Here is a 288,358-nt window from a genome sequence, read left to right on the forward strand (position 1 = left end):
TTTAATGAAAGCAATGGTTTATACATCCCAGAAAATTCAAGCAGCCTTCCTTGTTTTGGGCATGAACATATTTTACAGATGGTCTTTTATCCTGTTACCAGAGAAACTACTTGAATCTATCACATTACTCTAGGTCCTATTTTCCTCTTTAAAGAATTCACATTTAGCTTTCTGCACCCCACATCCATGTTATTGCTACTTCAGGGACAGGTTGTTTGGTTCTATGAATGTTTCTTATACATTTCACCTATAATGGCAGTATTGTCTAAATAGCAACACATGTCAAAAGCACTTTGTAGCTTACTCAGTGTTGTTTGGCCATATTCCTCAGGCTGTTGATACCACTCTACTGTAATCTATTCAGCCAGAATGATCCTTTTGAATTTATAAGCTATCAAGGGATATGAATCACACTCAAATTCAGCTCATGCCACGTATCTAAATGCGCTAGCCCTTGATCTTTTCATGACTTTAAACCAGTCAGCACTTACTGACATGACATTTTTACTCCTATTTCTCGGTGAAAGTAGTGATTTAGTTGAATATTTGCCAAACCCTTTTCCTTCTCATATTCATCATATTCATGAAATCTCTATCCATATAGTACGTAGAAAAATATCTTTAGTTATGAAAATGACACTAAGTTAAAAGGAAATAATAATGCAAGTTCTCTGAATTGGTGTCTGTTAATGATATATTGAATAATTTTGATGCCTAATGCTTACAATTGTTTACTAAATTTTTATGGAATAAATGATTAAATAGTTCATCTTAAATAAAATGTAGATAACCACAATGTATTTTGCTTTTTAACTGTACCTTATGTGAAGAGATTAAGAAATTGGTAGATGAAAAATGTGAAAGGGAAAACCACATTCTACAATGTGAAATGCAATAAAATCTTCCTAATGTTTTTTCTTTAAAATTCACACATTAAAAATATATCATTTAAACTGTATATTCCTGTGTTTGAGTTTTATTTGGTTTCTGTGTTGTGCTTCTCTGCCTTTGAGATCATGAGTCACTACTTAAGCAGAAGTCTGATTTTGAGGAATTTATGGAAAAATTGAAAAACATGTTTCTTATATTAACTGTCCTTGAGTTTTGTATATGATTGGTATTTGAGATATGATTTATGCTTTTGAGACATTCATGTTAATGTTGCAGGTGGACACCAGGGTCTTCCATGAGATCACGAGAAAAGCATTTTGCGAAATCATGCATGGGAAATTGTAGCGTGGCAAAGTTTATTTGGGTGGAAATAGAACCTGCCTCTGTGTTTTCAGTGCCCCATCTCCGTTCATCCCACCATGGAAAAAGCCCAACTGTGTCTTCAGCAAGGTCAAGCAAGGGTCAGGGTCCAGGGTTTCTGTTTCATTTGAAAGGTTAGTCCTTTAGAGCCCGCACAGTCCGCCGCAGGCTCCAGTTGGCTGTTAGACCTGCAGGGTAGCCTGTTCCCCGGGCAAGAGAGTGTGCAAACGAACAGGATGAGTGTGAGTCACCGTACAAGGCAGAGAGGGAGCTTCTTCGTTTCCCTGTGGTTATAAGCAGGAACTTTTTCAAAATAACCAATCAACTTCTCAAGCTTTTTCAGGCTTGTATTAGGTCCCACCCCAAGTTGACTGACAGGCTTCTATGTTCAAGTACCTCCTTCTGTAACTCCCCTCCAACGACCAGGTACTAGAGGTTGTACTGTGCTTCTGGATAGAATTTCTGTGCTCCCAGGATTACGTCTCCTCAGCAGCAGTTCCCTGGAGTTTATGAATGAGTCCGTAAATGCTGTAGCTTCCTGGCTCAGCAAGCGGGCTTATGCTCCCCGGTTTATTAAACTCAATGTCTAACACCTTTGTTCTCTTTCTTATTAATAACTAGTTAACTACTTACTTATGATAACAATAACAAGTTATCTGTATTTTAAGAAATTAAGTTGAAATAGGTTACCACTAACTTATCAGAAAAAAATACTCTTTAAATATGGCTTTTAAGATTACTATTCCTTTTACTTTTTTCTATTTTTAAAATATAAGGCTCGAGCTTTTCATGCTCATTCTCACACAGATAGTAGGAGTAGCAAGGCACCGATTTGATTTCAGCTTTTAATTAACAGTAGATCAGGAAACACATGGCCAATAAAAATAGCAACATAAATAATGAAAAAGATATCAGGCAATTTGCTGTATATAATCTGGTAGAGGGGAAGCTTGGTCAATTAGTGGTTTTACTTTGTTTAACCTACCTAAAGTTTCCAATAGAGTTGTCTTAAGACATCTGATGAAAATTAGAACCCTAATAGAAATAAACTGTTACAAGTAACTGATATAAATATTATAAATGACCCAACACAAACATTTCGCAATTTAGGAGAGACCAAAACATTGAAAAATCATGAATTCTAGAGCAAACAGGCATTGTCTTTTCATTGGGCAAGGATATCATTTCCATCTCAAACTGTGAGCCAAGGCTGTTCAGTGAAGAGCACTTTGCCCCTGAGTGCCTTAATCCTGGGTGCAGAGAGCTTTATTCCTTCATTAGAGAGCATACTTTTTCTACCGTTTGAATTAATCAAGAAAAGTTTACGGCTAGTGTGCAATTGGTATAGCATTACTGATGCCTAGCTAGGGGCCTTTTATACATCTAAAGGCAGTATTTGCTGTTCAGTTTGTGGTTTCTTTTTCATGAAATTTTACTTCCATTGCCCCAAGAATGTTTGTTTCTAAATCTGTTGCCTGGACACTGGGTTTGCTTTTCATCCTTTGCATTATTAATAACTCAGCCTTTCTTAAGCCAGTAGGTCATTAAATTGCATTTATTTTTCTTTCTAAATAAAAACTAATAATGATAAACAAATATAACATTTTATACCATCTCATTTATTGTTTTTTCATGCCTGCCTCAAATGTATAATAATGTAATTATATTTTTCAAAATCTTAACATGACTCCCCAAAGATAAAAAAATGATTCTGTGAAACTATGTAGCACTTAGAAAAATTTAATATAGTAAAGTAAATTTTATAATAATAATCATCATATGTAGTATCAGGAAAAAGATAACTTCAAATTCAAAATAGTTTTGCTATTAAATTTATTAGTGGGTTTAAATATGGTGTGTGGCATAAGACACTCTGTTTAGTGGCATTCCACATGCCTATTCTTAAATAAGTTTTTACAGTGTGAGACAATAATATTTCCTTTATACTTTTATTTAGTATTGAATGTTCTAAAAATTTACCTTTTATATATTGTCACGTAAACAATAATCACAATATATTAATTTGAATACATTAAATTTTTAGCAAATTAACATTTCTGCCATTTGTCTTTATTTAAATTATTTGTTAAATTGTCTTTTTTAAATTATTTGTCATATAATGATTAACTTTGCCCTTAAATATGATAAAACATGTCCTTTTGGAAGATATTTGAGAGTGTCAAAAGTAAAATATGATAAAACAAGAAAAAATAAATTATTTGTTCCTATCCCATTTTTGTATTGCTTTAATTCATAAAAGCTCTACTTTAGGAACCGAAGACTCTAATTAAAAATGTTGCAAATATTTTCTTTCAATCCTATATTTTTACATACTCTATAGTTTCTTCGTATATATACAGATATATGTATATATATATATATATATATATATATAAATTTATTTAGTAAAATGTCTTAATTTTTGTCTTCACATCTGGATCTTTGCCTAGAGTAAAAAAAAAAAAAAACCTCATGAAAAGCAAGTCACCATTAATAATCACTTCTATACACTTAGTTGAATTTTTGCAGTATTTTTTTTCATATTTTGTTTTTACCTTTTTTAAGTCCATTTGAAATTTATTTGAGATGGTTTGAGATCAGGACTGAACCTCATCCTTCCATATTTCAAAGCTGTTAAATTACTTGAAATGGCAGATTCTTAATGGATCATATCCCCATACACACAGATAGCTCTCTTAACATTTCTATTTCTTGCCTGTCACTATATTGGCATATCTTTTATTCCTGTTTTACTGGATTTTTTCTTTAAATCTGAGCCTACAGAAGTTTTACTCAATGTTGAGAAAGTATGGGATAAAGTTCAATAATAGCTTGGTTTCTCTCCTTTAGTTCCTTTAGCATTGCCTAATCAATATGCTTTGAATTAACTTTAGCTCCTTTAACATTTAGGTACATCACTCATACTTATAAAAGCAGTTTTGCTTTCTGAAACAAGGTGTTCCAGTCCTATCTTCAGCTGGGCATGTCCGCTTGAATACAATTTACATGTTCCTGAAAGAACTTGCAATCTTCTAAATCACTACAAAAAATCACAAGGCTATGGGGGGAACGGTGCTGGTCAATACAGACAAACCTATGTAAACAGAGTACTGACAAAAACAATAATTGGCATCTTGAGAAATAACTTGGGTAGACCAAGGAATGAGTACAATTTGGGGACTATCTCAGGAATATTACATTTGCACAAAAACATCAAAGAAGGGATTTTGACTTGTGTGTAACACAGTATCAATGCACAGGAAAATGGAGCTCTGAGCCCAGACCTTGGGCCTAGAACTCTTCCAGGGTGTAACTGTGACTCTCTAAAGTAAATACCAGTGCAGGGATATATTTTCAATCTTCCAAAACCAGAGCTGAAGGGAAATTTGACTAGGAAACAGACAAACAAAGTGCATGCTATTTTTTTTTTTTTTTTTTTTTTTGCTGAGAGTTATAATTATTTTCCAACTATTTTGGCTCTTTCTTTAGTAATTTACAAATGAAACCACATAACTTTTAATTTATACCCATAATTTCCCCTCAATATTCATGAAATATGAATAAAATTGGTTATGTGTGTTGTTTCAAAAGGAAATTTCTTGCAATGGTATAGAATCAGATACTCTGAAATGGTTGCCTTTTTTTTGTCTTTTAAATTCAGTCATAGATCAAAATCTGGGAGTTCATATTTAAATTTTTGAAAATTTGGGAAGCCATAATAAATAGATTGAAATCTCACATCTAAATAACTTCTATAATTTACATTGTGACAAAAAATAATTTTAAAATTTTTAGTCCTGAGTTTACATTGATACTCCTAATTTTCACTCACACATCCAAAAGTTTTAATCATTTACAAAAAATAAAACATAATAAAATAACAAACAAAACTAGTTTCCTCTATATTATCAACATTTATATCTTTCACCTCTTACCTAAACTGGGTTTATATCTCATTCTCTTTTATAACTGTCAATGTTCTTATTTAACATGACAAAATATCTTTTAAACACAGAAAAAAATAAATAATGCTCATAATTTTTTCTAATGATAAATGATCGTACATTCCAGGAATAAACCCTGTTTGTCCTGATTCATTTTGATTTAATTACCTCTGCATAGTTTGAACTTGCAATATTTTATTTGTATTTTGACATGCATTCAAAATAAAATTTATCTACAGTGTTCTTTCTGTTTACTTATGCTAGCTTTGTAAGACAATTGGATAATTTTTTAAAAGTTTTCTATATTATGAAACATTTTGAATAAAATTGAAACTATCTCTCATGTCAATTTTGTTAAGTTATGTTAACTTAAAAGTTTTCATTTGCTTGACTTTTAAAATGCATTTGTCCAAAGCTGTACATCATATTTTATTAGTTTTCTTATCCGTGACTCTATGTTAACTACTTTTTTCTCTTTAATCATGGTCAGCAAGATATTTAATATTATAACAGAAAAATATTCATTGGTGGGTTATATTTACATCATTATGTTAATTTTATATATTTTGATGTAATAATTGATTTATAGTTGAATGAAAAAGAAAAATATTTAAATAAAAATGTCAAGTTCAAGTAAATAACTTTTATCCAATACAAACAACAAATAATATAGAAATGAAGTTAAGGAATGTAGGTTATAGTCACAGATATGTGTGGTCTTGACTATTTTATTTAATTCATTTCCATGTAACTTACATAATGCTTACCATTGTAACTTGGATCTCAGTAGTGCCACTTAAAATGAAAATGTTCTTCTGGGATGTGTGTGTGTGTATGTACATGTGCTCGTATTTTACAAACTACTAACTACTCTTAGAAATAAATGATAATATAAAGTGGAGCATTAGGCTTTTTATCTATTATAACTGATTGTTTTGACACATGTGTGTGAAACCCTTCAGAGGTCTGACACATTTTCCCCTCTTAATAAAAGGTTTTATACCCTTGTATCCAAATCTCATTATCTCTGTCAATATGACCACGGGTACATCCTCAGTGGGAAAACCTTCCTACGATTTTCCCATTGGATTAACACCTTGCATTTTCTCATTTGATTAAATACTTTAAATTGAATGAAGGACTCCAAGGAGATCTTTTTTGGGGGAAGAAAAAAAATTTAACCCTCTCCTGAGTAGCATACATACACCTATCTTTGTTAAACTTTGAATTTAATTTCTCACATATAATTCCCTTTGCATGGCACTATACTTAACAAAGTTTCCAAACACTTCTTGCAAATTACAGATTTAAAAACTGAGGCATTTTAATTGTTAAAATTCCTCAAATATAGAAAAACATTCAAATAATTACAAAATATGTATATAATTAGTTAATTAATCTTATCTCTGTGATATTGTAGATACATAGTCTTTTAAAGGATCGTTGATACAAAGCTATTGGTACAGAGCTATTGTAATCAATACATATTTATCACTGTCCAAATAAGTCCTAATCTAGGTAATATAAACTCAAAATTGGTCCAATGTTTATATGATGTTACTAGTAATGTAGGAAACCTTAGTGGGCAATGCTTTGCGAATGCATTTGGAGTTAGACCTAGTTTTGTCATTTACTGCCTCTGAAATGGGAAGAAAGTCAATTCATTATCTATGGCTGTGGCTGTGGACACCACACTTACAACATGGTCTCCCATCCTTCCCTGACAGTCTGCCCTGATCCACAATCTGCCCTAAAATGTTCCCTTAGTTCCTTCATCTATAAAATGAGCATGATTACTATAATATTAACTTTCTAAGAGGCCTGTTGAAAAGAATCCATGCACATGACAAACATGCTGTGCCTGAGAGTTGTTATTATGCGTTATAAAAGATGGGCATGAGAAGAATGCTTACAGTTCAATTTCAAATGATAGAAAATATTTTTCATCTTTTTCTTTAACATATTTAAAATCCTGAAAGTAGATTTTGCAAGAAAAAAATATATGCTCACTTGTCATTATAAATAGAAAGAAAAACCCCTTATGTTATCTTGGTAATAAACTTGAGATAGTTCAGTCAATTGGAGATTATTTCAGCTTTGTAAGGACTTACTCTGGTATAAATCCATTCTTATTGCTCTATAGCTATCTGGATATGAGGTACTTGTTAAAATCAGATATTCTATCAAGATAGATAGCTTTTAAGTTTTGTCTTGTTATTTTTCAAGAATATACTTAGATGTTTTGTATATTATTGGGGTTCCAATTCAGAATTCATTCACACATTTTGGCAAAACTGTGCCTTGTGTTGATAAAAGTTATTTTTGTTAGCTGGAGACATCAATCTCTCTCACCTGCAAAGGTGATCCTGTCATCCCAGAGAGAATAGGTAAGGTTTCTTGACTTCCAAAATAGATGTCAACATTGTAAAAATCAACACAAGGCCAGTGCTGTCAAACTCTTGTCCATGCTTAAACTTGAATTGACTGTCAATATAGTTCTTTAAAAAAAGGAAAAATGGTTCATAAGAAAGACAGTTTAACAGATGTGCTGTATGTGTATTCTGTCATGTTTTCTGATTGCTATCAATGTAGATAAAAATTGTGTAAACCCAATGAGTAAAACAAAAGAAATAAGCTGAATTTCAGTTCAAAATGGTTGTATTCAAAACACTTACGTTTTCTATGAAATCATCATTAACTTATAAACCATAATGTTGCTGAATATTTTTGTAAGAACTCACGAAGTGAGTTTCTCTTAAAATGCAATGTATTTTTCTTTCCAGAGAAATCAGTGTGTTCTTAAGTGTTTATAGAACCTCACTTTTTGACAGGTTGGGTAGTTCAAAGATCATGATTAATCACAATTAAAAAATATTAGCTTTGATGGTTTCAAAGTTTGATCTTTTAACAATTCAATTTTTTGCTGCTCATAAACTTACATGCTGCCATAGATTTCTTGAAAAAAAATGTGGAGCTTAAAAACAGGTAAATGGGAGTTTAACATGATCTGATGACTTTGTACTGTCATAATTTTATATTGGATTAATGTTTGCAATATTGGATATGGTATATCACTAATTACCATGTGAAAAAATGTAATTTATAAGTTCATAATCTATTGCAAAAATAAAATACCAGACATGAAGCTAACAAAAAATGTTAAAGAACAATAGACCTGAGGTATTGCAGACAAACAGGATTATTCGATGACTTTATCCATTAATTTTAAAACTTTAATGTGAATATTTCTTTGTAAGTCAATAATAGGCATAACTCTAAAGAACTCAAGTTTTTGCTTATTAAATAAATATATTATTATTATTAAATAAGGTATTATGTTGTTACTTAAAGTCATCATATCTTACAGCTTAAGACTTTTTATTTGAAGTTGTATGGATTATTTTTTGTTAATATAAGCAGAAATATAAATACTATTCTTTTCTTAGCTGCAAGAGTACCGGGAGATTTCTTTCCATAAATATTCTTATGGATAAATACTTCTCTCTTTCTCCTCAGAAATCTCTTTGTATTTATTTTGATCTTTCATATTATATTAGATATTGATATTATTTTATGTGTTTCTGATTTCAAATAATTAGTACAATACTTTTTAAGACATATATACTCTACATACCAAACTTGGAGAAGACTTTTTTGTCTATCAAGTTTTATTTTTATTTTCTATGCATTTCTGCACCCAGTGATTGCCTTTAAGCTTCCATTTGTTCTACAGTCTCCACTAAAATGGACAGTGACCTATTATTTGTTAAAACAAGTTGAAAAATTTTAATCTAAAAGTGTAGCAACATATAAATATTTGCCATTCAATAAAATAAAGAATATGCCCCTGGCTGGTGTAGCTCGGTGGATTGACAGCCAACCTGTGAACCAAAGGGTCACTGGTTCAATTTCCAGGCAGGGCACATGCTTGGGTTGCAGCCCAGGTCCCCAGTAGGGGGCACTCGAAAAGCAACCATACATTGATGTTTCCCTCTATTCCTCCCTTCCTCTCTCTAAAAATAAATAAAAACGTATTTTAAGATATGAAATAGAGAATACACTAAGAGTCATCATAGTGAATGTTTGCATTTTTTAGTGTGAATGGTTATACATGCACAGTAGTATATGAGTTCTGGGTGTCAGTGCACATGGTGTGAGTATGTATGTGTGTTTGTGTAGTAGTGAAAAAGTAAGAAGGAGCATTGAACACAATTTTTTGTAACTCTTGACAGTTTTTTTAAATATTCAAGTAAATATGTACATAGGAAGCAATGCATTTGAACTATATTTTGAGATTTAACCTCATGTATATAGTAGTTAAAAACATATATGCCTGAGATAAGTCAGGGAAAGTTTAAAGAGTGAGAAAAGATAATCTTTGAAGAACCTAGAAACTTGAGATTCTAGCAAGAAACACGTATATGCAAAGCATACTGGGAAGCAGCCATCCAATAAAAAAATCAGAAGATAGTTTTGCCTTGGAAATAATTGGAAAACACAGCTTTAAGAAAGAAGTGACATCCCAGTGCAATCTTTACCACAACTCTTGTTTCTACCTCTGGAATGCCCCTCCTTTTCATCCATCCTCTTTAGCCACTTTTGAAATTTTATTTATTTTTTATTTTTCTATTACAGTTGACATTTGATATTATTTTATATTAGTTTCAGGTATATATCACAGTGGTTACATAGACGTGTAATTTACAAATTGATCACCTCAATAGGTCTAATACCAACCAGTACTAGAAATATTATTGACTATATTCTCTAGGTTTTACTATCACTGGAACTATGTTGTGACTAGCATTTTGTACTTCTCAGTCTTTTCACTTTTTCAACCTATATCTCCAAGCCCCAAGCATCAGTATTTTCTCTGTATCTAGGAGTCTGTTTCTGTTTTGTTTGTCCACTTATTTTGTTCTTTGGATTCCACATATAACATAAATCATATGGTATTTGTCTTTCTCTGTCTGAATTATTGCACTTAGCATAATACCCTCCAGGTCCATCCATGTTATTACAAATGGCCGACCTTATCAAAGAGGACCTACAGATGGTCAATGGACATATGAAAAGACATCCAAAGTCACCAGTCATTAGAGTAATGTAAATTAAAACCATAATGAGATATCACCTTACACCTGTCAGAATATCTATCGCCAATAAATCAACAATGAATGTTAGCACAGATGTGAAGAGAAGGAAACCCTTGTGCACTGTGGTGGAATTGCAAACTGGTGCAGCCACCATGAAAACCAGTATAGAAGGCCTTCAAAAAATTAAAAGCAAAACTACTTTATGACCCAGTGATTCTCCTTCTGGGTATTTCTCCAAAGAAATCCAAACATCAATTAGAAAAGATATATGCACGCTACATTCACTGCGGTGTTACAATAGTGAAGATATGGAAACAACCTATCAGTAAATGATTGAATAGAAAAGATGTGGCACATATATACAAAGGAATATCACTCAGCCATAAAAAAGGAATGAAATATCCTTAGCCACTGCTAATGAAAATATTGAAGCGTATGTTCCGCTTAGTAATTCTGCAATCTGAATAGAGAAGTTTGGGCCTATAAGTAAAACATTTGGGCATTATTATTTCTTTTATTCCACTTGACTCGCTCTGTTGAAAAGACAGCTCTTTCAAAATTTTGTGAAATTTTTTGCAATTATTTCAAACCAATACCTTGTAATAAATTCATATGTATAATTCTGCCTGAAATAGCTGTCATTACAGATAATTATGATTATTTGACAAACATCAGCCTTCTGTGGGACTGCGTCTGTGAGAACATTCAACATGGACTTCAGATGATTTTTCCTATTTTTTCACTTCTGACAAACTGTGTTCTAACTAATCTACACCATGAACAATTCTCTAAACACTATATATTGAGGTTTATGGCTGGCATTCTTCCATAAATTTTCCTATTGTCTCAACTGATTTTACCTGCATCTCAATTCCTTGTTTAACTTTACTTTTTCTAAGGACTTCATTCACACTTTGTCAGCATTGGCAAACTCCCTCCATTGTGCACTGCTTGTGGGAATGTAAATTGGTTCAGTCACTATAGAAAGGTATGGGGATTTCTCAAAAAAATAAAAATATAACTACCATATGATCCTCCAATGACACTGTATGGTATACTTACAAAGAAACTGAAATCAGACTCTCTAAGGGATATTTGTACTCACAGGTTTGTTGCAACCTTTTTCACAACAGCTAAGATACGAACACAATCTAAGTGGCCATTAATAAATGAATGGATAAAGGAGTGAATATATATAAAATGAGTTATTAGTAAGCCATGAGAAAGAAGAAATCCCTACATTCATGACAACATGCATAGACCTTGAGGTCATGCAAAGTGAGATCAGTCAGACAGAGGAAGACAAATGCTGCATGATCTCACTTAAAAGTGTAACGCAAAAAAAGCTGAACTTGTAAAAACAGAACAGAATGGTGATTACCAGGGACTGAGACATGGGGAGGGGGTTTAAAAGATATTGTTTAAGGGTAAAGCTTGCAAATGATAGATAAATTCTAGAGATTTAACACACAGCACAGTAAATCTGGTTTGGAATACTATGTTACAATCTTTAAAGTTTTAAGAGACAAGGTCTTAATTGTTCTCACCACACACACGCACACACACACACACACACAAAGTTATGTGTTGTGATAGAGGTATTAGCTAACACTATCATAGCAATCATATAGCAATATGCAAATGTATCAAATTTACACATTATCTAAACTTCCAAAATGTTACATGCCAATATGACCTCAATAATCATAAAAAGTTTGGAACAGTCACTTTGAAAACATTTTGTTAATAGCAGTGTAGTACATAGCTTCTGAAATACACCCTTATGAACTCAACCCTTGATATTTATCTTCTTTTCGTGTTTGTGGACTAACTCAGTCACTTGCTTCTAACATGTGGAATACAGCAAAAGTGTGAGGATGTCACTTCTGGGAAATATTACAAAAGGTAGGGTATTCCCTCACTCAATCTGATAAAGTCCCCTGCCATGTTGTGAACTTCCCAGTGGAGAGGATTGAACTTGACTTTCCATCAGCTGCCAGTCAGGAATCCGGCCCTTAGTTCCACATATGAGGTACCCTGCCAACAACTACCTAAGTGAGCTAGAAAGCAGACCCACAAGTCAGTTGTACCTTAAGATGATGACCATCCTGTGAGAGACATAGAGGCATCTGAGGACCCAGCTCCTCAGCCCAAATTCCACAACCACAGAAACTGTGAAAATGGGGAAAGGGGAAATAATTGGAACAACTATAACAACACAAACAATATAGTATTAAAAAAACTGTGAAAATATATTTATTGCTTCAAGTAGGTACATATTTAGGAAAATCTTTAACATAGCAACTGATAACTAATACAGCTAGTATATGTAAATGATCTCATGTCATAAATCTCAACATATCCAGTTCTAGATATAGTCTGTAAAGAAGACAGTATGAAGGGTAAATGGTTGTGGAAAAAAATACAATAAAATGTTTAAAAAAATAAGATGGCTCATGTCAAGTAGAAAATGGATTAAATAAATGGATTATTTGTAAAATACATTTTAAAAATATTTATAAACATGGATCAACCTGGAACACAAAACTATGAATAAACCCAATAAATTAGAAACATTAATTTAAAGATAATTTTATAACTATATATTAAAATAGAAAACTATTATATACTGCATGTAATTATACTCATATATACTAAAATGTTATAATATCAATCCATAATGTAAAGACTAAAATCAGAAAAGTGCTTCTTCATGGAAAAGTCAAACAAAAATACACACCATGTCATTTATAATATTTCCTGTTTTTCAAATAATAGGTCAGAACCAAATATGGCAAAATGTTATGAGTCTTTTTTATATTTTGGTAAGGTAAGTACAGATTTTTACACCATATTCTATTTTTCTTGTTTAAAATATCTCATATGTTTTGAAAAGTCATATTTAATAAGGAGAAATTGAAAAATTATAAATATGATACATTAACATAAAATTGATAAGTGGTCCGTTCATATAAAAATAATGAAGATGAAAATACCTGAATTTGGTTTAGACAAGTTAAAAGAACACCAAATTAGATATAGACCTTGTTTATTGTAGTAATCGGATGAGAACAAGATCAGCAACCATAATACAACAAATAATTTCCGAGACATTAAGCAAATAAATCATTTGTATAGAGTAATGTAAACAAATCATTTATACATCTATTTCACACAACACATCCTTAAACTATGCCTCAGAGACATCTAGTAAATAGTATAAAACATAGCAACTCCATCATAGTTTGTTATTGTGGGGAAAAACACTTAAAAATGACATACAATCCACTAAAATGGAAAATACATTATTCAACCATGTAAATCTGACATCTAGAAATATTAATACTATTATGCTAATTAGAGAACAACATAATTACTCAATTTTAGTCTCTTGATAGGCAGTAAATTATATCAAAGGCACTCCAACAGATATTTTTAATTCAGTGTGTTTTGTCATATAAATAAACTTTCCAGGTTATATATTTCTTTAACTACTGTGTTTTTATACTATAAATTACTAAATGAGAATGTACCCCTTTATTTCAAAATTCGTCATTTGCATTGTATATATTTTGTTACTTTTACCAAAGCATGGATGATAATTAAAATGTCCATCTTGTATATGTTTTGTTTTCATCATGATTTGCTTAATAAACAGGACCAGTAAACCTGACTCCCAGACATTATTTGTGGCTGTTTACAAATAAGATGTGATCTGTGCACAGCAGAGGGGATGATGAGTGGTTACAAGACTATCGTAATTCCCAGATCCTTTGTAAGTCACTAGCTGAATTCTGAACATTTACTTCCGTACTTTTTATTGAACTTATAAAACTGTTAAAATAAAATTAACTCTGTGGGAACTACTACACCACTTTTGTGAATCATTTAAATGTTTTGTGTTCAAATATAATTTTAGAAATATCTTTAGAATGAAAACATAAACATAATACTAGGAAACAAAAATCAGTTGGGGATCAGAATGGACAGGAAGAACTGAGAAGACTTGTGCAGACTGCAGACTGGCCTGATTTCTTCACCACTTCCTCTATTCATACATTTTCCATTGTAAGTTTTCAAAGCTCTGCCGTTGTGGGTTAGTTTAATTCTCTGCCCCTGAGGTCAGTGTGTGAGTCACTTAAGGTCAATGTCATCTGAATCCAGCAGTGTCTTGTAAAGCTTTTGCAAGATTGGATTCACTAGTTCTTGACTCTCTAGAGCATATAAGCCATGGCAAGCCATGGGCAAATTAACTAATAATAAATTGTGGTTGATTTTAAGTCACAAGATTTTGGAGTGGTTTATTACACAGTGATAATTAAGTGATGTAGGACAGATATTCTACTTAGCCATCTACGAAATTAAATTTATATAACTTCTAAGTGTGCTGCCAAAGAGATTTATAATAAGTAATTGACCTTAATTTTTTCTCACTTCAGATGATAATATTTTGTTCTAAATAGAAGATATGAATAGATACAATTATGTTAATGTATACAGCAGCTCTCACAATTTATATTATGATACACATTTTTTTAAATCTCATGATGAATATTAAATGTAGGTCATTATAAGCCAAAAATGTGCAAAGTAGAGGACATGATTAAGAAACATATTGCACTTCTATTCCACTATTATTAACTTTTGCTCTATCCTCAAGTTATTATTTTAATAGACCACCCAAAACATGGTGGCATAAAACCACTGTTTATAAAGCTCACTGGTTCTTTGGTTCAGGAATTTGGACAGGGAAAGGGTATATTTGTATATCCATTACAATAGGGACTTGAAGACTGGGGAATAAAATCATGGGCAGTTATCTTTAATCACATATGTGCATTTCAGTTGGGACCTCAGATGGGATTTTCAGAGGACCTGCAGGTCATTTCTCCAAATGCTCTGGACTTGCTAATAGCACAAGGGTAGCAGGATAACGAGACTTGTTTCAAGGAGGTACAAAGCCCCAGGAGCTAGTAGTGTTCCTATGTGCAAAGTGAAATCTTTACTGTGCACCTGGTGGCAAATCCACAGTTGTCATTTCTACTCGTCTCACATCTCCCAAGAGTTTTGAGGACATGACCCTGACACCACCTTCTAAAGGTAGGTGGTAATATCACACTGTATAATAGCGTGGAGGATGGGTGATATAGCTATGACTAAAATTGAAAAATACCACTTGCAACAAACACGTACTCTTCCTGCTTAATTTCATCCTCATCTCTTTTAACTAAGATTGAATATATTTGACCTTCTTACTTATTGTACATCTTCCCATTAGAATGTAATTTTTCTGTTTGTTTTGTTTTGTTGCTTTCCACAACACAAGAAAGAGCACATGGAACAAGTAATTGCTTAATAAATAAATAATATTAATAATTTATCAATGAATGAATAATTGAATGGCTATATTAAATTATTTTGAAAATTAGGGAGAAAATATAAAATAAGCTTAGTATGAATACATGATGGATTTAGACACCTAACAAAAATTGATATAATATGATTTAAGACTACACATTTTCCTACATGTTCATCTTGTATATTTTAGAGGTTGATGATTTCCATATATTAACAAAAAAATAATTCCTTGACCTCTCCTATTTGTAACATTATTATACCATTATTTTCTAAGAAGATGACAATATCAACATATAGTGAGAGATTTGCAATGTTTACTTCTTTTTTAAATCAATTAAATTATAAATTAAAGCTCTGAGATAAGTTCACTTATTCATTTGCTATTAGAAGCTACATTGTTGCCAGGAAATTCTAGACTGCTGAGATATCTCTTTTATGGGCGAATTAGATGCATAAATGAGCATAATGAGCTTGCAAATTTTATATAAGGTTGAAGGAAATAATTAGTTTTTTGTTAAGTATATGTGAAGAGGTTAATGACATTGGAAATCTTATCACTAACTACATATGCTGGAACTAATGATAGTGACAAGAATTTGCCAAATTTTAGAAGTGAAAAAGTAGAGAAATAGGAAGGGTAGCAGATATAAAAATTAAATGGTCATGAGCTTCAAGCTGGTGTTGACTATTCAAATAAGGAAAGGGAAAGTACCTGAATTTTTATTAAAGTAAGGAAAAAAAGGAATAGTTAGAATAAAGGTTTTAGTTTGGGGTGATGATAAAATAGAAGCAGTAAATGTAGGTGGTTAAAGTAGAATAAAATTTTAATACATAAAATAGAGTATGCATAAAATGAGGATTATATATAGGTCTGTTACTATACAAAATCCCTTGCATTCATTCCAAAAGTAGAATATATTTTATAAGTTAATTCATTCATCACATGATGACCGTTGTTGATATAGTGCTCTGACGAATATAGTATGAAATTTTTGTCTATGAATCATTTCCCTTCACTTAAACTAGGTTGTTACATCATTTCAATTCTAAAATGTAGAGACAGTAACTATGTTTTCCTAATCTAATCCATTTTCTCCATTTTGCCTTCAGCAGCGAGAACGTATGAATTGTGCCTTATTTTCAGTTGACTACTCTGCCCATTTTTATTGGATCAGAATGTATAGAGAGAAGTAGTATTATTCTTTCTCTCTCTTTCTTTCCCTCACCCTCCTCCTGTCTCTGTCTCTCTCTGCCTTTTATCTGTCTTTCTGTTCTCTCTTCCTTTCTTTCTCTTCCTTCTCTCCTTCTCTCTCATATTTATATATACATATAGTGTTAAATAAATATGCAAATTTCCAAGTGATTCTTTAAATTGCAATTCTTCATGCATATTTTGCTTGACACACATACATCAAATTCTTATTTTATATTTCTCATAACAAGTTCTATTTCTCTTTTTTAGGACTTAATACAATTTAAATTATGAAATCATTTTGGGGGTATTGTTTCTACATGAGGATAAAATGTGTCAATTTTATCACAGCTGTAAATCTCACTTTATAGCAGTCTTTAGCACAGACCAGACCTCAATAAATACATTGTGAATAAACACATTTACTTACACTCATGGAGCTTCATCCACCTCAAACTTTAACTGGAGATGTTAATATGTAAAAAAAAATGTATACAAAACATTAAATAAAACCTCAGATTTGCTTTATCCTATTTATTTTTATCAGTATTGTTAATTTTTAGCTTCTCAGGCTGATTTCCTCTCTCACTTCTAACTACAGAAATACTATTGCTTTATTTAGATTTGAAGCTTCAAGTCCCTGTGATGGTTGTCAAATAATTTTCATGAAGACAAAAATATTCCCCCTTTTCCCAGAAGCTGAAAAAAAGCAAACTTTTTCTATTTTAGGACTGTTACTATCGCTTTGGAGTTTTACTTTCTAATAGAAACAAAATTTTGATTGGCTATTTGATATTTGTAGACCCTTAAATAATATAAATTTTTTCCTATTACAATAGGTAAAAGTGCTTATAAATTTCACTTGTTAAGCCAGAAGTTCATTGCCATGATCATTTCTTTCTTTTCCCACACACATCACACTGGGATAATAAGCAACAATTAACATGAACTTCTCCTAGACATATTTGATTTCTTATTTTAAAGGTTTAAATTTCATAGTCTTATTAAATCAACAGTACTTTACTTTTCTCAGAGGATTGGATATAAATCACTGAGTAACCAGCAAAGTGACAAACTATAAATTAAATGCTCAATTAAACCTGGTGATGTTCTACAATAAAAAGTGCTCTATTGGATGGACGGCTCATTAGCATTTGGGGCTGTTGTTAAGTCTGATTCTGCTTTTTCATATACGGATAACAAAGCACACAGTGTCACAGTGAAATGATGAACTAATATCAGAATTTTCCGTGAATAATTTCCCTCCAGATTAGAAATAAAATTAATGTTGAATTTTCAAATAATTACTTTAAACTAATTAAAAAATAGAAAAAAAAGCAATGAAAGGAAGTCTTCAATATATGTTAAAGAAAAAAAATAACTAATCACCAGATACATTTTCAGAGTAAATAAGTTCCCCAAATTCAAATTGGACCTCATATTCCCAGTTTGTTTCCAGTACAAAGTCAAAGTGTCATATTATATTGGGTGAATAATAAGACTCCACAGTTCATTAAAGCATAAATTCACTTCTTTGCTTCTCTTGTGGTGTGATGTGTTTGCATTTTTGCCCTGAGGACAGCTACTAACATGAACATTTATCTGTAATTAAAGATTCACAGACCATTAACAGTAGAGCAATTTCCTTTCCAGTTAAGGCAGAGAAATAAGATGTTTTAAAAATTATTTCCTATCCCATGTGAAAGTTATCAGCCATTTATTCTGTTCAGGTTTTCTCCACTAGAGAAACCAATTCCTTAAAAGACTTGTTTAAAGGCTAAAATAGAATTGTTCGATAATCCACCACTACCTTTTTTTTTCAATCATCATTTAAACATTTTCTGTGATTTTGCCCTCTGTAAGGACTTTCTAAATTAATTAAGAAAATGAGTGCTAAGTCTAAATTTGTCTATCTGTATCCCATAGGTTATCTACTGGAACAAATAAAGGTGAAAATAAGAAAGCTAAATGAATAAAAGCAAGATGACACAGTTAATCATCGAACTGGGGACAGGAGACATTTTACTGATGTGAAAATGAATATATAAAAATATTTTTCTACTAATTAAATATTACAATATGTCTGGGTAATAACTTACTAATGTTATTAAAATGCCAGCATGTTACAGAAAAAAAAAGTGTTTTATCACATATCTGTGTGAAATCATCTGTTCTATATTTGGTCTGAAATTATTCTATAATCATTTCTTTAAGAAATATGTATTGAACCTTTGTGTTAAATTACAAGCATTATGAAAATAGTATAATGTGTAACAGCACATCTTAGAAGATAAATTCCATGGATTCAAGTTTTTTTTTTCCTGTCACTTTCCAGCCACATGGCCTTCAATCAGTTGTTATTTAAGCTTTCTCTTCCCTGATTTTCTACCTAAAAAGGGGGCGTGGTGACCACTGCCAGGAGTCATTCCATGTTTTCCAATTGTCCACAGGTAAGAGCTCACATATATTCCTCCCCTCCCACACATTCACCTCAGTCCAAGTGAATCTGTTCCAGCCACTAAAGTGAGGGTGGAGTGACCGCAACCTCTCCATCCTGGCCTATACAATCCACTGGTGTGTAGTTTTGCCCTTTTTTCCCCGTCCACATACAAAAAGGAAAAACTCTGATGATGTAATGGTCAAAGCCACGGGATGGTAGATGGCACCCTCCCTAAATGACTACCTAGAGAAAAAGCTATCCAGCCCCGCAAGTAATCTGCTGTGATAGAAAAGAGAAATACATGTTCATTATGTAAATCTATGAAGATTTGAGACTTTGTTATACTTATGCTTCCTAAATAAAAGATGAGGTTTTTAATAGTATCTCTTGCATAGATTCAAGGCGGGATTTGTGGGTCAATTTGTGTAACACTGGGAACAGAGTCTGGCATGAGTTAAATCCACAGAAATACTTGCTGTTTTATTGATTAAGATCATTTTTCCAGAGACTAGAAATGTTCTCCAAATATGCAAATGGTCTTCTCTATTTCCCAGCTTCCCTTGCTCTTTGGTTGGGCTCTATGAATAGACTTGGGCTACTGGAGTGTGAGCAGAACTGATGTAAGACATTGCCATTCCTGACTTTAGATGTTTCCTGTTTGTACATCTTCAGATCACTGCCCGTCAAGGAACTGTGAAGACACATAATGAGGATGGCATTATCAAAAGTGTAGAGTCCAGATTCCTGAGTTAACACCTGGACCAGCACCAAGCTCCGATAAATAAACCTGTGTGCTGGCTATCACTGAGATTTTGGTTTGCACCTATACCACAGCCAAACCTGTCCATCTCTAACAATGAGGACAATGACGAAGTCTGTCATGGATACAAAACATAGGAAGCCGTTTCTGTGTTCTTGGAAGAGTACAGATGATATTTTATAGATATTTTAATTGTATAAATATAGATATTTTAACTTCATAAAAGTTGTTGAATGTCTATGAAAGCATTGCTATTTTTAAAAGAAATGAGATTCTGCAATTTTTCACATCAGTTAAGAGGTTGACATGAAAGGACACAAAATTTATATTTAATAATTCTCAAGGGCATATACTTAGATTAAGTCTATAAGTACTAAATAGATATTATCAAAAAATGTAGTTACTCTCTACTGAAATTTACTGTTTGCATAAAAATCATATTCTTTAGTATAGAATAACTTTACCTTTCTGAAAATAAGTAACCTATTTGAATTCTTGTCATCAGCTTTTCATCAAGTGACCTTTGAAGATCTATGCCTGCTGAGCTCTTGTTAACTGCACTAACATTCTGCACCCTGATAGCCTAGGGCCTGCAAATTCTTACTTGACTTTTCATAATTTACAATAGATGATTAGGTTTTTATTTATTTTTGTTTGGGTTAAGTGTGGTATATGAATTCGTGCCACAAATAGACCAAGCTAGAGATGAAAATTTTAGAACCTATAAAGTAAATAGAAATTATATTGGATATTTTCACAAAAAAATCAAACATTGCCTCTGTCATATGTGATATCCTTAACAGCCATGGAAGCTTAAAACTTGAAGCTTAAAAGAAATAGCTTCAAGTTTTTTACCCTCTAGAATATTATAGTTATGAATTTCAGATATTTCTCACCCAGGTTGGAAATGCTATTCTTCCAACTGATTTTTAACAATGAGAAAATAACATTAGAAATGTGAGTAATTCCTATTTTTAAGCCAGTATTGAAAATGCATAACTGTCCAAAGAAAAAATCAATGTTTGTAGTTCTGTTTGTTATTTATTTGTGTCAAATGTCAAATTTCGGATGCCATTTCTGTCATTACATTTCATATAATATTCAACTGGTAATCAGTAATATAAGATTTTTTTCTGAAAATAATGTTTCTAATAATGAATCTGAGGCTCTAAGATACAAAGATCTTGTCAAATCTAACACTTCTCATAAAAGGTGGTAGAGTCAGGATAGAAAAACCTATCTTGAGACTTTGTTTTTAACCATGAAGTTATACAATTTTGTTCTTTATTAACCACAATAATTCACTGAAACTTCATTATCAAATATATCCTATGTGAAATATAAATATAAGATATGTTTAGAACATGTTTTTCTGAGCATTATGCTAAATGAAATAAGCCAGGCAGTGAGGGACAAATACCATATGATCTCACCTTTAACTGGAACATAATCAACAGAAGAAAAAAGTAAACAAAATATAAGGAGAGACATTGAAGTTAAGAGCAATCTAACAATAGCTGGGGGGCGGGAAGGGCCAGTGGGGAGAGGGGTTTTCAGGAGCTACTATAAAGGACACATGGACAAAATGGAGGTGGAAGCAGGGGAGGGAGGTGGGTTGTTTGGCTGGGGTGGGGGGGGGGGTGGAGAGAAAATGCAGACAACTGTAATTAAACAACAATAATTAAAATTAAAAAAGAACATGTTTTTCCTGTTGCTGTCTAAAAACATGGGGTTATTGTAAAGATCAGAAACAGTATTAGGAGATACTCGCATTTTGTTTTTCTTCTAATATATTTAATATTCTTAAATTCGCAATTGTTAAAATTCTTGCTCGAATGCTGTGCTGTATGAATGACAGCAAGAGCACTCCTGTTGACTCACATGGTTCAGCATTAACACAAACGTGTTCTTGATGTCCTGTTAATATACAGAACTTTAATTTTACTATTTTATTCACTTGGAAAATTAGGTATTTATATTAAAAGTTAAAATAATTGATTGTCTGAATTTTCAGATATTCCTAAATGTCAAATTACATCTTTTTAGTTATTGTGATATCCTTCAATATGTTAGTAAAGGTGTGAATTTAAAAGATTTTAAAAGAAAGATGTACATTTTTCCTTTCAGAAAGTATAAGAGGTAGTTAGCTTTTAAAATTATTTTACTTAAAATCCCATTTATTACATATTTTTGTTCCCAGAATTTCAAAATCTGTCTTATTTTTTATTATCTTCATGAATACTATAATTATTACATTTATATAACTGTGCATGCAATTATAAACAAACTAAATATTCCTATTATTATTATTTTTATCCTATTGTCTCTTCTTTCTATTTTTATTCCATTTTCTTTTTATCTACCTCCTTCTGTTCTTATCAGAGTCCTGCATTGTTTAAAATAGCAGAACTTATTTACTGCGTGCCAGGTGGTAAATAAAATACTTAAAATGCTTTTAAACTGAAAATAGTTTTTGATTATGTTGGCCATTCTGACTGGTGTGAGATGATACCTCATTGTGGTTTTAATTTGCATCTCTCTGATGGCTAGTGATGCTGAGCATCTTTGGAGAGGATGTGGAGAAAAGGGAACCCTCATGCACTGTTGGTGGGAATGCAGACTGGTGAGGCCACTGTGGAAAACAATATGGAATTTCCTCAGAAAACTAAAAATGGAACTGCCCTTTGACCCAGTAATTCCGCTGCTGGGATTATACCCTAAGAACACTGAAACACCAATCCAAAAGAATCTGTGCACCCCAATGTTCATAGCAGCACAATTTATAATAGCCAAGTACTGGAAGCAACCTAAGTGCCCATCAGCAAACGAGTGGATCCAAAAACTATGGTATATTTACACAATGGAATTCTACGCAGCAGAGAGAAAGAAGGAGCTTATACCCTTTGCAACAGCATGGATGAAACTGGAGAGCATTATGCTAAGTGAAATAAGCCAGGAAGTGAGGGACAAATACCATATGATCTCACCTTTAACTGGAACATAAGCAATAGAAGGAAAAAGCAAACAAAATATAACCAGAGACATTGAAGTTAAGAACAATCTAACAATAGCCAGGGCGGGGGTGGGGGGTGGGGGCGGGGACAGTGGGTAGAGGGGATTACAGGAACTACTATAAAGGACACATGGACAAAACCAAGGGGGAGGGTGGAGAGTGGGGGAGGGAGGTGGGACTGGCTGGGGTGGGGTGGAGGGATGGGGAGAAAAGGCACACAACTGTAATTGAATAACAATAAAAATAAAAAAAAAGAAACCAGATGACAGAACTTTTTGACACGGACGATATAAATCAAAATAGTGCAAGGAGAAGTCTTTCTACTTTTGGTCTTGCACAGTTAAGAGCCACAAATGGTGACGAAGAGGAGCAGAGTGTGGCGTGAGAAAAACCGGAAAGATAATCAGATGGATAGAGGTCATGGAACCTCAGTAAGTCCCAGAAAGGGATTGGTCTGAAGGAGGGCTGGACTCAAGCCCTGGAATAATCAATTAATTGGATTGGATAGTTTGAATGACACCTTGATCATCACTGAGAATCAAGAAAATGCATGGAGGATTAACAGGGCAGTTGCTACTGAGACTGACTGCCTTCTACTCCCCAAGAGAGTTTTATTTCCTTTGATCCCCAATAAATCTTACCACCACATTTAAACTTTTCCACGTCTCTGTCAGTTGAAATTCCTTTCCCTCAACACCACAAAAGAACTTGTTTTCATGGGTAACAATATGATAATAAATAATTATTCACTCAAAAAAAAAGAAAATAGTTTTTGAGTATTTTAAATACTAAAAATACTTTTAAGGCTTGTTACTTTTAAGTCTTGTTTTATTATTTTATCTGAAACAGTAGGGGGCACAAAAAGCTTAAGAAGCTCCACCAGAAGCTGTAGCCGCTATGACTTATTGGAATAAAAAGTATTTCCTATTGTAACAGGAAATACACAAAATTGGGAGAAGCACAAGTAAAGTAATAAAGTAAGAGTGAACACAAACAACCAAACTGAGACGTTCAGACTAAGATAGCACTGGCATGAGAAACCTCACAGCTGTCATCTTCTCTTGTTCAAAAAGGAGGTTGGTATTGAATCAAGGACCTATAGAAGACTTGTTATTCTCTAGGTGGAAATATTTTTTAAGTAAATAAAAAACATAAAGTTTTGAAACATAGGCACTAAGAGAAATCATCATGAAAGTCACATTGTATGAATTAAGGTATTAAATATATTTCTTTTAGTGAGTTTCAAAAAACTAAAATTATAATCACTAGCAAGTAGACACACAAAACCACATAAGCCGGAAGACACGCAGTTCTCTGCTTACCGTCATTACCTCTAGTTCTGCAGTTCTTGTTGAGTGAATCAAGTGTGAAAGCAATAAAAATGAAGTACTTATTTGATTATTGAACTGTTAAAATTGTGTGGTGGACATGCATTTACTTTCATCTGAATATGTTAATTTCCACTCATCTACATTTTTATTGAATTACTTTTGTTTATTGGTATTGTATTTTTCCATTATCATTTATCCTCCTTATACCTTCTTCCATCTCCACCCAGCCCCTCCCCCTACAGTCACCACACCGTTGTCCATTTCTATGAGTCCTTTTTTCTTTTTTTGCTCAGTCAATCCCTCCACTCCCAACATCCCCCAAAACTGTGAGTCTGCTCTGTATCTATGAGTCTACTCATCTACATTTAAAAAAAATGTCTTAACATACACATTTTGCTTATTAGAGACTAAGTTAATTTAAATGTAACTGCTTCTCTTGTATTTTATAATGATTTTTAAAATTAATTAATTATTTTTTATGTTAGGCACTTACTAACGACTTCTCTGCTTAGGCATAGAAGAAAAGAAAGTGCATTGCATTGTGAGTCCTACTTAGTACTAAAATCTTACATAGACAATCGTGCTTGAATAAGTTCCTAAATGGTAAATCAAAGCGATCTGGAAGTAAAGTGATGATGAAGTAGTGGAGCTAAGGAGACAAAATGAAAAACGTCAGATGAAGTCATTTTTAGTTTCTTCTTTTCCTATACTTTTTGAAAACTATTGAGACAGAAGAGTGTAGAAATAGTTCAGATCTATCTACCTATATATGTGTCTAATCCATCTATCTATCTATATCTAATCTGTAAGTATATCTCTTTCTGTCTATGGAATGTTTATAGATTCAAGGGGGGCGCAATCATTACTTTTTGGAGATCCAATATATATTTTTCTTTCAGATACTTGACCAAATATAAATTCTAATCACATTCATTTACACTTTTTCCTATAGAGTACTCTTAAATTTCTTTAGATGATTCAATTTCTTAAGTGATTCATATATCTCGACTTACTGTTTTTATAAAAGTTTTCTAGAACTGGTGCACATTATATTTGAAGTCATGTCAATTCTTGCAGATTCCCAATAATCAAGTTCAAACTCGTGTGAATCCTTAACACCTCCGCTGCACACATGAAGTCCCTCAACAACCGTGTCTCTTCTCAATTTAAGTATCACTCAATTTATATTTATTTCTCTGAAATTTATATCTGGCTTTGCAAACACCACGAAATGACAAACATAGATAACATGAGCATCAAAATTGAAAAATAAAGCAACTGCCACAAATTTCATGTGCTCCTGTGGTGTGATTGGCTCAAGTTTTTTTCTCATGAGAGAACAAAACGAGCAACTTGCAGGGTTTTTTTGTTTGTTTGTTTTTCCTCTGCCATCTGTTCATTTTTTTAGATGATAATGAGAATAAGGAACAAGGAGATTTGTAGCAATGAATTTCAAATATTTCTAATCTGTGGATCATTTCACTATAGTGTCTTGTGGATAGCTCACTGTTTTTCTATAGTAAATGTCTTATAAATACTGATTTATGTGATTTTTTCCTCCAAAAAACATACATTAACTGAAATACCTTAAGAGTAAGTAGTATTACTTTTACCTCAATTTACCTAATGAATTACATAAGCCTGATTCACAGTTGACATTTAATAAATAACATGTGTGGTTTTAGTCAATTATAAGAATAAAAAATAGTGAATGACTAAAATGCAGTGTTAATTCATGAATAATTAAAAATGTTTCATCTACATATTTTATAATAAAAAGCAAGGAATATATATACTCTGTGTGTATACATATGCATATATAGATGCAGATATATATATGCTCTGTGTAGTAATCTGTTAATTGGGGAAATAATAGGACTGTTAGTATAGTGATGTTGAAATTGCAATATATTTAAACCATGCATGAGACATGGTAAATGTTCTACAAATATAAGTTACTACATCACTTGTTTTGCATTAGGGCAAAGATTATTTGTCTTATATCCTGAGCACCTATCCGGGCACACATAATAGAATTTATTCTCTTTAAATACATACGGCTTTTCAAAATTCTTAGTGATAATCCAATTTGCTTTAGTAACAAGCTGAACAGAATAATGGAGAAATTAAAAGTGACTTTTTCCCTCTTGTCTAATGTAGACTATTTTTAAACCTCAAATGGAATATTTAATGTAACCACTGGAAGAAATCGAATGTCCTTGACACCTCCCACTGAATCCACACCCAAATAAGACTTTTTGAAAGATAGTTGTAAGAACATATTTTATTGTAAGTTCATAAATAAATTTGTAACTGCTCACCTCAAAGATCTCCCTCTTTGAATTCAGTGTTTTCAGGAGAAAAACTTATGTATCATTAAAGGTTCTTGTACTGTTAGCACACTCACACCAATTATTTTTTTGTATTAACTGAAATGAATTTCACTGTAAAATCTACACTTCTGTTGTAGTTAGTACCGTCAGGAAATCAGTGAAAAAAGAGAAACAAATGTTCGCAAGGCTGATTTTCAACTGTTTCAAGCTTACATATTTTCATTTAGGATAAATGAGATAAGTCATACTCTTAATAACTTTTCAAATACTTGTTAAATTTGCATTCCAGCCACAAAATAGTTTGAGCAATGCAAGAATAATCAAACATTTTGAACAAAACCACCTATTCATGATTTTTTTTGTATTGTTCAAGTATGGTTGCCTCCATTTTCACCCCATCACAGCCCCCACCACCCCACCCTTCCCCACCTCCCACCCTGGATCCTACCTCTCTTTTGCTTTGTCCATGGTTCCTTTATACATGTTCCTTGACAACTGTTGCCCTTCTTTCCCCCATTATCCCCTCCCCCCTCCCCTCTGGTCACTGTCAGTTTGTTCTTTATTTCATTGTCTCTAATTCTATTTAGCTTGCTTCTTTGTTTTGTTGATTAGGTTCCCCTTATAGGTGAGATCATATAGTATTTGTCTGTCACTGCCTGGCTCATTTCACTTAGCATAATGCTCTCCAGTTCCATCCATGCTGTCACAAAGGGTATAAGCTCCTTCTTTCTCTCTGCTGCCTAGAATTCCTTTGGGCAAATGTACCATATTTTTTTTATTCACTCATCTACTGATGGGCACTTAGGCTGTTTCCAGCACTTGGCTATTGTAAATTGTGCTTCTATGAACATTGGGGTGCATAGATTATTTTGAATTGATGTTTCAGGATTTTTAGGGTATAATCCCAGTAATGGAATTGCTGGGTCAAAAAGCAGTTCCATTTTTAGTTTTTTGAGGAAATTCCATACTGTTTTCCACAGTGCCTTCACCAGTCTGCATTCCCACCAGCAATATACTAGGGTTCCCTTTTCTCCACAACCTCACCAGCACTTGTTTGTTGATTTGTTTATGATGGCCATTCTGACCCGTGTGAGGTGGTGTCTCCTTGTGGTTTTAATTTGCATCTCTCTGATGGTTAGTGATACTGAGAACTCTTTCATATGCCCCTGGAACCTCTGTATGTCTTCCTTGGAGAAGGGTCTGTTCAGGTCCTTTGCCCATTTCTGAATTGGATTGTTTGTCTTCCTGGATTGGAGTCATGTGAGTTCTTTTTATATTTTGGAAATCACAAGCACTAAATAATAGACACATTTTACTTCAACTTGCAATTCTCCTTTACAATTAAAAATATACTGACTCAATATTTTTGTATGAATGAAGTAGCATTGTCAATTAGTGTAAAAATTGAAGTGTCGGCTCAAATCCATCTAAGACTGCATTTATACCTTGATTTAATTTTCTGTATGGGCTCAAACCATGGTGCATGCTATAGTGTACATATCATATAATAATTCCTTACTACATATTAAATATTCATTGTTCATTTAACTGCCTCTTTTACTAAAATATAAGTTTTTGGAAGACATCACTGTAGTTAATTTTGATTATTGTTATATGTCCAGTATTTACAACATTCCTCAGTAAGCTCTAAGTAAATACATATTATATGAGTTAAAGAATGAATGACTTTGGGACAAAAACAAAAACTCATGATTGCAGACAACAGTATGGTGTTGCTACAGGGAAGGTGGGTAGAGAATAGTAATGGATACAGAGGACCAGATATAAGGTGACAGAAGATTTGATTGTGAGTTGTGGGCACATAATGCAATATATAGATGATGTATCATATAATTTTACACTTGAAACCTGTATAATTTTATTAACCAATGTCACCCCAATAAGTTTAATTTAAAAATTAATGACATTTACTCGACCCACTCACCTTGTCCAAGTACCTATTTCAGGGATGCGTACTTAAGCAAATCTCACGTAGCATTTTTTTTTTTGATGACTGTTATTGATCGAAGTACTGCAGGTGACTTAAACTGGCCTGTTTAAACTGAAAGGACACTTTGTTCTCTTAATAGGGAAGTAATTTGCTCAGTCTCTCACAGATGGGAAAGATAAAGTGTGAGACCTCAGTTGCTGACACACTGCTGATAGATGCTTTGTGACAATGACAGGGGTTACAATGAAGACAAAAATGAGGATTTAAAACAAAACAAAAAATATAAAAACAAATAAAAAAAGGCAGGGCAGAGTTACTAACAGAGATAATAAGGAAGAAATTAAACCTGAAGTCAAGTCACAATGTTTTGTGCCTACATTACTTTGAATGTGTTGCTAATTTTTAGATTTTAGATTTTTTTAATTAAATAAACAATTAGACTTGAGTTTAATGTTACTTGTAGTTGAAAACACCTTACCCTCCACTGAAGTCTGGGTCCTGACAGAGAACCTGAAATATGCCAAAGCAGGCTGTTGAGAAACCTGAAGACCCAAATTCCTCTAAAACCAGTGGATCAGCAAGAGTAGCCCATTCTTTGTTAAATGTGAATGTCCTCTGCTTTTCTTGCTTGAAAACTATGCAGAAGTCTCAACTTAGGCAGCACAGAATCAATACCATTGATAACGTGAGTAGAGCCTGCTTAGTAGACTAGGACTTTAAGAAGATGTTGTTATAGAACCAAAATCCCCCCAAAGCAAAGGGATAATAGGAAGCTGAAATATCATGCCAATGATAGCATTTAACCATCAGTAATAAGATTGGTACACTTACCATATAAACAGCAAATTAAAATGACTGCCAAAGACTAGCCTTCTCCTCAGGTATCTATGGAAGTGGCTAATAGAAAGTTGACTTCCACTGGACAAAATAGATGGACAGCCAGTAAGAGAAGGCCTTAACATGCATAAAGAAAAGTGATCTGTAATGTATAAAAAAACTAAAGACAATCACTCCAATAGAAAGTCATGATTCACCCCTAAGTTTCCAGAACTGAACTAGTGCTCAGACTCAGTACCTATTGAATGAAACAGAAAATGGGTCCTCATGAAGAAAGACTCTGTAACCTCATATTAAGTGAATTCAGTAGTGATTTATTCTGCCCTCCCCTAAATGGACACATAGGCATTTACATAGGTAATTATGCTATAGGAAAAGGGAAAATAAACAATATTTGTAGGGGCATTAGGTTTAGGGCTTACACTGATACGGATACCCAATAACCAAAAGCGCTGGTTAAAGTAGAATGTGTTGTGATTAGCTGTAAAATAGGCTCTGGTCAATCTCATAGTATGTCCACTGATTTTACCATCTAAACTGGTTATTATTCTCCCATTATATTCTCAAATATACAAGTAAATTCAATACAGTAGAACTTGAATGTTGACCTATTGAATAACTGTTATTATATTTAAAAAAAAACAAATGGAAATCCTGAAAATTGCCTGTGAATCTCAGTCATAATAGTCAATCAAAAATTATATCAGTTCAGGGAGAAATGGCAGAGATTAGTGTCTCTCTCACAAACTTAAGAAAATATGCAGGTGACATTTCTCATCCTTTCTCATTTTGTTTAAACATAAACCTTAAGGAAAGATTGAATGAATCATGACTGAGCACAGACTAGCAAAATGTTAACTAAATTTGAGTCATAATTGTAACAGTTTTGCTAAATATGGTACACTTAATAAGGTGGAGTAACATAGCCTTGGTAAGGGCTATATAGCTATTGGTCTGGCAAATGTGCTTTATTTCCTTCAGTGACCATTATTAAAGAAAATAAGAAGTGATTTTCACTCACATGATATGACTGTCACTATGCATTCATAGTCTTGGCATAAGTATATTTAATTCTATACCATGATATCATAGAGTCCAAAGAAAACATTTGGAGAATGTCACATTGACTCACTTTCATTATGATATTGATTAAATTTTATATCTGGTTAACAATAAGTAGCAAGCACTGTGGATTTCTTACTGAAATATAAAAATTAAAAATAAAAAAGAGTTAAGTCATTTCTACATTGTTGAAGATTTCAGGCCAGGACTTCTCCAAAGAAAAAGACAAGAATGTGTACCTCTCTGACTTTATGAAGAAAGAAGAACAACCATCACAGACCTTTTCCCAGTTTGCAAGTAGTGTTTTCTCCATGTGGGAGTACAGTTCTAACCCATTCACTGAGTAATGAGAAAGGCTTCTGGCTTTTAATTGGTCCCAGAACAATGATGGTTCCTGAAATGAGTAAAATGTACAACACAAGCAGCGCTGATGAATTGGGCCATATAACTTAGTAAATCATTCAGGTATTAGAAGTATCTGGAGGTAGAAAGTGAATTTATTGTCTCCAGACTAGGGATCTGAACACTTACCAAGCTTTGTATAGTTGAGAATCATAGTCCACTTGAAAATAGAGTGCCTGGCATGCTACTAGGTCCTGATAGGGCTAGAGTAACCAATCATGAGGCATAAAATAAGCATGAATCCTGCACCTCCCCTCATCAGTTAGATAGTTTTGATGAACAATCATAAAGTCATTTGAGACTGGCAGCAATTTAACTTAAGTTAATAGTGACACATCTGTGATTGGATATGAGTAGTAGGATCTGAACAGAAGGAGAAAGCACAAGCCAGCTGCGTGAACAAGTGCCTCAGACTTTCAATTTACCCAGCTCTCCTCCGCTTAGGCCTTTCCATCAATTCATACAAACGGTAGTGTTGGGGATTCCACATGAACAGTTGATGAAGAAGGGGAAAATGAAGCTTGGTTTACACATGCGTCAGCATATATGTTGGTTCAACTTGACAATGAATGGTGGGTGAACTGTGACTTCATTCGGGGGAGATGATGCTAAAAGACATGGATGAGGGTAAGTTCTTCCAAGGAAAAGACTTTCAAGTGATGCACTTGTTATTTATTTATTTTGGGGGGAGAAAAGAACATTTGGGGATTAAGGAAATACATGGACATATCAAGAATTGTGAATGGCTTAGCTTATTTTTTTAAGGGGCTGAGGAATAAACTTGGAAGGTCAAGCACAGGGAGCTATCTGGAAGAGTAATGTGGATGGACTTACGTAAGTGTGCACAAATGGTAAAGCCATTACACACCAACTCCCACCACAGGATTTCTATTGCAGGAAAGACACTAAAAACCAAAATGGAGAGGCTGACTCAGCCAGTAGCTGTCGTCAGCTTCTGCCCTTCAGAACTCTGGTAGTTAAGCTATTGTGGCTGGTATGAGAGCAAGGCATGAGCCTGGAGCATGAGTTTTCACTTGACACGGCTGACTTAACATGAGCTGATATTAAATCTCAGACACACCTGAAGCAGCGCTGGTAAGATCCCCAGGCAGCACCAACCCAGGAAGAAACCAACTATCAACTTTGTGGCAACTTGTCTGTACTACACACTTTTCATTTTCACAAAAAGCAATGTTTTACCTTAATATATAGTAACATGTTTTCTGGATATGAGTTTTCCTTTTATTTATGTCCATAGTGCCTCAGGCAGAATCACTCTCTCTGAGGGCTTAAAGACTATCTCAGTCACTAACATTGAATCCCTAACATTATTTTATTTTTCAAGAGAAGAAATCCCCTTCATGGCAAAGGATGTGCAGAAATGGGAAAATAACTATGGGCTGGATTGCACAGTTCACCATCCAGAAGCTCCAACCTGACTGAGGAGGAGAACAGTGATGTCATCAAGAGGGAAATACCAAGGTATAGAAAGCTAGGAGTAAAAACAGGAGTGACCCCAATACACCATCACTCCACTTGGTGAATGCATGCTTCCTCTTTCTGAAAATTTAGCCTTTGTATGACTAAAGATCGTGGATCCTGGATTAGACACACCATATGAATCTCAGTAATGTTAAAACTATAACTGGCCTTTGGTTACTTTGAACAACTAAGGCAGGCCAATAGGACTTACTGCATTGTTTGTAGAGCTGCTGAAACATACAGGGTAAGGAAAACTATGTCTGACGCTCAATTGTTTCTTTAGACATTTTGGTTACCTACATGCTCAGTTCAGCTGTAAGTGTGCAAGTACAATAATCTCAATATTATAAAGGCATGATGAATAAAAATGAAGTCTTTTATCACTTCACCAGGAAGGCCACCGAAGCCAGCAGAAGCATTAGTCAATGTGAATCTAGGCTGGGCAGTAGAGCAGCAAGATGGTGTATCAGTTGTAGCCTTTGGACTACGACAGCAGCAGGAGGTCATTCTACGAAGTTTCCTCCTTTAGGTTTGCCTCAGACTGGTTACTCACCATAATGATGGAGAAGCTATACCTAGACAAATTTGAGTTAGTGTGCAAAGCATGCGAATCTGAACAGTTCAAGTGGTACACTGCAGTCAATTCAAACATACATACCCATCTTCCAGCTGCTTCAAGTACCACTCATTGCCTGCTCTGGAGAAAAGGCTCTGGTGTGTGTGAGGCTCTTCACCAGGATACACCTTGGAGGAAGCACCACCCCACCCGAGGGAGAAGACAATGACTAAAGCTGGATGCAAAATTTGGGGTCCTTGGCCTCAAGGTCAGAAAATTCTAAAGTCTAACTTGTGTTCCCCTTAACATCAAAAATTAGGCATAAGCTGGACCAGACTCAGGCCAGGAGTTTGCTTAACTCCTTTCCCTCTTGTCTGGTTTACCTCATGCCCTCTCAGATTTTTCTGGCTACAACTTTCAGTAGGCCCCCTGATCCCTGTCCCTGTCTCAGCTTCTAAGCAGAATAAATGAAGCTCATCACTATGTAATCATCTCTAATCAGCTTTAGAACAGCATTTTCCCATTTTTTCTATTTCCACAAAAAATGCTAAAACATAATCTGTTTTATTTTAAACTTAAGAAAATGTTATTTATTTTGAGGTGATATGTAAAGATTCTAGAGATTTTAAAATCAATATTGTAAAATTTGTCATTTTTTGCTTTTTTTTTGATGTTTATCCTTATTTATTTGTTACTCTTAGAAGACCTCATTTTTGGCTGGACTCAGACTTAGAGGTAGAAGCTCTCAGAGAGGACAGCCTACGTCTCTTGGCAATTTGTTCCTGGAGTTTTTCTTTGGCCTCCTTCATCCTCTTAGCCAATAGTTTAGCATACTCTGCAGCCTCTTCCTTATTTTTCTTCCTACGCTGCCTCTTCAGGGCAATACGCCTACGTTTGTGTTGCAGGACACGTGGAGTAACAAGATGCTGAATCTTAGGTGTTTTGGTTCTAGGTTTCTTACCTTCCTTGTTTAGGGGTTTTCTCACAACATACTGGTGAACATCATCTTCTTTAGAGAGGTTGAAAAGTTTGCAGATTCTGCTAGCTTTTTTGGCCCCCAGGAGACGAGGCACAATAATATCAGTGAGACCAGGAATATCTTTCTCCCCTTTTTTTACAATGACCAAGTTGAGAACACTGAGATTGGCATCCACAATGCAACCCTGAACTGATTTGCGCTTCGCTCTCCAGTCCTCCTTGGTCTGTAACAGGAATGCCCCTTGCTCAGCAGCAGGCGGACACGGCCATGAGTCAAGACACCCTGCTTCATGGGGAAACCTTGTTTGTCGTTCCCACCACTGATGTGAACCACATAACCCTTCCACTCTTCACCCAGAGCGTCAGCAGCAACTTCTGTGGCCATACGCTTCTCGTAAAAAGTACGAAGTTTGCATTCATCATCCACTTCAATCAGTTTCTGACAGCCAGTGGCTGGGAAAGAGATCTTCAGCTTCGTCTTGAAGCAGCTGACCGCCTCCTAGGCACCATGGAAAAAAGGTAATTTTTGCTTTTAGAATTTGTTGTATATATATATACACACTCAGACACACACATATACATGTATATATACATATACATATTGAAACAAATACAATTTAACAATTTGATCTTAATTATATATTTTACTAGTCAACTTTAGTGTTTTCATGTTGTTTCTCTAATCTTAGTATTTTCTTAATTGTTATAGTTTCTTTGACACTTTATCTTTTTGGTAGGATTATTTTCTTCTACCTTTTTTTTTCTATATTTAGATGAGAACAAATACATATAGTATATGTATTACTTCTAAACTTCAAATATAAGTGAACTTTTCAAGCCAAAATGAGTTTTTGAACAAAACTCATCATTGAAAACCTGAACATAACAAGATCTCAATACACTGAATATTTATTATTGCTTGCATGAATGTTTTAAATAAAATTATGCATACATGAATACAATTATTGATATTAACACATTTGTATAAAGGGGTAATTTTATTAATATGTGTCTCTGTCTTTCTCCCCAAATCTGTAGTAAAAAAGCAAGAGAAACATCATGCCTACTGCTTTCTTCCTCGACAGTTTCCAAAGAATTGTGTCCTTGTCATTAAGTGTCCAAACAGCAGAATTGGAAGAAAAGAGATAAAAAAAGCAAACACAAGCAAAATGGCCTCTATTTGTATTCCTGAATATTTCCTACCCAAAGTTCTTCATCATTGAAATATCTAATTCCAAACTACAGATCCATTTCTCCATGTAAAACTCATTAGTCTCTTTCTGTTAGTCATGTACCAGATCATTCTAATTCAAATGAGTTAACATTAGTTCTGGACACGCTCTTTTCTATGAATATCTGTAGTCCCTGGTAGGAATAGCTTTAACTTGTGTGATTTTATAACCTAACAAATTACATTTATACTGAATTTCAAGAACAACTGTCAAGAAAAGAAAATTACTCCCTTCATGAAGAGTAGGAAAGAGTTAGAAACTGAAAAAAAAAATGCAGTGGTTATAATTTTCTGTCCCTGGCAGAGAGGTTTCCATTTATTTTAGTGGAGAAATAGACATTATTATGTTGAAGGAATTTTCATTTTTTATGTTTCTAGTATATGCTGATATTAGTTAAGGCAGTCCTGGAGTAAATTTACATATAATAACATCAAAAATGGGATATTAATTTTCCTTTTGTAGACAAATACATTTGCCAATTTTATTTATGTATTGGCTTTTTAGTTAACTTGCATCTTATCACAAAAGTCACATCAGAAGAGATGACTTTGACAATATCTCGTTGAAACCCCAAAATTTAAGAACACTCTTTCTTTGGTAACCGTATTTACATAGGCGGCAAACTGTTTCCACTCTAATACATCTGTATAAATTTCCTATGACTTTGGTGGGGCAGGGCTATGGAAAAAATTATGTTAAGAGCTACACCCATATAAAAACCTACTTTCAAACATATATTCAATTTGCCATCCTCTTACACATAATCCACAATACCCCCTACTTGATTATCACTTTAATTAACAGTACTCAAAACAGTACATCATTTTCAGCTTTTAGTTAGGATTTATCCCATCTAATCTCTGGAGTTCATGTTAGTATCTTTTGACAATTATTTGCCTTTTCAGTAATCTGTGGGAGATAGACTTGTTACTTTCAAGTCCGGATATATACAATTAGGATAAATTGTTTTTTGATCATTTTTCTTTTTCTTTTCATTTTTTACTCTTCAGGAATCTGTGTCGTAATGTATGGCATAAGTGAAGTCAGTTGAGAATATCATGCACTCTTCTAAAAATCGCCATCACCCAATCCTGATTAAAGCCATTAAAACTCTGTTTATCTGTCTATATTTTGTATAAATATACAGATATGTAATATGTACACATGAGTATGTGTTTATATACATGTACATATACATGCGGAGTGGTGGTCAGAATCATGGCTTCCCAAATTTTCCATGCCCTAATCCCAAGAACCTATGCTTGTGTTGCCTTACTTGAGAAAAGAGACTTTGTAGATGTGCTTAAATTAAGGGCCATAAAATGAGGAGATTAACCTGCATCATGTAGGTGGGTCCAATTAATTACTGAACCCTTACAAACAGAATAGTCAGGCACACATTCAAGAAGACATAGCACGAAGAGAAGCAGAAGAGATGCTGCAAAGTGAGAAGGCCTAGGATGGAGGAGGCCCAAGGGCAAGGTTCTGAGACAGGCCTTAGGGAGTAGGGATGGTCTCCAGCAGACAGTCAGCAAGGAAATATGAACCTCAGTGCTACAACTGCTTGAAATTTAGTTATGCCAGCAACCTAACTGAGTTTGGAAGCAGAAGACATCCCAGAGCCTTCCATAAGAAAAATGGCCCTGCCAGCACCTCTACATTGGTCTTTGAGACACAGAGCAGAGGAACCACCTAAGCTAGTGTTTACCTGGACTTACAATCCATGGAGACTGTGAGGTCACAGATAGGTATTGTTTTAAGCCACTAATTTTGTGGTAATTTTTATGGAAGCTATATAAAGGTAATTCACACACTTACCTTTTTTTCTACCCCCAAAAAAATGAAGCCACAGAAGAATGAAGGGTGCTATTTTTGAGATAAATAGTGAAGGTATTCAGCCTGGGGATAATTTATGGTTGATTTTCATCTTTGTTATGGATTCTTTGTTACTTATTCACTCATTTTTTAATGTCTCTGTTCATATTTTGGGGTCAATATTCTTATGTTGGAGCATTTTATTCACTCATCCTTCTTTCTAAATCTTGGACATTTCATTTCTCTGCTTACTTTTACTTTGCCCTCAGTTATATTTCTATGTCAAAACATTAGAGTCCAAAATATATGTGCTTCAATAAATTTTTATAGGTGTACATTATTTACTTTTTTACAGGTCGACAAAATTGATTTTTTTAAACCAAAAAGAGAGAAATAGGGAAGTATATGCAAGATACTAAGATTGTTGTTTCATAATTACTAACTTTTCTTTTTAAACTTCTAAATTACTTTTTTATTTAAATTTTTTATATAGAAAAAAAGCACAAATCAATACCAGAGAGTATACTTTTGAATTAGACCATCTTGAATTTTGGCTTTTCTGTTTAATCCCTAAACTGCACTCCTATTTATCTTCTATTTTTCATCTAATCCATGGGTCTGCAAACCATGGCCTGGAGGGTAAATACTACCTGTGGCCTATTTTTATATAGTCCAAGAGGTAAGCATGGTTTTAAGATTTGAAAGAACTTTTAATGAAAGGAGAAGATTATGTGATAGAGACCATATATGACCCCTGAAATCTAAGCTACTTACAAATTGGGCTTTCACAAAAAAATAATTTACCAATTGCCACTCAAACTCTTTTATTTTTTTAATGACTTTGTTTTTCTATTCTGGTTCATGGAATCCATTTTCATTCAGATTTTACCTTGAAAATCACCTCTTTAGATGGATTTCCCCATTCATGTCTTACACAACATTACGTCTGATTTTTATAATGGCATTTATCATTCCTGAAAAAATGTAAATATGTGTATAATTTTATATAATATAATGTAATTACATATAATTATATTAGATGTTATATAGGTATGTTTTTCCCCCTCACATACTCAGAGAGCTGACACCTCTTCTGCCTGTTCAACGTCTCATGATCTATCTTGTGACTGTATTTTATAAACTTATTAAAAAAGAATTATGTGTAGAAATAAATTTTTTCTTACCTCATACAAATTCTCATACAACATACTTATCTCTACATATCATTATAGAATGAATATAGTTATTAGAGATTTGGAGAATAAAATTATTTTTGGAGTTAAAACCCTGTTTGAATGATAGCATTGCTATTACCTCAGAAAAGTCAATAGCTTTGTTTTAGTCTGATAAAGTTGATATGTTTTTTTCCTTTATGGTTCATTTTTTTTCCAGCAATTTTTAGAAATATTGCTATCATTCAAATATGTTCAGTTCTAAAATCTCTCTTTCCATTAAATGAGAATAATTGGCTGAGAGCTCTGTAAAAAATGAGGTGTTGAATTGTGAAAATCACCCATAAAATTGCCTCATAATGTTTCCTTTGTGTGAAAAGGGAAGACCCAATCACTTGTGAACTTAAGCAGTTGGTGTAAGTGAAACAAGAGGGACCCTTTCTGATTCTGTTTGGGACATCTCGTGTCCACTGTACCAGTGTTTTATTTCAATATGATTCGGGAGTCCAATACTATTTATAGTACACTTAAGGACTTTTAATGCTTTCTTTCTAAATAAGAACTTGGATATTTCGTACTGATATTCTTCTTAGTTATGGGCTCCCGTTTAAGAACACCTGAATTTTATGAGGCATCACTATAAGAATTAGACAAGCTCATCGACATTTAAAATTTTATTGCTTATGAAAGCATAAATATGTTATAATTGTACAAAGTACTAATAGAATGATAATCCAATTTTCTAAAACTCTGTATTCATATCTGCCCCAGGCGTCCCAATCTCTCTCTCTCCACACAAACACACATGTGAATACATGCATGGAAAAAGTTGATATTTATCAATGTTTCTGGGCTTTTGTACATATATGTTTACATAGGCTTCTATCCTTTGAACTATTCTTTTCTTTGGTAAGATAAGGTAAAACTGTATGTATTTTTAATTACTCACACTTAATGAAGAATAACACATGTCAAGTGTCTTAGCACTTCATGGAATGTCTTGAATGCAATAAGTTTATAAATATTTATTGAATGGAAATTACATTGCTCTTCATAGACCAGGGGGCTTAAACAGCAGTTTCGTTTCTCACAATTCCAAAGGCTGAAAAGTTCAAAGAAAGTTCTGGCAGGTTTGGTTCTGCTGAGACCTATCTTCCGGGCCTGAACAGGGCCACCTTCTTGCTGCTGTGTTTCTCTCTTTCTCTTCTTATAAGCCCACAGTCGCCTCAGACCAGAGTCTCACCCTTATGGCCTCATGTAACCTTAGAAAACTCCTAAAGACCCTATTTCCAAATACAGTGCCACTGGAAGTTACAGCTTAACTTATGAAGGGGCGGTGCAAGTTTCTATGAATAAGTTCATTTCACCATGTTTCCTCAGAGAACTTACAAAATTCATGAGATATAATTTATTTAATAGTCTGCACTGAACAATGTTCTTATTTAGACCAACACAACAATGCCTCTTTTTCATCTGAAAATATTTATATTAATCTTTTTATGCCTTTATATTTAGAGTTATGAATATTAATACTCTTCTCATTTTTTATGATTGGCATGTGTTTATCCCTAAAATAACTTGCTTTAAACGTCAATGATTAGAAATTTGCTCTGGTAAACAAATAGTTCTTATAGTACCTTTTCATATGGTTTATAGTTACAACCTTGAAAATATTTCCCTCTGAGTTTACAGGCTTGTATTTAAAGTGACACATTTTTCCGTTTCATCGTATGGAAAGTCTCAATCATTCTTACTAGTTTTTCTGTTTTCAATAAGTTGTGGCTATCATACCATTCCACACAGGAGTTTTATCAAGTTAGGCAAATTCAAGTTGTATTACATAATTTAATATTAGTGTCTGAAAGATTATGTAGAGCAATCATTTTCACGTTCTTCATTATCTCACAATAAAAGTCCACTTGGTTTTCCAAAGAAAATATTTAGCAATGCTTCCAATATTTAATATAATTTATCTTCAACTACTAAAATTTCTTCTCTGTTGTGAGAACTTTAATCTTCTATTACATGACATAACTTCTAGATTCTCCTCAATCCTCATTGTTCCTTGATTGTAACCTCTAGCCTTAGAATAGACATTTCTTTGAATACATACATTGGTATAAGTAACAAAAGGAATGTGTATTGGTGTAACCTGGTCAGGGGAAATATAAATATCTCCTTAAAGTTCCTGTTATAATGTTTAAAGCCAGTAAAACTGAGGCTAGGAAATCATGAAGCACCTACCCATAGTAATGACAGATTTGAGTACTTTATAAAGACTTACCTGACTCCAAAGCCAACCATCATATACATCATATTAATGTTCTCCCTTAAATTTAAGCATAAATTTAACAGATAATACATTTTTGATATTGACCTAGGTATTGTGAAAGAGTCTGCTAAGTATGTTAAAAATATAATATGGATAATACACACATTAAATAACTGAGTGTATTGTTAAAAGGACTGATACTTGGGGATAAAATTTTAAATCACAGAGGAGCAGGTGGGGGCCTCTCTCAGATGTTTATTGTCCCATTGGCATAATTTCTAAGATCTAAATCCATAAAGTGGAATCATTCTATAACTGATCCTAGTCAAGAATTCCTGGAACATATTTTTCCCCTATATGTCAAATAGAAAATATAATTGCTACTAGCTTTAAAAAATTGGACCTTGGATATACATATAAACCAGAAAGATTACTGCTCCCTGCTTTAAGATAAGTGAGGTCTGTCTGGAAAAAGTCCAGCCATTGTTAAGATAAGGAGAATAGTTTGCGTGACATCGATGTAACCAGTGAGCCAAGGACTGTGGACTGGAATGCTCGTGTGTGAACAACTATGGCTTCACTGCACTAGGCAGGGTGGTAGATGCGGTTGAATGAGCATGTGTACTGTGCGGTTGTCCTTATGGGCAAGTGGTGATTGGCAGCTTCATCACACAATACTCCTGCTCACGTATCACTTGTCCCACAGAGTGTTTGGGTGAAATGTCATATCACCTAAGTGGCTTAGGCCCCTGCAGCCCAGATATGACACCTTGTGACTTCAGGTTTTTCCCAAAACTAAAATCACCTTTGGAAGGGAATTTCAGACCATCTATGAGATTCAGGAAAATACAACAGGGCAGCTGCTGAGGATTAGAACCCCAAGATGCCTACTTTGAAGGGAACTGAAACATCATTGTTCTATGTACAATGTTTCTTATGTCATGAGGCTGGATACTTTCTGGACAGACTTCGTCACCTATGTTCATATTGAAATGCAATACAGGCGAAACACTTTCGCTTGATGCCAACATTAGCAGGCTGCAGAGGCCTCCCTGACCATGACAAAATGGACTACCTCTGGGAGGACCTCATCAGTAAAGCCTCCTACCTTGCTTACCTTACTGAGACCTTTTTTCATTCACTGATTTCTTTTTCTTTTTTTCAGTTTTATTTTTTTGCTGACCAGAAACCTCATCTAACATTCTCTGGGTCTCTATCTTCTTAACCTCATTTTCAACACAGTGGCTGGCTGAGCTGGGGTTACTGTTATAAAGACATTGTGTGAGAGTGCACCTCATCTCATACACACACACGCATCCCAATTTCCAAGAAAAAGCACTGAGAGACCCTGCTCTGTGAGCAGGACTCACAAAGCCCATCCCCCTCCAAGCAGTACGCCTTCTACCAGTCATACCTCAACCTCTGAAGGAACCCTCAACATTACAGATAGAAATGAACTGGAGTCTCTCCTGTTGTGAATGGACTAGCTTGCCCTTTCTGATTTCCACACGTTTTCAGACAGTTTGGTTACACATATATTGTCAAATTTTATTGTAAAATTTGTTTCACTTTCATTGAAATATTTTTGACATCTAATAATTGAGATTATCCACTTAATATGACAATGGGTAGAGGGGTTATTAATTTGAGGAACATTATAATCCTCTTCAGGTCCATGCAAGGATTCATCAATATTATTTTCAAATTTCCTATCAATATTGATGGGGAAAGTATACCCCAAACCACTATTAGGCTTAATAAAGATTTTCAGTATTTGGCACCCAACAGCCTGAAAGGGTCAGGCCAGGATCCCAGCCCTCCAGACTGCCCATGATCCCGTCAGTTTTCCGACCCGCTGGACCACCCACGACTCAGTTATCCCGACCTACTTGGTAGCCTGCGGCTCCATGGGAACTCTCTCCCACCTCACGCAATAGACATCTGGCTCCAGCCACCATGGCCGGTGGTCAGACTGACCCTCCCATACCTGGGGGCAGCCTGGCCCTTACCTAACCCACTGTCCCCACTCACATTCTGAAACCCTGAAGCACCCACCCAGAAGAACAAGAGACTAACCTTTTCCTCATTCCCCCCACAAACCCAGCACTTTTTCTTTTAAAAACCCCATTCTTGCCTCCCCCTGAGCTGCAGTGGGTCCCAGCTCAGTCTGCCTGTAGGTGCAGCATCAGTTCCTCCTGGTCCTCCTGCCTCCGTCCCTGGAGCATTTCTAAGACAGCCAACGTACCCTTTATTCTTTAGTCAAACATAGGTAGGGAGTGCTGGGGATGTGTTCAATGGGGTTCATATGTTCACTTTTAAACTCCTTACTGTTAATTTACTTTTAAAAGTCTGTGGTCTTTAGAGTATGATCTGGTATATTTGGTTAATGCATATCACCACATTTGATACTTAGGGAAACAATGCATTTTAAATATTCTCATATATGTTTTACAAATGAGCTGCAAGAGGACATGTGACTTGTAGAAACAAATGATATAAGATGTTCTGTTCAAAAGAAGCTCTTAATATAGCAAAAAAAAGAAACAACTTTCACATAAACTAAATGCAACAATAATCTATAGTTTTGAGTCAAATACTATGCTCGATCTTATTTGTTATCCAAATACTAGGCTATTTTTTTTTTCAAAAAGTGCAGTGATCTTGTAACAGAGCAGGCGGGGTGTGGTTCACAATAAATTATTACAGAAAGGATCCCCCCTTTTCTGTCTCTGGAGGTTCCCCCCCCACCCCACGCACACCTGCTAGGTTTGAAATGCCCGCCGCCAGAGGAAAGACCTCTCTTGATGCCAGAGACTGGTGAAAAGGAAAGGAATTATTTACTTAAAAGTTACACAGACTTAGAGTAATGACTTAATGTCTTCAATAAGATACTAAAGTCCTCTAGAATACCCACAGATGCACAGTCCTTCCCTCTTCCTCTGCCCAGTCCGGGGTACCGTATCTCAGGAAAAGAAGTAGAAGTCCGTGATTCAGGCTCCGGGCACCATCAGCGGTGTGGCTGCCGCAATCTCCAGTTAATCCAAAGCCATGTGGCACCTTCTCACGGCCCACCAGCAAGAGTCCTTTCTCCCCTTTTCTTCCCGGCAAAGTCTCTCCTGCTGCCTATGCCGCGTGGCAAAAAGAAGCACCCCAAAACCACATGGTCCTCTCTCCTTTCTTTCAGAACCACATGGTCCTTCCTATTCACTCCAGAACCGCGTGGCCCCCTATTTACTTCAGAACCTCGTGGTCTTCTTCCTTTCCCCTCAGAACTGCGTGGTCCTCTCCTCTACGGCTGCCACGTCTAGGTTTAAATCCCAGCGCCCATCTTCCTTTGCAGCCCCATTTCTGACTCCTCCCACAATCAGTTACACCTGCCAGTATCCCCGTATTCTTCCAGCTTTACTGGGCTGCCATTGTAAGTCCGGGCAGGTGTGGCCCCATGGCATGGAGCCAACCATCTCCAAGCTCTCCCACAGGCCCTGTAACCAGGGGGAGTTGCTTCCCAGTTACATCTTGGGTGGAATTCGCTCCCATCCCCCTGGCTCAAAGCATGGCCACAGCTATTTAACACATCCATGAAACCAGTTAAAGGTTATGGATATGTTAAATGACAGTGCCAGGGGTTAGCTGCAAAGCTCTTGCTACCCAAAACAGCTCTGAATGGCCCTGTTCCATGTGTTCCATCCCCTCTGGTGCAGGCTTGTGGGGGTGAGGACACCCTATATATATTTTTCTAATATTTCCTGGACACCTTGAGTTCTGGACCCCATTACAAATCCCTTCTTGGGGCCCTCCTCTTGGTTGCACCCTGCTTCAATCTGAGAATTATGAATTATATGTAATGTCTTTTGGTTCAAAGTTGCCCTAAACAATGAAGCTTATAATTAAAGAGAAAGTAAATATTCAATGAATTTTACCTTCAAGAAAGGAAAAGGAACCATCTGTTTATTTTGATGCCTTTACTGTGCAAATATAACTCTAGTGGTTTTATTGACACCATTTTTAAATCTGCTTTTATGCATCTTTTCTTAGCATCTCTCCTAAAGAGACGAGGTGACAGGGAGGTTTGTAATGATGCTTCAACAATAACTAGTGATTACAGTAACTTTTAGAAGATGTTTAAAACAGTAAACGCAGTAAGGTTAGCATTGCTCCCTAATTAAGTAGGCTTTTGCTTAGAACAATAAAACATTAATCTAAATGCATTCTAATTTCTTTAAAACGACAAAATATGTGTTGTAAGCTTTTAAGTGCAATATAGTCTTAACCATGTTCATGTATGGAAATATGTTCAAAATTTAAGTTTACATTAAAATTTTCCTGTTTTTTCTAGTGCTTTAAATACAGCAGTTAATCATGAAATGAACTTAGTTGCCATTAAGCTGTATTACACTACAAGATTTTACAGATGCTGGCAAAGGATGAGATTTATTTTAGGAAGAAGTAAGATATTCATACATATATGTAGGCAAAAGTGTGAAAAATGCAATCTGCTATATAGTATCTTCTGTTATTTGATAAAGATATTCAAACTAAATAATTGCTGCAAGATATCCCAAAAAAGTTGTGAACCTTAAAATATTGCCTGAGAAGCAAATTTATGAGAGAGCAATGTGTGAGCTTTCTCGGATTTTTGTCGTAACACAAAAATAAATTAATGTCTTTTTTAACTATTCTAGTTTCTTACAACAAAAAGGTGTAACAGTTATGAAGACATGCAGATTGTGGGTTAGAACAATTCCAAGCAAAATGACTACTAGAAATATAATCAATCTGTCAATATCATTTTGGATGACTTCTGCTATTGTTTATTTGTTGATTTTAGCTTTTTAATGATATTTACTTATATTAAAGTCTCACCTAAAGGACTTTAGAACAATAAGTATATTTTCTGGGATATATAGTTATATATAAACCAGAATATGAATAATACAATACAATTTTTTAAACCTAGATCTACATCCAGTGTGCAACTATTAATTTCTCCAAATACAAACCCAACTCTGCTATAGTCTCAAGAAACGTTCTCCTGCCAGTAAAAACAGTGCTGTCCTGGCCACCAGACATCTATGGAGCACAAACATTTTTCTAAACTGAGTAGGTGCCGCAGACCAAGCCAGAGCCTGTTCCTACATCGTGTGTGACTGTTTTGTGGAATCAGAAAAAAAATTCCCTGGGGTTGTTGGACACAACACAAGACCACATTTCATTAGTATTTTTGCCACTTATAGTTGCTACTTGACTAATATAGTAGATCATTATTGTCACAACATGGATTATTCTGGATAATTTCATTTTCTAATTAAATATACAAATGCAGGCATCATTGGAATAAATTGCAGTTTGATTTGCAATACAGCAAATCTATCTTGATTAAATATTGTCTTTTCATTGATTTTTATTAAAAACAGATTTCAGGGAAAAGTTGCTAGTATGTAAAGAAATATAATCTTGTAAAAATTTTCTGACAGCTCAGAGAGGAAAGAAGAAGAAGGTGCTGTCTTAGGTAGTTACACACTTAATAATAAAAAAGAGAGCAAAAGGGATTAGACATTGAGTTAGTCAAGAGAAGAGCATAAGCCTGCTTGTTTAGCCAGGAAGCTACAGCATTTACAGACTCATTCACACACTCCAGGGCACTGAAGCATTGGAAACTTAATCCCAGAAGCACAGGAAATCTGCACCGCTAGCAGATTGTTGGGGAGCGTAGGGGGAGGTGCTTGACCATAGAGACCTGTCAGTCTAACTGGGAGGTGGATCCATCAAAAGCCTGCAAAATATTGGGAAGTTCATTGGTTATTTTGACAAAGCTTCTAGTTACAACACCAAGAAACAAAGAAGCCCTCTCTCTCTTTTCCTCCCATCTCTCTCTCTCACACACACTCTCTCTGCCTCTCTGACCTGCACTCACCCAGTCTTTCTGTGCGTTCCCTCTCTCACCCAGGAACACACAACCACGAGGGTTCCGGGGCTACCAGGGCCCGCAGCACACTGCGCAGGCTCCAGTGGACTTAACATGAAACAGAAACTGGACCCTGGCCTTTCTTGGCCTTGCTGAAGACGCTTAAACTTTTTCCTTGGGGGGAAAGAAGGAAATGGAACATTGGAAACGAAGGGGCACCCTTTTGATTTTTCATCGAGCACCCAAATAAATCTTACCACCAGATCTCATCCTCCCTTTAAAAATGTTTTCTCTCATGACACTGCATGGACTCTGCTTCCATCCGCAACTAAGTGATTAGCTGAAGATCGTATATACGTAACCATAGACACACAACCGTACGGTGATGGACAGAGGGAAGGTGGGGCAAGAGCAGGGGAGAGGTCGGCAAAGTGGGGGAGGTATTGGGATCATCTGTAATAGTGTAAAGAATAAAATTAAAATAAATAAAAATAAAATAAATACATATCCATGCAAAACAGTAAACAATTAAAAATAATCATTTTCCAGTAATTTCTAATTCAGAGATAACTCCATATGTTTGGATAATTATTCAGAGATGAAAATAAAGTAATAAAAATACAGATATGCTACAGCACCAAAAATTAAAAGCAACCAAATATACGTCTCATCCTGGCTTAAACATTTTCAACAGTGTTTTCTATTGTATTTAATGTTTACTTTTTAAGTGTTTTTTAAATAAAATTTTAAAATTAAAATTTACATTCTCTATTATTCTGTGTTAGTTGGAAGTGTACAGCATTGTGGTTAGACAATTATGAATTTGACAATGTCTTTCCTTGACATTTCTAGTACCCAAGTGGCACCATACTTTAATACTTATTTACGACAATATTATTTATTATATTCCCCATGCTGTACTTTACATAACTAATTTGTATCTACAATCTGTACTGCTCAATCTCTTCACCTTTTTCACCCAGTCCCCCAGCCCTCCTTCCCTCTGGCAACCATTACTCTGTTATCTTTTATCTATGAGAACATTTTCAAAGTATTATGTTACCAGTTTATAAGGAAAGTATTGGAGGAAATGTAAGTGTGTGACCTTAACTCTTGGTGATACTATCTCAGGTGTGGGCATATGCCAAAATCATCAAATTGTATATATGTATATTTTTGTATATCAATTGGACATCAATAAAACTGTATGTAAATTGTATGTAAATCATTTTAAATAATCACCTTAATAATTTTACAGTATATATATGACCTCTCTTCATGTGACCACTTTTATAAATGAAAACTGTAATAGTATGAGTATTTCATCTTTATCTTGGTATTATATATTTGTATATATGTTCACTAAATATTTGTTTTCTTCTTTTTCATGTAACATAAGGTCTATTGATTGTAATTCATTTTTTATCTCTGTATGTAAATTATACAATATTAAATGAGAGTGTGAATTAGTTAGGAAAGAAAATGAACATCACCCAAAGAAAAACAGGTTTATAGCAGCCTCTTCTAAGGAGAAAGCCACTGTGTTTTCTATTATCAGGAGAGTTGCACGGTGTTAGGTAGAAGGATGACTTTTTCTCTTCTGTATTTGGAAATAAAATATGTTTTAAGAAATAGGTATAAGTGCCAAGTTGGCAATCATATGCTTTTTTAAATAAAATTTCTTGGGGTAACTTTTGTTAATAAGATTATGTAGGTTTTAAATGTACATTTGATACATGATGTGTGACATTTTGAACTCATCACCAAAAGTCAAATCATATGCTTTTTAATATGCCAGCTTGACTAAATCAGAATACATTTCCAGGAATTCTCTTTCCTGTGTGTTTCAGGTTAGGATGGGTCACAAGAGAGAGCCTTGTTCTTGATCTGAATGGCAGAGGTTAAGCAGCAGGTTTTAAGCTGTATGATTTCTTACATCACTGGCCAAAAAGGGTCTGGACCTACACTGTTTCACTTTCCTTTAGAGCCTTCCGGAAACTTTTCTACATGTATGTTTGGTGAATATGTTAAGCTCTCTTATGAAGGGCTTCTGCAGGATACTTACTGGTATATTAATAAGGTCAGAGGCTAAAACATTGACATAGTTTCCAGTTTATCATCATAAACTCCAGCCGGTTCTTGTTCTCTTACATCCTTTCTCTCTGTCCAACTCCTCTTGCAGACTAAACTCTAGTATGAGATGTAAAGAAAAGAGCCATAAAACGACTGCTTAATCAGAATGCTTAGCCAGCTCTCACAAATACATTAGATCAAGTCCTATAACCACACCAATCGAGCTAGCTAGGACCCTAATTGAAAATACGTGTTTAAGTCATATCTTGATGGGTGCAGTGAAGCATATGTAGTAGACTGTCAATACAAAGAGGAAAAAAATAAATGTTTTAATGTATTAATTTGTTATAAATGATTATTTATACCAAATCAATAAGATAGTCAATATTAATCACATTTTATCCACAAGGAAACTGAGCTTCAGAAAGCATTAACTCCTTGTTAAAGGTCAAGTCTCTGAAAATTTATTTATCAAGAAGTTTTTTTAACCATGTCAGTCCATCTGCCCCAATTATTTGCTATAACAAAAATGCATTGTTCTCCTTAAATACACAAGTATTGCTCATAATTATTTTTTAAGAAAAATGAGCATATGGACAACTCTTAAAATATCTTTAAACATCAGATCTCTTTAGAATTTTGTCCCAAATAATAAATTTGAAATAACTAATATATAAACAATAAATTAGCTGTGTGTTATTCTTACCAAGGAAAAAAGTGTTTTTAATGGTATTTTAACTACAGATTGGCACATATTGTTTAGCAACTGGGATAAATAAAAGAACTATGCATTTTGTGTAATTGTGTGTGTCTGTAGAATTTATACTCTAAAATTCTATTTTAATCCTAAATGCAATAAATATCTCATAAAATATATTGTGATAATACAATGTAAAAGCTTATAAAAATAAGAAACAAGCAAAACATTTCACAATTTTGGAGATATTAGACAAATGTAAAAATTTAAAAAAAAATTTGAATAGAGCCCCAAAATAGCCCATATAAACATAGCACCTTTAACAAAACAGTAAAGGCAATACAATGGACAAAAGATAGTCCTTAATAAATGGTGCTAAACTGGACATAATGCATGGAAAAAATAATAAATAAAAAAGAATCTAGAAACAGACTGCATACCTCTACAAAAACTAACTCAAAATGGATAAAGACCTACATGTTAGATATAAAACTGTAAATGCCATAAAAAGTAACAGGAGAAAATCTAGATGCATTTGTCAATGACTTTTTAGATACAATACCAAAGGCATAGTCCATGCAAAAATAATTGATCGATGAACTTCATTAAAAGTAAATATTTTCATTCTAAAAAAAAAAAACAATGTAAAGAGAATGAGAAGACAACTCACAGCCTGTGAGAATATACTTGCAAAAAACAAAAACAACAACAAAAAAAACACAACCCAATAAGCAATGGACAAAAGAACTGAACAGGCAACTAACTAAACAAAATATGCAGAGGGAAATTAATCATATGACAAGATGTTCCATATCATATAGCACATGGGAATGTGAAATTAAAGCAACAATGAAACACTACTATAATCACTAGATTGACCAAAATCCAGAAATCTGAGAACACCAAATGCTGGCAAGGATGTGAAGCCACAGGAACACTCAGTCACTGCTGGTAAGAATGCAAACTGGTGGTACAATCACTTTGAAAGACAGTGAAGAAGTTTCTTTTAAAATTAAGAATACTCTTGCTAAATGACAGTAATTGCACACCCTAGTATTTACCCAAATGAATTGTACACTCATGTATACACAAAAATCTGCAGAAAAATGTTTATGATAGCATTGTTCATAACTTACAGAACTTGGAAGCAGCCAGATGACCTTCTGTAGGTAAATGGATTATAAATTCTAATACATCTGGACTAGGGAATATTGCTCAGCACTAAGGAGAAACAAGCTATAAAGTCATAAAAGAACATAGAGGAAATTTAAATGCATATTATTGAATGAAAGAAGCCAATCTGAAAAGGCTACATAATGAACAATTGCAACTACGAAAACAAAATCTATGAGACATAAAAAAATCAGTAGTTGCAGTAGTAGACAAAACACAGAGAATTTTCAGGGCAGTGAAGTTATTCTGAACGATGCTACAATGGATACATGTCACTATATATTTTTAAAAATCTATGAATGTACTACACATTAAAATGAATATTAATAAACTACACAGTTTGGGTGACAACAATGTAGAATGACCATTGATGTAGGTTCACCAACTGTAACAAACATACCACGGTGGTACGAGATGTCAATAGTGGGGGGTGGGTATGCACGTGTTGTGTTAGGGGGTATTTGGAAACCTGTGTACTTTTTGCTCAATTTTGCTGTGAAACTGAAACTGCTCTACAGATAAGCTAATTTTAAAACTTAGATAATGCAACTACATGTGTTAGCATAAAACTATATAGTCACCGTTGAAGAAAACCCATTTCAGGAGCTTATATTTGTGTATTCTGTATGCTGGGAAATTATAGATATAGAAACTATAGATACATCAAATATTAACATGAGTACTATTGTATTATCTTTCTAAATTATTATTTCGCTTTTTATAAACATGCACATTAATTCAAAATGATTGATGTGGCTCCATGGATTGAGTACCGGCCTTCAAACCAAAGGGGTTGCCTGTTCCATTCCTAGTCAGGGCACATGCCTGGGTTGCAGACCAGGTCCCCAGTGAGCAGTGCTCAAGAGATAACCACATGTTGATGTTTCTCTCCCTCTTTCTCACTCCCTTCCCCTTCTCTCTAAAAATAAATAAATAAAATCTTTAAAAAATGATTAAGAAACATAAATAAAGTTATGCTTTTTTAAGTTTATGCAACTCAAAATTGTTCATTTTGTTACAGGAAAAATAAAAGATAAAGACAAAGACATAAATTAATAAATAAAAGTCATATAATAAAGAAATATTTTTGGCTGCAATAACAGAAACTGTGATGAAGAGTAAAGATTTTGAGGTTGTGTTATTCTTAATGAATAGCCAATAGTCAAAGGAACTGTGATTGCTCTTCTTGAATGCAAGCCTTTTTCTCCCCCTCTCTATCTTTGAAAAATTAATCTTATTCTAATGCTTTCTATGATTCTGAGTGAGCTATGCTAGATCCAGATTTTTTGCCTTGGCTGGTGAGAGTTCCCAGCAGAAAGGAAAGGAATAGGAGAAATGATTGTCTCATAACCCTTTTTCTTTGTCAGGAGGAAAATGTCCTTATAAAAGACCCCAAAGAAATCTCTTCTTACTTCTAACTAAAAAAAAAAAAAATCATGTACTCATAGCTACACCTGTTATTGGCACAGAGGAATACAAACATCTTATACTTGGCTTGAACCATTATAAATTTCACCAAATTATACCACTTGCTTGTTAATAAGGAAGACCAGGAGATAACTATTGAATCATCAAGCAGCAGCATCTTCTCCAATATCTTAACAAAATCTAGGCAAGATTTGTCTTAAGAATGATGATTTTTATATAACATTTTATATTATATTTCACTGATATATCAAACAGGGATGTTTTATATGGTACATTTATAACTAATGTTTAAAAATATATTATTCATGAATGTAAAACAAAAGTTTTCATACTATATAAAATTGCAATATCAGTTGAGCTAGAAGTTAAAAATGTTCAAGTACAAAAGACAGGAACAGAGTTCCATAAATGTAGACACGTTGTACTAAGAAGAATAATGTATGAATCTCCTTTCTGTGAATGTCAAAATATAATGATTTTTGCTATAATAGCAGTTTTAAGATCTGAGCTGGATTAAGGAAATGTACAGAAGAACTTCTCATGGTGCCTCTAATTGCTATGATTTGTGATTTGTGTTTGTATGGAACTAATCTACTCTGCATTTTTGAGATCACTTGAATTTTTATTATGCATTTAAAGTGGTTAAATAATACTTAAATGAAATTTATAAAGTAGCTCATTATATTTCTAAATGGAACTATTATGTGCCATCTTTTAAATTTGTGGTTAATGATATTTTCTTCAAAATTAAAATTTATTTAATGAATCAATCAAATGAATTTGGCTATAAATACTACTTAACTGATGAAGTCTATTTTATCATGTTGGCTTATACATGCTTTTCTGCATTAATCTTGCATTGTATACAGCTGTTTCTAATTAAAGAAACATGAATAAAATTAGAAGAATATACATAATGTCATTATTAAACTCCTTTAAATTAAACATTTTTAGATTAAATCTACATTGAGTTGGCCTGTTTGTAGACTACCTAAGGAGAAACATGAAACTTAGTAGTGCAGAAGTAGAAATTAAAAACTCCGGTTTTCACTATGACTATCAGTTGGTCTTTCTTATTGTCGGAGAAACACTAAGCACAAGCCCAGAAGTGTCTTTCTTATCTATCATTCCAGTACAAGTCATAATTAAAAAGCAAACAATCTTGACAGCTTTGCCAATGTCATTTAAACTACTATGCAAAAATAAAGATTTCAGTGAAATGGTGGCCATGTTTTAAAAAATGTGCATTTTGATGAACAGTGTGAGTAAAAAGTATTTTCTGTGAATAAAAACAGCATCCATAACTTTGAATCAGATTGAAAAAATACAGAGACACTGTACTTGTATTTTTCAATCTAAAAACTATTCAGTAATAAAAGGCAATATATTCTATGCACCTTACTTCTTGTCTTTTTGTTCATTTCTCGCTATTATTGATTGCAATTGCTATGACTTTTGGTTTAATGCTGATATTAATGAGGATCCATCTAATGTTCCACAATGTTAGGATGTGAAAAACACTTAATTTTTCAAATATTTTCTTATTTACAACTTCAATATCTTCCATTAATATACTCAAGATTTTTAGTATAAAATATCTATCTTTTTAACAACCATCTTCCAATGTATTAAAAAATGTATCTTTATAATGTATATTATCCTGGGTATTTTACCATTTTTGTCTATATAAATGAGGACAGAAAAATTTGTACAATTATGACACAGATAAGTAGAAATTTCATTAATGTTGAAATGGGAAATAAGATTTTGTAAAATAGATTTCTCTCTCTCTCTCCCCCTCCCTTCCTTCCTCCCTCTTTTTCAATTTAAATATCCAAAATACATTATGTAACTCTATTTTCTTATGGACAATTTGGTTAGCCAGTCGTTTTAACTGTCTTCCAGGAAAATACAAGTCCTGGTTGAAATAAATCTTTTGTTGAGGAAGAAGCATTTCGAATCACCATGAGTTCATGTTCCTCTGGATGGGCAACTGTGTTTGCACCTTACCTTTTTAAAAGATTTTATTTATTTATTTTTAGAAAATGGGAGGAGGGAGAGAGAAAGAAAAGGAGAGAAATATCAATGTGTGGTTGCCTTTCGTGCAATCCCTGTTGGGGACCTGGCCTGCAACCCAAGCATGTGCCCTGGACTGGGAATTGAACCATTGCCCTTTGATTCGCAGGCCAGCACTTAATCCACTGAGCCACACCAGCCAGGGTTGCATCTTACCTTTATTTTTATGTGATATATGCTGGTGTTTTATTCATGTGTGTGTTTGTTTTTGGGCTGTCTTCATTTAAGCCTTTCAGTGGGACTTATTGATATAAAATTAAATTTCCTATTCTTAAAAAAATAAAGGATAACATTGATTAAACATATGTTAGAAATTAATAGATATTGAAATAAATATATACTAAAGTCCATCTTTTGCTCCATGCCCTAGAATTCAACATCCCGTCATTGTCTGAGACTAAAATATCTCTGTACTAATGTCTGTATTGATAATGTGTAAAGACTGAAATATCCTTGCATTGTTTCCTTTATGGCTTTTCGGTGTATTGATTTGCTGAGTGAGATCATCTCCAAGAAAGTCCATGTTTTTATGGTTTGGACTTAAGCAGTACATCAAACCTTTACTCCAGTAGATGGTGAAACAAAGTTATATAAAGTCTGTTTTATTAATATGCCAGCGCTTAAATGAAATATCTTCTTTTCTCTACCATAGAAATTATTCTTAGTTGAAAACCAAATATTGATGATTTTCCCTTAAAATATATCAATTCTGTCTACAGACTCAAAATATTTAAACATTACCAAAGATTATTTTTTCAGTTGTAATAGTCAGCAACATAATTTTGCAAGGGCTTTTAAATAATTGTGTATGTCATTGGTAAATTAAAATCTAGAATTATGGAATGATAACATATTACAGCCAAGTACAAAAGATGTTCCAGGATTAAAAAGGTGGGAGCTTGGAGCATTTGTGTCACGGAGGTCATCTCTTCTGGACAGAGCGACTCTCCATCGCCTAGCTCTCTCTGTTGTCATCACTGAAGCCTGTGAGAATGTTATGTGTCACATTAACAAAGTGGGCATTGCAAGTGTGCTTTAATTAAAAAAAAAAACATGTGGGATATAAAACTGAAGGTAACACATGAAGAAACAAACAAAAAGTCAGACTCAGACAACAGTACGGTGTTTACCAGAAGGAGGTGGGGTTAGTAAAGGGCACAGGGGTCAAATATATGGTGACAGAAGATGCTTTGATTTTGAGTGGTGGGCACACAATGCAATATGCAATTATATATCATGGAAATGTACACTTGAAACCTCTATAATGTTATCAACTAATGTCATTCCAGTAAATACAATAACAAATAAGATGAGGAGATTATCTTGATTTATCTGGGAAGACACAGTGAAGTATCCTCATAAAAGGAAGCAGGAAGAACAGATTCAAGAAGGAGTGGAATGACTTCAAGACGGAAACAAAGTTCAGAGTTACGTGAGGTCACAAACCAAGAAAAGCACCAGCTTCTGGAAAAGACAGGAAAAGGAAATGTTCCCCCAGGACCTTCATATTGAACAGAGCCCTGCTGACAACTTGATTTTAGCCCTGTTGGATCCATTTTGATGTTTGACCTTTACAACTCTAACAAAATAACTCTTTATTTTCCTTAAGTCATTAAGTTTATGGCAATTTGTTACAGCAACAATGAGAAACTCATAGCCCACCTTACATTACCCCCTTATTAAAATATGTCAATATGGGTTGAGTTTTTAACATGACCGCTTCACTTTAAAAGCATTAATTTTTGACACTAGCACCTGGACCACTGTGTCTGTGCATGTGTGAGGTTTAATTTCTCTCTCACATTCTGCCTGTATTATTTGACTAATGCAAGTTATTTTACTTCATAAAATGAACCTCCCAATAGCCAACATTTAATTGATAGAATCCAAAAAGATATGCTTAAAAGCATTACTAGTTAAAAAAGTAATTGACAGTTTGTAACACATTTTCATTTTAGGATGAATTCAAACCTCACAACATATGGTAATTAGTTTGTCTTGAAGTGAATTTTTAAAAATATGCATTTTTCAAAAAGTATAACTCCTTGAGCTGTTTGTTGTATAAAATAACTTCACATTTCAAGCATATTTATTGCCACCTACTGCATCTGCACATGGTGTCTTGCCCTCCGTCTACATTTGCATGGTCCATGTGGGCTCGTCCATGGGCAGGGACATGCTATTTTCAGTCAGCGCTGAGCCCAGAGAAAGGTTGCTCCATGTCCTTCTTCGCTGTTTCGAATCGGCATAGTTCTCACTAGCAAGGCCCACGTCATCTGTTACATATGTTTCTGGCATGACCTTGACTGTAATTGACATTATCTAACTTTTCAACTCCTAACTAGCTAATATTCAGCTCTCTATATTCAAGAGAAAATTTCTGAAACTTTCTCCATTTCATATAAAGAGAATGCAGAACAGATAGAAACAAAGAACTCAGAGTGAAAATTCTGATCAAAGACAGATTAATTAAATGAAAGCTAAATATATACAAATGTGTTAGGAATAATATTTTTGAAAGATATACTTGAAATATAACTAAATTACAATTTAATCCCTTTATACCTCCTCCCCCTAGAAATCACCTCACTGTCGTCCATGTCCATGAGTCCTTTTTCCTTTTTGCTAATTGAAAAAATATAATAAAGGTTACATAAAAGCAAGTCCTATAAAATATTTTTAAATATATTTTCTAAAATAACTAAAAATAGCCCTGACTGGTGTGGCTCAGTGTATTGAGTGTCGGCTTGCAAACTGAAAAGTCACTTGTCTGATTCCTGGTCAGGGCACATGCCTGACTTGCATCCAGGTCCCCAGCTGGGGGCATGTGACAGGCAAACATTTGATGTTTCTCTTTCTCTCTCTCTAAAAAATAACTAAAAATAGTGCTATGAAACAGACAATGATAAAATTGGGGAAAAAACTATTCCTTTTGTGGGAGTACTGTAAGTACCAATTCAAGCATATTTTTATCTTTATGATGGAGTACAGTGTTGTGTTCAAAGTGTTATTGAGTATTGCCAACATGTTTTTGCTGAGTAAATGTTTGTATTCTGTGTGTCTCTTCATCTTCAAAAAGACATAAATCAGAAAATTACATCATAAATGAAAGGCTTGGAAAAGGCAGACAAGTTTTAAAGAATTTTCAAAAACACAAGGTAAAACTAATCAAAGATAATGTCTTGAAGCTGGGATAAATATTGAGGTCAAGACGTATGTAAAAATTCAAACCACTTGTGAGTGGCATTAATAAAAATTTAACTTATTTTCCATCATTAGCTTTAATAATGCAGCTTGATATTAAGATAAGTGATGATTTTTATTAGCTTAAAATTTATAAGGGCTTAATTTTTTTAAAAAATGACACATATTTACTTTAAAATGCAAACGAACAATTGCCATTTACCAAAATGTAAACTTTGCCAACTGCAGTCAATGAAAGATAGTTAGAACCATGAGATATGCATCACTACCGATATTTTTCTTGAATGTGCTTTAGCTCACCTTTGATAACTCACCTTCATGTTTAATTATCTCTTAGCCAAGGAAGAACTTTAGTAAACCTAGTGGGGTATGGTCTATGAGAACTCAAATTCTGGTTCCACTTCTATTACTTATGGCTTTTTAGGTAGCATACAACAGGAGACCCAACTAGAGATGGCTGTCACAAAGAATATTTATTATCTCAAATCACCAAAAGCCCATGGGAAAGGCACTTCAGTGATCATGTGATTTAGTAGATCAGTCGTGTCTACAAGAACCCAGGGCTGTCCCTTCTTTCTGCCACATCATAGTTCCACGAGGCTAAGCATATTACCGTGCCTTCCTTCAATGTAAGGACGGGACTGTGGCAGCTTCAAAACCATGTCCTTACACGAAAATACCCAGTACAAAAACAGGAATTGAAACTATCTCTTTTAAGAGTAAGAAAATATTCTTAAATCACCCCAAAAAACTTCTCTACTGACATAAGGCCAAAAATGTTATATGGTTGCACACACTTACTATTGATACAATCATTTGAAAAAAAAGAATGGTTTATTGTCTTAGTTGTTTCCATAGCCACCACCAGTAAAAAGAGACACATAGAACAATGGAACAAAATAAAGAGCCTAGAAATGAGCCCATGTGCATATGGTCAACTAATACTTGACAAGCATGCATAAGCAACAAGAACAAAAATAAATAACCGATTATCTACAAGACTCTTGTCAGTTTTACAACCCAGGATTTTCTCTCTCCAGGACCTGGGAGCCAACCCTTTGAAGTGTAATTATCAGGAAAGTTAGTACCTCTACCTCCCAGTCTTTGTAAGAGGACAGGAGCTCTTAATGATACATACACCCAGTTCCTAATTGTAAAACTATCTCTTGTCATGAAGACATAAACAAGTTTACTTTTCTTTTAAGTAAGGCCAATTAGGAGTCTATGATTCCCAAATGCTAGCAATTACAACTTTTCCTTCTTGTTGCAGCAGAGTTGAACTCAGACTGAGTGCAAGGCTGTTCCTTATTGAAATGATCTTGACTCAACTCTTTGTTAACTGATTAAATTCCCTGCTGCAGTTTTTTTTTTTAATTCCCTAATTCAGTGTGAATTCTTGTCTTCCATGACTGTATTTCCAATTCTTAGAAAAGAATGTATGTTTTTTCAGCAGTTCTTCTCTTTAAGGGCTATTGTAGGGATCTTGTCCAAACAAATTGCAAATTCAGACCTTAAATTCATGAATAATACAGATTTGATTTTTTTTTCTGTTTGAGGCATCTCTGCTTCCTCCCCAGCCCTAAACAAACAGCTTGTTTTGGATGATTTATATCTGCACTGTCACCACGAATCAGTCTGGTTTAAGCATGTACTCTATCCAATATTTTGGCAAGAATAGCTGACTGTAGTAGATGCTTCTTTGACATCAATCATTACAAATGTTCACATCTACATTTCCATAGAGATAATGGTATCTGTATGACATAATTTTGACCAATGCAGTTGTGATAAAATTCTTTGTGTGATGCAGCTTTTCGTAAAAGAAAAACCAAAATTTTAGAAAGATAAGTTTCACTTGGCTCCTTTTGTTACAGAGCAAGGCAGGGGGTGGTTCACGATAAATTATTACAGAAAGGATTCCTCCTTTCTGTCTCTGGAGGTTCCTTCCCCCATGCCCACCTGCTAGGTTCGAAATGCCCGTCACCAGAGGAAAGACGTCTCTCAATGCCAGAGACTGGTGAAAAGGAAAGGAATTGTTTATTTAAAAGTTACACAAACTTAGAATAATGACCTAATGTCTTCAATAAGATACTAAAGTCCTTTAGAATACCCACAGATGCACAGTCCTTCCCTCTCCCTGTGCCCAGTCTGGGGTACCGTGTCTCAGGAAAAGAAGTAGAAGTCCGTGATTCAGGCTCCCGGCACCATCAGCTGTGTGGCTGCTGCAATCTCCAGTTAATCCAAAGCCATGTGGCACCTTCTCATGGCCCACCAGCAAGAGTCCTCTCTCCCCTTTCTCTATGGCTGCAAAGTCTCTCCTGCTGCCTAAGCCGCGTGGCAAAAGGAAGCACTCCAAAACCACGTGGTCCTTGCTACTCTCCTTCAGAACCGCGTGGTCCTTTTCCCCACTTCAGAACCACATGGACCTCTATCTATCTACTTGCTTCAGAGCCTCGTGGTTCTCCCATTTACTTCAGAGACGAGTGGTCTACTCCTTCCTTCAGAGCCGCATGGTCTCCTCTCCATTTACTTTGGAGCCGCGTGGTCTCCTCCACTCTATGGCTGCCGGGCCTAGGTTTAAATCCCAGTGCCCATCTTCCTTTGCAGCCCCATTTCTGACTCCTCCTACAGTCAGTTACACCTGCCAGCATCCTTGTATTCTTCCAGCTTTATGGGGCTGCCATAGTAAGTCTGGGCAGGTGTGGCCCCATGGCGTGGAGCCAATCATCTCCAAGCTCTCACGCAGGCCCTGTAACCAGGGGAGTTGCTTCCCAGTCCCTTCTTGGGTGGAAGTCACTCCCATCTCCCTGGCTCAAAGCAGGGCCACAGCTATTTAACATATCTATGAAACCAGTTAAAGGTTATAGATATGTTAAATGACCATGCCAGGGGTTAGCTGCAAAGCTCTTGCTACCCAAAACAGCTCTGAATGGCCCTGTTCCATGTTTCCCATCCCCCCTGGCTCAGGCCTGTGGGGGTGAGGACATCCTACATACATTTTTCTAATGCATTTCCTGGACACTCCGAGTCCTGGACCCCATTACAAATCCCTTCTTGGGGCCCTCCTCTTGGCTGCACCCTGCTTCACTTTGACTTTTTCACTCTTCCTGTCTGGAATTCAGCTCCAATCTCTAGATAAGAGCAACCATCTTGCAATTAAAAAAAAATTACATGACAAGGCTGGCTGAGCAGGAAAAAATGAATATGGATTATCAATAACTTTCTCAAGCTCAAACCGGAAGGGACAATCACCATGAGGTTTATTTACAATTCACCTGTGACTATGATAATTTTCCCAGAAGCCAGATCCATGAAGGTTGAAATAAAATGGGCCACAAGGAAATGAACTATGGGCAACATGATGGACTAACCAAGTAACATCATCTACAAACAGAAGTACGTATTTTTCTCTGTTGAGAAGAGTGTGTAACTTCTGGGCAAGATGGTGGCATAGGTAAATGCAGTACTCACCATTTTCTGCAACCACGTCAAAGATACAAGTAAACTACAGAAAAACCATCATTCAGAACTGCCTAAAATCTAGCTGAATGGAAAGCCTACAAGTAAGAATTTAAAGAAGCAGCCAATAGAGACTGGTAGGAAGGGCAGAGAGGCAGAGCAGGCTGGTCCCACACCCACGTGTGGCAGTTTAAAACTAGTAGGGATATATTGGCTGTGGAGGTCCTTCCTGAGGAGATAGAGGTCCCAGACCCACACCAGACCCCCCACCCAGCCCAGGATTCCAATGCCAAGAAGACACATCCCCATAACTTCTGGTTGTAAAAACCAGTGGAGATTGATGCTGAGTGAGACAAACGCCTACTGGAGTCCATGCACTTTCTCTTAAAGAACCCATGCACAGACTTATTCAAAGTCACTCCTTCTGAGCTCCAGTGCTGGGGCAGCAGATTGAAAGGAAATAGGGAAATACTGGGAGTAACTGAATGGTTTGGCATCAGGGCAAAAGCTGGGGGAGGGCAGCTTTCTGCCAGACAAAAATGCTGGCAGAGGCCATTGCCCCTTTTCTGAGACCCTCCCTAAAGCTAGTGGGGGTTTTGTGTGGGGCTGGGGTCCCTGAGTCTTTATCAACCTGGCTCACACTGTTTGTCCTTCCCTAATGATTCCCTGTGACACCACCCCATCCAACCTGAGGTCCCATCCAAGCCTTTCCAGTGGCATTTCCATACAACTGGTCTTTCTTGTCCCACACTTCAGACTTTCTTAAAATCTCTCAAACAAACAACATCTGGGCTCTGTATACCCCCTACCTCTTGCTAAGTGGGCCCTGGCCCAGTACTAGTGGCAGTCTGCCTATGTTCACAGCTTGGCCTCTCTTGGGAACCTCCAAGACCAGCAGAAGTATTAGACATCTGCAGATCACTTGCTAGCTTGTGCCAAGTGACCCCAGGCAGAACACAGGAAGAGCCTGACTTTGCACCTCCAGAGCCAGTGTACCTGGTAGACAGCTTCCCGCCACATTGAATTACAACCCTGTCATTTTCACGAACATACTCAAGAGGCGGACTTGGGAACAACAAAGCCCCACTGAAGCAAGTCTTGCTCCATAGAGTCGAATCCTGCACAGCAGCACCTCTGCTGTAGCCCCATGTGGTCCACGTAGCCAATTGGCCTGAGGGCCAGTCCCTTCCAGTGATGCTAATAGCGATCCAGGTTTGACTACAGGGCAGTGCACACAACCCACACAGGGGTGTACCTGGCACATCCAGCTCAAGTGACTAGTATGGCTACACCAGTAGGCACTACAGGACACTTACTACACTTGGCCACTATAACAAGTCCAGGGGATATCGCAGCTCTTCTTAATACATAGCAACAAACATAGGGAAGCAGCCAAAATGCAGAAACAAAGAAACAGGTCTCAAATGAAATGAAAGGAGACATCTTTTGAAAAAAAAACAAAAAAACAAACCCTAAATGAAATGGAGGCAAGGAAACTACCAGATATGGAATTCAAAACAATGGTTAAAATGATGCTCAAAAAAGTTAGTAAGAAGTTCAAAAGGATGAAAAAGAACTAAGAAACCATTAAAAATCAGTCAGAAATGAAGGATACACTAACTGAAATGAAGAATAATTATAAATAATTACTGAAAATCAACAGTAGAGTAAATGATACAAAGAATTAAATCTGTGATTTGGAACATAACAAAGCAAAAAAAAAAAACACACACACACACATGCAATCAGAACAGCAAGAGGAAAAAAACCTAGAATTCAAACACAGGAAGATATTGTAAGGAGCTTTAAGAGTTCCAACATTCAAATCATCAGGTGCTGGAAGGAAAAAAGGAAGAGCAAGAATTAAAAACCTATTTGAAAAAGTAACGGGAGTAGACATACAAGTCCAGGAAGCACAGGGAGTCCAAAACAAGATGAACCCAGAGAGGCCCATACCAGAACACATCATAATTAAAATTCCAAAGGTTAAAAGACCAAGAGAGAATCCTAAAAGCAGAAAAGTTGTTAGTTACTTACAATGGAACTCAATTAGACCATCAGCTGATTTCTCAACAGAAACTTTGTGGACCAGAAGAAAGTGGCAAAAAATATTCAAAGTGAAAAAAAGAAAGGACCTACAACCAAGACTACTCTACCCAGATCTTTACCAAAGGACCAGTAAAGAGCTTCCCAAACAAGAAAAAGCTAACCAAGTTCATCACCACCAAACCAGTATTACATGAAATGTTAAAGCATCATCTTTAAGAAGAAAAAAAATAAAGATCAAAAACATAAACAATAAAATGACAATAAATACAAAACAAGCAAGCAGAACAGAAAAAAAGTGTGTGAATGTATGTTAGCCAAAGAGAGAAATGCTGTATGTGCTTTTATCTGTTTACCCAATAAGCAGTCCTGTTTTCTTCCCCCTAATAAAATTAGTCTAACTATGTTAGAGGTAGCAACATGCTCGACTAAAACTACTCACGTTGTTTATTCCCCTGTCCTGAGAAGTGTTCAAATGGCACACTTCTGCCAATGAACTTCCTCAGTTAGGTCTCAATCAGGGAAGCAGAAGCTCGATAACTATTAAGCAGAGAAGAATTTTCTATGGCAACTAGATTTCACACAATGTGGGAAGAACTAGGGAATTAAGTGTTCAGAAATAATCGGAGAAATGTTGCTAATGAGCTCCAGTGCAGGTGAGCAAATTGGAGCTAACAGAAAGCCAGGTAAATCCCACTGCTGTAATTGTATTTCAGAGAAAGCTGATGTTTGATGCCCGTGGGAGGTTGATGGCTTTGTTCATTTAAAATAAAGTTCTTGGTGGTGGGCTTGGCATCATAATTGATCTGCAGGGATAGCAATTGATCAGCAGATGAAGAAAACCACGAAGGGGAAAAAGCATGGCAGAAAGAAATCCTCTTTACCAGGGTGCTCTCCCACAGTCCCTTTAACAAACTGATCTTTGAGTGTGGTAACTACTGACTCATTTTTGCCTACTAAAAATCATGCATATTTTTCTTGTAACTAATCCTGAAATGAAAATATAGGAAAATAAAATTCTTGTGACAATTTACTAAGGTAACATGCTAAAATACAACTATAGTGTTAACGGAAAAAACACAAAACTTTGCTAGAGAAGAAAGAACTTTTCCTTCTAATTTACCCTTAATTCTTCCAACCCCACCCTTCATGCTTGCAAATGAGAGGCAGCATCTTTGGTAGTGGTCCAATACCAGCAGCACTGAGAGCAGAGCCACGTGGCAGAACAGGAAGAAAGAAGGCTGTGTATGACACTGATGACTTTCCTAAATCATTGTATTCATCGTAAATGAATTTTTAAATAACTATTTAAGTCAGTGATTGTCAAGTTATCTATTACTTACATTCATAACTAATCTAGAAAATAAAAAAGTATTTATTTTGACTCTGAATGCAATATCTCACAGCATATAGTTTTAAGTCAATGAATTTATTTCAATTTTTTGATGACTATTAGGCACAGTTTCAGATCTTCCTTATTATCTAGGGTATTAATATTTTTTACTTTCAAATGCTCTTTTGTATTTGTTGAATGAAATTTTTGGATTTCTACTTCAAAGATTTAAATTATTATTTTTCTGCCCTTATGTCCATTATTTTCTGTCTTATTTTAATATCTTTTTCCTTTATATTCACTATAATTTTCTCAGTTTTATTCTGTGTCAACTTTTGATTGTCTATTAATTACTATTTTCAATATTTTTATTAATGCCTAAAAGCATTATGGGTATTCATTTTTCCTTCTTAGCTCTTAAATACCTATTTTTAGCTAATTGTATTATTATGGCATAACATTTTTGAAATTTTCTTTTGAAAAATTCAATTCATGTTTTTTTTCAGTTGTTCTTATACACAACACATTCTTTCCTAGTGCAGTCTCTTTAATAATCCCTTGCATACTGTGTTTATTTTACTTTTTTAATTTCAATAGATTTTCAGGTCATTTCATTTAACTTAATATCAATATAGGCCAGTTTGTCCACATACACCGTTTCATCTGACAAACCTTTAGTGATTTTTTCTTGACTCTCTTCTCAGTTTCTACGAGATCACATAGATTCCTTGTAAGCTAGCACATGATGAAATTGTGTATGGGAGAATCAACTAGGGCTTGGTTTAGTCTGAATTAGAATAAGAATGCAATGCCAACTTAACTGATTTTCATGAATCTCCTGTAAACTTATTACATGTTGATGTGAGAATGTTACCTATCTCCACAGCAGGAATGGAATCAAGCTTTTGTAATTCTGTGAGTTTATTGTAGATGCTTGGCCTTGTTGTGCAAGGGAGACAGAGATTCAGTAGTGATCATTCCAGGCCCTGCTTACACTGTTGATATGCAACACACATTTTCTATATACTCTTGTATAGAAGAGGTGAAGTAAATTATACCTATCCATTTAACTTTCTTTTAAATTCAGTGGCATTATTAAAAATTATCAATATTCTGCCAAGTGAACAACAAGGCTTATGATGAATGGGAGACGAGAGTAAAGTTAACCTCTCACTCATTGTTAAATAACCCTTTTCTTTTGTAAATGAACACATTTATTTACATCTTTTCCCAATTCAAGTTTTAATTCTTCCTGATGAATTATCTGAAACATGATAAATAATTTTATCATCAAGATGTTGGAATGAGAATTTCAAATCTAGATTGTCAACGCTGGTAATTTTTTTAAAAAATTAGTAATTAGTGACTACAATACTGTATATAATTCTAGGAACTGGATTTTTTTCTCTATGATAACTAATAGTGCTTAGGAGATATTTCCCACTACCACTATACACTCGAAAGTACTGAAACAGATGTTTTACAATATCTGTAATAGGACTAATTTATTTTGAGGGGATAACAACATATAGACAAAAACTTACTGTATATTTATTTTAACCCAAATTTATCTGCAGGTAGATGTATTTAGTAGACAGAGTTTTACTGGACCTTATTACTTAGTAACAAGTAAAAATTATTCTTTATCATTTTTCTAAATACAGGGTAAGACAAAAGTAGGTTTACAGTGTGGCTATGTGAAACAATTTATTTTATTATTGCATTATTATTTATTAAGTATTTAAGTATTTTCCAAATGAACAGTTATAAACCTACTTTTGCCCCACCCTAATTTTATTCAGGTTGGCAAGTTCACTTATGACTCATATCTATCATATGAACAAATTCTCCTACAGGTTCAAATTATTTTAATTTGTAAACAATGAACACATCTAGTAAGACATCTTGTGGGATGAGTTTAGGCAGAAAACTGAAAAGTGCAGAGCAAAGTAAAATAGTTGGTGTGCTTTTCTCCTAAAGAAGCAAAACAACACTGGTGAATTCACTTTGAAATTCTGTTTTGTGCTGACAGTTGAATTATAACTATATTTCATAAACCATAGCACTCCCCAGTTACTGAAAATAAATTGATTTTCTGGAAATATGCGACACACAGGTTCTCAATATGGTCTTGAACAGTGTGTCCCTAAAGTAGTTATTTCCATTTACACCCCTGACCCGCCAGTATCTTCTGTGCCACCGTAGTTTTTCATGTACTTCAGAAGCTACAGATTTCTTTCCATCCTCTTAATCTAATATAAACCACACATGCTTCTATCAGTAAAGACCTTCATTTTTATCCTTCTTCGATTTCATGACACCGATGGTTCTATATTTCACAGCAAAGGGAGCGGAATGAAATTACATATCACTCAGATTTCAGCTATATCTGGTTTATGTGATTCAAGACCTCCGTACAAAGAAGAGGTCATTGTCAATATTTTAGAAAATGACTCTTTCAGGGATGCTGCATTATAAACCCAACTATGGGCTTGGTTGGAGGTGGTAAAAATGTTTATTTGGACAAAAGTGAAAGGGACTTAAAACAATCAAGGCCTAAAATGCCAATGTCCATTTAAATATAAGTACTTAATAAACAAGTTGGTGGAAAACATGGGGTATATGAAGTCTATGCAATGAAAAATGGCGTAACTGAGGAAGCAAAGCTTTTGGATTATTCTAAAAGTAGTACTAACATCAACGATGAAGTTAAAAGTAACACCCAAAAAGCAATATATATATATATATATATATATATATATATATATATATATATATATATATAAAACTAAGCAAATAAAATCTCTCTACCCCTCAAAAAAAACCCCAAAACTGAAAATAAGAAAATACAATTTCATTAAACAATGTTTTGTCATCCGTATAGATAGAAAAAAACATAAACAAGTCTATTGTGAGTAAAAATTTTGTTTTTTGTTGATCCAGTTTCTCCTTGACTTAAAAATATAAGAAAAATAACCAAGATAAAGAAAAGTGCAAGAGATAAAAAGGAAAAAGCAAAATGAAAGTGTTGCTAGAGAAAAAAAATTCAGAGTGACTTAAAGCTTAAATGCTGTATTACATAGATTAGTTGGGAGATAAACTTGTACTAAAATGGAAGCTTTGATAGCAGTCTTCTTTAAGGTGTGTAGCAAGGGGAGATAGTTAAGATGGATAGTGGCAGCCCCAGCCCTGAGGTTTGGGGCCCCTGCTCTACAGAACTGCCAGAAACTAGAGAGGATGTTACGGTCTCGGCATATGAAAGGTTGTTAGGGCAAGGATCCAGTGCTGGTGTGAAAGCGGAACTCTGAGTAGGGATATTGACAAGAGGAGGATTTGCATGTGCTGTAGGCCAACCAGGGATAGATTCCATGGGTATAACTGGGTAATTGACTGGAATGACTTGTCTGAATAGGTGTAACTTGATTTGAAATGATGGAGAATAAAGCACTGCTGAGAACCTATTGCAGGATATGAATAAAGGCGGGAGCTGATGCCAGAAAGCAGGAATTAAGCCTGCTGAAAACCAAAGATGTGTGACCATGTACCAGGAGTGAATCCAGATACAGAAGCCAAAACAAGATCAACAAGGAACAGCTGTCAACTATAGTAAATTCTGGTAGGAAAAAGGAGCCAGAAAACATAGTGAAGTCAGATTAAGGAACTCTGGAGGTAGAATTAAGATATTCCCCAAAAATGCACCTTAAAACACTCAAGAGAACTCTATATACTTCTATATTTATACCCTTTCATTCAATATGTTTGTTTTAATTACCTATTTAAAGTTATAATTTAACTCTAAATAGGGTCAGGGTATCACTCCACCTATAGTAATTTCTGGCAGATGGAACCTGATTTAGAGCTCACATTCTCCAGAATTGGTTCAGAAACTCAATAGTATTTATCTTACAAATTAACATAATCAGGTTTCATATGTGGAAAAGATTGGGAAACCAAGCCAATGATAATACAAATATTCAACAAAATCATTTTGAAATCTCTATCAGATTAGTACTTTCCTACCTTGAGATAAATAAACAGGTGACTCACGTTGGCAAAGACGGTTGATTTGGTTATAATGATGATGAGATATATGGGATGTGGGGTAATGATTTGCACAGGTCAAGCAAAAAATATGTGATTAAAACAGTTTGGAATAAAAGACTTTCCTCTCTTCATGGAAGTGAGTCAACTTCCTTTTTGCATTGTAAATCACCCAGGCAACTGAATCCTCTTTCATTTCTCTATGACCTTGTATTTTCCATATTGGCAGCCAGTGAAGATCCTTTGGCACACAGGATATATCTCATAATACTGAGCTTAATAACATTTGAATGAAGCATCTTATATAGGATAGTATTCTATATAACTCTTTTCAAGTTACTTACGCTATTTGATTTAGTTTTTTCTTTGGTAAAGCGTAATTTCTATGAAGGTTGTGAGCAAGTGAACATAAATACTTGAGTACATGAAACATGTGAAGCCAGTAATAAATGCTAGTTAGAAGTAGTAACAGAAGTAGGAACTGCAGTAGTAGTACGATTGAAAAATTTAGCCAATAAAAACTGTAAAATCAATTAAATTTAAGTTTCAGATAAACAAGGGATTTCTCTTAGCATAAGTATATCCCAAATGCTCATGGTTGGTTATAGTGTCATTGACACATTTTGTAATTATTATACTAAAAATTATACTAAGACATTATTTATTTTTTACCTGAATTTCAAATTTAATTAGATGGCCTCTCTTTTATTTGATAGCTAGGTAGCAGTAAAGAATGCCCAGTCAAATTGCTTAATTTTACTGATTCCAATGGAACCCAGAAAAGATGAGCACATAATTACTTGCTTTTAATAATGTAGGATACTAACTAACATAATTCGTAGGTAAGTAACGGTGGTATAAGAAAAATTCATATACTGAAAGTCATAACAGTTGATCAGAAAATAAACTTTACCATCATGTTGCCTTTTTCCTGAATCTTGGTTTTCACTGTTTTAAATACACTATTTGTTAGGTGTTAAGTCTACGCATGATGTGCTGTGCTAGGGAGATTCCATCACTTCCTCTCACACCTTCAGTGTCTTTTTTTTTTTTATAGTGAGTTAGAGTTCTACTTTTTTATTGTTGTTCAAGCACAATTTTCTCCATTTTCACCCCACGATGCCCTCCGCCCCACTCATCCTTGCCTCCCACCCTCTAACCCACCCCCTTTGGCTTTGTCCATGTGTCCTTCATACATATTTCTTGATGGCCCCTCCATTATCCCCTATTATCCCTCCCCGCCCTCCTCTCTGGTTACTGTCACACCTTTAGTTTCATTGAGGGGTCAAGAAGTTTCAGGGTCAAGTGTACCTACCTCAGTTGCATTACTACACAGGTTTGCACATTGTAACTTTGCCCCCTTCCCCTTATCTAGCATAGTAGAGAAAGTTTATTTTGACACAGTGTTAAAACTCTGAGTATAAAGGTAGCCTGATCAGGATAGTGTAAATAGATACCCTAGTGAAAGAGGCAATCAGTGGCCATACTTGGGTTACTTCTTGGCCTTGTTCTAACTCCTGGTAGAATTTGTTCAATACTAATTTCTAGTTCATATTTAGCAGGCATATTCACATAAACATTACTCAGGTGGTCATTTTTAAAATTGGTGCTAATCTGTATATACATTCAAAAGGAGAAAGGCCTCTATTATCATATCTTGAAAGGATGTTTGAGATACAGATGTATTTTAAGGTAATTTGCCTTAAGCCAATATGAGAATTCAAATGGATGGAAATAAAGTCAAATATTGAAAAACACCATGGTAGACAAAACAGAAAGTCATTTCAGTTAAAATCTATTCACAAGATATTTACAAAGAAAATATAAAGTCAGCTTGTATTAGGTTATTAAAGGAATCTAGATTGTCGCTGTTGTTTATAACTAGAAAATAAAAACATGGAAGTCATGTTTATACATAAACATAACTTTAAATTGTATAAAATAAAACCTACAAAGTGTTGTTGATGGAAATCAGACTCTTCCATGAAATTGTGAGAAAAGTATTTTGATGACCCATGCATGGGAGACTGTGGTGTGGCAAGGTTTATTTGGGTGGAAATCTGCCCCTGGGTTTCCAATTGTCCATTTTCCTCCATCCCATCATGGAAAAAGCCCGGCATTATTTTCAGCAAGGCCAAAAGAAAGGGTAGTGTCCAGAATTTCTGCTTCATATTAAATTCCAGTCCTTTGGATCCTGTAGGTGGCTGCTAAGTGGTCCCAGTGCCTACCCTCATAGCTTAGCTTGTTCCCAGCAGCTCTGGTGGTGCTGTTTTATCCAGGCAGGTGTTTGAGCCTGTTTAGCTGCTGGCCATGTAGCCACTAAGGCCACATGTCCATGGAAGAGAGAATGTGCCAGTGTACTGGACAAGCATGTGTCAGAGAGAGAGAGGAGAGAGCTTCTGTTCCCTTGGGGTTATAACCAGGACCTTTTCCAAAATAACTGATTAACTTCCCAAGCTTACGCAAGCTTTATGATGATGGGTTTACTACCTAGTTAGACTGACAGACCTCTATGGTCAAGTACCTCCCCCTATGCTCCCCAACAGTCTGGTACTGGAGGGTGACTTGTGCTCCTGGGGAGACTTCCTGTGCCCCTGGGATTATGTCTCCTCTGCTGCAGTCCCTTGGAGTGTGTGAATGAGTCTGTAAATGCTGTAGCTTCCTGGCTAAACAAGCGGGTTTATGCTCCCCAGTTTATTAAGCTCAATGTTCAATTCATTTTGCTCCTTTTTTATTGATAATTAGCTATTATGGTAACAAAAATACTCACTTATTTCTGAGATTCAACATAGTTCTCTAAAGCCAGATTCAAGTTATTAAAATGAAAGTGCAATTCAACACTTTTTAAAATGTGAAGCCTGTATAAAAAATCAGTCATTTATATATAGCAATCTTATTCCAACATAAGTTAGACACAGACATACCCAGAAGCTTAATTTCCATGGATACTTTTGTTAAATGTATCCAAAATATAATTATATGTGTATATGTGATAGGGGACTCAAGAGTTGGGAAATTTTAGTTTAAGGTACAAAGTTATAAGCCTAGTAAGTAACGTAAGTAACGTACTTGTTAAAGCTTTTGTTCCAGAAACTACAGATAAGGCCTGTCCTGGCTCCTGGGAAAACAGCCAACCTCCTGGGGCACTGCTGAAGACTACCGCCTGGGGACCACTGGAGGCATCCGGGCCTTTGTGTTCCAGGGAGAGACAGAGACCACCCGCCCCTGGGAACAGCTAACTGCCCAGGACAGGAATGTTTCAGCTTCTTTCACCTAATCCTCCCTGAATCTCAAAGCCCTCACCACACCTTGTTTATATCCTGGTATAAAAATGTTGGCCTGAAAAGAAAAGACAAGATGGTCTGTTAGGGTATGAACCTGCCATCTTCTCAGATTGCTGGCCATCTGAATAAAATGCCCATAAAGATTCAATCACTGTCATTGCTTATTGGGTTTGGTAGTGACAGGTAGCCCGAATGCCAGTGTCCTTTCTGGTTTCATATGTATATGTTATTGTGTATATGTACTTCATATGTACATAATGTATCTTATATAACCAGTTACTTGTACCTAATAATTACACTTATCTTTGTATAATGTATTATCAGTAATGTCAGTGTCATTTACATACAATGCATACTTACAAAAATAAGAAATGAATGAATGATAATTAGAATGCATTTAAATATTTTCCCAGAATTACTTTTTCCAAATTCTCAGACATTACTTTTCCCAAATAAATGGTTCAACTCAGGATGCTGAAATACATAGTTTGCACCAGGAATTAAAAGAGCCTTTTTTTTTTTTGTCCTGGCTGGTATGGCTGAATGGATTCAGTGCCGGCTAGAGAGCCAAAGGGTCGCTGGATCAATTCCCCCTCAGGGCACATGCCTGGGTTGTGGGCCAGGGCCCCAGTAGGGGGCACTCGAGAGGCAATACACATTGCTATTTCTCTCCCTCTCTACCGCCCTCCTTCCCTCTGTCTCTAAAAAAAAATAAATAAAATCTTTTAAAAATAACCATTTTTATACTTAGAGAATAAAATCCGTTGGTGAACTTTGGGTACTTCTTTTATGCATTTACTTTACCATAGGATATTTAAAATTGGCTTACCAAGCTTTATTTTAATGATCTCATTGCTGTTTTTATTAGGCTAGATTTAATTTACAGATAAATATTGAGTATGGTTATTTACATACTATTTTTTTCTGAACTAAAAGACATGAAGCATCTCAATTTTTTTATTCCTATACAGTTTGGTATATGAAGCTGAGTGTTTGAAAATTTCTGTAATATTATTTTAATGTAGTTGGTAAATTTATTGTAGCTGTTTTATTGGATTATTGTATTTTAAAATGGTAATAACTAAGATACAAAAGGGGACCCCTCAAAATGGAATTATCTTCTGGACGGTGGGCCCCATGTAGTACAGGCTTCCCCCACTAGGTGAGTGTTCAAGGAACCCATCTGTATCAGTGTACCAGCTGGCATTGCTGTGAGAGGCTGCATTTGGTTTCAATGTATTTTTTAAAATGTTTTCAGCGCATTTGTCCATTTCACAATGGGTGTTTTATGAGCTCACCTGCCCACATCATGCTAAGTGTTCATCGGTTTTTGACCAAAAACAGCCTGATCCCTGTGCCCTACCCACGCTATTCACCCGATCTTGCCTCTCCTTTTTTTGTTTCCCTGGATGAAAAAAGCCCTCAAAGGGAAACATTTTGCCAAGGTGGAAGAGGTGAAACAAAAAAACAACAGAAGCACTAAAGAGCAATGAAATTAACAAGTTAAAAAGCTGTTTTGAGTAGTGGATTAAGTCACAAAAGGTGTATTACATTAAGTAGAGAATACTTTGAAGGTGACTGAAGTGGAAACATGTGAGAACAAATAAGCAATTTTTAAAATAAATTCTGGGGTTTTGGGGGGTCCTACTCATATATGTAGGAAAAGCATAAAATTTAAGTTTTCTTGTCTACTTGAATTAAATCTCTTACTTTAAATGCTACATATTTTTTCATTTGGTTATCCTAAAAAATTTAAAAAGGGATTTTATTAAATAAGTTTGTTTTAATAGTATAAGTTTGTTTTTCTCATTAAATGAAAATGGTATTTTATCTCTTCTATAACAAAAACAAGATGAATCTATTATATTAGATAATTAAATAGAGAATGTGAAGTTTGGTTGTATTTTAGAAATGAAATTTATTTCAATAGATTTCATGTAGCTCTTTGATGTCCTAAATTATCCTCAAAAATTTCTATAGAATTTTCTTATAACACATTTGAAATAGAAGTACCCAACTGCATCATTAATCTAATTCCAGTGTGGCTGGAACAGGTGTTTTAAAGGAGTCTAGAGAACTTTGTGAATCTCTATAATAATTTCAGAAAGATGATTCAAGCTATTTTGTATTTTAGTTGCATATCATATGGAGTGAGAGCGGTAGATACAACGTAACATTAGCTTTTTCAAGAGCTATGCATATAGTGCATTTCTCTTTAGTCCAGTATGCTATCATAGACAAATAATTGCCATAAAATCGTAGCCTTCAAATGACCTACTCTTGCTTAGGCATTATCAAAATATATCACTACTTACTCACCCCAAACAGAATAGCATATCATATTTCTTATGCACATTTCATTTTTACTGAACTATATTTACATTTAAAAGAAACATAATGTGGTTTCTTTTCATGTGGAAGAAGGAACTCTTACCCCAGAACAATTTTGCAAAATAACTGCTCCTGCTGTTAGAACAGGTGAAATTTGTGAATGGTTTTACAATCTCCTGCATCAGTTATTTTATATATCTTTCCAGGATCTAAAGTAATACAGGAAAACTACTCCAGTCTACTGGTCTGTGCACTCCATTGGTATTGATTTCTTTCTTGGCAAAGAAAAGAGAGTGCATCTTACAACTTGAACACTCTAAAAATCATTTCCACAAAAATATTGTAGAACTTCTGAAATATTGTAGAACTTTTGAGAGAGCATTGTTAGCTTAAAGATTCCATCTAAGCATATATTCATTTTGCAGGAATATGGGACATTTCTTATATGAATGCTGTCTTAGTAAACCAGAGCTGCTGTGACAAAGCAGTATAGACTAGATAGATTAAACAACACATATTTGTTTCTCACAGTTCTTGAGGCCGGGAAATCCAAGATTAAGTGGCTGGAGGATTTGTTTCCTGGTAAGAGCCCTCTTCCTGGCTTTCGTGTCCTTACCTAATGGAGAGAACTCTGGTGTTTTCTGCTTTTTATAAGGACCCTCTTCCATCATCGTGTACTTACTGAGATGATTTCATCTAAACCTAATTACTTCCCAAAGGCCCCACCACTATATACAAACACACTAGGAATTTAAGGATTCAACATAAACAATTTGGTAGGAGCAAGAGATTAAGTTTGTAGCAAATGCTAAAAAAAAATTAATTTTTTTAGAATGTTAAGTATGTAAATTCTTGGCATGTGGTATTTAAATATTTTGATAGAGATAATTTTCAGGTGAGCAGAAGTCACTGCTTGAATTTATTTTATTAAACAACAAATAACTTTTTAAATTAAAAATTAATATTCATGGTTGAACATATAGGTCAGCAAAAGGATAAGTTAAAGTCACCTGAAAATACATAATATAATATCTTGCTTTACAGTATTTTACACCTTCACAGAGGTTGCATTTCTGGTTTCTTTATAACTTAATCTTCATGTAACTTATGACATTACACACTTTATAAAGTGTATTGCTTTTGATGAGTTAATGCTATATCATTATTCAGACGTTTCATTGATTACGTGAACACTGCCTGATCATTTGTATTTCCTCTGTTGATATAAATGATTTAGTGAATGAACCTCAATTAAAAATCATCTTAAAAGTTGACTTGGTTTTTATTATAAAGAAATTCTGTGTGATGTTGGACAAAAACACTTCATTTGGCAGCTTATTTACACATTGATGAGTATTAAATGTCTGTATTTATAGAAAATGTCCAGACACATCTGGAAAAAGTAGAGCATCGATAATGTCCGGAAACTAGAACAGCCCCTTCCCCCACCTCAATATCTATGGATGTGCATTTATGCATTTCAAGCTAAGAGTATATATTAATAATTGTGATAAAACGATAAGCATTTATCTGAATTTAGATTAATAGCAGAAAAAAATGTAGTTCTGGGATTGCATCCCTTGTGCTTTTCCTCTAAGTAAATAAAAAGTTTTCTCCCCTGTGGTATTCAACACCAGTGCATCACTTTAACTTGTCTCAGGCTGCCTTTCCGAGAGTCACCCCTTCTCTGTCTGCTGTACGTGATCTACTGAGTATAACTTAAAAAGTATTTGAACATTTGTCTTCCTCTGTGTCACCTAAGAGAGAATAATTCCTTGAGGATTACAAATCTATGCCAATTGGAAGAACAACCAACCATCAACAGCCAAATACTTCTTGTTCACTAGGCCCTAGAACACAAACAGAAAATAGATTGTGGTATTTTGTGGTATTGTGGTACAGACGAGGCAGCTGTCTGTAACTCACCAAATCCTTCCTTGAAACACTAAAATTCTAGTCATTTTAATATAGCTCTTCATGGTTGATATAGTCAATTTTCCAATTTTAGGGAACATGATTGAGGTAGCATATATAATTACCCAAACATTGTGTGTCTCCTAAGTGGCACAAGGAAAATAAAACAAGGATGTAAATCCAAACTTCAGGTAATTTTTAACACTGTTTCTCTAGAGGTGAGATCTGTGTCAGCTCTGTTGAATTTGAGCAGGTTCTGCTAGGACTGCACTGAGTAACGATATGGCACAAGTGACTCCCTGCTGGATAGAGAGACCCAGTTCTCTCCTGGAACCCCAGAACCTCTTTGTGAGAGAGCACAAGCAGCGTGTCATAGACCCGTGGGGACAGAGACCTGGTCTTTGGCCTACTGAGAGAGTCAATCTAGCAAACAGGTGCCAGCCACACAGAGCAGGGAAGTTCAGAGATGCATTTGGGCCCCAGTAGAGCTGCCCTCCTCTCTACATGTACAGCAAAGATAAGCTGCCTGGCTGAGTGGAGTCAATGGCACAAAATCATGAGTAAAATCAAATATCTGTTTCATGTCACCAAGTTATAAAGTAATTTCTAATTCAGCAATACAAAATTGTAAGCAGAACTCATGCCTTGAAGAGAATGCTCTGCTTAAATATATGCTTTTGAAAACAGAAACATTTAAAAAAATTTCCTGATAGTTATGGTTAGGGATTCTGACAGCATTTCCACCTGTGAAAATAAAATAAGTATCATTTACCAATGTAATTTTATGATAAACCTTCTAATTCATATTAACAGTAAGAGAAAATAAAATTTATAATGTCTGAATGCTAATTGTTTGATAAATCTACTTAAACTTTTTCACCTATTTATTTATTACGTTCTCTATTAAAGCAATGTAATATAATTTAAATGCATTTGGCATGTACACTTTTATGGCATTTTGATGATGACCAGTAATGCCACTAGCTATGCAGGATTTTGCTTGAGATGCCTGAACAGCCTTATATATTTTTGCCAACTTCTTAAGACATACACACATTAAAGAACAAAATGACATATAAGTGGCTGCACTCTGTGGTTTCAATGCATATTCATAAATGACACAGCTAGGATGTACTTAAATAATAGAACTATGAAATATTTTATGTAGTTTTATTAAAATATGACGAAATAAAATGGAATACAGTGATGATATCTCTGCAGCATTTAATTTTTCTATGGTTAGGCATAGAAAGTAGTATATCAAAATAAACAAGATTGCATTGGGAAATAATATTATTGTTAAAATTAATAAGATAATAGCCACTGATATCTGATAAGCAATCGATACACAAATTAAATTTTTCTTTAAATCTCTATGTTGTACATAATTGTTAAATTGAACATACTAAACAGATAATAACAATGTGAATGAAAAACCGATCTCAATGTGGCGATTTGCTCTAAGGCCCACAAGGAGTATGTAAAACTATACTATTTGAACGAAATCTCTGTCCTTATGTTAGCATAAGGGCCAGTCCATTACTTATGGAGCTAACGATAAAGACCAGCAACTCCCTTCTACTGGGCTCACGATAAAGACCAGCAACTCCCTTCTACTGGGCTCACGATAAAGACCAGCAACTCCCTTCTATATGGCTCAAAGCTTCAATCCGCCTCTGCCATTTCACTCCCTCTGTCTCACATATTTTTCATTCCTTTGTGTTTCTCAAATGGTTCTTTCTTTGCCTGCAGTGCTCTTCTCCTTGCTCTTCAAACACCCATGGCTCACCTTCTCTCTCTAAATATCACTCCTGTGGGTCCTCTCTCCTGTCTCCCACAGTACCTGCTAGGGCACAAAGTGCCAGATACAGAGCATAACTCAGTTTTTAACTACTGAAGAAATTCACTTAATTTCTCATTTCTACTGGACATTATCACTTTATAATAAAATAAACATTTATTTTTCAAGTACAAATTTAATCAGATTACTTTTACATTTAAGAAAAATGCTTCTGTGGGCCCACCAGCTGGGAGTTGAAAATTGGTTTATATTAACTTCATAGTTCCTAATTTCACAGACACTTGTCCTCACAGTACTGCAAAATCTTCATTTTCACTGAAACACGGCAACCCACACAAACACAAAATTCCTTTGCAGTATCTCTAGAAGGTCCCATGTGTGCTCTTAAGTAAGTCTTTGCTTTTTTGTCACATCCTTCAAGTTGGTTTGCTGCTGCTCTCAAAACAAACAACTTGAATAATTTTCACAATTGCCAACCTTGATAAATCTGAGAGTATTTCTGGGTTGTAACTAAAAAATATTCCAGACTTGCTGTTATTGATATTTACTAAAACATCAAGACATTGCTGTAAATATCATATTCTGCACCATTCAGATAATGTGATGAATGGCTTTCTCCTTAAGTTTGGATTATAATATGGTATGTAGGCCAGAGCTATTCTTATTTCTTCATACCTCATATTGGCTAGAAGAGGCAAGTATACCACTTTATACCAAAGACTCAAATGCTAGCCCATTGGTTTGGGACAAAGAATCAACACAAAATTATTCTCATAATTTATTTTCAGTCTAACCCACTTATTCATTTAACAAATTATTTTCTTGATTTTTCTCTTTACAAGATGTTTAAATTTAAATATAAAATAGTATCTTATCTGTAATAATTAAAAGGTATGTAACCTCAATTTCTAATCTCAAGTAACATTTTTGTGTAAACTCTCATACACACACACACACACACACACTCTCCTTTTCCTCCAAAAATGGCTTCACTTATTTTAATAAGTTATTTTTAATCATTTGAATTGCTATTCTATTACATTTGTCCCAATTTTTCCCCCTTTGCCCTCTCCGCCAATCCCACCCCATGCTCCCGCAGTCATAATGGACATATTTTAATAGATCATGAAAATGCATATCATGATTAGTGATGTGAACAAATACCTCTCTCCATAGACATTCATATTATTTAGATATTTAAACGTGGCCACATTTGGCTTCATAGTAAGTCACCCTGTAACAAGAATGGCGGTCGGGTATGTGCATGTAAGCATGTCAATGTGTCTGTGTGCGTAATGCGGCCTAACAATAAGCTTCAGGAAAAGGGCAGAGAATCAGGATTTACAGTAAGTTTGAATATGAAGAAGAATTGATACTTCGGGGCGAAAGAACGGGATGTTTTAAAAACTTTTAAAAATGTCTCCTTCCATTGAGAAGGAGACAAAAATATTTGCTTTGATTTATAATTGGAAACGTTTGATATACTTTCAGAGGAGAAATAAATTATTTTATAAATTTTAATTTAATGTGTGACTGCCTTAAGTTTGATTTTTTTGAGATACCACGGTATATTCATTACATTGTATCCTATATTTATTCGTCTTTTTACATAAGTCAGTGGCCAAAGTGGAATTCACTACTCAGCATGAGCATTATTTGAGTTCTCTGTGATGTTATGCTTCATATGCAACATCTAGTTATTTACCAGGACCACATAACTCTAGAAACATGTGCCAAATGATAAAGTCAACTTGACAAATGGATATACTTAATAATTTTAATGTAATATTCATTGAAGATAATCATTCATAAAAACAACTGGCCATTAATTTTTAAAAAGTTACTTTTACTAAATTATAATATCAGTAAACTTTTTGCAGTATAAGTGAATATTTTACAAATAAAAATTAATACATTTTTTAAATTGGCACATTTTTGCACTATCAAGGGCCAAGAAGCAAGTACATGCGTGTTCTGAAAGCATGCTGGGGTTTACTTTAGTCCAATCTTTAAAGCATATTTCACTACTGAAGATTTTTTCTATCAATACTAAAACCTACTAAATATTTCAGTTTCCAAAGACAGTTGATATATCTAATAAATATTAAATCAATACTGTTTATTAAAGAACAAGAAATGATTGTCCACATTTATGGATCTGTGTTATATGTTATTTCTAAACTCTACCGCTGGTTAGTAATTGCCTGTCCCAAGTAACAAAATACAAACATGAAAGGACAAATCAATGATTTTCCATCTTAAATAAATCTTAGGTCTCACCAAAACGTTGTCCATGAGATTTACAGAATTTATGCTCTATATCTGGATGCCCTCGCAGTGGTCAGCTCAGCTACATCCTTTATGTGCGAAGATGGTGGCTGGAATAGAAGAGCAAATGGTGTGAGGCAGAAGAGGCCTTGCTTTCCAGCTTTGCTTTATCAACTGATTTATCTCAGTAAGAAGAGGAAGTGCAGAGCCAGAGTCACACCTCTATCTCTGCCTCAGGGTTTATCGTTGTCTTCATTCTACCGGGTCATATATGAAATGTCATATCAAGTCAGAGCACACATGCACACATGTGCACATATACACACACGTGCACACGTGTATGCGCACTCACGGACACACAGAGAACAGTAACCAAAAAGAAATCTCTCCACCATAAGGCTTGTGCAAAAAAATAAAAAAGTAACCACCACTATCTAAATAATATTCATGGCTTAGTAAAAGGAAGGGAAAAATTAAATGCCTTTTAATAGTGAGCTATATGTTATAGCACTTGTTAATACAAAATTATATAAAAACAGTCCTATGAGAATAAATCAAAGGCTCTGTATAAGAATTATTTTTTCTTTAATTATTAGATTCTAGTTTTGTTAAGATTTATTGCTATATGTATCATGTCTGATAGCAGAATAGCATCCTTTAAATTTTTGCTTTATTTTCAATGTTGTCAGCAGACTCTAATGGAACTAAAATTTACCAACACTGATAAACCATAATATAAGGATTTATATGCAATAAAAAATCACAAGACATATTAAGAGACTCAGTGTTTACAAAGAAGGGGTCCATGTAGGAAATCATACATAACAGGGACTTTATTGCTGTTTATTTTTTCCGCACCAACCTTCTTGGTGTTCCGTTTTGTTCTCTCAGACTCTGGACCTCACTCAGAGACTCAGGGTCTACACTAGAGCATTTTGTTGCATCTGATAGTCACCTAAGTATCTGTTAAATGAATCAGCGAATACAGATCATATCCACAGGATGCTGGTGTAGTAGCAAAACATGTCAGTGACAATCCCAGTAATCTCATCTCTTTGAAGAATGTTGTACCACGAGTATGCACATGCAATTTGATGAGATACCGTATATAATGAGTTGAAAACACTTTTTTGATACTTGGCTGCTGACAGCCTTTAAGCCTCATCTCGCCCACCTCCATTTTGCCTGACATCCAGACAAGCTGATAAGAAAGCCTAGGTCTTCTCTGCTTGTACATAGATGGTTTCAGACTACACATTCCCCTCCCTTGGCATAGGAACCTCAGTCCAGTCACCCACTAAACTCTGTAAAAACATCAGACCTGTCTCCCATCTTTGCACCTTAAACCATTTTAAGACCAGTTTAGGAGGTTTGCCCTGCTCTCCTCAGCAAGCACATATGTGAGTAATAAAACTTTTCATACCTTTATGGTTTGTGTGTGACCTGGTGAAACTTTTCATGCCTTCATGGCTTGGTTTGTGATACTTGACTCAAATTTTAGGTGGGCATCCATTCTTCTCTGTAGCATGAAAACAATGAGGTCAAAACCAGAAGGTTCATCTATCACCCACTCCTTCTTGGTGTGGACATTGAACTTGCTCTAGTGCCCACCCTTGTCTTAGGACTGCTTACTCAATTAAGCTTTAAATTCCCATCAAATTCAAGTATTCTTTTAAAAAACCCTTTCTTTGCTCAAGTTAACTACAACATGTATAGTATATATCTTTTACTTATATACCATATCTCAACTGATTAATGTAAAATTCATTTCTAGCTATTTTCTATTTTCATATTTTAAAGTTTACATATTATTCTCTAATCAAAAAGAAAGCATTCATGTATGGAAATATACATGTTTTAAATTTATTGCTGCATAATTGCGATGCTTAACCTCATTTGTCAACTTGACTGGGCCACAGAGTACCAAGGTGTTGGTGAAACATTATTCTGAATGTGTATGTGGAGGTGTTTTGGATGAGATTAACATTTGAGTGAGACTGAGTAATGCAGATCACCCTTCCCAATGAGAGTGGGCCTCGTCCATCAGTTGAAGGTCTAAACAAAATGAAAATGCTTACCTTTCTACCAGGAAGAGGGAAATGCTTATGCCTGACTGCCTTCAGCTGGGATTATTTTTTCCTGCTTTATAATTCTAACTGAAACATTAGGTCTTCCTGAGTTTCCAGCCTACTGACCTTGAAGGAGGAATTTACACCTCAGACCTCCTGGATCTCCAGTTTTTCCATCTGCAAACCTTGGAACAAATGAAGCCCCACATTGTGTGAGCCTATATAATACTTACTGTTGTTAGTAAACGTCTTTCTTATATTTTATTTACTATATTTCATACTTATATATATGTTAGCATTAAAATAAGAGAATTAAAATTGATGAAAAATACTGCTGTAGAATGAATTGACTGCTGAGATAAAGTTATTTAAAAGAGAAAATAAAAAGAAGTAAAATCTAGATTTGAGTTTAGAAGTTCCATGTTGCAGCATTCCCTATCTGATTTCATGAATCTTAAATTTGAATAAGATTAAAGAAAAGTATATGTCATATTTTTGAGATCCAAGTTCTTCAAAACTCCATTGAATATTAGTACACTAGGAGCATGTAGCTACTTCAGAGGAATGGAGTCACTGGGGTTAGGTGTCCCGCTGGGGTAATGGTCCAAGGATTGCACATAAAAAGTCCATTGCATATTGCCCCATGGACTTGCTACTGTATTTTCTTACAAGGACTACCATGTGATACTCTATACAAAAATTGAAGCCCAATACTAACCTTAACTGTAAAGTATTGGTATATTTATAGTTGTTCCTGTTGAAAGGTACTTATTTTAACTAAAATGTTCTCTTGTCTTGATTCTTCTCCCGATCCTTTGCTGTCACTGTGTTACCACCCATTCAGGTGTTGAAAACTGACCTCAGTTTTTGAGAATTACTGCTAAATTGTTTTAATATTGTATCACAGGAAAAAAGATCTTTTGAGGTTTTGCATCTCATTTGGTATATATAGTCAATAAAACATTAGTCATTCACATTTTTTAGAAGTAGATTGTTTTACCCATAGGAATATAATGTTAGGTTTTTTATTTGGAATTATCAGAGCAATTACTGTTTTACTTATTGCCAATAATCATGTTTTATTTACTACCTTATTTATTTGCTGTTTTCTCCAAATCTTACTATACCCTTCCTAAACAGTAGGCTTCAACATATAGCTATGCATACTAATGATATACAACAGAAATAATAAGAAATTTCAGTATGTTACTTCCACAATCAGATCTAGCTCATTAATTGCTATACATTAATTTCATGACAAATGGGTTTCAAGAGCCAGCCCATGTTTTCCTTGCCTCAGCAATTTGAAAACCTATGTGAAGATGAAGTCTTCATCAATGACAAAAATTGAGAGCAGAGTGCCCTAGCTGAGCCAACACATGTGGCTGCTGGGGCATGCGGGTTACTTGTGTAGCAACAAAGTTTGTGTAATTTTGGATCATGTACATTTTTAGTTATCTTATACCTGATTCCATAATAACACTGTGAGATAGAAGCCACAAATATAAAAATGAAAAAAACACCTTTCTGCTTGGAAGGAGGTAAACTATAGGGTAAATGAAGCAACTTCTAGAATTGTTTTATTCTATAACAAAGTAAGAAACATTGTAGAGCTATGTCCGGAGAGTAGAGTCCAGATAACCAAATGAAAAGATAGCAGGATGTCTACACGAGGAAGCGATATTTGAATTTGACCTATGAAATCAGTAGAAATGTTTTCAGATGAAGAAGGGTGGAAGAACATTTTTGGCAGTAACAATAATATAACATGAATCTACATTAGGTTGTGTTCAGATTATAAAATGCACATTGATGAGGATAAAGTGTATGCTGTAAGGAGTCATGGTGATAGTTTGTATTTACCTTATAAAATCTATAATAACAAATTAAAAAACAAATTAATTCAATAATTATTAATCATTAGGGTACATTATTACAGAGTTATGGGGATGAAAAAGAAGTTAAGGAGGTCAGCTCCTTCTATAAAGATACTGTTTATTAGTGTTATTAATACAAAACGTGGTAGAGTAAGTTAGAAGTATGAGAAGGCTAATCAATTATTAGACACACAAAATGCTTTATTAGCTTAATATTTTTTTCTTGGCTAAATGTTCCCTTTTCCCCAAATAACTCTTTTCTAATATGCAACAGAAATCTCTCTAAAATCTTAAATTCATAGTAAATATTAAAGTTAAGAAAAAGTTATTTTTCTTTAATATGAAGCCGCATTTATTTTAATTTATTTGCAGCCCCACACCAACTACTTATATAATATAGGTATATATATTTTTATGATCTGAATTTAATAATGAGTCTCTTCCAAAAAGCTTTCTTATTTTCAAAGTTTTCCATGTGAAAAAATCTCACACAAAGAAGCCAGATTTGTCATCTAAAGTATTGCTTTCTTTAGATGATTTCTCTGCCTAAAATATTGAAATAAATCAATAACCACTGATTTTTCCAAATGTACACAGGAAGTTGAATAGAACAACAAAGTAGACAAATACAGCCATAAAATAATTCTATAAACTTAAAATGGCTGAAACTGTACAGAGAATGGTCTCAAATCACACCAAAATAAAATTAGCTATCAATAATAAAAGTGAAATAATGAAAATACATTCATCTTTTAAAAATTAAACAACATTCCTATAAATAACCATTTTCAAAAGTGATTCATTAGGCTCCTCATTTGGCACACAGGAGGACAGATCCCATGCCCACAACCAGGCACCTCCCCCCATTCAAACGCAGACAGACAGATCTACGTGTGTGAAAGGTCAACTGAGTAAGAAACATTGTTGGAAACAAAAATATCTGTAGGAAGCACACAAGTTGGTATCTGATAAACATTAATAAATCTTTCTATAAATAGATTGGTTCAGCCAATCTAAATTTTAACTAGTGATAGAATATTTGAGCAAGTTTAGTATATACACATATACATATTTTTCTAAGAAGATAAGCACTTTCTACCACAAATTAAAAATAAATGCTTTATTCTAAACTAAGTTTTTTCCCCAAGTATTTTGAATCATTATAAATTTAATTCACTATACTAGCTAATTAAAAGAACAAAATATCATCGAAATGTAAGGATAAAATAATCAATAAATTTCAATGCCTGTTTATTATATATATGCACAGCAAACTGAGAATTGTTTTGATAAAGAAAAATGTCCAAAACCTACAACAAAGCTTAAGGAATGGTTTAGAGTATTGCATTAAAACTCAGAAATGAGATATTATGATTATTTCCATTTGGCAGTGTACCTGAGGGCCCAGTCTGCACAGACAAAAGAAGAGCTTGGATTTATCAACCTTCTAGAAGATTTTTAAAGAAATTTATTCCTTAAGGAATAGATATGATTGGAACTTAAATTGTTTTTAGGAATTTTAGTTGGATGTCATCTTTCTTAATATCCTCCACTATTCATTCTTTAGGGGGAAAAAAGAGAAAAAAGCTGCTGGAAAATTTACAGTATTTGTATTGCTTTATTTTTAATTTTCCGTATTTTTAAATTAAACTTATTATGATGTGATGGGTTGATAAGATCATATAGGTTTCGAGTGCACACTTCTGTAATACATGATCTGTACATTGCATTGTGTACACACCACCCTAAGTCAAGTCATCTTGTTAATGGGCTTGCCAAAACTGTAAGCCAGCAGACCAGGGCCTGATCACATGTTGCCTTGGTACAATTAATGCTGGAAGGAGCAGGTCTTTATTTACAACTTTCCAACCCTGGGGGGAGTCTAGAGCACTCATGCTCTGAACCAGCACTTCCAATGCTCCCCACCAGTCTATGAGCCAGAAATATCCCTGAAAGTTTCACATGTTCTTAAACCAGCTGTTCAAGCAGTTCTACAGTTCCTCTAGAAGGCATCAAAGTCACCAGCCTCATGCAGCAGCTCTGTCCTTCAGGACCTGGGATATGTATTCCCACAAAAGCATGTTTTGTGTTACTCTGGATCACTGTGAAACTCAGAAAGGGCACAGGTCTAAAGTCCTGGTAAAATCCAGGTGCAGCAGATCAGGATCTTTCAAGGAAGTCCTTTGCGGCTCTGGAGTCAGCTACAGTAGGTGCAATTAAAATGGCAGCATCTTCTTTCTTAGTCCAGGTTGCATGACCTCCTTTCTCACTATAAACTATATAGCTGCTTGCTTACTTGTCCCTTCGCACTGCTCTATCCTTCTGCACCCTTTCAAACAGCATGGCCAAGAGAGCCAGAATGGCTGCCACCCTTGAGTTTAAATCCTCACCTTGCTCCTCCTCCATAACTCCACTTACAACTCCTCCCACAACTGGCTACATCTGCCCTTTCCTGTATCTTTTGCTTATCTCCACTGCCATTTTTAGTCCTGGCAGGCATGGCCTGCTGACACAGAGCTAACCATTCTCCAGCTCTCACACAGGGGCTGTAGCCATGGAACAGCCTCCCAGCTACATTACAGGTTAAAGTCATGCCCATCTCCCTGGCTGTGAGCATGCAATGCACAGTTATATAGCATGATTAGGAAGGTAGCCAAGTTGCCATAATTATGCACAGTAACTCTCAAATGCCCTGATCCACTTCTTCCTCCCCCAAGCTAGGTTTATGGGGGATATCCCCTACATTCCCTGTAACAATCTCTCATCATCATATGTTAAACCCTGTTTACGCTTAACTACCTCCCCACATCCTTTCCCTGTGGTAATCACCATGCTGTTGTCTGTGTCTATGAGTTTTAGGTTTTTTTAATTGTTTGTTCATATTGCTTTTAGTTTTATATCTCACATACGAATGAAATCATATGGTAATTAACTCTTTCTGCTTGATTTGTTTCCCTTAGCATGATATTCTCAATATCCATTCATTTGTCACAAATGGCAGTATTTTATCTTTCTTATGGCTGAGTAGTATTCCACATGTATATTTTATCCATTCATCTATAGAAAGGCATTTTTTTTCGTATCTTGTCCATTATGAATAGTGCTGCAATGGACATGGGGGGACATATATCTTTGTGCATAAATGTTTTCAAGTTTTTTGGGTAGATACCTAGCAGAAGGATCGCTGGGTCACATGGTAATATATGATATATGAGGTCTGTCCAGGAAGTATTCAGCCATATGATATGAAAAACTGAGACATTTATTGAAGAAGATGCAAGATACAAGAAATGTTGTACATGAGACAAGGACGCCTCAGTCCCCTTCAGAGTAGTTACCTGGGACTACATGCAGTTCTCCTAAATGCCGCAGGGTGTTCCTTCTCTTTGGAAGCAGAGGCTGCAGAATGAATTTTTCTTCAATGCATTTCATGCCAACATCCTGCATCAAAATCTCAGACGCAGTAGTTTTTGGAATCCCCCAATCAGCTTCTCTTTCTTGCACTGTTAGTTGCTGATCTGTGTTGATTGTAGCTGGTAATGTTCAGCATTCTCAGGTGTTCTTCTTGTTGCAGGCCTTCCAGAACATGGGTCACTTTCAATAGATTCTTGATCACCTTTGAAGCATCTTTGCCATACTTTTATTTGTACTGCACTCATTACATCATCCCCCAAAGGCTTCTGAATTATCTGAATAGTTTCCACAGAAGAATGTTCAAGCATACCACAAAGTTTGATGCAGTCTCATTGCTCTAGTTACTCAGTCATTTTGAATGTGATGGCCACACATGCTCACTCAATGGCGTCTACTGCCCTCACTGACTAGTACAGTGAAGTTGTCACTGTTCATGCATGTGCATTCCAGTCCACTCTCCTTGGCTGCCATGTTACACTGGTGTTGCACAAACCATTGCTGTCATATTAACTCTGGATGGACTTTTTCTGGACAGACCTCATCATATTCTAAATTTTCTGAGGAGCCATGATACTGTTTTCCATTGAAGCTTTACTAGCTTACATTCCCAAGAGCTGTGAATGAGAGTTCCTTTATCTCTACAACCTCGTCAACACTTGTTATTGTCTTGTTGATATCCATTCTAATAGTATGAGGTGGTATCTCATGGTAGTTTTGACTTGCATGATTTGCATTTCCTAGTAGTTAATGAAGTTGAGTATAATTTCATATATTTGTTGTCCCTTTGTATGCCTTGTTGGGAGAAGTGTCTGATCAGGTCCTCTTTCCATTTTTAATTGAAGTTTTTTGTTTGGTGTTGAGTTGTATAAGATCTGCATATATTTTATATATTACACTCTAGTTAAAGCTTTGTTTGCAAATAGCCCCTCCCAATCAGTTGGTTCCTTTTGTTTTTTTCTTAGTTTTTTTTTTATTCCTTTTTGTTGTTGTTGTTGTTGTGCAGAAGTTTTTTTTAGTTTGATATAGTCTCATTCATTTACTTGTGCCTTTACTTCCCTTGCCTTTGGGATCAAATCATGAAATGTTCTCTAGAACCAAGCTCCATAATTTTAATACCTATGTTTTCTTCTGTGTAATTTATTGTTGCAGGGCTTATAGTTAGGTCTTTGATCCATTTTGCATCAGTTTCTGTGTGTGGGTCAAACAGAAGTCTAGTTTCATTTTTTGCATGTCGCTTTCCAGTTTTCCCAGCACCACGTACTACAGAGGCTTTCTTTCCTTCATTGTATGGTTTGGCTTTGTTGTCATAAATTATTTAACAATATTCATGTGCGTTTACTTCTGAGCTCTCAATTCTGTTCTATTGGTCTGTGTGTCTGCTTTTCTGCCAATACCATCTTGTTTTGATTATTGTCACTTTGTTGTATAATTTAAAGTCAGGGCTGTAGTCCCATTTGTTTATTTTTTCTTTTGTTTCCCTTGCCTGAATAAAAACTATGGGCCATTTACACAATGGAAAATGACTCAGTTATAAAAAAAGAAGAAAATTTTACCCTTCAACACAGTATAAATGGACCTGGAGAACATTATGTTAAGTGAAATAGGCCAGTCAGAGGAAGACAAATACCATATGATTTCACTCATATGAGGAATCTAATGAACAAACTGAACTAGCAGGGAAAATAGAGACCAACTTGTAGAGAGCCAGATGACAGCTAAGGTTGGGAAAGTTAGGGGGTCAAGGCTTTGAGAAAAAGAGAAAAAGGACTCATGGACATGAACACCAGTATGGTAAATGCAGAGGGGAGGGTGGTGTAAGGGGACTAAATGGTAATAGAAAAATACAATAGAAATTAAAAAAATGAAAAAAATAGTCAGGGAGTGGGATGCGTCCACTTCATTCCTTTTTCTCAGAGCTGCTTTGGCTGTTTGCAGTATTCTAGGTTCCATACAAATTTGATGATTTTTTCATTCTATTTCTTTAAAAAATGTCATTGGGCCCTGGCTGGTGTGGCTCAGTGGACTGAGGGCAGGCCTGCAAACCTAAGGGTCGCCATTTTGATTCCCAGCCGGGGCACTTGTCTGGGCTGCTGGCAGGTCCCCAGTAGGGGGCGTGTGAGTAGTGCAACCACATTGATGTCTCTCTGCCTCTCCTTCTTTCCTTCCTTTTTCTCTAAAAATAAATAAATAAAATATTTTTTTAAAATGTCATTGGGATTTTGATGTGGATTTTAAACAAAATATTGTGTATTTTATAGCAATTAAAACCTGAAGTAATCATCAGCATTTTAATTTTGTTTGTATAATAAGACATTTAATTAAAAATCTCGTGACATTATTTCCCATATATAAATACTAATTATCATAAGAAAATTAACATATCTATCTGAAAAACAATATTATTAAATGCATTCTTTAATAAGGAAGATATAATAACCATTAGAAATTATTACTGATACGATACATTTTATACTGCAAATTAAATTTCTATCATTCTAAGGTAATCAGAAATGTATTCCTCAAATAATTTACTCTATCTATGGGCAATAAACCTAAAACAACATGAAACAAAAACAGGGTAGGTACTAGAGACTTAAATTCAATTATTTTAACAGCATCTGCATTTTCCCTTATTTGTTAATTAGTGAATTGAGAACTGTGCTCTTGGCAGATGTAGTTTTGAGGTCCTAATTCCCATTTCAAACACAGCATATCTCCTTTTAAAAATTAGATTCTTCTGTCCTGGCTGGTACTGCTCAGTGGATTGAGTGTCAGCCTGAGAACCAAAAGCTGGCTGGTTAGATTCCCAGTCAGGGCACATGCCTGGTTGGGGGCAAGGACCCCAGTAGGGGGCATGTGAGAAGCAACCACACATTGATGTGTCTCTCCCTCTCTTTCTCCCTCCCTTCCCCTCTCTAAAAATAAAATAAATAAAATTTGAAAATATGCATAGAATTTTTTAAAAAGACTATTAAAATGAATGATCTGACTGTGTGTGTGGGCAACAGAGTAGATGATACTAGAGTTAAGAATGATTGCATGCTTTCAGCAAAGAAATGGTGAGGTGAACAGGAAAAAAAATGGATTATACATGGCAGGAATGAATTATTTAGGATTAAAAAGATGTCATTGCTTAAATGCAGTATTTCAAGGGGGGAAAGAGCTAGAAAAAATTCTGTTGCCTAATTTAGGTAAGAGAATGTAGAGGTCATGACTTAAGTCATAATTTTGATAATTCTAGGGTAAAATAATTGTTGAGTTAAGGTGGGATATTACTAACCTTAAAGTTCTTATGAGATTATATAATGAAAAGTATACGTGAAGGAATAAAGTTCTGGCAAGAGTCGTAGATTTCATTATCATAATGTAAAATACAACTAAAATTGTGTATCTTTCAAAGAGCAGACTAAATGTGTCTAGTAAAAACAAACAAGAATAACTTGTTTAACTATTTAGGTAAATGGTACTAATGCATAAAAATAAATGAGCTTATGGAGAAATGAACAGTCAAAACACCATTTGATTTTCGGTTATTCAATAATAAAGATAAACTAAAATAAGTAATAATTATCTATTTCAAAGGTAGAAAGACTATGGCCCATTGGACTACATATGTTTTTGTAAATAAAATTACATCCATTTGTTTCTGTGTGGTCTGCAGCTGCTTTTGAGATACAGGTGTACAGCTGAATAGGTATGGTAGAAACTATGAGGCACATGACCTTCGTAGACTTTATATCTGGCTCTTGAAGAGAAAGTTTGCCAAACGCTGGTCTTTAGTGATTTGGAGATATTTGCTCTTTCAATGAAATGAATAGAACATGGCTGATATTACAGTGTATCTATCCATTTTGGCTTTTTGTAACTATTATTCTAAAAACAAGAAAAAATATTACTGATAAAACATTGTATTAAATTCTAATGTTCAAGATTTTTACGCATAATCAAATAATCTATCCTTTTTAAGTAATGAAAATAAAACAAAGTAGTAAATAAATAGGTTTTAACTTAAGAAAGAAGATATAAAACATGCCAAACATGATTTAAAACAGGTAGTGTAAGCCTTGCTTGAATCGTTGACAATTTAAAGACATTGCTACTGAGTCAGATCTGAAATGGCATGATATAACAGTTTCTGTATAGCTTTGAAATCAAGGTTTTTAAATCTTTACTTGTGAATCCAATGTACAATAAAATTGATAAATATAAATATAGTAAAAATAAGCAACTAGCACAATTACAGTAAAAGCAATAAAATGGAGGCATTGCCCTGAAGCCACTTAAATTGCACATTTATAATTCAATAAATAAATCTATATGGCAAGGTCACTGGAAATGGGGAAGAGGTTATTGAATATGGAAAATAGGTCAGAAAGAAACCAAAATGAAATTTCCCTGAATATTGGCAGGAGTTGAAGTGTGTTGGAGTATTGCATGCCAAGAGTCAAACACCTCAATATCTCCAAAAAATGCATGTGTGTGTCTCGTCAGGATGATTTTCATTCAGTCATTATATTGTAGATACTTTATACTTCCATTGCATTGAATTGCTCATTGAACTATCATACTTTTTAAATTATTAGGATAATATCTAGTCAATACTTGGAATTTTCTGGTTAATATTTATGCGGTGTTGTCTGCGTGTGCTCACACATTAGTAGTACCCTGAGACAAAGTACCCTGCAGAACCATGGCACTGCCTTATTCTATGGGCAGAGTTATCACAAAGCATTGTCTCCTTGCTTGTCAGCATTCTTCTCTAGACGGGTATTTCCTAAAGGTAGAATTTACAGATGATTATTTGTTTTCCAAGCATGTGCATTATGAATACAGTAAATTCTTTTAAAAAATATGTCACTATATATAATGTCATTAATTGTAAGACAATAATATTTCATGGAGCACTAAAAAGAAAAAAAGCTGAAAAGCAGTCTATGATATAGCGAATTCCAATTGATTGCAAGATATTTAATTTCCAAAATGTTTAATACAAGTATACATTTATAATCAATAAAATATTCATGTTTAAATAATAACATTTAAAACATTATACTACTATATTAAACAATGCATGTTTTCGACCATGAGAGAAACCCTGAACTAGAAATTGACAAAATTAATTTGAGAGAGTTTAATCCCTAACTCTTCACATTTCTCTACACGGCTGATTGAGCACACGTGGGCCGCAGTTTCCTAGACTGTAGGTAGTGACCTGAAATGCTAATCCCTCTGGCGAGGTATTTCTGATTATTTGTTTTTTGAGGCTTACATGCCACAGTGAAGAGGTGTGTTTTTAATTATTGTTTTTCCAAATAGGTAAAATATTTCACTTCATTGCTTTTCCACGTATTTCAATATTTCCTGAAATATTTGGAGACAGATAATCCAGGATCAATATAGGCATATTGTCAGACCTTAGACTAAAATTCCTAATTGAACTCTATCAGATGTGACAAACAATTTTTACATGACTTATTCAAAGTACATTTATTACTTTAATAACAGTGTGGTATAGTGTTAAATTAATGACGTGTTCTAAATGTTTCCATTGACTCATGCAACTCGGAAATTCCAGTGCCTACATTTCTCAAGTGACTTTACTCCCATCTTTTACTGAATATCATGATAGACAACATAATGGAGACGATCACAGAAAATGGGGCCAAGGATTACGACTCACACTCAGCACTACGGAACTGGCCCCATTTCCAGCAATGCAGCTTTCTTCCTCTTGGGACTCCAGGCATGCACTCTCCTGTTGCCGGCGCAGAGACTGGATTTGATGTGCGAGGTTCTGAGGGGACCTTCCATCCAAACAATCCATTAAACAAATGATTGTGAGAATGTCTTTAAAATATACTTTGTTTCTTATACATTAGAAACAGTAAAAATTGCAGTCATTTGATGCAGAAGTTGTGCATACCAAATGGAGTTCTGTAAAAATATTCTTGTGTGTTAAGTTCTCGAAGTATCTGAGAAGCCCGATTTGGCTGAACTGCTCCTGTAATAGTTGATATATAAGCAGCAGCGGCAGCAGGAGAATCGTACTTTCATGTATTACTTTTCAAACAGAGGTTTTCAAGTTTTGTAAGGACATACATCTGCAACTAATGTAAAATTTTCGAATATACAAAATAAGAATACCCTAAAGAATCGTATTTTACTTCAAAATGATGTTACCAAACTCTGAGTATTTAAATAAAAGATAGAGTGTTCATTTGACCCAAATGTTCAAGAATGTTTTTATCATTTTGGTTGCTCAGGAATTCCAGACATTCAGCTCAGTTGTGCTTGGGATCTTCAAAAGCACCATTGGTTTATCGGAAATTAAAACAAGTTAGAATTTCGTTTTTAAAACAAATTAATTTAAGATATTCAGTCTGGTGGTTTAAAGAGAGATTTATGAGAAAGCTATAGTTGAGCTTCAAAAAGGCTTTATATGTTTTCCACAGCAAATATTGCCTAGATTTATTTTCATACTATCATTGTGATAAAATAATCCATAAGAATAAAGTATTACTGCGGATTTCAAATTGCTTAAATATAGAGTTTGTCTTGTTAAATTTTCTGACTAAGAACTTACCAGGAATATTTTAAAAAGACCCACTAGGATGTCAGAATTTAGATTGATGTCAGTATTATCATATGTGGGTCCACAGAGACCCTCTTATATTGCTCTGTGCCACATCAATCTTTAAGCAATTGAGTTCTTTCACCAACAAGCTATATATATTCATCTTCTCACAGAGTATATACATGGTAAAATTACCCTTTTTGGGTGTTTCTTACTTTTCTTATGAAGGTATTACATCATAAAAATACACATTTTCTTATTAAAATAATGAAATATATTTTTAAATATAGATAGTTAATAATCGCAAATATTGTTTAAATATTTTATTATTAATTTATAAATGCTATTGTCCTTAGTTACTTTAAAAATATTTTCTTTCAGAAAATTTTGCATTGTCTTTTCTAGATTTTTTAATAAAAATCCTGCTATCAGTTAAAAATTTTTAAAGTTTATCTAATCCATTTCATAAGTCAAAATAAGCAGTGTCTCACAGGAATTTAGCCTTGGTTACTTGAAAATCTAAACTCTTCTTAGAATATTAAAATCAGAGATACTGAATTTCTAGCAGATTCATATGAAAGACAATTTGTTGCTGGGCCTTACCAATAATAGAGGCATTAGCCTTGATCTTGTCCACTTCTGAGGAATAAAGGACAGTACCTCATGGGTATTAGGTAGGATTCCCTGGTTTTGAGGAAAGTAGATAAAACTAGAATTCTGCCTAGCTGTCAAAATGCTCCTGCACTCTTCAGCCTTAGGGAGTAAGAGCGCTGCCTGATATGAGTAAGAAGCTGTCTGGATTGAAGTCAAGAGACTCATTCAAAGTGGGAACACTACATTCATTACACAGAACTCAAAAGAGAATGATATTTATATGTTACAAAGCAAAAGTGTGTGCGTGTTTGCAGCAGCTGAGGGAATTTAAATACTTTTTAAGCACAGAATTTTAGACATTGCATTTGATAGTGGTCAAACGGTAAACCAAAATGAGCCATCATATTTTGATTAATGCTTCTTGAAATAATATAAACAATTAGGAAATTTCCAGCTCTTTAAAATTTTAATTTTTTAATTGTTTAAAAATAACAATAAAACTTGCACATATAAAATGGGAAACACATAAGTATATAAACTTATTGGGCTTAAATTATTTTATTGTATATTTTGAAGTTGTTTTTCTCAAAGAAAAATTATTTTCCCTGTAAAAGTTGAAAGCAATATTGTTATTGAGATAGGAATTCTATTTAAAATTTTATTATTAGTTATTGGTTGAATTATTCTACATTTCCTATAATTCTAGGTCTTTTTATGCACCTTAAATGCATCTAATAACTAAGCAGTTGTCATTTATATTCAAGTAGTGATATCAATGTTGTATTTCCATGATTTTTTCATAGATCCATGAGTACTATGTCTCTCTACAAAACTTTTGACATATATAGGAAAACAATGAAGATAATGTTCTTATTTACTATGCCTGGGAAATATTTTTTCCCTTCCATTTTTGGAAGGGGATACAAAAATATATGCTAACAAAACTATTTTATTATTTGACATGGATGTTAAACATCTATTGATATTTAGCCATCATGGGTGATGATCACATCAAGTTTTTTGTGTTGCTATTTCATATTACATCATCATTCTTTTTTTCCTTACTTTTAATTTACTGAGATGACACTGGATAACAAAACTACACAGGTTTCAGGTATACAGGTTTCACAATTGTACAACATATCATCTGTATGTACACTGTATTGTGTGTTCACCACCTCAAGTCCACAGGTCTGCTGTGGCTTACCACAGTATCTTAACTTATATATGGCATGTTTCCAGAGGTATGACATAAACATATACTTTATAACTCTTTCTGCCCTTACCACACGGCATTCCTCAAATAGGATTGTGCATACTTTGGTCTACTTTGACAAAAAGTCTTTATTTCTATGTTTGCCCATTTCAATACTAATAGTTCCAAACCTGTAAATGACCTATTCATAGTACACGCAGTGTTATAGACCAGAAGAATCATCAACTTTTCTAGGTATAAAAGAGGTAGATAGGAAGTGATTCACTCAAGGAAAATAAACATTTCCTCATTGTTCTGCCACAGCTGATTTTGGGTAACTGAAGAATTAAGCCTTATCATTTGCATGTTACCTCTGAGGACTTGCTTTTCTTATAGACAGGGATATTTACTCAGATTTTCTCCGAAATCACATGCTCTGCAGCTTCTCCCACAAGCCAAGAGCTTTTACATCCATCTCTTCGATCATATTTCCCCTGAGAGACTCCTGCTCTTTTCAGGATTACAAGAGGAGAACATGTGGAGCTGGCCTCACCCTCTCTTTCCCCCGAGCACTGCCATGTATATGGAAAATGTGTGTCTGACTCTATTTGAGGGAGATTTTCAGTGGATCCTGGGGCTAATATACCAAACAAGGTATAAACAGTTCATAATCAGTAGGGTGAAAATTATTGCTTTGCTCAGGTTTAAAAAAAACACAATTAATTATTGTGTTCCATTGTTTGGAAACTGGATATTGTTACATTAAAATATGTTATTTAATCAAACTAATTATCATCACATTTTGACAAATGAGGAAATTGAGGCTTGGAAGGAGAATGAAAGGCTGAAGATTTTATATTTAAATACATATATATGCATGTATGTGTATACCCTGTATTGCCACATTCACTTAAAAGTGGAAGCTGAAAACATAAATCAGTTCCATCATCCTTTTCTGTACAGATTCAATTTCACAAAATTTACCTTGCAGCTTATATATCACTGTGATAACATCATTAAAAAAAAGATTATAAATTAACTTGAACTGTCAGTCCATTTGTAAAAGGTTAGCTTTTAAATTCAAAGAAACATGCCTGTCTTCATAAATTAAAATATCTAAGCAAAAAAAATATGTACTCACTATTGCAATTGCTGTAGAGAAATGTATGGCCAATATTTTCAAGCCTTGTCTATATATTTATCAGGATTGCACTTGTCAGACTGTTACAAATTATATTCATGATAATAGCTAAATCACATTTTTTTTGTTATTTATTTTTCATCTAAACTTTGTTATCACTTTTCTATCTCTCAACTGCAGAATTTTATGCTCTCTATTTAAATAATTTCAATAGAGTTTGTTTTACACTTATTCATTTGTTGTCTATAAATAACTTCCAATTTTATTAAGGCATATCTGTTGAGAATTAGAATCATATGCTATTTTATTCTTTACTTCGTTTTTAACTCTACATTTTGAGTTACTTAGAAAAGGATTTAGCATCAGATAAAATATATAAATTGTTTTCAGGGCAAAGATATATAATTACTTGGATTTTAAAATTTAATGTATCTGAATAACATGGAAATTTATGTTCTTAAACAGTAACAGTATTTTATTTTGCCACAATCATCAACACAGATTTTTGTTATTTTGTTCTAGACAAGAAAGCAAGTATTTTGACCCTGGCTGGTGTGGGTCAGTGGATTGAGTGCTGGATTGCAAACCAATAGGTCTCCTGTTCTGGTTTCCAGTCAGGGCACATGCCTGGGTTGCAGGTTAGGTCCCCATTAAGGGGAACGCAAGAGACAACCACACATTGATGTTTCTCTCCCTCTCTTTCTTCTCCCCTTGTCCTTTCTCAAAGTAAATCAATAAAATCTTAAAAAAAGAAGAAAGCATGTATTTTTACTCCATATTAAAAGAAATTAAATATGGACAATTTATGTCCATGTAATTCTTCTAACATATGTATCTATGTTGTGGTAAATGACTTGTTTTTAAGTTAAAATTATAAAATGTAGATAGTGAATTGTTATTAACAGAAAAAATATCTCACTAATGGCTGAGTGAAGAAAGTAAAATTTTAATGTGGAACTGTCATTACTCGAATATTATACATATTTAGATATTTTAGAAGTTAAAAGTAAAATAAAAAGCTGAAGTATCAAAACAAGAGTGCACAGTTGAAACTTTCATGTTAATTTTAAGATCACAGTTGCTTGTATATACCTATATTCGTATTGACCAGAGATTTTCACTGATGCATCTAAGCACTTTTAGGCTTAAGAATTCAATTTAAGTGAAAACAATGAAATGGAAAAAAGCCAAATAAAAATGACCAGATTGTATTTTTTTAATTAAGGAAAAGGCTTTTTGTGAAACTTCTTTTAAATGCGTACCAATTATGATACACATTGTGATACACAATGTGATACACTTGGTACACATTGTGATATTACATGTGTATATACTATATACTATATACATATGTATGTCTATGTCTATATTACTGATATTGTTGAGAGCATTTTCAATATATGCTGTACTGTACAACATAATAATTTTATTTTACATATCTATTATTTATTGAGATTGGTGCTTGCTTATTGCCATGCAAAGCTACGTGGTGATATGAGAGAGGGTTTCTCAATGGTCAAAGCTTATTTGGAACAGCATTTATTCTTAAAAAGAGAATCTTTCTCCCATTTCCCACTTTCTTTGCTAAAACTTCTCCCCTGGGCATATCCCAGCTCTCTCTGCTCCCCTGCTTTGTACACATATGAGAAGATGAAATGGTAATTGATTGTAAATTTAGGAGTGAGTCACCGGACATGCTCAGCTCTGTTTTCGTAGTCCGGAGCTGTTTCCAGCATCTCACTATCCCTAAGGCCAGGAGGCCCGCCAGCATCAGTTCCCTGTGGGCCTACACTATGCAAGGGTAGTCAGTCTTCCTGATTCTGAGCTGAAATCCTCAACGTGGCTTTATCATCAAAGATAGTGTTTTTGATTCACAAAGGATACTCTCTTTCCTTACTTCATACATAGCTCTACTAAGTAGGAAGGGACTTTCTATTGGGTTCTTCTAAAAAACTAACAATGGTAGAAACTTAGGCAAGTGGTAGTTTCTACAGAGGCGGTATAGGCCAGGGAGATGCCAGAGGACAGTACAAATACCTTAAAATCCACAGGCCAAGAGAACTGTGCAAGCACTCCCAGTTGACGCAAGCATTAGAGAGAGGGTAGCAGGGGTTACAGGAAGGCTCAGGGCTATAGGCTGCAGGAACAGTTGGTTCACAGGCAAAGACTCAGTTAAGGAGAAAAATATCTTCGTAAGATTTTCAAACATAGTGTCATTCAACATAAGAACATTTGATCCTTTAAACTGCAACAGAGCTGAATTATCACATAATACAAAATACTGGAAAGTTTCTAGTCTTAATTATTAGTGCCCCATTTCAAGGGGTAGCATTAATCTATGGTAGAATGTCCATACACACTCGGAAGAATGGGCGTTCTATTTCTTTTGGATAGAATGTTCTGCATATACATGTTAGGTGCATTTGGTCTAATGTATTATATTTAAGGATGATGTTTCCTTATCGATTTTCTGTCTGAATAATTTATCCATTGATGTAAATGGAGCGATAAAATCCCCTACTACTATTGTATCCATGACTATTTCTTCTTTTAGATTTCTTAATATTTGATTTATTTATGTTGGTGCTCCTATGTTAGGTGCATATATATTTGCAAGCATTATGTATTCTTTCAGAATTGACCCCTTTATTATTATGTCATGATCTTATATGTCTTTCATTGTGGCCCTTGCTTCAAGTCCGTTTTGTCTGTGTGACAAGCATATAGGTATCTCAACTCTTTATTGTTTCTATTTGTGTGGAGTGTGTTTTTCTGTATCTTCACCTTTAGTCTGTTCATATCTCTACTTTTGAAGTGAGCCACTTATAAACACCATATAGATAAGTCTTTTTTATTTACCCACTCAGCCACTCTGCCTTTCATTAGAGAATGTAATGCCTTTACATTTAAAGTAGTTATTGATACATATGTACTTATTGCCATAAGGTTAATTGCTTTCTAGCTGTTTTTGTAGGTCCCTCTGTTCCTTTCTGCGTCTCTTTTTCTTTTCCTTTCAGGTTTGATGACTTTCTTTAGTGTTATGTTTACATTCCTTTCTTTTTTTGTGTGTGTCTACTATAATTTTTGCTTTGTTGTTACTGAGTTTCACATATAACATTCTATGTGTATAAGAGTCTATTTTAATTTAATAACAGCTTGAATTTTAATATATTGCAAAGCTGTACACTTTTTACGTCTCCACCATATTTTATACTTTGATGTCATATTTTACATCTTTATTTTATGTATTTTAAACAATTATTTTAGTTTTAGTTAATTTTACTACTTTTGTCATTTAATTGCTTTACTAACATTGTAAGTGATTAAACCACAACTTTTACTATATGTTTACCTTTAATAGTGAATTTTACTTTTGCATGCTTTTTTGTTATTTATTAGTGTTATTTCTTTTTAGGTTAAGGAAGTCTAACTATTCTTGTGAGACCCATTTAGCGGAGATAAACTCCTTTAGATTTGCTGGTCTGGAAACGTATCTCTCCTTCAGTGCTCAGTTGTAACTTTGCCAGTTAAAGTATTGTTGGTTGGAAGCTTTTTCCTTTCAGCACATTGAATATGTCTCAATACTCCCTTCTAGACTGCAAAGTTTCCTCTGAAAGGTGTTTTGATAGCCTCATAGGGTTTCCCTTGTAGGCAACCAGGCGTTTTTCTCTTGTTGCTTTTAAGATTTGTTTGTTATCTTTAACTTTTAATATGTTAATTACAGTGTGTCTTAGTATGGATCTCCTTGGGTTTATCATTTTTGGAACTTTCCGGAAGTTCCTAGACCTGGAAGTCTGTTTTCTTTCCCAGATTAAAAGACTTTTCAGACTTTTTTAAATTTTCAATTAATTTCCTGCTCTTTGTCTGTCTCTTCTTCTTCAGGGACCCCTATCATGCAAACATTATTTTGCTCGATGGTGTTCCATAGGTCACTTAAGCCATCTTCCCTTTTTAAAATTATATTTGCTGCTTTGTTTGTGTGTGTTCAACAATTTTTCTTCCAGCTCACGGACCCATTCTTCTGATTGATCCAGCCTACGTTCGAACACCGCTAGTGTATTTCTAGTTCAGTTGTTGCCTTCTTCAGCTCTGTGACTTTAGTTTGGTACTTTCTCACATTTTCTATTTGCTTGTCAATCTCCTTAATGTGCTCGCTCATTATTCTCCTGAGTTCAGTGCCCATCATTAGGACCCTTACTCTGAATCCTCATCCGGTCGATTTCTTATCTCTGCATCATTATTTTTTCCTAAGGTTTAGTCTTTTTTTTTTTAACTTGGAAAATATTTGTTTGTTTCCTCCTTTTGCTGGACTCTCTGTGTTGGTTTTTATGTATTAGACAAAACAGTTACCTCTCTCAGTCTTGAAGACGTGGCCTTGAGTAGGCAGTGAAACTTATCCACCGACTTTGTCTTAGCTCTTTGTTGTCTCTCAAACTTTGCAATTGTCTAAAAATCCTGACTATTCTGAATAGGCCCCTATTGTTGAGGGTGTGTCAAACCTGTCAGTGCTTCCAGGAAAGACAACTTATTTTGTACCTAGTTTCAGGCTGCTTGAAGCCAGTGCCTCCCTCAGGCAGAAGCTTTTAAAACACACAAATATACACAGTGCTATGGGGCTGGTATTGTAAACCTTACTTGTCTTCAGACCACTCACTCGTTTCAGAGGTTAAAGTTTACTTTTCCCTTTGATTTCCTTTTTTTTTTTTCCTATAGAAAGAAAATGACATTAGGGGTTAATCTGGTTTATATGTGGAACAGAGCTATAATTAAACCATCCTAGGTCCCATTTCTCAGAGGAATCTATTTTAGTGCAAAGGACAGTAAAAAATTTAAATGCCAATTAAAATATAAATGCAAATGTAAACAATTACGTACACACATGATCATTTTTATTTGACTCTAAGTATTGTGATAAAGGGCCAGGAAATGCTATCTTTGAGAGGAAATCTAAATGGAAGCAATCATGAAAACCTCTGTGGGAGATACACTTAGGCCCAAGGGAAGCATTATGCTGGCCTCTGTGGCCGAAAGAAACATGCTGGGTTCAGGAATCAGAAAATAGACCTGCAATGCCGAATGCCGAGGAAAGAGAAGGAAGCCGTATGAAATTTAATTAGAGAGGTAGAGTACCAAGAAGGGTTTATGATACAAAACCAGAAATTGCCTCTGACTAAATTAGGCAGAGAGTGAATACAATGAAAAGATATAGACATTTCAGAGAATGGACAAGAAGAATACAGGATACAGCTACCAACACAGAAAAAAGTCACAATTTGTTTCTTCTCCTCTACCTGGCACAGCATCCTTCTTGCATCATTCTTTCAAAGCTCAAAAAAATTAGGCTTAAAAGTTCAACCTGATGTTGTCACATCATAGTTGCCAGGAAGAAAAGAAAAAAATGCATGCTTCTTTCTCCTAGTTTTATATGCAGAGAAATGTGGGGCTCTATTTCAAAGCAGTAAATGCACAACAGGGGTAGCATCCAAACTTGGAAGAAATTCACGATGCTATGTTAGCTGAAATACAAAATGTCCATTAAAAGGATTTTATTTGGCTGCTTAAACATTAAAGAGTGAAAAGAATGTTTCTGTTCAACAAATGTAACTATCGTTCAACTTCTGCTTTTCTCTAGCTTTCAGAGATCCCTGGTGTGTAAATCCTTAAGTATCTTTAAATTTTGGGGTATTCTGACTTCTATTTTTATTTGTTTTTAATTTGTAATACTAAATTTAAGATATATGCAAACATATATCTAAGCATAATATATATTCAAAATTTTAAGTATCAAATTTTTACTTAGGATCTTAAAATTAAAAACAATGTTTCTTGCTCTATCATTTTTCTTACCTGGTTTGTTTCACATAGGAAATCACTTTTAAATATTTCTCATTCTGGTTCTAATATGCACAATTTGACAAAATTCCGGAATAACGTATCTATTAAGATAGGCTTTGATTGAAAGTAATGGACATTCATAATGAGAATGGTTTAAACAAAATAAAGCTTTGTTTTAGTCAAATGTTAAAAGCAGACTAAGCAGTTCGATGGCCCATAAGTGCTTCATGGATTAGAGGCGAAGTTTTCTATCTAGTGTTCCCAATAAGTATGACCACAATCTCGTTTTTTTGTTGTTGTTTTTGTTTTTTAAATCTTTCAGGTATTGGAATAAGGAAATGGAATGAAGTCTTCATTCTGGAGAGTCATCAGATCAACTAAATTACTAAACTTGCGAAAATCTTTCTCTTGGCAGTGTGAATCATGTTTTCCCTTGTTTTTTAACTTGCATGGTACTACTGCCGCCGTTCTTCAAGCGGAACCACTGACTACTGCGTTCAGTTAATGAGTCTACCTGAAATCCAGCACCTCTGGGTAATTGTAATATGATCCAAATATCTGAAAGCGACTTCCCATGGCCAAATAATCCAAAAACTGAAAAAAAATCTATTATTACTACTGCCATTGTGATAATAGTATTCTTATCAACTTATCACCCATAGTACAGTAAGCCCTTTACCTTTTATTAGAGTAATTTTAATCAGCTGTCATATTTCCATTTTAAGGATGAGAAATAAAATAAATTTCTTAGGATTATACGTCCAGCTAGTGCAGAATCACCATTTAAAACCAGGTTGCGTGACCATGCTTTTTCTTTCTTATGCATCGTGTCCCTCTTGTGTGAGTTACCATTATCTACTGATGAAAGCCCGAATGTATCCTAGCCATTAAATAGCCAGGCATTCTCCTGTGAAACTATGCATTGCTTGGGGTAGCAAGTGGTATTACTCTCAATATCTCTCTTACTTAAATTCTTGAAATACAATAGATTTTTAGTTGATGTTTAATAAAGACAAATACCATATGATCCCACCTATAAGTGGAACCTAATTAACAAAACAAACTGGCAAGCAAAATATAGCCAGAGACATTGAAATTGACAACAAACAGACAGTAACCAGAGGAGGCAGGGGAGGGAAATAATGTGGCAAAGAAGATAAAAGGATGTAAATGAACATGAATGAGGGACCCAAGGATGGAGCCAAGGGGTGGGGGTGGGATTGAGTGTGGGAGGTGGGCGTGAAGAGGGCGGGGGAATTGGTGGTGGGAAAATGGAGACAACTGTATTTGAACATCAATAAAAAAAGTAAAAAAAGTTACATGCTTATGATTTTGTAATAAAAGACTTTGTAACAAAAAGAATTATTTTTTAAATCAAATTTTAAAAGGAAAAGTACTTTAACACAAAATGAACTACATATACATTTTGAAGATTTATATAATCTTGCTCCAATGCCCAATGTATAATATGCATACTGAAACAGAAGTGAGATGACTAGTATCAAGCTCACATTTATAGGCAGGTTTCGGGTGGACAATGAAGAAACATAACAATTATTATCTACAGCAATTATGACATGTATGCCCTAATGTATGCCCCAGAAGTTGACTGAACTCCTGGGCTAGACGTTCTAGATGGGTCTGGTTAGGCTGTCATGAAACAGACTTTTTAATGAATACAGTGTTTGATCTTAATGTTTTGAATGACACTAAACAATGACTTTTACATTTATTTCTCTATCATTAATATCTCCTGTTTTCAACCCCTAAGATTACCTTAAGTCTGATATCTCATTCATTGCCCTTTCAGACCCTCTGAGTAGAAGTGGTGACAGTGGGCATAAAAAATTGATTCAGTGTTTTAGTCTGAATTTCTGGTCTTTTTCTACCTGGTTTCTGTAACTCCCTTAGTTTGCCCTCTTCACCTCAAATAACAGTAGCTATATTATAGCCGTCTGCATTAGTTTTCTATCTAGGTTGTAACAAATCAGTGCAAACTCAGTGACTTAACACAATGCACATTTATTACTTCACAGTTCTATAGGTCAATAGAACAGGTTGCTTCTTGTGAATGTCCCGTTTAAAGTTTCACAATGTGGAAATCAAGGTGTTGGCCTGCTGGGCTCCTCACAAGACCCTGGGATGAATCTGCTTCTAAGCCCACTTAAGTGTTTGGACAAGTCTAGTCCCTATAGGTTGTAGAAATAATATTATTGATTTCTTACCTGCCGTTAGCATAGTGTTGCTCTTTCTTGGTCTACCATAGTATCCCCCGCAAAAAGTAGTTTAGTCGAAAGCAACCCTTTTACCTCACATCTCAAAGTAGATTTACAACTTGAAGAAGGACAGTCTTATAACTATTTCAATTTGAAAGACAAAAACAATTTATTTTTTGTCACTTCCAAAGTTGAGTGAATCTAATAAACGAATATTGTCTCTGTTCATGGATGGGCTAGCTCCTCTTTCAGCTCTTCTCTCTCATACAATTTCACTGAGAGCAGTAATAAATGGTCAACAGATAATCATCCCACCTGTTTTTCTATGTTATCATGATGCCAAGACTCAACTTCCACGTAGACTGATTTCCATGGCCTTGTAAATGGAAGTCCCACTGAGTATTTCACCACTGCATTAAAGGAATAAACACACCATAGGTTTCCATTCACAAGATCTATCTTCTTACCACCTGCTAAAATGATCACGCTATTTAAACTTTAGTTCTGGCAGGACTCCTCTTTCAGACAGGTAATTTTGTATTAGTAAGGATTAAGTTTATCTGTGCATGATGAAAAATTGTAACAGTGACACTTAGGACAATATATAATGTTTTTCTCTTGGGGGTAAATTTCTGGGTATATACTCAATACCTAGTTATGAGTTCTTGGTGTCAGGTCCCAAGGGGCTAGGTCAATTCTATCTCTATCTTCTTTCCACAGCCTCAGTCTTATAGTTTAGTATGTCAACGTTTCTTTTCTAGGAACCAGGCAAAGGAAAGGAATTTAAAACAACATACTTACAAATCATTGCTCAGAACATAGTCATACACCCAAATCCAGGGTGGAAGGGAGTCTAGATGGGAACAGATGCTTTTAACCTGAACATCCCTGAGGTTAAAACATGTTGTAAGGTTGGAAATGCAGAACTGAGTTGAGGGATGAAGTCCCAAAAACCTTTTTCACCCAGGACTGTAAGTCCTGAGAGTTTTCTTCTCCCACTGGGACAAAATGAAGCAGGTAGACAAAGGACTCCACGGGGGGACTGACCTATAGCAAGTTGACGGGTGTGGAAAATCACTTGCAATCCAGAGGCCCAGGGGTGGGTAGGTTGGAATGAAAATGGAAAGCAGCCTGAATAAGGACGTTGGGCTAGGAAGGTTCTTTGATCTTCTGGGCCTAATACTCCCCTTCCCTGTGTTAAGACAGGGACTTCTGAGAAGCATCTGTGGAGAATCACAGTGCCCCACTGGCAGAAACTCAGCAGTGTGGGCTGGGGAAATCCTTTCAGCTGCCTCAGACTACGCCAGCAAGGATCAGAGGCAGGCCCCGCAGTGCCATACAACAAATGCTACCACAAACTGCCATTTGAAGCACAGCACAAAAATGTAGGCCAAGGCTGGCCTGATAAACTAACCAGGGTGACTTCCTGTGAAAAAATCAGAGCTTTGAATAAAACACAGGCTCCCATACATAATAGATTAAAATATCCAGGATGAGATCCAAGATCACTCAGTTTAGAAAGAACCAAGAAAATCACAACCTAAATGAAAAAAGACAACTGAGGCTACCGCTTAGATGAATCAGATGTTGAAAGTATCTGACAACAATTTTAAAGCAGTCCTTAAAAATAGTTGAAAGAATTAAAAATTATCTCTCAATAGATGAAAAATTGAAAGTCTTAACAAAGAAATAGGTTATAATAAGGAACAAATTGGAAGTTATAGAACTTAAAATATAGTAAGAGCAATATGGGAAATCTTCTCTTCACACTTCTACTTCCCAAACTCTTTCAGCTCTTTTTTCTAAAATACTGTACCCTTCTTTTTAAAAAAATACTTTACTTATTTACTTATATTTTTTAGAGAGAGAGGAAGGAAGGGAGAAAGAGAGGGAGAGAAACATCAATGTGCGGTTGCCTCTCATGCACCCCCCACCTGGGACCTGGCCTACGATGCAGGCATGTACCATGACTGGGAATTGAACCATCGACCTTTTGGTTCGCAGGCTGGTGCTCAATCCACTGAGCCACAATAGCCATGGCTTTTCTTTTCTTTGTTGATGGTCATACTGTACATCCTTTTTTGAAGCCATGATTCAATTTTCATAACTTATTCACAGGTAAATTTGAAAGATAGAAATAATTTTATCTTTAATAAAAGAATGACTATGGATTTAAGAAATAGAAGATTTTTTTTTCTTTTATATAGCAAAAGAATGGTGTATATTTTAACTAAGTTGAATTTAACTTCAAGGCAACGGGAATTTAACTTCAAGGTAACGAGAATTTATTGAAATATTTAGAATCCCAATAAATTATTTAGAATATCTTACTATGAGAAAGACCAGGAGCATTTGACATTTCTTAGATTTCCCTTTTATGAGAGACAATATAAACTTTACTTTGATACGTCTTTTTCCCTAACATTGCTATGATCTCATACTCATCAATTCAAGAGTCCTACTGCATACAGTGTGTATAGATCTAGTTGTGTCGGTTATGACGCTCTGTCCTGCTTAGAGTCACCACATACATCTGCCTCATGTCTCTTTTCCACATTTCCTTTAACAGTGGGTATTGGCTTTTAAAGTAGCTATTTCACATTGAATCTTAACTCTGCCCTTTGAGATTCCAGTTATATACATGTTATATTTCTAATGGACTCTCATTCGTCTTTCATAAAATTTATGTATTTAAACATCTTGTTTTCCTTGGTGATATATATGTGTGTATATATATATATATACACACACATATACACACATCATATATATGAATGTATATATATATATTTCATATACACATATATTTCATATATATGCAAAATATTATTTTATTTTTTAAAGATTTTATTTATTTATTTTTAGGAGGGGAAGAAAGGGAAAAAGAGAGGGAGAGAAATATCAATGTGTGGTTACCTCTTGCACACCCCCTTCTGGGGACCTGGCCCACAACCCAGGCATGTGCCCTGACTGGGAATCAAACTGCGACCCTTTGGTTCACAGGCTGGCACTCAATCCACTGAACCACACCACCCAGGGCTCAGAATAAATTTTTGAAAATATCTCTAAAAAGTAATATATAAATAAAAGTTTTAGGTAATAAACTGTCAGGATATATTCAACATAAAACATTTCTTACTTCAGTATGGTACATAAATTTTCCTTTTTACCAGCTCATACTTCATAATCATTTTAATTAATATTTTCCTTTTCTCCTACAGATAATGAATTACTATGTATTTTGATAATGACACAAACGCATTTGTCTATATTTTAAATTAAAATATGCTTTCTTATTTAAATAATTCCATCTTATTTAAAATATTAACCTCAGAGTATCACTCTGCTGTTGGCAAAGGAACATTTCAAAAGATGAATGAAATAGAATATAACTTTAAACTCCTTTTTTCCAGCAAAGTAAAAATACACTTAAAATAACAACCTTTTACAATTCATGTGCCTAGGTATTAGAAAAACGTGGTTGTCCTGTTTTTGTGTGAAACTGGTAGGTAGACAGCTAGAATTCATTTCTTTCACCCTCTGAATGCCACTTGGCACCATGCACAATCAACAAAAGATTTATATATTTGTAAATAAACACGGAAATCCTCAAGTGTTCTTTCATTTAAATAATATGAGTTCATTTTCCAGTTAAGCTAAAACACCACCTGGTTTAATGTGTGAAATATTTTTTAAAATATGGAATTTTAACTTCTTTGACTTTATGTACAGAGAATACCTTCCAATTTTATTAATGATATATCTAGGAGGAAACAGCAGGTTAACACTTTCATGGGCTTTAGAGTTTATCTTCCCCAACTTTTTATTCTTAAAATGGTAAAGGAATTCATGTTACAACAAGTAGATCACTAATGGAAAAAATGTAATTATGTGGATGCAAATATTCTTTAAAAATCCACAAATATTATATTATGCTGCCATGAGGAGTTTTTCAAATAAAAATAGAAAACCTACAATTCCAAATCAATTGTACATTTCTTAAAAGTAGTAGTAAGTAATGGTAGGGAATACATAGTGCTTTGAGGGCCTACTGAATTTAACTGTAGCATTTGGCACAATATATAATTCTGTATATTTTCCATTTCTCCACATAATTCTAGCTAACAGTCAGCTTTAAGTGATTTACTTATTGGTGGGTATTTCCAACAATAATTTTAACACTGGCATTTCTAGTATGTAATGCTGAGTGATAGGACAACAGAAATGTTGAACTAAATTATTGCTAGTAGTTTTTCAATCAGTCAAATGGCCATTCATTGGTTAAGAGTATCGATCGTGGCATAGTTAGATAAAATGTTGCTATTGCTCAAAACCAAATGCTGGAATTTAGTTCAAAACAAACATGAGGTAATATAATTGGGAGAAAGTAAACATAGAAGGCTGAATTTAAGAAAAGCACAGTAACTTTCAGCAATAGAAGGAGGTCGCAAAGGTCAGTGTGTCAAAAAGGTGAACACCAAGATGAATAACTATTGTTTCACTATTTTATAGAAATTGAGAGAACACTAAATGATTTCCCTGGGGCCCAAGTCATCCTTAAAAACTCAGCTGAAAAGTAAATATCTGGACTTGAATAAATTGGATATTGCTACAGAAGATGCTTTGTTAGAAATTAGTTTGTGGTTTCATTAGAACAAATAAAAATGACAATTTCACTTGATTATTAAAATGACCTTGGGAAAGTTATCTAAACATACTGAGTCAGCTTTCTTGTGTATAACATGAAAAATGTTAATTATATATGTTTTCTAGAATAAAAAGAAGTGACATCTAGATACATTATAGATATATATAATGTCCTTGCCATCTAAATCTAATACAGACCAGATGTTCATGCAATAACTTTATATTTCAGTAAACATCACTTGTAGAATTGAACAATAACTAATCTAGTTTTTAAGAAATGAGCAAATTCAACTTTCACACACACACACGTATTATTGTGTTTAATTTTTGTTCCAGTGTTAAGTGCTCAGCATAAAAAATAGTACTTTGTGCATGAAGCTACCAGTTTACCTTCAGCTCCATAGGTCAAACATCTTGCATATGGCTTGGACTTTAAGAATCAAGAATTTCATCTGTTGATTGAGCTCTGGCCTGCAAACCAAAGGTTCATTGGTTCGATTCCCAGTCACGGCACATGCCTGGGTTGCAGGCTAGGTTCTCAGTTGGGAGAGTGCAAGAAGCAACCATCACACATTGATGTTTCTCTCCCTCTTTCTTCCCTTCCACTCTCTCTAAAAACAAATTAATAAAATCATTAAAATAAAAAAATAAATATTAAAAAACAAACCAAGAAATTTAAAACAGTGAAACACAGATATAAATATGATATATACTGTATATAGTTGCATGAACTTACTTATTTTTTTTAATTCTGCTATTTACTCAAGATATTCTTATTTAAAAGTTGGAGTAGTTAATCAGATTATCATAATACGAAGGGAAATTCATTTTCATGTATATCCTGGAAATCTTAAATTGATTTATTTCTTGCATGAATGAGTGATACAATGACTTTAACAAAGTTGTAAATTTCTGAAATTTTCCTATGTTAGTAATTTTCCCTCTAAAATGAGCTTTGTCTATCTTCTATCTATTGTCTTTCTATCTACCTACCTATCTATCATCTATCATCTTTCTATCTATCATCATCTATCCATCTACCATCACCTATCTATCATCTATTTTTGTTTAATTTTTTAGCCTCGAGAGACATAGAAACAGGTTTTCAGGAGTTCTAAGCTTTCAGCCGTGTTATTTTTCAGATTTCAGACAATTCCTACAGTGTTCTATGTGAAAACCTATAGAAAACACTACTACATTTGGTTTGCATTTTTTGGCCATACTGAAACAATGTTTTTGTTTGTGTTCATTGTCCCATTGGGTCACATACTGATCACTATAGGCATTGGGAAGTGTGGGTGCTCATAGTAAATATATCCTCTGTCTACATGCATTAGTATAGAGGTAATTTTCCACATGTCCTGCAAAAAGTTTTTATCATAACAAAATTGACACAGATGGTGGACTGTAAAAACAACCATTACCCATTGCCATGTACACCTTGGCTATAAAATACACATCCACTGTTTTCCAGATGTACAATATGAAAAGAAATTACCACTTTTATATATATATATATGTATATATATATATATATATATATATATATACATATACATATACATATACACACACACAGGCAAAATTTTAATAACAAATATGTCATGGGCACTAACTTTCATCAGTAAGAAAAAATATTTTTTATTAGGCTAAGATTGTATTTGGTCATTTGTCACAGGCTATTTCAATTTTCTTTTTAACTTGTTATATTGGAGTTGAGAAAGAAGTCGAAAATATAAGATATCTCATGCAGAGAAATGGAGAGGTGCTCTTTTTAGATAAAAACCCCTTGCAGGATTCACCATGAGAAAAAAAGCAAATGTCTTACTGTGTCTCCTTGGATTTTGGAGCAAATATATATTACATTTGGATATGCTGCTTAACCCATTTATCAGGTGACTCAGAAGGTTGCCAGTTTTGAGTGAGTTGTGGAGCAAAATACATCTCTGTATCAGTTTCAAGCTGAGGTACAAGCTGTCCTGTTTTATGATCCAGCACATCAAATATTATTAGAAGTAACTGTGAAATTGATAAATTCTGAATGGGATCTCAGGTGAGCTCTCTTTGGAGAAACCCAGCCAAGACCAGTAGGGTTTTGGAAGACTTCCAGGTTATAGCTTGCTAATGAGCCCTGGTAGAAGCTAAACTCCTGACCAGGGGATACCAAGTTACTATGACTCTCTAATCACCACTCATGAACACAGTGCATAAGATAAGCTAAATCAAACTAAACCAAAAAAATTAGACAATTAGACGTGCATAGTAACACTCAAGGTCATGGTTGATTTTACATGTATATACTCACACACACACATGCACGCACTCAGTTGACCCTAGAGTAACATGGGTTTCAACTGTGTGGATCTACTTATATGTGGGTTTTTTTCAGTAACACTTATGCTGTTAGGAATCTGCAGGTATGAAGGGTACATACCATTCCATATAGGGGACTTGAGCACCCAAGGATTGTCATACCAGTGGAGTGTCGTGGAACCAATCTCCCACAAGTCCTGAGGGGCAACTTAAGATTTTAGGGCATAAAAATTGTGTGGGTTGTTGACAGTGTGGCGGTCAGCACCCCTAACCCTGTATTGTTCAAAGGTCGACTGTGTATGTAAACTTACATATATGTGTGTATATACCCTTTACCCATGAAAGTCCTGAGAACACAAATGCATAAGCAAATGTTTCAGACCTCCGTGGAAACTGTTCTGCTTTGCCATCTCTCTCTCAATCCATATCTAGGGTGTCATGGAGAGTTGCCTGTGACCTGTCTTTATTGACAGATGGAACTATATTAGGTTTCAAGTGTGACTGAGTATGTATGGATGCTGCATGATAATACTACAGGGGTGACACTACATGACTGACCTCAGTGACAGAAAATCCTCCCAGTAAAGACATATGTGTGTGAAATCTCTTATCCACTTTGTGTAAAAATATAGATGACCTGAGACATAAATATACCCTGGTGTGGATCCTACGCAGTGATTAAACACTGACTAGGAATCAGAAAAAAAAAATTAAATATTAATGTGGTAAATAGATCTGAAGGGATAAAAATATGAGTAGGTAGTACTTTCTGCATGAACACATTACATAGAGCTATTCTTATTCAATGAACGTGCCAACCAGGGACAACTACAGTGAAAGATCATGATTTCGGATATGTAGACTTTTACCACAATGTTCTCCATAAGACTACTGCTGAGCACAAAACTTGCTAACAGTAGAAGTCCATGCTGTAACCCTGATACGACACAATCACCATGGAGTGACCAGTTTGCTACCTAGTGGTAGTCTGATCAAGTCCTTTTAGTCATGGATTGAACAGTGATTTTTTTCTCATAAGCATAGGTATATATTCTGGGTATGCATTCGCCTTCCCTGAAAATAGCACTTCTATCAGCTTTCTATAATTTGTTTGTTTATTTTTTTAAATTTAATGATGAGGAAAAGTCTGGTCTCTGTTCCTCCATCTTGGTCAGAAGTGGAAGTTTTGTATTTTTTAGACTGTAAAATGTATATCTTGAGCAGGGACAATATTGATTAGAACAAGATGGCAATAAATAGACTATTCCAAGTCCATAGCTAGTAATGTGTGATGTCATATAAGAAGCCGCACATGTTTAAGCTACACATCTTGGTAAGTTTCTTATGTATATACACTCATGAAACAATTATCGCAGTCAAGATAGTGAATATATCCATCACCACCACATATATTTTCTTGTCCCTCATTGTACAGCTTCTTATATGCCAACCACACATTAATAAACCTCCTTTTCAAAAAAATTCCTTTGCCCTTGTTATTCCTTGATAATTATATTAGTAAATTACATTTACTAATACTAGCATGTTCCCCATTGATCAGAAGTAGTGACCTGGTAGAACTAACTATAGGATATTCTACTGAAGGCTGAAATTATGGTCCCAACTGGAAGATAAAATCCTACGAATGGAGTGACAAGTTTATCTACATTACATAGTATACATTTTAAACCAGTGGCCCTCACACGAGCTCCTTTCCGCCAGAGACAGACAGCACGGCCTTTAGAAGTATTGGGTAAAACTGAGAAGAGGCCTTTTCCCTGAGACCTTAATAACATAGTCCATGTGTTTTAACCTTTCCCTGGAAAAGACCAACAAATGAATTCCTCTGCCAGAAAAAAGCACACATTTAGATGAAATGGAATTTAAAACTGTCTTTTAGTGACTTGGCTACATATGTAACTGAATTCAATAGTGAGGCTATTAAAAAATGATTCTGCTACCTAGTGAGGACAAAGAGGACACGCTTTATAACTCAGGTGATTCAATGAGATGTTTCTTTGCACTCCTTTATCCTATATTATTGTTAAGTGGAAAAATATTTGAATCAGTTAGGGCGTGATCACCAAGGGCCCAGAGTCTACAAGAATAAAAATGTCCTGCTATCCGGCCAGCAACCCAGTACAGCTGAGTTGCCCGCAGAGAGAGTAAGAAGAGCACAGAATGGGTGTCTGTAGAGTTGTGCTATACTTTCTTTCCACTTCAGGATTCAAGACCAGAATCAGTGGTGAATAGTGTCGCTATTATGGTTTATGAATTATGTTTAATCTACTTTTTTCTAACTTTCTACATTTACTCCATTATATCTTACATGAAAATATCTTGTGTGAAAATATTTGATGCTGGCTAATATTTAAGGTTTCCAGAGAAATTGACATTACCTGGTGGTGATATAGAAAATAATGAAACATCATGGGCACCTGGTATTTAAATCATAAACCCCTATTTTATGCTTGTGGTTTTCCTATACTAACAACTTAAAGATAGTTTCTTTAAACCACAGCAGGTCTTTGAATCATATTGTTTAGTTCATTATCTTTATTATAATGTTGATGAGATATCATAGGAACTTAACTCTTCTTTATATAAATTAATCTATGATAAAACTGGTTTTGTGATATCATTCACCAACGTTCCAAGAACCTGTCAATGACGATGAGTGAGGACTTGCTCTATTTAAACAGAAACTACATGTAGTATACTGTAAGTGTGTATTAGGATTAGTATTTTGAGTTTTTTCCCATCATCAGTAACGTATACATGTTATGAATGAATTAGCATTACATGTCAAATCAGTTAAAACTACTCATTTACATGATAGACTTGGATTTGAATTATTGACTAATTTACTTTATAGGACAATTCTGGTTTATGTATTTATCTGAATATGTTTTTGTCCAAGTATTCATGAAATTAGCCTGTTAACTGAATCAATTATGGTAACAAAAATAAAAAACCTATGTGTGAATTGTACAAATTGTACAAATTATACTTTAAGTGCATTGATTTGTAAAGCATCATTGGCATTGTACAAAACCAATTACAAATGAAACACACGCTAAAGTTCTATTTTGGAAGAAATTTATCATACGAAAGCATTTAAAAATCTGTGAACTTATAATTAGACATAAGTAAAGTGTTAAATTTGTTACACAACCATGCATTTCAACAATATCTATTAGTTACTGATTTCATTAACCTTATTTTTTCTCTCTCTCTGAGATACACTAAAAGCTACTGCTTTCCCTTAATTGCAGTCTTAGCATGTGTTCATCCCCTAAGGGCTGTGCAGGTTGCTTAGCAAAGGAAGCTTTGTGCTGTCAGTCTTTTATGTAGAATGTAGGTGATCATGTCTATCATTACATGTAAACAGTGGGAGGACTAATCCTGAATGTGTGCATCAAAGCATTTCAATTGTTTCTAGATGACAAGTGGCCTTGAACACCGAAAGGTATCTGAACCCTCTTACACATTCTGCATAAATAAGAAATGACATTTAATTGGAACAAGCTGCATGTGAGTGGGACTCCTGGTTGGAGAGATTAGTTTGATTTCAGATTTGTGTGAAAATCGGTCATATTTTTGCCATACCTGATCTGCCATGTCAACTGTCTCTGGGGTAGGTTCAACGTTTTTACTCTTTTTTCCAAATCAAGTAAGCCCACCTATATTGATACTAAGAAAGAACACCTTGAAACGTTTTGAGCATTTAAGTAAAGTCACAAATATTTAACATATTTTAAAATATTTTTTCTTGAAATATTCAGGAACTTTAAAAAAATTATTTATTTTTATTCAGTTACAATTGCCTGCATTTTCTCCCCACCCCTCCTTCTTAGAGCAATCAGCAGCTAAGTGGGAATATAATTCTCTTTATACATTATATCTTTCCCTATTGGAAAAAATTTCTTGAAACTCAGTGTTTTTATCCTGATTTAGAATGTGACCTTGTTCCTCAGGGAAAATAAAAATGAAGCTCAACATTGTAGCCTCGTTGCATTTGATATTTCAGAAAAGTTGCTCAAGATCCCCAGCTGTCGGAAACTGTGGGTTCAACCTGCCCCAAGTCACTGAAGTCATCAAGTGGCTGAATGGGATCATAAATGGTCACTCCTTTCCTCGTTATCACTTTGTTTGATGAACACATTATTATCTTTGAAACCACTATAAGGATTTAGCTTAATAAGTGCTGCCCTAAATTAGATTTGATGTACTAGATTCTTTTTTATTTCAATTTTTAAACTATTTTATTGTTCAATTATAGTTGTCTGCATTTTCTTCCCACCCTTCTACCCCACCCCAGCCAAACCCACCTCCCTCCCTTGCTTCCACCCTCCCCCTTGGTTTTGTCCATGTGTCCTTTATAGTAGTTCCTGAAAACCCTTCTCCCCACTTTCCCCTCCCCACTCCCCTCTGGCTATTGTTAGATTGTTCTTAACTTCAATGTATCTGGTTATATTTTGTTTGTGTTTTTCTTTAACTGAAACATAATCTTGTTGATTATGTTCCACTTAAAGGTGAGATCATATGGTATTTGTCCCTCACCACCTGGCTTATTTCACTTATCATAATGCTCTCCAGTTCCATCCATGCTGTTGCAAAGGGTGTAAACTCCTTTTTGTCTCTGCTGCGTAGAATTCCATTATGTAAATGTACCACATTTTTTGATGCACTCATTTGCTGATGGGCACTTAGGTTGCTTCCAGTACTTGGCTATTGTAAATTGTGTGTAATTTTTGTAGTATTTTACAAGTGACTTTACTTAGTATTTTAGCTAATTCTAAGTTTTCAGCATCCTGAGCATCTTAAAGAAAACTTCTCAACAAGCATAGGAGATATCACATGGACAATTAAAAGAGAAAACCTTTAAAGATAAGTCAAATGGACAATATCACAAAATATCTTATTTAGAAAAAATCTTGGCCCGGTAAAAAATTAGCTAAAATATAAAAAGAGAATTAGCTGTAAAATAGAATTAGCTAAAATACTAAGTAAAGTCACTTGTAAAATACTACAAAAATTACACACAGTGTAACATAAAATGCAATATGAGTAAACCTTAAGCATTTTTCTATAAATCTTGGCAACACAACCATGTAGAGTATTCATATCCCAATTAACTTTAATCTCACACATATATATTCTACATGCAAATTTATGAAGAAATAAAGATAAAGGGGTTAAGAAAAGAAACTCACAGACACAGACAACAGCATGGTGATTACAGTAGGGGAAGGGGATGGATGGAGGTAGAGAAGGGCATACGGGGGATAATGGTGATAAAAGGAAAGTTGACTTGGGGTGGTGAACTCACAATGGAGTAAACAGATGATGTGTTATAGAATTGTACATATGAACCCCAAACAATTTTAATAATCAATGTCACTCCCAGATTCAAAAAAAGTAAAATAATAATACCAAAATAAATCTGAATCTTTTTAAGCTTTAGAAACTATGATATAAAATTTCTTGTCGTACATTCCAAGAAGCAAAGAAAAATGAAATTCATTGTTTTAGTGAAAACTTCATGCTTTTATTACTTTTGTCAGCTTAATTGTAAAATTTTACAAGTTTTAGAGAAGTCATAAAATCAATGTAGTATGAAAGTTCTTAACTGTTGGAGCTAATGGTGAAGTCAGTTTCATTGCATTCTTCATTGACAATGCTGCGATTATATTGAACTCATTTATATGAGGATGTTCATTTCTAGTTGTCCACAAATTAGAAAATGAAAAACCTGGTCCATTTATTAAGATGTTCTTAAAGTTTTGGGGCAAAAGATCAATGAAATACAAAATTCATCTAGCAAGCATATAAAAATATTAAGTTTGCATTTATCACAATTTATAGGACTATCAAGGACTTGGCCCTTGATGCTTTTTCTCCCTTTAACAGTATCCTAGTTGTGAAGACTTTATAGTAACTAATAACTGTAACTTCTGTTTTCAAACTCCTTCTCATTAGCATTTAAGGCCATTAAATAAGGTTGAAAATTTATAAATTTGTATGATATGAGTTTTCTTTACTAGACATATTTTTATTTAAGTGAGATAGAGATCCATTTCAAATACCTACCTTTCTGGAAACTCATTTTTTAGTAACTTAAAAAAAAATCTCAATAACTGAAATGGTTTTTAAAGCTCATTTGAAATTCAATTACAAAATCAGAAGAATAGTATGTATTCTAATTGCTTTAACTGCTTGCACAAGACTAGGAAGACTTGATAGGTCAAAAGTAGCCCTGGCCACATCAATAGTATTTAAAGTTGAGCAGTTACTACTGTTAGCAATTATTTTCCTTCTTTAATAAACACAGCAAGAACGTGTTTGGCTCTTTATGAGGACGGTTCCTTAGGTTTGCTTGTTAACTATAACTCAGTTCAATTTAAAAATTAGTGAGTGAATGTTGTTCAATTTAAAACAGCAGATGACATCCAACATATTTTGCATAAATGGTAGCAATGAATTCAGGTCATTATTATTAATAAAACATAGTTCTCACAGAGTTCAAAGAGCTTATTTTTACTATGTAAAATTTTTAAGACAATAAATTGCAATATATGTACATTAAAAAATAAATGTTGAAATTAAAAAATCTAAAATAACAGAATTGCTTTACCCTAATTAAAATAATAAAATGTTTTTAAAAATCATTAATAACATAGCTATCTTATGAGACATTCCAACCACTACCACTGCCTTTTATGTTTATTCATCTATTATTGCCTGAGTTCATTTTTTTGTTGTTGTTCAAGCAAGGTTGTCTCCATTTTCTCCCCACCATGCCTACCCATCTCTGTCTCCCACCTTCAAACCTACCCCTTTGATTTTGGCAATGTATCCTTTATACCTGTTCATTGATGGCCCTTATCCCCTGTTTTCCCCCAGACAAATACCATATGATCCCACCTATAAGTGGAACCTAATCAACAACAACAAAAAAAACAAGGGAGCAAAACAGAACCACAGACATTGACATAAATAACAGACTGACATTAACCAGAGGGGATGGAAATCATTGCCTGAGTTTGTTAAAAAATTATCATTTTTGATAAAACATTACACTGGAATAGAGAGTTTTAAATGTTTTTTTTGAGGAACATAAAAACAGATTTGTGTAATAGTGATGTATTTAAGTATCTATTAACAAAGGAGTCTTCCATTTTAGTAAATTTAATCACATTTTATATAAAAAAGGCATGACACTATAGTTGTTTTCTAAATGTATTATTTAACATATATCTGTGCTTTAATGATAATAGCATGGTAATCATGAAGTGATCAGTTTTCAAAAATACATGTACTAAAAGCAATGGAGTATTTACTATAAAAAGATAAGCAGAAAAAATTCTGATTTTTTTAAATTACAGAGGTACACTTTCATTTATCTTTTGTGCGTAACAATTTTGCTTGCAAAAAATTGTCAGGACATCAATAAAATAAAACAGGTTAGTTTTCGGCAGTCTATTTGAGATGTGGGATCTAAACATAAAAATATCTAATTTGCATACATTCAGAACTTGAATTTGGTTTAGATGGTTACGCTCTCCAAATGTTTTTGTAGTTTCTTAAGTGTTCTAAAGCAGATCATTCGTTTACACTCAAGATAGCTGACAATCACTCAGGCATTTGACTCTTCCCAGTGGTAAACATTACTTTTCAAATTTGGCATAAGGAACAAGCCACATTAATACAATTAATGTTGCAAATTCATGCCTAATATTATAAAAATTACTGACTGGTAATAAGTGTCAGGCATTACTGTACTAGATACTTTAAGGAGTATCATGATTAAGAGATAAGGAGTTAAAACTTTGAGAGGTTTAATAACATACATAATAACATGGTTTGCAAGGGGCAGAATCTGTAAATTGATTGTTCCTAAACAGACATTTTCCTCATTATACTGTAATTTCTCCTATATGGTTTTCCTTTAAGGAAAGTTCACTAACATCTTGTCTCATTCTATAATATCAGTACAAGTCCATGCAAGTCCTTTTATTTTAGTGCAATTGTTTTATGACTATAAGATTTTATAAGTGACGTTTGCATTTAACAACTAAACAACTACTTAAATTTGCCTAGTACTCCAGTAACTATAGCTATACCTATCTATGTCTATATACCTATTTCTATATACCAAGAAGTCTCAGATTCATTGTTTTGGTAATGAACATAGGTTATTACTAATATTTTTCTTAATACATTTTCAAAACAAGGCTCAGGATTATTTTTATTGACTGAATTATAATATTATACATCTTAGTCATATGTTCATTATTTGATATTTAATATTTAACGGGTTAATAGACTATAACTGGTTAAGGATAATAACATAACACATGCATAACTATACTATGATCATATCTAAAGAGATAATTTTCATTCATGTTTTGCAAAACACATATCATTACTGCCTAATGTCTTTTCACCTCAAAATTAAAATTCAATTTGGAATATTATTTAACTTGAAAAGTGTTTTGGGAAGAGTGATTTTAGCGACCCCCTCACAATCTCCATAAATCAAGTAAGAGTTGTATTACAGTGGGTAATGCCATCATTTTCACCACTTCACATTATCCTCTTCTCAGGCTTTCAAACCCCTGGTGTATCCCATCCTGACTCATGATCCTCCTTCTCGAACAGAGGATCTTGCAGCAGTTTAGCTTTCTGTCTCATCTGTTGGGATGAGCACTATTGCTGCTAAGAACTTCTTAAGTGATTCTTTATTTTTTAAAAAATAACAATGCAGGAACAGGATTGCAAAAATGTTACTCACTGAATATTTTCTGCTAATGTAATAAACAAAGGGCGGCAGCTGTCACTGAGCCACTCCATCAGGAACTGGGCTTATTCTATCTGACAACTACAAAGACTTTTGTGAACAATTTCTGTCTGGTTCATTCTAATCACTAAGGTCTCTGCTTCCTTTTAAATTGAAAAAAGGGGTTTTGAACAATTTCAAGTTTTATCCTGAAAAGCAAGCTCATCCTTTTGCTGTATTCTTGTTACAGTTACTTTTTTCTACACTGTCTGAACATGTGGTCTTTAAAAATAATACAATTTACAACACTACTTAGACTCTGTTAACTGCTTAGCCTCTGCATCACTAGATAGGCTTTATATGCTTTTTCTGTTAAAATCCACACTTATGAAGCTCATTCACAAAATTACTTCAAATATACTATCTCACTTAAAATTTGATATTTACTTCATTATTAAATGATAGTGGCTCTGACACACCAGTTCAGAGATACGCTATAGAAAAGTGTTACCTAAGAAATATTTAAAACCCATATTCTTTGGTGTTTACTTCACCACAACACCCCTTCCCACAAAATAGTCCAACATAAAAATCTTTATTTTCCCAAAGCTACTATTTCAAAAGTATTTGTACAGAACATAAGAGCAACCTTAAGGCAACAATATTAAGTGGTTATATAAAAGCTCACTCAACTCCCATTGCTACTATGTGAGAAATAAATCACAGACTATTAAAATTTAAAACAAATAAAGCACAAGTAATTGATTCTGCCCCAAAAGCTCTAGAATGTGAGAAATATTTGCTCTTGTTTATTGAAAAACATAGTTTACATTTTATTATAGCTACTAGAACCTAGATGCACTATATGACCTATTTGAATACTGGATCAACATAAATGACAGAAAAATAAATATAATTCTAGATAAAAAAAGCTGAGAAAACATATGTTTTTAATTTTCATTTTTATTTCAGCTTTTTTGTGATATATATTTTAGGCCACATATTATTCAGTGTCAGTATCTTATAAATTAAAAAAACATCTTTGGTCAGTTAATCAAACTGTTTATAGTCCATTTAAATTTAAGACAATAATTAACATGCTTATATGTCAGTCTGCCATCCTGCTATTTGATTTTCATTTGTCCATTCTATTTTTCTATAGCTCTCTTACTTTCTTTCTGAATTATTTTGAGTTAATCAAATATGCTTAATTATTCTTTTTATATTAAAGTTATTGGGGTAAAACTTGTTAATGAAGTTATATAGGTTGCAAGAGTACAATTCTATAATGCATCATTTGTATATGGCATTGTGTGTTCACCACCCAAAGTCAAGTCTCCTTCTATCACCATATATTTTATCCCCTTTACTTATTACCTCCCTTCTACCCGCTTCCCGTCTGGTTACTCCCATATTGTCATCTCTGTTTCTGGCTTTTGATGTGCTGGCTTGTCTTGTTTGTTCATTTGTTGTTTTCATTTTTTTATTACACATATGAGTGAAATCATATGGTTCTTAACTTTTTCTGTTTGATTTTTGTTTAGCATGTATTCTCACGATTCATCCATATTGTCACAAATGGCAATATTTCAACTTTTCTAATGGCTGAGTAGTATTCCATTGTACATATGTGTTATTCAATTTGATCTCTTCTACTGCCATCATAGCAGGTGCCCTTTTGTTATTCTGTCCATGGGTGTTTTGGGGCTATCAGTGTGCACACTTAACTCATCAAAGATGATTTAGAGTTAATATCAATAATGGTTTACACTTTAAAATTGACATTACATTTTGGACACTTTCTACTTCCAACTTTCCATTTGACGTTATTATCTCACACCTTATATCTATTGCTTCCTACCTCACATTATCAACTTCCCACTTTGAAAATTTATGGACCTGCTGATAACTTGCTGATAACTAACTTAGATATACCTCCTTCCCTTTCCTTTCTCTTTCCTTTTTTCTCTCTCCTCCTTACTTCTTCCCACTCTCCCTTCCAGCCTGCTTCTTTCATTTTTTCTATCCTTCTTAGTACTCAAATCTGCTTCAAGTTCTGATGTCTCCCCAGCCATTTCTGAGCCCCTTCACAGACATTTTCACTCAATTAGTCTTGTTCCTATTTATCCTGTCTGCTTCTTTATAACTGAATTTATAAAAATGATCTTTATGGAGAAAGCAAAAAACTATTCTAAAGAGACAACTACATCTTGTAGAGTGATAAAATAAAGTAAATTTCCAAAAAAGGCCTTTAATTTATGGGGAGTTTGCTGATGAGACTATTGTACATATACCTGAACAGTCTGGCAGAAATAGAGACTAATTCAGGTTAGAGGAAGTATAAAGACATATGGGAACATTCTCTCTGTGAGGAGATGTGCCCTGTGAGTCCAGAACCTCATGGGGTGACTGAGATATACACACACACACACGTACACATACACATGCACACATGCATTTGCACACATATAAATACAACTATGTACATCCACAATCATACAGGGCTCTCTGTGTGTACATACACGATGATGAGATCATACCAGATGTCCTCTTAGGAGAAGGAGATCATTAGTGCATGCCTGATTTGGTCTTCAGGTAGTTTTTAGAGATAAGGATGAGGGAAATTGAGGGAAAAAAGCTGAAGTTGAGACTGCCAGAAGAACTAAGTTTCACTTGCTTTTATGTGGAGTCTAGAAGAGAACAGCAAAGAGAAGGAGCCATGTCAGAGAATTAATGAGCATCCATAGGGAATCAACTAACTCATCTCACTGCCCTCTTGTGAAAAGAATATAATTTATTTGTTTTGACATTTTTATTGACTTTAAAATAAAGGGTACTCTTATTTCATGAAGATAAATAAGATGTCAAGATGACAACATTTAGTGCTCAAATAGGTCCAAAAGTAATTTTAAATTCTAAAAATTAAATATTACACATGTATAATATGTGCTTACCAAGAATATTTACCTACTTTTTTTCTTTTCAGATACATTAAATAATGCTAAGTTTTTGATAACCAGAAATTCAGAGAGAATAAAAATAATTTTCCATTTTAGCATTCTGATTTATAGAATGTTTGAATATTTTGAGGTACATTATACAACTATAAACTAACAAATGTGAGAACACAACAAAAGTGGAGATAATTTGTATTTGAACTTTGGAGTTCAAAATAAAATTATGTAATCTACCTAAGTTCATTAGGCTGGACTTTAATTGTATGTACCTGGTATCTTTATTAAAAAAGGAAATTTTGGAGACAAACAAATGCAGATTCAGGGAGAATGCCATGTGACCATCAAAGCAGAGATTGGAACTCTATACCTCCCAGCCAAGGGACAACAATGATTGCCTGAAAACCAGTAAACGCTGGCAGAGACGTGGCACATATTCTTGCTGTAGCCCTCAAAAAGAACCACCCCCACTAACCTTGATCTTGGACTTGTAGCTTCTAGACCTGTGAGACAAACAATACATTTCTGTGGCTCAAGTCACACAGTGTGACTTTGTTATGACAGCCTTAGTAAACCCATATAACAGACAATGCTTCAGGTCCTTGAGATTGTATAATCTCTGCCCAAATGGCACCAGCCTTGTTTACTGGGGATTTGACTCTAAAAGAAGCTCACTGGATGCACACAGACAAGAGCGATGTTTATGGGTGACTGCTGGAAAAGGGATCTCTGCACATGGAGTGTACATATGCATACTGAGGTGTCACACGTATGTTTGGCTGTTAGTGCCAGAGGTAGGAAAAAAAAGGTGGTAGATAGACCAGGGGCCATGGAACCGCTGACCCTGTATCAACACATTGTGTTATAGGAACCAAAGAGCCTAAGAATTCTAGATCCAAACCTTTTTTCTAAGTCATTTTTAAGATAAATTTGCCAATATAAGTGACTTGATATATTTTATTTATCACCTCATTAGCATACTTTATGATTTGAAATGTGTAGAGATGGTATTTGGACTTCCATTTCCATTTTGCTCAAGCCATGTGAGGGGCAAACCTGGCTTGGCTGAAACTAAGTCTCCCTGCTGCCATTAAACATGTAGTCAAACAAGCACTACGATAAGCAGAGATAGGGCTTTCGGAAAGAGTCCACTATAATATTTTAGGTATAAAACTGAGTAAGTATGTGGAACATACCAGACCTATATATCACAAATGTTGATTAAATATTTTGCTGATGACCTGAATCTATGTGATTAAATTAATATGAATTCTTTACTTTTCCGCATTAAGTCCCATAAATGAACTTTCACTATGTCAAGAATCATTTCAATCATGAAGAGTCAATTCAATGTTAGTATACTTAAAATTTGGAGCAGCTATAAATGATGGTTATTTCTTTTCCCAATACTTAGCAAAATAAATACCTTTTTTCTCTTTAAGTAAGCTCTTTTATTTGGAACCATAATTATAATAAGATTATTTAAATATACAATTATAAATTTAATATCAGCTTTTTAAACAATTGTTTTCTAATATTGGTACACACATTAATTTTTCTAAACAATACTGTATTAAGTCCAATAAGAATCATACCACTGATGTTATATTTATTTTCTTTTATGCTATTATTTTTTATTATACTAATTTTTAAAATCTCTTCATTCATTGCCTAACCCAATAAGGTAATAAGTTAATAGCTCATACATTTCAATTCATTATTTGATCAAAGTAGTTCTTTGAAATAAAAGTTGTATGCACAGTATATCACATATATCATGTGTAAAGAATTTGGAAATTAAAAGTGTTCTATATCACTGGAATTCTTAAAGTGTAATGCAGTCTAAATATTTACATTAAATATTTATTTAAATTAAATAGTTATCTGCCAGCCCAAACAAATTTGGGATGTAGTGTTTGACATAAAATTCACTAGCTAATGGATAAACTGAGTAACCTATTCTCAGCACTGAAGAACTAAGATTAATCTTCTACTTCATATCATCCTTCCTTTCATAAAAATGATCACAAATGCAATATTGAATATGTCACTCCTTGAGAGATGTGCTTGAACATTCTCACTCGTGAAACCTACGAAGTAAATGTTAAAATCAGTCAATGAGCCACAAGGTGATAAAAGGAACAAGTGGTAAGGTGAGATTTTTTTCATATAGATGAAACAGTTTCAATAGCATATTAATGAGCAGTGTAGGTTTTTATAAGTTCTCCATCATACAATATTTCCAAAAGTATGCTCTAAGTAATTACATTTATCAATCATTTATGGCTTTTACATTGAAGTAATAAAAACTAAAACTGGGGAGCATTATGCTAAGTGAAATAAGCCAGGCAGTGAAAGACAAATGCCATATGATGTCACCTATAAGTGGAACCTAATCAACAAAATAAACAAGCAAGCAAAATATAACCAGAGACATTGAAATAAAGAACAAACTGACAATAACCAGAGGGGAGGAGGAAGGGAGATAATGGGAGAAAATGGGGGAAGTGTCATTAAGGAACATGTATGAAGGACACACGGAGAAAGCCAAAGGGGGGGTAAGATTGGTGGTGGGAGATGGGGGTTGGGGGGGAGAAATGGAGACACATGTACTTGAAAAGGTTCTTTGTATTTGTTTTTATTCTCAAAGTAAAAATTGCTTTTTCTTTATACAAATTCTTGTTTGTATAAACTTCATACTAAGTTTGTTGTTTTTGCTAGAAAAGATAGCTCCAAAAAAAGAAAAAATAATAATTTCCTTTCTTTACTTAGGTCAGTATAGTTATACATGAAATCTGTGAGCAGTTTTCTGGTTTTAAAATGGTTGTTCCTCTCTTTATGGGATGACTGTGATATCATAAAGATTAAGTTCACAATATTTAGTTATTTATTCTTTTCCTAATGTGTTTTACTTGTTTTTAAGTTAATCGTACCTATCACATTGTAAACTTGATATGTAAATTTGATAAAAATGGTTAATTTTAGCATTGCCTGGAAAAGACATGGTCCTATTCAGTGGACCTTACATCGGTAATGTACATTACTTCTAGCATATTACATTCTACCGCCACCTGGGCAGTAAAATTTTCTGGAGGGTTGAATTTCTTTTCATTCTGAATGCCTGATTGATGAAATTAAGCATGTAAACATTTAAGAAGCTCAATTAAAAGATTCGTGAACAGAATTAACATTCTTTTACTCTGTCCCTTTAGATTTGTTGCAAGATGAAGCATAAAATCTAAAATGAGCATTTATAATTGCTGAACTATTTGGCTGAAAATAGAACTACATTGCAAGGATTCATATACATACATATTGTCAAAATTTAGAATCAGAAGAAAACTAAAAGTTGATCTAGTTATGAAAATCAAAACACTTTATTTTCCTTTAATGTAATTAAGATTTTTAGTGAGTTAGATTGTTGTCCAAGTTGACAAAAATAGATAGTGACCATTTTATTTATACTGAAGTGTTTCAGACTGTATTATAAACCAAGGCAATTTTCCATAAAATATACCCATTAGACTCTATATAGATATTCCATTTATACAATATGCAGAAAGAATTGATTTGTATAAGAAAGGAATCTGAAATATTAATTATTGGTTTTAGAAAACTTTGAAATAGGATACAAAAGTTTTAAATGGACAAAGTGATCATTTCAGATTTCAAAAGTCTGTTGATAATGGAGAGACAAATCTGTGTAGGAATTATAAGGATCTGCCTACTTATAATAAAGAGACATTAACATCTCCAAAACAATGGATTCATCTATTTCTCCTTGTAGTTCTCAGTTTTAGACTCATGTATTTTCATGCTTTATTAGGTATATACATATTAATGCTTGTTATGCTCCCTTGAAATGACCCCAATATCATTTTGCAATGTCCTTGTCTACAACAGATAAATTACTAATTGAGCAACAATAATATGAAAGAAAGAAAGAAGGAAAGGAAAAAATGAAGAAATCTCCTTATGTTGAAGTCTCTTTGTGTGAAATTAATATACCTACTTTAATTTTCTTTTGATCAGTGTTAGTATGACATAAGATTTTCCACCCTTTTTCTTTTAATCTATGGGTTTCTTTATATTGATATTTCAGGTAGGTTTCTTGCAGACAAGAAATTGTTGGGTTGTGTTTTTTAATCCATTCTGACACTCTCTCCTTTAATTGGTGTATTTTGATCACTGACTTTTAATGTGACTTATCAGTATAGTTAAATTAATATGTTACTTTACTAATTAAGTATGTTACAGATATGTTACTTTTTTCTATTTGATGTTCTTGTTCTTTCTTCTATTTGTCAGTTACACTACTCCCCCCATGCTTTTTAGCTGTTGCTCATGAGTTTGCAATGTATATTTGTAACTAATCTTAGCCTACTTTTAAGTAACAGTGTATTGCTTCAAAGTTAGTGAGAATACCTTATAATAACAAAATAAGCTCAATTCCTCCTGCTTTCTTTGTATCACTTTGACATTTTGTATATATTTATCCATTATTATTTTGAACTCTTATCTGTAATATCAATTAAGAATAACAACAATAAAAGTGTTGTTTTCCTTTTACAAGTGTTCCTTCATTTCTTTATGCAGATCTGAGTTTCTGACCTATATCATTTTCCTCCTTTCTGAAAACTTTAAAAACAATTCTTACAAGGAATGTCTACTAGAAATTAATATTCTTAGTTTTTATTTGCCTAAGATAGTAATTATTTCTTCATTATTTTAAAAAGTATTTTAATTGACTTTAGAGAGAGAAAGGAAAGGAGGAAAGGAGAGAGAGAGATTTGTTGTTGCATTTATTCATGCAATCATTAGTTGCTTCTGGTGCTCTGACCAGAGATAGAACAGGTGACCTTGGCATAGTAGAATGGCACTCTAATCACTTAGTTACCCAGCCGGGCATTTCTCCTTTACTTTGAAGGATAACTTCTCAAGATACAGAATTCTTGGTTGCTGTTTTTTTTTCCCAACATTTAAAATATTTCACTACACTCGTTTTGTGTTTCCATGGTTTCTGAAGAAAAGTCAAATGTGATTTTTATTTTTGCTCTACAGTAGATTAAGTATTGTTTTTTTCTAGAAGACTTTTTGTCTTTAATTTTCTTCAGTTTGAATATGACATTTCTAAGTTAAATTTCTGGCATTTATTCCAATTGGTGTTTTGTGACATTCCTAGAAAAATTAGAAATTAATTTAGAAAAAAATTGTCAGTCATTATTGCTTCAAATATGTTTTTTTTTTTTCTCTTCCTTTTTCTCTGTCTTCTTTTTCTGGTATTTCTGTTATTCATATGATATATCTTTGGAGTGATCCCACAGTCCTTGAATATTCTGGGTTTTTGTTTTTGTTTTTTTTTTGCTTAATCTGTTTCCTCTTCGCTTTTCAGGTTTGGAAGTTTCTATGGAGACATGTCCGCAAGCTCAGAGCTTCTATTTTCAGTTGTGTCAGACTACTAATAAGGCTGTCAAGTGCATTCAAGTTCTTCTTTTCACCATATTTTGTATGTCTGTCATTTACTTTTTATTCTTTCTTAGGGTTTTCGTCTCTCTGCTTACAAGCCCCATCTGTCCTGGCGTGCTGTCCACGTTATCCATTAGAACACAGGGCATATCCATTGCAGTTGTTTTATGTTTGCAGTCTGTTAATTCCAGCACTTCTGCTGCACTGTGTCTGGTTCTCATGCTCGCTCTATGTCTTCAAACTGTTTTCTCTATCTTTTATTATACCTTGTTGTTTTTCTCTTTTTGTATTAGACATAAGTCATTGGATAAAAATAATTGACATAAATGGGTTTTTTAAAAATGATATTTGGGTGGAGGGTGTGGAGCTATAGTCATAGATTAGGAGTTAAGTTTCAGTCTGCCAGTGAGCCTGTGCATCTGAACGTCACAAGCAATTCTCTCTTCCTCTATCCTCTTCCCTTTGGTAGGACAGGATGGCTGGAAGGAGCTAGAGTGGGTTATTTCCCTTCCTCCACATACAAAAGCCACAGCAGGCTGGAATTAGGTGTTTTCCCCTATGTAGAAGGCCAGTAGAGACTGAAGTTTGGGATGCTCTCAGGTCAGTTAGTCTCTGAAAAATCCCAATAGTTTATTTTTATTTTTTAATCTTTATTATACTTTTTCCATTACCATGTAGTCCCCTTATACTCTAGTAAAATAATTTTTCCAGAGACCAGGTCATTTTAAGAATAGAATACTGTTGTATATTTAAAAAGCTATATTTTTCTACCCTTGAGGGAGGCATGAGAAAATGTGTCTCCAATATCCACTCTGAGAAAATGGTCCAAGATATATTCCAAATCATGAAAAGCACAATGACATGTCTCCCCCTCCATCACTGTATTCCTGTTAATTATTAGAAATTTAGCAAAGATCCTCATGTCAAATAGAGGAATCATTATCCAACTAACTGCATATAAACTTTTCATATTTTTTTACTAGATCAATAACTCAAAAGTATTTTATCTGTATACTCCTATTAGTAAAATAAAACTTGAGACATTAACTCCCAATATGTTTACATTTATTTGTGGGTTTGAGAAAATTTATAGATATATATACACCAATATGTAATTTTTAACATGATAGTGCACAGAGGGGAAACAAAAACATGGGAAATATAATGCAAATTGTGGGTGTGCACACACATACACATTTCTAATATATGATTCTTATACCATAAACACAATGACTTATTTTGAAAATCCCCTAAATTGAATGTTTCCAATTTTGAGATCATGCTCTAGATAACTATTTTAAGAGCTTCAAGGAAATCCTTCATAATATTGTTGCATATAACCTTTTATGTCTCAAATTTTAAAAAAATAGATTTCATGGGATAAAAATGTTAGATCAATTGTGATCTTCAAGAAATAGTTTCCATTTGCTATGAATATCATACAGATTATTAGAATCCAAAATACATGAGCTTAAAAGAATTTCTAACAGGGTACCTTGGCAGGAAGGGTTTTATGTGATTTGTAGTCAACTGGAAAAAGCGAGAGAAATCAAATTGCTCTCTCCAGAGAGTTTTTTCTCTTCAACAGATAATAAATCCCACAAGTTTCTACAAATTCCCTTTGTTATTACATTTTTTCCCTCTTATCCCAGTGCCTCGGGAGTCTGGGATTGCTAGGGGGAAATATTTCAAGCACTGAAGTACATGTTTCTTGAACTGCAAAATTTAGTTTAATGAAAGCACTGTATAAATATATGTATCTCACATCCACACATATTTATATAAAACTAAAGTAGCCACAATGTTTATCCTTATATATGTGCAGTATGCATTTTAAAGAACTTGTATTTTTAAGTATTCAGGTATCAACCTATATAATAAAGAACCCAATAAAATCGACACAACACTTCATTATGTGAAAGTATCTGCTTCTTGATTTTCTAATAGTATCCCAATTAACATGTGGCCATTTAAAACTTATTCTTTGTATATGACAATGTAGAATTTTCTTTACAAAATGTCACTTAATAGTAGAAGTTACTCTTGGGATGTGCAAACACTGCATAAATATGAGTTATTTTTGAAAACATCACCGGTGTGACTTTTTGACAAACTGCCAGGTGAAAAATATAGTTCAAATGGAAATGATTTACCTTTGAGTCCGAGTATATTTGAAATAGTGGAAGAAAGTATAATGATAATTAATAATAATGTGAAAAGATATGTGGCAACATTACTCCTGTCATTGCCGAAACACAGGCTGCCATGGCTGGAGACTCAGGGTTAGAAAAGTGTCAAAAACACGTTTTCTGAGGTGGGGAGAACTTTAATAGAAAGTAACATGTACAGCAAGTACAAGCAATGTCCTTCTGAGAGTTAACTGTGCTAGCAAGGAGCAAGAATTTTTAGAAATATTTTGAAGTTCTCTACTAAGAGAATACTCTTACATACTAATTCAAAACACACACACACATATGTTTTAACTAATCAAAGTTTTTTTTTAAATTTAATCTTTATTGTATTTTTTCTATTTAGTCTTGTTACAGCCTCCCCACTCCTAGCAATCGTCATACTGTTGTCTATGTCAAAGTTTTTTTTTTATTAAAGTATTAGGTAAATTAAAATTTTTTATTGAAGGTGCTTCTTACCTTAAGTATCTACCTATGGAATAATGTTGACATTCCCCCCCAAACCTAACCCCTTTTCTTGTTGTTTTCCTAGCTTCTGTACTTTAATCCACTATAGCTTTCATGTATTATGTAGTTGCCTCATCATCATCGTTTTCCCTAAACAAACTGCAAAATCTTTCAGAGCTACGGTCATATTTTAAATCATAATTGTTGGTTTATTTGTCCTAAAATATAGTGGTCTATAATAAATGGTCTTATGTAAGTGACTAAATACATAAGGGAGAGAACAAATGAATGAATGAATGAACATTTTAGAATAGTCTCAAACTTGAATATTTATATATTTAAAATATTTTCCCATATGCAGATCTCTAAAGTAGATGCCAGCAAATGAGGAATATACTCACATAACTTGCAGAAAACTAAAAACACAAAGGTGTACCTGAAAATCAATATCAAATAAACACAGAAAAATCATAAATATTTGCCATCTAACTGCACATCCACACAAAGCAGAAATATTTTTTAAACTGACAACATTGGCTGAAGTGTTAACTTATGTAGGGTGAGGGAAGCATGAATTTCATAGGGAATAGGGCACTAGTGCTATCACTGAAACAGAAGTTCAGTTTTATTTATTTTTTGCATGTACTTGTCCAGATTACACCATTTATTGATCCTTTAAAAATTAATAAATATTCATAATTATGTACACAAAAACTCCTTTTGAAAAACCTACTTTGATAATAATACCAAGTGTTTTATGCTCATTTTGTGTGGTACATAATTTTGCACATTTTCATTTTTACCTCTACGTGTCTTTATATTTTTAAGAATAATAATATATATTTATAAGAATCTCTTGGAAAGAACATATAGTTGAGTCTTCTTTTTTATCCAGACTGTGTGATTTTCTCAAAAAATTTAAATATTAACCCCATATCAAAGGTAGCTGTTGAAACTAAACTAGCTCAAGTTATCAATTATAAGTGAAGTATTTGTAATATCCATAATGTTACGGGAATCATTAGTTGTTTTATAATAACATTAATTATTTTGTCAATCATAAAATTTATGCTTTTTAGATATTTTAGAAGTTCTTTGCCATTTACCAAGATTACCAAGATAACATAACACATTTTAAAATTTCATTTATATATATATATTTTTTTCATATTGTTTTTAACTCATTTGAAGAAAGTCTTTCAATTATTTTGAGATTGTCTTCAACTTTAATTTCTGTACATTTATTGGGTCAATTTTTACTAATCCGATTTACTAATTAATCAAATTCAAACCCCTCCCTCATTGTCGGTACCACCTCTAACATAAATCAACTTTTTATAAACATTAAAAAATATTTTTCTTGAAGTCGTCACATAGTTTTATTTGTTGATTGGTTGGTTTCAAGGAAAATGCTACAAATTTTTGGTTTGTTTGTTACTGTAAAGTTTTTATTAAAATGAAAGTTTCATTTAAATAATGGATTTAATAATGAACTTTTATGAGTTCATCTATTTTATCATTAATTTGTGAATCATACTTAACATCATATTATAGCTTTTATTGTTTATGGTACAAAACGAACTATGAAATTCATGCTAATGTTACACAAAATGGAAAATAATTATCCAGTCAATTTATATTTTTGTATGTCAGGATATCATAATGCAGAGAAACCTCTCTATACAAAAGTTATGATGTTTAAATAGCAATAAGTAAAAAGAGAGCCAAATATGTGATGACATGACGGAAGAGTTGACTTTGGGCGGTGGGCAGAGAGTGCAATATATGAATCATGTATCATAGAAGTGGACACCTGAAACTTATATTATCTCAGTAACCAGTGTCACCCTAATAAACTTAATTTTAAACATTCCTTGTCTTGATTTTATTATTTCATTTTTTGAAAATTTTACTAAATCTGGGTGAGAAAGAAAATACCAGTGTATCATAGAATAAGCAAATAAAATGGTAGATGCCAGACAGTTCTACTGACTGTCTCATTACAATCACTACTATTCAAAACTTGTACCAAAGTGTTGATGTGAAATGGTGTTTATAAGACTCTTTGCTTAGATTATTTTTGAATACTCTCAAAGTATTTTCTACTTAGTTATCTTGGTTGACAATACACAACAATTAAAATACAAATTAATGTGTAAAATGTATCATTAATTCATCATTAATATTTGAAAACACAGTACTGTGCTTTATTCTCTGACAAGGAATATTCATTAGGGAAGTGAAATATTGGTTTGAAAGTTATTAAAGTACAACATGTTAGAATCAGATGACAAAATAGATTATATCCATAATTCTATTTTTTTGGTGGGTATTTAAATTCAAATTAACTGCAGAGAGAGAAAGAGAGAAGCCACATTTTAGAAATGATAGTAAATTTGCTCGTGTTTTAATTTCAGATATTACAAACCCAGACTTTGAAGAGTTTGATTAAATATTTTATTTTGGTTTGAAATAGTGATTATATGTGTATATATATATTTACATATATACATATATGTATTCTATATGACTTACAAAAATAGGTTAATAGAAAATAATGCCAAACTTGTAAAATAACACCAATCTCAATCTTACTAAAAAGAATATTCTAATGATAGTGTTTTTGTTTTTGTTTTTTACAAAAGAGTGGCTAAAAGTGTTGGATGAAGTTTTACTTTCAATACACTATGTAACAGAATGTATCAAAATATATATGTTCATAATATATAATTTTTATCATTCTCTATGTAACTATATAACTGAATTATAGATATTGCTTGTTATATATAATTATGCACATGTACAAATATTTCTAAATCTGTTCAACCATTTTCTAAAATATTTCTGCTTGAATGTTCAGATCAAAGTTTAAATCCAAATCCCATTCTTTACATTGTAAAGCCAATGTTAATGTTCATTTATGTTACTCATGCTCATTGTGTAAATTATATAATCAAAACTCAGTTCCATCTTTAGTTTCCTGAGGAGATTCCATACCGTTTTCCGCAGTGGCTGCGCCAGGCTGCATTCCCACCAACAATGTACTAGGGTTCCCTTTTCTCCACAACCTCGCCAGCATTTGGTGTTTGTTGATTTATTAATGATGGTCATTCTAACCAGTGTGAAGTGGTATCTCATTGTGGTTTTAATTTGCTGAGGCACTGGACTTGAAATATTTAGTCAGATAAATTCATTAATTATTGAAATATCATAGACACTTAAAATATGTTTATTATATCATTAATATTGATATAAAACTTATTTGAACACAAAGACATAATACTCATCTCAAAATATTGTCACTTTCAAAAATATAAATGGAATTCAGAGCATGATAAATTATACAAATATATTTATAAATTTAATCACATGTTATGCTCTTTAAAATTTTAATGCTATTTCATCTTTAAAGGTTCTATAGTACTCAATCTATTGTATATATAAGAATCACATGGGAAGATAGTTTAAATCACAGATTTTTGGGTCCCAAACCTTAGTAACTTTAAGTTTGACTTAAAGTGGGTGTAAGGAAAGGTTATTTGTAACAAGCTAATCACATGATTCTGAAGTAGTTGTTAAAAGAAAAGACCATCATTAGGGGGTAGACTTTATGCAGTTTTATATATTTTGAAAACTACTGACAGTTCAATCTTATTTTAAGGAAGTTAAGAAAATTATGATTTACTCATGACAAGTTAGTTTTTAAAATATTTTATTTATTTATTTTTAGAGAGAGGAAAGGAGGGAGAAAGAGAGGGAGGGCAGCATCAGATTCTCCCATGCCCCAACTAGGGGCCTAGCCTGCAACTCAGGCATGTGCCCTGAGTGGGAATTGAACCTGCAACATTTTGCTTCACAGGCCGGCACTCAATCCACTGAACCACACCAGTCAGGGCTATGCCAAGCTATTAAAAAATTTCCCTATAGTTATTGTGGGGACTTTATCTTATATAGGTCTGAAAAAGTAAACCTCTGCCATTTATATGTATGAAAAATATAGCACTTCATTTTTTCCTTATTATAAAATTATGGGGAAACTATCTAAAATCAAATAACAAGAGAGCTATAATCTTTGTCATAATTATCTGGATAATATTCCTGCCTCCAGAATATTTTGCATGTAATGTGTGATTTATTTGCCACATAAGAAAAAGGGTAAGGTAGATAAAGGGAGGGAAGGGGAGAGAGCCTAGGACATTGGTGAGAAACATAAGATTACTTAGTAGCCTGTCCCCTGCAATGAATGTTGGCAAAGATTCATTACATTAAGCAGATTTAGATTATTAATATTTGTTGAATATTTATTCCTTGAAATGTGTGAGCTGTTGTTAATATTCTATTAAAAGAATAAATCATTTTGTGCTTGTAAAATCAGAATTAAAGCCACTTCTTTTCTTTAAGCTATAATTGACAGAAATAATTTCATCCAAAGTGGAAAAAATGTATGTTATAACATGAGAAGCATTCTAAAAATTGATTGTGTATATTCTTCAGTCTAAAATAATGAATAGCACAGTCAACAATGATGTAAAGTGAGATGGCTAATTCTTGAGGACAGCCTTCATCGTGATTCTAGTTTTTACTGAGGGCGCATATAACTAGGGGTAAGACAATCGGTCATTGCTTGCCTTCTCATTCTTTCTCTATACTGGGAATATCTTTTTATTGTAACATCAAACTTAATTTTTGATTCAAAAATACAGTTCATAAAGACACATGGACAAAATCAAAGGGGAGGGTGGAGGTGGGGGAGGGAGGAGGGTTCGGCTGGGGTGGGGTGAAGGCATAGGGAGAAAAGGCATACAACTGTAATTGATTAACAATAAAAATTAAAAAAATACAGTTCATGATGTTTCACCTTTAAATAATAATTTTAGGAATAAAATAGTTCTAGAATTGTTAATGGCAAATCAAAGCTGAATAACTTAGCTGGATGATTTTAAATGTTTGTGGTCATAATTAATGTTGTAGGAGTTCATGAGTGTGCTTTTTAATAACAATATTTCACAGACATGGATTTATTGTAAATCTTTCTTCTATGAAAGAATAATTTATTATAATTAAAGTTAAAATTTTTGAGTACATATGTGCTCCTAATGTGCAAATAATCTTCTAGAGTAATCTAATTGAATGCAAAAACAACCTGTATATTATCACCCCTATTTTACAGATGACACATTGACAATTTTGTGTATATAACTCAATCAAGATCAAACAATAACAGATTTTAAAAACAAGATGATTCTGACTCTACTGTATAATATCCATCAATGGTTATACAAGAAACACAACTTCAATTCATCTAGTCTGTATTTTACAAACAATGGGCATATTTAAAATAAAATATGTAAATTTACATAAATGTCTGTGTTTTCTGTTTTTTTGAGGCTTGTGTATAAAACCAGTGACTTAAACTTGAACTATGTTATCCTTCAATTTTTGCAATGCTTATTTCTAAAAGCAAATACTGTTCTCTAGTGGTAGCTAACATTTCTGAAAATATGACTTTGTCCTTCTCATAAATGGCAAATAGTTGCATTTTCTGCCAATCATTTTTATCTTTCCAGAGTAAGCTAAAGGTGATATGGCTTATTGCAGAATATGAGGGTCATCATGAAAATGAATTTCAATATTCCTTGAAATGTGTGAGCCATCAATTGTGAAGAAAAGCCTTGAGCAGGAACAATGAAATCATAAATTCTCTTGCAATCTGTGGTTTATATAAAACAAAAAAATAAAGAAAAATGTAACTACAGATTGCATATGTCATCAATATTGCAATGCATTCAACCTAAGATGAGGAAAAATATGTTTAATGTGTTGATGAGAATATATATGCTAGTGTTATTAAAATTTATATTAAATTTTTGAGGAAACAGATACCTAGGACATACATATTGTCAATGATATATAGTAATGAAGTATAGCTGATAAGTAATAGCAGGTGGAAAAACCAAATTTAAAGTGAAAAAAATTATAGAAATTGATACAATTGATTACCTAGTCTGCATTGAGAATTATCCACTGTGACAATATTTGTTCTATTCGATAAAATATAAGGTGCCTTGCTATTTAAAACTCTAAAACAGTAACTAATCATACCCACCAATAGCTTATTATTTCAGCAATGTCCTCACCCAACACTTAGATAACCCATGACTCAACAATTATTGAAAATTTTAGATGTGTCTGATTTTTTCCTGAAGGCTTTAGAGGGTTCGAAATATTCCCAGGCTTTAGATACACTGGAGAAAAAAATCTTAATTCATTTAGGAAATAAAAATGTATAAGAAATAAATAATATAAAGGTTAAAATAATTACATTTAAATGAGCATCAATAGTTTGGATAATAACATAAGCAATACACATAAAAGAATTCCTTGGGCAAATGAAAGCTCTGCATGTCAGCATGTTAGAGCTATCATGGAGAACACAGCAACTAATTTGGTATTCTGACATAAAGAAGGTCAAAAAAGAATTGAGAAATGGAAAAAAAATCACATAAAAATGCCATGAGCAGAGTAGACCTTTTTAACTGAAAAGTCAGGACTATGTGTTTAAAATCTTGGTTAACATTGTGTGTATTTAGCCAAAGCAAAATAACATGTTGGTTTTAATCCAACAAGAATATGTGTAGATTTGTTTTTGTCTTAAAGAAAGCAACACTAACATATAATTAGTTTTGAATGGCAATTTGAGTAAAACATATTGTGTTAAACATAACTTTTCAAAGAGCTTGTGTGATCAGCTATTTTAGCAATTTTCTGTAAAAGTAATCATATTATTATTTTTAATCACATGTCATTGCTTTTAAATGATACAAATACAGATCATTACAAATTCTACACAGTTTACACACAATTTCAGAATCATTAATAATTGCACATACTTTTTTCTTAATGTAAACATTTGAATTAAAAAATACTCCAATAAACAATCTTTTTTCAGGAAAAAATAAATAAAAATAAATATTATAATCCAGCCCTTTATAAAATAAAGCAATATTGCATTATAGGTTGCTCTGTGATTTTACATTGAATTAATGAACTAAATTATTTTTAAAAGGGCACAATTTAGAAGAATGTATCTGACACAAAATTTTTTTTATCAAGAGTTGTTTAAAAAATTCATATGGTAAAAAACAGATAAGAAAATACAAGTGAGAAGTATATTGTTTTACACTGATATTTAAGATAAAACATCAGTTTTCACAATAAAAATTACAAAATACATTTTATTTTTTAAAAAAATCTCTGACACAACCTGGAATTGTGTGTAGCTAATGTATAAAGATAGTTGAAATAAAGTAATTATTTTTCTTTGAATATAGAAAAGTTATGTAAAAATATCAACTATAGTTTAAGGTTGTTTTTTTGAGCCATACTTAAATTATGTAGTAGGGATATACATGTTTATCTTCATGGTCTTTAAATTGAAAAAGTATATGTGTATGGTATGTACAAAGAACAGAGATATGTATGACGCAAATTATACATATACTGAATATATAATTTTTTTTGAATTTCATTTAGGTGGTGAGCAAGCTCATTGAAAATGAAAACTCAACTGTGCTTTCCACTTTCGTAATATATGGAACTATAGCAGCCTCTTCAAATTATTTTATCTCATTACTATACCTAATTTTATCCAATCAGTTTACTTAATTTTTACTATGATAGCAGATTGGAAACATAAGGTAAAATAACTTAAATAGCCTGCTATAGTCTCATATCATTGCCAAAGTGGTCTATATTATCAGACAGTAAGAGAGAATACAACAAAATATCTTATGAGAAGAAAGCATCACATTTTTTAAAGCACAAATTTCTATAGTCATTTTTAGTAAACAAAAATGGAGTTCATCAAGTCATGCATACATCACTGAACCATAAAAACTGATATTTAAAGTAAAAATTGATTTTGAAAATCATAAGTAATTGAGTTGTTTGTTATGTGCATAATTTATTCAAGAACACAAGATATTACATAATCCATTTTTCAACAGTATCTCTCTAAAATTATTTATTAATTTTTTTAAAGTTGCTTGGAGCGGAACATTGAAGATAACAGGTTCTAAAAGAAAACTTTCTTGTAAACTTGACTAACAAAGAAAGAATTTATTAAAGCTTCCTTATACCACAAATTTAAGTAAATCAAGGTTCCACATTAGATTAGCTAGGAAAATGAATTTAAAACTACTTTCTAAGTAAAACATTAGCTCTACATGTAAAACTATAATTGTATTTGCATTCTTTCTTTCATTGATTTGAAAATGTCTATCAAATCCTTGTTATATAAATAACATTGTGTTTAATGTTATGAAAAGGGAATTTATTTTTATAATTAATGATGAGGAGAGAGTGGAAACACACTTTTTATTTAACAGTTTATATAAAATATAATGATTTATAATCTTTACATATAACAATTTATTTACTCTAATACATTTAGTATATATCTACATGAGAATGGAGTCAGGATTACTTTAAGATCCTTAGTATGAGGAATTGAGACTTGGTAAATAGTAATCTACTCAAAGTAATAAAATTAGGGATTGATGGAATCCAAGTTTTCAACACAAGCGTATTGAAGACAAAACACAAAGTGTGTTTCATCATATCATACTTTATTGGCTGTAAGTAGAGAACAACAACATAAGTTGTATTATAAAGCAGAAAGTAAACATGATATGTTAATGACCCAGAAGTCCATATAAAAAAATGTTTAACTACAGACAAGGGAAAATATAGTTAATTTGATTTAGTAGGGGAAGTCTTATCAAGATAATACCTGAGACACTAGAAAAGTTTTAGGAAAAAACAAAAAAGATCAGATGGGAGTGATTTACTAAATGTCACTCTTAAGCCTAAATTTTTACTTTCAGAGTTATTACTATTCTCTAATCATCCGCATCAGATATGGAGTTCTCACTTTTCTCTTATATGTTGGAATAAGAAGGGTGCATATCATTCTCTCTCTCTCTCTCTCTCTCTCTCTCTCTCAACCTACCTACCTACCTAGTTTTCTAGTTAGTTGATTTGTTAGGCTTATATGTGATTTTTTAAAATTTTTATGTCCAATTTAAAACCTCAAAGATGAAGACTAGTACATTAAACTGAGAAATGTTTACTTAGCCAATCTTTTTCTTATGGATTTATGGCTTCATAAGTGTCTTTGCTAAGAGCTTCCAGAGTGGTCTGTGTGTGTGTGCGTACCCTGATGTTTATGTGTACATCACTGGGATACAGAGCGCTCATGAATTGCATGTGGATCTTGTATATATGCATTTCAACAGCTTTCAGCAGCCTTAGTATGAACATTTTTGCATCATTTTTATGTCTCTGCAAGATATATTATCTTCCTTCATAAAATGACAACTGCACTATGATTTTCACAAGGTTCAGAGAAACCTGGAAAATAACATTTACTGAGAAGTTATGTTGGAAAGTGAACCCCTTTTAATTCTCAAAATTATGAAATACATATTCTTTTTTAAAGATTTTATTTACTGATTTTCAGAGAGGAGGGAAGGGAGGGAGAGAAACATCAATGTGTGGTTACTTCTTAAGCACCCCATCCTGGGGACCTGGCCTGCAACCCAGGCATGTGCTCTGACTGGTAATCCATCTGGTGACCCTTCGGTTTGCAGGACCATACTCAATCCACTGAGCCACCTCAGCCAGGGCTGAAATAAATATTCTTATTACATTTTACATGTTAATAAATGAAGCCTTGGACATGTTGCCTACCTGCCCACAGGTAAGTTAATTTACATGATGTATATATCATTGCTAGTAAAATGATGTTAGTAAAATAAACAGTATTGTTGACTAAAAACAAACAAAAACCCATTTTTATGTATGATATTCTGTGTCCCAAGTAAATTTTAATGTCTATCTTCTATTTGTATATGTATACATAACATACTTGCCATCTTGATTGCTACAGAATAGACACAAAAATATAAATGTTTTAATTAAAAAATAAATGCATGAAAAGACAAAAAAGATGACTTCATTAACAGTCAATTATAACATATATAGTTACTATAAAAGTAATTTTTATTTTTTGCATGTACCAATCCAATTCTTCCAACACCATTTATTGAAGAGGTTATTTTGGGGGCAAAGGACTTGAACAGACACTTCTCCAAGGAAGACATACAGAGGGCCCAGAGACATATGAAAAGATGCTCAGCATCACTAGCCATCAGAGAGATGCAAATGAAAACCACAATGAGGTACCATCTCACACTGTTTAGAGTGGCCAACATTAATAAATCAACACATAACAAGTCCTGGTGAGGTTGTGGAGAAAAGGGAACCCTAGTGCACTGTTGGTGGGAATGCAGACTGGTGAGGCCACTGTGGAAAACAGTATGGAATTTCCTCAGAAAACTAAAAATGGAACTGCCCTTTGACCCAGCAATTCTGCTGCTGGGCTGGAGAGCATTATGCTAAGTGAAATAAGTCAGACGGTGAGGGACAAATATCATATGATCTCACCTTTAATTGGAACATAATCAACAGAAGAAAAGCAAACAAAATATAACCAGAGACATTGAAGTTAAGAACAATCTAACAATAGCCAGGGGGGAGTGGGGAGGGGACAGTGAGGAGAGGGGATTACAGGAACTACTATAAGGGACACATGGACAAAATCAAGGGGGAGGAGGAAGGGGGGAGGGAGGGGGGTTCGGCTGGGGTGGGGTGGAGGGATGGGCAGAAAAGGCATACAACTGTAATTGAGTAACAATAAAAATTTTAAAAAAGCAAACAAAAAAATGAAGAGGTTATTTTTACTCCATTGCACGCTTGTGTTCATTTGTCAATATTAGTTCACCATAGAGACATGAAGCTAGACCACCAACTTACACCATACACCAGAGTAAAATGAGTAGAAGACTTAAACATAAGTTGTGATACCATAAAAGTCATAGCAACAGACATAGCCAGTAAAATCTCATATATCCCATGTAGAAATATTTTTGCCTATATATCTCCTAGGGCAAGGAAAATAAAAGAAAAAATAAATAAATGGAACTACATCAAATTAAAGAGCTTCTTCACAGCCAAAAAAATCACCATCATAATGAAGAGGAAACTGACTGTATGGGAAAACATATTTGCCAATTATACAATAGAAAAGGGTTTAATCTCCAAAATATATAAAGAATTCATATGACTGAACACCAAGAAGACAAGCAATCCAACTAAGAAATGGACAAAGGACCAGAATAGACACCTCTCCAAGTAGGACATACAGATGGCCCATAGACATATGAAAAAATGCTCAATATCAGTAGCCATCAGAGAGATGTAAATTAAAAACATAATGAGATGTAACCGCACACCTGTCAGATTGGCTATCATTAATAAATCAACAAACAACATATGCTGACAAGAATGTGGAGAAAAGAGAACACTAGTACACTCTTGGTGGGAATGGGAACAGGTACAACCACTGTGGAAAACAGTATAGAATTTCCTCAGAAAATTATAAATGGATTTGCCTTTTGACCCAGTGATCCCATTAATGGGAATATGCACTAAGAAGCTGGAAACACCAAGTCAAAAGAACTTATGCATCCCTATGTTCATGGCAGCACTATTTACAATAGCCAAGTATTGGAAACAGCCTAAGTGCCCATCTGTAGGTAAATGGATCAAAACCTGTGGTTCATTTATAGAATGGAATACAAAGCAGCAGAAACAAAGAAGGAATTCCTACCTTTTGCAAAAGCGTGGATGGAACTGGAAACTGTTATGTCAAATGAAATAAGCCAGTCAGTGAAAAACAAACACCATATATGATCTCACTTATAAGAAGATTCTAATGAACAAATAAACTAACAAGCAAAACAGAACCAGAGACATGGAAACATGGAACAGACTGACAGAAGCCAGAAGGGAGGAGGGAGATATAAAGGTTGAAAGAATGGGAAGGGATTAGTCAAAGAACATGTATGAATGACCCATGGACACGACCAGCAGTATGGGGATTGACTGTGGGAATGGGGTGGGAGCTGGCCTGGGCAGAAGAAGGCAAAGGGAGAAAAAACTAGGCCAACTATAATAGAATAAACAAGAATAATAAAAATAATAAAAGTAGCTTTTATTAAGTAGAGTGATGTTGCTAAGGAAAGTGGCTCCTGTACCTTCACTGTTTACAAAAGAGAGTAAGAAAATACACATTTACAAGAACTAAAAAATTTAAACAGTAAATAATTACTGTCCTGGCCAGGTTTCTCAGTTGGTTGGAGCACCATCCCTTACAACAAAAGTGTGCATGTTAGATTGCCGGTCAGGGTACGCACCTAGTTTCAGGTTCTCTTCCCAGCTGGGGCCATACTGGAGACAACAGATCTGTTTCTCTCTCTCCCTCCCCCTTCCTTCCTCTATTTCTAAAATCAATAAACATTGGAGACTAAAAATAGATTCTGAAACATTTTTAAATAATACTTTTCCCTAAAGCAGAGAGTTGCATCGACTGTCATTGGGCCAAGAACAGGTCACCAAAATGTAGGCTTAATGTCAGAAACTCTACTCCAGAATCCGTGTGAGAGAGGGCTTTACTGTTTGTGGGTAAAATGGGTAACGACCCATCCCATGAAGAAAAGCACCCTAAGTATCCATCCCAGCAGCATGCTTCGGCCTTTACCCATGGGGAAGATGCTGTGATGCATCACCCAGATGTACTTTTAGGAATGAAGGACTTACTTTTCCAGATTCCAGGAGTGCTGAGTAAAGACAGCCTTCCCCTGATGTTCTCCTTGGGGAAACTCCTTGACTAAGCAATCACCTTAACCAAGGTTATACTCCTTTTCTAAGAAGGCCAAAATCAAGTTGTTACTTGATAGAGGGTATAAAGGTCTGTTGCTCATGCACTTAAGTTACTTAAATGCTTAAACATCTTTATTTTGCTCAAACCTGTGCATTTTAAAATATTTTTTCTATTGTGATTGCCTTGCATGAAATTTAATGCATATTCTGATAGTGGATAGTCATAGAAAGAGCTTAAAATGGTTATTTATATGCCAATGAACATGAATTATCATGAGTCTGAAACTGTTCAATTATAGCAAGTATGAAAAATTAATCTTATTTGATGTGCTCTTGGGCATGGACAACAGTGTGGTGATTGCAGAGGTTCAGGGGATGCTGGGGGTGGGAGAAGGTATAAAGGGGATGAATTGTGATAAAAAATACAATAAAGTAAATAAAATGACTCCCACCAAGAGAAAGAAAATTTGATTTTATTACAAAAGACTTACAAAATCAAAGTGGTATTTCTTAAAATTCCTCACTTGGAATAAGGGGCAAAGATACTTAGGGAAATTCTATACAGCTTTCATTTAAAAAATATTTCTTATGAAAATATCAAACATGGTTTTATTTTATGCAAAAACATCAATATTTTTATGTGAGGATACCATGTTATAAGAAAGGAAAGTATGTATTTATGCTTTTCCTCTTTTACTTTGAAACAGCTAAAATTATGTAAAATATTTATTATATTTCTCCTTTCTAAATGTATTCTGAATTTATATCACGCACTCACAATTTAAAGTTTACCCACCCCTTTCATCATGTAACGTTGTACTTAATAAAATCCTAACTTATGATCTCCATACTCCCAGAAATACTGCCTAAATTTAGCCTGCATCTAAATGAAATAGTGTGAGTGAAAAGCAGTCCTAAACTGTGTCACATACTCCAGTGTGAACATACTTTAAGTTTTATGCTACTCTCCATGCAGTGTCATTCATCCTCTACACAGTCAGTTCTTTATCAGTAAATTCTGCAAAAAGGTAACAATATATGTATCATTTAGGCTCCAATAAAGAGAAAAGCTGTCCTTTATTTTGAACAAGGGAAATTAAATATAAAGAGTTTCTATTATGAACAGGATTATAATACCAGACAATTGCTAATTGTTTAAGTGGAGGGGGAGAGAGAGAGAGAGAGAGAGAGGCTACATTAGATCTGAGTGAGCGTACACACGAAAGTAACATACTGAGGGAAAGAATCCTTAGCTATGGATCAGATCAGACCTCTTTGGAAAGGGTGCCTGAAGCCCACAGAAAAGTAGAGCTGTTTTTTCACTGTTTCTGGCCAGACTGGCGGCTGCCAAGCGGAGCAACACCCGCTGGGATAATGGTAAGGTTGGCTAGCATGCTGCCTGTGCAGTTTCTTTGGATTTGTTGGAAAGTCCTCTGAAAGTACTGGTTAAACTCACAAGAAATCCTCAGGGTTCCCAGTGGAAGTGGGTGTCAACACACCGAAAATCTCTCTTTTGAAAAGTGAGGGCAAGCCAGCTGGGTTGTCCTTAGGAATGCCAATGATCTCTTGGCCTGCCCAAAGCCTTTCATGCTGAAGTTCTTCTTACCTCTGGAAACCATCCAGATACGGAAGGATGTGATGGGAGAAAATGGGGAGGTGCTTCCTGCTGGCCACCAGGACACTGCTATGTAATATCACACACAGTGTAGGAGCACACTAGACCAGCACATCCATTGGTACCAGGAAGAATATATCCTTATGGCATTTAATACGGACATGGCCCAATATTGTACTGAATAGCAACAAAAGAATAACATATTTTCCAGGTCCAACTCTACTGTCACAGAGCAGAAAGGCAATAAATTAATAACTAACACAACCCCTTTGGCTATTCAATTATTCTGATATCTTGTGCACATTCTATACATATTTAAATTCATACAGAAACAACTTTATATCTCCACCTAAAAAGATAGAGCTGGAGACTTTTTCTACAAATAAAGAAGTTCTCAGCATTTTCTCAAACTTAGAAGGCACAATGTCCCAATAGTCATTGCATCCATTACTGTTGCTGTATTATTCCTCAAATTTTGTCACAGTCCCACCCCACTGAATATTGTTACCTAATACTAAATTGGTAGTTAACCAGAAATAACCATGTTACATATTTTGTTTAGTGAGGAGAGAGAATAAAATTTGATGTGCATGTACAAATAAACACATTCATATATAAAGCAAATAATATGAGAAATGACTACAGTCATTATTTCTTTAACTGGAAATAATGAGTATCTATGTTTCTTTTTTCCATTTTGTAATATTTCCCCCACACTTATTCATCTAATGGAGGAAGCCAAACCTGAGTTACAGAATGGTTTGAGTTTTCAAATATCCCATCTTTAGGGGTGGTGATTGTAAGTTTCTATTTACCTTCACTACTGGACATGGGAAAGTTAGGGGGCGACCAGAGTATACCCTGGGTTCTAGGCATAGTGTTCTTTACTTTCGCCATAGTAATCAGATTTCATCACTCCAGCCAGTAAAGAAATCCATCTTTCTGTCTGTTGGGTTCATGGCATAAGGACCCAGAAATGGCTAGATCTCATCTTGCAGTTGGGTAGAATTCTTATTGTCCCTGAATGGAAGTGTTCTCTGTTTGAATACTAAGACATTTTAACAGCAAAGCAAAGCTCAATGTTACTGGGACAGAAAATAAACAAATGCAGACAAAAGGGGAGAAAATGCAGACAACTGTAACTGAATAACAATAAAAATTTAAAAAAAAATCAAATTTTCAATTAAATATAATACTGTGAAAAGCCAATTCTAATTCCTGTCTTTGATTTCCACACTCTGGTATTCTGTCTATGGGGGAGATAGCACCATATAAAGGTCCCTGTGAAATAGAGCATCTTTCCAGAAAGCTTATTTCACAACATTCAGTATAGTGGTAATAGTCTTAGTAAGCCCCGGTTTCGGCTGGTGAACCACAGTAGCGTTTTCTGTTCTTAAGTTCCAGTTTCAGTCAGAACTAGTGTCTAGTAATCCCAGAGAGTTGTGAGTATTTCTCTTTTTCCAACGTGTCACCACTCTCCTACAAGTCTCTTTTGAGAAAGCTTCAGAGAAGATCTATACTGTGAACTTGTCCCAAAAGGGCAGGGTCCTGTTTCAGGAGAACACAATCTCCCCTTCATTCAAAATTCCCTCAAACTTTGAATTGACTTGAGTCCCGTGCTGTTAAAGAAACTACAACTCTCCACTATGGTGACTCAAGCCACTTTCTTGGCTACCAGGACGTTGTTTTTCTAATATAAATATTCTAGTAAACTGTGCATCTATCTCATGTCTAAGGGCATCATGCTAAGTTAGTCAACAATGAACATATATGTGGGCCAAGCCATGCTGACTACCAATCGCCCCTGCTGCCAGTTATAACATAAATGCCCACCTGTTTTTGTGGTTAAGTGCTATGACTTGCATTCTACTACTTTAGAAACGGATACTCTTTATTGGATCAGGGAGCCCCTCTCACTGGTAATGTTCCCTCCAGTAGTGCCTTATGCACAAGAGTGCAACCACAGAGGTTTTCAGGGGTGCAGATGTTCGCCTCGTTCGCGCGTTTATTAATGCCTTTTGGCGTGTGTGCCATTTTCTCTCGGGTCAGATTACGTGCACTCCGAGCCCGGTGAATTTATGGTCATGGTTCCAGTGGCAGCAGGGTATGCTTGTGGCTGCTCCTAAGGGAAATTGTCTTCTTTCAAGACATCTGCCCCGTATGACATTATCAAAGGGTTTTAAAGTAGAGAAAAACTAACCTCAGACAGGGGAAGGCAAACCGCTTTCATGGATAAGTAAGTCTCAGAATAACTTGGGAGTACACGGTGTCAGTTTTATCTGAGCACAACCAGCTGTCTCCATTCCAAGTTTTATGGGCATCCATTTTTTACCAAGCAAGGAACTAAGTTTTACGTGAGAAGCTTGCTGTGACTGTGAATTACACGATCATTTAATTCTGAAACATTTAAATTTAAGTTTTGAAATTTCTTTTGAGCAGTATCAGCCCTATGTCAATAAGGAATACTGGATTCTTGTTTTCCCTAATGATCTTATTTATGATTATTATTTTAACAGTTTATTTTATTGTATTTTCCATTACCATTTATTCTCTCTATACCCTCTTCCACCTCCACCCACCCCATGCAATTGTGACACTGTTGTTCCTGTCCATCAGACTTTTCTCCTTTTTGCTCAATCTCTCCACTCCCCAACAGCCCCACACCAGAGCTATCATCTGCTCTCTGTCTATGAGTCTGTCTCTATTTTCCTTGTTAGTTAGTTTGTTCATTAGATTCCATATGTGAGTGAAATCATAGGGTATTTGTCTTTCTCTGACTGGCTTATTTCACTTAGCAAAATGTTCTCCAGGTCCATTCATGCTCCCACAAAGGGTACATTTGATCTTTTTTTTTTTTTAAGCAGCTGAATAGTATTCTATTGAGTAAATGTACCAAGGTTGTTTTATCTACTCATCTATGATGGAAGTTTGGGCTGCTTCCAAGTTTTGGCTGTTGTAAATAACACTTATGCATATAGGGGTGTGTATATTCTTTCAAATTAGTGCTTTGGGTTTTTTTCAGATAAATTCCCCTATGTGGAATCTCTGGTCGTAATGCAGTTCCATTTTTAATGTTTTTGAGGTAACTCCATACTGCTTCCCCTAGTGGCTGCACCAGTCTGCATCCCCACCAACAATACCAAAGGGTTCTCCTTTCTTCACATCCTGGCCAGCACTTGTTTGTTGATTTATTGATGATATCCATCCTGACAGGTTTGAGATGGTATCTCATTGTAGTTTTACTTTGCATTTCTCTGGAGATTAGTGACATTGAATACCTTTTCATATGTCTGTTGGCCATCTGTATGTCTTCTTTGGATAAGGGTTTATTCATGTGCTTTGCCTATTTTTTAATTGAATTTTTTGGTATTGAGTTTTATAAGTTCTTTGTAAATTTTGGATATTAGCTCTTCATCAGATATATTGGTGAATATATTCTCCCATTCAGTAGGTTGTCTTTTTATTTCCTTGATGTTTTCCTTTTCTTTGCAAAACTTTTTAGTTTGATATAATCCCATTTGTTTATTTTCTCTTTTGTTTCCCTTGCCTGAGGAGATATACCAGAAAAATACTGCTCTGATCAATGTCTAAGGTTTTATGGCCTATGTTTCCTTGTTGTATTTGTATGGTCCTGAGTCTAACATTCAAGTTTTTAATACATTTTTAGTTTATTCTTGTATATGGTATAGGAAAGTGGTCTAGTTTCATTTTTTTCTGCATGTATCTGTCCAAATTTCCCCACATCATTTATTGAATAGACTATCTTTCCCCCATTGTATATTTTTTTTGTCTTCTTTGTCAAATTCTAATTGACCATAAAGACAGGTTCACTTCTGGGCTCTGTATTCTGTTCCATTGATCTTCGTGTCTGTTATGCCAGTGCCATGCCGTTTTATTATGACCTTGTAGTATATGTTTAATTTGATACCAGATAGTGTGATTCCTTCAACTTCTTTCTCAAGATCACTCTTGCAATTAGGGGTCTTTTGTGGTTCCATATACATTTTTGAATATTTGATCTAGTTCTGTGAAATATGTTAATGTTACCTTCATAAGAATTTCATTTAAACTATAGTTTGTTTTGGGTAGTATGCATATTTTAATGACATTAATTCTTCCTGTCTATGAACATGGTATGTGTTTCCACTTATTTGTATCTTCTTCAATTTATTTCTTCAGTGTGTTATCATTTTCCAAGTACAGGGCATTTATATTATTGGTTACATTTATTCCTAAGTACTTTATTATTTTTGAAGCAATTGTGAATGGGGTTGTTTTCTTAATTTCCCTTTCTGATATTTCATTTGGCATATAAAATTTCAACAGATTTCTGGAAGTTAATTTTGTATTCTGTTACTTTACTGAACTTATTTATCAGTTCTAGGAGTTCTTTGGTGGAATCTTTAGGGTCCTCTATGTACAGTATCATGTCATCTACAAATAATGACAATTTTACTTCTTCCTTTCCAATTCAGATGCCTTTTGTTTATTTTCATCTGACTGCTGTGGTTGATTTTCAGTACTATATTGAATAAAAGACATGTAAGTTTATACCCCTGTCTTGTTCCTGATCTTAAGGGAAGCAGTTGTAGTGTTTGTCTGTTGAGTTTGATGCTGGCCCTGGGTTTGTAATATATGACCTTTATTACATTTAAGTATGTTCTCTCTGTTCCCCCTCTGCTGACAGTTTTTATCATAAATGGGTGCTGGATTTTATAAATTTTTTTCTGCATGTATACATATGAACATGTTTTTTTTATCCTGCATTTTTATTATGTGGTGAATCAACTTTATTGATTTTCAAATATTGTAACAACCTTGAATGCCTGGAATAAATCCTACTGAATATGGTATAGGATCCTTTTGATGTCTTGCTGTATTTAGTATGTTAATACTTGTTGAGGATTTTAGCATTTATGTTCATCAGGAATATTGGTCTATAATTTTCATTTTTTGTGTGTCTTTATCTGGTTTTGGACTTAGGATAATGGAAGACAAGTTAGAAAAATAAACACTCAACCAGAGCAGAAAAAATTAAAGTTAAGGATAGTTTAAAAGACCTTTGGGACAATGTGAATTTTAACAACATCGACATCAGAGGGATACCAGAAAGTGAATGGAAAGAGCAAGGGATCAAGATCCTAGTTGAAGAAACAATGACTGAAAACTTCCCTGACCTGTTGAAGAAAATGAGACACAAAACCAGGAAGCACAGAGAGTCAGAAACTGATGGATCTACAGAGGCCCCCACCAAGCATAGTATAATTAAAATGGCAAAACTTAGAAGGAGAAGATCTTACAAGCCATGAGAGAAAAGCAATTAACTACAAGGGAGCCCCATAAAATTGTCATATGATTTCTCATTAGAAACATGCCAGGCCAGAAGGGATTGGCATGAAATACTCAAAGTGATGAACAGAAAGGACCTACAACTAAGGCTACTTTACCAAGTAAGGCTATCATTTAAAATTGAAGGAGAAATAAAGAGCTTCCCAGACAAGTAAATGATAAAGGAGTTTGTTCCCACCAAAGCAGTATTGGAACAAATGCCTTAGGGTTTGCTTTAGAAGAAGAAAAGAAAAAAAAAAAAACAGAGGAAAAGTTTTAAAATAATAAAATGGCAATAAAATGTATCTACCAATAACCACTTTAATGCAAATGGCTTTAGTGATCCAATCGAAAGATATATGGTGGCTGAATGGCTAAAAGAGGATGTGTATAATTGCTATCTGTGGTATGTTGGCTATTTGATTTTATTCAGATTTTAGCTCAGGAAAAATAATAATAAAAACAGAAAACTACCACTTGAGTATTATTAAAAACATTAGAAACTACCTGGCTATAATTCAGCACCCATGGGTCTTGATTTTAATGGCATAAGAGTGAACACATATGTAAAAGGGAATCCCGGAGAACTAGGTAACCATAGGGAACTTGGAAAAGCTTTTATACTTTGTTGGGGAAATCTAAAAGTCTGTGGGCATGGAGAATGCTGTATATGTCATAGGAAAATTGTTCTAGTAACTCACCTGTGAGTTATACAAAAACAAAAAATGAAAGATAAAACTATCTTGTAAACTACCTAAAGTTTAAAGTTCACCCTCCTCACAGAGATTCTATTGTTAAGGATAGAGAAACACAGTGAAATGAAGAGGAACTTCTGACCAATCGTTCCAGACCACAAAATTATATTGAACTATAATAATCTAGGAAGCTAGTGTTAAAAAATACAAAAACAAAGAAACAAGAAATCTCAAAAAAAATCTGCCAGAGAACTCAGTGTGTGCACACTATAGAGAACACACGCTTGCTCCGACAGAGTGTTAGAGAGAAAAGAGACTACAGGAAATAAGATACAGATTTTGGAGTCAGTTTGCTGGGTTTGAATTCAGGCAGCAATACTTACCTGAGGTGTGTATTTAAACAATCAAGGACAGTGTATTCTAGTTTCCTGAGTTCATGAAATGTATCCCATTAGATAATCATCTGTTTCATTAAGTATTTTTCTATTTTCTAAAATAATGCTATTAAATATATTTTCCATATTTGACCAGTTTTAATGAGAATTTTATTTATTATATTCCTTGTAGGTGTTTTTTTGTTTTTGTTTTTTTTCTTTTGAAGTTGGGCTTCTGCCTCTGGCAGGGAACACCTATATGTGCTTTTCCAAACAAAGCCAACATTTTGTGGAAACATTTATCAAGAACCTTTGACTTTTGAAGATACAGCACTCAAATTCTCATCTCAGTGTTCTCCCAGCTCCTAATAAAGCTCAGCTTAGTACCTTAGTTGTCTTTTCTGGGGTTTATAGGGATGAGATAAAAGATATCTCACTTCAGGGCTTTGTGTGTGTGTGTGGGTGTGTGTGAATTCTGGTTGCATAAATCAATTTCTGATGCTTTCATACTGGGTTTTAAATAACATGGTGGGACTGTATTAAATGGCCCAGAATCACCAAAATCTGAATCTGTTGTATTTACAGAAACAATGCTCAACTCTTTCCTGGTGAAGTTACCAGGCTTGAATATAGAAACCAAAGAGGATGCCAAACATTAGACATGTGACTGACTTCTGAAACTCTTATTCAGCAGAATTTCTAAAGAACTGGTGCTCAGGAACAGGGATGTCAGATAGAAAAAATCAAGAAAAATCAGGAAAACTCGATAGGATAATGAGATTGGAACTAATATGGAGTAATTCTATAATATTAATTCATCTTGTTCTCATACATTCAATGAGTTTCTCTTTTCTCTTTGTTCATATTAAAACAAAACAAAGAGAAAAAGTCACCAAGATAATCTGAGATGACAAAGTAAATTTGCCCAGACTGATCTTTGCTATTCACCCCAAATTCTGTCAAAAACTTGATAATATTTTATCCTATATTTATTCTCTCCATTTCAACATGAAGACAACAGTCTCTGGGGACCCAAGCATTAGAATTTCATGTATTTGGAATACTAAAGATTAAAAGTAATGGGGAAAATGTATCAACTCAAAAATAAAAGGCAAGGAAAGAAGAAACTAGAAACAAAGAAGCAAAGCAAAGAGAGAGCACATGATGAGGGGTATTAAATCATCCAAATATAGGGGGAAAAAGTCATAATGAAAGCAAACAGACAACTCGCCAGTTCAAAAGTGCAAGTTCTCAAGCTTCATGAAACAAAAAGTATGTAGCCAAGTGTTGTTTAAAGGAGACATATTTAAGTATTAAGACATGGATTATTGAAACTAAAATGAAGGACAATGCATATGCAAACAAATGAAAGCCAGAAGAAGGCTAGGTAATATTCAATTGGACAATAACAAATACAAGAGAAAACTTTATTAAGTGTAGTCGCATCTAACAGTACATGATTCTGTCCACCAAGAAGATAAAACAAGCATTTTAAGGACATTAAATCAAGGAACATTCACGTAATGTTGGTAAACCTATAACAGGAAGGAGGTATTTTGAAAAAAGTTAGGGATTAACAAATAAATTTGATCATTTTCATAATATAATTAAAGTTATTGTATTCCTTTTACATACTGTAAAGAAATACTTGGTGATGTTTACACTAATAGACTCGCTTATAATAGCAAAAAAATCTGTCCATGGAAATGCAAATATGTGACTAAATTATTCATTTTTATAGTGTATGGGAATAAAAATAATAAAATAAAGCTATATTTATTAAATAATTTGCATGTGAAATGATGGGGAAATAGTATTTAAAAAATATATCAAGATCTATTTACATTCACATTTAAAAGAATTGAGCTAATGAATTTTTTGTTGTAAAATCAATTGTGTAAGGGAGGGAGGTGTGACAGTGTGTAGCACACAAAGGCTTTTGTTCCCTTAATCTGTTAAGAATGATACAGTTGTATTCGTTTTATTTTTTTTTACCTGAACACTTTAAATATATTTTATGCATGCCATATTTTTAAAATGAAAGCATTTTAAAGACATGTGGATATCATCAATGATCCAAAGTTTTAATGTCCAGATAAGCATGTTTTACTGAATAATTTAGTAACGAGATACTTTTTTCCTCATACATTGTGCTTATATAGTTTACCAGTCAAGATATATTTAGTAGTAAAAGTTTTATCTTAAACGTTCATTTTCACAGACAATGAAATTGACTTATTTTCGATCCACCTGAATCCTAGAGAATTTTATTAATCAAGGTCACACCAATAAATTCAATAACATTTAAAAATTATAATTACATTTTTCTAAACTATGTCAAGTATAATTTAGATGTTGGGCCCCTTTACAGAAAATAATTTAGACTTTTTAAAAAGTTTGTTTATTTATTCATCTATTTACTTATTTTTAGAGAGAGTGAAGGGAGGGAGAAAGAAAGGGAGAGAAACATCAGTGTGTGAGAGAGAAACATCTATTGGTTGCCTCTCACATGCTCCCAAGCAGGGACCTGACCCTCAACCCAGACGTGTGCCCTGACCAGGAATCAAACTGGTGACCTTATGGTTTGGGGGCTGATGGCCAAACCATGGAGACACACCAGTCAGGGCAATAACTGAGACTTTTAACAAGATGTAATTTAAATATGTGTCATCAGCATGATTATTTTCTTTTAAAAAAACATTTGTAATATAAAACACTAGAAATACATTTTTTCAATTATTTAATATGATATTCATTATTTCTTGGCAATTTTTCAAAGAAATAGTGACTATAAATTCACTGGTAATGTATTGAACAATGTCATTTCTTTGAAAATGTGATAAAACAAGTGATATCTAAGAATTTTAAAAATAATATGTCAACATGTATATTACATATACTTAAAATATATTTATATATTAATGAAGTGACTAATGTTTCACAGCTGTATTTTAAAAATATTATGTCCTAAAGTTTGCTGTTACTGTTGGTCAAGTAACCACGTGGTTGTTGAAACAAGGTTTTCATGTCCCAGATAATTGTATTCTCAATTCAAAAACATCTCTTGTCTAATTACCTCTGGAAATGGATCAAACCACATGCCACTTAGTATATACCTAGGGCATTTCTTTGAAATTATGTGTTGTGAAATGAGGGACAAATCCTAAAATGACAATTTACTCTAAGCCGTCTGCTCTATTACAGATATTATATGAGAATTCTAATGGAGCAACTTGAGTTGACTCCAATAATACGGACACTGTACACTCATTCGACATGATCACAGTAATCTTATTGCCCACATGAGCAGAACTATGCCCCTGTGTCCCATAGCCGATTAAAGCAAATTATTTGGCTTTCCCCAGTATTTTCAACTCTGGTATCTGGGCTCCAACCAAATTGTTTGGGACTGGAACCCTACAACCTGTTGAAATCAGTGCTCAATAAGGCAGCACTAATCCATCTGATTACAGGTGCAATTACTATGGAATTTCAGGGAACTAGGAAACAGTTTTCCTAGTTCCATCACTTTCAAAAACATTTTTTGGCTTGCTTGAATAATTTAATTCTCTCAAAACTTGTCCTGTGCTTTATTATTATACTTTCAAGTATTCTTTGAGGTTTTAAAATAGATGGTTATAGTTATATTTCTAAAACATGTCATATATATATGTACATAGACACATATATATGATGTTTTATATAAATATATATATATATAGAGAGAGAGAGTATGCCCTTTTATATATACTATATATTATAATATATACATATACATACATACATAGGTTTCACTTTGGCTAGAAACAAAGATAAATAAAAGCATTAGATGAAATGTTTAGTTTATGCTTGACATTTTGAGAATAACAAAGTCTGTCACTTAAGCAGTCTAATTGATCTGACACTGAATCTATTGATAATATTTCCGCTTATCTGTAAGATTTAGAGGACAGGTTGCTAAAAATATAAAAGTTGAATCATATGAATTATTTTATGAAATATCACCAAAAATGAATGTATTGAGCACATTATTGGTGTATTTGTGGGCTCAGATATTGAAATTTTATTGATAAGGATTAAGCTTAGAGGTGTACAATATCATTTTGCTACAAGGAAGGTGAAAAATGTTGCTATAACCCCTAATCTCCTATATCTTAAGAGTATTAATGAATGTGCCAATGGAAAGGTAATAAGGGGAAAAAGAACCAATAGACAAGATCTTTATTCTAATAATATCAATTACATGCCACAAAGATTTTGTAAAACTAACCCAGGTGCTTATTGGTACTTCTCATGCAGGTCACTATCTGAGTCACAGGCAGAGAGGTGACCTCTTTATTTATTTATTTATTTATTTTGCCTGGGCCAGACAAAAGATATTTTTAATTCTTTAGTCCTTCCTTCCTTCCTTCCTTCCTTCCTTCCTTCCTTCCTTCCTTCCTTCCTCTAAGCTTTTCTCTTGTCTCCATTTTTTAAAAAAGCTCATTTTCAGTTTATTTCTTTTGTATTCTCAAGAACATATTTATTTTATGTCCTTAGTTTCACATTATACTTCCAACATTTAGTCTGCAAGTGTACTTTTGTGTTCAATTTATTAACACCCACCTAAATATCAATATATCATAACTTTAAGTGCTTACTTATTTTTCTTTTTATAAACCAGCATTTTTCTTCTTCATTTAACCCTATTATGTATTTCAGTATGTTAATTAATAATTCATAGAGCACTTCTATGTATTTAAAATAGTGGGAGGACTGTCCATGTTTTTCTATGTAGGTCTTCTGTATTACACAGCTAAGTTTTTATTTCTATGTTCACTTTTTTCTTTTGTAAATAATAACAATTAAATGCATAACATCTTCTCAAGTTCTTATAATTTCTGACAGAAAATAAGATGCAAAAGTGTAGTTATACAATATTCTCTGAAGCATTTGGTTGTGCACTTTAACCTTTTCAGTATTCAGAATTTCAACAGGTGGTCATTCTAGCTTGTCCCAACAGGGGCTTGAGTTTTTACATAGGAGAGAAATGTCCATCCAATAAAATTTAGAGTTCTGAAAAGGTCAAGTGAGTGTATAGAACATGGAAGTTATGCTTAAAATTTATTAAATATTAGGAATGTGACAGCTAAGTCTTTTGGCCCAATGAAGGACACCTTTTCATATGAGAAAGCTTTTAACAAGAAAAAGAAGTCAAGTCATTTGATAATTTTCATTACAATGTTTACCAACCTGAAAGTCATAGAAAGAAAACACATATATTTACTATATTCATCTTAAAAAATGTTGAGAGATTGAGAATTTTATATTCTACAGTTATCATAATATATTGATATATTTCTATGTATGTGTGAATATTGACAGTGATGTGTACATTATATATTTTGTATAACTTTAAAAAATAGTGTTGAAATGTTACTTGAAATCTTAAAAAGACAGTGCTATTATTTCTAGAAAAAAGCCAACTATTAAAGAAATTGACCAAAGTATAACATAGAAATATTGAAATGGTACATCCTTAAACTACACACCTGTTAACATCTAGACATTCCCATATAAAAATAAAGAAAAATAAAGAATCTGTACTCAAATCTTACACCCTTACAAAGCTACCTCAAAACGAATCATAGACTGAAATGTAAAACAAAACTCTAAAACTGAAGATAACATAGGAGACAGCTTAGAGGACCTTGGATTGGGTTATTCCTTTTTAAATGAAAGACCAATTCACAATCTCTCGAAAGATAATAAGCTGGACTTAAAAGTAAAATTGAAAACTTTGAATCTAGAAATAACAATGGTAAGAGGATGAGCATACAAGCCACAAACTGGGAGAAAATATTTTTACAAGCACATCTGGTAGCTCTGCTGCTTAGAGCCTTGTTCTGATATGCCACGGTTGTGGGTTCAATCTCGGGTAAGGGCACATACAAGAAGTGATCAATGAATACAGGACTAAGTGCAACAACAAATCGATGTCCCTCTCTCTCCCTCTTTCAAATCAATCAAAATAATTTAAAAAGACATATCTTAAAGGAATAATGCACAAAGAGCTCTTAAAATTCATCAATAGTGTTGACAGAGAAAATGGGTCCTTTGATGTTGCAAATAAAAAGAATTTCAAAAGGGACATGCATGAGTCAAGTTTAAGGGTAGTGGCCAGATTTATTGGGGTGACAAGAAATAATACACCCTTGGGAGTGTAAAGTCTCCACTAGCAACTGTTCCAAGGTCCTTATTAATCTTCTATGTATTTTCTTGGTTGCAGAAATAAGCAGCCTATCTTTCAAATAATCCTACCTGTTTCCTGAGTCTTCCTGGGGCTGTGCTGGCTGCTCCCCCTAACCAATCCCTTTTCTGGATCTGCAGGGGTTTTGTGGTCTTAACCTATCTGATCCTTTTGCCAGAGTTCCAGGACAGATTCTTCTTTATGTCACCATTTTGGCTCCTATCGTGCATACACTTCCCTCCTCCTGCACTATCTTAGCTTCTACTGCTCCTGTGCTTAGCGAAATAATTTAATCTTCTGTTTTATTCCACCCCCCCACCCGCTAAGTAATGGCAGTCGTTCCCTGCGAAGGTTGAAAAGTCAATCTTTGCTGCTTCCTCAGAGGATTAAGTCCCTGTGGCAGAGGGTGCAGCTGTCCCTGGGGACTTCTGTGAAGCTGCAGCTTTCTAGTTAATCAGGCTTAATTTCTGTTGCATTTGCTCTTTTCCATTTTTACTAAAACAAACTAACTAACTAACCAAATAACTAACTAACTAACTATTGTGATAATATGATAACAAGAAACCTGATAAAAAACAGGACAGAGATCTGAGCAGACTTCTCATCAAAAAAGGGCTATATTGTGCTCAATCTTTTGGAGTTTGCATATGACAAAAAATGGATAGATTTAAACTGTGATCTCTTATGATTAAATTTTTACGTTGGAAGAACAGTGGAAAGGAGGAGTTGTGGAATAAATAACTGAGGCAATTGATAAATCAGTGAGCATATTGGGGAAAGAAACCACAATGTAAATTAAAGAGGTAGTGGGAGAACTCATTATAAAATCCAGATTTTTGTTTTAAAGCAGTATAGAGCATTTTTAAATAAATAAGAACAATGAATTTTAAATTAAGAAAAGAGAACATGTATTAAAATTCAAAAGTATATAATACTAATTACCTATTTTAAAAGCTGAGAAATACCAAAAACATTGCAAACCCCAAACGTAAACATACTTTCATTGCCTGACACATCTCAATAATTTTGTTTTTCCTTTACATGTCTTTTTTCCTTGACTTTTTATATTTCAGTTATTTAATAATTTTATTTTTGCCCTGCCTTGTGTGGCTCAGTTGTTGGGTGTTGTCCTGCAGACTGAAAGGTTGCTGATTCAATTCCTGAGCAGGGAAAGTGCCTGGGTTGCAAGTGTGGTCCTCAGCTGGGGTGTGTGCAAGAGGCAACTGATTGATATTTCTCTTTCACATCGACGTTTCTCTCCCTCTCTTTCTCCCTCTGTTCCTTTCTCTCTGGAAATACAAAATAAAAAAATATTTGAAAAGTAATAATTTTATATTCTACAGTAAGAACAGTATAAAAACTCAGACTTTCCTATGTCATAGATTATTAAAATTATTTCATTATTTTTATTTTATTATTATTAATAGCTGATTGCTAATTTCACGAATATTTTTACATTTGTTGTTAAATTTGAAAATATTATATAAACTTTTTCTTATATGTTCTTTAACTAATCTTAAATATTCTATGAACTGATGACACCAGGTAGGAGTCTAGAATCTCAGAAACTGGGGGAGGCCATGAAACTAAAGGCCTATAAATGTGGGCTTTATTCCCTTCAAGGAAAATCGGATTTGTCTAGTAGGATTTACATTTGAGAAACATTTGCAGTTCTAAAATCATATCAGTACTTCCAGTATGAAGAGCTAGGAAAATAAACGTCAGTTCTGGGAGGGGACCATAGTGTAGATGCAACACGGAAACACAGAAGTATTCTACACTGAATTTTTCCTATGGTTTTAAGTCTCATTGTCTTGTAAATAGTTTGTATCATAATCACTTTAAGGTGTTTCCCATATTTCAAAATTAGAACGAAATGATTCTCAGTTATCCTGTGATTTCTTCTAAAACTTTACAATTTTCTGCTTCTATAGTAAGTAAATCAAATGTGGTTAAAAATTAATTTTTAGTTCTGTTACTTTGTTTGGCTTTGCTTTTATTTATTTACACTACTTTAAGCACCATTGGAATATAAACTGTATACATTAACTTGAGTTTGTGTATGTGTAAGAAAACATGTGTTTTCTTTTCTCGTTAGATCGCTTCTGCAATGGTACTCTATACATACAGGTATCTTTTCCCTAATATTGTTCTCAGTGTTTTTGGTCATCCATTTAACTTTTGAGATTGCTTATTATATGCACATATACACACATGTCCACATACAGATAGATGCAAGTGTGCATGGATGCATACATTTAAATAGCTTTGTTCAGACATAATTTGTATACCATCGTGTTCACCTACTCGACATATGCAACTTAATGTTTTCAGTACATGCACAGCTGGGCAATAATTACCATGCTTGTTTCTATAAAATTAAAATCATACAGTACTGCTATTTACATGTTGAAGAAAATATTGATGCTATTTTGTCAAGTCTCTGTTCTAAACTTTGACACTGAGAACTTTCCATGATATTTTTCTTCTTAGAGCTTACTTTTTTAATTGTCGTCTGTGTGAATTGCCCGATTTAGAAGTTTGTTACTTGAAAAAAAATGCCATGTTGCTTAAATGTGAATTATATTTTTGGAGCTTTATCCTCAGAATTCTTATTCATCTGTTTATTGTCAAAAGAATATAATGTTTACTTCTATGTCTTCTTTCTTTTATTATATTTATTGGGGGGACATAGGTTAATAAGGCCATATAGGTTTCGAGTGCCCATTGTTATGATACATAATCACTGTATTGCATTCTATGCCCACCACTCAACATTAAATCATCTTCTGTCACTTTATATTTGGTCACATTTACCCTTTGCCACCCTTTATTTCCTCTAGTAACCACCATAATGTTGTACATGTCCATGAGTTTAAGTTTTATATACGACATATGAGTGAAATCATATGGTTCTTAGTTTTTTCTGACTGATTTATTTCTCCTAATATTCTCAAGATCTATCCATGTTGTTGCAAATGGCAATATTTCATCTTTCCTTATGGCTGAATAATATTCCATAGCATTTAGGTACTATATCTCCTTTATCCAATCCTCTGTTAAAGAACACATTGGTTGTCTCCATGTCTGGGCCACTGTGAGTAATGCTGCAATGAACACAGGGATTTACATATCATTGTGAGTACATGTATTCTAGTGTGTTCAGCTAGATAACTTAGAAGAGGGTCATATGGTAACTCTGATCTTAATTTTCTGAGGAACTTCCATATTGTTTTCCCTAGTGGTATACCAGTTTACCTTCTTACCAGCAGTGATGAGGGGTTCTTTTTCTCTATGACCTTTCTAACACTTGTTACTATCTGTCTTGTAACAGCTATTCTAACAGTTGTGAGGTGGTATCACATTGTAGTTTTGATTTGCATTTCCCTACTAGTGAAGTTAAATGTCTTTTCATGTACACGTTGGCTGTTTGTATGTCCTGTTGGGAGTGGTGCCTGTTTAGGTCCACTGCCCATTTTTAAATGGGATTGTTTGCTTGAGTCGTTTGATGTTGAGTTGCATGTGTTCTTAATGTATTTTGGATATTAACCCTTTGTCAGAGCTGTTGGTTGCAAATAACATCTCCTATCTGGTTGTTTGCATTTTTGATTTGTTGTTGTTTTTTTTTGCTGTGCAGAAGCTTTTTAGTTTTATGAAGACCCACTTACTTATTTTTCCTTTTACTTCTCTCCATTTCAGATCAAATTCATAAAATGTTCTCTGCAACAAAGGTCCATAAGTGTAGTATCTATTTTTTTCTATGTAATTTATTATTTGAGATCTTATATTTAGGTCTTTGATCTATTTTGGATTACTTTCTGTACATGGGAACAAACTGTAATTCAGTTTCGTTCTTTTTCATGTAGCTTTCCCATTTTCTTAGCACCATTTATTGAAGAGGCTCTCTTTTTTCCATTGTGGGTTTTTTGGTTTTTTTAAATATATTTATTGATTATGCTATTACAGTTGTCCCATTTCCCCCCTTCACTCCACTCCATCCTGCTCACCCCCACCCTCCCACATTGCCCCCCTGTAGTTCATGTCCATGGGTCATACATATAAGTTCTTTGGCTTCTACATGTCCTATACTATTCTTACCCTCCCCCTGTCTATTTTCCACCTATCATTTATGCTATTTATTCTCTGTACCTTTTCCCCCTCTCTCCCCCTCCCACTCCCCTGTTGATAACCCTCCATGTGATCTCCATTTCTGTGTTTCTGTTCCTGTTCTAGTTGTTGGCTTAGTTTGCTTTTGTTTTTATTTTAGGTGTGGTTGTTAATAACTGTGAGTTTGCTGTCATTTTTACTGTTCATATTTTTTATCTTCTTTTTCTTAGATAAATCCCTTTAACATTTCATATAACCAGGGCTTGGTGATGATGAACTCCTTTAACTTGACCTTATCTGAGAAGCACTTTATCTTCCCTTCCATTCTAAATTATAGCTTTGATGGATAGAGTCATCTTGGATGTAGGTCGTTGCCTTTCATGACTTGGAATACTTCTTGCCAGCCCCTTCTTGCCTGTAAGGTCTCTTTTGAGAAATCAGCTGACAGTCTTTTGGGAAATCCTTTGTAGGTAACTGTGTCCTTATCCCTTGCTACTTTTAAGATTCTCTCCCTCTGTGTAATCTTGGGTAATGTAATTATGATGTGCCTTGTTGTGTTCCTCCTTGGGTCCAGCTTCTTTGGGACTCTCTGAGCTTCCTGGACTTCCTGGAAGTCTATTTCCTTTGCCAGAGTAGGGAAGTTCTCCTTCATTATTTGTTCAAATAAGTTTTCAATTTTTTGTTCTTCCTCTTCTCCTTCTGGCACCCCTATAATTCGGATGTTGGAACATTTCAAGATGTCCTGGAGGTTCCTAAGCCTCTCCTCATTTTTACGAATTCTTGTTTCTTCATTCTATTCTGGTTGGATGTTTCTTTCTTCCTTCTGGTCCACATCATTGATTCGAGTCCCAGTTTCCTTCACATCACTATTGGTTCCCTGTACATTTTCCTTTGTTTCTCTTAGGATAGCCTTCATTTTTTCATCTAGTTTGTGACCAAATTCAACCAATTCTGTGAGCATCCTAATTACCAGTGTTTTGAACTGTGCAACTGATAGGTTGGCTATCTGTTCGCTGCTTAGTTGAATTATTTCTGGAGCTTTGATCTGTTCTTTCATTTGGGCCTTTTTGTGTGTGTGTGTGTGTGTGTGTGTCTTGGGGTGCCTGTTATGTGAAGGGGCAGAGCCTTAGGTGTTCCCTGGGGCGGGGTAACACTGGTCGCTGCACAGTGATGCTGTATGTGGGGGAGGGGTGTAGAGATAGCAATGGCGCCCGCTCCACTCTCTGCTGGATTTCAGTCACTCCCTCCACTACCCACAATCAAACAGGGCCCCTCTAGTGCTGATTCCCAAGTGGGTGGGCTTGTGCACTATCTAGGCCCCTTGGGTCTCTCCAACAAAGTCTCCTGTGAGGCTGGGAGTTTCTCCTGCTGCCACCTCAACCCCCACAGCTGTTTTCAATCAGAGGTTTGAGGCTTTATTTCCCTGCGCTGGAGCCCTGGGTTGTGAGGTCTGTTTCACTCACCCGCAGGTCCTCCTGGTTTATCTCTGCGAGAATGTGGGGGCCGCGGGGTCTGCTAGCTGTTGCACTGCCTGTCCTGTTTGCTCCACAACCCACCAGTCTCTGGGTCCGTCCATAGTGCCAGGAGTCCATTCTGCCCCGGCTGCCCATCTCCGCCCCTCCTACCAGTCTGGACGAAGGTTTCTTCTTTATCTCCTTGGTTGTTGGACTTCTGTACGGTTTGATTTTCTGTCAGTTCTGGTTGTTTTTTCTTTTTAAATTTTTGTTGTCCTTTTGGTTGTGCGAGGAGGCGCAGTGTGTCTACCTATGCCTCCATCTTGAATTCCCATTGTGGGTTTTTTATTCTTTCATCAAAAATTATTTGCCCATGTACATGTGGCTTTATATGTGGGCTCTCAATTCTGTTCCATTGCTCTGCATGAGTGTTTTTCTGTGAACACCATGCTGTTTTGTTTATTGTATATCTGTAGTAGAATTTAAAGTCAAGGAATGTGACACTGCTAGCTTTGTTCTTTTTTCTTAGGATGGCTTTGACTATCCAGAGTCCTTGGTGGTTCCATTCCTAGGTCACTAGCATTTTTCTCCTATGTGTTTTTTTCCTACAAGTTTTACAATGTTTGATATTTACATTAAGGTATGTAGTCCACTTCAATTTAATTTTGTGGGAAGTTAGTACTGAGATTGATATTGTTTTATGTGGCTAGCCAATTATTTTGGTACATTTGTTTAAAAGATTATCCTTTCCCTGTTTAATTACCTTACCATTTTGTGGAAAATTAATCAACTGCACAGATATAGTTTTTTTTCCCTCTAAATATATAATGCCAATTATATTCAACTAATCTTTATTTCTATTATTTTACCCAAACCAGATCATGACAGCCTACTCTTTTGTAATATTTCTAAAAAAATAAAAACTCTAGAATGAGTGAAGTTTTTGAGAAACTAATCTGCTTCCACAAAATCTGATGACTACATTGGGAGAATACAGCTGGTTAACCACATTTTGATCCCGAGATGCATTCTTTACCTTTTGGCCTTGCCCAACGCCTACAGTATAATGTTCTTTACAAAATCAACACTTAGGTCCCTGGTAAAATTGGATTTAGACACTGGCATAATATTGGAAGCAATCAGTATTTTATAGTGTTTCTGTTTTGTTTCCTGTCCTTGTGTCATTGCTGAAAGAGCTACATTACTCTGCCAGCTCTTAGGAAGTCTTTCTTCTGAGTTTCCAAAAATTACTGGGCCTGTATAATCTCATCCTGTCCTTTGGTTTCTTCAGATTAGTGGTGGTTCCAAATGCCCACTCTTGTTATTTCATAAGTGCTTCAACGTCCATGGTTTTTTCTTTTCCCTTCTCTCATGTCTTCCCAAATTGTCCTTTTGGGTACGTGGCTTCTGGCTGGGTGCCCAGACTGTAACTCACACCTTTAGATAGCCAATGAAATATCGGTTGATTCTGACTTATAATTACCAACCCTAAGAAACTTGGCTAGGATATGTGCATAAACTAGTTCTAGAGTTTATTAAGTGAAAAAAAGATGCTGACTAAGCAGATATCGGTCACTTATCTTTCAGCCCTTTTCCTGAACCAGAAATCAGTCATTCAATAGGAATGAGTCCCAGAGCTGAAAACTCAACAGTGACAATGACAAGAAACTTAGGTGGAATTTTGACTCCTCTAATATTTTCTGTGAGTAGAAATTTTTGACAAATGGTGAAACCCAGTTCTTTATTCCTTGGTCTTGAGTTTAAGTGTAAAATGATGTGTCTTATAAATATATCTATGGAGACATGAAATATTACAACTTAAAACAATAAGGAACCATAAATAATGAAGTTTTATGAAGGCACTGTGTATGTAGTCTATATTTGAAGAAACCGAGTGGCAACTTTAGCACACTTTTGTTGGGAATAATGGCCAGATTAGTAATCTGGATATCTAAAAACAAAATAATATAAATGCCTTTCTTTGAAAGCACATAAAATACTGAATGTAACAGTGAAATTCATTCTAAGTCAGAGCCATTTTTAGAAAAGAGAATGGGAAATCTGTGGTGAAAAAAATCTGTGCACCAAATTGTGAACAGCTTTAGGTGAGATATGCTATAATTTTCAACTTTGTTAGTAAAGTCTACTCATGCAGGGCCCTGTAGATGTGATGCCTTGAGTGTGGTTGGTAGGGTACATGAATGTCTCATGTGAGATGGACAGTTGTTTGAACATTTCACCTAAAATGTCGTATGGTATGCTTGAGTGTGATATTATTATGTTACAGCATTATGTGCTCATGATTTTGTAATACAATATTTTATGTAATAAAAAGGGGTGTTATTTGTGCCAGACCCTGTATTTAAAATGTTTGCATTTATATCTATGAATTACACTTTATTTTTCTTATAAATATTCTTATCCAGTGTTTCAATGAAAAACCTATTAGACCTCTACTTAACCATTTATATATATTAAGTATTTATTATAATCCACTTGTGAAATTCTTTGCATTTTGTTGGTAAAGTTTTCTTATTTATGTACAAATTATTAGTCATTAAATGTGCTATACTTATTTTTCAAATAAGCAGAAATCAAATAAGATTTATAATTTAATTCAAAGTTTAAAAATAATTTTACTGCAAATATTTATTTTTGTTATTCACTTAGTGTTTTGTTTATCAGTGTTGCCAGTATTTTGTGCTTTTACCTGACCATTTAAAAATGTTAAATGGTAGCAAGGGAAGGAGGTGGGTTTGGCTGGGGTGGGGGCTAGTGGTAGGGGAAAAATGCAGACAACTGTAATTGAACAATGCAATAATTTTAAAAAATTAAGATTATGGGCAAAGTTGATAACCTCATTCTTTTAAAATCACTACTACACTGATTTCTGTTTTCATATTGATTAACTTTTTTCATTTTGTTTTATTCTATGGTTCTTTTGGAGCATATGAGTTTAGTTAATTTAAATCTTATGTTCTAATTTATGCACTTAAGTCTTGTGGTACCGATTGGTAGCTGTTAACCAGAATTTTGTGTTTCTGTTTGTGATCACAAATAAAAACTACATTATTGAGTTAGGTATGGCCATATGACAAAATTTCAGCCAATGGGAAATGAATACATGATATATGTTGTTAGAGGCTCAAAAGTATAAACAAATTTAAAAAGCCTATAAAGTTCTATCATGTTCTCATAAAAAAGATGCTGCACTTTGTATATTAAGAATTATTTATGAGATTAGGTAATTTAATAAAATGAGTTCTGGAAAAAAGATAAAAAATTGTGAGGAATGCATTGATATTATAAGCCAAGGAGTAGTATGGATATTTCTATCAGATTAAATAAATGACATTTGAATTTGATGCCAATTTTTAGGTTCTTGAGGTAAATAGAAAGCTATGTTTGGAAGAAGTTTGGATTTATGTTTCTTCTATTTAAAGGAATATGTTGAGAAAAATACGTGTCAAAATTCTAAATTGCCTTTCACAAATATATTTTGCATGTAATATTTCCCATCAATGTTTATCTGAGTAGCACGGCCTTTGAGTTCTTTCCTTAATGCTTATGCAGCAGGGTATAGGCTGAGGAAATAAGCATGCTCATCACAATCCACTATTTAACAATATTTGTGTCAGGTGCCGAGGAGCTCATATGTCAAAGTTATGCTATTTTAACTATAGGGTGAAGTCAGTCAATTGAGTTCATTATAGAACATGCCTTATATTAATTTATGTATCCAATCTTATTCTGACAGGTTTAATGATGAATGTGGTCAGTACACAAACATAAAGGACACTTCAAATGTTCACAATGTATCCTCAATCTAAGCTAACTAACTATGGGCATATGAAAAATATGAAGGAAAAGAAACATTATTTCTTTTATCAAATGAACCATCTACTAAATCCCTCAGTTTTTAAATAATTTTAAATACACCATTATATTGAAGATAACTTTCTATTTAATAATATGGTGAGGAGATTTTCCAAAAATATTGAGAAGGAAAGTAGTCTTTCTTTTTTTTTAAAGATTTAATTAATTTATTTTTAGAGAGAGGGGAAGGGAGGGAGAAAGAAAGGGAGAGAAACATCAATGTGTGGTTGCCTCTCGTGTACCCCCTTGAGGGGACCTGGCCTGCAACCCAGGCATGTACCCTGACTGGGAATTGAACTGGTGACCATTTGCTTCACAGTTGGGTGCTCAATCCACTGAGCCACATCAGCCAGGGCGGAAATTAATCTTTCTTAATCAGATTTTATACAAGCTTAATCATAAGGGTGATAAAAAATAAAAAAAAACGTTTGACTTGGATTTGAGCTGTTTTTATACCACTAACTTTCTGCCCCTCATATCTTAATTGCTGCTATGTGCAAGGCTGATTCTAAATATATTTTAGTATGCTTATTAGCATGAAGTAATACACTGATAAGTCACTTTGATTAGCATGTGCTTTAATCATTCTCCCCTTCTTTTTCTGATATTGAATTTTAACTCTTTAAAAAATGAAACACTAATTATATGGAGTTCTGTCAGGTGAGATGCACAACATAAATACTCTATACACATTCTGTTCTGGTTCTTAACATTGGAAAAAACACACTTGCAGTTATTGGTTATTTGTAATGACAAAATAACTGAAATGAGGCCTTGGGTTCAAGTTCATAGTTAATCTAAGATTATATGTATTGAACACTAGTAAGATTAAAAATTGTGTTAAACAAATGTGTTACTTAAAGTGAATGTTTTTAACTCTTCCCCTGCATTTGCAACTTTTTGTAGCTCTTTATTCTTTTTTATTTTATCCAGTTATAGTAGACATGTTTAATGACCGGTTCTAAATTATGCTTTACCTTTGAGCTAATTTCCACTAGGTTTTAATCTAACGGTAAAAAAATAAATAACATTTAAGTCACAATTATAATAATGAAACATTTAACTGATAAAATATAAAACAAATTAATATTTACCAAGAATATTTACTTTATTTCTATTTTGTTTAGAAATCACATTACAAAACCATTTTTAAAATTACCATCATTCAATGTGGAGTGTGGGATGTTAAAAATATATGGATGACAGATATATGATATTAAAATTTTCTGAATGAATGTTATGTAAGGGTGTATATACTTACTTATTTTTTACAAATGTTGTTGAATACAATATCAGGGCAAAAGAAGAATAAAAGGGTTCCTTTACTGTTTTCTCCCTCTTAATGTTGGAACATATTATCCTGTTTTTTATATGTCTTCTATCTTTTTTAAATTTATGCTATATATTTTATTTTAAAAAATGGATATGTTGTGTATATTGTGTTGCAACAGTAACATAACTCTCTTTTTTCAGTCTCTCAGCTAAAGTGAGGTATTATTATTATTATTATTATTGCAATAGAAATTTAACTGAGTCACTCTTGTGTTACAGCTTCAGTTAGTTGAAATATTTTGAATACAATATATATTTTACATTATCGTAAGCCACTCCGTTTTGCAAGATTTTGTGCACTAAGCTTACAGAAATTGATCTTCACTTTTCAGTGCAGCTCCACCAGCCTCCTATGCCACCATGAACTCAAGGGAAAAAAATTTGGAGAACATCAGCAGGTGTAAAGATTATTTTTGTATTTGAATATTTTATAGATTACAGCCCATCTCGTCAATCAATTCAGTCTTAAAAGCTCTAATGGTTTCTCCTTCCTCTGAAAGACTCCCTCTGTCTGTGGCATCCCAAAGTTCTCAGACTCAGCAAATATATCCGGCGGCCAACAATACGATCACCAATGTGGGACTTTCTGTGCACATTATTTCTTTAGACTTCTGGCCTTTAGAACTCTTAAATAATTTGATAACTCATTCCTTAGCTTACCCAGGAATGTTTGGTACTTATGATGGGAATATTGGTCTGTGGTAGACTATATGCTACTTGAAAGGAGAACTCCAAACTATTGTTGATTAATGACAAAGCAAACTTGGACTGAGAAATATTAAGTGGTCAGGGGAGACTTTACTCAAAGCTATTGCAAAAAAAGGAGGTAGGCCACAAGTTAATGTGAATTCAACCTTGCTAAAACAAAACCAAAGGTCAAGGAAGGGTTTTTTTAAAGCTAAGTGAAAGGGAGATCATCTACCATCTCCTTGCTAACTGGGTTTACCTAAAGGAAAAAGTACATTTGCTTTTATATTCATGACAGGAAGTTGGAGCCACTGTTTTTGCCCTTCTTCAGAGATGTGGAGATAGAGGCCCTCTATCTCTGCAAGGACTGCCTTTCAAGAGAGTGTCCCCAGGTCCTTGAAAAAAGAGTTCTGGGCTGTAAAACTGGCTAGCTACTGATTAAAAGATTTACATCTCAAAGGAACATATGAAGCATTTGCAGTTACAAGTTTTCTAAAGTAAATGTTCCAAGAAAAGTTAGATGAGGACTTACAGTATGAAAGGACATGCAGTTGAGTCAGGCTGAGGGTACTGTTAAGGCCCTCGTGGCCATTCCTTTCCTTTTGGCTTCACATCAAACAATTTAAGAAAGGTAGATCATACAATTTAGTTTAACAGATTTCTGTTTTAAACACTGATTGAATCATCTATTGAGATTTGATGGTATAGAATATTTGCTGGATAGTGCAAGCAACTGGGCACTTAATGAGGGGGATTCCTATGGAAATAAAAAAGATAAACTAAGATTAGTGACTAAGTAAAATACAAACCCAGTTTCTGAAAGCAGAGGGAAGCCAGTCAAGAAGATTCCTAGGTGCCAGGCTCAGAGTGTCTTTGGAAGGTGGAATGAGGACAGCTATGGTAATCCATACAGCTATTTCAACAATGCTTATCTGAATGGAAAATATATATCTATAGATATGGATATAGATGTAGATATAGATATCGATAAAAATGATGCAGATATAAACACTTTGTTTCTAATTAGCTATTTTGGAGTCAGGTGGTTATTTTGGAGGGTTCCTGAGCCGCATAACACCCGTTATCAGGGATCAGGGCATATAGAGGTTTGTGTAACTATAGAGTGTTGAGGGGCTAGAGCTGGAAAGTTCTAGCAGTGTTGATAAAAGGATAGAGAAAATAGGGTATAAAGCTGAAAGACCAAATTATATAAGGAAGCTGAATGGAGGATCCCTAGTAGTAAAAACAAGATGTTGAAGCAGAGGTGATGGGAAGATGGCTCTTAAATGAGCCAGTTTTGGTGCATCTCAAGTTTCCAAAGGAGCCACTGTAGTTCCACATCAAGTTTAGTAAAATCATTTCAATGTGAAAGGAAACAGCACACTGTGTGTAGGAAGGAATCACATCCTTACTGTAATCCAATGGACAGAATTCTGGAACACAAGAGCAGGAGCCAGATTCATCAGTGCATTTCTGTTCAATCAGCCAGTGCTCCCAAGTCCTGGCTGAGAGTTCTCGGGGGCCAATGATGAGTCATATTCTATTCAAGTCATGGCACCAGAATTGACATCAAAGCAAAGAAACCTATGTGCCCAACAGTGTTTCATAGGTAATAAGGACTTTGTTTATGCAACAATTGAAAATACCAGTTTCAAAATGACCTTAGTAGATTGTGTTTGCCATCACTGCTGAATAATGATCAATTTGTCTAACTTGGCATGCAACATAAGTTAGTGATTTTGAATATCTATAGCTTTCTAAGCCCTAGAATTGTTATTACTAATTGCGTAGCCTGAAATGGCCTTATACATGTGCACCAAGTGACATGTTTAAGAATATTCTCTATAGCATTATCTGCATAATTAAAAAATAAGAGACTATCATCATCAAATAATGATCAAAATAAATTGCCATTGAATGAAATGCATTATGTTGCTTATGTCTGAGCAAACTCTTAATGTTATGAATAAATCTCTATAACATGATGAATTAAAAAACATTTAGAAAAGAATACATATGATGCATACTTTATAGATAACAAATGATGATGGCAGCAAAACTAGTAATCTCATAAGCCAAGTAATAAGTAACATACACAAGAAATACATAGTAATGTGACACAATGGATAACAATGTGTATTGGAATAGTACATTCCAAAGCCATAATACTGGCTACTTCAGAAGGAAAATCTTAAATTTATAAAGAAGATAAAAATATCTTAAATTTAACTTAACTTTTGTTAATAATGTAAATGACAAAAATGAGGCAGAAATAAAAAATATCAACATGCTAATTCTGAAAAGAGTGTATATATGGAGTGTTTCCCATATTTATGTCTACTATCTGTAGTTGAAAATAATAACTCTTCTGACAAGGGAAAAAAGAAGTTTAGTGGGTTATGTTTTCACTCTATATGTTTATTGTATAGCATTACTCTTACTTAAGGAAAACCCAAGCAATAAGACATCTTTAAAAATTAACCAAATTTGTAATGTAATGTAAGCTCCATGAGAGTAGGAAGTTTTGTCTGTTCAGTTTGTTGATATCATGCCTGCAGGCAGAACAGCACCCAGCACATGGTGCCAAATACATAGCTGATTGATGGAATGAATAATAAATGAATGTATTAATGGAAGTAGTGTTCTAAGAGATTGTGATGTGTTATAATAATCTTCATACAATATCCCTGGTGGGCATTTTATTTTTTTTTAATTTCCTCTTCTTTTTATATGTATCTCTATAATAAAGATTTCTCCTTATTTTCATGTGCTGTGGTATATAGCACAGGGGTCAGCAAACAACTGACTGCCCCCAGGCCAGATGTGGTCTGCCATTTGTTGTTGTATAACCCGTGAGCCACACAAAGAGGGTTTACATTTAAAAAGGTTGAAACGAGTCAAAATAACAACAGTACTTTGTGATGTGAAATTACATGCAACTTAACTTTAGTATCCGTAAATAAAGTTTTATTGGAGTCCAACCGTGCTCATTGGCTTGCACATTGTGTATGGCTTTTGTGCTAAATAACAGACTTGAATAGTCGGGCAGAGACTGTATGGCCCAGAAAGCTTAAAGTATTTACTCTCTGGCTCTTGCCAAAAACATTTGCCTACCTTTGGTGTAGTATATCAAAAATTATACTGGAGCAAGGTATTGCCTTCTTTGATGTGTCCTTTATATGGGTTTAAGGTTTCCTCTTATGTTTCTATTTATACATTGTACGTACATATGGAAGTATGTTTGCATGCATGTAATCGTCTCCTTCTTCCCTTGTTGAGAAGGAAAATTAGATAGCTAGTTTTACTTAAAACCACCCTCCCATCCAGGAGCTGACAGAGAGCTTCCTACATAATAGGAGGTAGAAATATGAACTGATGGGTAGATAAATGTGCAGCTTTTAATTTATTCCCTCAATGAGGGTCTCTGGGAATTTTTCACATGTCAGTAAGCTAGAGAAGTAAGTACCTATTTTTTTTAATGTATGTATTTTATACTATGTGTATGGGTTTAACTATATGACAGATGACTAATTGTTTAGTATAAATTATGTGTTAGTTATTTCATGAAAATTGCACCTCTAAATATCTAACTTACACATGAATTGCTAAGAGGGAAAAACACTTGCTATTTTTACATTACATGTTTGAGATGGTGATACACAATTATAATATTCAGAGTACTGTGTTTATTGAAATTCTTATTCTAAAATGCAAATAAGAAAAGTTTTAGAGATTTGTAAGGAAGTTAATCAGAGCTGACAGAGTGCAGGGATCATGGAAGGAATTCATTAAATAGTAGTTATTTATATACTTTTAAGTAAAGTAAGTCTTTAAATTTCTTTTTGTTTGCTACAGTATTGTTCTGTTTTCAAAGTAAAATTTGCATTTCTAAATATTTGAGATGATAAAGCTTATTTTAAAGTGAAATGATCATTGTTTAATTATAGTAAAGCCTCTACAGCAACAGCCCTGACGTTTCCCTGGCACGGTAACCATGTTTACACCCTCCACGTTCTCAGCAGACATTCTCCACTATTGCTCATATTTTCTTTCAGACGCTCTCGGTATCATCACATTCCCAAGGTTCTGCCTCGCTGAATGGTAGGTTCGTTGTCTCCTGTGTTTATCTCCTGGCTGAATCACAGTCCCTTCTCTGACTGTGCCAAGCTTGAAACAGCAGCACCCTGAGGACCATGGAGATCAAAACAAGGGATAAGTTTAATTTAAATAACACTTTTTGAAAAGTGGTTTTCAAGGAACTTTTAAAAAATAAAAGTACTTTTTACTTGTGTTTTATTTTATTTTTTATTTTTCTTCAGCTACAGGTGTCTTGCCATTTTCTCTGTTGTACTCTGCTGCCCCACCCTCACTCCCACAATCCATCTCCCCTCATTGTCTATGCCAACGACTCCTCTATTCATGTTCCTGGACTTGCTCCTTCCCTTTCTTTCCCCTAATATCCCCGTCCCTACTCCCCTCTGATCACTGTCACTTTGTCCTTTATTTCCATGTTTTTGGTTCCATTTTGATCATTTGTTTGTTTCATTGATAAGATTCCACTTATAGGTGAGATCATATAGTACTGGTCTTTCACCACCTGGCTTATATCACTTAGCATACTGTTCTCCCGTTCCATCCATGATGTCACAAAGGGTAGGAGCTCCTTCTTTGTTTTGCTGTGTAGTATTTCATTGTGTAAGTGTACCATAATTTTTTGATCCACTCATTTGCTGATGGGCACGTAGGTTGCTTCCAGTACTTGGCTATTGTAAATTGTGCTGCTATGAACATTGGGGTGCATAGGTTCTTTTGAATTGGTGATTCAGGATTCTTAGGGTATAATCCCAGCAGTGGGATTGCTAGATAAGAAGGCAGTTCCATTTTTAGTTTTTCAAGGAAATTCCATACTGTTTTCCACAGTGGCTGCACCATACTGCATTTCCACCAACAATGCACTAGTGTTCCCTTTTCTCCACAACCTCACCAGCACTTGTTGTTTGTTGATTTATTAATGATGGCCATTATGACCAGTGTGAAGTGGTATCACATTGTGGCTTTAATTTTCATCTCTCTGATGACTAGTGATGCTGAGCATCCTTTCATGTTTCCATGGGCCCTCTGTGTGTCCTCCTTGCAGAAGTGTATATTCATATCCTTTACCCTTTTTTTTAATTGGATTGTTTGACTTCCTGTATTATTTTGTATTAGTTCCAGGTATACAGCATAATGGTTAAACAATCACATACCATTACCATTTAACACCCTTGTGCCTTCTCCCTTCCCCAAAAATACCACACTGCTGTTCATCAAAGATGGAATCATGAATATTTGGCAAGGAAACATTTGTTCAAACAAATAGTGTATATTCTCACTTATATATGAAATCTAAGGAACAAAATTAACTGATTAACAAAATAGAAACAGAGGCATGGGCACATGGAACAGACTGACAGCTGTTGGGGGACAGTGCATGGGGAAGAGTGGATGAAAGGAGGTGAAGCAGTTAGCCAAAGAACATATAGGCATACCCCATAGACACAGACAACCGTATGGTGATGGCAGGCAAAGGGGATGAAGATGGAGTGGAGGTGGGCAAAGTGAGGGAAAATAAGGGCTTCTGTGATAGTGTTAACAATAAAAATATTTTAAAAAGATATGAGAAAGTGTTCACAATTTGGGATAATTCTTAGTTCTTGGAAAAAAATACACAAAGTGAAATGAAATGAAAATAAATGAAATGAAATAAAAATAAAATAAAATAAAATAAAATAAATAATTTCGATCAGAAAATTAAAAGGAAAACATCTTGGTGGACTATTTTAGGAGAGACTATGGTAAAGGGCCCACTAGTGTCCTTCAGAAGGTGTGGAGTTTATATGTCAGTCAACCAACAGTGTGTGTGTGTATACACGAATATACACATTCAAATATTTATATTTTTACATAGTGTTTATAGATATATTACATGTACCTATATATATAAAATATACAAGGTCTGTCCAAAGTGTCCAGCCATTGTTAATATAATGAAAGTGGTTTGTGCAACATCAATGTAAACTGACAGCCAAGGAGAGTGGACTGGAACACGTGTGAACAATGACAACTTCACTGTACTAGTCAGTGGGGAAAGTAGAAGACATTGAACGAGCATGTGTACTGTGTGGCCATTACATTCAAAATCACTGAGTAGAGCAATGGATCTCTATCAAATTTTGCATTAAACTTAAACATTCCTCTGAAGAAACTAGCAGCTATGGGCAACTGGTGATTGACAGTTTCATCACAACACTAGCCCACTCATGCATCACATTTCATGCAGGTTTTTTTTGTGTGAAACATCAAATTACCCAGGTAACTCAGCCGGATTTGGCACCCTGTGACTTCTGGCTTTTCCCCAAACTAAAATCATCTTTGAAAGGGAAGAGATTTCTGACTATGATGAGATTCAGAAAAATACAATGGGGCAGCTGGTGGTGATTGGCAGAATTGTGTGATGTCCCAAGGTGCCTACATTGAAGGGGACAAAGAAGTCATTGTCCTATGTACAGTGTTTCTTGTATCTTCTATTTCTCCCTTAAATGCCTCTACTTTCATATTACATGGCTGGATACCTTCTCAACAGATTATATGTGTATATATATGCATATAATCTGTTGAGTATGTGTATGTATATACAAATTATATCCTTCAAGAATGGGGGGATTCAACATAAGAATTTAGTTACATAGGTGTTAGAACGTTGTATTATTACTGAGGTAACTCAAATTGAAAAATACTACAAAGAAGTTAACCACTCCTGGTTATGACGTCACAAGAGTGAATAAACTGGAGTTAAGTAACAGAGGAATCCAGAAGAAGGAAACTGATGTGGAGGGTTGAATAGGGTGGAGGTGCACTAGAATCCTGTGGGTGGTAACTGAGCAAGTTTTTGCTAGTTTATCTAATGGAATGTGATGAGGCTACAGCTTATCTGGGAGCACTGGAAGTATTTGGAGACTAGAATCAATAACCAAGTCCAGGGTCAGTGCTTTTGCTGAGCCAGAGTGCCACGTTAGGACACACTGCCAACCAGCACACTATATTATCTTATAGAAAATATGACAAAGATAGCACTTGAAATTATTTGCAGTAAAAATCCATTAGTTTGTTGTTAATAATTCATTTTTTCCCCAAACTGTTTCTGTCCATTTTTAGTGGAGATACATGATTCCTCTATTAAAAATGTTGTGGGCCAAAGTATCACTTTAGTTGAAGTCCAATGGCTATTTAACTTTTTTTTTCTCCCACCTTTTGGTACACCAATGGGACTGCAATCTGATTGCTTGAGTCTTTACACATGTGCCAGGGTTGGTTTTCTGTATAACACTAATGATATAAAATTAATGATCACTGAGCCATACAAGTATTTCCCTACTGTATGTTGTTGTCTTTAATAATCTTAAGGGCATGATATTTGTTGCTGTGCACTCAGTCATGGCACGATCAGAATCCAGACAATGTCACTGGCAACGATATTGCACTTAGGTGTCCGAGTTGGGTAAAACGTACAGAATGCAAGTGAAGAATGAGCTCTCTTTCAATGCGTCTATGAGAGGGCCCCTGTGTGCTGTTTATTCTAGAAATGGCATAAAATACTACGTATTCATGAGGTGTTCCACCACAACACTCTATTTGCATTCCATAAAAAATTTATGTGATATACAAAAATGTCCCCTTTTAAAAATTGTTGTTAAATAATTTGTGGCAGTTTGAAACCCAGGTATACTTATAATTATTTTAATATATTTAGATGCTATTTGACCTCACTTCTGCATATTATTTCATGAACGTATGTATCAGTCACTTTATGTTTATTACTTTTGATTGTGCTTAATTACAATGCTGTGGATTTTGCTCTTTTGATTTGTATCAATGCCATCTATGCATAAAGCTGGAATGTTTTTCTTTCAAGCAAACTGTGAGTCGATAAAAATGAAGCATAGGTTGAAACTTTTGGAATGACTATTGTTATTTGATAATAGAAGTGATAGATTCTAACCAAAAAAGGCTATGAGTTAATGAGTTTTCTGGAACAATTTATTTTTAAGGTACCGTTTTATTTTGCTATACTGTAGAACTTTCAGATTATTAGCACTACGTCAGAATAGGTGCTTAGAATTTGCCATGGGATTTTGTTGGCCCAGAGTGCTTCTTTTTGTGATTGTCCACTAAAGTAAATTTCAATGTACTCTTCTGCTGAATGATGAAGTTCTGTGTAATGTCTCATTGGGTCAAATACATGTCTTGGATGAAATATTTTTAAGTGTCATGTATTTGGAGAAACTGCACCTGAGCTGATAAATTTGTTAGAAAATAGTGGACACCATACGCACAGTCTGACGTGGGCCATGATTCTTGACTTCGTTGAAATCTACAGTGCGACTGCACAAAAGGTATCTGGTCCAAATCATTGCTGAGTTCTTAAAATGGGAATAAGTAAGGTCCCCTTTCCATTCTAAGTATCAAATTGGTTATAAAAGAGTCAGATTGATTAATATTAAAATATCAACTTCTTTGATCAAAAGCAGCACAAAGTTACACTTTGGGTCTTTGCACAAATTAGACTACTAAAATTTCCTCCCAATTCTTGCCTTTAGGTTGTATATGGAAAACTGATCTTTCCTTTTCATTTGTAATTTATCCCTTTTTATCTCTTAGTACAATTTTAATATTTTAGGTTCTTATGTTTGCATGAATAAATTTTCACCAGATAAAACCTCTAATATATGACTTTAAGAGTCTACTGTTTTTAACTATAAACACAATTTATTTCTTCTGTTTGACACCTCTTATTAGTCTGCACATGATTTACAATTGTCACACAAATATTCACTACTTTAATATACACATAATTATCAACAGATAGATGAATGGGTGGATGGATAGGCAGAGAGACAAACAGACAAATAAGTAGGTAGATCAATCAAGCTTAACCATCATGTGTTTGGTAAATTACTGGAATTCCTCACACAACTATTAACTTTCATAAACTTTAACATAGCATGCACGCACATGCACACACTCCAAAACAAAACAAATAAACAAAAAACACTAGTTTTCTAAAAACATAAGAGAAAACCCTGGCTGGTGTGGCTCAGTGGATTGCACCCCAGCCTGAAAACCCAAGGGTCGCCAGTTCAATTCCCAGCCAGGGCATATGCCTGGGTTGTGGGCCAGGTCCCCAGGAGGGGGTGCATGAGAGGCAAAAACACATTGATATTTCCCTCTCTCCCTTCCTTCCCCTATTTCTAAAAATAAATAAATAAAATCTTTAAAAAAGACCCAAAAGAAACAGCTATAAGAAAGATACCGCATTCTCTTTTCTGTCCTCTACCTTACTCTAACATGGTTATTTTTATGTTATTTCCTACATATTTTTATAAGAGAAACATCCATAATGATCCTAATATACATGTACTACTATATTAGTGATTAGTAAAAAGTAGTTCTTTTGAAAATAACACAAAATGTTGAGAAAAAAATAGCTCCCAGTATACCTCATTTAAATACATCTTTTAAAGTGTCGTCTGGAGGTAGAATTCAAATCATCCTTTTATTTTATGAATTTGCAACAGAATGCAGTGCTGACCCCTAATCATATCACTGAATTTTTATAAAACATTGAGAAAGGAGAACCCTATATTTTATTTGAGCAAAAGTGTCAGATACTAATAATTCTACATTTTAATCATAGTATGATTATGAAGCAAGCTGCCCATAGAAATGGTAAGTAATGATTAAAGAGTATCAATCATAGTTTTAAAGCACTCCATATTGGTCTATAACACGGCATACTTATTTACATGCAGAAGAGATTATGTAAACACGATCTTAGACAATTTCACGTCTCACCATAACTACCTCACAGCAGCTGTGTGATAGAGGCAGCTTACAGGGGCTCATAGGGCTGCTCAGCAGCACTTCTTCTCCATTTGCATTCAGTGAGGGCCTGCAGGCAGATTGGAATCAGCCACCGAGTATTTTCATCATGAAAGTTGACAAACATTTCAATCAAGGCTTTTTTCTACTTCTACAGGCAGTCCCTGTTTTTAGACTTTTACCAGCTCCTCACTGCTTAAAATCCAAACACAATATTGAGAATTTATAATTAAAAATAGTTTCATATTCAGAATACATTATTTCATCTTTTCCTTGGGATATGAACTCACCAAAAATTATTGAAATATCTTATGTTTAGTCCAAGAATGATTTTAACTCTGCTGACATTTAAATGCACCACATAATTCTTTCTTCAGATCAAGTGCAAAGAGCTGAATTTTCTTATGAATTTTCAAGTAAATATTTCTTCTTTCACATTTATATTTAGTTGCCTGTTTTTAACCTTTCAAGATGAATGATAAATTGCATCTCCCAGTGATCCAAAGTCACTGTTCAGCTAATACAATCTTTACTTAAGATCAAATAGTCACTGATCACTTTACAGATTTTATTTCATTACTGTCAGTAGGGTCATACATTTTTCTGAAGTGAAAGTAAAAAACAACCAGTTGAAATATCTTGAAAGATAATGTTCTGGAAGGTAACAATTCACTGTTGAAAACCACAGTGAGATTGCTGACAAAAGATCAAGTTTGGGTCAGTGAAAAACAATTTGCTTTAACCCTCTCTGCAACTACTTTTTTGTATCGCGTATAGGTGTGAAAATGTAAAAAGTTAATTTTTTTCTTCCATTAAATAAATAAACCATTCTGTCTAGCATCTTATGGTCATTGGCTACTTATTAAATACTAGAAGTAAATTTAGAGGTGATTTGCAGAGATGACCTAAGTAGAGAGATATGTTTAGAAATACAAATGTGTCTCTGTTAGCAGTCTTTGACTTAGAATTGGATAGAAAGTTCCAGTTGTTTTTTGAAATTGTTGAACTGTCAGAAATACCAAATGCACACACACATGAGCACACCATTCATATTTCATCCTAGAATTTAAAGATATTTAAAGACTTTCTTTTACATATAAAGAAGGGCTAAACATACAAAAAATTGTATCTTACTCTTAAATGTATTCTTAGAAGTTTTCAACTATTTTGAATTTACAAGACAGAATGTATAGGACTGTATTTTAGGGTTATAGAGGTAGAAATATTGTAGCTCTGATTTTTCCATTGGAACCCTTCCATAACAGGCGATGATGGCAAATTCTGCATGACGGTAAAAAAGGGATATGCTGAGTTCAGAGAAGCAAGATAGGGAAAAGTGGACGACTAGCACAGTAACATCAAGAACTAGACTAAGGCAGCAGAGAGAAAGAAGGAGCTCCTTCCTTTTGTGACAGCATGGATGGAACTGGAGAGCATTATGCTAAGTGAAGTAAACCAGGTGGTGAAAGACAAATACCATGTGATCTCACTTTTAAGTGGAACCTAATCAACAAGACAAACAAACAGGCAAAATATAACCAGAGACATTGAAATTAAGAACAATCTGACAGTGACCAGAGAGGAGGTGAGATGGGATAATGGGCGGGGGAGGGGAGGTTCAGGAACAACTATAAAGGACACAAGGACAAAACCATAGGGAGGTGGAAGCAAGACAGGGAGGTGGGGATGGCTGGGGTGGGGGGGAGTGGTGAGGGGGTAAATGCAGACAACTGTAATTGAACAATAATAAAATAATTAAAAAACTAGACTAAGCTATAACCTGAAAACATACAACTATATCATTTAGGAATTTTTTCACCTATTGGGCAGGTAGAATAAACCTCTGAAAGGATTGAACAAATATCCTAAAAATCTAAAACTATTAGTATGAATATGTAGCAGCAAAGTAAAAGTCCCAGCTTTCAATTCCTTGAGACTTTGATAAAATGAGCCAACAAAGAAAAAACAAGTACAAGTGAGAAAGGCCAAATAAAAAACAATAACATAAGAAGAATGAAGTATAGGCAATTGAGTAACATTAAAAAAAAGTTATAAAGATAACAAAATTGTAAAAACCAGAATGAAGATATTCACAGAATACCAACAAAACATTCCATTTATAGATTAAGTACAATAAATATATTTTGTAAAAATAATATATGATTGTTCTACCTCAAGATAAAATTGATAGGAGAACTAGAATATAGAGCAGTCTACAGGAAAAAGTAAAAAGAAAAAAAACTGATAAAGAAGGAAATGGAGAACATGGGAAATATATGAGAGATAAATGGGGAAATTTAAGAGGTACAACATTACAAAGAAAATATGGAAGGAAATAATTGGCTAAATATGAACAACTAACAGAAGGGAATTTACCAGAGAGAATAATATGGTAAAACTTCAGACTGAGAAATATTAAGGCAATGTCTAAAATGACTCCACTTTAGACAGATTACCATCTATTGAATGCTCTGGGTAGTATGGACATTTTACTGATGCTAACGCATTCATTCCATAAACAGAGTGTTTAGTTGTACAGTAATTCCAGTTTGGTCCTGGGAGGTGGTGAGTGTAATTTCTACCCACTCTCCTGTCTTCTTGGATCTTCTATGATCCATTTTGATTTGATTTTTTTGTTAAGGGTATAGGGTTTACATCTAGATTCCTTTTTAGCATGTGAATATCCAGTTACTCCAGCACCATAAGTTGAAATGACTCTATTTTCTCCATTGTATTACCTTTGCTCCTTTGTTAAGAATTAATAAATTTTGCTCAGGTTGTCCAATTCCTTAGTGTATCATTATTCAAGAGTAATTTTTTTTACGATCCCTGTATTTCTCTTACTTCACCTTTTTCATTTATGATTTTATTTATTTGGGTATTCTCTCTCTCTCTCTCCTACCCCCCATTAAAGTTTCATTAAGCTTATCTTTCCAATGAACCAAATCCTGTATTCATCGAACCTCTGTATTTTTAAAATCTCTTTGTGATTAATTTCCACTCTGATCTTGACTATTTCCTTCCCCCTGGGCTTTATTTGCTGTTTTTCTAGTTCTTTTAGGTGTAGGGGTAAAGGGAGGGGAGAGGATGAGACTGGCTAGAGATGGGGAAAAGAGGGAAAAAGACGGAACTACTGTAATAGCTTAAACAATAAACAATAAAAATAAAATGGAATTACTTCATTATATTTATCTGATTCATTTTTGGTTGCCTATTCGGTTCCATGGATTTGTTTGTGTATTCTTTTTGACTGGGTCTTGATTATTGTAGCTTTACACTGTTGAAGTTTTGTGGTGTCAGTCCTCCAACTTCGTTTTTCTCATTCAATATTAGGTTGACTATTTTGGGTCTTTTGGCTTTCCATATAATATTTAGAAACAGTTTTTTGACATCCTGCTAATAGTAAGTTTTTCAATCAATGAGCATGGAATATATGTCCATTTATTTACTTCTTTGGACTAATAAATGAGTCTAACAAGGCTGTAGGATACAGAGTTATATACAAAATTCAATTGTTTTCTTATATACCAACATGAACAAGTGGGATTTCAAATTACAACCACATATCATTTACACTGGCACCCGAAAAAGCAAAAATTTACAAAAATATGTAAAAAATATATATGACGAAAAATGAAAAACTTTGGTGGATAAAATCGAAGAAGTAAGAAATGGGAAAATATTCCATCTATCCCTGTAAGGAGTTGAGGTATGGGAAACTGGAACTAAAATGTGTAGATAGAGGGACATTCTGTATCACAGAAGAAACCTGAATTTACTAATCTTGGAAGGTCTTGAATAGTAGCTATCAGGACAGAACAAGAGTGACCTGTGCCACTCTTTGTTGGGAGCGTTAGGCTCTAGGGAGGAAAAGAAAGATTGCGTTGTAAATGAGCAAATGGTTCCTGCTCTGTGGTCCTTAGCAATGGCTCTGGGGAAATATACAACCTGCGACTTCCAAAGAAACCTTTCCATTTAACATTTCTTAATCTAGAATGCCAGTCTTTTTTTTTTTTTTCCTCAGAAAGACTTGACCATACAGAAATGTGAAAACAAATTATGTAGCTTGATATCCTGATAGGCACATATCTGAAATTTCAGGGTTTTGAACAAGTTATGAAATGTTTATATATTTTCACATTTAAACTTTAAAATATCACATAAAAAACACAAAGTAAGTTCATATGCTGCTAAATGAAATTATTTTTTAAATATTCATTTTATTGGATAACTTTGAATTATAATAAACATTACTTATTTTAAACAATGTTTTATTGAGATAAATCCGTTATAGCAATACTGAAATGCAAACTTTAGTGCAATAGTTTTAGGATATTTTTCAAAATAATGTTCAAAGTAAGAAACTATAGATTATCTTTTATTATTTTTAATATGATAGTTATACTTATCTAATTAAGTGAAATATGATTTTATGGCAAAATGTTTTACCCCAAAGTTTAGAAACACCTTGAAAATTTCATTTTTTAAAATTTTTTTATTGTTATTCAATTACAGCTGTATGCCCTTTCTCCCCATCCCTCCACCCCACCCCAGCTGAACCCCCCTCCCTCCCCACCTCCATCCTCCCCCTTGATTTTCTCCATGTGTTCTTTATAATAGTTCCTGTAATCCCCTCTTCCTACTGTCCCCCCCCGCCCCTGGCTATTGTTAGGTTGTTCTTAACTTCAATGTCTCTGGTTATATTTTGTTTGCTTTTTTCTTCTATTGATTATGTTCCAGTTAAAGGTGAGATCATATGGTATTTGTCCTTCACCGCCTGGCTTATTTCACTTAGCATAATGCTCTTCAGTTCCATCCATGCTGTTGCAAAGGGTATAAGCTCCTTCTTTCTCTCTGCTGCATAAAATTCCATTGTGTAAATATACCATAGTTTTTGGATCCACTCATTTGTTGATGGGCACTTAGGTTGGCACAAGTACTTCCAGTACTTAGCTATTGTAAATTGTGCTGCTATGAAGATTGGGGTGCACAAGTTCTTTTGGATTTGTGTTTCAGGGTTCTTAGGGTATAATCCCAGCAGCGGAATTGCTGGGTCAAAGGGCAGTTCCATTTTTAGTTTTCTGAGGAAATTCCATACTCTTTTCCATAGTGGCCTCACCAGTCTGCATTCCCACCAACAGTGCACTAGGGTTCCCTTTTCTCCGCATCCTCTCCAACATTTGTTTGTTGATTTGTTTATGTTGGCCACTCTGACTTGTGTGAGATGGTACCTCGATGTGATTTTAATTTATATCTCTCTGATGGCTAGTGATGCTGAGCATCTTTTCATATGTCTCTGGGCCCTCTGTATGTCTTCCTTGGAGAAGTATCTGTTCAAGTCCTTTGCCCATTTTTTAATTGGGTTGTTTGTCTTACTGGAGTGCAGTTGTGTGAGTTCTTTATATATTTTGGAGATCAGGCCCTTGTCTGAGGTATCATTAGCAAATATGTTTTCCCATACTGTTGGTTCTCTTTGTAATTTGGTGCTGTTTTCTTTAGCCATGCAGAAGCTTTTTATTTTGATGAGGTCCCATTTGTTTATTCTTTCCTTTATGTCCCTTGCTTTAGTGGATATGTCTGTGAGGATGTTGTTGTGTGGAATGTCTGAGATTTTCCTGCCAATGTTTTCCTCTAGGACTTTTATGGTGTTACAACTTATATTTAAGTCTTTTATCCATCTTGAGTTTATTTTTGTGTATGCCGTAAGTTGGTGGTCGAGTTTCATTTTTTTGCAAGTAGCTGTCCAGATCTCCCAACACCATCTGTTGAAGAGGCTGTTTTTGCTCCATTTTATGCTTCTGCCTCCTTTGTCAAATATTAATTGACCGTAAAGACTTGAGTTTATTTCTTGGCTCTCTGTTCTGTTCCATTGGTCTATGTGCCTGTTTTTATGCCAGTACCAGGCTGTTTTGATTACAGTGGCCTTGTAATACAGTTTGATATCAGGTATTGTGATCCCTCCTGCTTTGTTCTTCTTTCTCAAAATTGCTGCAGCTATTCGGGGTCTATTATGGTTCCATATAAATTTCTGAAATGTTTGTTCTATATCTGTGAAATATGTCATGGGTACTCTAATCGGGATTGCATTGAATCTATAAATTGCTTTGGGTAGTATGGCCATTTTGATGATGCTAATTCTTCCAATCCATGAGCATGGTACATGCTTCCATTTGTTTGTGTCTTCCTTAAGAAAATTTCATTTTAATAAAAGGAAAAAAAGGTAAAATTAAACATATTTCTAAAATATTTTCATTCAATGTTTTGAAAGGAGAAAAATACCAAGTTTTGAGGACAGTGTGAGGTGTTGTTTTCCCATTTTTTTAAATTTTTTGCAACTTAGTCTATAATCTATTTTTAAAAAGATTTTATTTATTTATTTATTTTAGAAAAGAAGGGAGGGAGAAAAAGAAGGAAACATCAATGTGTGGTTGCCTCTCACTCACCCCTTACTGGGCACCTGGCCCACAACCCAAGCATGTGTCCTGATTGGGAGTCAAACTGGTGACCTTTAGCTCCTCAGGCTGGTGCTCAATCCACTGAGCTATACCAGCCAGGGCTATAATCTATTTTTATAACCCATCTTCCTATTCCAGTTATTCAAATAAATATTCCATGCATTAATTTGCCTCACCCTGAGAAATCTTAAACAATAGCAAGCTGGAATTAAGCTTAATTTACCCTTATGCAGTAATTTCTCTAGTTCAAAGTAGGACATCCAATCTTTTCCATAGTGAAGATTCAGAAAGAAAATTTTATGAAACTGAAGTAAAGCTATAAGCAAAGGAGGAAGCTCTATGAGTTGAAATGTTTCTAAAGATTAAAGAAATACTTAGTAAACCCAGGCATGGTTTTCTTTTACATAAAATGTTATTCATAACACAGTATCATGAATTATTTACAAGCAATGGAGTCACTTGCAACAGGGGTAAACAGAATTGATGATGACCTTCAGTTCACTCCACTGCAGAGAAAACAATCCTCTCATTAGGTTTACAGTGAAGAATAAAAGAAGCCTTTGCTTCATGAATAAGTCACTGCTTGCTCCCTCAATCCCTTTATTTTAATATAGAGTTCAAAATACAAGTGTATTATATTTAGGTTACTTCGAAATGTAATGAAAAAACAATTGCAAATGAATCGAAGCCAAGCTCTCTGTTAAATATAAATGATTATGCTCTAATAGTACGGTCAGTTAGAAAGGTACAGATACAATCTTGATCTGAAAGTAAATGTCAGATAAACATATAGATGTTTCTGCCATTATTAACGAGTCTTTTGAGTACTATTCATTGACTGGAGTATTGAGATAGTAATGAAACAAATTTCCTGAAACCGTCTTGAATGTTATTATGCGATATTTTTTCTCCCGGGGCTGGAGTGACAAGAGTCTGTCTCCTGTCAGGCCTCTCCTCCACTAGGTCCAAGCTTGGGCTCTGTCTCTGCTCTTTTACAGAGTTTATTTTTAACAAGAGACTCTAATGATCCGTTTTGTTTTGTTTTAATAATAGCTAGGTTTTTCTTTTTATGATCTGCGAAAACAACATTTAGGGTTCATAGGAAATTACAGAAAACAAATTTCTAATTATCACTTATTAAATAGACATTCTAGTGAAAAATCTGTGAGCTGAGGGCAAATTATATGCTCATTTCAATTTTTCATGAATATCGTTTCTTTCTAAAGAATTGTTATGAAGTTTTTAGATGAGATGTCATACAAAATTCATCCAAAATAGTTCGTGGTGCTTAAGACACTTATAGTAAATATTAAATCTAATTAACTTTCTTTACGTATTTGGTCAAAATAAAAAAGTTGGAAAAAAGGGAACTTAACATAACCTGGGGATATATAGACAGATTTTTTGTGAATATAACAATTAAGCACACAGTAAGAACACACACATAATGTTTATTGAATTGAGTTAAATTGATTTTATGGCTCGTAAATATAAATTTCAAATAGGTTAATACAGTTATTTTATAGTAGATATTGAATGATAGATACAAAAATGATTTAATAAATATTGTAGAAAGAAGAAGACAAATGAAAAAGAAACACAGAAACAGATTATATCTGAACAACTAGGTTAGTTATAAGAGATTTAAAAAATGATGATTTTACACTTAAATTCTTCTCCCGCTGACTGATGATTATAATCAGATATCCCCTGGATTTGTCTCGGTAGCCTTCCTTTATGAAATGAACATCAGCCTAAGCTCAAGGAGAAAGAGGATTTCTGGTATCAATTCATTAAGAAATTATTCCTCAAATATCACCAAAATTTTAATAATCAAATCATGGGATAACTATGTCTAGAAAAAAATATATTAGTCTAGATGCCTAGCTTCACCAGATAAATTAGAGGGCAGAAAAAGTAACTTTTACTATCAAGATTGGCATTTGACGATGGTCCACACATACATAATACTCAAACCACAAATGGAATCGAACACCAAGCAGAGCGGAGAACTTAGTTCTAATAAGCAATGTAAACCTGTTTATAAAGAATGTCCTTTCAAATGGAAAGGGCTTGCTGTCTTCTACAACTTGCTGTTTTATTGTTTGAACACATTTCTGTTCTGATTCTGTTCGTAGTGCTCATACATTCACATAAATAATAGACATATTCCATACTTTTTGTCAAATGAAAAATATGAATTTTAATATGCACTTATAATGTCCACAAGGATCTAAAATTGGGTATACTATTTTATTGAAAAGAAATAACAAGCTACCTTGAATTAAAATAGTAAATATCCATTTGATTTCGTTAATAATATTTTCAAAAGAGATGTGAATAAAAATCTACCTTGCACAGTTTAAATAATTAAAGGAAAAAACACATATCATATACATGTATATATATATGTATATGTAAAACAATAATGTCAGTTCTTAATTCCTACACTGGTAATTATCTTTCATTAGACACATTTTTAAAGTGTATATATTGTAGTTCTCATAGTATAGAGTACATAAGCTACATTTAAAATTATTTCTCAGTAAAATTATATGATCAATTTCTACAATATACTATGTTTCCATTTCACATTATTCTGTGACTGGAAACAAACCTCAAATACTCTAAAATGAAATATGTACTGCATTTTCAAGTAGGGTTGATAAACAAAAGTGCAGGCCACAAGCTTTATTAAATAATCGTCAGTTGAATTTTTCTTACCTCCTTTATGACGAACATGTATGTTGGTATCTTTACCTAAGACTATGAGAGGCAATAACTATTCCTGTTAGCAGTAGCGTTAACATATCTTGTTTCTCATAAATTGACACAAATATGAGATGCAGATAGTTATAATTTAATAAGTGCTAATTTTTGATGAGTACCTCGATTGTTAGGTAAGATATTGCTTGTTTTTTTCTGTCTTTTCTTCATATCAAATGATTTCCACACATGATTTAAATTAAGATGGTTGTGGGACTTGAAGAAATGAAAAAAAAGTCAGCAAACGAACATTTTCATTCATTCCTGCAGAGGGCACTGGTGTTGGGAGAGATCTGTATTGACTGGCAATATCGTCTTTTTTCATAAAAATAGGATCGCATTTTAAATTTAGTTTGGATTGAATTTTTTAATTCTTGAAAATATAAAGTATTATATTCATTGTCAGAGATAAAGTTATAAATCATTGTTCAAGTGATCTTCTAGAAATAGAAAAACATATTTGATGGTTCTTCTCCACTGTTTCTCTTACTTACTAAGCCAATGATACTATTTTTTAGGTTAACGAAAGCAATTTTACCTTCACAAGTAGAACATACCATAAACTGTTAGTACCAATACAGTGTGTTTCACCCCATTATTTCCTCACATTGTGACTTTAAGCAGGTGCTGATGAAATAAAATTGATTACGTAACATTTCATCAAAGACAAGCAAATTAATTGTGATTTTGTCTTTTCAGTTCTAAAGTTTCCACGTTTTCTTGTGTCTGTGTGTGTGTGTTACTTCTTGATTCAGTCCATTTGTGGGAGAGGGAAGTTATTTTAATGTAACAAATTGTACTTCAGAGTGTTTTGTGTAAAAAGCTACTATCACTTTGTTCTTACTATATGCTACATAAAATATGAAAGGAAAACATCTATCAACTCTCTTTTTCCATGACTCCATGAAGACTACCACAGTATATTTGTACTTAACATTTCAAATTTCTGTTAATTTCAACATGATTTTAAAACAAAGGACAATTCTGAAAGTTGAAGTTACTCTTGTATGATTTAATTTTCTGAGGGCACAAGAAGTTTGTAGTGTCTTAATATTAACAATAAGTCATTTTAAAATTGCTGCATAAAAATGAGATATAACCAGGAAGTCCTTTACTTAGAGAGCTCATTTTTGGGATAGGTACAATATCAGATATTTGTCATCATGAATTCATTCTAATTTTGTACTCAACAGATATTTATGTGGCTTACTATGTGTGACACTTTGTTAGTCTTTTGTGATTTATTTTAGGTTAAAATATGCTTCCTACTCCCCAAACATCATTTTTTATAGAACAATAATTTTCTTCAAATCAACATCAATGTACCACATACCTTTTAAATTTATGTATGTGTATTGTATCTGATTAAATAAGAACAGTTTAGAGATTGAGTTCAGACAAAATTCATTTATCAGTCCCCCCCCCCCCCCCCGCTCAATTCTTTAATATCTAGAGAGAATAATTGCCACTGCAGTACTGAGGGGTGTCACAAAGCTAAAATATTACATGATACCTGGAAAGTTCTCTAAAGTGTTGATGAATTTTGGTCAAGTTTAGTGTTATTTTATTTGTATGTACTTTCTATGATATATTAATTTAATATCTCCTTGCTATATTGATTAACTTTTTTGAATTTCTGTTAATACACCCATGATTTTAATACTTATATTGATTCCAATTTATTTCTCTATTGTATCAAATAACCTCAAAATTAATTTCATTTAATTTTGCATGTGACTTTCTCATGCATGTTGTATCAACTAAAGCATTGTCACACAAATTTTTCAGTTTATTTTCATTTGTTTACTTTTGCGTGTTGAGTTGAGTTACTTTGAGTAACTCAAAGTAACTTGAGTTACTTTGTGTTTAATTGATAGGAAATGGAATAGAACTAAATTATATATATGTAATATATATATGTATCTCTCTCTATGCACACACACACACACATATATATATATGCATGTAAGATCATATATATATATATATATATATATACAATCTTAGATTGGTTTATTTTTACATCCCTGAATTAATACTGTTTCCATGTTAGATTATATCTAATAATTATAGCTATCATTATCTAAGGGATTAATGAGTACTCTATTGAAAAAATAATATCAAGAATAAAAGGCACAGATGTAAAATGTTAACTAAAAGACACATGTGCTATAATATAAAAAGAGAACTTGTTTCATAATATAAACCATTACATGTAATGCTTATTTCAAGGTTTCCCTGGCACAAACGAAACAAACCAATATAGTGCATGCACTCCAACCAGACACTTACATTGTGATGCCATAATGTGCATCTGTTCTGTTATGTGTATATTTCCATAAAGACTTTTGTATTTTTAGAAACAGGTAAATTCTATGTTCTTCAAAGAATCTCAGATTGAGATTGATTTTATTTGGATAGAATGAATGTTTTAAGAAATGTAGCTGTATCATTTTATGAGTTACATGATAATAAAGATAATATGTTTCACTGAGAAAACATACCTTCTAAAAACATTATTAAATACCTTTAGAGGAAAGATAAAGATCCGACTAAATGTAGAGAAATGAAGTAGCTCAATGCATGTCAGTTATGTTAAATAAGCTTAATTTCTAGCTCCATAAAAGCTGAGTAACATTAGTTATTCTAATTCATAGATTTCAGTTTTTAGAAAATTATTTAATAGGTTTCAGACATCTAAAATATCAAATGAAAATAATAATAGCACATAGGTTTATTTGAGAGTCAAATGATGCCTCGTACTCAAAAGGCCTAGCCCAGACATTGGCGTAATATAAACTAAATTTATCATCATCATCATCATCATAATTGTCATCTTCTTCTTGTATAACCAAATAGTGACTTATGAGAGGTTTAGAAAATAAAACAGGTACAGATTTAAATATATGTACTCTGTTACCTAGCAATAATAAGTATATAGTTATTAATAAATTGTGTAAATGGTAAAAACTACAGTAGAAAGTGTAAATGTTTCAACTGTAATTTCTTACAGAAGATATAAATTGAACAAATTCAAATGTAAAGATGCAATAACAGTTTATTTTGGTGGTACCATGTTTGCCTGAGTCTTCATATGTGTAGCCTTGTGTTGTTGTCTACTCATTTGAAGGAGCAGGCGCCTCTTCCAGTTTTTAAGGCTGGTTTTGGCAGGTGAAGACCTTCTGCTGGGTCTTGTTGTATAGAACAGCCTTGGGGCCACAGTCAGCGGGGCTGCAGCTGGGTTACGGGGCTGCTTCCGGGGCTATATGCATGTTAGCTACCAGGGGTGATGGCCCATGTGGCACCTCCTGTATCCCTTAGGGTCAGGGGTGGTAGGGGAACCATGAACAAGTAGGACTGGAAAAGAGTCAAGAAGGGCACGTGGCTATTTTTCAGTTGCCAGCTGGACCCCACCACAGTCAGCAGGCCTGCCACAAGGGCCCGGGCCTGCCTTCTCAAAGAGGTCCTTCTTAGACTTGGGCCCCTCCAGGGTTTTGCAACCTCCTACTTGGTCCCACGAGGCCCTTTTGTCTGTGGATGGCTGAAAGATCTCGTTTCCATGGGAGGATGGTGGATGTGAACCCCGGAACCCATCATCTTGCTGACATCACCTCAGCATTAACTTTAAAACTTATAAGATCTTTTTAAATTAATGTTAACAGTAAATTAATATATTTGTTGCTTTTTAAATCACCCAAATAATTCAAAAGAAAAAGTGTTCATATAAAATAACCTAGACTATTTATAAATTTTGTAAGTAGGAGTAAGCAAATAAAAATATATTGTTATAACTTTTATCATTTTCTCCATTTTCATTTAAGACCTACCAGACTGAGAGGTGTGATTATTTGATGAGACACATCTCCATTACCTACTTCTATCCTGTAATTGTGATATGTTTGCCTTGCTACTGCTAACGGAAGAATTAGTTTACCCAAGCAAGAAATCAATAACTCCAACTTATAATTAAATTTTGATACAATGAAAAAATTTATAGAGTAATGTAAGCTCAATCCACTATTTCTTCTCAACAGTTAGTTTCTAATTCATGAAAAATTAAATATGCATATTAAACTATTTATTATTGATGATATTATATTTTTATTAAAATAAAAAAGGAATATACATAAAGATACATAGCTTTATGGATATATAATATATATGAAATTAAAAACACCAAAAGTATTTACCAAATATGTCATTTATTATAAATCAAAGTCGCTTAAAAATGAGATACCCACTCTATTTGTAGGAGTCTTGAAAATATCAATTTAGTTTGAGTCAATTATTCTTAAGCAATAATCAGGTTTTTATATCACATACATGACTGGCTAGAAAATTTGTGAGGCCCAGTACAAACAAACATCCAGAGACTGTTTTTTAAAATGTATTGCTAATTCCAAGAAAACAACAGAAGAGCATTAAATTTAATATAGGGCTCACCTGTATCCTACTCCTTGTGGTAACTAGAATATTTAAAGAATACTTAACATCTTCAGTCTTCCTGCACGTGATGGTGTGTGCGCTCTGCGTGCATGCATGTACTTAAAAAAAGCATTTTAGAAACAGAAAAGCTTATTCTCAATTTGTTAAAGTAATACTAAAAATCTACAGGAAACATTTTATAAACAATAAAAATGAAAAATATGCTTATCTACTGTTATCATTACTTTCTACTACTGCTCTAGAGCAACTGGTATAACATAGAGTAGTATAAAATGAAATAAGAAGGTGAAATATTTTAAGAGAATGGTAGTCCTTCAATTATCAACAATGTCTCATCTATATGGAAAAACATAGCTGAGTTCTAAGAAATTGGTTAAAGACTTTAGCAGTATTGTTGCTAAAAGATCACTCTAATATTTACACCAGCAATAATCAACTAGAATATATATTGAAAATAAGACAATATTCACAGTGATAACAGTATTTATAATCTGAACAAATTGATTTAACAAATAATATTAGAAGTTCTATAGGCATAAATTTTTAGCTCTATAAAATGGACTAAAATTTTATATTAGGAACATTGCATGCTTTTCAGGGGTGTGACCTTACATTAATTGTAAGATGTCAGGATTTACATTTTATGCAAAATAAATAAAAATTCCACTATTTTGTGAACTCAGTGCACTCGTTCTGAAATTTGCATGGTCTCAAACTCCCCTGAGGAACTCCGTCCACTCTGAGAAGCCAGGATGAGAGAAGCGTGCACTGCAGATGTCTGAGGTGAGGGAACTCGTCCAGGTTGTGAACAAGATTATTTACTAAGGAAGCAATATCATGCATGAGCCAATCATATTCATACAACTTAATCCACAAGCTGTGGAGATAGAATTCACAAGGAAAGTGAAAATATGGGTGAAAACTGGCTGTTAGATGCCTGTTAATGATTAAAATGACTTTTTGGGGTGAGTGATGGCCCCAATAAACCTTATTTTGTCACTGTCAAATTTAACTATTCTCATAATGAGAATTTATTACCTAAAGTAACAAAATTAGAACCACATTGTCCAAGTGCAAACTTCCCATATTGTGTGGGAAGAAATAGACACGCTGGAGATTGAGGACATTTTCACAGGTGCGCTGAGCTAAAATGTGGCAGATTTACAGGTTAGCGATAAGAACTTCTTTCTGATGATACCTATTTCTCTTTTCTTTCCACCAAATCAAACGATGATGTTTATCTTGTGTCTATACGACTATTCGTTTGCATAAAACTGAACTAATTTATACTCGGCTAAGATGCTTGTTAGCAGTACTGTGAACTCAGTGCACTCATTCTGAAATTTGTCTACTCTATAAGTCACTACTTCTAGTCACTGGCGGCCACCGCCAAATGGTCACATTGAATCATATAGCAGCCTCTTTGGATGATGCTGATAGATGATTTTATTGTCTGTCAGAATCCAAATAGGTAATAAGTGGTATGTTTACTGAGGAGGAATTTATGAACACTGATAACTTCTGTTAACTTTTGAAGATACAAAAATCAAATTCGCCCTATGTGTATAGTTGAGGTGACGAGGATGAAGCCATATGTGTATGATGGTGCCATGAACACGGCGTGCCTGTGTCTCTTTGATTTAGTGTTTTGTTTTATCTGGATAAACACTGATACGCTAGTTTTATTTTAATTTATTTGAGGAACATCCATACTCTTTTTTCATAGAGGCCTATCCAATTTACAGTCCCACCCGCAGGGGACAAGGGTTCCTTTTCTCCACATTCTTGCCAACACTTACATTTTTGCCTTTTTGAAAATCACTACTGTAAGAGATATGGCGTGGTATCCATTTTTGTTTTTATTTTCAAATCATCAGTTATATGTAATTCATAGCAAAAGCCAATTGTTTAAATCCCAATTTGTGAATCAATACTACATGGATCAATGTCACATAATTATAACTATGATGTACAACATTTAAAGTTTCTTAAACATCATTACAAACAATGCACAGAGATAAAAAGTAATTTATACAGCATGAGATAGAAACCCCATAGCATTAAAAATAGAAGTTACAAAATATGTTAAAAATTTCAAACTATATATATTTTCTCTTCTAAACAATATTCAAGGAACCAAATTTTCAAATAAAAGATGACTTTAAATAATGTAATTCATCTATATGTTCTTATGCCAGAGTTGCATCTAAGACAAAGTGTTTCATTAATCTTCACACAAAAGGATGATCCAAAGAGTAAAGGAGCTCTTATCTCATATAATTTATGTGTAGAAGTGTAAACAATATTTCAGGAACTGTTTGGAAGTATTTAAAGAAACAAATTGTTTCTTAGTCATTTTGACTCATTTTTGTGCAACCATGTCAAATAAAGTGATTAAATGCAATCAAGTATATAAGACATTTGAGTGTTCAAATTAATAAATTTGATCTAGTAAATGAAAATGACATACTGTACTTAAAAATAAGATATGCAATCTTACTTTTAATGCTCATAAAACAAATTGTTTTCTTTTGCTAAGCCCCAAATTCAATACATTTCAAAATAAAAATAAGTGATGATAACAGTTTCCAATGGCAGTGTGACAAAAGTAGAGAATCTTAGCTGCAATTAAAGTTTGCACATATGATATAATTAACAGATTAGAAAAATAAATATTCTTAGAGTTATGCATACAAATAAAATGACCATTTTAAATTTTTTGAGGTATCTCTATACTGCTTTCCACAGTGGCTACACCAGATTGCATTCCCCCCAACAGTGCAGGAGGGCTCTCCTTTCTCCACATCCTCATCAGCACTTGCTTGTTGATTTTTTGATAATAGTCATTCTGATCAGTGTGAGGTGATATCTCACTGTGGTTTTAATTTGCAGTTCTCTGATGATTAGTGACATTGAGCATCTTTTCATATGTCTAGGGGCCATCTGAATGTCCTCTTCTGAGAAGAATCTATTCAGTTCCATTGTCCATGTTTTTTTGTTTTTTGGTTTTTTTGGTGTTGAGTTCTGGGTATATCGAAAGAAACCCAAAACACTAATTTGAAAGAACATAAGCACTCCTCATCTCATTGCAGCATTATTTACAATCGCCAAGATATGGAAATAGCCCAAGTGCCCATCAGTAGATGAGTGCATAAAATAACTGGTACGTTTACACAGGGTGCAATGGAAAACTACTGGACTATAAAAAAGGAGAAAATCTACCATTTGTGGCAGCTTGGATGGACCTGGAGAACACTATAAGAATGAAATAAGCCAGTCAGAGAGAGACAAATACCATATGATCTCACTCATATGTGGAACCTAATGAACAAACTAAACTAATAAGGAAATAGAGACTGACTCACGGAGAGCAGGCTGACATCTATGGGGGTTAGGTGGTGTAGGAATTGACCAAAATAGGAAAAAGGACACGTGGACATGGATGACAAGGTGGTGATTGTGGTGAGGGTAAGGGATATAAGGGGGATCAATGGTTATGGAATAAAACACATTAAAATAAATTTTAGAAAATAATAAAAATAAAGCACTTAGAAATAAACAGTGCAATTTTGTACATGCTTTATAAAAATGTTTATAAAACCTGGGGGGCTTATAAACAACAGAAATGTATTTCTCTCAGCTTTGAAGGCAGAAAGTGCAAGCACAGGGCGCAAGCATAGTCAGGTACTGATAAGAGCTACTTCTACGTCATAGACTATTGACTTCATTTACACACATTTACATATGACAGAGAGCAGAGAGAGCAATCAAGCTCATTCCTGAAGCTTATAAGGATACTATTAACCCTGTTTATGAAGGCTTCATCCTTATTACCTCATCTAATCTTAATTACTTCCTGAAGGTCCCATCCTCTAATAATATCAAGTTGGGGGCTATTGTTAAAGTTGAGGGCAATGTTATAGACACCTTTGTTGATATTTGCCATGAGTGGTCAGCATTAGAGTTCATTACATAGTTCTTGCTGGTAAGGAGAGAATGTTGTTATGCAGGTATCACTTACCCAGAAGACATCATTGCTAAATTCCAATAGCACCAGCCAAAAGAAACTTTATTTCCTTTCATTATCTTTTGATAAGCCAAGCCTGGAGAAGTTAAAAATGAGACCTGGCACACAAGGGGATGGTGTGACTTGAAAAGAGTGAAGAATAAGATCTTGCTTTCTTTTATTTCCCTTCCACAAAGTAATAGGTCTGAGTCGTGTCTGAGAAAAAATAATTAAATTGAAGGCAAAAAGTTGATTTCAATTAGACTGAACTTGGTAATAAATTTAAGTAAGGTTTTCAAGTACCTGAATATGTACAGAAACCATCTGGGATCTACCTGAGAAATAAATACAAAGGCGTTGAAGACTACAGGCTGGGAGGGAACACAATAATTGGGAAATTGTACAGGTGTTTCCTGATGTGTCTACCAAATTCATGGCTATTCAATCACACAGTTGTAAGGAGCTTGATTATTTTGAATCAGGAACAGTTAAAATTAATAGATAACTGTTAGTATGTCAGAATAATACCATGTTGTCCCAAAAGCAAAGCCCCTTGTTATACACAAAAGTTTATATTAAAAATAATTCTGATTCACAAAATTAATGAACAAACAGGCCAAAGAAAAATGAGTATCAATATCCAGCAAATTCATGCAATAATGCTAGACTTGTTCTGTAGGTCAAAAAGTGCAATATTTCTAGTTCATAACTGAAAATATTTTTAAAGTTATCTTTTTTAAAAAAGAAAACTTTAAGTGTTATACAGTAGAATGTCTATATAAAACCAAAAGTTCAGAGTTTTTCAAATTAGATTGTAGGCAGAACTTCTACCTTATACCCAATTGATGCTTGGATTTGCATCTTCAGAGTGTGGATTTTATAGACACAAAGTCTAATTTGCAAATTTATTACTCCGGATGGTGTGTAATGATCAAGATGAAATACCTCTAAAGCCCTTATAATTTTTTAATCAAAGAAAAAGATTTCCTGAAATGGTCTGAAGAATCTTTTAGAAGCCATATACTTCCAAGTTAATTAAGTGTATTAGGCTCCTAACAAAACTTCTGTGTGGGCTAGATAAATTTTTCATGATTAATTCTATACAATTTTAGGATTTTCAGTCCATGAATGCTTTACTGCATCTTCAGTCTGAGACTGATAACGTCGTGCCCCTGTTGCTGACTAAATTAATATGTAGTGCTCATATTCTAATTCCTAGTGATAAGTAAAGTGTTCCTAAAATTTAAAGAAAATCAAAATCCCTTTCACAAGATTGATTCAGCAGCTTAAGAATCCCAGTCAGGGCACATGCCTGGGTTGAGGGCCAATCCCTGGTTGGGGGTGTGCAAGAGGCAAGTGATCTATGTATCTCTCACCATGTGGATGTTTCTCTCCCTCTTTTTCTCCCTCCCTTCCTATCTCTCTATAAATGAATAAAATCTTAAAAAAAGAGCCCCTTCATAAAATGAGGGTTATACATAAATAAATATATAAATAAAAGATAAAAGAATGAAAAATAAATTTTATTGTTAAAGGTAAAATAGCAGTGCTAAATCATTAAATAATTTCTAAAATAAAAATTAAAATATGATATAAGCTTTAGAGAGTGGTTAGTATTAAAAGTTGTTTGATTATATATGTATATATACATATATATTTTCTCTCTATATATATAGAGAGAGAGAGAGAGAAAATTATGAGGGGGAAAATTAATTCCATGATAATTCAGAATTTAATAGCATACAACTTTATGTGTCATAACAGAAAATGCAAAGAAGAGAAAGAATGTTAACTTATATCAACCTAATAAATCAGAGAAAAAGCCAAGAGTAGTAGCTTCCATAAGGGAACAAAATCTAGTTGGTTTACTTTATTTTTCAAGAAGAGGGAGAATGAAAAAAGATGAGGAAAGTATGTAACAGAAAGTTTGTCTTTGAATAAAACTCATATGGCTTTTTCAGAACCCTAAATTCTGCCAGTAAAAACATTGTCTTAGCTAATTAGATTCAAAGGAAATGTCTCTGGACAAGTATGAGGTTAACATCTCCATTTACATTATAACACGTAGCCTGGATGGTTTTCATAACTTGACAACAAACTATTTTTAACTGAAAAAATAATATTTTTTCTTTATGTGATATCTTAGATATATTGAATATTTTATAGTATTTTTATATGATACAATATTTTACTTAAAGAAGAGTTGGAATAATTAATCCAAATATTGATACTGTTCTTCTATGGTGATAGGGATTAAGCATATTTTACCTTTTCCTAAAAACAAAATCCTCTTCCTTTCTTGATTTCCTGTTAAGTAATTATCCCAACTAACCTGAGGGAAAAAAGTATATGGATACTGAAATGATTGCATCTTGGTTACAGATTTTGGTGGTATATTTTAAATTGTTACTGCTTTTATTTTCTCAAACCATCAATCAATTAAAAAATAATAAATCCAGATACTTCTGAAACACATTGCTTTATTTAGCATCATCATTATATTTATCTCCTTTGCAAAAACTGAGTATTAAAAAACTTCTCTCTCTCTCTATATATATATATATGTGTATATATATATATATATAATTATGAGAGGGGAAATTAATATATACCCATATATATAAATATATATATGTGTATTTAGACTCCTTAGTTTACAATTTTACTTCACAGACTTGTGATGTGCTTTCATGATGAAAACTTTAAATATAGGTATAATCATTATTCCATGTAAAATAAACTGATTTTAAATAGACACCATTTCTATAATGTTAAAAACAGCTTCAAAAATATTTCTTATTCCTTAAGAATGTCTACAAAAACAGTTTATGGAATATTCCATCCTCAGAGCATGGAAACTCAACATAAAAATGAATCAATAGATGCTTAAAAAGAATTGATAAAATCCAGCATCCATTTATGATTAAAAATACTCAGTAAAGTAGAAGTAGAAGGAACATACTAAAACATAATAAAAGTCATATACAAGAAACCTATAGCCAATGTTATACTCAATGGGCAAAATCTAAGAGTTTCCCCCTTAAGATCAGGAACAAGACAAGGGTGTCTGTTTTCACCACTCTTTTTTTTTAAAGATTTGTATTTATTTATTTTTAGAGAGATAGAAAGGGAAAGAGAGGGAGAGAAACATCAATGTGTGGCTGCCTCTCACGCCCTTTGCTGGGGACTAGGCCTGGAACCCAAGCATGTGCCCTGACCAGGAATTGAACCAGCAAGCCCTTGGTTTGCAGGTTGGCACTCAATCCACTGAGCCACACCAGCAAGGGCCTGTTTTCACCACTCTTATTTAAGAAATTCTAGCCATAGTGATCAGACAAGAAAAAGAAATAAAAGGCCTCTAAATTGGAAAGGAGGAAGTAAATCTGTTATTATCTGCAGAGGACATGATAGTGTACATAGAAAACCCTATAATTTCCATCAAGAAAAAAAAAACTTAGAAGTGATTTTGGCAAAATAATGGGATCATATTAATCGCATTATTAATCCCATATTAATCCCATAATAATCCCATATTAATACTAGTTCCATATTCAGAAAGTGACAGCATTTTTGTACACTAACAATGAATTATCAAAAAGAAAAACTAGGGAAAAATCCTATTTACTATAGCAAAAATAAAAGTAAAGTACATAGGAATAAATTTAACCAAGAAGGTAAAAGACCTTTCAGAACATTGGAAAAATAAATTAAGGATGATATAAATAAATGGAAGCATATACCGTATTCATGGGCTGAAAGAATTAACATCATTAAAATGTCTATGCTACCCAAAATAATCTATAGATTCCACACAATTCCTATTAAAATGCCAATGACATATTTCACAGATCTAGACCAAATATTTCAAAAATTTATATGGAACCAAAAAAGACCAGAATTGCAGCAATCTTGAGAAAGAAGAACATAATAGGCGGGATCACAATACCCGCCATCAAACTATAGTACAAGGCCACTGTATTCAGAACAGTCTAGTACTGGCATAAGAATAGACACACATATCAATGGGATAGAATGGAGAGACCAGAAATAAACCCAAGTCTCTATGGTCAACTAATATTTGACAAAGGGAGAATGAGCATACAATGGAGTAAAGACAGCCTCTTCAATAAATGGTTTTGGGAGAACTGGACAGCTACATGCAAAAAAAATGAAACTAGACCACCAAATTATGCCATATACCAGGATACAATCAAAATGGATAAAATATTTAAATATAACTCATGGCACCATAAAAGCCCTAGAAGAAAACATGAGATGGAAAATTTCAGATATTCTACATGCCAATATTTTGTCTGATATATCTCCTAGGGCAAGGGAAAAAAAAAACACTAAATGGGACTACATCAAACTAAAAAGCTTTTTCATGGCTAAAGAAACCATCACCAAAATGAAAAGGGAATCAACTGTATGGGAGTCATATTTTCCAATGATACATAGGATTAGGGTTTGACATATGAAAACATGCTCAATATCACTAGCCATCAGAGAGATGCAAATTAATACCATGATGAGATATCACCTCACACCAATAAGAATGGCCATCCTTAACCAATCAACAAACAAAAAGTGCAGACAAGGTTTCGGAGGAAAGGAAGGCCTAGTACACTGTTGGTGGGAATGTAGATTAGTGCAACCACTGTGGAAAACATTATGGAATTTCCTTAAAAAGAGTTAAAATGGAACTGCATTTTGCCCCAGAGATTCTGCTGCTGGGAATATACCCTAATAATCCTGAATCACCAATTCAAAAGAACTCATGCCCCCCTAAGTTCATAGTGGTGCTATTTATAACAGCAAATTGCCCATCAGTTAATGAGTGGATCAAAAAAACTGTGGGACATTTACACAATGGAATGCTATGCAGCAGAAAGAAAGAAGAAACTCCTACATTTTGTGACAGCATGGATGGAACTGAATATTATGATAAGTGAAATAAGCCAGTCAGTACAAGACAAATACCCTATGATCTCACCTATAAGAGGAATCTAATGAACAAAATAAACTAATGAACAAAGAAGGACCACAGGCATAGAAGCATGGGGCAGACTGAAAGTGACCAGAGGAAAGGAGGGTAGGTGGGAAGATGATGGAGAAAAGAAGGGACTAGACAAAGAACATGTAAGAATGACCCATGGACATGGACCACAGTGTGGGAATTGACTATGGGAGCAGGGTGGTGGGATGGATATTGGAGGGCAAAGAGGGGAACATTGGGACAACTGTAATAGAATAACAATAAAATTATTTAATAAGGAAAATAATTAAAACATATTATTGTAAAATTTTGAAGTGAAAAAAGGGGCATTAAATCAGTGTAACCATGTTAAAGAAATATAGAACATTATTTTTTAGCTCTCTGTTCTCATAATTTGTCTAGAATAACTAAACAATGAGGCTTTATCTAAATATCATTTTGGGTTACTGTCCCATAATCTAATTACAAGAACTGTTAGAAAAGTTGGTATGTGTATGAATTCTCAGAGCATTTTTTGTGCTTTGTTTCAACAAATTGCTGATTACAGATGACTCGATCAAAAAAAGGTGGCTTGATACACAGTCAGATGATTGAAAACTCATGATGCATTTTGTGTAATATTTGCCAGTTATTACTCTCCTGAATAATGTGTACTTATTTCCATATGCCATTTTCCTGTATTATGCTTTTGCAGTTTGTAAATAGTTACCGTGAACAATCTCTTGATGAGTAGAAACAGAAGGTGTGGAAGTTAAATGCAATCAAGCAAGGAATATTAATTTAAAAAGATTGCACCCTCAGTTTTCAAATACTGTGAGCTTTTCTAATGTTTCTGTGATGTGACCACTAATTGTTGCAAGTGACAGGTCTAACATTCTTCAATAAGTCATTTCAGGAAGAAGTGAGCATGGGTCAGAAAACTAATATGTATTTGCGTATTTTCAGGTACCTCATGGACGCACACAGATGTGTAGATATGCATCCATATAAGCAGGCACAGTATGTGAGTACAGGCACACAGATATGTACACATGTGTGTATGTCTGTGTATTTAATTATCTCTCTCTGTCAGCAACACTAATCACTGTTATAGAGAAGCATATAGGAGGTCGAGGTGACAATAAAAGTGGGAACCATCTCCACATGCAATGGTAGAGTCATATAAATAGAAGAGAATTCCTCAGGCATGACTGCAGGAGTGTGGATAAAAAAAAGAGGTGTCTAGAAAAGATTTGTAGGTGAATTGCAATTGAAAGAAAGGAAAAACAAGACAAATCTTCAAGGAAATAAATATGGATGGATCATGGAGGTAAGGGGAATTCAGGAAACTGAGGCCTGATGACAGGTTGGTGCCAGCAGCACGTAGATTTCACGTGCTTGAATCTGATTTGCATCCGCATCTGTCAAATAACATTACACAGGTTGTCGAATGTCTCGATGCCTCATTTTCATCTCCTGCAAAAAATAAAATAATGTGTAGTACATATATTACATATTTGAATTATCAACTAAATATGATAAAATTAAAATATTGTGTTTAAATCTATTTTTGTATTATTTTATTGTATTCTCATTAGTCCTAATTATATTTGTGTAATAAATGTCAATTTGTAATGATTCAAGTAAATAATAAGTTATGGGAAAATAGTATAATGTACTCATTTAAGTTGAGAATAAAGTAGTTTCTATTTAAGGAGATTTCTGTCATCACACTATGTGTGATGCATTCCATTTACTGTATAATGTGCCTTATCTTTTACTACTTTGGTATTTAGCTCAACAATTGAACCTCCTAAAAAAAACCATATGTAAAAGGCAGGAATAATACTAAAGGTCACTATAAGCTAAATCTAGATCAAACTTTTTCACCAGTTTACTTTTTATGGATATTATGCTAGAATTATTCTTAAATAGAGTTTATTCACTAAAAGTTCTTGTTTTGCTTTCCATAAGTACACATTGGAGAAAGGAACACATCTTGGTCAATAAATTATTTTATCCACTAAATTTCTTTTTCAATTATGTTTCCTGCAATTTTGTATCCTTACCATTACTACTTTGTCATTTTGTATGTCCCTAAAGGATTAAATAATTAAGAAGAATTAACTCTGACCTTTAAGTGAGATAGGGGGGTAAAAATTAAGTTAAGCTGTTATTCACTAATTTGCTTTAAAAATGTTGGATCTATAAGGTTTATCATTATTATGTGCATTGAGTTTTTCTTTTATAAGATTACCTCAGAATAAAATTTCATGGTATTTGTTTATACATACAACCTAGAAAGGTCACGCTTTTTGGAGACCTTCCCAGTTACATTTCATAACAATATTATTTACATGTTAAATGTCATTTTGTTTTCAGACTGAAAAACAACTTTCTCCCTCCATTATACGAATGGAATGAATTAAATTAAAAGTGTACCCTCAGATTACTGATGAAGGGAATGCCTATTGCAACTTTTAGTCTCAAGGCACTATTACTAAAGACATGAAAGTCAGATCTTTCCTTCCTGTTGAGCTACATTACTACATGAAGTGCAGAATAATGAGTCAAGAGTAATTATAACTAGTTAATAAGATAGTGGTTTGCATTTTACGTCCAGTTTATGGACTAAATTAACACATGCAGGATGTGAGCGTCGGCCAGGGTCATCTACGCCATGTGTGGTGTCAAGCTCATCTGTTTCTATGACTTGAATCCAGCATGTGAATGTCCCATTCTCTGCGGTATTTTGACATGATAGTATAACTTATATTACCGCTTTAGCCCCATAATTTACTGATATATTAGCATCATCTATTGAATTTTCATATTAATCATATTGATAGTAAAATCTGACGGGAGCATATTGAAAGTAAAATTAGAAAGAGTGAATTTTAAATTCACATTTTAATGCTTGCACATGGAAAATATAAAGGATCACAAATACTGGATTTCTTTGAGAGCAGTAAATGTATTATCAGCAGGATATATTTAGACCTCAGACATTTATTATTTTGTCCAGCTGTGTCAAACAAAAGTATTTCTAAATATTGGTTGTGTTGATCAACTTTCAGTTTTCCATAACACCCAGTGCTATTTTATATGTACTGGTTGGTCTGCTTTAGAGAAATAGATGACTACCTCCTTTCTTATAGGCGTTTAAGTTTAGCAACCTCATTTTTACCCCAACAAAATGGAAGTATAGTTATTGTATATATGCACTCAGAACAAAGACACATACACTAAGTGACAAAACACATTTGTATGTTGAGTAAATTAAATATGGAAATAATGACTTTTGATTATTTTAACAACAAAATTTAAACATAGTTTTAAAAAATTATATGTCTACAAAATTTATAATATCTATTTGAAACTCTCCTTGGCAACCTGTATAGATAGTCATTGATTTCCTATAGATTATTAATGCCATTTATTTATTTTCTATCTACATCACAAAGTATTAAGAAGGTTAGTAACATTCACAGATATTTATGAGAGCACAAGATCCACAATATAGCTTAAAAATGGGTACATCCTCAATGGATTCTTAGGAAATTGCTGCCAAGTGAATTCTTACTCGTTAACTTGGAAAAGTGTCAGAATTTATTTTAACTTTAGGGTTATTTTAAAGATACTAATTCCAAATACATTCATTTTATGAAGTACTAGGGATTACTATTTCAATGATGTATGTCCAGAAAGTATCCAGTCTTGTAATACGAAAAGTAGAGACTTTGAAGAAAATACAAGATACAAGAAACATTGTACTTAGGACAATGACACCTCAGTCCCCTTCACATTAGGCACATTGAGGTCTCACACAGTTCTCCCAGCATCTCTTCCACTGTTCAAAACACTGCAAAATCCTTTGCTGGAATCGCCATCAGTTGCCCTGTCATATTTTTCTGAATCTCATTGATGGTCTGAAATCTCTTCCCTTTCAAAGGTGATTTTAATTTGGAGAAAAGCCGGAAGTCCCAGGGTGCCAAATCTGGGCTGGAGTGGGTGTAAGTAACCTGGGTGATTTGATGTCTCACTAAAAAATCTCTGCAGAAGACCATGTGATGCATGAGAGAGCACGATGTTGTGATGAAGCTGCCAATGACTAGTTGCCCATAGCTGCGATTCTTCCTCGCACTGCATCTCTCAACTGACAAAGAACATGGAGGTAGCACTTCTTATTAATTGTTTTGCCTGGAGGGGTGTACTCATGATGGACAACACCTTCCTAATTAAAAAATAAAAACACAGTTAAAATGGTCTTGATGATGCTGTCAATTTCTTTGAGCATGGAAAAAAAGTGATTTCCATTGGAACGACTGGACTTCCTTTCCAGATCACACTTGTAGCAGTAGACCCGTGTTCATCTCTGGTTATGACCTTCTTCAGCAAATCTGGTTCATTGGTAGCAGTTTGAATCAAGTCATTAGCAACTGCAGCACAGTGTTCCTTCTGTTCTGGTAGAAGAAGCGGTGGAACAAATGTTGCCATTACATGTTTTATGCCAAGATCATGCATCAAAACCTCAGACACAATAGATTTCGGAATCCGCAGATAGACTTCCAGTCCCCACACTGTCAGTTGATATACATGTTCAACATTCTCAGATGTTTGGGTTGTTTTAGGCCTTCCAGAATGTGGATCACTTTCAGCAGATTCTTGAGCATCTTTGAAGCATTTGTGCCATAATTTTATTGCACTGCACTCATTCTATCATCCCTGAAAGCCTTCTGAATCATCCAAAAAGTTTTTGTAGAGAAATGTTCAAGCTTAATGCAAAATGTAATGCAGATTCATTTATCTACTTGCTGAGCCATTTTGAATATATCAACCACACAGTACACATGCTCACTCAACAGCATCTACTGTCCCCACTGACTAGTTCAGTGAAGCCGTCATTGTTCACACATGCTCATTACAGTAGACTCTCCTTGGCTGCCAGGTTACATCAATTTTGTGCAATTACTCTTATTTTATTAACAATGGCTGGACTTTTTCTAGACAAACAATAACAACTCTTCTTCCATAATTATCGGATGAATTTTAATACATACAAGAGAATTGAATAATGCTTTATTACACTGATCCATAATCACATGTTAAACTCAGGTTACACTTCTTCATTTATACATTTTATTTATAGTACCTTTGCACTTTAAATGTTCACTGTTTGTGTGCATTTTTGTGTATACATGCACCAAAATAAGAGAGACTACAATAGATTTTCAACTTACTGTCTTATCTTCCAAAGTTTATTCTGTAAAAACTCTTATTATAAAGCTAAAATCCACCCCAGCTGGTGTGGCTCAGTGGATTGAGTGCTGGCCTGCAAGCCAAAGGGTCACTGGTTTGATTCCCAGTCAGGGCACGTGCCTGAGTTGAGGGCCAGGTCCCCAATAGGGGGTGTGTGAGAGGCAATCACACATTGATGTTTCTCTCTCTCTCTTTCTCCCTCCCTTCTCCTCTCTCTAAAAGTAGATAAATAAAATCTTTAAAAAAAGATATTTAAAAAAAAGAACTGACTCTAGTAGGCATTTGCAGGGGTGTGTATTTTTATGTGTATATACTGTAAATATATGTGAGTTATGTATCTATCTCTATCTCTATCTATATTTATATCTATACATCTATCTCCTGTAGCTAAGGGACTGATAAGAAATCAGCTTGTTTATTAATGATCAAATATTGGTCTTTAACTGGCCCAATATATTATGCTCTAAAATTTATTGATAAGACTCAGTAAGACTGTAGGATACACATAATATAAGAGCCTCAAGCTGTTGGACATACTGTCAAGAAGAAGAAAAAATAATTAATTTAGTGCAGTGCCCAGCACATAATAAAGTACTTGTAAATATCTGTTAAAAACACAGATCTTCAAGAGTGACTGTGATGCTGGTGGCCAGTTTCTCAGAAAACTCACCTCTGATTTGCTGCAATAAAGCCTGCTCATTTTTGTCTATTGGGGTCAGCTCTTTGGGGAGAGAGAACAAAGTCTGCACAATAGGAAACAGCTTAAATAAAATACAGAGGGGAAAAAGACAAACACAGCAAACCGATAATCTAATATATTGTATGCTCCCCAAGTCCTCTCCAGATAAAAAGAGCATCTACTCCCAAGTATTAAGAAGTAGGAGGGAAAGATTATTTTATGAGTAGAGTAAGATGACTGGACAACACTCTTAAATATGTTTCATAATATTCTGGACTATTTCAGATTCAGGTACTATATAAAACAATAATGTGTATGTGACTGTCTTTTGCCTTATTTGACTACATGAAGCTCAAGTATCTCTGTAGTGGGGAGGATGGAAGGAGGAAGAGGAACATTTTCAAACCTTTAAATTAATTATATATTTTTTAACATGAACCAGGGATCTTTACTATAGTCTTGATTGAAAACTTATCAGTAATTATCAGTAATTGTTTTAGTAAACATGTAAAGGGCATTTGTTGTTTTTATTTGAGATGTAAAAATGGTGAGTTTATCTTTAAAACAATAGATGTTACTTGAGCAGATTATCACAGAGAATTGCCAGGATAGAGATCAGTTTGTGACCCGGTGGCAGTAAATTAGAATGCAATACAGGGCAAAGTGTCAAAAGCAACAAGTGTGACTATCCACTTTATCAATGAAAAAATTATATTAATTAATTAATTTATTTTGCCTTCTTATTTTATTGTTGTTTGACTACAATTGCTCCCATTTTTCCTCCACCACTCTCCCCTGGCTCATTTCCCACCACCTCCCACATTGAATCTTATCCCTTCACCCACAGGCTTTGTCCATGGGTCCTTTATACATGTTCCTTGACAACCCTTCCCCTTCTTTGTCCCTTTCTCCTCCTCTCTTCTGGTTACTGGCAGTTTGTCCTTTACTTCAATTTTTTTAATCATTAAAGAAGAGACCTGGATGAACAAATCTCTGGTAAAGAAATAAGAAAAAATATCCTGCTTCGGGTGCGTAGAATAATTTGTGGACTTCGATGCATAAAGGGAGTCAGCAGAGATGGAGTTCAGTCTTTCCAAACTTGAACATGTGCATAACCTCAATCCAATGTTAGATTTCTAATAAAATATATTAGTTACATTTAATTAACTACATAAGGCTATTTTAGTATTTCTCAGGTATCACATATGTGTTCTATGTATAAAAATGATGAATATATTAAGCAAGCATTCAAGTAGTTAATTCAGTTTCTTAATCTCATCCTTGAAAGAGATGAAGGGAATAGAAATTTAGTCAAAACTCAGAAAATTTATGTCTCCCTGTGTAAAAAATCAAGAGTTCTGTAAAAAAAATAGTGTTATAGAGGACAATTGTGTTTCAGTTGGTATATAGCCAAGATCTCTTATCAGGGTGCTGTTAAAGAATTAAAAATATGGATACAAACACAGAACTGAGTAACTAACCCCAGACAAAGGAAAGGGTCTGTGAAGGAACTGAACAACTATGATCTTGGATAGATTATCCATTTACCTGTCAGTCAAAGACAAGGACCGCGGTTAAAAATATAAGAAAATAAAATAACTATGAATAAGAAGTGAAAACTTTGAAATAATGAGGGAAGTAATCTGGGGTTAATAAGTGACAGAACAATGCCAATTTTAACCTCTGTTCTACAACCACAATTTCTAAAGATTTAGGTTATTATTATTATTAAAACAAAATGTATGCTCACTAATTTTCAGAACAATCTTACCACAACTTTCTTATCCCTAAGTTCTCTATTTTACTAATTTTTGAATAATTAGTTTCACCTTATGTTAGATTTTATGTTTTGTCTAATTTAAAAACACTCCATAGGAATTAGAATTTTAGATAAGCAGTTATTTTCTTTCAAATCACTGGAAATAAAATTTTCTTGATACCTAGCTACCATGGTTGCTTCAGAAAAGTCAATAGTTTAATTACTCTTCTTACAAAAAGTAATCATCATTCTCTCCACTATACCACCTACACCCTATCCCACTAGCTATTATATTAGGGAGTCTTAATACAATATCCTCAGGAATGAGTTTATTTATATTTATTCTGCTTTAGATTTGCTGGGCTTCATGGAATTACGAATCAGTGTCCTTTATTAATTCTGGAAAATTTGCAGACATTGTCTTTATATTTGTCTCTGACTAGCTACTTGAGTTATGGCTCTCTGATCAAATATTTCTTAGACCCTTGCTTTATTCTCTATAAATCTGATAATGTTTTGTATTTTATATTTTTATTTCTGCCATACCACCATCTGATAATATTTAAATTTTATTTAATTTTTTTCCTTGGTATTTTTAAAAATCGTTGTTGTATTTTTTCCCATGGCTACTTAGTCCCCTTATCCCCTCCCCCATGCCTGGCAGTCCTGGCACTGTTGTCCCCTGTCCATGGGTCCTTTGTCCTCTGAGCTCAACAATACTTAAATTTTAAATTCTCTCTTTGGCTGAGTTTAATTTGTTAAAAGTATTTGACTAATTTTAATTGGTATATCTTATTTTATTTCATTAAATTGTGTATTAAATTAATTGAGGTGACATTAGATAATAAAATTTTGTTTCAAGCATAGAATTCTATAGCACATTATCTGTATATTGCATTATATGTTTAACACCCTACATCAAATCTCCTTCTGTCACCAAATATCTGACCTCTTGTCTTTGCTTTTAGTGAATTCTGTTTCCTGCTATACTATAATCCTGACTTTTTATAAATTTAATCCCAGTATGCATCATGTTTTATTGCAGTTCTCATTTGGATGTTCTGTTTATTTAGGAGTTAGATTAATATTTATTGTATTCTCATGATACACCTACTAAAATTAAACTATGTTTTAAAATAATCTTAAAATTAAGCTAAACGTGACTTTTTTCAGTGGGTCTCTGAGGAGTTCTGGGATGCACCTGTGGTTGCTACAGAGTAGCCACCATCTAACCTAATTTCAAGGCCCTGACAATTTACACAAGTGATTTAAAAACATATCATAGACTTAACTAGAAAGTGTAAAACTATACAACTTATAAAAAGAAAAATAAACTATTTTGATCTTGGGTTTGATGAGTTTTTACATATAATATTAAATTATAATTCATTAAATAACTGACATTTGTACTTTTTAAATATTCTTTTAAGACAAATAGTATACAAGTCATGGATGGGAAGAAAACATTTAAAAATCACATGCCTTATTAGAGACTTTTTTACCTGAAAATATAAAGAAGACTTAAAAGTCAACAGGAAGAAAATAAAGCACTAAATACAGAAATGGGTAAATGATGGGAACAATCACGTCACCAAACACAATAGATAGATGGTAAACATGTATATGAAAAGACTCTCAACTTCATTTGCCATTAGGTAGATGTAAACTTAAACAATAATAAGATACTTTGGCACACTGTTAGAATAGATCCAAGATCCAAAATCCAAAAAGATTTACAACATGGAATTCTGGAAAGTATAATTTATTAATAATTAAAATAAAAAACATTGCACAGTTACTTTGGAAAGATCATTTGGCAATTTATTACAAAGTTAAACATAGCTTTACTATACAATGTAGCAGTCATGCTCCTAGACAGTAAATCAAATTTAGTGAAAACTTATTTTCACACAAAAACTTGAATGCGTGTGTTTATAAAACATTTATTCGTAATTACAAAAATGGAAACAACCAAGTTATCTAGCTATAGATTAATGGAAAAAAACTATATTACATTTATACAATTGTACAAGTATTTAGGGATAAAGTGGAATAATTTATTGATTCATGTAATACTATGAAAGCGCCTTACATGGTTGATTTTAAGGGAAAGAAGTCAGAATCAAAAGATTGCATATTGTATTACTCCATTCATATGACATTGTGCAAAAGGCAATGTAGAGGGTCAAAAACTAAATCAGTAATTGTCATGGATTTCTACGTGAGGGAGTGGTTGACTACCAAGGAGCATACAAGGTAAGTCTTAGTTGATACAACTATTTTTCATGGTAATTTATTGAAACATACATGATTTAATTATTTATCAAAAAACATAGAACTTACATTATAAACAGTGAAATTTATGCATGCAAATTTTGAAAAACCAGCCAGAAGCATGGAGGATCCCAATTTGGAATTTAGACTATGAATGAAATACTTAATAATATGATAAATATTCTGGTATGATGTCATTGAAGGGATGAGGGAGAAGGAGCTGGACTAATTAAAGTTAGAAAATGGTGTTTGCACTGATATCTGTAAGTCAAAAAGAACTGAACATAAACACTGTGTTCTAGTAGGTAAATTTGTTTACCTTCAGCTCTATGGATTAACATTTCTGAAACTACTTTACATGTAGAAGAAATAAGTTGATCCCATGTGGAGGAGTTAGAATTCTCATCATGGGAGAAGAGAGTCACGATACACAAGGAGAGAACCCTAGAGAGAACCATTGGGTGGATTAGACAGAAACATAACATTCATTAAATATTAGTACAAATGTATGAATAAAAATAATTACAGGCATGCATGAATACATAGGGTAGTATGACACATTATTTCCTGACTTTCTTTGCTGAGAGGACTTAAAATTAGTGACATTCCAGTAAAAACAATCAAAACCACACCAGTATCTTGGTTTATAAATACTGTTTTCAAATAAAGGGAACCAGGAATCTCTAGAGATGGCAAATTCTAGAAATGGAGCAAGTAAAATACAACATTCATCTAGAACATTTTGTAGTGCCAAAGAGTAAAGAAATGTTCCAACAACAGTAAAAATTTGGTGTATGTGACTTCTCTCCCAATGATAAGAATCACAACACTACTTTTGAGGCTTCTCTTGATTATAACAGTTTTTGAAGTTGGCCTTTGCTGGCAGAACTGAAAAAAAATCATGAGATAATTTTAATAATGTAGTATTGAATTATAACACATAATATAAACTAAATACAGAGGAACCTATATGAATATAAAGGAATTATTATATAAAGAGATAAGCAAGAAAAGATGTCTTCCTTATAGAATAATTCCAAATAATTTATATAGAAAATCTCTCACTGTAGGACATGGAACTCAATTTCTCTTTTCCACTAGAGTGCTCACTGGATATAGTGACTTCATTGCAAAAATAGTGTAGAGAAAAAGGGGAAACCCAAGCAAACACACCTTGTCTAGATTATGAAGGGCGACATTGCTAATGGCACGTCAAGTTGATAGCACCTACCTCCTGGTGTCATGTGATAAGAAGGGCTTGTCTGTTATGCAGTACAATTCCCATCAACTCTAGCCCCGCATTAGAGAAACTTAATTCAGGAGACATTTAATAAGATATCTGACTAGTGTGCCTCAAAACTGTCAAGGTTACCAAAAACAAGGGAAGTCTGAGAGGCATTTCCATCTATGAGGAGCTCACAGAGACATGGCAACTAAAAGTAACCTGGTACTCTCCATGGCGCCCTGCAACCAAGAAGTGCTAAGGTGGTAAACTGGTGAAGTCTGAATAAAGTGTGGAGTTTAGTTAATAGAAATGGTAATTTAAAAACCTGCTTTGGTTTTCTAGGTTTGAAAATGAAGCATAGCAATGTAAGATATTAGCAGTGAGAGGAATTAGGTGAGAACTATATAAGAAATGCATATGTCAACATTGGGAATGCATTACAGCTAAAAGTCCTCTGACCACTCTTCTGTTTGAATCCGTGATTATCTTTCTACATAAAGATACAACATTTGGTGGTATGACACTTTGCGTCAGACTTCACATAAGTCTATTTTTACATAATATACCATGTTTAAAAATTGTACACTAGCTTCTTTCAACATAAATGAAACGTTTTCTTGAGGGATATAAAAACAATTGAAAATAAAATTAAATATATGAGGCAATTATTATTCTAAGATATTTATATTTCTCAGTGTTTTAAACTCTGTAGCCAAGAAATTTAGATAAAATATGTAGCATAAAAATAGCTAAATAAATTTATTTTTAATAAATAAAATATATAATGATTAAATTATAGATCATACACATCAAAGTTTCTATAAGTGTAATGCAATTTCATTAAGTGTCAAAATTGTTTTGATCTTTGAGGAAAGGAAGAAGATTGAAATCTTAGCATTTTTATAAATAAGGATAACTGTAGCAATATTTGAAATACTACAGTTCCTTTCGAAAAAGTACCAATATTAACTTATAAAAAATAATACTGATTTAATAAGGAAGGTTACATTATATTATTTTATTTAATAATATTTTATTTGATAAATCTAAATGATGATATTTATTCATGAGTCAATAACTTATTGATCTTTACATGCTATGCACTGTTACAGCCCATGGGTAAATTATCTATATTCAATATTGTTTCAACACTTAACAAAATACTTCCTGGAATTTAAAAAAACTATTTATTATAGTTACTATGAGAGTACTAACTACTTAGTGAGGAGTATATTCAAATAGGGCCTACTTTACTACATGGCCTAATGCATCTGACAATAATTAAATCATGATGGACAGCTATGATTACATATAATTTAATTTCCCATGATCCAGGAGTTGCTTTCAAACAATGCCCATTTCTTTGTTTCAGGAGTGTAATCCTTTCTTTCATCCTTTAATATTCTCTTATTCTCTGTGCATTGGGCAAGATAAGTAGTAGGGGGCACAGAGCTTCCATGCCTTCTGCAGGGCCCACCGTTCTTCCTGCACCTTCACAGGTTCACCAACCTTGGAGCTCTCAGAACCCCACAGAGGAGCAGCAAACGGAGTTAATAATTGATCATAACTACATGAGAAACCCTCAGACAAAATGCCAATAGTATGTTATCTATCATCAATATTCATCCAGGTGAGCGTCTTAGGGATTATAACACTGGAGCATAACTACTTGCCACCACAGGTGGAATCCTTATTGCTCTCTGATGAAACCCCTTAACTCCATGTGAAAATTGTACTTTCTAGAGTTACTTTTACTAACAATGTTCTAGTTCATGTTTATTAGAGTCTGAGTCAAATATTATGTTACTAGTAGTTTACTTAGTAGGTTATTCCAGGTAGTACCATGTGGAAGTAAGGGAAGTGAGAGAAAAAAGAACAGGAAATTAATGTTGGTTGTATAATTATGATGCTCTCATGGCTGATAACAGAGTTCTCACCTCTTGGTGACCTTCCGACATGCTGTGTTGAGCATCCCTGAGAATTGTACTACAAAGGGAAAGAGGAATATTTATTCACATCACACACCGACTGAGGGTGAATGCTAACCTTGACACTGCGGTGCCTAATGGTCAGTAACAATAGCTTTTATCTGAGGAAACAGTTCTGAATATTGAATAGAGCATATTTACAAATTATTTAGCAAAGTACCACTTAATAAGTTTTGATAATAATAATTTTGCTATTACAAAAATCATTTAGACATATTAGACATTTCACATCAGTGTCAGAATGTAGCACATATGCATGACACTTTGCTGTTTAACCTGAATTACACAGCAGCAGAAATGTAGCTAGTTGATAATTTGTGTATTTGTATTGCAAAGATCATTATCAATTAATAATTTGAAATTGGAGTTGAATTTTCAAGTTCAAACTCCTAAAAACGTACCTGCTATAACTATATGTTGTTTCAGGGAATAAGAAGAATGAAATAGCTTTGAATCTTTGTATCTTAAACTGGCAAATGATCTTTGTTTAATATATTGTCTGAGATTTTATGCCTCTGGGTGTTATGATCCATTGAGAATAAGGTTGTCTTATTTTAAAATTTATTTATATAGTTTTCTGAGAAAGTATTTTTACAGTTTATCTGAGTTGACTATCTTTTTCTCAAAGCTATGACACACAAACACTTCAAAATCTAACCTTCTGACCCAAGATCTTTTCTCAGAACAGTCAATATAGAATACTACCCACCAGTCTGAAACCAGCATTCCTAACCAGTCCATTATCTGTTCTGGGCTGCCTGCTAGTCTGTGTGAATTCACCTTTTTGAGGATGGAGGAGGAGTTAATGTGCAGAATTATTAAGTGAAGATAATATGAAAAATGTAATATAAAATGAGTGAATATTTGAAGGACTCCAGAAATCTCTAAGTTATTCCTCTTTGTTTTATGAACGAAGAGATGACAAAAAACAGAGACAGAATATGTGTGAGTGTGTGTGTGTGTAAACAAAAATTTTTATCATGGTACACGTTCTAGTGTTTATATGTATTCATTCTATAATAATTGCCTTATACTATTTGAATTTACAACTTCAAAATTGGAAAGAATCTTAAAGATAGAAAATTTAGAAAAATGGTACTAATAACAATTGAAAGACATATCTTTATTAACCCAGATAACTCTGAAATCACTATTTATTATTATATATTAGTTTATAAATTTGAGGGGAAATACCTCTTCTAGTTTTTATGTACTTTGCAGATACATATTTTAGAATAAGATATAAAGAATAAAAATTTGTTACAGAAACAAATTTCATAGGAAAATGCAAATATGAATGAGATAAATTATTAATGTAAAAATTCTGTTGTATTATACCCCTGTCCTTTCAAATGCATTTGTTATCAACCCCATTCTTCTAATATTCATTCTTCATAATGTCTACAAAATAAAACATAAAATAATGAAAATGAGCTTTACCTTTTAGTTTATCTTTTACCCGTGTGTTTTGTTCTCTTCTAATATAAAGTGGGGGCAAAGGCAAGATGAAAAGGTATTATAATCCTGAGTGGCAGGATTTGACACAACAGCTCTCAAAGTAACATATTTTTGGACCATAAGACGTGCCTAGGTTTTAGAGGAGGAAAATAGGAAAAAAAATTGAAGCAAAAGATATGGTAAAACATTTAATAACATGAATAACATAATATCCCCACCACAGTGAGCCAGGTAGCTATATTTGGACTATAAGATGCACCCCCATTTTCCTCCCAAATTTTGGGAAAAGGTATGCAATGCAGTTTGCAGGGAGATTAAATGCATTAGGATGTATGTATAGTGACAAAAAAGTCATTCTTGGTAGTGTGTAGAAGAAAGATTCTGCCCTGACCCCCATAACAAATTACTGCTGTCTAACCTCATTAAAACAAGACTCTAGTGAAGTACATCCAGTGGAGCTGATGTATTGTAGTGGATGTTCCTTTACCTCGCACTCCTGGAGGGCCAGGATGACACCATCTCTCTCTCATTTCCTAGACTACTAAACTCCCAAACACTCCCCAGTCTCATCGCCTCCACCCGAAGCTCTTTTACTACAAGACGGAAAAGGAGAGAGTGTGCTCCCATAAAATGACGTTATTTTCTGAAGAGTTAAGATTATTAAATAAAAGAAAGAACTCAAACAAACCCAAATAAAACTTGTGTAGATGTTGCGGTGCATTTAGCCAGCAGTTTGCAGTGAGAAGAAGGGCACTTTTAGCTCCTCATTTCATATTCTGTCTTATGTCTCACCATGCATACCTAAGCAACCGGTTGTTACTGGGTCTACCCCTTCAGTCATAATTTCTTCTAAAGTCTGTATTTTATTAGAAACACATACTAAAGTATTTCTTAATGAAAAGAAGACAGATAGAGTTTGTTTTCTAATGCAAAGCTACTTCTTATGGATTACATTTGCCTTAAAACAGTGGTGTTTTTCTTATAGTATAATTATCATCTGTGGATTTATTTCCTATTAATACTCATTATTCAGTGAAAATTCTAATGTGATTGACTGTTGGAGAAGAGATATTAGAAATAATTTTTCAAGTATTTCCAAGTTTGGAACAATTTAGTTTTATTTTAAATATAATATCAACCATTTTTATTTCATTCAAAATTAAATTCAACTCTAAAAAATTGCAAAGTAATTCTTTTTTTTTTCATTTTTATTGTTATTCAATTACAGTTGTATGCCTTTTCTCCCTCTGAATTACAAAGAGAACCAACAGTATGGGAAAACATATTTGCTAATGATGCCTCAGACAAGGGTCTGATCTCCAAAATATATAAAGAACTCACATGACTTTATTCCAGGAAGACAAACAACCCAATTAAAAAATGGCAAAGGACCTGAACAGACACTTCTCCAAGGAAGACATACAGAGGTCCCAGAGACATATGAAAAGATGTTCAGCATCACTGGCCAACAGAGAGATGCAAATTAAAACCACATTGAGGTACCATCTCACACCAGTCAGAGTGGACAACATGAACAAATCCAGAAACAAATGTTGGAGAGGATGCAGAGAAAAGGGAACCCTAGTGCACTGTTGGTGGGAATGCAGATGGGTGAGGTCACTGTGGAAAACAGTATGGAATTTCCTCAGAAAACCAAAAATGGAAGTGCAAAGTAATTCTTCAAAAATGAAAATGTAAGAACTTTTAGTCCCTGTAAAGGACTTTCTGTCATTACTGCTGAGCAGGCAGTTCTTATATTTGCTTAGAATAACTAAAGTAATCTTCGGTAATTTTTCTAATAGCCAATAAAGAACTGAATCTTACACCCCACCAGACAGCTTAAAAGCTAAGCTCTTTAATTGTTGTTCTTAATATTCCATTTAATATTTTATTGCTGAATGCAGTCATGAGGAAATTACTGGCTTATAATGTTAATTTTGAAGTGTATTTTGTGGATTTCATTCTTACCAAATTGATTTTGCAAGAAAGTTGTTTCAGGCACTTTGTGCAGAATCCTTAAATTAAATAACAATGAAAGAGAAAAGTCCATACTGATTAGGAGTCTTGGGGGTTATTCAGGCTAAAATGGTGATATCTGAAAGCTTTTTCTCACCATTGTAATACCTTTAATGAAAGAGTTGAAAGTATTACAGTTTGGGATTACTGGTGTCATTCATTAGGTGAGAAATTTTAAAAGTTGTACTTGCTTAATAAAATTATCGAGGTTTCAGGAACATAATTCTATGATACAACATCTGTACATTGCATTGAGTGTTCACAGCACAAGTCAAGTTTCATTCCATCACCATTTATCTCCCTTTACCCTTTTCTGCTTCTCCCCATCCCCTTTGTCCATCTAGTAATAACTATACTGTTATTTGTGTCTATGAGTTTTTATTTTCTATGTGCTTAATCCTTTCACTTTGTTTTTTACCAAATCCCCCAAATTCCCTCCCTTTTGACAGCTGTTGGTTTGCTTTTTGTATATGTGTTTGTGTTTATTTTGCTTGTTAGTTTATTTTGTTTATTAGATATCACATGTAAGCAGAATCATATGGTACTTTTCTTTATCTGACTGGTTTACTTCACTTAGCATGGTGCCCTCCAGGTCAATCCACGCTGTTGCAGAGGTTCAGGTATCAAACCCCGCAAACTTTGGTGTACGTAACCACACCCTGGCCAGGCCAGGGGTGCATATATTATTTCAAATTAGTGTTGCAGGTTTCTTCAGACATATAAAGACCAATACCTCTGGTGAATACAGATGCAATACTAAACAAAATACTAGCAAATACAATACAACCATATATTAAAACATATATCATGATCAAGTGGGATTTATCCAGGGACACAAGAATGGTTGAACATATACAAACCAATCAGTGCAATATACCACATTAATAAAACAAATGCTAGAAATCATGTGATTTTATCAATAGATGCATAAACAGCATTTAGTAAGATACAACATCCATTTATGATTAAAACACTCATTAAAATGGGTATATAAGGAAAGTACCTCAACATAATAAAGGCTGCCTGTGACAAACCCTGAGCCAATATCATCCTCAGTGTTGAAAAACTGAAAACTTTTTATCTAAAATCAGGAAAAAGACAAGGTTGCCCACTCTCACTACTGTTACTCAACATAGTTCTGAAATCTCTAGCCAGAGCAATCAGGTAAGAGAAAGAAATAAAAAGAATCAAAATTGGAAATGAAAAATTAAAAGTGTAACTTTTTATAGATGACATGATTCTGTATGTAGAAAATCTGAAAGATTTCACTAAAAACTATTAGAAATAACAAACAAAAGCAGTGAAGCTACAGGACACAAAATTAATATCATGTAAGAAATTTATTGCTTTCCTATATACTGACAATGAAACTTCAGGAAGAGAAATGAAAAAAAAAATTCCTCTTACATTCACAACCAAATGAATAAAATATTTAGGAATATATTTAATAAAAGTGTGAAGGACCCTGATGCTGAAAACTAAAAAGTATTTTTAAAAAAGATTAAAAAAGATACCACGAAGTGGAAAGATATTCCGTGTTCACGAATTGGAAGAATCAGCACACTTAAAATGGCCATAATACCCAAATTGATATACTAACTTAATGCAATCTCCATCAAAATCTCAGTGTCATTTCTTAAACAAATAGACAAAATATCATCTGATTTTTATGGAACTACAAAAGACTCTGAATAATGAAAGCAGGCCCGAGAAAAAAGAACAAAACCAGAGGTATCATACTACCTGACTTCAAGTTATACTAGATAGCTATGATAATCAAAACAATAAGGCATTGTCAGAAAAACAGATACACAGACAATTGGAACAGAATTAAAATCACATGCATGTGGGCAGATCATTTTGACAAGGGATCCAAAAACACACAGTGGAGAAAAGAAGCTCTCTTTAACAAATGGTGATGGGAAAATTGGAAAGCCACATGCAAAGGAATGAAACAAGATTACAGCTTGTATCTATGTACAGAAATTAATTTAATATGGATCAAAGACCTCACTATAATATCTGTAACAATAAATAACATAAAGAAAACGTAGGTATTAAACTTATGAACCTTAGTCATAGCGCACATTTTACAAATTTGTCCACAAAGATAAGGGAAATAAAGGCAAAAAATAAATAAATGAGAAAATGTCAAAGTAAAAAACTTCTACACAAAAGTAACCACCAACAAAACAAAAAGGTAACCAACCAATGGGAGATGATATTTGCAAACAACAGCTCTGACAAAGTGTACATTGAACTTATACAACTGAACACTAAATAAGCAAACAATCCAATCCAAATATGGGTAGAGGACCTGAACAAACATTTCTCCCAAGAGGTCATACAAACAGCCAACAGATATATGAAAAGATGTTCAACTTCACTAGCTATTAGGAAAATGCAAATCTAAACTATGAGATGCCACTTCACATCTACTGAAACGGCTGTTTTCAGTAAGAGAGGTAATAACAAGTGTTGGACAGGTTGAGGAGGAAAAGAAACCCACATTCACTGCAGGGGGGAATGTAAACTGGAGGAGACACTCTGGAAAACAGTTTTATGGTTCCTCAAAAATTAAGAATAGAGTTTTCATATGATGCAGCAGTCCTTTCTCTGGGTATCTACCTGAACAACTTGAAAACATTTATTTACAAAGTTATGTGCACCCCTGTGGTAATTGCAGCATTATTCACAGTGGTCAGTCAATACAAAGAAAAAACCAAAGTGCCCTTTGAGAGAAGGTTGAATAAAGATGGTATGGTACATAAATGAAGACAATATGGGACATTTTGACTAGCATAGGTATGTAGTATAATTTGAAGTCAGGTAGTGTTATACCTTTGGTTTTGTTCGTTTTTCTCAGGACTGCTTTCACTATTCAGATGATATGGACTGCTACTCAGCCACGAGAAAAGATGTAATACCGCCATTTGCCACAACGTGGGTTGTCCTTGAGAATATATTACATTAAGCAAAATAAGTCAATCAGAAAAAGCTAAGAAACATACGATTTCACTCGTGTGAGTTATAAAACTGAAACTCATAGAGGCACACAACAGTTGGGTGGTTACCAGAGGGAAGGGGTTGGGGGGTAGTATAAGGTAAAAGGGGACACATATATGGTGATGGAAAATGATTTGACTTTGGGTGGTGAGCACACGATGCGATGTACAGATCGCATATCATAGACGTGTGCACTTGCAGCCTCTATGAACCTGTTGACAGATGTCACCCCAATGAATATAATTAAAATAGAAATCTAAAATATTTAAAATTTTACTTGCATTTTAAAAGTATTTTAGTGTATTTTAGTGTATATATATTGGTATTTAGATTGGGGATATCTATCTATCTATCTATCATCTATCTATATTTGTCACCCACCTGTGAATTTGCAGTGTGTTGTAGAATAACATGATAAAATTTGGAATGTGGAAATGAGGAAGTAAAATTTCTTGGAGATGGACAGAAACATCAATTAACCTAGAGAAATATATCTATTATTGGCTGAATTGTGGTCCCGTAAAATTTACGTTGAGGCAGTATCAACAGTATTTGGAGATATGGCCTTTAAGGAGGTATTTAAGGTTGAAAGAGGTTATAAGGACGGCCCCCAGTCTCATCTGACTGGTGTCCTGGCACAGAGAAGAAACACGTGAAGATACATGGAGGAAGGGCACATCTGCGAGTCGAGGGGAGAAGACTCGGGATAAGCCAGCCCTTTGGCCTGGCACTTTGATCTTAGCCAGCACCCAGAACTGTAAGGTAACAAATTTCTGTTGTTAAAGTCGCAAAGGTTCTGGGATTTTGTTTTGGCAGCCCAAGTGTACCTAATGCAATACCCAACCCAGCACAAAAAAATGCATGTATCCTTTTCAAAAAGAAAGATTGTTTGTAATTTAATAAAGGATATATATATATATATGTATATATATATATATATACATATATATATATCAAAATACATTTTATCCTAATTGTTCAAATTGTGCTATTCAGAACTTTTTCATTAAATTTTCATAAAAATGTAGCGATGTAATAGGATATATTTATCTTACATAATTTTTATGGTACTTTAATCTTGAGTATGCTGGGTTAAAATAATAATAATAAACACTGATATTTAGAAAAAAAATAGGAAATAGCATGCTTCTGTCACTTTTTTATATCTCTAAAAAAGATGTATTTTACTACCTATATAATCAATTAATTTTATTTAAAAACATAACTAGCAACTGGCCTGCCTATCTATATTCTTCAAATTTGTTTTTTCTCACCCTCCATTAAACCAGGCAAATTGGGTAAGAGCTGAATCTTAATAGTTTAAAACTTTCAAGAAAATGACAAAACTGCTTTTGTCAGTGTTTGACTCAGAATAACAATACAAAGAAGTTCTGACAGATACTGCATGAATTAAAGTCTTCTGCGATTGTTCAAGGTTTCTTTTGTTTTGCCATTTCAAAGAAGGAAATTGCATGAGAAAAAGTTGCTCTTTCCCCTGCCACTCTTTGTGGTTGCCTAAGAACATGATTAATGAAATCGATACCCATTTGTGAACATGAAAGACAAACTACAAATTGAGTATGACATCACATGTGCTACTAAGAACATAGAAAGTACAGAAAGAACTTGGCCCTGGATGGCATTACTGAATTGTTGAAATAACCAACTCTGGAGCTGCCTGAACTCTAGATTTGACATGATATGAGGAAAAACACAATTTTGAATTTTAACTGATTTTTACTTATTGTTTTCTGTCACTCATACCCAAATTATCCTATTAATAGTTGCTTAAATTCATTCAAAATGCACTTTGTGACAAGATTAGACTAAGTCTTTTATATACATTATGCCAATCAAGTCAAATTCTTATAAAATATAAACTATTTCAGTCTCCCTTTTATAAATAAGGGATGTGAAAAATGAAGTTAAGAAATGTGATGAAGATGAAATGTGGTATGACCTAAAGTGGATCAGACCATGGAGCCCCACATTTAAGTTTTTCACTCATTTTATTCTTCATATTTTCTTCATTATTTGGATATTGTCACATGAACAATAAGTGTGGTTGCTATACTTTCTAACTACCAATTATGAGTGAGTCCACTTAATTTAGCCTGGCAACAGTTTTTATAATTTATTACAGGTAAATGGATGGGCAATGAAAAACACCTGCCATTACACCATAGGCTATTTAAAAATGAAATATGAGGAAAGACAAATAATCTATATAATGGTACAAGTTAATTAGTATTATTATGAAATTGTCCTAAGGTATATGAAATATGTAACATGTGCCTAGAGGTGGGAAAGATTCATACCACATTTGATGTGTAAAAATGGTAGGTAGGTAGGGGAAAAATCTTATACAATAATAAATGACTGTTTAAATTTTCAATAAGTAAATTAGAATTTTACTTTCTGGTCAAGATAAAGCGACAAGGAATAGACTTGCCCTCCCACCACAAATAATTAAGTGAATGGGAAAAATATATGAAACAGCTGTGCTTAATATATTAAACATCAGAACACAGAGGCAGCTACCTCTGAGAAATTAGAAAGAAATGAACCAAATTCTAGAATTACTCCCACATACTGGCTAGAAAACATTTCAAGGATGTAGGACAAAGAATGACACCCAGCAGAACCCAGAGATCTCCCTATGGTGATGGAATGGGGCTAGAAGTCCATAGAAGCCGAGGTGGCTAGAGGAGACAGGGCAGGGTGCGGGAGAAGAGAGGTGCACGCATACCCCTCAGAAATCTGCAGAGGGTTAATTTGAATACTCTTCATGCATTCCGGGGAGTGTGATCAGTACATACATTAGAGGAAACTCTCTAAGGTGGGACAAAACCAACTAAAATAATTAGAACAGTCCCCAGAATACACAGAGAGCTAAGAATAGTGCCAACAGCTAAAATGGAAGATTTTATAATCCAGGCAGCATTAACACTAATTAGAGTAGTTAAAAATGGCCTTGCCCAAAGAGTGCAGGAACTTAATTCTAGACAAAATGAAGCTCCGAGCCGAATAAATTTTAAAACCAAGACTTGGCAGGAACTGTTTTTCTTCCAATTAGCCTAAGTCTTAGAAAAAAAAATTCAAGAATATTTATAGTTGTGTAAAAATATCAATATACAATAAATTTTTACAGTGTCAGCATCCAATAACAATTAGTGGGCATAAAAAGAAACAGGAAAATAAAATTCAAAATTTGATCGATAATAACACAGGTGGCAACATTAAGTAGACAGAGATATTAAAAGAGGGTATATAATTTTATTCCATATAGTTGAGGAGCAAGAAAAAAGGAATAGCTTATTAGGTATATGGAAGATATAAAAAATAAGACATGTTGTATACTGAATGGTATTAAACAGATAAATATTAAAGAGGAAAAACAGACTTTCAAGACATACTAATGTTGGAAGATAATTCTGCATTTTTTCTCAATTCATTGTATGTCTTGAGGTGAAGGCCTGACTACCTTTTTTTATGAACTGTCTTTTCAAGGAAGGTTCTCTGGTGAAGAGACTCTGGATGAAGATAGCTAGCGTCTCACACTGGAAAACATAGTAAGTATAAAAGGTGGGGCAGAGGTAGGTTTATAGTTGATCCTATGGAAAGTAACAAAATAAATAATAATATAGAAATAAATTCTATGTTTCACGTACTTGCAACTGTAACCCTACTTTTGACCCACGCTGTGTTTACTGACATTCCATAAAACTGAACTTTCCTGCGTCTGTAATGCAATCCACTACTTTTGCAGGTGCCACTCTCCCTCTCGATGGGACCCATACAGCATCGGGGGCTTGGGGAAGCAGTAAAAATGCTGATACAATGGTGCTGCTATTTCTGTGAGTAATAAACATTTTTGTCCACATCCCAGGAGTCTTATGTCTTCCACCAGACTTATTGTAATGTGTCAGGTTAAACTGTCAGCTTTCAAGGTGGATAAAACCTTATATCCGTCACAGTTCTTAACAGTTGTAGTGCCGAGAAAAGCAAGATAGGAAGTTGTCCGTGGCCATGAGTTCTCTTTCTCTTTTTGCTCAACCATTCTACCCCTCAATTTCCCCAGAGCTGTCAGCCTGCTCTCTCTCTATGAGTCTGTCTCTACTTTGTTAGTTCAGTTTGCTAGTTAGATTCCACATCTGAGTGAAATCATATGGTATTTGTCTTTCTCTAACTGGCTTATTTTACTTAGTTGAATGTTCTCTGGGTTTATCTACGCTGTCAAAGGGTAAAGTTTTCTTTTTTTATATGGCTGAGTAGTAGTCCATTGTGTAAATGTAAATGTAAATAGCTGTTTTATCCACACAGGCCATGATGGACACTTGGGCTGCTTCCAGTCTTGGCGACTGTAAATAATGCTGCAATGAGCATAAAGGTGCATATGTTCTTTCAAAGTGTGTTTCAGGTTTCTTTTGACAAATTCCAAGAAGTGGAATTGCTAGTTTTGACTGGAATGATCATTTTGAGACATTCATAGATTCAAATATGACCAGACAGCTTTAAGGAATTAAGAATGACTTTGGAAGCCAATAAAAGCCCCTTGAGAAAACAGCTTGGTACCTTGCTTACATGGTCCATGCTAGTCATTCCATGTAAGAAACAAAGGTTGCTTCCTTGGAGATGCAAGAAAGAAACGATTATGTTGGGGACCTCAAAAACCTATGGGTGTGCCAGGAAAGGTCTGATGACAAGTCCTCACCTTGGCTTTTCTGGCCTAAAGAGGGCTTTTTAAGTTCAATCCGAAGATTCCTTATTAAAAAATTCTAGCGAAGCAAATTTAAAAGATCCTATGTGGTTAATTATTATTCTTGCTGGTTATACTAATAATTAGGCCAAGTTTATTGAAAATAGACATTTTGCAAATAAACTCGTCTTGATTTGGCTATCTTTGTTTAAAAAAATGAGGCTGCTTTTAGAGAAAAAAAAGTTTCAATAGAAACTATATTACCCACTTGTGAGTATTAGATTCCAAATGCTGTTCATTGTGTTTTGCGTTTTTTAATTAAATTTTAAATGCTGATCATTATATGTTGCATTTTTTAAAATTGCCTGTGTATAAATTGGACTGGATCCTGTATTCTCTACCTTTTTTAAATATTGAGTAGCAACCTTCGAAAACTAACATTTTCATTTTTCCATCCATTGACTTAAAATCATTGAGAACTAAAACTGCCCTTTTCCCAAGGCAATGCAACCTAAAGGGAGACAACTTGACATAAACTTCAGAAAAATAAAAACAGCTCATCTATGGATGATCTTACCTGTTGCCAAAGTAGCCAGAGACATTCAAACTGCAGAAGAGAAGAATCTGTCAGACTCTGACTGCCTTTACTCCACTTGAAGATAATTTGAGACATACTTCTGGAAATCTTGATTGTCTGCCTTTGGAACTCAGAAACCAAGATTATAGTTTGCTCTAATCATTAACTTTTGGTTTTCTTTTGTTTACATAGAGATGTCTTCTATCAGATACCTGATTGCTTGCACTATAGGTTTAAGTTTGGGAGCCCACCAGCATCCCCACTTCCTCCCATGAGCTGCCATGTTCCTTTGGAGCCAGGGCCAAGGATTTCTGGGGAGAGGTCCAATCAGCGTGCATGGACATGCGGGTCTCACCCTTTATTCTCCCAGCTTTCTAGAGCTTGGTGGCCATATGCAAACTCAGGAGAGCTAATGAGGAGAAGCGGGGACATCAAGAAACCCCACAAAATCTCTAATCATGACCAATCCAAATCACTTTAGAGGCTTTTTGAGATTAAAATGTAGGAATGTTGAAGACACCAATGGTAAAACAAAACCAAAACCAAAACTAAAAACCAACAAACAAACAAAAACCTCTATGCCTTGACCCTATAAAATGATAAGAATAAAATTAAGCTTACAAAAATACAAACAGCATGGTCAGACATTTATTTTAATCAGTAGCTGGTATTTAATCCCACTGTAAATATCTTTACCCCTAATATTACTATGCACAATTTGTGGTCAACTATTGTCTGATCAAATGAAAAGTAAAATGTGGTTCTATTTGGCACAAGCTGTAGAAAGAAACCATATTATTAGAAATTGGTCATATCATTAAGGGTGTGAATTTACTTTAACTAAAAAAAAGTTAGCATAGTTTTGTTCTTGGAAATTAGTTTTTCTCCTTAACACCGGTTTTCAAATTACTGAATTTGTCACAAGAGTAAATATATGGATTAAATCCTGAGAATTTAATCTATTCTTGTTACTCGGAAAATACATAACCATAATCTTCATAACATTTGTGGTGATATAGATCAGATACAATGTTTTATAACATATATAATAGATATTATAAAATATATAATTAGCAGTAAAGTAATAGCTTACAAGGTTGTTTTTACATTTTTTACTAATTTATAATTTATGACTGTGGTTTACTTTGCTTGAATAGAGAGAGAAAATTCCTGAATATTGAAGTGAGACTAAAAGACTCATTTTTCAAATTCCTACTTAGGATTATTTTAGTCAGCTTTTAGTAGGTTATGCAGCATAAAAACAGTCTCTAAGGCTAACATCACCAAATACTAATTTCTTACCCATTTCACATAAGGTTCTCTGTTGAATTACACCATTCCTGAGCTCTTCTGGGCTCACATAAGGTAGGCTTGATTTGATTCAACATATCTCTCTTTGTATAATACAAATTAAAGGGACACCACCACTCTAGACACATTGATCTTACTTGGAAGGTCAGGAAAAGAAGGGTAAGCTGAAATAGACAATACTTCTTAAGGGCTGTGCAGAAGAGACCCTTTGTCTCATTGACTCACAATCCATCGGTCAAAACAAATCACATGGGATGAGCATAACTCCGCCTAGGAGGGAGTGAGTAGGTGTAGAGAATATTCAAATAAACCACACGGATATTATAGATTTGTATAAATATGAATAAACTTAAAGGGGATTTGAAAAATATTGCCTTCTGATGATTCCTCAGGTAAACTTGTCTGCACACTGCCTGTTGAAAATACTGGTTGCATGTGTTTGGGATTTAAGTACAATGCATGAGAAGAGAAATGAAAGCAATAAGAATATTGGAACAGTTAAAAAGCTGCCTGATGGCAAGAGGAGTCTAGATGGAAAGGGCTAAGAGCATGATGAGATCAAGGTTGGAGCCAATACAAAGTGACTGAATGTCCAGGGTGCAGCCCATGAGTTAAAATGAAACAGATAGAAAACTCAGGAGAACTTTTCTCATAGTCTGGAGTTCAGAATATACTTTAAGATAGAAGAATTAAGTAACATATGAGAAAATGTTAAGGCAGGCAGAGTTTACACTCTGCAACAAATTGATTCAACAACTGCTTTTTGAGCAGTCATTCTGTGGTAGAAGTTTATTAGATGTTCTGAATAAAAAGAATAACAGAACTGGATGCTTCCTTTTCAAAGGGATGAGTCTCATCTTCACGTCATTTGAACATCATATATTAGGTAGCAAAGACAAGGGAAAGTAAATTGTAATCTATGGAAAATTGATCTTTTAAATTAGTAATTTACTCTGATTTCTCTATAGATTTAGATTGTATGGAGTTGGTTTTCTTTCTTAATGTATAAATGTGTCATGTAGCATATATAGCCATTAGCTATTAAATCTTTGATCAACTTTAAGTATTTTGCCTACATAGATAGTAATTGAGGCTATCTTAATTATCATATTTACATATAAAAATACTTGAAAATGCTATTTAACTCAGGGCTTTATAATAATCTACTTACACTGTCAGATAAATCACTTATACATTTAATAGTATGAGTTAAACAAACAAAATCCTTGAATAATAACCATTATATTCAACCCTCTTGTTGTAAGAATGTAAGGAAAATTTTGGAAATTATATCTGTTCTGGTTTTTGATTCAGATCTCATTTTGTGTCTCATGAAAATGCAAACTGGAATACTATTTCCATAGATCAGGGTACATAAAACTATTATAAAAATTCTTAGTCTCAAAGTTGTTACTCAAATATCACAAACTAATTATAGTTACTATTAATGTCAGAAAACATTACAACATTTACAGTGGTTCTCAACAGAAAGAGGTATGTTTTTGCCAAGCCCCTGAAGGACATTTAGCAATTTCTGGAAACATTTTCGGATGCCACAACTTAAGGGTGGCAGAAAATACTGTCATATGTGTATTATGACACATATGACATGGAGTCCATGGATGCGGCTAAATATTCTACAACGAGCAGTGAATCCCCCCTCCAACAAAGCATTACCTGGCTTCGAATGACCATAGGGACCAGGTTAAGAAAACTTGATAGAGTAACACTTCACGTGTGACTTTTGCTACATAATTGTTATGCTCTTGTCTGCACTCACACTAGGCAATGATATTCTATATAACCGTCTATCATCCCACGTCTTGTTATTTGATTCAAGTCATAGATTCTTTGAAGACATTGACGATTCTGTTATTTAGTTTTAACATAGTTTCCTTTCCATGATAACTCTATATGGTTAAAATGTTTATTTTATATGGTAAAACCACACTTTATGATTTGTAAATAATATTATTACCCAATAATATATACCCCTTGTAAACGTTTTTTGAAAATAAGCATCGTACTATTTATAAAGAGGCAAGAAAATTCCAGACACTGTTTCAAGGTCTTTGCATGTACATTATTTATACCATCTTATGAAATTTTTCTTATTGTTTTAATATTGCTTTGAAAATGAGAAAAATAAGACACAGGATTCAATAAACCATATGCCTGGATTTGAACCCAAACAATCTATCTCTGAGTGAGGGAGAGATGTATTGACTGAAGGTTATCACAGTTATTAGCTTGCCAGATCTCTGCTTCTCTATCTCTTAGTATGCTATTATTTTCAACTATAAGATAGTTGTACCATTTTTATCACAGGAACCATTTTCTGTGATTCAATGTTCTCTTTTATTCTTACAAAGCGATGTCATATAATAGACATATTTTTGTAACTTGTCTTCTCATATAATTTATCATAAGTATTTCCTTTGCTGCCAAAGTTTCTAAGTAACTATAATGGCAATATAATATGGTATAGATAGGATCATCATTATTGCATAATTAACTTACCAATTCCCAGCTATATGTCCTCGAACTTAAGTCCACATTTTAACAGGAAAACTGCAATGAGAATGTTTAAAATTGAATTTTGGGCAGATTTCCTAAATATAGTTCAGAGAATGAAATTGTTGACATTCTTTGTTTAATTTTCTTAAAAATATATGAATAATGAAAACACCTAATTGTAGTATAGTGTGGGACTGGATATCTTGAGAATTCTGGATACTATATATATGATTTTTATTTTTTAAAAAGAACTTATGTGTCACTTCTTAAATACTTTTGAATGAGATGTGGAGAGAAGGAAGATTTGTTTACCAGGTGTGCAAACAAAGAATAAAGCTTAAATATGTATGACAAATATTTAAATGCATTGTTAAAAATTCAAAATCATAGAATATAGCATTTTAAAACAGATATTTTATTAAAATGTTAATAAACTAAATATGTAATATAACATGAGCATTGATAGGATGGAATTGTTTTAATTTCATTTAATGGAATTGTTAAACTTTTTGGAACATAATAACTGGATTTACATTTTTTTAAAGAATTAAAAAATTACTTCAGGCTTCTGTCTGGGAGAAAGCGGTCCCCCTCCTAGTTCTCGCCCTGACACCAGGCAATTCAGTTCCTCCCCTTGTATGTCTCTTGTGCCTTTCAAGCTGCTCCCCCAACATCAGAGTTTGGAGGGAATGAGCCTGAGCTGCTGGAAGAGCCAGTATGATCCAGATTTTAGAAGCACCAAGCCAGTACAGAACAGTTCATGTTTTGTGAAGGAAGCCCTCTCCAGGCTCGTTACAAAGATGTGTCTTCTCTTTAACCAATTCCAGGTTCTTTTGGATGTTCCATTTGACAGGTTTCATGCTACCAGATTTATGAGATGGCTCTATAAGCATGAAAACCCCAAGATGAAAACAATGGCAGTGAGCATCATCTGTATTCTAGCCTTGCAGCTCTCACCTGAACAAAGTGCACAACTTAAAGAGGAGCTCTTCATGGCAGTTAAGGACCTTCTAGGGATAGTAAAACAAAAGGCTACTGAGAAGTTAGATTCTCCCTCTTGTTTACTTTGAAAGCACGTTGGAATCTTACAGATGTGTCTCCAGCTGCCTGCAGGCTCCTAATTGAAAATCAGGGGTTGATGACCCTTCCCCTTCTTTCCCCCATTCCCCTGCACCACAGCCCCTCTGGTTACTGTCAGTTTGTTATTGTTTTCAATGTCTCTGGTTCTATTTTGCTTGCTTCTTTGTTTTGTTGATTAGGTTCCACTTATAGGTGAGATCATATGGCATTTGTCTTTCACTGCCCAGCTTATTTCACTTAGCATAATGCTCTCTAGTTAAGGGTCATCAAGGAACATGTATAAAGGACCCATGGACAAAGCCAAATAGGGGTAGGATTGAGGGTGGGAGGTTGCAGCGGATGGGGCAGGGGAAAGTGGTGGTGGGAAAATGGAGACAACTGTACTTGAATAATAAAAATAAAAAAAACTAAAAGAAACACACATACACAATAAGGAAATAAATTATGACTGGGGAAAAAAAGAAAATTAAGGATTGGCAATCTTCTTCAAACTATTGGAGAACAATGTAACTGAAGTCAGAACTCTATTCTTGCTAGTAATCAAAGATGTGAAGTTTATCAGTATCTTGCTCTGTAGAAATGGAAACCAGATGTTTTGCTGCAGGCATCATAATCAATCTGACATCTCACAAATAGCCCTGGATATCCTGTGACCTTCAGAAGAGACACAGGTCTACAGATCTCTCCTCCAAGATCTGTATGTGACCATCCTTAATTGGTGAAATTCAAGTTGTAATATGACAGCATGGTGACCCTCAGATCCTTCAAAGCATTGCTCCTATTCCTTGGTAACTTCTCCCAACCAGAGGTTCACCTCTGGGCACTATGGACTATGTATTATGCCTGGAGTAAAAATCTCAGCAAATACTGACAGTTTTTTGAAGAAGGATTGCAGCTTTTGTGTGACATCCAGGAGCACAGTAACACAACCCCTCAAGCATGGCAGACTGCAACTTCCATTCTAGACAACTTCAGAGTGCATTTCATGAATTATCAGAGACTGCCTTTGTGCTAAATGCCCTTTTCAACCTAAGGAGATTCTGAGGGGCTCTTGGCTCCTCAATGGCAGGCAGGTCTTCTGCCCTGTCAATGGCTGAAAGCTAAAAGTCATTCTTGTAGTCATTCAACAACTACAAGATCAGCCCATCTTTCACTGATGATGTTTTGCAAGTTACCAAAGTTTGCATTTGTATGATGGCCATAATCCTAAATCTAGCTAGACTCATTTTGAAAACACTCCTTCAGCAGTTTTGAATAATCAAGGCCTCTTGGGCCTTGGGAAGGAAGATCTGTGAGCATGTGTTGGAAGAGCTATGCCAGTTACTTGTCTTTAGCCCTGGCCAATTCCTTAACTCTGTGAGTTTGTCAGAGAAGGGGAAAAGAAAGACCTGCAGGGAGATCTTGATATCTATGTTAAATTTCATATTTGAAAGAAATCTGCTGAGTTGCTATTCTTGGTTATGTGCAGCCACTGGAAAAGAAGTACATGAAAAATACTATGGGAACTATATGCTTATAAATGCATTATTTGGAAGACAGGACTTCTGTTGGAAGGTAGAAAAGAGAAAGAAAAACCTTTTAAAATAAATGGATAAGAAAGTATTCTCCACTTGTGGAGTGGAAAAAAGAGAAGTATATTTTTTTATAATTTTAAAAATAGATATATTTACAATGGTAAAATACATATTCACATATGTTATTTTCACAAAAGCAAATTTTCACTCATATTTCTGCTCTTTTTTCTAATAACTATTTCATTGTGTATTTTTTCTCTGATTGCTGAAATTACTGGCTTTTTTGGTTAGCTGAACCTTCCCAAAAATTATACTATTATTTCTCAACTCCAGACACATGAAACTCATCCTTGCATACTCTACAATTTGATGCTATGCCCACATGTTGATAAACCATATTTATATTTGTCACCTGAGTTTCTCTTAGTTTCCACTTTTATAATGTTTGGAGACAGGGGGAGGGAGAATTGTGTGTTTTTCTTATCTGCTTCATCTCATCAACAACACTATACTATTTGTATATTTTATTTGCAGAAATAACTATTCAAGTCTTTAGCCCAATTTTTAATCAGGTTATTATTGCTTTCCTTATTAAGTGTTTGCACTTCCTTATTTATTTTGGAAATTGACTACTTATCTGACATCTGGTTTGTACATATGTGCTATCATTCTGTAGCTTGCCTACTCATTCTGTTGTTTGAAATTGTAAATCAATGAGAACAAGATTCCAATCATGTAAGCCCAATAAGCTTTGGAGATCTGCTCTACAACAGTGTACCTATCGTTAACAATACTGTATTAAAAATTTGTTAAGACGGTCGACCTCATGTTAAGTGTTCTTATTGCAATAATTAAAAAAAGGTGTACCTATAAGTGATGATTAATTTAAATGCCAATCTTTCCTTACCTGTAGAATTTTCAGGATATAATGTTCTTGCAAATGTGCTTTTCTTTTGAGGATGTAGTCTCCACTCCATGGGACCCCAACTTTCAATTTCAATTTCAACATGACAGTGTTCCTCAGAGATTCGAGTCCCCAACTCACAAATATTATTTAGTCTACAAGTAAGGCTTAGCTATTGTTCTAAGTTCCTGGTATTTTTAAATCAGTAAAAAAAAAAATCACAATGTTGATTATAGTTACATTTTATAAGAGGAGGGCAAACAACACATTATAGATAAGAACAGTAAGTAAGTCATGCAGTAATTTAGAAGGCAATAAAGCCTATGAAAAAATGATAGAGCATTGAACAAGGTATTGGGAGAGCTAAAAGACTGGGATGAGTGGAGCAGTTGGCACTCACAAATTAAAATCAAATGGTAGGACAAAATTTCATTGTAATGCAATTATTCTGCAAAGACTTGAAATAAGTGAAGATGTTACCAGCATCATATTCATGAAAAGATCATTACAAGCAGACAGAGCAGCTAGTGTGCAGGCCTGAAGGTGACAGTGTGCTTTGGTATAACAAAGAAAGAAGGAAAACAATGTGTCTGGAGCAGTCTAACCCAGAAGGGCAAAATACAATGGAGAAGGGAGGTTGAAGCCACATCATGCAGGACTCTAAGTGACTTGAATTTGAATAGAGTCATTTGCATTTTCTTCTATTGTGAATAGACTATAGCAGAGTAATAACAGGATTATAGCAAACCTGTTAAGAAGCTGTAGAAATAACTCAAGTCAGAATTGATGATGTTTTGACCCACAGTGGTAATAGTGCTTCTAGCAGTGAAAAGTGATTTTATTTCAGATATGTTATGAAGATAGAAGCAGCAATATTACTTAATATATTATCTATGGATTATGAGAAAAAATGAAAAGTTATGAATGACTCCGAGGCGTTTGGCTGTGGTAAATGGAAGCATGGAGTTATCATTCACTGAAATAGGAATGGTTGCTAAAAGAGCCTTTTTGGATAGAGATTTATAAGTTGAGTTTTGGATGTGTTAGGTTTTGTGTTAGGTTCTATTATTCATCTGTATAGAAATGTCCAATAGGCAGATACGTGAGTATGGTGTTCAGGAAAAACAAATCTAGACTGGAGAGATGAAGTTTGAAGACAGTGATATATAAATGATATTGTACGTCAGGAGATATTTAAGATCAGGAAACTTAATGGATTAAGTGTAGACAGAGAAAAGGGGAATCTCCAAGATTGAAAGCTGAGGGATAACAAGGTATGGAAACACAATTAAATATATGTTTAACCTGAATAAAAATGAAAGAAAAGATTATGTAAGACAGGGATGAGTTTATAGACTCAACCAGTAGAAATTTCATTAATGTGGTAAATAGATGCAGCTGTGTTATGAGAACAAAGTAGTTGAAAACATAAGAATTTTTGATCAGAGAGTAAGATACATAAATTTTACACATTAACATAAGACTTCTTGTAATTTCCAAAGTAAAGAAAACATCCTAATACGTTTAGATAGAAATTTCAAAAATTTATATGAAACCATAAACAATCCAAAATAGCCTCAACAATTTAGAGAAAGAAGAACAAAGTAGGAGAGATCACAATTACTGATATTAAACTGTATTATAAGGCCACTTTAGTCAAAACAGTCTGTTACTGTCATGAGAATAGACACATAGATAGATGGAATAGAATAGAGAGCCCAGAAATAAACCCATGTCTCTGTGGTAAATTAATATTTGAAAAGGGGACTGAAGCATAAAATGGAGTAAAAATAGCCTCTTCAACAAATGGTATTGGGAGATCTGCACAGTCACACACACACACACACAAAACTCGACTGCCAACTTACACTATACACAAAAATAAATTCAAGATGGATAACAGACTTAAATATAAGTCATGACACCATAAAGTAATAGAGGTAACATAGGCAGGAAAATTTCAGATATTCCAAGCAGCAATCTTTTCACTGATATGTCCCCTAGAACAAGGAATGCAAAAGGAAGAATAAACAAATAGGACTTCATCAAATTAAAAAGCTTCTGCATGACTAAAGAAAATACCAGCAAAATGAAAAGGGAACAAACCATATGGGAAATATATATCTTTCAATGCTGCCTGAGACAAGGGTTTGAACTCCAACAAATATAAAAAACCCACTGGACTCCACACCAGGGAGGACAATCCAATCAAAAAATGGACAAAGGACATTAACAGACACTTCTCCAAGGAGGACATACAGAGGGCCACATGAAAGGATGCTCAGCATCACTAGCCATCAGAGATGCAAATTAAAACCACAATGAGATGCCAATTCACACCTGTCAGAATGGCCATCGTAAATGATTCAATACTGTTGGTGGAATGCAGACTGATGCAGCCACTGAGGAAAATAGAATGGAATTTCCTCAAAAAACTAAAAATATAACTGCCTTTTGATCCTGCAGTTCTACTCCTTGGATTATACCCCCAAAATCCTGAAGCACCAATTCAAAAGAACCTAGGCACCCCAATGTTCATAGAAGAATTATTTATAATAGACAAGTGCTGGAAACAGCCTAAGTGCCCATCAGTAAATGAATGGATAAAAAAAAAAATGATGGTACATTTACACAATGGAGTACTATGCAGCAGAAAGAAAGAAGGAGTTCCTACACTTCACAACAGCATGGATGGAACTGGAGAGCATTATGCTAAGTGAAGTAAGTTAGGAGGAGAAAGACAAATATCATATGATCTCACCTACAAGTGGAACCTAATCAACAAAATAAAAAAGTGGGCTAAATAGAACCAGAAACATTGGAATGAAGAACAAACTGACAGTATCAAGGGGTGGAGGGAGGGATATAACAAAGAAAGAAGGGAAAAGGTCAAGTCAAGGAACAGATATAAAGGACCAATGGACAAAGACAATGGTGGAGGAGGATTGAATATGGGAGGTAGGGGTGAGTAGCGTTGGGGAAAGTAATAGGGGGAAAACGAGGACAACTATAATTGTACAACAATAATAAAAAAAGAAAATTAAAACAAAAGAAATAGCCTGACATAAAAATCTAAATATTACTGGCTTTCTTAATTTTTTCCTTTAAAATAATGAAAAAGTAGATTGATGGCAAGATGCTCTAAAGTAATAAAGAATAGGTTATATATCAGCTATGTAATTTACGTACTTCTCAAATGTTATTGGAAGGGTGAAAGCCTATTTGAAGTTGCAAATTGAAACTGATGGAAAACTTTGCACAATAACATTATTATGTTTTGACCAATTGAGGCGAAAAACTTCATGAAAATGAACAAAATAATATATTCCTTTTCTCTGAATTCTTTATTCTTTAGCACAATGCTCAGTTCTGCTCTAATATTATCTTGTAAAATGAAATGAAAAATAGAATGGATTTTAAATAGACATGGTATCAGAATTTGAGTGTTAATTATAGAAGACTCAGATTACACTTTATGTGTGCAGAGAATGTGAAATTGATATATTCTTATTGAATGTAAATTATAGATTCTATAATAAATGCACTTCTAATGTAACATTAGCTATAATATAATATTTATTTAGTATATATTTGCATATATATTATTTAAAAATATTTCCTAAATTTCAAAACTGCTCTGGCTGGTAGAACTCAGTGGATTCAGTGTAGGTCTGAGAAAAACCAAAGGGTCACAGGTTTGATTCCCAGTCAGGGCACAAGCCTGGGCTGCGAGCCAGGTCCCCAGTAGGGGTTGTACAAGAGGCAAACACACAATGATGTTTCTTGCCCTCTATTTCTCTTTCCCTTCCCCTCTCTCTAAAAATAAAACAAATAAAATCTTTTAAAAATTTTAAAACATAATATTTCCTAAATTTCCAAACTATTTCTTAGCAAAATACTGAAAGATGATTTATTATTTTTGTAGACTGATAGCAATTCTATACAACTTTTTATATATCTCTCTTTCATACATGATTTTGAAGTTTCTTTCTTCAATATGTAGAGTACATTCTGTCATGTCTTGATTCTAGGTTATCCATGACTTACTTTGAATAGCATCAAATGGTGGAATTGGTGTGATATTCCTGAATCCAGAGCAAAGTTAGCACATTTCCAATCTATCTTTTAGACCATTAGCTGCATCGTGAGCAAAGGCCCACGCTAACTTGCTAGAAGATAAGAGATAACATGAAACACAGTGAAATCAGCCTGGTTGTCCTGACAAAACTTCACAGATAGGAGAAGCCTCATCTCACTTAAGCAAAACAATGTATTTTGCACACAAGTGAAAGCAAACACATGAAGATTCCTCACTGAGCCCAGCCCAGACGTAAAAAGGAGCCGCTCTAACCCATTGATTTATGGTCAGTACACATCAGTGGTTATGACAGCTAAGTTCTATTACATTTTCTGTTGTTTGTTGTGGTAAAACATACATAAATTTAACCATTTTAAATGTTTAAGTGTACAATTCTGTGGCATTAGCCACACTCATATTGTTAGGCAACCGTCATCAGCATCCAGCTGCAGAACATTTTTATCACCCCAAACTGAATCTCTGTAATGAGTAAAGAATATTTCCCCTGCACCTTCTCCTGCAAACTCCTACTAAATCATGTTTTACTGTTAGACACTAGCAGGTACCCTTTAAAAGTTGAGGTATGCCCTAGTCATCCTTATTTGTCTGGATTATTTCACTTACCATAAAATTATCAAATTTCATCTGTGTTGTAGCATGTATATGAATTTCACTCCTCTTTAAGTCTGCATAATGTTCCAATATATGCATAAATTACTTTCTGGTTTTCTACTCATTTACCTATTGATACAAGGGTTATACATCTTTTAACTGTTATGAATAGTGCTGCCATAAACATTGGTGTACAAATGTTTGAGTCCCAACTTTCTTTTGTGCATATACCTACAGGTAGAACTGCTGGATCATTTGGTAATTTTCTATTTATTTATGTTTTTTAGTAAGTGCTGTATCATTTTCTACATTGGCTAAACTGGTTCCATTCCCACCAGGAATAGACAAACATTCCAGTTTCTTTATATCCTTGAGTAGTCAATTTTTGTTTTGTTTTCATATTTGCTTTTTCAATAGTAGTCAAATAGGTGTTTTGAAAATGTTAACACTTGTTTTGTGGCCTATCATATACTCTATGCTGGATAATGTATCATATGCACTGGAGAAAGTAATGTATTCTGCTATTGTTGGATGGAGTGTTCTGTATACTTGTATATCTGGTAGTAACAGTTGATATACAGTGTTATTCAACACTATATTTCCTGAATGCTTTTCCATCTTCTCCCTGTTATTAAAAATCAATTATGAAGCCTTCAACTTTTATTAAAACTTTTTCTTCCTTGAATTATGCCAAAGTTTGCTTTCTATGTTTTACAGCTCTGGTGTTAGGTGAATACATGTTTATTATACCTGTTTATCTCTTCATGGTGAATATTGCAACCATTCGTTGTTAGTACAGAAATATAAATAAGGAGGTTTTTTTCAGTGCCTCTATTCAATATTTAGCAAATATCTTGTGAAAGCAATGCAACATATAAATACAAGAAACAAAAAGAGTAAAAATTGAGAAGTAAAGAAATGCAGCGATTTACAGAATATAAGAGGACTAATACAATTCCTTATCAAGGTTTACTGAACACAGGCAATATAAATTTTCTGAAGAAAAAGAAAAAGTAGTATCCAAATTACTGGTACAGGTCAGCTTTTCCTTAATAACAGGAGTGTGAAAACTAATATGAGTGCAAATGTAGTGGGATTCAAGTAATTGGAAACAAGTAGTTTTGCAAGTTTTTAATTTTTTTTTCCTGAAGACTTTTATTTTTATTTATTTTCTTATTGTTGCTCAGTTACAGTTGCCCCACCTTTTTTCCCATTACTCTCCCCTGCCCTACTGCCTTCACTTCCACAGTCAATCCCCACCACCAAAGTCTGTGCCCATGAGTCCCCTGGTCTTATTCTTTGGCTTGGCCCTTCCCTTCTTTTCCCCTGTTATCACCCTCCTCCCTCACCTCTGGTCCTGTCAGTTTGTGCTTTATTTCCATGTCTCTGGTTCTATTTTGCCCATTTGTTGGTTTCATTGATTAGGTTCCACTTACGGGTGAGAACGGGTGGTAATTGTCTTTTACCACCTGGCTTATTTCACTTAGCATAATGCTCTCCAGTTGTATCCACATTGTCATGAAAGGCATAAGTTCCTTCTTTCTTTCTGCTGCATAGTATTCCATTGTGCAAATGTACCACAATTTTTTGATCCACTCATTTACTGATGGGCACTTAGATTGTTTCCAGCATGTGGCTATTGTAAATAATGCTGGTATGAATATCGGGGTGCATAGGTTCTTTTGAATGGGTGCTTCAGGATTGTTAAGGCATAATCCCAGTATTGGGATCACTGGATCAAGGGCAGTTCCTTCATTAGTTTTTTGATGAAATTCCATACTGTTTTCCACAAGGTTTTGATCTCCAAAATATGGAAAGAACTTATGTGACTCCACACCAGGAAGACAAACAACCCTATTAAAAAATGGGCAAAGGACCTGAACAGATACTTTTCCAAGGAGGACATACAGAGGGCCCAGAGACATATGAAAGGATGCCTAGCATCACTAGCCATCAGAGAGATGCAAATTAAAACCACAATGAGATGCCACTTCACACCAGTCAGAATGGCCATCATAAACAAATCAACAAACAACAAGTGCTGGCGACGTTGTGCAGAAAGCAGAACCCTAGTGTACTATTGGTGGGGATGTAGACTGGTGCACCCACTTTGGAAAACAATGGAATTTCCTCAAAAAGCTAAAATGAAACTGCCTTTTGATCCAGTGGTTCCACACCCAGGATTATACCCTAAGAATCCTGAAACACCAATTCAATAGAACCTGTGAATGTCAAAGTTCATAGCAGCACAATTTACAATAGCCGAATGCTAGGAAAAACCTCAGTGTCCATCAGGAAATTAATGGATCAAAAACTGTGGTACATCTACACAATGGAATACTACACAGCAGAAAGAAAGAAGGAACTGGAGAGTATTATGCTAAGTGAAAAAAGCCAGGTGGTGAAAGACAAATACCAAATGATTTCACCCATAAATGGAATGTAATCAACAAAATAAACAAGCAAGCAAAAGAGAACCAGAGACCTTGAAATAAAGGACAAAGTGACAGTGATCAGAGTGGAGGGGGAAGGGGTTAAGGGGGAAAGAAGGGGAAGGTGGAAATCAAGGAACATATATAAAGGACCCATGGGCAAGGGCAGACAACCTAGTGGGGATTAACTGTGGGAGCCTGGGCTAGTGGGTGCAGTTGGGTGGGGAAAGGGAGAGCAACAGGGAAAAATGTGGGGCAACTGTAATTAAACAACAATAAAAAAGTACTAAAATGTACAGCAACACTATAACAGATTAGAAAAATGAATATAAAATGTGGGTTATTAATCGGAAATAAAGTATACATGCCAATAAAGTGGAATATCTCTTAAAATTAAAAGGCTGTTATACTGTGTATAGTTGAACGTGCATGGTTAAGTTAAAAATGGCAAAACTTCAATAACATAATTTTGTGTCAAATAGTTGCATGGTCTGAGGTAAGTAGTGTGGGTGTCTCCAGTATATAATCATAAAACATTAGAAACAGTCTTCTTAAAAATAAGAAGAATCATGAAACATCTATTCTAAAAAACCCATTGGATATTGTTTTGCATGTCCTAGGAAATCACTATGATGAAATAAGTAAGCTACTTATAATATATAATTATTAAAAAGTAATACACAAATTCTCATTATATTTGTGATTATTTATCTCTACAGAACCTATGAAAAATTAAAAAAATAAATATATTTATTGATTATGCTATTACAGTTGTTCCATTCTCTCTCCTTCACTCCACTCCAATCTGCCCACCCCCTCCCTCCCACATTCCCCCCCTATAGTTCATGTCCATGGGTCATACTTATAAGTTCTTTGGCTTCTACATTTCCTACACTATTCTTACCCTCCCCCTGTCTATTTTCTACCTACCATTTATGCTACTTATTCTCTGTACCTTTACCCCCCTCTCCCCCTCCCACTCCCCTGTTGATAACCCTCCATGTGATCTCCATTTCTGTGGTTTTGTTCCTGTTCTAGTTGTTGGCTTAGTTTGCTTTTGTTTTTGTTTTAGGTGTGGTTGTTAATAACTGTGAGTTTGCTATCATTTTTACTGTTCATATTTTTTATCTTCTTTTTTCTTAAATAAATCCCTTTAACATTTCATATAATCAGGGCTTGGTGATGATGAACTCCTTTAACTTGACCTTATCTGAGAAGCACTTTATCTGCCCTTTTTTATTCTAAATGATAGCTTTGCTGGATAGAGCAATCTTGGATGTAGGTCGTTGCCTTTCATGCCTTGGAATACTTCTTGCCAGCCCCTTCTTGCCTGTAAGGTCTCTTTTGAGAAATCAGCTGACAGTCTTATGGGAACCCCTTTGTAGGTAAGTGTGTCCTTATTTCTTGCTGCTTCTAAGATTCTCTCCTTCTGTTTCATCTTGGGTAATGTAATTATGATGTGCCTTGGTGTGTTCCTCCTTGGGTCCAACTTCTTTGGGACTCCCTGAGCTTCCTGGGTTTCCTGGAAGTCTATTTCCTTTGCCAGAGTAGGGAAGTTCTCCTGCATTATTTGTTCAAATAGGTTTTCAACTTTCTGTTCTTCCTCTTCTCCTTCTGGCACCCCTATAATTTGGATGTTGGAACATTTCAAGATGTCCTGGAGGTTCCTAAGCCTCTCCTCATTCTTCCGAATTCTTGTTGCTTCATTCATTTCTGGTCGGATGTTTCTTTCTTCCTTCTGGTCCACACTGTTGATTTGAGTCCCAGTTTCCTTCACATCACTATTGGTTCCCTGTACATTTCCTTTGTTTCTCTTAGCATAGCCTTCATTTTTTAATCTAATTTGTGACCAAATTCAACCAATTCTGTGAGCATCCTAATTACCAGCGTTTTGAACTGTGCATCTGATAGGTTGGCTATCTGTTCGCTGCTTAGTTGAATTATTTCTGGGGCTGTGATCTGTTCTTTCATTTGGGCCTTTTTTTGGGGGGGTCTTGGCACACCTGTTATATAAAGGGGCGGAGCCTTAGGTGTTCCCCAGGGCGGGGCAACGCTGGTAGCTGCGCTGTGACTCTGTATGTGGGGGCATGGCCGAGAGGGGGCAATGGCGCCTGCTCCACTCTCTGCCAGATTTTAGTCACTCCCTCCGCTACCCACAATCAAATTGGGCCCCTCTGGTGCTGGTTCGTGAGTGGGTGGGCTTGTGCATGCTCTAGGCCCCTTGGGTCTCTCCAACAACCTCTCCTGGGAGGCTGGGAGTTTCTCCTGCTGCCTCCTCAACCCCCACGGGTGTTTTCAATCAGAGGTTTCAGGCTTTATTTCCCCGCGCTGGAGCCCTGGGTCGTGAGGTATGTTTTGCTCCCTCCGGTTTATCTATGCATGAATGTGGGGTCGCAGGGTCTGCTAGCATTCGCATTGCCTTGCCATTTGTCCCACAATCCGCCAGTCTCTCAGTCCGGCTGCATTGCTACGAGTCCTGTACACCCTGGCTGCCTGTCTCTGCCCCTCCTACCGGTCTGGATGAAGGTTTCTTCTTTATCTCCTTGGTTGTCGGACTTCCATGTGGTTCGATTTTCTGTCAGTTCTGGTTGTTTTTTGTTTTTAAATTGTTGTTGTCCTTCTTTTGGTTGCGCGAGGAGGCACAGTGTGTCTACCTACGCCTCCATCTTGGTTTCCAATAATTAACTGAAAATTTTTATAGAGATAATGATAGAGTTCACCAAGAGTTTGGAAATATGAATAATATATCAAGAAAAATTTAAATTCTATTTGGCGCAGGACTAGACTGTGCTTTTAGAGAATTCTATTTACTTCCCAGTAAATATAGACCTATATTTGTATGTGTGTATCTTCTAGATATTCACACCAGTTGCATGTTATTTCTAAACCAAATTACACATCTTATTTGGTATTTAAAAGATTCTTTGTTATATGTGTTACTTTCAAATGTTTTAGAATAATGAGAATTAACAGAAGTATTTTTCCATGGTATCTTATTTTTAGAAACATAACTGACATTCAATGACATCTAAGGAACATTTAAAATAATAGCATGTTACTATTTATTGGATACTTCTCAATCTTTTTAATTTCATTTCCATTAACTACCTTAATATATCTTATGATTTATGACTCTGTCAATAAAGTACCTGATGCTAATCATGATTAGCTGTTGAATTAATGACCTATTCTAATGTATGTTATAGACAATTTTATAGTTGATAATGATGTTTATTAGTTATGCAAATATTTGTACGATGAGTGGATTTCAAAGGTAAAACCACTTATTTAAAAATTATGAGAATGATTTTTGGCAGAATCTTCTGGCAAGTAATAGAGACTTACCTTGAAATGTTATACTTTTAATATCTTTCTGCGTTAGTAAACTGCAGGTTATCACAACGGAAACATCTGTTTAAGAAATCAAAATAATATAAATAATCAGATTTCTTTTGTATTCAAATTCCATCCAACTCTATCACGTTACGCTCTTTATGAAAGCATTTTCATAAAGAACATAATGACTGTATTATGAATTAGTATACCTAAATCTTTAGGTAAATTTGTCTGATTTTTTTCTTTATTTCAAAATAAGTTTAAACCAGGTATATTTTATGAAAGAGATTTACAACACTTACTTAAGAATTCTAATTTTATATAATAATATAAATAAAACACTTCTTATTTACAGCAAACAATAGAACATAAACAATTGTTAGTATTTAGGCTTGAAAAAATGCTAAAGCCTTCAGAAATGAAAATAAAGTCAAGACTGGTATATTTTACAAAGAATAACTATAACTGCATTCCAGGCCTTTTATTATTTCCATGGAGTTGAAGTTTTATTAATTATTATTAGTTTTTCTTTATCAATAATTCATTACTGTATTATCTACAGTTAATGCTATACTTTTTCAGAGTGGAGCATTTGATTGAAAATAATTACCCATATTTTAATTCCTCTCTACAGTTTTATGACAGCACAGTAACTGATTATTCTGGTATTAATGTAAACTAAGAAGTCCTTGTACAAACTGGTTTTATTATTAACCCTTGGGAATTTTTCAGATTGTTTTTATTGATTTTATAGGTAGATACTGACATTAATTGCAATGGAATTCTTCACATAGCAGTTTTATTTATGTATTTGTTTGTTTTAAAATATTGTATTCATTTATTTTTAGACAGAGGGCAAGGGAGAGAGAAAGAGGAAAACATCTGTTGGTTGCCTCACCTCACATACCCTGACCAGGCACCCAACCTGCAATCCAGGCATATGCCCTGTTTGAGAATCCAACCTTTCGCTTTGCAGTAGGAAGCCCAACCAACTGAGCCACACAGGTAGGGCTCTATTTTATTTTTTTAAACACCAACATAGTGAATGTGGTGTTACTATTTTAAAAATGTGATGATGTAGTAAATGATAAAGAAAATTGTTAAAATATCCTACCTAAGCACCTTCCTAATCACAACCAGAAATGTCAACCCTTGTGCATGTGAATCTTTTCAAATTTGGTTAATTTTTTTATATTTGGGTGACAAAAATTATTTCAGGCATAGAAAAGGAACTACCAAATTACACTTCAAAAAGATTTTTAGCAATTTATGGTCTGAATATAAATTTTGAAAATAAGTTTTAGCTACAAATTGGTCTAAACAGAATATTTTCAATATATTAGCCCATTAAATAGATAACATATTTTATATAAATGAATTTTTATTCCTCTGAAAATTTATAGGATGCTAAGCTCTTATCTTTGGAAGACTAATTTTAAAAAAGTTTAACATTTTATACTGTATTTAAGGCATTTTATGAACATGAATATTCTATGAATTTGATATACATATATGTATGTCAATATATCTAATATTTTCTTTTAATCAGAAACACTTTTAAAAATATTGCTTTGTTGTATTTTTCATGTAAAAAATGTTATTGGTGGTTTTAGTTGTTTATTGTAATGCTTTCAAATAGTATTTATTTTAGCCTGGGGTTTCATAGCTTTTAAGTAATCACCTCTGACTCATTTTTATTGTTTTTTATACTTCATACTTAATTATTGTTTTAATTTTTTTACGTGAAATTCTATTGACTCTACATTTTAAGACTGAGACCTACTCAGAGGACTATAGAATACTTCCCCTCCCCTCACATTTCACAACTGTATTACTTACAGCTAATTTATAGAAGTTTCTTTTTATCTACTACATCATGTCTGGTACCAAGGGAAAAAAAAAATATTCAGTACACCATAAGGCAAAAACTACAATTTGTAGAAGCAAATCAATCATTAGAATCAGACAGATCATGTATGTTGAAATTATCAGAATGGGAATTTTAAACAACTATGATAAATTTGCTAGAGGCACTAATGGCAAAGTTTATAGCATGTAAGAACACATAAGCAATAAAAAAGAAATTAAAATACTAAGAATTAGAAAGAAATACTAGACATAAAAATATGGTAACAGTAATGAGAATTGCTTTTGACAGGCTTTTTAGTATATTGAATATTCCTGAGGAAAAAATTCTATAATTTAAAGGATATATCAACAATTCTTGGCCCTGGCTTTGTAGCTCAGTTGGTATGAGCGTTTCAGTAATAAACCAAGGTTGCTGGGGCTATCCTGTCAGGTCAAATCCAAGAATCAACCAATGAATGCACTAATAGGTGGAAAAACAAGTCGATGTTTCTCTTTCTTTCTCTTCCTTACTCTCTTCTAAAATCAACAATAATAATAATATAAAAGAATCATCAAAAACAAAAAGTAAAGAAAATAAAAAATGAACACATATGTTAAAAAATATCCAAGAAGCTTTGGACAATTATGGGTTACATAAAAGTAATGGGAATAATAGAAGAAGAAGAAATTAAAAAAAGAAATTAAGTAAATATTTCTAAAAAGCATTGACAGAGAATTTCCTCTGAATTAATGTCAGACACCAAAACACAGATCAGGAAGTTGAGAAAACACCAAGCAGGATAAATGTTAAAAGAATCTTACCTCAGCATAACATTTATAAATTAAAGATGATAAATACAGATGTAAAAACCCCAAAGAAGTTTGAAATTGAAAAAAAAAAAACAAATCTTAGCCCTAGTTGTGTGGCTCAGTGGTTTGAGTGCTGACCTGAGAATCAAAGGGTTGCCTGTTGAATTCCCGGTCAGGGCACATGCCTGGATTACAGGCCAGGTCCCCAGTACGGGACCAGTGAGAGGCAACCACACACTGATGTTTCTCTCCCTCTTTTTCTCCCTCCCATCCCCTCTCTAAAATAAATAAATAAAATATTTTTTAAAAAAATCTTACTTGTAGAGGAAGAAAGATAAAAATTAGATTCTACTTCTCAGACACCATGCAAACAAGAGGACAATAGGTTACATATTGAGTGTTGAAAGAAAACACCAACCTAAGATTCTGTACTTTGTAAAATTATTCTGCAAAACTGAAGAAGTAAAAGGGACTTTCTCAGAGAAATAAAAATGAGAGAATTTGTAGTTGCAGACTTCAACACCCCTTTTTCAGGAACGGAGAAACCCAGCAGGCAGAAAATCAGTAAGGACATGGTTGAACTCAATGCCATTAATCAATGGGATATAATTGACATCTATAGACTACTTCATCCAACTACAGCAGAATGCACATTTTTTTTCAAACTTACACGTAACATTCATGAAAAATAGACGACGCTCTAGGCAATAAAATAAACCTTAAATTTAAAGTAATAGAAATCATACAATGTCTGCTCTTATACCATATGGAATTAAACTAGAAATTAAAAACAGAAAACAATTGGAAAATTTCCAAATAACTGGAGATTTAAAAACTCACTTCTAAATAATACATGGCTCAAAGAAGTTATCTCAAGAGAAATTAAAAGTATTTTTGAATTCAATTATAATGAAAACACAACTTATCCCAAACTGTGTTATACAGTGTAAACAATGCATATAAAAAATTTATTCCATTGAATGCATGTATAGTAATTCCTCAAAATTGTCAAAAGGTTTTTAGAAACTGCAATTTTAAGCACAACAACAAATAATGAAACCAATTTTACCTTTAGCATATTTCTGTTCGCTGTAACATCACAAAACTTCTAAATAAGGACTCAAAATACTTTTAATATTAGATACTGAAATCAGAATATTCTATGCATATATTTAAGAAAAATTAATAAAGATGAGATGATTCAAGTTCAGGGTTGTGGGTGACTGGAGCTTATTCCAGTGCTCAGAGTGCCAGGTGGAAACTGACCCTGGAACAACTCTGCTTTTCCATCACGCATCAGACTCACACAAACACACTCACTCATACTGGGGTAATTTCGGCATACCAGTCACTCAAAGGTACACGTTCTGGGGCTGTGGGAGGGAACCAGAGTACCCGGAAACATCCACACGGATGTGGGGAGAGTATGTAAATTCCACACCAACAGTGGCACCAGCCAGGGGTCAACTGTTTTTTCTCATCAATGTTGTTACAAACTGCTGTTGAACAAAACAATTCCATTCAAGAACCTGTTATTTTACAAAATATGAAAGATCTAAAATAACAGTCTAAGTTTTTTCCTTAGGAGATTAAATCCTATGTAAGTAGCATTAAGAAATAAGAATTAGAGTGGAAGTCAATAAAATTGAAAACAGAAAATCAATAGATAAAATCAATGTAATCAAAAGCTAGTTATTTAAAAAGATCAATTAAAGTCATAGACCACTCAACAGTCTAAGAAAAAAAAGAAGAAAAGACCGGCTAACTAAGAAAAAAAAAAAAAGAAGAGAGAGAAATTACTAATACCATAAATAAAAGAGGGAACACCACAGCAGCAAATGTGGACATTAAAAGGATAATAAAGAAATGCTATGGGTAACTGTGGGGCTACATATTTGATGATTTACATGAAATGGACCAATTTCTTGAAAGACACAGTCTACCAAAATGCACTTCAAAGACATATACAAACTGGATAAGCCTATATCTATTAAAATTGATAAAGTCTATAAAAACATATAGCTAACATCTTTGTTAATGGTGAGAAATAAAGGTTTCCAATAAATCAGGCACAAATCAAGGATATCCTCTCTCAATACTCCTTTGTATTATACGGGAAGTGTTAGCTAATGCAGTAAGACAAAAATAAAAACAAAACAAAACAAAAAATCAATCAAACAAACAAAACTAAAAGAAATGCAAGTATCAAGATTGAGAAAGAAGGCAAAAAACCTTCTCTGTTCACAGAAGACATGATCAGCTATATATAAAATTCCAAAGAATTAACCCAAAAAACAAAAAGTCTTCTGAAACTAGTAAGAGATAACAGGAAGGATGTATGAATATACCAGGTGAATATACAAGTCATTTCCTTTCCTATATACCAGTAATCTCAAAAAAATTCCACCACATTTTGTTTAGATATTAACAACATGATCTTAATGTTTATAAGGAAAGGCAAAAGATCCTTAATACCCAACACAATATTGAAGAAAAATAAAGTTGATTATCTGATGCTACCCAACTTCAAGACTCACTATGAAACTACATAGTAAAAGAGTAAAAGAGTAGACAAATATATCAATGAAAATGAGAGTACAGAAATAGACACCTAATATTTGACAAGGGAGCAAAGAAAATATAATGGAGCAAAGATAGTCTCTTCAAAAATAGTGCTGGAAGAACTGGACATCTACATGTAAAAAAAAAAATGCATCTAGACACTGACCTTACATCTTTCACAGAAATGAACTCAGAATTGATCATAATTAACAAAAGAAAAAAACAAACAAAATATAGCCAGAGACATTGAAATGAAGAACATTGTAACAATAACCAGAAGGAAGTGGGGAGGGGATAGTGGAGAGAGGGGTCTATAGGAGCTACTATAAAGGACACAAGGACAAAATCAAGGGGGAGGATAGAAGTGGGGGAGGGAGGTGGGACTGGCTGGGGTGGGGTGGAGGGATGGGGAGAAAATGCAGACAATTGTAACTGAATAAAAATAAATAAGTACATTTAAAAAAAAGAAAAAAAGAATTGATCGTTGACCTAAAGGTAACGCTGAAAACATTAAACGTCTTAGAAGATGTGCTGTGGCAGGCGTGGCTCAGTGATTGGAGCATCGTCCTGCAAACTGGAGGGTTGCTGCTTCGATTCCTGTTTGCAGGCTTGAGAGAGGCAACCAATCTATGTTTCTCTCCCTTTCTTTCCCCCTCCATTTCCCTCTCTATAAAAATAAATATACATAATCTTTAAAAAATACTCTTGTAAATATAGGAGAAAATTTAGATAACCTTGAGAATGTTGGTGCCCTTTGAAATATAAACAAAAGACACAATCCATGAAAAAAGAATTGATAAAATGGACTTCAAAAATTAAAAATTTATTTTCTGCAAAAGAAAATGTCAAGGAAATGAGAAGTCAAGCAACAGAATGGGAGGAAATGTAGTAGTGTTGTTTATAATATACAAATGATTCTTAAAATTCAGTAACAGGAATATAAATAACACCCTTCAAATGGGTCAAATTCCTTACCAGATATGTCACCAAATATACAGATGGCAAACAAACATAAAAAGGTACACCATATCATATTTCATCAGGGAAGTGAAAATTAAAACAGTGAGATACCACTACACATCTCCTAGAACAGCCACACACCCAGAACTCTGACACCAAATGCTAATGAGGACGTACTGAAACCCAAACCCTCATGCACTGCTCGCTGGTGGGAATAAAAATCAGCGCAGCCATTTTTGGAAGGCCCTTTGGCTATTTCTTATGAAACTAAGCATACTATACCATACAGTCGAGAAATTGTGCTGCTTGGTATTTGCTTAAAGTAGTTTGAAACTTATGTCTATACAAAAATGTGGCAGTGAATATTAACAGCAGCTTCATTATAATTGCTGAAACTTGGAAGCAAAAATGATGGTGAATGTCTAAATAAGCTGTGGTGCATTTAATGGAATGGAATATCATTCAGTAAAAAGAATTGAGCTATCAAGCAGTGAAAACACATGGCAGAACCTTGCATGCATATTATTAAGTGAAAGAAGCCAATCTGTAAAGGCTATATATTATATAATTCCAACTGTATGACATTCTGAAAAATGCAAAACTATGGCTATGATAAAAACCCCATAATTATTTCCACAGATGTGACAGAATGTTGTAAACAGAGCATAGAGAATTTTGGGGGCAATGAAAATATTCTCTGACATTATAATAATAGAACTATGTAATCTTAATTTTTTCCAAACCCTTTACTTACAACACCAGAGTGAACTATGCACTTCAAGTAACTATGCTGAGTCAATATATGCTCATCCTTGGTAACAAATACACATCCTGGTAAGTGGTGTTGATAATGGGGGAGGTTATGCATACGTGTGTGTGAAGACAGGGGGTATATGAGAAAGCTCTGTACCTTTCTCTCAATATTATTATATTATTTAAAACTTCTATAACATACAGCTTTTTTTTTGAAAAGGCATAATTCTAACATTCTTAACAGTCACCATTCCTGCACCCAGGATTGACTTCTGCTGGCACTTCTAACAGCTTAGATGAGTTTGCTTGTTTTGTAAATATGTGTATGTATTTTTTGTGTAAGATTCCTTATTTTTGCATATTGTTGTAAATCATTCAGTCCTATTGATATATAATATCCTACTTGTGAATATAGCAAAATAGTTCACTGTTGAAAGAGTTGTATTATTTCCAAATTTTGGCCATTAGAAACACTGCTTCTCTAAATATTTTATGTATTTTTCACATGGCTATATGAATAAATGTACAGAAATAGAATGTGTAGAGAATATATTTTGGTGATATATGCACGCATTATGATTAGTTATATATATAGGAACAAAATTACTGGATGGTATGTTCAGCAAAATAGATATGCCAAAGAGTAATCAAAAGTGATTACATTCATTTCTATTTCTAAGAGCAAGATATTAAAGTGTAATCACCCCATATCATCTCCAATACTTGTTATTATCAGGTAAATAATTTTTACTATTGTAATAGTAATAGTAAAACTAATTGTGGAAAATTTAATTCTTTTGAATTTGAAAACTGTTAAGTATCTTTCATATATCATGTTTAACATTCTCTAAACAACTATTTAGGAAAAATAGAAGCCATGTGCATTTCTGGTGAGGTTATTACTGTGATATATGACTGTAAATTTTACAAATATTAACCGTGTTTTATTTTTCTTTGTTTCACAAAATGTCAAAGTGAAATGATCGATAACTGTAATACACTACTGAATGAAATAATAGATTAACTCTATTTGAGCAAGGTATTACTAATAACCATTTATATTTCTGTAAATAAATATGCCACTCTAATCACAGGCAGTTACCCAGGATTAGTGTAGACATTTATTTACTCAGTACAAATTTGTCTTTGCTTTTGTTCACCCTGCTCTGAATATGAATATAAACATTCATCACGCACAAACGTAAGCTGGAGTGCATCACAATGTCATTTCTAATAATGATAATTTTGATAATGATCATTTGGTTCCAGGCATACACACACATACACATATAAGTAATTGCAATAAGATATAGAGACTATTAGGATAAGGGACTATATTAGAGCCTGAGATTATGGAGGGGGAGCTGAGTACTGTTCCACGGTGGTGCTCTTTCACTTCTGGTGAGCTGAAGAGCTCATGCCCCAACACGTGTGTTTGTGTGCCTGCCACTAAGAAATTTACTTGTCTTGATTCCATAGGTGTTATCAAGTTGGGGCCTCATCCGAAATACAGGAAAACTGAAGCTAGCTCATAATACTTCTATGTTTTATGGACTGAAAGGCTCGCACAGTAGCTTCACAAAAGCTTTCAACAGTTCAATCTCATATTCATTACTCAGTTATCAAGCCAAATTAGACCAAATTCAAAATTGTTGTTGGAAATACACAAGATGATTGCATAGTTAATTCAGTAAGTGCAGTATCTTACCAGTGTAAGTATTGGTTTCCTAATAAAAACAGTGAATGAAAGTCAAAATATGAAGATTTATAAGAATGTTTTACTTAAATACTAATTCAATTAGTAATAAATATTTTTGTTCATCTTGGAAATGCTGATATGCTTTTTCTATTGTTAATGTCACCAAATTTAAGTACAGTTTTCAAGGAAAGAATGATTATTTTCAATTTAAAGAAATATTATATCAATAGTTGATTAAATATCAGAGGTAATGGCCTTAATAATCAAACCAACATAAAGATAATGGCTTTAATAATGTATGATTTCCTTTTAATTTCTATGAAGTTTGTAGAAAAAATAGAAAAAAGACCTCAACATTCAAACTTCTGTGAAAACTTACAAATGTTACACTATACATTTTTGAGAGTGCTTCAAGATAAAAATTGTGAAAATGACCTTTACTTTTATGCTTTTATTTTCTTGATGTGCCAGCTTGGGTCATCATTTTATGCACTATTTATACTCCTTTTTATGGGAAAGCTGACCTTTCCTGGAAATTAAATATGAACAGAATACAAATGTGCAGGCATACTTCTTATACACTTGGACAAAATCAAAGGAATGATAAACAGATAAGGAGACTATCTGTGAAAGATGCCATAGAAAGTGCATCTTTCAGGCTACAGTTTATAAAAGCCAATTACAGTTTTGTAGTTCTCTAGGTTATTTTATCAGTGCTTAAAATGAAATAAGGTGAGGCCGGTACTAACATGCAATAACCTTCAACAAATAACCCTTTAAATTGTGTTACATGTGTTAACACAATGTAATAATTATAAGTACTGTATTTAAAATTATGCTCAATTAGAGTGTATTTAAAATATACAAAAATAAAATATATAAATAAAGCTTAAACTCCCTGATTGATCAGTAAAATAAAAGTGAGAAAACTTTTAATCTGGTCAAAGACAATAATGAAATGAAACAATAACAAAATTAAGTTGATCTGATGCATGTTAAAATTGTTCCTAAATTCAACAATATTGAAATTAGCAGAGACTTAGAATGACCGTGAATTAATTAAAATAATAGACATAATAATACTGATGATTCAAAACTATATTATTTTCATTAAAAAGTAGAATCTTTAATTGGTAATAATTTGAATGAGCATATTGGGCTGATGAAAGATATTTAAAATCCCGTCTAAGGTAACCTTTTAAAAAATATTTCAGTTGTTATATAAACATAAACAAATAAATTAAAAGAAACCATCATTTATTTAAAATGTCTCACTTCAGTTTTCAGTGTGGCAGAAAATGCATTTGTCTATTAAAATACATTCTGCTTCTTTTTGTGGAGTAGGGAGCATTCTAAAGCTAAAGTTAGATGTGACCATGTGAATAAATTTATACCAGTGGAATTTGTAGAGAATAATGCTTGCCTGCTCCAGGCCTGTGGACTAGGAAAGCTGTAGCAGAATGACCTTGAAAGTCATACCTTGAAGTTGACTGAGAAATCAGCAAAGGGTACAGCTCCTGTGGACTTACAACCAGAATTTGATATGGGTGAAACAAACTATATATATATGTTCATGATTCATATACATACATATTCATGATTTTTCAGTTTCTTTTTAATGCTCATGTTCTACTTGAACTGTGGATATTATTTTTTCTTTTGTTAGTTTTACAATGACATTTTTCTTTAACTACTTTTCTGAAAATTACTTACTTAAAAGTCCATTGCTCTCTCTAAAGTCATTTAAATCTCAAGGCAGTTACAGAATTGTGGACATTGATTGCTCATGCCTGACTGAAGCTCTCCAAATTGAGTTAGTAAAACAACGTTTGCCTGGAATCTCCCTGGAAGCATGATGAGTCAGTAAAGCACTGACCTTAGTACAGCCTGAGTGTGCATGGTTATTGTTATTGTGCCCATACTTCTAAACAAGGTTTAAGGTTGGACAATTTGTCTTGAGGAACATTACAGTTGTATTACATAAATGCATTTTTCATCATTTACATGTATAATTTTTACAAAGCCAAAGATTGGATATTGATATAAGGGAAGCTAAGAATGACAGGAAATAGAAGGACATATATGTGCATCCTGAGGAGGAGGAGGGGTGGAATAGAATACAGAGTGGAATGAAAATATTGAAAAGTTATAAATGACCATTGAGAGTCAGCATTTTTTAGGTATAAAGGAAAAAACGAACAAAAATGCAACTACTACTAAAATTGTTCTTTAATGTGTTAAACTGCATTTATTACCATTAAGTTAAACAACATTAAAATTAATCTTTGACCTTCAAAACTGTATTTTCACTCTTCCTTCCTTCATTTTTTTCTAATAAAATAAAGTTTCATTAGTATATATATGTATATATTTTATATAGTTATCTAAGAGAAACTATTCAATTTTTTGTAGTATTATTTTCCTTGAATTCAAAAGTCTTAAAAGATGTAAAATATCTCATATATAGTTCAGTCTTTAAATTGTTTTTGTGAAAAGTCTTGTAGGCTTGTCATCACACCTTAATATTTTGAGAGATTTGACTTAATATTATGTTTGTTTGGTCAAAAAAATGACACACAATATATAGCTACAGTTAAGAAATTTTACACAATACTAGAGGTGGTTGTTTAGTGTGAGTATAGTCTCATCCAAAATAAACGCATACTTAAATTTGTGTTTATAGTTAGCCACATTGGATGGATGTGGAAACATCATCTTAAAACAAAACAAAGGCAAATGAATACAATCATAAAGATCAAATATACTTTGGCATTTTTAGAGTATGATACTAAATATGTTTAGGTTCATATTGAAATATAGAATATTAAACTTAGAAAAATATTTTATTAAAAACCTTAGTACTCCATAAGTTATGATTAAATTGTCAAACATCCTGCCATAATTTAAAATGAAGGTCTTGGTACTCAGCAGTAGCAGAGAATTATTAATTGCAAAGCCTTTGCATTTCTGCCCTGTCAATCAGCACAAGTCAAAAGTGAAACAACTGCTTAGCATAGGAATCAAGGTCAGAGAGAAAAATAATTTCTGCTTAGCTATGGTAACGTATATTTTCTCTTCTTTCTATAGTGGAAAATAAGTACTGAATGGCTCTTACCATGTATGAAATTCAATTTGTATATATATGCCTACCACCAATTTAACACTCCCGTGTTTTTTTAATTTTCAACAGTTTATTCTGTGAATATATACTTTGTTTTTACCATGTTCAAACTCTTTTCTGTCTTATTACATTATACCATAGCAAACACTGTTCTAGTTTTCCTGAGTAATAGCAAAAATAAAAATAATTGATGCCCATTACATATATTTAAAATTGGAGAAGTATGCTGTTCATAATAAGATACAGTTCAGAATCTAGATAAAATATTTTTCATGAATATTCTTGTTTGTTTTGCCATATTTTTTGGATTGAAAAAACAACATTATTATTCAGATTGAAATAAGTGAATTTTATTAGAAATATTTTGTGTGATATAATGTTATCAAGTTTGTCCATGCTTGGTAAAGAATATAAAACCTGATTTTGAGATCAATATATAAAGATATTAATGCCTTAAACCTACTGTATCCATAAGTCTGTATTTTAAAGAGACTGCAGTCCTTTTATTTATGAATTGAATATAGATATAGCCTTATAGCTAATAGCTCTGATGTGACCCTCTATCATGAAACAATCAATGTCTGGTTTTTTCACTTTCAAAGTGTTACATAAAGTTTGGTGGATCTTTGCCATTCTAAACGCAGTCTACAAAATGCCTTTCTAGTATACTCAGATAATATTACCGCTTTATACATGCGGTATTACACTGGTGCCTGCTAATGCCAAAGGCAACACACATGTCAAACTACTTAAACAATCTAAACAGGTACATACAAACCTGGTCGCACATTCTAGTGTAAAGACCACAAAAGAATCTAGATTAATTTATTTGCCAAGCTGAGTACATGATATTAACCTAAGATATTATATTTTAATGTTTGCTAAAAATACCCCATTTTTCAGACTATAAGACGCACCTTTCCCAAAAAATTTGGGAGGAAAACGGGGGTGCATCTTAGAGTCTAAATGTAGCTTACCTGGCTCTCTGGGGTGGGGGGTGGTGTTTTTTTCCCCTATTTTCCTCCTTTAAAATCTAGGTGCGTCTTTATGGTCAGGTGTGTCTTATAGTCCAAAATACAGTAAACTGTGGCAAAAATAATTTCTTTGATTCCTTCGAGTTCTTTCCAAATAGTAATATACAACCCCAAAATCAACAAGACATTTATAGTTTCAAAGAAAAGTTTTAAGTGGAATATATTAGATTATAGATTGATCATAATTTGGTAGGTCCTAATAAATCAGGCTAGAAGATGAAGTTTTATTACTGAAGTTAAAAATTATATCCATTATATTCAATATCAACTTTTCATCTATTTCTAAAATATCTGCTAGGGAAATCACTTCTACAGATCTTAAATTTGGTATCTGTACTTTTAGAAAGATAAATTTTATAAGATTAAACACTTAATTTGATCACTTTCCTATAATGTCATAAGAGCTTCTAATGGTAGATAATAAAGAAATAGTTACCAGTTTACTATTCAACTAAACATAAATTATACATTTAATTTTAAATACTTGACATTTTAAGGTTAATAATCTTTTTTAGAACAGATTTAGATTTAGAGGAAAATTGAACAGAAGGTACAGGGTGTTCTGTCTCATTTGTTCTTTCTCCTTGACCTCAGTCTGCCCTATTATTAACGTGTTGCATTGATGCAGTAAGTCTGTCTCAACTGATGAAGTGATATTTTCTATTATTTTTAACATCAGCCGTACTTTCATTAGGATTCACTCTGTATTGTACTGTTATATGACTTTTCCTAAATGGATAATGTCAGGGATCTACCATTAGAGTATCATGCATAATATTTTAAGTATCCTAAAAATCCCTTATGTTCCACATATTTATCCCTATTCTCTCTGCACAGCTCTTGGGAACTACTAACAATTTTATTGTCTCTACAGTTTTGTTCTTTCCAGAATGTCACACCTGGTAACCATGCATTCTTTACAGCCGGAGTTCTTTCAATAGGCAGTACACATTTAAGTTTTCTCCAAGTCCTTTTTTTTTTTTGAAAGCTCATACACTATTTTTGAACAATATTGCATTATAGGAATGAACTGTGGTTTGTTCATTCATCACCTATGGAAGGACATCTCTATAGTGTTCCATTTTGGCACATATAGATAACTGCTACAAATATTTACATGCAGGTTTATGTGGACATACTTTTCAACTCTTCGGAGTAAAAACTTAATACTGAGATTTCTGTATCATATTAATAAGAACATGTTGAATTTTGTAAGAAAATGCCAGGCTATCTTCTAAAGTGACTGCACCATTTGGCTTCCCCTTCAGGAATGAATGAGTTGCTCTAAATACTCACTACCATTTGATATTGTGAGCATTTAGATTTGACCATTATAATAAGTGGTGGTATCTCATCATTTGATACATTTGCTTTTTAACACTTTTAATCTTATGTGTTCTAATCATGATTAATTTCTCTTTTTAAAAGAGAAAGTGATTCTTGGGTGTCGTGTTCTTCTTATTGAATAGTGTAACCCCTACCTGAGGGTCAAGTGCTTATGAAAGCTAAGGGTCATATAATAGTCCTAATTTGGGGTATATAAATAATCTAGTCTGGATTATTTTGGATATTGTACAATATTATTTTCTACACAGCATTTTTTGTAATGCTTTTTGAATACTCAGTCATTTTTTCAACCAATAAATATTTATGTCATTACAAATATGTTCCAGACACTGCGCTAGGTACTGAAGAAAAAAAGAAAAATAAAACAGCAAAAACAAAGCAATAAAAATAAGTTTTCTAAATGGAAGACTAATTCTTAACAGCACAGATACCAAAAGATACAAAAAGAAAGAAAAAAAATATTTTTTAAAGATTTTATGTACTTTTAGAGAGAAGACAAGGGATGGAGAGAGGGAGAGAAACATCAATGTGTGGTTGCCTCTGAGCACCCCCCCACTGGGGATCTTGTCTGCAACCCAGGCCTGTGCCCTGACTAGGAATGGAACTGGCAACCTTTTGGTTTGCAGGCCAGTACTCAATCCACCGAGCCACACCAGCCATGGTGGGAAGAAAATATTTTTGCCTGGAGGAGTTTACCAAACATATCATGGGAAATAAGTAATAAAATTGTAAAATTGCCTGTTTCCCATAAAAGATCCATTAGATACCTCCAATTAAATATAAATGAATCAATACATACTATTGATTTACTGTAATTAATTTTCTTTTTCACAAACATACATGCTATACAACACTAGATAGTTATAAAAATCAATACTTATTTTTAATGATTTAGAGTATAATAGTTTCAGTATATTATTTAAAAATAATCCTATATAATCAGTATGTGTCAATGCATATTATTTCTGTGGGAAAATCATTTACCTACCAGTTAACCAATCCAACAACATCTTTCAGTGTCCACAAGACAGGAGGGGTTGTTCTAGGACTGGCCTTTGGCAAAGTATTACCAGTGAGCCAAATACATCCTCAGGCTTCTTTTTAACATTGTTGTGTTTAAACACATCCATACCCACTTGTTATTTATTACCTATGACACTTTTGTGCTGCAATATCACATTGAGTAGTGGTGATGCAGATTGTATCGGGTTAGCAAAACCAATGTATTTTACAGAATACCTTTGCAGACTCATGGTCTAACATCTGGAAATAAAGAGAAACATAAGGTAGATCACCTCAAGGAGCTCTTTCTAGTTAAGGATCGAAAAGAAAACATCAATCTAATGCAATGAGATGCATATGCAGAAGACGTAGGTGGGTGGCCAGCACAGATTACCTAAGGGTAATTCCTGAAAGTCTTCCAAGCAAAAGGGATACCTTAAAATTTTGTTTAATGTCTATTAATATTATTTACTCTCTTTCTTTTATAAGCATGATATTTTTTTAAAAGAATAATTGTTTTTTCTCCTTGTAAGATTAAATGTGATATAGGTTGAAACAAGTGACTTCTCCATTAATTATTTTTTGACTTATTAGGAGTTACACTGTTCATTAATTTTGGCTGAAATGTAATATCCATTGTGTGAATACACTACATTTTATTTATTTGTTTGAGATACAGTATTTATTATGTGAGTATTTCACAGTTTGATTGGTGTTTCTTTCTGAGTTTTTGCTCTCGTGAGCTATTGTTACATGTCTCCCACAGTACGTATGCAATCACTTATTTTAGATATAAACCTAGAAATGAAATTGATGTGTCACTCTTCCCGGTGTTCATCTTGATAAACATTTCACTCGTAACTACAATGGATATTGTGTTGAGCAAGAAATAAACTTGTTAGTTTATTAAACTGTTAAGATAATTAGGTTTTTGCAGTTTTTGCCATCTTAATAAAATGATTTTGTCACATGAACTGCTTGGCTAGAAGTGAATAGAAGAGACTATGGATTCTCATCTTATCTCAATACTTATTTTTGATGCTGTGATAGACAGAATAGCGTCCCTTTAAATTGTTCCATGTTTTAACCCCCAGGATTTGTACATATGTTATATTACATGACAGGCAGGTAGATATGTGATTGCAGATGGGAGGAAAGGGGCTAATTAGCTGGTGTTAACATGAAGAGATTTTCTAGAATTACCTGCAATGTATCTTAATTATCTGTAATGTAATGTAATCACAAGAAACCTTTATATGTGGGAAAGGTAGGTAAGAGAGTCAGAGCCTGAGTGACGGGATGTGACAAGACCTGAAGGGAAATTGCTGTCTTTAATGATGAAAGGGAGCCAGGAGCCAAGGAATGCAGGTGAACTCTAGAAGGCATAGAGGAAAGAGAAAAGTTATTCTCTAGAATTTTCAGATAACTGTAACCCCGAAACACCCTGATTTGCCCTGTGAGACCCATTTTATATTTATAACCATCAGAACTCTTAAATAATAAATACATATTGTGTAAGCTACTAGGTCTATGGTAATTTTTAATAGTAGTAACAGGAAACAAATACATATGCATATTTTTTTACCAACTAAAAGGGAAAAAATTATTTGACATTTGTATGGTTTTGAACTTCTCTAAACATTAATCAGGTTGAATATCTTTTCAAACATGTATTAGCTATATATGATTCTTTTTTGTGGGAAAATATCTGTGATGCTTTTTGCTGACTTTCTGTTTACTTTTGTATAGTTTTTGATTTTCTAGTGAAATTATGAGTCATTTACTCATGATAATTTATTATGAAATTCTTATTCAATAGTATTTTTGGTTTAAAAATGAACATCTTTACCAAATGTATAAATACTTTTATGCAATTTTCTTTGGATGTCTCTTTATGAAAAAAAGTTTTAAGCATAATTTAATGTTTACATATTCCCTGTTTAGTTAGCAATTTAAGGTAATGTTTCTTAATCTACTATTAATCATAATTTCTACTAATATAATATATATAATGTTTTCAAATCAACATTAAAGTTATAATCTATATGAAATCTTTTGTACATATATAAAATACATGCATTATATGTTTTTATTTGTCATACACATAATCTTTTTTTATGATTCTATACATTAGATAAAGCTCTCTCTCCTCACTGATATAGTGTATAAAATATATATATATATATCATGAGAGAAGATTCCAGTGAACTTTGGTCTTTTTATGTGTTCCCTACACACCTTGGTGGAAATGAATCTATGTCTGCAGTAGTAACACAACAGTGTCTTCATTGCTATAGCTTCACAGAAATTCCTATCATCCTGCATAGCAAATCACCACTCCCAGTTCTTCTTGGTTAGAAGTGCCATAGCTGTCGTTAGGGACTTTTTTTCATATATTTAGAAGATAAATATCAATTTCTGTATAAAAATTCTATTGTTTTTTTTTAATTGAAATTCCACTAACTCTATAGGCCTATTATAATTAACACTAGTATAGTAATAAAGATACATACCAATTTCATTATTCAGCTTTTTAATGTTCCTTAATAGGATGTTATAGTTTTCTTGGCAAAATTATTTTCCATATGTGGTTACAATGATTTCTGTGTAATTGAAATAATTTTGGGTTTCATATGTAAAAGAGCCTACATCTGTAGTAATGACAGTGATCATTTTTGTTATCACTGTTTTGTTATTAAACTACCCAGTCCATAATTTGTAGATGAAAAACTTATCCCTTCCTTCATATCTTAAATAATTCAAATATATCTTGATGTTCTTCAAAAGCTGTACCTCCTCAATTTCCTAACTATATTTTTAAATGAATTTTGTCTCCATTTCAATCCAGATACCAATGGCCATATATGTAATCTCAAAGTTTTACATGCCATCCTTAAAACATTATATAGTTAAAAATATTGATACAATAGCCAAGTACTGGAAGCAACCTAAGTGCCCATTAGCAAATGAGTGGATCCAAAAACTATGGTACATTTACACAATGGAATTCTATTCAGCAAAGAGAAAGAAGGAGCTTATACCCTTTGCAACAGCATGGATGAAACTGGAGAGCATTATGTTAAGTGAAATAAGCCAGGCAGTGAGGGACAAATACCCTATGATCTCACCTTTAACTGGAACATAATCAACAAAAGAAAAAAGGAAACAAAATATAACCAGAGACATTGAAGTTAAGAATAATCTAACAATAGCCAGAGGGGAGTGGGGAGGGGATAGTGGGGAGAAGGGTTTTCAGGAACTACTATAAAGGACACATGGACAAAATCAAGGGGGAGGGTGGAGGGGGGGGAGGGAGGTGGGTTTGGCTGGGGTGGGGAGAAAATGCAGACAACTGTAACTGAACAACAATAAAAATTTATATATATATATATATATATATATATATATATATATATATATAGACACGAACACTAACTGAAATATCATTAATTTCAATAGAAATATCCTTCAAATTATTGAATTTGACAAATAAATAGCAGACAACCATACTTTTTTCTTTATGATGCTGACTAAGTCCATAATGGCTTCTGAAAATAGTCTCCATTTATAACTGCTACGATAATCCATAGTTCCCTTGGGGTCATAATATTTTTCCCTCGATGGTGACAGTAGCTGATTTAATTAATACTGCTCACCTAAGCTATTGGTAGTCCCTCAATAATGTCACTGAACACCAAGGAACTGATCTAACATTAAGGGATTTGATAGGGTGCTAACATTTGGTATTTGGGAAATAATTTATACTTGGATCAATTTGCCCAATTATAATGACAATACCAATGTTACTATCAAGAGAAATTATCACATAATGTTTCACTCAGCCACTCAGTGGAGATAAGATAGATAGAAGAGGTGGAGGAAAATGGAAGTTTTGGAAATCCAGGAGACATATGAGAAACTCCAGTTACTTCCTCATTATAGCAGCCAGGGATTGAAGTATGGGTTTCATAGTCACATGCCACATGTGATGGGGGTAAAGTCAATTCTTTATTTATGTTTTGGTAAATATTATGACTATTGTTTCCTTCTGGATGGGTGAGTCTGGAGAAATTTGTGTCATAAGATTATCCATTAAAATGGAATATTAAAAACATTTAAATCAGGGGATAATAAGTTGATAAACACTCCTTTGCTTTGATTAGTTACTCAGTTTAACTATTAGAGCTCACCATCAACCTTCAAAAAATTCCACAGCCATAGTCTTCAGCCTTCTCTGTATGATTCCATAATTGATTTTCCAATGATATTAAACAGAAAAAAATGTTGCAACCCATGGTTGAACATTCAGGTACATTCCTCCCATTTGTCTGATTAGGGAAGGGACCCATAGAATATCTCTCTATGAAGGACAGTGTTGGGGCCAGGGGGACAATTTCAGTCATTCCAGCCCCTTTTAAATCTAAAACACATTGAAAGAAATGTAGATAATCTGATTTATTCCAACAGGACTATGACTACACCATGCTTTACTTGTGGTCAGGGTAACTACACATCAAGGTCTTGTACATACATTTGCTAATTTAATGCGACTTTCTGTGTTGAACAACAGTGGGGTATTTTTATGTAACCAGTGAATCTCATGTGAAATATAATCCCATTAAAATAAGAATTGTCATTTAATTTTGCCTTAGTGAATGAGAATACACAATGACACTATGCTCTTTAGAGACGAACTTGATGAAATAGAACAGGTGACCTTTGCAGCTATATCTGTATGTATATCTATCTGTCTACCTACCTATCCACCTACCTACCTATCTATAGATACCATTGGGTGTTCTTGAGCAGCTTATTAATATTTTTATTTTTCTTCACTTAAAACTTATTAAATTATTGTTCAGTAAACTGTTCAAAGTGATATATTATTGAAAACTCCTTGTTCATTTAGAAATTAAGTATAGTCACCAAATATATTATGACAAATCTAAACATAAAAGGTAGCTTATTACTTTTACATTTCATAAAGCTATCATCATAAAAGTCACCCAATTAAAATTTCTTAAAATATCCTGTTATATTTCAGAATAATTTAAAAAGTTAATGATAGAATGATAGCTGTGAATATAGTGAATTTAGGTATATTTTCCAGTCTATTGACAATAATGAAATCAATTACTTTAATGAACAGAGAAAAAAATGTTTCACCTCTATGTAAAATAATATCTAACTTGAGGTAAGTTCTTTCATTAAGGAATAAGGACACCACTTGCTTCTATTAATCTAGTCCATTCAATAAACTTATTAAGTAAACTTTAAAAGTATATAACATTATGTGATCTAAAGGCAATGCAAAAAATATTCTCATTTCACAGCTGAGAAAACTTATTTTATTTGCCAACTTAGTGATTATAAAATATAGTGATTTAATAATAAAAGTATTATGGTACAGGACCAAAGAATTTGCCTCCCAGAAAGGAAAATATACAAAAATATCACATTTTTACTGGTTGATTGTTTAAACAAAACTTCTTATAAATTAATCATTGGATTATTCTCACAAAAAAAATGTATTTATTCCCAATATCAGTAACTTTGCAGGGAAAATAGTATTCAGATCACATATTAAACTGTGTGTTCTAACTTCATAAAAGCATCAACACATAAGTGGTCCTGCCTTACCTTTCTATTTGTTTTATTTTTCATAAAAATCTAAGCTTTTTAAGTCACCTGTTTCTCTTCCAATGTCATTTCCATACTAATGTGTATAGCACCTGATCTGAACCATTTCCCTGAGGCTTGACATACTGACACAAATTTCATAGTGCTTTTTAGAGTACAGGATGAACGGTCCCCAGACTCTTCTATACCCTCATCTCCTTTTCTAAATCTCCCTACTCAAAAACTGCATGCCATCCAATGATCTGGCAGTCCTTTCCAGAGGGATTTGTTTTAGCATTCATATTTCACATGCTTCTGGGCAGGAGAGGAATTACTTATCTTAATCACTTTCCCTGGCACTTCAAAATTACTTTTCTTCTTTTCTCTTCCCTAATTTAAAGCTCATGCCATGTAAATATAGTATTTACTGCCATTACTATTCCTATCACTTCTCATGAAGCTTACAATGTAATGGGTGGGGAAACATGATTAAAAATGATAAAAATAATAAGTTGGTAAGGATATATCTATTATGGGGAGAGTAAAATAGGGCAAGGAGGATTTATGTTGAATGATATGGATTGAACATTTAAATAGTGTAGTTCGTGTTCTCTCAGTAAGAAAGAATCTTTGAGCAAAGAAATAAAGGAGAGTTGGATATTGGATGGAAAAAATCTTTAGTGAGATTGAAACAAAATGAGAAGGATGGAATAGGAGAGGAAATCAGAGAAAAGGGAAGTACACCTGACAGTCATTCTGGGAATGATTGGCAATACTATAAAGATTTTGGTCATTTCTTCTCCCCAATTGCAGCCTTTTTGGTTAACTGGCATTTGCCTCTTTGTTCAGGAATTCAGCCTTTTCACCAACCATTGTTATCCTTCATAATTATTTTTCAATAATGTGCATAGCCATTGCAATAATCCATAAATTAGATTAATATCTTTACTTCAAAGAGTTGGGTTTTATCATTCTCTTATACACCCACTGCTGAGGTCTCAACTTTCAGAAACATGTCTGACCTTCTCAACTGAATCATCTTCAAAAGCTTATAAAATATCAACCTTCTATGTCAAACTATGAGCGTACTTCCAATTAAAAAGAAACAGAAAGCTTCCACAATCCTTAGGCCCCTATATCTGTTTCTACTTTTATACAGCCGAAGTTCAATACGTTTTAACATCAATTTCTTTGATATGTTCACCTATTACTCAGTAGCACCACCTTGCTTTCTGGTACTTATATTTTACTACAGATTATTTTTTTTAAATCTACAAGAATCATGCATTGCCATATTTGCTACGCACTTCTCATTTTAATTAAATATGAGTAAGCAAAGCTGACTTCTCTTGCCTTTTTTAAACACTCCTGGTTTGCCTTCTGTGTCACTGTGCACTTTTGGCTGTCCTCTGTGTTACTGCGTGTGTCATCCTGATATCATTTCATGGCTCCTCCTACTCTAGCCAGCCTTTCAATATCAGATTTACTAATGGCTGTGGTGTCAACACCTGCTATTCTCTGTGGTATTCAATTTCATGACATAATATGCCATTATATAGTGAGAACACCCACATTCTCTCTTCTTGACAAACTTTACAATGCCATTATTACATCTCAAAGTAATTGTTTTAGAATGGTTGTTTGATAGCAATTTCATAATATTTTGAATCTGAACCAAACTGACATTTTCACATATCATTTTTCACTATGGGAACATGCAATGTCACTATAAATATTCAGTTCTTCCTTTCATTCTTCAGTAAGGTATTGCTCACATAAATCTAATCATGTTTTGTTATTTTTTTTCTCTGAATTTCAGTTTGTATCATTATATTGTGTTTGGCCAATTAAGGAACTCATACAGTACTTTCAATAGGCTAGCTATTGATTACTTTGTCTTGACAAATTAGATGATGGTATCAGATAAAATTGTAGCAATTTTTCTTCCTCTCCATCATTTATACAAACTTTTCTTGAAGTATATCAGTGACTAAGAGAGATCGGTCTTTGATTTTGCAACAGGAGAATTTATTTTAATTATGCCCTGAAAATCTCAAAGGTTTGAAAAACTGTCACTGTATTTTGTTTTGAAATAAAGCAGATCTTTTTGGTTTCATGTCATATTTTCATAAGGGAATCTCAATGATGATATGGGTGAATTATGGGAAAGTTATAGTTCTATCCGATTACAAGTATGTTGTTATTATCTCAATGCCTTAATTCTCATTTACATACTTTAAGATTTTAGCCTTGCATATGCAGTTTATCTCACTATGGCTAAATCAACTTTTCTCACAGAATAATGCATTTAACGTGTCTTGCTGTATTTGGTTGTCATTTATATATATATATACACATATACATATATATGTATTATTGAAGATTATTTTCAAAAATTTTTGTCAATTTACTTAAAATGTGGTTGTCTGCCTTCCTCTTATAAAATTGTAAGATTTTCTTACATAGTATTAACATGTTTGTTATTCAAATATATCTTTTGCAAATATTTTCTCCCAGAGTCTGGTTTGCCCTTTTATTTTCTAACAGTGCTTTTTGAATGGTTGAACATTTAATGTTGATATAGTGAATTTACATGGTTGAAGACTAGATTTTGTAAATATATTTCTAAGAGTGTTTCATTTTGTTCTAGCATGAAGATAAGTTACTAGAAGTATGTTTAATCTTTTCATGATTTGCTTCTAATCCTTGTTAGGGTGGGTACACTTCAATCTAGGCCTATCTTAGTTCCCTTATTAAAATTTATTCTTTTGCATACTCTACCCAAAATTGTGTATGTTACTAGGTCTCTCAGCTTTTACTGATTGAACTTGAACTATTCCCAGAAGCTATGAGCCCCAGAAACTGCATGCTCAGCTGCAAACTAGTGGCTCTTTTACCATCCTCATAAAGTTCTTCTCTATACACAGAAAAATCCAGAGCCACAGAGTCAAGGAGACCCAATAACTGGTCTCTATAATCCTGTCTGTTAGCATCTCTCACTTCTTTAATATTCTGACCCACAGCTCCTAGCAATAATAGCATCCTCCAAATGCAATCTTTGCCTTCTCATCTCAGTGAGATCACTGACCATCGTTAGGTTTCATGTTCTCTACTATAGTCTGGAAATTGCTTGTAAGTTGTTAAGTAGGTTGATCACAGGGCTTAATTAATTTAATTTCTTTGAGAGATCATAATTATGCTCCAACTGTTATCCAAATCTAAAAACATTTTTTCTATATATTTTCTATATTCTAGTTGTTTTTTTAAGGGAGGTTAAACATATATCTTTTACAAACAAACTATAGGCCAATTAATATAAGACTCTCCATAACTGATCTAAATGTGGGTTCTTCCAGATAAATTAACAGCTTTTTTACAGTTATTGATTTTCCTTATATCATCCAAAATAGTCTCTCTTGGAGCAGAAGCCTTTCATAGAATGTGTCAAGAAATATCCAATATATCAATGGTATAATGATTTAATTTCTGCAAATCACCTATTCTTTGATTAGACTAGATAGATATTGTACATATTTATTTTGTAATTTATAAGAAAATTATTCAAACTTAGAAATCAAGTTGAATACACACATCTTTAAAGTACCATTAGCCTTTATTTAATAATCTCTCCCAAGGAATATTTAAGCAAGGAATATTAGGAATACTCACCTGTGTTTGGCTATTTGATTTGTTATTTAATTTTAGCTGAAAGTTTGCTTTCTAGATTTATGTTTGATACAAATGATAATTCAACAGATTATTGAGTTTGGTTTTATGGTGATGAGGTAGAAAGGCAACAAACTGAAGTCTTTTAAACGTTGAAATTCCTTACATATTATATCCCACATGATTTATATGCATGAATGATCACTTATTGTTGCACCTATGGACATGATCATATGCAAAACAAAATGAGACCAGTGCAGTGAGTGTATTTGTGCAGATTTAAGAAGAATCATCTGAGATTATATATTGTCACAAAGGGAGCAGAGGAGCTGTTAAGAAAAGTATTTCAATACTTTGACATTTTTTAAAAAGAGGAACATGCAGAAGTTTATTTAGCAAAAATTCAAAATCTATATATTATTTTTTTCTAATTATCTCTGGTGGATACCTGTTCTTTTATAGTAGTTAAAAAAATTATATTGCAAGTTTGGATAGACAGAGTAAGCAGGTTCTTATATATCTCACTGAGAAGTTGTTTAAAAAGTCTACCTGATAATTTTCTAGGAGGTGAAACATAATTGATTTTGTTTTTCTTTACTGTTTGAGAAGAGCTCACTCACTTTCAAGTTACATACAAACTTTCAAATTTCTGTTGAGTTGAAAATTAATCCCAAAGGTCAAGATTTTATTGTCCTATATTTTTATTTGTTAGCAAACATATTTCAGCATTTTTTGCTAATTTTTAAAGATTTTTATTTATTTTTAGAGAAAGAGGGAGCGAAGGAGAAAGAGAGGGAAACATCAATGTGTGGTTGCCTCTCACATGCTCCCTACTGGGAACCTGGCATGAAACCCAGGCATGTGCCCTGACTGGGAATTGAACTGGTGGTCCCTTGGTTCGCAGGCCCGCACTACATCTACGGAGCTACAACAGTCAGGGTTCAGCACTTCTTTGACAGACTATGTAAAACTCTGTACCTGTAGTTTGCTGCATTTTTTAAAAAACATCTTTATTGAGATATAATTTATGTACTTACAAATCACCCATTAAAGTGTACAGTTCAATGGTTTTAACATATGCACAGAGTTTTACAACCATTGCAAACATTTTTAGATATTTTTATTACCCCCATTGCCCCCAAGAGGCCATAGGCTGTAGCATTACCTCTCACATTCCCCTCCCATCTATCCCTGCTCCAGTCCTAGGCAAAACTTAGTCTCTAAAGATTTGCTTATTCCAGACATTTTAGAATGAAATAATAAAACAGGAAGGTTTTCTTTTTTCATTATTTTCTTTCACTTAGCATAATGTTTTCAAGGTTGATCTTCTGTTATCCCATGTGCAAGTAGTTCACTCCTCTTTAATTGCTGAGTTTGAACCAGTTATACCATTTCATTGGTTCCATTATTATTTAATCTAATAAATATTTATAGGTGTTCATTCTGTTATTTACAAGTCATCTTCTTAATATCATTTTACAATTGCAAATAAACATTAGAAATATTTTTAGTTTTTAATTTTTTAATTTTATTTAGTATTTTGTATTTTGAAGAATAGAAGTAAAAGCATAATGCCAAAGAAAGCTTAGAACAGAATAAAAGCAACAAATTCATAGTATTTTTACAACTGTATATATGACATGTTAAACAAAAAAATATTCTTATCAAGAAAATAGCATTTTAAAAATTTAGTGTGATGCCAAGTAATCGATTCAGGCATACTTGCTATAGTTTTGTGTGACCTTGTGAAACAAAAAAGAAATGTCAAGTTTGTATTTGGATACATTTTTACTTTTATTCATTTTGTTCATTAGAAACATCTAAAAGGCCTTTGACATTATTTGCATTAATGCAGCTGTTTTCATTAATTCAAGCCAAACTGTGAAATGTATTGATTTCTGCATGACAAACCCATGAAATCAGTTCTTTACTGCTTCAAATACTGCCTGCCTACCAAATATGCTCTAAATAAAAAAGGTGCTGTGAAATGACAAATGCATATCCTTCTTGTGTGAGTGTGAATAAAATAAATCTCATTATTAAACTTTTTAAAGAAAATTAGAGAACTAGAAATATATACATATATCTATGGATGTTTTAATTACATGTGAATAAAAAAGTGTTGTGAAATTTGTCTTGGGTATGAAATTAGAATTGCAGAAACATTCACTCTACACTGTAGGTTTTTTTTTATTATTTTGTTTTCTTTTGTTTACTAATCATAGTAAATGCATTGGACTTACCAAAACTTTTTTGTCTATATTTTCTTTATCTCACCTTTTTACTAGTAAAAACTGTAAATCAATGGATTAGACTTACAAAAACTTGTTATAATAGATTTCTTTATATTACTTTTTTACATATATATGTATATGCAGGTTGGGATGAAAATAGGTTAATAGTTGATCATATGGAAAGTAATTCAAGAATTAATATACATTTAAACAAGAAAAACACTGTTTCATTACTACTATAAAGGACACATGGAAAAAACCAAGCGGAGGGTTGAGGTGGGAGAGGGAGGTGGGTTCAGCTGGGGTGGGGTAGAGGGATGGGGAGAAAAGGCATACAACTGTAATTGAACAACAATAAAAATTAAAAAAAAAAGAAAAACACTGTTTCATGTGCTAACAACTGTATCCTACTTTTGCCCTACCTGAATATGATAACAAATATATGCTGTTTCCAACATTAAGTTTATTCCTTTTAAAGTGATATATAAATAAAAGCAAATATATATATATATATATATATATATATATATATATATATATATATATACTGATTCTTGACTCCTAATCTGAATTATTTACTTAGCATGCCACTTTTCAGTTGGCTCAGTTAATATTTAGTTATTATTCAAATCAGTAAAAATGTTTATACCAATAGTGTATTTATACAACCTGATTCCAAAAATAGTAGTAATCTGTTTTATTCAAGTTATTTGCTAAAATATCTGCATATTTTATATGGAAGCATATTCATAATTATCTCATATTTCCACACTTGTTTTAAGAATATGTACTTAAAGATAATTAGAATTTTTTGTCATGAACATTTCTAACAATTATTACACTGTACATTATACATGCTTACAAGAGATGAATGTTTTGAAATTTTTGAAGTGTTTTTTATTTGAAGTATGTTTTTGTTCGACCCAGTTAAATGAAAAGACAAAGTGAGACATTGGATTTTGGTTGAGTTATCTTAATCAGTTATGTTTATTCATTTTATTGACTAATATTTCAGTTTGGCTTATATTATTTTGTTGCTAAGATGATAAATTTTCTAGGAACACACTTCTAAATTATATTTCAGATTTGTTCCCTTTTAGATTGGAAAGAAATAACAAGATATCAAAAATTCTTCTCTTTAAGCAGTGAGTATTCCTCTTCTGTGAAATAAAATAAACTTTTAAACGTAATGACTTTGTTGCATTTAACTATTTCAAGTTATCCAACAGCAAAAAAAAATATATAGAAATGGCCTTTTCAATAAACTTTGTGAAAGTCATTACAACAAAAATAAAATAAACATAAAAACATTTCTCTTGGCTGCAACATATCTGGAGACTTGAAAGTCTTAGAATAATCTCTATTTTTCTTAATCTTTTTGTATTATTAACTACATTTGCTCTAGAAAATAATAGCACTTATAGAGGTGGACTCATTTCTCCAAAATACATTGCAGTATTGCTTGTTAATAACTGTGGAGTTGGGTTGTAAAATTTCGATGAGTGTATGTACAGTCATGGACAGCCAGTCCTCATTGTGTGCAGATTCCATATTTATAATTTTTTCTACTTACAAACGTTTCTTTACTTGTCACTCCAAAGTCAACACTTGCAGTACTTTTATGGTCACTCACTTGTGGCCATGTGCAGCAAGGTGAAAACTTTTTCACCCGTGTGCCGTGTGTTCCTGGCAGAGGTTGAACAAGGCAATTGTCCGTCTTCTCATACCAGTTCTTTCTTCATGGTCTGTGTAGTTCTATGCTTTGCACTTTACTGTCTTTGCAGTCACTGGCAATTCTCTTTGTTTAAAATGTCCACCGTGCATAGTTCTGAAGTGCTGTGGAGTGTTCCAAAACGCAAGAAGGGTGTGACGAGCCGCACTGATAAAATATGTGTTCAGGTCTGAGTTAAAGTGCTGTTGGCTATTAGCTCAATGCTAATGAATCAGCAATATAAAAGGTGGTACAAAAGAAGTTTTACAGTTTTGAGTATGCAAACCACAGTGTTTATTACTGTATTGTTATTCATTAATTATGGTCTTATCTCGATACCGACTACTATAAACTTACTTTGCCCCACCCTATATATTAAGTAAGGTGTCTTTAAGCTGAAAAACATAAAATAAGGTTACATATGGATCAGTTGACAATGGTGTCATCGGAGGATCTAAGCCTGTATTTTCCCTAGGAGCAATGGTTCAGTCTCTGCTATATTGGTGTAGGCGGTCATGTTACAGAACATGTCTCCTACAACTAGTGTGAATAAACTATATGATATTTTCAATCTGCAGTTGGAAATCCACATATGTGAAGGGCCAATATAAGTTGTATGTAAATTTTTGATTATGCTGGTTCCAGGCCCCTAACCCTCACATTGTTCAAAGGTCACCTGTATATGTATATGTATACAATGCACATATACAAATGTATATATATATTATTATGTTTTTATTATTTAAGTTTATTTTAGTAAGTATAGAGTTTTTAAAGATTATTCTTTTAAAATGAGGGAATTCTACCAAAAATAGATCAAATCCAAATTAATTTTCACATAGAAATGGTACATCTTTAATATTGAAAATCCATTTTCAGAAGAGTCCAAAATATTTACTTATTTATTTAAGATTTAAATCAATGGTGCAATCATTATTTAAAACAATTATATTTTTTAATCTACCAAATATGGGAAAATTACATATTTTAGAATAACTTGCTTTATATGTTGTGAATTAATAGTATATTAATAATAGTAAATTTTGCATTATTTCAATAAATAGTAAATAGTAAATATACATACTATATATATTTACTATATATTTACAATAGTAAATAGTGTTACTATTGTAATACTATTTAGTATTACAATATACTAAAGTATATTTAGTATTATAACATACTTTATTATATAGTATTTACAATGTATATACAATAGCAAATAGTATATTAATATCAGTAAATTTTGCATTATTCCAAAATTGTTTCATTGACAAATATTTTACTTTCTTTAATTCTTAAATATTAACTAATTGATATGTTCCTCACATCATCAAAATAAAGACCGTAAACAAAACACAAGAGTGAGCAAGTTTTTTGAGTATTAGCTTTTCTTTCAAGCCATTTTCAGAAGACAGATGTTGAAATTGGTAGAGTGATGTTGCAGAGCATATGATTTTGATGATGCAGTTTTTGTGAGATTCTGAAGTAGTTCATCATTAGAAATAAATGAAACATAATGACTTTATCCATGTTTATAAGCAGATCATAAAACAAAAATATACATGGATACACTTTAACATAATTGTGGAAATCAAATTGTGTCTGTGGATATGTGTCTTTTTGGTTAATAATAGTACCTATGGCCAGGGTGTACAGAGTGTTTCATATCAGTGTGTTGCTGTAGGATTTTGACACTAGCTGGCCTTTACCCAGGGACTTTCTGTAATCCTGGGCCACTTCTATCTCTATGAATGTGTAATTGGTCTCTGTGAGGAGGAGATAATCCTTAGAACATCATCAAAATGTTACAGTAGTCCCTGAATCTCCCCAAAATAATTGTTTAATCATTGTAGATGGAAATATAAATTATGGAGCATATTATAAAATGTACTGTTTTAACAAATCCTTGATTATAGGAATTAGAGTTGCAAGTTTAGAATTTTGCATTGTTTTATATAAGGTCCTTACTATGGAACTAAGAAATTTTATGTAGCACCTAATTCTCACAACTATTCTTTGAATTAGATATTAACATGAAGCTTACTTCAGAATTGAAGAAAATGGAATCAGATAAGTAACCTGGCTAAAATTACTAAATTTACAAAATGTGAAGCTAGAATTTGAGCCTGCCTAATCTGATGTGAGAGCTCACATTTTATCTATCTAACTACTTGTGGCATTCTCATGGTGAGTAAAATGTAGCCATTTTTATTGTGCCAAAATATTCACAACAAAGTTTACTATTTTAACTATTTCAAGTGGAAATTCAGTGGTGATGAGTACATTCACGTTGTTGTGTAACTATCGACAACTATCTGTTTCCAGAATCCGTTAATCACAAAGGAAACCATTTTGCTCATCCTCAAATCTCATTTTCAACACTCTAGAATGTTTTAATTAGAACATAATGACAAATGAGAATAATAAAAACTGGAAAGTTTAAAATCATACCTAATGAATACTGCCAAATGAATACAGCATTTGATAATATAAAAATGCTACCATTTCTGTTTCTTTCCACTGATTTAGTTGCATAATTATGGTTTAGCCACAACACCTGAAAGATCCTAGGGCTAAGCTCTATTCTTCAGCTCATCCAGGAACTTGTCGTTTCTATTTCCATGCAAATTGAGTTTATATAGTGAAAATGAGTATCATTAGACTGTGAAATAGGTAGTCATACTATATATATTGAGAAAAGAATCACCTACTTTGTTATAGAAAAAATATAACAAACCTTAGAAAATGTAATTGATACAGGTATATTTGTCAAATAAAGTACTTTAGGGTGTTCTCGTATGAAGTGTTTATGTATGTTGATCAACTTCTCCCTTAGAGACTATGACAAAAGTAATGGGATTTTTTTGGCTTATGTGAAATAATAATTATTTCTGAATCAAGTTTCTTCTGCTCAAATAACTGTCTGTCAAAACATTTTAAATAGAAAGAAATCACTCACATTTTGGATATAGTTCTTTGGAATTTTAATCACATGAAAGTCTGTTAACTTGGAAATTATAGCATTGAATATAAAACTTGAATAGGTTTCAGAAATGTAAATTTTAAAATAGCATTTAATTCACATAAACACATATACAGTTTTGCTTTCCACGGGTGATACCACAAAATAGAAATGAAATATAAATTAGAAAAATACACTTTTCATTTGACTACTGGAGCAGGTGTCTAGTCAGCTCTTCAAAAAGGTCTTGATAAATTATGTTAAAGTGATACTCTGTCCTTTCTTTCTTTGAATACTTGGTTAATTCCTATAAAATTTGTTTTCATAAATTTCACAATAAATATAATTGTAATAACTATATTTATTTACTTGATTGTTTATTTTCATAAGGCTCTACAGTGTTAAATATTTTGTCTATGGCAATTAAACAGTTGACATCCATATTTCTGTCCTCAGATTTTGATGTAGGTACATAATGATAGATGATAGATGGGTAGATATTTGATAGATAGATAGATAGAATATAAAACCCCAAAATCATATCATAAAACCAGTGCTAATGAGTGAAATTGACTAATATTGGGCCCAATAGAAATTGACCTAATAATACTACTGACGAGCATAAACTTAAACACTGGCTGAGCGAGAGAAGCATCAGTAGTGGCAGGAAGTACAGAGAATGAGTCAATTTTCAATTGTGGGAATGGGACAGTAATCACGAAGGGGTTCTAAAATGTTTATTATTCAAACTCTGAGGTAAAAGTTATCTGATGTAAGCCATCAGTACCCTTCTGCTGTGTTTATTTCTCATTGCCCTGGAAGTGGTGATTTGCAGGCCGATAAAAAGAACTTGGAGGACTTTGATCAATATTTTTTCCTGCTTTGTGTAGTTCAACCACAGTTTAAGACATATGAAGGCCAAACATGGGATTCAGAATTAAGCAGCTTTGGTCAATATGATACATTTTTACATGTTGATTTCTTATATCCACCAGTATCTGGGGAGCTCCTAGAACTGTGGAAAGTTGTTTTGGGGTTTTTTGTTTTTTATTTTTCACTTTGACTTAAGCTAGCCATCATAAGATACTACATTTTCTTTGTAATGGCTTAAGGCAAGTCCTGTAGTATTTATTCAATGATTTAGGGATTTTGTGACAGGCCAGCAAAAAGACATCTGTCCAGAGTTGCTTTTTGGGCAATCTGCATCATTTCCCATGTCACCACCTCAATCCTTCATTAGATGTTTCAGGAGATCTTGCAAACAGTGTTGTAGTTAAGTTTTGTATTTTTTTTAAAACAAGTGCCAGATCCCACCGATCAGCAGATTGGGATGAAGTCAAACCCGGTGTGCCACCATGTGTGAATTTGGATTTGAGAATCGAAGTTTCAAACAACACTTTTGCATGAATAGTGAACAATAAAATTGTAACATAGAATACTTTCAATAGTGACATACTTTATCTGTTCCAAGTTGGGTGTTTGCAGATGTTCCCTGTTAGGATACTTGACATAGTGATGTCACACTTTGAAATATAGACTTCAGGACAAGAGATTTCTGCTTCTATGGAAGTTTTCAACTTAAATTGTAGAGTATTTTGAGAGACAAGTTATCACACTAAAAAAACAAATGTTTTCAAAACTTGGGTCAATCTGCAAGAAAACACCATTGCCCAGCTGAGGATGTACACAGCTTTATTTGGGGTTGTGTTTCTTTTATTGACTTGAGTTGCTCGCATTCTAAATGGATTTATACCTTGTTGATGTAATTTAAACCTTTTCTTTGGAGGGGAGATAGCATGATAACTTCAGTTCAGAGTGATCAAATACACATTTATAATAGTTGCTATAGAAGTGACTAAATCTATTAAAACCAGAGGCTTATATGATATCAAATAATGATAATATATCAGGTTGCTAGCTAGGAAAAGAAGAAACATTAGTTTTAGATGTTGCAGAATTTATTCCCATAGGCAAAATATTAATAAAATATATTTAAAGCCTTTAAAATACCATTTCTTCATTAAATTTCTTCTCAGAAAAATACGAAATCACACACAATTTAATGTTGTCATTGTTCAGAGCTCCTTAAGCATAGAATTGTTATTGAGGTCTGAAATGATGGAATAGGAACAGATTGTAATAGTTTAATAGTTTAACACAAGAAAATATGCCCTGATATTATATGTTCTTAAATAAAATGTTCACTGTCCTGAGAGAATGAGGAGGAATCTGTATAGCCCTGCAGTTATGTTTTTTTATGTATTTAGAAATTGATAAAGAACAAACTACTTGCTACAAGCATCTACTTTGAACATAGTTCAAAAACTCAGCCATATGTAAAAGAGCACATTAGCTCCTTAGCATCCTCAATTGAGAAAACTTCCCCACCGAAGGATTCGTTGTAAAGAAACTCTGATGAAGGAATGGTAAGTAAAATTAGAGACAAAATTTGAAGTGAAAGATAATAATTTAGACAATAAATCTATGAGAATTCTAATTACAAGATTTTCAAAGTTGGCAAATACATAAAAATTTAAAAATAACATATTTAAACCTATTATTTTACTCTCTGAAAAACCTCCATAATTCTTTCTTCGCCTACACTTTCTGGCTGCATACTCTTTCATCATCTCTCCAAATGGACAAAAATAAAAACAAAAAGTACAAGTAACAATTAATCAAAATAATGTATTTAATTTTCCAAAAGAATTGACCTTCCTTATTGTTTATTCATTGTTCACTTAGCCACATGCTCATAGAAAATAAAAATGAGGCATCCTAGTGAAATGTATGTGGCAAAGCAAGCAGAAAGGAACTAGTCAGTATATAATTAACCAAATTAAAAAAGACATAATAATCATGCTTCATGTTAATTTAGATATCATCTAAGCATTAAACATATACACATAAGCATTGGAAAATCTTTGATTTATGGAACTAATTTTATTTTAATTTGTTTTACTTTTAACAATATTAGGAGTGTGGCATATCATTAATGGAGTGCCTAAAAGCAGTAGAATATTATTAGTATTAGAATTACAAAAGGTGACATCATATGCATCAAATTTCTTTGTCAGATTTTATTCTGACATTCACCCATTAAGATACATCCACTAATATTTGTTTATTAAGATATTCACATTTTCCATTTTGTAGAAAGAAAAAAACATATTTCAGTAATAAGAAATAGATTGACAAAATAAATGTGAACTTTTAGAAAAAATTGAATTCTGATCATTTAAACAAAGAATACCATAATATTCTACTTTTATCCAACAATCTAGTATATTTTTATAATTGGGCATTTTGATGTTAAAGGTGAGAGAAATATGTACTTTTTTCTAGATGTGAGTAGTGAGATAATATTTCAACATTTCCAGTTTGAAAAGTTTGTGATCGTTTGTTATATTACCTACCTTTTTCGAACGATGTTGGCGTCTCTAGTCTAGACGTGGTTTTCTGGTCTCCAACCTGGGAGATTTGTAGATAGCTCGTGCCATTGCCATTCATCTACACTGCCAGTGACAGAGACAAAACAGTCTTGGCAAGTGATCACGAATTTATTCAGCAAGATAGATTCATGTTACCTATTTTTATATTTCAACAGCTACATTGCTCTGTTCAATTGGTACTGTCAGCATTAACTTATAATACATTTCCAGAGTTGTCAAACTGGGCAAAATAAAATTTTCCTCTAAGTTTATTGAAGAGTGATTCATTTGACTTGAGAAAATGCCATTTACACAAACTGGCATTTTTTGCAGTACTTGATTTCAATGGTTGCTTCATCAAATATCATTCAATTACCATACATCATATTATTTAAAAAAATGCCATACTATCCTCCTTTCAATATCCAATATGTTCGGACTCATTTATGTACACACGTGTGTGTGTAAGTGTTCATGTCTTTGTATATGTGTATGCATCCACAGAGGGACTGTAATTATATAAATGACTTATGAACAGGCATTCATCCTAGAATTCGAGGGTGACAAGATTTTTTTTTATTGTTATTCAATTACAGTTGTCTGCATTTTCTCCCCACCCCTCCACCCCACCGCAGCCAAACCCACCTCCCTCCCCTGCTTCCACCCTCCCCCTTGGCTTTGTCCATGTGTCCCCCATAGTAGTTTCTGAAAACCCTTCTCCCCACTATCCCTTCCCCCCTCCCCTTTGGCTATTGTTAGACTGTTCTTAACTTCAATGTCTCTGGTTATATTTTGTTTGCTTTTTTCTTTTGCTGATTATGTTCCAATTAAAGGTGAGATCATATGGTATTTGTCCCTCATCGCCTGGCTTATTTCACTTAGGATAATGCTCTCCAGTTGCATCCATTCTGTTGCAAAGGGTATAAGCTCCTTCTTTCTTTCTGCTGCGTAGAATTCCATTGCATAAATGTACCATAGTTTTTTGATCCACTCATTTGCTGATGGGCACTTAGATTGCTTCCAGCACTTGGCTATTGTAAACCGTGCTGCTAGACAAACAACCCAATTAAAAAATGGGCAGGTATAACAAGAGGTTTAGCAACAAGAAACTTTAATAAGGACTTCAACAGACACTTTTCCAAGGAAGACATACAGAGGGCCCAGAGACATATGAAAAGATGCTCAGTATCACTAGCCATCAGAGAGATGCAAATTAAAACCACAATGAGGTGCCACCTCACAATGGTCAGAGTAGCCAACATAAACAAATCCACAAACAAATGTTGGAGAGGATGTGAAGAAAAGGGAATCCTAGTGCATTGTTGGTGGGAAAGCAGACTGGTGCAGCCACAAGATTTTTTTGTGTGTGTGATATACCAATTGACAGTATGCACAGAGGAAATCACTAGGACACAGATGGAAAATTTACATATTAGATTCATGAAAACAGGAACTAAGATCTCCAATCCTTGAGCCTCAAAATATTAACTCAGATGTGTTATTATAAAGCAAGATTGCTCTGACCAATCTTGCTTTATAATAGGGGGTAAGAAAAATATGTAAGTTCCCAAAATAAAATTATCTCTTGAGAAGGGATAGTAGTTTCTGCCATCTCCGGCCTCTCACAAGAACAAATGAGGAAGTCTAGTCCTGAAACACCTTGAGGTTGAAAACCTGTCTGTACCCACAGAACCCAAGAATATATCATTTTAAATAACAACAAGCTAAATAAGAGATATATAATTAGAAATTCAAGTGTGGAGATTAGGACCTGAAGCAATGTTTAGAGCATGTGCAGTAGAGCAAGGACTCAGGGAGACAATGTAGCCCCTCAACACCTACAGTAGAGTGTGGCAAACAACATGCGTATCTGAAGGGTAACACCACCCTCGCAGAGCATGTGTAGCAGAGCAATACAAACGACAGGTGCCTATTGAGGTTGTGTAAAACAGCATGTGTCTATCAGAGCTGCTGTATTGATATACATGTGCCAACTGGGGCTGAAGAAAACAACAGATGATTATATAAATTAAGAAAAAAGTCTATAAAAATTGTGTACAAATCAACATGAGTTTGCAACCCAAAGAAACATAAAAACAGAGGACGTCAGACCATAGATAATGCATCCAAATAGCATGTCACTCTATCTCCAACCTCAGGGGATAAAGAGCCCCACTGTGCCTCTGTCCCTCTGACTGCCTTGCAAGACACCAACTGCCCTCTGCTGCCTCCCGCACCTGGACCTGACCTGAACTCTTGGGACTTGGGTTCATTATCCTGCAGTTCTCGTGTGTGATATTATTACTGATTGTTATTGTTTTTGGCTTACTATGGATTTGGATTGAATTTGCCTTAATAAAAGCCGAGTGAAGGGCATAGTCCCCTGTGTTGACTCCCTGTTATCCCTCTGTGCTGCCACCACCTGTAGGGCCAGTGGTCATGTAGGGGGCCTGTCACTTTCCATTCCTGAGGCCTGGGTCAGGTGATCCAAGTTGAGCAAGGGCTGACTCAGGAAAAGACTATATTGCAAAACATGCTTGTGACATCAAATATCTTGTTAACTTTGCAGGCTGTTTAGCAACCTGATTATAGGTAATCTTTGCCCAAAATAAAATATGTCCATGAGATAATGTACATGTAGCAGGTATAACAAGAGGTTTAGCAACAAGAAACTTTACTAAGGACTGACGTCAAATAAGGACTGACATAATTACAATGAAGGAATACAACTGAAGTGACAGATGATAGATACATAGACAGATAGATAGATGATAAATAATAGATAGAAAACCTAGAGATAATATAATGAAGTACCACAGACTACTAGGTGCCCGAAACTAACAGAACGTTTATTGGTTTGCAGTTCTAGAGGGTAGACTTCTGAAATCAAAAGTTTGCTGGAATTTGTTCTTCTGAGGGCTGTGCTGCAGAACTTGTGCCATGCCTTTCTTTTAACTTCTGGTGGTTTATCAACAATCTTTTGTGCTCCGTGGCTTGTAGATATATCACTTTAATCTTCCACCTTTATATGGCGGTCTCTCTGTGTCTCTTCACATAGTCTTCTCTCTGTGCATGTCTTCCTCTGTAACCACATTTGTCTCCACTTTAATAAGAACACCAGTCAAGTTGGATTGACACTAACCCTAATTTCTTTATTTTAACTTATTACCTTTGTATGGACTTCACTTAAAAAAAATCACATTCAGAGGCTAGGACTTTAACATATCTTTCTAAAGGGCCAAAATTCAACCAACAATGGATGCATATATGTATAAATAGCTGATAAAATTAAAAAGGACATGTAAATTTTTTATTATATTCTTTACAAATTATAGTCAATCTCATCAACCATTGATTTAGTCAACATATTAGGCCTCAAAATACAAGAGAAAACATAAAATTGTTCTTATATGCAACATATTTTTTCATATTTGATCAACTAAAATAAAAACATAATATCCGTGATTTTGCAAGTAGAGGAAAATAATACAGAAGGAAATTTCAATAATTGTCAGAGTATATCAAGCTACATAAAATTCAATCATAATTTAAGTTTTTAGCAAATTAAATCGAGTTATAACAGCTTGTGAGACTATATATCATTTCAATTATTGAAAGAAGTGCTATAAATATAAAAGATAAGAAATAGTCACTACCCTCACAAAAATCAAACTATTCAATGAAAGTCATAGATTAGGGGATTTAAGGAGTTTATAAACTATTGAATAAATCATCAAAGCTTATGGGGGATTTTAAGTGGAAACGAATTTAGAAAGGCTTAAGATAGATGAGTGATTGTAGAATTTGGAGAGTTTTCTTTACAAATAACCTGGAGACAAGCTGAACAAGCTAAGCATGTGGTCAGATTACGCTTTCTTTTTCAAGAAGTTGTTAGAGGCTGATAGTCACAGGCTTTGATGACTATAATGTGGGAAATAAAGAAGGAACATGAAACAAAAAAAAATGCACAGACCATACCCTCATTCAAAGCTTAATCTTTGAGTACCTACTTTTGCACTGGACTTTGTATTTTTGTGGGAAAAAAAGACACTAAAGAATTAAAATTGGAAGTCAAAAATATTTAGGTTCTAATATTCTATTTAGAGTTTTTATCTTCCTTCCTTCCTCCCTCCCTTCCTCTCTTCCTTTCTATACACTTGACTTCATTTTTTCCTGCTTTTTATTTTTCTATCTCTGCAGAAAAGGAGAGCAAATGTTGAAAAAAGAGAGAAAGTTTAAGAGAAGAGAAAACTGGAAGCTATGGAAAAATAAAAAGCTACACAGTTTTAACATATCCCATAATAAGTAAGAATCATGGTGTTTGTGGTTCAGAGCACCAGGAAGAGAGTATAAACCAGACCTAAGAGTTAGCATAACAAATGCTGAAGAAGGAAGGAGAAAGGTCTACTTATACAAGAAATATTTTTTAATAAAACACCCACAGTGAAAAATAAGAAAAGGAAAAGCAAAAGGGCTTTGTGACAGGCCACTAGATAGATGCAATTTGAAATTCCACTGTTGGGATTATATACTAAGAGCCCTGAAACACCAATGCAAAAGAACCTATGCACCCCAATGTTCATAGCAGCACAATTTACAATAGCCAAGTGCTGGAAGCAACCTAGGTTCTCATCAGTAAATGAATGGATCAAAAATCTATGGTACATTTACACAATGGAATTCTATGCAGCAGAGAGAAAGAAGTGCTCCTACCCTTTGCAACAGCACGGATGGAACTGGAGAGCATTTTGCTAAGTGAAATAAACCAGGCAATGAGGGACAAATTCCATATGATCTCACCTTTAACTGGAACCTAATCAACAAAAAGAAAAAAAGCAAACAAAATATAACCAGAGACATTGAAATTAAGAACAATCTAACAATAGCCCTCAGAGTGGAGTGGGGAGAGACAGTGGGGAGAAGGATTTTCAGGAACTAATACAAAGGATACAAAACCAAAGGGGAGGGTGGAAGCAGGGAAGGGAGGCTGGGGTGGGAGTGGGAGAAAATGCAGACAATGTAATTGAACAACAACAAAGTAATTTTAAACAAACAAACAAACAAACAAACAAATAAATAAAATAAAAAACAACAGAGTAGAAAATCAAAGGGGTAATAAGGGTAGTTTTGACTTTTACTTGTATTGCAATTTTTTTTCAAAAAATTTCTTTTACTGAAAAATCTGTTTTAAAAACAGAATTTCTTCTAACAAACCCCACACACAAAAAAAGCACAAAACTACATGTTTGGAAACCTCTCCAGGATGACTAGTTGCTATTCTTTCAAATTAGCATATCCTCATTCAGTACCTAATCCCCATGACTGAAAGAAAGAAAAATTAAATTCAAATGCATGGCATAAATTTCAAACCTTAATCGAAGTCATATAAAGAACTGTGACACATAGATTCCTTATTGTGTGAAGAAACATTCCTATATTTTTTATCAGCAGTAGTTTAATATTTTAAATATTTTTACATATATTAAAATAATACAGATCTTTCTAGCCCAAACCAGGGTTTATTTTTTTAATTCAAAAGTGTATGTTACCAACATAAACATTTTAAACCATTGTTACAAGTCAGTACTCTTGTTTTTATCTTTTTTTTATTGTTGTTCAATTACAGTTGTCCCCATTTTCCCCCAGTACTCTCCCCTGCCTTAACTACCCACCATCTTCCACACTCAGTCTTTCCCCCAACCCTGTTGTCTTTGTCCATGGATCCTTTATACATGTTCCTCGACTTGACCTTTCCTCTTCTCCCCCCTTTATTTTGTTCCCCCATTTCCTCTGGTCACTGTCAGTTTGTTCTTTATTTCCACATCTCTGGCACCATTTTGCTTACTTGCTTGCTTTGTTCATTAGGTTCCACTTATCAGTGAGATCATTTGGTATTTGTCTTTCACTGCCTGGCTTATTTAATTTAGCACTTTTAATTTACTCTTCATTGTCTTTTATATTTATGTCTTTTTCCTTGTTAATTTTATTTTGTGTGACAGTTACTTGTAAAATATTTTCTGCAAGTGAGTTGCATCTCAATATAGACTTTGAATACTTATATATCTAAAAAACAATTGCCAAAGAAACTGAACTATCTGTAAAAACATAATACTACCTTTTTGATGTATGATTCTTGAATAGAGAAACCTTTTCATATATTAAAAATCTACCTTCTGGTGTTAGAGATGAGAAATTTAATGCATTTGATTATTTTACTAAATGACTTGTCTACCAGGATACTTAAAATATTTTCTTCCCTTTCCATTCGATATTTAGAATTCAGGAATTTTAGTAAGATATTCATGTGTGAATACATCTTTTTGTTTTTCCTTAAGCTTGCCTATATATTATAAAGTTTTATAATTTTCATTTTTTTAATATTTATTTATTTTTAGAAAGGTTAAGGGAAGGTGAAAGAGAGGGAGAGAAACATCAATGCGTGGTTCCCTATCGAGCTCCCCCTACTGGGGACCTGGCCCACAATCCCGGCATGTGCTCTGACTGGGAACTGACCCGGAGAGCCTTTGGTTTGCAGTCCAATGCTCAGTCCACAGAGTCACACCAGTCAGAGCGGTTTATAATTTTTAGACTCAACTATTTCTTCAAACCAAGGGTAGTTTTGTCTATTGTTTCTTTAAATATTGTCCCTTCTATATTTGTTTCTAATTATCTTGTTCTGAAGTTGCTATTATGTGAATCATAGATCATCCAGCTTTGTTTCACACTTACTGCTTAATGGAATAATGTATGAAAACAACGTTTTTGTGGGTAAAACATAATTTATTACCAGTAAAATAATGGATATAGTGGTCTTTTTGTGATTTTTAAAATCTATACTACCATATTTACAGATATATTATCTAGGAGGTAAAATAAATTATATTTCTTTGGCAATTTTTATTGCTTATTATTTTAGTGAAAATCATTCAATAAATATTAAAAATAATAAGTTAATTGCATCCACTATTATATTATATATACTATATTACTATATACTTTTAACTGACACATCATTTCCTCTTCACTTGTGACCATAACATAAAAAAATCACGTTTTAATATTACTGTGTGTCAGTCTTTGCTATGAATTAATCAATATGCTTTTTATCATCAAACTGGACACTCAAATACTTAAAGTAATTCAAAAATAGTGATAAATATACATAAGTAAAAACTAATTATATAGTACTAATTTATACAAATGTGTTCTCATAGACAATCTTTAAATGAAAAAATAATGTAAATTTATACATTTGTAAATAAAAATATAAAATTTACTTTAAAGTACTGTTTAATAGTATTTTGTTACTTTCTGAGTATCAAAATTAAATATGTTAATTTAGTCATTTATAAAAATTTCTATTTTCCCAAGACCATATTTTTCTACTTTTACCACCACCATTATATTTATCTTACCTTTTGAAATTTAATAAACAAGTTTAAATTCCTCCTTTAATTTCCATATGTTCAATGTTTCCATATGATCAGTTTGTTTTGGGTGCTTTTAACGAGTCTCTCATCACAGTTGTCAATCTGAATATATGCTCCCACATCAACAGAGAGATGAGGGAAGTAATATCAAATTGCTCACTGGCTCTGAAAGTCTCCCACCAGAAATCACACATGCCTCCCAGTTCCACATGAAAGTGCAAATAAGTCAGACAGAAGCACTTACCTCCAAAGGAGACAGTGAAGTGCATTTCTATCATTTATCCAGGAGGAAGGGTGGATATACATGGGAACTGGCACTAAGGATTGCCTCAATTTGTATTATTTTTCCTCTGTGGGGTCTCTCTTCCTTTCCCACTTAACTATCCCTAGCCCAGTTTCCTTCTTGATATATTTTCTGATAGCTTATTGATTCTACATTTTTTTATTATCTATGCTGTACTATTTACCATTCTAATATCTACATAAGCAAAATCTCTTGCCTCATAACATAAACCTTTCTTGATGCAGTATAATACAGAAGGCCAGTCCAGCCACTCCCTGAAATGAAGGATGTATAGTATTGTGTTTAAAAAACAAATATATATAAATTCTTATTGGGATTTCAACTATGTCCCTTCTTTAATTCTATCTTAATCAGTGACCAGTTTATCACCAGACGTCTAATTATTTAATCAATCATTCTCAATCTTATCAATAACTGAGAACAATCATAGCTATCTTAGTGCTGTGTTTGGCTCAATAAACATAAATTGTCATTATTAATACACTAAAATACATTAAAATTAATTCAGAATATATGTTAATAGTAAATTTTCATATTGCTTATATTGAGATAAAAATTTACAACATATATATTTTCAAAATTGACTTTGTTCATATCTTATTGATTCTTTATTACTATGTGGATTTCTTATTCCTATAGTGCTTCTAATGTGTTAATATGCTGAATAATCAGACAGAAAGATTTTCAATAATTCAAATTCTGTAGTTAAATCATTAGCAATTATGATTCAATAGACTGAGTGCACTCCTAATATTGGGATATTTTTCAGCTTTTCTGGGGGAATCTGAAGTAGCTAGGAAATATGTTTTGAGGCAAATTAAACTAAACATGTAATGACCACTTTTAAGGGTGTATTGCTTCTAGTTCTT

At 33.8% G+C, this 288,358-nt stretch overlaps 2 pseudogenes; one reads left to right on the forward strand and one right to left on the reverse strand.

The window, feature by feature from the left end:
• Nucleotides 1-33,668: 33,668 nt before the first annotated feature.
• On the reverse strand, nt 33,669-128,808 carry LOC112321107 (small ribosomal subunit protein eS6-like; annotated as a pseudogene).
• A 15,005-nt stretch (nt 128,809-143,813) lies between these two features.
• On the forward strand, nt 143,814-233,150 carry LOC112320962 (protein zyg-11 homolog A-like; annotated as a pseudogene).
• Nucleotides 233,151-288,358: the final 55,208 nt, after the last annotated feature.

Source organism: Desmodus rotundus, chromosome 1 (assembly GCF_022682495.2).
Source record: "Desmodus rotundus isolate HL8 chromosome 1, HLdesRot8A.1, whole genome shotgun sequence".
NCBI classification, from domain to species: Eukaryota; Metazoa; Chordata; class Mammalia; order Chiroptera; family Phyllostomidae; genus Desmodus; species Desmodus rotundus.